The 288,358-nt window shown below is 37.8% G+C and overlaps 2 protein-coding genes and 1 pseudogene across 5 annotated transcripts; 1 reads left to right on the forward strand and 2 right to left on the reverse strand.

Annotated features, from left to right (window-relative positions):
• Positions 1–25,517: 25,517 nt before the first annotated feature.
• LOC117027883 (uncharacterized) lies at positions 25,518–25,613 on the reverse strand (annotated as a pseudogene).
• Positions 25,614–59,638: 34,025 nt separating this feature from the next.
• HFM1 (helicase for meiosis 1) lies at positions 59,639–192,848 on the reverse strand. The gene is made up of 39 exons (XM_033114766.1): positions 192,781–192,848; positions 161,442–161,538; positions 157,465–157,577; positions 155,887–156,199; positions 151,694–151,959; positions 151,377–151,424; positions 136,709–136,779; positions 136,127–136,259; positions 135,308–135,459; positions 134,650–134,727; positions 134,252–134,401; positions 131,794–131,994; positions 131,619–131,707; positions 125,859–125,902; positions 125,653–125,754; positions 125,109–125,254; positions 123,912–124,006; positions 122,185–122,318; positions 121,333–121,380; positions 118,460–118,540; positions 109,981–110,072; positions 108,487–108,593; positions 108,341–108,388; positions 97,514–97,611; positions 97,296–97,427; positions 91,715–91,800; positions 91,184–91,267; positions 90,890–91,047; positions 89,308–89,411; positions 88,698–88,844; positions 76,796–76,876; positions 76,442–76,557; positions 75,218–75,297; positions 74,099–74,205; positions 65,126–65,233; positions 63,754–63,844; positions 60,787–60,898; positions 60,536–60,690; positions 59,639–59,783 (listed from the first exon to the last, which is right to left on the reverse strand). The coding sequence occupies exons 2-39, from the start codon at positions 161,510–161,512 to the stop codon at positions 59,714–59,716; spliced, it is 4,311 nt and encodes a 1,436-aa protein (XP_032970657.1). The 5' UTR covers positions 161,513–161,538; positions 192,781–192,848; the 3' UTR covers positions 59,639–59,713.
• A 39,549-nt stretch (positions 192,849–232,397) lies between these two features.
• CDC7 (cell division cycle 7) lies at positions 232,398–258,923 on the forward strand. 4 transcript variants are annotated; one of them, XM_033115658.1, is made up of 12 exons: positions 232,398–232,537; positions 233,244–233,437; positions 238,696–238,779; positions 239,988–240,123; positions 244,096–244,189; positions 244,275–244,417; positions 245,314–245,566; positions 246,187–246,282; positions 247,038–247,216; positions 248,034–248,116; positions 250,333–250,482; positions 254,429–258,923. In XM_033115658.1, the coding sequence occupies exons 2-12, from the start codon at positions 233,323–233,325 to the stop codon at positions 254,821–254,823; spliced, it is 1,728 nt and encodes a 575-aa protein (XP_032971549.1). In that variant the 5' UTR covers positions 232,398–232,537; positions 233,244–233,322; the 3' UTR covers positions 254,824–258,923. The 4 variants fall into 4 exon arrangements, with proteins under 4 accessions (XP_032971549.1, XP_032971550.1, XP_032971551.1 ...); XM_033115659.1 differs by having other exon boundaries at positions 232,416–232,537; positions 233,261–233,437; XM_033115660.1 differs by lacking the exon at positions 232,398–232,537 and adding an exon at positions 232,576–233,151.
• Positions 258,924–288,358: the final 29,435 nt, after the last annotated feature.

The raw sequence follows: 288,358 nt of genomic DNA on the forward strand, positions 1-288,358 counted from the left end.
CTCTTACGCACAGTGATCAAAATCAGAAGTAACCAAAAAGACTTCTCAGCAATGAGTAAAACAGCTGTCACAGAATTCATATAACTTTATTCCTTTGATTAAATTTAACAAATGGTTATTGAGTGTTTTCTATCTGCCAGATGCTATCTTGGGTGGTAGGAATACTGAGATGAATAATTTATCTCTCTCTCACCTTGTTCCAGAAAGGATATGCGGCAGCTTGTAGCAGAAACATATAAAATAAAATGTCCAAATACAAGTTTTTAAAATTCTGGGCAAGGGAAATATAAATTAAAATAGGTCACATCCAGGGGGAAGGAGGATACAATACACAGCCAATCGCGGCCTTGATAACTGCGATGCTTGATCTGTGAATTTGACTCTAAGCACATTAGGTGGCTAAGGGGAACAGGAAGCGTGGTTAGTTACACATTTCTCAGTGTAGACACAGAGAAATTGTATAGCCACTCAGGGGGATAAGATGAATAAGACGTGATTCCTAATGGCAAGGAATTCATAATCCAGATGAGACAGATCTGTAGCAAACATCTGTAAAACAAAGCTGTATTATGAGGGTCTATATAAAGTGCTAAGGGAATAGAGATAGGGGAGCAATTTATTTGGTTTGTGAGTAGAAGATGCTATATGAACAATGCCTCAAAAGAAGTGGACAAACTGAAGGTCATGTGGGAAAGAGTACAGTAACTTAGATCAGCAGCCCCAGCTCTGCGTGCATAAAAGTTGCTTCAAGTGCTTGTTAAAAGACTGAGTCAGAAGAACTAGGACTTTTCACAAGCACCCCAGAAGGCCAACTCTGGTACTCAGGGGCCATACTTTGAGAAACACTGGAATAGATTCTTGAATGTGTGGAACAAAGATGAGGTTGGAAAAGTAGACGGGGCCCACCTGGATGGGTTCCAGATGCCAGTTAGAAACTTGGACTTTATAAATAATGGTGAGACACTGGGTGCTTTCAAGCCTAAGCAGGTGAATGATACTATCAGATCTGTGTGTATGTGTCTCTCTGTGTGTCCCTGTGTTTTATTTCCCTTTTTGCTGATTACAAATGCAGCAGCTAGAGGATAAAAAGCAGGAAGAAAGAGACTAAACACAGAGAAACAACAAGGAGTGTTGCATGGTCCAAACTGAAGAGGATGAGAATGTGCTTAAGGGAGTGGGAGGGGAAATGGATACTTTTTTGCTGGGAGCATGAATCTGTTATTTTATTATTAGTCACAGATTCACTTTTCTGGCTAATGTGTGTTGGTTTTCATGTCTTAATGACGATTATTTTACTTCAGTTTCTGTTCTCTGGCATTTGGCCTAAACCAACCAGCAGCTCTAGTGATCTGCAGGGGAGAGGAACCTTACTAAGCTCTACCTGGTCCACGTGTGGGTGGTGGGGGTTGCTCTGAGGGGCCTTAAGGGACACGTGGCTCACTGGAGTGTAGGGGAGTCAACTTCTCTTATGGTGAACTCACATTGGAGGGTAACATAGCACATATGGGGTTTTTTGGCTCCCGTTGTTTTATGTTTACGTACTTTAAAAACTTTTTATTTTTATAAACAGACAAAAATAGAGAAGATAGTGAATCTTCATAACTAATTACTCAGATTCTGCAATTTCAAGATTTGGTAACATTTTCAGCTTTATTGAGGTACAATTGACAGATAAAATTGTGTATATTTAAAGTGTGCAACATGATTTGACATATGTATACTTTGTGAAATGATTACCACAGTCAGGTTAATAAACACACCTGTCCTTCACATACTTGCCATTTTTTTGTGTGTGGTGAGAACACTTAAGATCACCGATTTTCATTTATTTGGGGTCAGTTACAGGAAAATTGTTGTGTTCCCTTGGTGGTGTTATACTTCCTTGATTTTTCATGTCCCCTGAAGTTTTGCATTTGAAGAAGTAGTCAGCTCCTCCAGTCTTTACTGACTGGCTTTGGGAGACAAATGCCTTCTGTCAGCCCTGCTAGGGATTCTGAGGCTTTCTCAGATCTTTTCTGTGGATTCACCTGCTCCCCATTTCTTGTTCCTTCTTTGGGGGGAATTCTTAAGCTCCTATGCTGCTCTTGATTCTGCAAAGCCAACCCAAGTGCCGACAGTCTCTTGTGTGCGTTCCTTAGGGTGATGCTGAACGTTCGGGTTCATGTGCTTCCTCCCAAACCTGCAGAGTCGGGTGTGCTCACTAGATGTCCACAAAGGTTTACACTCACCACTCTCAGGGCACACAGGGAACCAGCCACAAGGTAGGGGTGTGAGTGAGGCAAATGGAGTGTTTGGGCTGCCAGTGGGCCAGTTCAAGAATTCGCAGCTGAGGCATATTCAGGGACTTGTGGAAGGGCTTTCTGGTGGATTCCATGAAGCAGTTGGCAGGACCTGTGTCCCTTCGATGCCCTCTTAGTGCCCTGTCTGCTGATCTCCCAGGCCCTCTCCACTTCCGAGTTGTGCAGCACACCTCAGTATTCTGGATGGGGTGACAAAGAAGTGGCCTTTTGGGGAGCATTCTGCATAGCTGGGGGAAGCCAGCTGCCCACTCACACATGCTCACTCTCCCCCATGAAAGAATCGCAGGCCTAGAAGGTCTCTCTTGGCATTGAGCTGTGCTTTCTTGGGTGAGAGGATATCAGTAAAGTTAAACTGTTCCTCTTATCCTCTTGACTGTGTCCAGTCTTGGGTATTTTTCTCCAAACGTGTGCTAGAAGTTCTCCACTGAACTCCCAGACTGCCACAAAGTCACTCTCATCCATGGGTCATTGTCAAATTCACTGTTTTTTTGGGGGAATATAATAGAAAACTCCCATTCTGCCATTTTGCTAATATGGCTCCCATAAGCTTTTATTTGTTCTAATTAAGTAGCTAAAAATGTCTAGTTCACTGGATTCTGCAAACACAATGTGTCCCCTTTAAAAATGGCAATAAGTACCAGCACCTTTGCATTGTGATTTACAAATACCAGTGTGCCCAAAGCCAGCCAATGTTCCCAGGCGAAGACCAATTGTTTTCAGTCTGCTCTCTCTCTTGCAGGGGCTTTGTGAGCAACAAGCCTTTGGTCCAGTTCATTACTTCACTTACGGTATAGAAGCTACGGGGCACAGTCCCAAGGGAAGTCAAGTAAGTAATAATTGGCTAGTGTCCACGGGTTAAACCTGTGGTAAGCAGAATAATGGCCTCCCCAAGATGACCATGTCCCAACCCCCAGAACCAGTGACTATGTTACCGTATGTGGCAAAAGGGATACCTTAGTTTGCTTGGGTTACTGGAACAAAGTACCACAAACTGGATGACTTGAACAACATAAATTTCTTCTCACACAGTCGGAAGGCTAGAAGTTCAAAATCAAGATGGCAGCAGGGTTGGTTCCTTCTGAGGGCTGTGAGGGAAAGACATATTCCAGGCTTTTCTCCTTTGTTTGTAGATGGCTGTCTTCTGCCTGTATCTCTTCATATCATCTTCCTTGTATGTGTTTCTGTCTGTTTCCCCTTTTAACAAGGACCCCCGTCATACTGGATAAAGGCCCACCCATCTTAAATGAAATGATTGTATCTGTAATTATGCTGTTTCCAAATAAGTTCCCATTCTGGGGTTTAGGACTTCAACGTATGAATTGGTGGGGGTGGATGGAGCACAATTCAGTCGATAACAAGGTACTTTGCAGAACGATTCAAGTTAGGAACCACGAGGTGGGGACATAATCCTGAATTATCCTTTATCGGGCCTGAATTGGGCCCAGTCTAATCACACGAGTCCTTTAAAGGGGAGAACCTTTCCCTTCTGTAGTCAGTGAGTGAGAGTCGTGATGACAGAAGAGGGGTCGAGAAGGGCAACACTGCTGGGTTTGAAAATGGGAGAAGGGGCCACAAGTCAAGAAGCGCTGGTGGCCTCAGAAGCCAGAAAAGGCAAGGGAACAGATTCTCCCTGACAGCCTCCAGAACGGCCCTGACGATACCTTGGTCTTAGCCCAGTGAGACCTAGAGTCAGAACTGCAAGACGACACATTTGTGTTGTTTTAAGCCACTAAATTTGCAGTAATTTGTTATTGAAGCAAAAAAAAACCAATACAACCTCCTCCCGATCACAGCCCCTCAATCCACCCTGTGACCATCCATCTCCTGTAAATAATGCCTTTCTGTGGGAGTCACTCTCCACAGAACTTCCCCCCTGCCCACCCCTGCACAACCACTAACAAAAACAAGTCATGTAAAGTGGCCGATTCCCCCCGAGAGTCCGGCCAGCCCATGACATGCTCCAATGCACATTCCCCCGACTTCAGGATGAGTCTTGACAGCCCCGTTCACGTGAGACCCTCCTAGGGGCAGAGCTGACTGCAGCAGGATGGACATGGGAGCCAAGCTGGAGCAAACGGTCGCCCTCCAGATTCTGAGCTAAGAGACACGGGGACCGGGAGTTGGGCGCTGATTCCTGTTAACGACAGAGGGTCGGGAGAGAAGGTCCGCGGGTCTGTGGTTGGGGTTCTAAGGGCTGTGCTGTTTTTCTTACACCAGTTCGCAGTAGGTTTATATGGCTTACCAAAGAGCCTGAACACTTAGATTTGCTGACTCAGAAAGTCCCACCAGGACTGCGCCCTGGAGAAAAGGAGGAAAGGAAGGTGCAGCAAAGGCCCAGGCCAGGATGCTGCCAAGAGCCCTGCTGTGGGAGAAGGGAGAAGGCTGCCACTCTCCGCGTTCACTGTCACAATGAAACATTGTCAAGTGACTCTGGCTGTTTTCTATAAAACTACGGGCCAATTTTTGGAAGTCTTGTTTTCTTCTGGAAGAGCCAAATCACACCTCTCTCCAGTCGTAGGCGGTTTTTATACCATGGCCACGTTTTCTCTCTCCTTACACAAGTGATTGCAAAATGTACGACTGCCTCTCTGTGCTTCGGTTTTACATTGTTTTGTTTTGTTTTAACGTGTTTGATATTTGAAAGCTGTTAAGACCTAGATTGGAAGCTCTCAGATGATCAGATCCTCTCCAGTGTCAGGATGCAAACAGCTACTCCCTGCTTAAACAAGGCTCTAGTCTTTTCTTTGTATCTGTTCCATCAGGAACTGCTAGAGATAAAAGCAAATGTCTTAGAAGAGCAAGTGTGACATCTGGTTTGCTATCAGGAATAAATCTCTACCTGCCAAGCAAGACTGTAAGGCAATCTGGAACCAGTTACTATACAAACTTGTTTCATTTAAAAACCACATCACCTGACTTACCTTCCTATTTATTGCCTGTCTTGAATGCTTTTTCAGTATCAAGATGCTACTAATGAAACCCAGTTGACCTGAGTTTTGAGGTAAATTGTGAGAAAGGAGTTTGTAAAGAGCCTTACAGGGAAAGAGCCCTTATTTCCTCTAGCTTTGGAGGCTGAAAAATTGTCACAGAAACCAAGCCCCAGCTCTGAAGGGAAAGGAAGTGAAGGGAAACTAATGGTGCTCTGATACCAAAACTGCCATCCTGGAAGCTGGGTTTAAGAAGTGGCACATACGCAGTGCGTTTCTACACTGATGTGTAATGTGGAGTCAGAAGCCTGTCCAGTGTGTTGAAGGTCTCACAGATGGAAGGCACTGGAGAGCAGGCCAGGACCTGGACGACTTGCTACTGACTAAGTCACACCCAGGCAGGGACATTGCAAAAACCCTAAGATGACTGACAGGTGTGGCAGTACTTGTCAGTTGCCACGTGCTGACCAGATAGTACCCTCACTTTTCCAGATGCTGGTGTCTTCCCAAGTGAGTATTTGATGTACAAAAACCTGCAGATGCTAAATGGCAGGTGAACCCATATATCCTTGATGCAAGCACAAAGGACCTGGGGGTAGCAGGCCCGTGACGTAGGGCTAATGTTTTCTTGACATTTTCTTACACACTTTTATACATGTTAGCTCATAATCCTCTTCACAGAAAAACAGTGAAGACGCTGCCATCTTTCCCATCCTACAGATGAGTAGATGGAGGCTCAAAGGGCTGGCTGACTTACTAGTAAGTTGAGGAGGTGGGTAGCAAGTCCAGTTTGTCTGACTCTAACACAGGGGTCAAAAACTCAGATGCCTAAGGGACCAGGGCAGTGATCTAAAGGACAGTGATGACCTGGAGAACATACATGCTGTCCACAGGGGCAGCCATTCCTCAGCAAAAGCATGGGGCTACCATCAAGAGCACAGGTCCAAAGTTGCCAGAGCCTTCTAATTTTCACTCCACAATATGGATTTGTGTGTGTGAGATTCCATCTTATTCAAAAAGCTTATTAAAAACCAACCAAACAAACAAAAACCCTACACGACACGTTTTAAGGCCCTGTCCTGTTTTCCTGCCAGCTTGCAACCTTTCCTGGGGTCTCTCTTTGTATTTATTGAGCACCTACTATGTCAAGGAACTGTGTTGAGTGCCAGGGGACAGGCCCAGCCCCTATGTGATCAGAGCCAAACTCCTGGTGGAGGGTTTTTTAAGTTCATTTTATGTAGACTCAGCTTCTATTCCTGGTTCTGTGCTTGCTGGTAGGGATTTAAAAAAAAAATACCACATGGTTGCACAACCATGTGAATGTACTGAATGCCACAGACTATACAGTTAAAAACGGTTAAAACGGTAAATTTTATGGTTACGTGTATCTTACCACAATAAAAAGTCATGCTGTGAAAAGAAAAAAAAATATAATTTTTATCTTTAACAAGGATAAATTCTAAATGAGAAGAGAGAACTTAATGCTTTCAGATCCTTCTATTCTACCCACTGTGCAGCAAGCACCACCCAAGCACCAATTTAAAGTTCAGGAAATATTAGTTGTCTTCAAATGTAGCTTCTAGTCAAAGATGAGAGAAATGATGGGAGCACCCTAGGTTTTTGTGGTTAGTAATAGCTGCCATGTCTGGAATGCTAACTCTGTGTCAGGCCCCTTAGTCTACTCTTTAAATGTTCTGTCCATCTCATGTGAGCTTCACAGCTACCTCATGGGGCAGATAGTGTTATCAACCTCATTTCACAGAAGAGGCAGCAGAGGCTCAGAGAGGTTCTGCTGCTTACCCTAGGTCACACAGTACCCGTCAGTGGAGAAGCCAAGTTTTGAACCCAGGTGCACTTCACTGCAGACCCCACAGCAAAGAGATTCTAAGAGCCCTGACTTAACTACCCTGCAGAGATCGACGTGGGGGATCGGGAGGCAGGAGCGCTGGGCAAGAGGAGCTCAGGGCCAAGGGGAGGGTGCTGCACCCCTCGTGAAGGTGGGCACGCCAAGTGTCTCCTGTTTCAAACACGGTGGCAGTTTCACAGAGGTCACTGTCTTAGCCCATTCCAGCTGCTATAACAAAAACCACAGGCTGGGAGGCTTATAAAGAGCAGAAACTTATTGCTCACATTTCCGAAGGCTGGAAGTCTGAGATCAGGGTGCCAGCGTGGTCAGGTGGGAGCTCTCTTCCATGTTGCAGACTTCTCGTCATGTCCTCACATGGGGGAAGGGGCTAAGGAGCTCGTTGGGATAGGCCTTTTATTTATTTATTTATTTATTTTTTTCCACTCCCCCCAGAGGGATAGGCCTTTTATAGTGCTCTCTCCTGCAGAGCACTTTTATAAGAGCACTCACCTTTCATAAGAGCACGACTCTCACTCATGAGGGTGCCACCCCCCTTAGGACCGAAACACCTCCAAAGGCCCCACCTACTAATACCACCATTTTGGGAGTTAAGATTTCAACGTATGAATTTGGGGGGCGGGGGGTGCCCATAAACATTCAGTTCATAGCAGTCATTAATGCTGACTCCTAAAGGACGAGAGATGAACAAAACGGGAAAGAACATGCTGGTCACACAGCACAGGTTAAGACAAGGGCAGGGGTAGGGTCCTGCCCACGCCATGGAGTCCTCAGTGCCCAGGGCCATGGCTTCAGTGAAGGGCAACATCACACAACATGGGGGGACATCTGAGCAGGACGGCTACTCTGGCAAGGCCTGGCGGTGCTTCATGGGGCTTGTGGGCCTCAGCAACCTCAGCCCAGAATTGGACTAGAGGAAAAGGCAGGTACTACCTGGCAGTAGAGTGGGTTAAAATTGAAGACTGTTCAAATAGTGGGACGGGTGGCTTCTAAGGGCAACTGGAGGCTCTATGAACAAGCAAGGGGAGGCCTAAGAAATGTAGTTAGGTTCAGAGGCTGTCACACTGTTTTATGCAGTTGAACTGAAGTGAAGGTACAGGGGTGTGACACTCAGGCAGGTTGGCCTGCGGCACCCTTCATTCATTGATTCATTAACAAATACTGATTGAGTCCCCACTAATGCTATGCTGTTTGTTTGTTTTGACATTGTAATTCTTTTTAAAAAAGATTTTCATTAAAAATATAGCTAACGTACTATATTCTATTAGTTTCAGGTGTAATTCACCATAGTAATTCAATATTTACTTACCTAAAGACGTGATCACCATGATAAGTCCAGCAACCATGTGACACTGTACCACGCTATCACAATATTATTGACTATATTCCCTATGCTTCATCACATCCCCATGACTTATTTGTTTTATACTTGGAGACTTGGGCCTCTTATTCCTCTTCAGCTTTTCTCCCCTTTTTAAAATTTTCAATTACAGTTTACATTCAATATTATTTGATATTAATTTCAGGTATACAGCATAGTGGTTAGACATTTATATAATTTAAGGAATGATCCCTCTGACTAGTCTAGTACCCACCTGGTACTACACATAGTTATCACCACATTACTGACTATATTCCCTGTGCTTTACTTTGCATCTTCATGACTATTTTGTAACTACCAGTATGTGCTTCTTAATCCCTTCTTCACCTTTTTCACCCTGCCCTCTAGCCCCCTCCCCTCTATCACCGCAACAAATCTAGTACCCATCTGACACCATACATAGTTATTGCAACATTATTAACTATATTCTTTATGCTATACCTCACGTCCCAATGATTACTGTGTAACGACCAATTTGTACTTCTTACTCCCTTCCTCTTCTTTTCACACAACCCCAATCCCCCTCCTATCTGGGAACCATTAATATGTTCTCTGTATCTATAAGTTTGTTCCTGTTTTGTTTGTTCATTTTGTTCTTTAGATTCCACATATAAGCAAAATCACACTGCATCTGTCTTTCTCTGTCTCACACACCACTCAGCACAGAACCCTCTAGGTCCATTCATGCCGTCACAGATGTCAAGAACCCATTTCCTTCCATGACCGAGCAATATTCCATTGTATATATGTACCAACTCCTTTCTATCGATTCTCCCATCGACAGACACCCAGGCTGCCTCCACATCTTGTCCATTGTAAACAATGCTGCAATGAACATACAGATGCACATGTCCCCTCGACGTAGCATTTGGGTTTCTTCAGATAAATACCCTGAAATAGGATTACTGGGTTCTTCTTTATCTCATTATAGCCTTTGTTTTAAAGTCTATTTTGTCTGGTATAAGTATTTTTATGTTTTTTGTTTGTTTGTTTCCATTTTCATGAAATATTCTTTTCCATCCCTTTACTTTCAGTCTCTGTGTTTCTTTCAATCTGAAGTGAGTCTCTTGTATGCAGCATATGTAAGGGTTTTGTTGTCTTATCCATTCAGCCACCCTATGTCTTTTGATTGGAGCACTTAATCCACTTACATTGAAAATAATTGTTGATAGACACGTAGCTATTGCCATTTTATCATTCATAACTTTGATCTTTTTTTTTTTTTTCCCATCTTAAAGAAGTCCCTCTAACATTCCTTGTAATACTGGTTTGGTGGTAATTAACTACTTTAGATTTTCCTTGTCTGGAAAACTCTTCATCTGTCCTTAGATTCTAAATGATAGCTTTGCTGGGTAGTCTTGGTTGTAGGACCTTGCTTTTTATCATATTGAATATTTGGTGCCAATCCCTTCTGGCGTGCAAAGTTTCTGTTGAGAAATGAGCTGATAGCCATATCAGAGTTCCCTTGTAGGTAACTAACTGCTTTTCTCTTGCTGCTTTTAGGATTCTCTCTTCGTGTTTAACCTTTGTCATTCTAATTATAATGTGAATTGGTGTGGGCCTGTTTGGGTTCATCTTTGAGACTCTCTGCACTTCCTGGACGTGTCTATTTTCTTTGCCAGGTTAATAAAGTTTTCAGTCATTATTTCTTCAGTTGGATTCTCAATCCCTTGCTTTCTCTCTTCTTCTGTTATTCCTATGACGCAAATGTTGTTATGCTTGATGTTGTCCCAGAAGTCTCTTAATCTATCCTCCTTTTTTTTTTGGATTCTTTTACCTTTTTGCTATTCCATCTGGGTGTTTTCTGTTCTCTTGTCCTGCAAATCACTGATTCAATCCTCTGCTTCATTCAGTCTGCTGGTGATTCCTTCTACTGCATTCTTCATTTCAGTTATTATATTCTTCACTTCTGACTGGTTCTTTTTTATGGTTTCTATGTTCTTTTTTATGCTTGCTATCTCTTTGTTGAAGTTCTAAGTTTCTTGAGCACTCTTACAACCATTGTTTCAAACTCTGCCTCTGGTAGGTTGCTTGCTTCCATTTTGTTTACTTCTGTTTCTGGAGTTTTCATTTGGGATGTATTTCTTTGTTCCCTCATTTTGTCTGCCTGTCTGTTTGTTTCTATGTATTAGGCAGATCTGCTATGTCTCCCTATTTTAGTCAGTGGCCTTATGTAGTATATGCTTTGTGTGGCCCTGGCACAGTATCCCTGGTCACCTAAGCCAGGTACTCCAGGAGTGTCCCTTGTGTGGATTGTGTGTGCCCTTGTGTTATAGTTGAGATTTGATTGCTCTGGGCATGTCAGTAGGTAGGATAGACCCTCAGGCTGATTGGCTGTGGGATTTGGCCATGTCCACAACTTACAGGTTGCTGTGCAGGGGGCTTATCCCACTGAGTGAGATTTGCCCTTTTGGGTGGGCTACTTTGTGGGGCTAATTAGGTGGTGCTCTGCTGGTCTGAAGCCAACCTCCAAGTATGTTGGTTCTGGGGCTACTTATGAGGGCTCTGGTTCAAGCCCAGGTCACCCACTGCCTCTGACCTGCTGGGAACTACCTAGTAGGAGCTACAAAGTGATCCACTGTTGTTTGCTGCCTGTGTTAATCCTGGAGGCATGTGGAAGAGGCCACACTGCGATCTGAGAACAGCTGCCACCAGTACCAGGCCTGAGGTAGCTCCACAGAAATGCAAGAAACCCTGAGGCCTGCTGCCACCTGCTGGCTCTCTTAAGGTTCAGCCCCTGATAAAACCTCATGCAGTACATGAGTTAGATGAGGCAGGGTCTCATGGAGTCACTAGAGTGGGAAGAATTGTGATCAACAGGTTAATGTAGACTCTGGTGTGGTGCCAGTGCTGAGCCTGGAGTTACTCAGCAAAAGTCTCAAAGCACACTAAGGCCAGCTGCCACTCACCTGGGTCCTTTGGATTCCAATAGTTTTTCAAAAAAGAGTGCAATGTGGGTGGGGCTGACTACTCTCAGAGAAAGTTGCATCTGGTGTTGGGTGAGTTGGGTGGGGTGAGGTCTCAGGGAATCAGCAGGCTGGAGCAACAAAGCTCACTAGGCCAATCAGATTCAGATTTGGCCTGTGGGGGCGGGCTCAACACAGGAAAGATGGTGCCTGCCTGCCGGCTGCACGGGAGAAGGCCCACACAGGGAAAATGGGGACTGTCCCTCCTGTCCTTCCTCCTAAACCACACACCTCAATCAGCCCCCGTATGCTTCTGATACCTCCCGAGTTACTGTTCCTTCACTGGAGCCCAAGGTGAGTGCCTGCAAGTGAGTCTGTGCGTGGGCCGTTTAAGAGGACGTCCGGGTTTCCCACAGCTTTCTGTCCCACCTGGATGGTTGGAATCCCCACTCTTTTCCACAACCAGATGTTGTGGGGGGCTCCTCTTCCTGGCTCCAGTACTCTGAGCTGGGAAGGCAGGTATGGGGCTGAGGTCTTTCAGTACTCAGGGGGCAGTCTCCGTAGCTGAGATATCTCTCCCAGTTCTCAACCACCACAAAGAGGTTTGGGGCCTGCTTGTTTCGCATCTCCACCCCTCCTACCAGTCTTGATGTCACTTCTTCTTTATATCCTTAATTATAAAGCTTCTGTTCAGCCACACTTCAGAGGGTTCTCTAGATTGATTGTTCTATAATTTAGTTGTAATTTTAATGTGCTCATGGAAGGAAGCAGGCACAGTGTTTATCTACTCAGCCACCTTGGATCTCTCTTGCCATGCTCTGTGTTAGATGTTGGGGATATAGCAAGTGAAGAAGACAGACGAGGTCTCCATCCTCATGGAGCTTATATTCTAGGTACAGTTCATTATCTGTGTAGATAATACACAAGTAAATAAAAAGAATATAAGACAATTTCAGAGAGTGACAAGTATGTGAAGAAATAGGAGAGGAGCATAGAGTGCGATGGCAGTTGATAGTCTAGATAGTCAGGAAAGGCTTCTCTGAGGATGTGACATGTGAGACCTAAATGGGAAGATAGGAGTGGGCATGAAATGGAGTGCAGAGCCAGAGGGAACAGTAGTGCAAAGGCCCTGAGGCAGGTGTGAGCTTGGTTTCCCGCACTTTGAACATATCTGTTTGAGGAAAGGAGGAAAGTCAGTGTGGTTGGTGGGGAAGGCTGGAGAAAGAAGGGTAAGAGATGAGGTTGGAGTGGCCCCAGATCATATTGGACCTTGCAGACTCTAGGTTAGAAATTCATATCTCTGGGCATATGAGGGAGCAGCCTCTGCCTCAAGAGAAGAAGAGGCTTTTGGACCAGCTAGAAAGGGGCCAGGGAAAACTAGCTTGGCTATAAGGTGAATTCCTATGAGTTTGACAGTCCAGGGTGCCATGTCCTAAGGGACCTGGAATATTCAAGTTTGGTACAAGAGAGTGGTCATATAAGGTGTTTTCATGCAGAGCTGAAGATGGCTGTGAAAGTCCTTGAGGAAAATGCTTAGCCAAGTCAGCCCCAGCCAGCAGTAATACCTGGGGGAGCCGACCAGCAGGAGCTAGGCAGGTACCAAAGCCTCTGTGAGTTTCAGAGATTATTGGGGAGGAAAGGCCAAAGCCCAGACAACATCTCAGCGAACGCTTGGCAGTCTGAAGGGGGACTGTAGCAGAGGGAGGGTTTGCAGGTTAAGGTGATGGGAGTCACTGGCACCATCCGTCCTAGGTGGAGCTCTGGCAATAAAGCTGATTGGAGTGCCACCTGCTGGTGGGCTAAAGCTGCTGCAGTCTCCTGTTCCTGGTCAAGTCCCCTTCAAATGGAGACCAGGAGGGAATTTGTAACAGCATTTATGATGGGGTTCTGACTATCTCAGTTTTGGTTGAGACATGAAAATAATAGATATTAAATTCCAAAGGGGCCACTCTGCAGAAATTTCAAAGCAGCATCAAGAACAACTCTTAAATTCCTTAACCACGAGGAAAAGGAAAAGAGGATTTGCAAAGAGAACTTTCAGAGTGAGCTGATGCCAAGACTCATCTGTCCAAGGGTTGGTGCGAGGGAGTCTGTGGCTATTCCTCATATCAAGCTGAAAGAGAGAGAGAGAGAGAGAGAGAGAGAGAGAGAGAGAGAGAGAGAGAGAGAGAGAGAGAGAGAGAGAGAGAGATCTCTATGGAGAACACATGGAGATATTGATAAGTGTTTCCTGATTAGAGACCCTGGACTGGGGTCTGACTTCTGCCTAGAAGATCTAATATGCTAGAAATGGGCTGGCTGCCTGCCCTGGAAGCAGGAATAATGCAGTGGCTACAGAGTTAGTAGGGGCAGTGTGCGTGTGCGTGTGTGCGCGTGCACGTGCGCATCCAGATGTGCAGAGAAAACGAGAACAAGAAGGGTTTTTGCTGTCATTTGGTTGCTGTAGTTCGTTGCTTTTCAAAGAAATGGCAGGTATTGGTGAAAACAGCGACGTATAATAAACGTCATAGATACGAAATACTATATTTCCCAAAGTGAATATCTGTATTTTTTCTGATTATAAAAATAACACATGCTAACCAAAATTCAAACAGCTCACAAATATGCATTAGCAGAGAATGAACTTCCCCTGTCTATTTCCCACGCTGCTCCTGGAGGCCTTTTCCGGCGCGTTAACTCTGTTTACTTTCTGGGGCACGTTCTGCCTTGTAACCAGCAGGTGGTAGCACACCCCTGCCTTAGGGGGACCCAGAAAAGCAGTTTTGAGAGGTAAGTCCGATCTAGCAGAGAGCTTTGCAAACTTGTTTTAATTTAAAACAATTGTTCAGTTTTCTAAAATGATGTCAGGAAAAATTCCTAGTGATGTTTTTTCACATGTTTAGAGCTGGTCAGTTCTGGCCACTGTGCCCTAGATGGTTGCCCCTGAGCTCTGAGCTTTAGAGACCAAGACAAAAACTTTATAAACAAAGGGAATTTATTGGCTCATGTAACTGAAAAGTCCAGAGGTTTGTTCTGGGGAGAGAGATATGCGTCTCACATCTGGTTCGATCTGGTTTCACCTAGTCATCAGGGCCTTGGGTCTGTGTTTCTGATGTTTTCTGCTATGCATGGCCCGCTTTGTCCTAGGGCTGACTTTCTTCATCTTAGAGAACAGCTGCCGCAGTACCAGGCCTCATATCTGCACATTTTACCTTGAGGACAAGCCTCAAGGTAGCAAACCGAAGAACATCCTCCAGGCCTGCCAACTCCAATCCATCCTCCACCCAGCCAGCCCTTGAATGACTTCTTCGGATTGCACATTTGATTGCACGGTTCCTCTGCTGTAAACCCTATTGATGGCTCTCATTCTCCAAGCTCAAGTCCTTACCACAGCACATGAGGCCCTGTCTCCTCTGGTCCCCAGTCTCCAGTCTCATCTGCTTCCACTAATCCTGGCACGTTAGCCTCTGCTTGTTCATCTTCTTCACTCTGACAGGAAGGTCTTTCCATTTTGCCTCCCTGAGTTTACTCCTTTTTCTCCTTCCACAGTTAGCTCAAGCATCACCAGCTCCTCCCAAGTATCTTCCACAGATGCCCCCACGCTATCCTGCTGTCCTTGCTCTGGGCTCCCACAGAATCCCATGAGTACCCACAACGTGGCTCTAACCACATCATGTTGCAACGATCGGTTTGCTAGGGGCCTCCCTCTACTAAACTGTGAGATTCTTAATGGCACAGGACTGTGGTAAGTGCTCAATGAGTATGTATGGCACTGCTGGAATATACTATCAATCCTCCCTTCAACAGTACAGGGGGTCCATTTTCTGTCCTGCATTTGGCCCTGGAAAGCAGATAGTGGCTTTCCCCCTCAAGAACAGAACTTCCTCAACTATCTTTCTCCCCAGGAACCCCCACCATCCCATTGGCCTGAGTGATCTCCTACAGTCCCTTCCAGCCTTTAGGTATATGCTTCTTCACTACAGGAGCATTAGGAGAAGAGAGCTGATCCCACTGATCAAAAGTAGTGGAGGATCTGGGCTTTTCTCAATAGGAAGTCAGATTGGATGATCAGGGGACAACTCTGGTTTTGGTTCTGAGTGAATCATACCAGCCACCTGTGGTCAGCAACCACCTCATTTTCTCCCTTCCCAAGAAGACAGTTTCATTTTTGCAGAGATTTCGAAGGCTTTTTTTTTTTTTTTTCTTCACAGCTTTCTGGCTAGCCTGCCAGGGTGGAAATATCCCAATGGTTTTGAATGAGGGAAGTCAATGAAGTTGGGCCATTTGGAATGATGTGACCATAACTGATAAAGACAGCTCACATGTTTGACAGCTCACTTTGTTAGATATCATTTTCCATATAATACATGTAATAAGCCATTTAATGTTTACAGCATCCTATGAGGTAGGCACCAGTATCATCCCCAATTTATAGATGAGGAAACTGAGGTATAGAAAGGCTAAGTATCTTGCCTAAGGCCATGAAGCTACTTGCTGACAGAGACAGGGTTCAAATGTAGACAGTCTGGTCTCCCATACCCTCAGCCATCATCTTATACTACCAGTCTTATCCAGGCTGAGGAGGGAGGAGGAGGGAGAGAGGCCAGTTTGGAAAGGGACATCCCAGCTGGTGGGACTCTCCCTCCATTGATACCATGGCTGCTGGCCTCTAAAGACCAAACCTGCCTCAGTTCTGTCCACCTAGAAGTCTTTAAGCCATCGTAAATACTGATTATTATAAATAAAATGTTTTCTATTAATCTATTATGTTACAGCTCTCAGAACACACCAGCAACCTTATTTCATTAGAGACTAACAATGGCTCTGTGAGAGAGATATATTAACTCCATTTTACAGAAGGGAAGAGTAAGGCTCAGCAAGGGTAAGTGACCATCCAAAGGCCCCGCAAAAGTAGACAGAGAACAGGGACCTGCTCCTGGGTCACCTGTCTCTACACTCAGGACCAACATCACAGAAGCTCTTCCCTCATGGCTGAGGGCCTCTTTATTTTTGGAAGAGTCTCCAGTGAAAACATCTCTAGGGTGGTTTGTTCTTATTTTCCATTTTCTCCCACCCCCAGACAACACCCAGATGTCTTTTGCTTCCCCAGTTCACAGCCCCCTGCTCAGTGGGCAGGAAGGTCTGAGGATGGAGAGACCTACTTCCATGTCTATGACAACTTTCCACCTCTATCTAAGCTCTACCCATGCCCACTCTCTTTCTTCCAAACATCCCTTTTCCTTTTGCTTAGAAATGTTTGAGGTTTGATAGTCTCTGCCTCTGAGGTCACTAACTAACCTCAAATGGTGGCCAAGCTTCTCCCTAACCTTCCCACAAAGCGGAATTCACTGCTTTCATGGTCATCATTTCCCCACTTCCCTTCACAGAATCCTCCTTGAATCTGTGGACTTTCAGGGACATTAGAGCCTGAAGTGCCGACCAAGGCCAGGTCCAGACTTTTCTACCCTTTCCAGGGTCATTCAAAAACCCCTTAGAGACGGCACTGAGGAGAATTGTGAAGATTGTGTTTCTGGTCTTCTTTTCATCAAGCAGACGTTGATTAAGTCCTACTATTCTGTAACTCAAACAGCTAAGGAAGGCCCACTCCAGAAAAAAATAATCCCTGTATCTCTTTACCAGAATTCTCGAGACCCTCAGCAAATCACTCCTCCAAGTAAATCCAGTTCCCCTCCCTTACTCACTTGGAGGAGAGCCCTGGGCTATTGCAGGGAGTTCAACAGGGCCATTTGAAATGACTGATAAGGACAGCTCACGTGTTTTGAGAGCTCACTTTTTTTTGAGCACTTTGTTAGATAAGATTTATGGATTGCAATCTATCAAGTATAATAATACATGTATAAATCATTCAATATTCACAGCATCTTATGAGGTAGTCACCATTACCATTCCTATTTTATAGACAAGGAAACTGAGACATAGAAAGGTCAGGTATTTTGCCTAAGGTCATGAAGCTAGTGTGACTAAGAGAAGCCAGGAGCTAAGATCAATCTCTGCTCCAGCCCCAGGCACCCCAAGCAAGTGAGCACATTCATCCATTAACCTGCTATGCACCTGCTAAGTTCAGGGCACACAAAGACAATAAGACCTAGGCCCTGGCTTCCATAGGTTCAAGACCCCATAGTGAAGACAGATGTGTAAGTGACAGTACAATGAAACAAGTGCTGAGAGAGGGGTAGGTCTGAAGTTTGTGGGAACAGATGGGCAAGTCATCGGGATAGAATGGTATTACAGAGAGGAGGAATTGTATGTGCTAGATATTGGAGTCATAAAAGAGGACATCTTTCTTGGGGCACTGAACTGTGACCCAGTATCTCCCCTTTGGGCAGAGAGCATGGCACATTGCCCCAAATAGCTGATCACCACTGAGCTTCCCAGCCACTGGCTGGCCCTTTCTGTAGAGATTCATGGGTGGGTGATGGGAAGAAAGGATGAATTACCAGGGATGTTTCACGACAGTGTGGGTCCTGCTTCCTGAGCCCTCTTAAAATGCATGCTGTAGTTTTCTGATACTTTCCATATGTCACAAAATTTATGAGTCTGATCTCACAGAGCCGCCAGAAAGGCAATTGGTGATATATGTGGACCGTCTGCATCCTCTGAGAAAGGATTCAGTTGTGTCTCTTAAAGTGATTTAATCCTAACTCTTAGGCTGTAATGAATAGAAAATGCAAATCTATCTTATTTGTTTAAGGATTTTGCATTTTTGATAGTTTCAAAACAATCACGCAGAGAAAAATCATATTTTAACAAATATATCTTGTTGGAAAGTGTAGATGCTTTGACAAATTAGAAAGCCGACCAAGTCACACACATCCTTGTCAACTCTTGCTTCCAACTGGAAAACATTTAAAATAATATTCTAAGAAGGTTTAACATTCCTGATTACATTGTTTGATTATTGCACTTTCTAGGTAATGGTTTTTCAAAATTGTATCTTGCAGCTAAAAATTAAACAGCGACTTCTGGGTATGCATGACATTCTTTAATAAAATGAGACCCAATATAATATTCTCAGAGGCTGAGCAGTAATATAGAAGAGATTTACTGTAGTCCAAATGAGTGAGATCACTGATCCTATAGGATTCAAATTATTTTCTCAAGCTAAACTCCAGAGAACGCTGGGAATGGAGCCACAGGCTCCATTCACATCTGCCAGGATCCTAGATGGGCTTTCCTTTCCCATATGGATATCTGAAGCATTCTTGGAGTCTTTTGGCTGTATGCTGGGAAAATGCCTCCTAAAAGAAAGCTGTGGATGAAGTTGTTTATTTGTGTTGACTGTAAAAATGTACCTCTGATTTTTAGGGCAGTGAAACTATTCTGTTTAATACTATAATGGTGGATACATGTCATTATTCATTGGTTAAAACCTACAGAATGTACAACATCAAGGGTTAAGAGTAATGTCAACTATGGACTTTGGGTGATAATGATGTGTCAGTTTAGATTCAATTGTAGCACATGCACCACTCTGGTGAGGGGTGTTGATAATGGGGGAGGCTGTGTGTGTGGGGGTTCAGGGGGTCTATGGGACTCTCGGTACTTTCTGTCTAATTTTGCTGTGAAGCTAAAACTGGGCTTAAGAATATGTACATAGGGTGCCAAACAAATGTATACACATTTTAAGAAAGGAAAACAAATTAAAATTGTAATACTCAGTACACACCAATAACAAAAGATGAATACAAGTCATGTTTGACTTCTGCAACTACAAGAGGTGCTCAAAGTGGTTCCCATCAACATCCAGACACTTCTCATTATGGCGAACTACTGCTTGAGCAACGTTGGCCAAAATGTCCACTTGTATAGATTTTTTTGGCACCCCTGGGATATATCTTAATAAGCCATGCAGCCCTCTCCTGTCAATGCAGGCGGCCATGGCTCTGCCAGCACTCTAGTCAGATTGCTCCTTTCTGTTCCACTACACTTTCTGCCAGCTCCTAACTCTTGACTTTGTTTCTAGCTTGTCCCTCAGGATCCGGATGTTCAATTAATGTTTGTGGAGAATCTGATATGTGCCAGGCACTGGCTTACGCATGGGTTCAAGCTTGGCTCAGACCCAGCCTTAAAGCAGACTCTACCTACAATAGGCCCCAGGTAATTTGGGGTACAATATTAGAGCTGATGGGCTTTTCCATCTGGAATATTTATTTAATAAGAAAATCATTTACAAATATGCTAGAAAGTAGGGAGCTGGCTGGATTCCCAGAGAAAAAATGTCCTGGGTGGTAGGTGCATCGTGTGTTCATATATCAGAACAAAGAGGACAGATGTGCCTGCGGATGAAATCCATGACAGTATTGGCAGCGTCTTACTCACAGGGCTCGCCTGCTTCCCACAGTCAGGCTAGGCTAGGTTAAGTGTGATAACAGATAATCTCAGCAACTTAACACAATGAAAGCTATTCTTCATTCACAGAAAGTCTAGTGTGAATGTCACAGGTTTTGGTGACTAAGTCATGAGTTCACGGTTCCAGCTCTGTGACATATCAGAGTCCTTTGCTCCAGGCATTGAAATGGCAAAACCAGGGACCATGGAAGTTCTGCAGGGCATTGCAGGGGACAGGCCCTAAAATGGCATTAATACCTGTGGGTCTGAGGGAGCACAAACAGCCTCTGCCACACATAGTAGGGGAGCCACTTCCATTGAGGACAATTTTAAAACAAAAAGGTCATTTTCCATTCTTTCTACAATTATCCTATCCCATCTACCAGGCTATTTTTTGTATATATCTATAGTCATTAAACCAGAGACTGTTTGGCACAGGTGTTCTCAATTGCCCCTCTCCTGCCTAGAGCCTCAGGAAAGCTGTGTATCAGGACAGGGAGAAATGGGGGAGAGATAGCCTCTTTGCTCATCAAGAAATAGATCTAATCATACGAGAAATGCAGCAACATATGTAGCAAGAATTCTGTGAAGGGCACTATTAGAAAGACAAATCCGCCCTATTTTTCTGGGGACCCATAAATAAGCCCAGAGTATGTGGCATATCCTATATTGCAGGTCAATGTTAAGTTGTAAAGACATCATTCTCTGGCTAGACCTAAAGCACTCGGTAGTTTTCTGATCATTACCAGCAAATATTTGTCACTGAAAATCTGTTTGTACTGAGTTGTCTTAGATAAAGTTATAATAACTCTATTAAGCTTAGAGAAAATGCACAATTTTCCCTATGTTACTTTAGGTAATCATATTTTCATTCAAAAGAATTTTCTCATTACAGCATCTCAAAATAGTTTCAAAATAGAGATTACAGAAGAGGAAGTATGAGTGTATGTGTTTTCACACACACACATTCTGGTACCTGCCCTAACCCAAACCCTGTTCACGTAGATAACTAGAAGTCTGCTCTGACGATAGTTCCTATTGGGAGTCCACTAGGGTACACCTCACCTCCCCCCACTTCTCTAAGAACCAGGAAGTAAGACTGCCTTTTGAGAGCCGAACAATAAGATAAACATCAGAGAGAAGCACCCAGTCACTGGAAGAGCCACAACTAGCAATTTAAAGCCTCACTAGCAATGCAAGGAAGGTATAACATATATAAAGGAAGAATGTGTCCCCTAGAAGAGCAGCTATATAGCCCTGGATGCCCAGGAAAAGGGGAGAGTCAGGGACATGTGCTGATGGATAAGCAAAGGGCCTTGACTGTCAGTGCAAAGGAACTGCGGCTAGATCCCAAAGTAATGAAATAGGTACATTTGTCTTCAGTGCCCTTCTATTTTCTCTTTACTTACTTAAACTATTTTTTAGGAACCCTTTTCCTTCACTTTCTCTCGTCAACCAATACTGTATCATCTTATTTTTTCCAAAAACCAAGCTTTTCAGAAGCAATAGAAAGCCATGGAAAGGAATTTTACCTTATGGTGGTCATGATTCTGGAACATAATTAATTATTGATTCTTAATTATAAATGTTTATCATATATGCTCAAATATAAGATGAGGATTTTTTTTTTCCTAAAAAATTATCCCTTGGTAAAGAGGAAGTAGCCTTATATTTAAGATTTCAAAAAGGCTCTCAGGAGGCTGCTCTCTCATATAGCAAAGAGCTGCTTGGGGAAAACACATCCAGGTTAAAGGGGGTCTAACTCAACAAACTGAATCACTGGATTCCATTGGCAAAGGCATCTGTAACGTGAAGATTAACGCAGAGGGTTGAGGCCAGTTGAGTTCTAATCTTCTAGCCCCAGTTAGTTTGAGCTCCATTTGCCAGATGGAAGCATCAGTCAGTATTAGTTGATTTCACCGAACTTTTAAGTCATCTAAGTGTTCTTGTTCTGATTCCATAACCCTCTCTCTACTCTACCCACCTCGGACCACCAAACAGTCTTCTGATCATGACTTAGAGTCTGGCTTCAGGAAAAGAATGCACTGGTCATGTAGAATTTTGAGCACTTCGGTCCCTACGACAGTTACTTTCCAATTAATACCCTGACATATTGCCTCTATCTTTCAGTCTCACTACTTGGCTAATGAGTGTCTACCACCAAAGATGGATCTGCTCTTGCTGGGTTGTTAAAGTTCTGAGTCTGCAGGGCAGCAATCCAGACCAGCCCATGGACAATCCACAAAGGCAGTGGTAGCCACAAGTCAAGGATTCCAGCAGAGGGACTGCACATCTTGCTCTTCAAGAAAACTTTCTGACTGATCGAGTGGGTGAAAAAGAGCTCATTTTTTCTATTGTCATGTGATGGAAATCTTCCATTACAAAGGGCAAGGTTTCAATCCTCATCTCTGCACAGTTCTAGGTTGCTTCTCTTTTGCGTGCCGAGAACAAATTTTGCAAGTAACACCCACAATTTCTATGTTACTCGCAATTTTGGAGGCAACAAACTTATCAGTTCTTATTAGCAATTCCCATACAAGAAATCACAGTATACTCAACATGAAGTATGGAGAAGAGCTGAGATGATATGCGCTGTGTCCTCAAGATCTGAAAAACAAGACTAGAGCCCATAAGTTTGGCAGCCAATATATTCACTTTTTTTTGGTGTAAAGCTGCCTCCCCAAGCTCCTCAAAGCTTCTGTTTCTTGGCAGACACCTGTGTATATACATCTGCATACATGTGTACACTACTGAAATAAAGATTGGCCATTTTTTTGTTGTTGTTGACAGCTCTATTCTAGACATGTTAAATTAGCTTTCTCTAACCAAGGTAGGTTAGTTTAAATAAAAACTGAAAACATCAGGAGCCACTGCCTACATAAGAACTTGGGAAATGAGTAAGCTTCCCTGGCAGTTTTTACCGTGTTTCCCTGAAAATAAGACCGGGTCTTATATTAATTTTTGCTCCAAAAGACGCATTAGGGTGTATTTTCAGGGGACATCTTATTTTTTCATGTACAACAATCTACATTTATTCAAATACAGTCATGTCATCTTCTGGAACATCGTCATAATGTATTAACTGTGTCCATCTGGCTATCTTAACTGGGGCTTATTTTGGAGTAGGTCTTTTTTCAGGGAAACACGGTAGGATAGGAAAGCAGAGGTCTGATCATCTGTAATAGAGCAAACTAAGTGGATAATTTTGAGGAGCCTGCTTCTAACTTCCTGGAACATGCTCACGTGGCACGCTGTCCTCTCTTTCATAACTTTTTGCCATGGTTGCAATTAATTAATTATTGGGTTCACCTCTACATTCCTGCAACATTCCAAGTTCAAGAAGGCAGGATCTGTGTCTGGCTTTTTTCCTTCTGAAATCTCAGCCCCTACTACAGAATCTTGCACAGAGATGTTTCGTAAATATTAGATGAATGGATAATGTACCATCCAGTTGACTATATCCTTCACCTTTGAACCACTAATGCCTAGCAGAGTGCCTGACATTGTAGGAATTCAATTATCAGCTAAGAAATGAAGGAAGAAAAGAAGGAAAGGAAGGAGGGAAGGAGAGGTCATTTCTAACCCACGAACTTAATGTAGTTGGACTTGAGGTTTCCTGATTGATATCATCATAGGGAAAATCCCTTTCTGTTAGCAAAATATATGAAAAATAAACAGAATGCCATCTAATTTAATTTGAACTGCAAAGAAAGTGACTAACGAGGCATTTCTGTATTTTGGTAGGAGGAGGATACTCTATGTGCTATCTGCAAGTGGCTTTAGTTACTTTGGTGACTGTTATAGTCTTGTGAGAATAATCTCCTCTTAATAAGGACAATTACTTAGATTTATTACTCCTTTGTGGTCTTGTTAAAGATCTAAGAAGAATCCTATTTAAATGAAAAGAACAATAGCAGCTTTTTAACAGGGAGCAAGGTTTAATTAAAACTCTGAGCATCAGAGTGGTGCCTCTGTGACTGGGTGGAAAAACTGGGTTAAAAAGAAAAAAAAGTGAATAAACAATGGCACTTACTTTACCTACTTTTGGGGAAAAAAAGTCCATTTTGCATGAAAAGCCTTAAAAGGGTATGTACAGTATTCAGGTTACACAAAACATTCCTTTTTTGAGGGTGGCCTTTTGGAATCAAGTCCTCCTACTTTGTTTAATGAAATACCCTTTAGAGTTGAGATAATGAGCTCGATTACCTGCCGGGGTGCCCAATCCAAGGGCAGAGCTGGGATGACTGATGGGAATCACAGAAATAATACACAGTGGTATTTACCAAGTATTTTACAATGTTCCCTGGGAGGAACCTGGACCAGAGTGCTCGCAAAGAAATGCATTGTGCCAGAGACTCCCATGCCACAAGTAGAAGTTCAGGGTTCTTCCTGCTTGAATAATAATAGCAAGAGCTGTTTGGAAACCCCAAAACCTCTGGCCCTAGGGAAATGTCATTAAAAAGAACTAATATTCTGTTAACCTAAAAATATAAAATGAAATAAAGCAATTATTTTAACCCATCAGATGGGTGGCCTGAGTCAATGGGTGTACACTGCAGCAGACGGACACCTTGGCTGTGTGACATGGCTGATGTTTCCATGTTGGGTGGCACATATAAATGTAGCTGTCTGCTGTTTGTAGCATTATTCTGCTCTAAACAAATAGCAAACAGTAGTCACTTAGTTGCATTTTGGGTGACAATGACACATGAGAACTCATGTCATCTAACCTAAGCCAGAAGTATTTCCACATTAAATTATATTATTGAAAACAATGAAGGAGCAAGCATAGAGTGGGGTGGGGGAGGGGTGCTTTCTTGGCTTATGGGGTATGTTCTGATTTTATGTCACCCTAGTGGTCAACAAATGTCATACCAAGAACAGATGAGCACTAAATGAATCTCTTCCTGTGATGATTATAACAAGACTGTAAAATGGAAAACAGTAAATATAACTCATCCTTATTAAGACTCTCTGGTATTTGTTTCCAGCTAGAGCTCCTAACAAGAGAGTAAACAACACGTGGTCTCTTGTGATTGCTAATTAAACTGCAATAAATTGTGGAATCAATTTAAATCCTGGGTCAGCTCTACAGTGGGTTCAACAAACCTAAATTTTATTTTCCCCTCGGGGTCTCTTTTCCAGAACCTTGAGGTGGGCCCTCTGTGTGTGCATGGCCTCTCTTTTGTTTGATTTTTAATTGCTCTGGCAGCTCCTTTTGGGGAAAGATAGCCAATAGCAGGACCAATTCTACAATCCTGGCGTACGTTTTTCCTGCCTCTGAATTACCTCCTTGCTTTTGGCTTGTTGTTTGGACCAGGATAAGACTTGGGGTTGCTGCCCAGCTTCATTCAGTGGCGATGGCCTTGGCAACATACCTGGCATATAACCCATAACCGGGTTCCCCACAGTCTTGCCTGGGCCCAGCAAAAACAATGGGATCTAGTAGTAAATATCCTTTACGTACGTAATGCATAAAGCAAAGTGCTTGTCAGCAAAGAGGAGGCTAATGCCTCTTGAGAGAGTAATATATAGACATAGATACAGGTATAGATATACAGATATAGTTATAAATATAGGTACAGTTATATTGCTGTATCCTAGGCCAGAAGTATTTCCACATTGTTATTGAAAACAACAAAGGAGTGAGGATATATATAGTTAAATATTATGTATCTATGTATTATAATTATTAATTAGCAATAATTACTAGTTTATCAATACATATTATATATAACTATATTTACCTATACCTATACTTATATCCATATATATATATATATATATATATATATATATATATATATATATATATAGTTTTGTTTTGAGAGTATTTTAAATCTAGTAGACTCTACAAGAAGAGAAAATATTCTACACTTGATCTTAGCCAAAAGGCTGAGAAGTGATGAGAAAATATTCTAAGAAAGATTCCATCTGGGAAAAGCAAGTAACTTTGACTGGATGTGGTAGTGGCTGTACTTTCAGTCTGTGTGTATTTCAATCTGAAGTGAGTCTGCTGTAGGCAGCATACATAAGGGTCTTTTTTTTGTATCCATTCAGCCACCTATGTCTTTTGATTGGAGCATTTAATCCATTTACATTTAAAGTAATTGTTGAGAGATATGTAGTTATTGCCACATTATTATTCATATTTTTGATCTCCCTGCTGCCACTCTCCCCCCTTTTGCTTCTTAAAAAAGTCCTTTTAACATTTCTGGTAATACTGGTTTCATGGTGATAAAGTCCTTTAGCTTTTTTTTGTCTGAGAAGCTCTTTATGTGTCCTTCGATTCTAAATGATAGCTCTTCTGGGTAGAGTAGTCTTGGCTGTAGGGTCTTGCTTTTCATCACTTTGAAAATTTTGTGCCAATCCCTTCTGGCCTGCAAAGTTTCTGTTGAGAAATCAGCTGATGGTCTTATAGGAGCTCCCTTGTAGGTAACCAACAGCTTTTCTCTTGCTGCTTTTAAGATTCTCTCTTTGTGTTTAACCTTTGGCATTTTGACTATGACGTGTCTTGCTGTGGGCCTCTTTGAATTCATATTGTTTGGGACTCCGTGTTTCCTGGGCTTGTATGTGCATTTCCTTTACCAGGTTAGGGAAGTTTTCTATCATTATTTCTTCAAATAATTTTTCAATTCCTTCTCTTTCTCTTTTCCTTCTGGTACTCCTATGATACGAATGTTGGTAAGATTGACTTTGTCCCAGAGGCCCCTTAAGCTATCCTCATGTTTCTGGATTCTTTTTTCTTTTTGCTTTTCTGATTGGGTGTTTTCTGCTACCTTATATTCCAAATCACTCATTCCATTCTCTACTTCACCTAATCTACAGTTGATTCCCTCTAATGTAGTCTCTATTTTAGTTATGTATTCTTCATTTCTGACTGGTTATTTTTTATTTTTCTATCTCCATTTTTATGTTTCCCATCCCTTTATTGAAGTTCTCATTGAGATCATTGAGCATTCTTATAACCAGTGTTTGAACTCTGTGTCTGGTACATTGTTTATCTCCATTCAATTTAGTTTCTTTTCTGTAGTGTTGTTCTCTTCTTTCGTTTGGGACATGTTTCTTCGTCTCCCCATTTTGGCTGCCTCCCTGTGGTTGTTTCTGTGTATTGGGTAGAGCTGCTATGTCTTAATAGGGTGTCCTTATGTAGTAGGTGTCCTGTGGGGCACAGTGGTGCAGTCTCCTTGTTCACCTGAGCTGGGTGCTCAAGGTATGTCCCTTATGTGTGTTGTGTGTGCCTTCCTATTGTAGGTGAGCCTTGGTTGCTGTTTGTGTATGAATGGGAGGGATCAATCCTCAGGCTGATTGGTTGTGTGGACTGACCGTCCTTATGTAGAGGAGCTGTTGTGCAGGGGCTAACCCAATGGAGCAGGATTTGCTTTAGTTCTTGCCCAGTCTGCCCTTTGGATGTGTCTTTTGTGCAGGTGGCTGGGTGGTGCTTTGGTGTGGTGTGAAGCTGGTCACCAGATATGTTTTTCTGGGTTGTTTTTGGAGGGACTCTGTTGCAGGCCAAGATCAGCCACAGCCTGTGCCCTGTCCAGGGCTACTTTCTATGAGCTACATACACAGTGATCTGCAGATGGTTGGCACTTGTGCTGGGCTTGGAGGTGCCTGGGAGAGGCTAAGCTGTGAACCAAGGCCAGCTGCCACTAGTGCCAGGCTTGGGGCTCCTTAGCAAGAGATACAGGGCATGCTGAGGTCAGGTGATGCTTATTTGGAGTTTGTGAACTTTTGAGACATTTTAGGAAAGTCCACAGCATGAGCCAAGACAGGCTGTTTGTATGGAAAAGCTGGTGGAAGCAGGTTGGGTGGGCCCACAAGTCAGGTGAGGCAAGGTCTCAGGTAGTCACCAGTGTCGGGCAAATGGTGTTAGCCAGGTTGATGGAGATTCAGATATGGTGGTCACCTGCTTTCAGACTCTGGGTCAGGGAGAGCTCAACAAAGGAACAAAGTAGTGCCTGCCCAGACAGAGCTGCTCCTCAAAGCCAGACAACATACTTCCTCCCTGCCTATCCCTGTTGCCCCTTGAGCTGCTACCCCGGAACTGGAGCCCAGAAAGAGTCCATCAATGAGTAAGTTCATGCACATCCCCTTTAAGAGGACACTTGGGAATCCAGCCATTCTCTGTCTTACTCAGCCACAGTCTCCATTGGTTTTCACAGGCAGAAGTTATGGGGAATTCTCATCTTGGCACTGCAACCCTGGGCTGGTGAGTCTGGTGTGGGACTGGAACCCCTTGTTCCTCGGGGGAACCTCTGTAACTGAGATTTTCCTCCTGAGTTTTAACCACCACATGAGGGTGTAGGACCAGGCTGTTCGTGTCTCTGCCCCTCCTACCAGTCTTGAAGTGGCCTCTTCTGTATGTCCTTGACTGTAGGACTTCTTTCTGTTTAACTAGACTTCAGGGATTCTCAATGATTACTATTTTACGGTTTAGTTGTAATTTTGATATGGTCATGAGAGGAGGCAAGTACAGTGTTTACCTACTCTGCCATCTTGACTGGAACCTCTTGGCAACTTCCAAGTATACAATACAGTATTGTTAACCTAATTACTATGCAGTACATTAGATTCCCATAACTTATTCATCTTATAAGTAGAAGTCTGTATCCTTTGACTGCCTTCACCTATTTCCCCCACTTCCTTACACCTGGCAACCATCAGTCTACTCCGTTTCTATGAGATACATTTTTTCAGATTCCACATATAAGTGAAACCATATAATATTTGTTTTTGTCTGACTTATTTCAGTTAGCATAATATCCTCAAGTTCCAGCTACCTTTTTGCAAATGGCAGGATTTCCTTCTTTCTCATGGCTGAATAATATTCCATTGTATATAAAAATATACCACATTTTGTTTATCCACTCGTCTGTCAATGGACATGTAGGTTCTTTCCATGTCTTTGGCTATGGTAAATAATGCTACAATGAACACGGTGGGGTGGGTAAGTAGCTCTTCAAAATAGTGATTTCATTTTCTTCAGATATATACCCAGAAGTGGGACTGCTGGATTATATGGTAGGTCTATTTTTAATTTCTTGAAAAACCTCCATTCTGTTTTCCACAGTGTCTGTGCCAATTTCCATTTCCACCATTACTGCACAAGTGTTCCTTTTTCTCCACGTCCTCATCTACACTTATCTTTTGTCTTCTTGATGATAGTATTCTAACAGATGTGAGGTGATATTTCATTGTGGTTTTGATTTTCGTTTCCCTGATGATTAGCAATGTTGAAGACCTTTTCATGTACCTGTTGGCCATTTGTATATCCTTTTTGGAAAAATGATTAGTCAGATTCTTTAAGTCTTTTCTTTCTTTCATATCTCATAATCTGTCAAATCCTGATGTCTCTACTTTAAAAGTCTATCCTGATTTGACCACTTTTCACCATCTTCACTACCGTATCCTGGTCCAGGAGATCATCTCTTGCCTGGGTTCTGCAGTAGCCTCCTAATTATTCTCCCTTGCTCTCTTTCAGCCCATTTCCAACCCAGCAGTCAGAGCAAAGTGATGCTGCTAAAACTAAGACGTGCCAGGTCACTCCCCAATTCAAAACCCTCCTATGACTTCCCACATCATACAGAGTAAAGCCAAGTCCTTACTAAGCTCTGCAAGCCCTGCCTGATCTGCTTTCCAACCAAATCCCACTCTGATTTCTCCTGCTCTTATTTCTTCACTCTGCTCCAGCCACAGAGACCTCCCTGCTCTTCCTCATGGTGCCGGGAGTGAGCTTCTACCTCAGGATTTTGCACTTGCCATTCTTTCCTACGTTCACACCTTTGCAAAGAGACCCTTCCCTAGCTCACCCATCTAGCCTTCCTCTGGACTCCTCTATTCCCCTCTCCTTATTTTTATTTTTAGATCTACCTAACATAATCATCTTTTATACACTGTATGTTTGCTTTATTTTCTCCTGTTTATTGTCTGTCTCCTCCCACTCCAAGAAGGCAGGGATTTTTGTCTCTTCTATTCACTACTGAGTCCCCATTGCCCCAAGCCATACCTGGCACACAGTTGTTTAATAAATGAGTGAATACCACAGGTTCTGGGAGTGGGTCATTGGTGAGACCACAGAGGAAGGACTGGAATGTAGATATGATGGAACCGGGTTTTAGAGGAAGAGAAGGGAATACAACCAGAAAAATAAGCTCCTTCAGATAAGGGCCTGCCTTGTGGTCACCATGACCTTCTCAGATCTGGCACATAGCCAGACCCCCAGAAGCCACTAGAAATATATGGAATTAATGAACACACTTTCTCCAGATTGGAAAAGTCTAAAAAAGGATTGAGGCAAAACCAACTGGAGTTGCTGATTTCAGAGTCCTCCTATAACCTCAGATTACCGAGAAGTCTGTCACCTCGGTATCCCTTTGTTAGGTCACCTTTTTCTTTGCTATGTAAATGAAAACACCTCAATCTTGTGGGCCAAATGCTATGGGAAATCTAGTGACTTTCCCAAAGGATATCAGTAAATCCCTGAGTTATGCTCCTTAAGTTACCTCTCATTAACTTCCCAGCCCTGCTAAGTTTCCATACATTTGTCAGAATCATCTTGGGATGCTTTTCCCCTCATCTTACGGAGACCACAACCCCCATGAACCCCAATAACACAGAGTAGTGTATGCAGCAGGCTCATCCTAAAATTAAGGGTTTTACAACAATACAATACATCAAACAATTAATTTGAAAATTACTTATCCCTGTTCCTAAAAGTTCCTTGCCCCCACACCCCAGGATTTCTCGTTGTCCCAGTTTTCTCCTCAGGCTACACACAGAGGTGGGCAGGATAAGCCTGGCCCAAGGCAATAGCTCTCCTCTTTGGGTCTGGCAGAGGGTTCCCTGGAACACCTTCACCTGCAGTGTCAGGGCCATTGAGACTAGGTCTCAGAAAGCTGTTTTCCACTTCAATTGACTACGTGTGATTTAGGTTTTAGAAACATGGTTTGGGGTTATCTCAATTACAAGTTTTATGAACACAATTTCCAGCTTGCAAATAGTTACAAAATTGCTTCCTTCTCAACCCAAGTGTGTGGTGGGAAATTAAGAACAATTTAAAGGGGTCTCACCTTGCCCAAGAGCTAATAATTCAGACCACAAGCCCCACTCAAACGCCAAGTTAATCAGCCACTGTGATTTAGGGGAGGAAATAAAAGGACAGGCACTGCATGGGTCCTCCAGCTATTTGCACTTATTAGGCAATACAGCATGGAAAGGAATTAAGGCTACAAAAAAATCTGCTTTATACCTCTCCTCGGTCATACTGTTTTCGGGCATCAAGTTGCACATAACCACTTGCCCCGAAGAGCAGGCTTTAGTTGAGTGGAACTAGCTGGCCTCCCAGCCAGCCTCTGGAGGCTGGTTAGCCCATGGAGCAGCACATGTGCACGGCTGGCTGGCTGCAGAGCCACAACACCCATTCTGCTTTGGCTCACCTGCGGCAGTGGGTCTGAGTGTGGTCCCCAGACCAGCTACGTCAGCATCTGTATCAGCTTCACCTGCCAACTGGTCGGACATGTGAACTCTCCACTTCCACCCCAGGTCTGCTGAATCAGGAACTCTGGGAGTGGGGCTCCAGGTGATGCTGATGCATGTTCCCATCTGAGAGCCACCAACCTGAGGACCCCTCGAGTCTTCCTGAAGCGAATGCTGGACATTCTGCATGGCTTTTATGCAATGGCAGGCCTCCAGCTCTGGTGAAATCTGCTAAACCATTTCCACGTAATGGAAAAATAATAAAAAATGAACAATTTTATTTATATAGATAGATGAACAAAAAAGGCACAGAATGGATTCTGATGATGCCGCTTTAAATCATGAGTCACAGCAATGGTCTGTCCATGCCTTTAGGGCTGAGGTGCTGGCAAGGGCAGCTCTCCACTAGCCAACAACAGATACACAGTAAGTAAAGAGGGCCCCCGAGCAGTCCTGTGAGGTGGCACAAAACCCCGGGCTCTCACTTAGAACTGAGTAACTTTCAGGTGTGCTCCGTGGAAAGAAGCCTGATGAACTGTGCCTTGGCTCCCAGAAGTCTGTGCTGGATTCTGTGCTAACATCCTTTCGTCTCACAGCAACGCTAGTGTAGGTATTTCATCTCCATGTTATGAATGAGGAAACTGAGGGAATTAATTGTTCACAGTCACACAGGTAGTAAGTGGTGGAGACGGGTTTCAGCCCAGAATGTTGAACTCCAAAACCCCTCCCCTCACCTGAAAAATCCTGCCTCCTCTGATTAGAAGCAGTGAGTGGGACTTACAGGAAAGCACATGGTGCGTGGGAAAAGGAAATGCTAAAGCAGCAGAGGAGCCTGGAAGCCACAGCCCAAGAGCCCAGCCCCGGCAGCCACCACTGGGTGGTTACTGGTAATAATAATTCATTTTCATAAGAAAAAGTATATGTTCACTCAAATCCAAAAGGTGAGGAAGTATGCCATTATTTTGGAAAAGTTAAAATGCAATATGGTTACACTGAATGGGTTAAAACAAAAATATCATTTAGTTATTGGGAAGACTTTCTTTCATAGAGAACAACCCATTTACTGATAGTGTTAGCTAGATAAATGAGGTATTATGACAATATAATTTCATTGAAGCGCATGAAGCATGGGATTCTGGACAAGTGAATAGCGTAGTCATTCCTTATATTTCACCGCATGAACTCAGGCAATGATGCAGGCAGCTCAAAGCATTTCTCCTGCTGTGTGGGCAGTCACCATCCTCCCAGGAATACACTTTCAATTAGAAAATTTAACGGAAGCCAAGCAAATATATGCATTTTGTTATTACTATTATTATTTTAATAAGCATCTTCATCCTGAATCTTATCATCTTGGAGAAAAAATGAATCTATTTCTTTTCCCCTGGTACATACAAAGGAATAACGTATGAAAATAATGCTGTACAATACACAGAATGATGCAATGACAAGCAACACTCAAACTGGCAATTAATTTGTACTTGGGCCTCCTGCCTGTTTTGAATATGTTTATTAGCTCTGTCCTTGCAAGGTGGGGTTGTGGTATTCCACATGAAACACCAGGGAAGTCAACAGCATTTCTAGTCTCAGGATGGAAGAAACATTCATTATGCCTTTGAATTCTATTGGGTGAAGTGGGATTTTTTTCCTTTCCGTCCCCAAATACAACCGGAGAATTATTTCCCAATAAAACTTCCACTAGGCCAGACAGTGTTGATGGAACATAATTTTTAATATGCAGTGGCCTGGAATCTGACAGCTATTGGCAGAGTGGGTGCCCCTGTTTTAAAAAGCTGAATGTGGCTGACAGTAATAACACTGCTTCCTTATGTCTGTTATAGTCAGTGCAAGGTTAGACAAATACATTCCCACCAGCACAAAACAGCAACCTTCCAAAATGTATGTCAGTGGTGTATTTACAGCCAAATCCAGAAGGAGCATGTACTTCTTATGCTGCTCCCATTAATGAGACAAATGTCAGCATCCATAAGCTATTTTTTTGTTCCTGCTTATCAAATCTTTCAAAAAATTGATAACTAGTCTTTATAGATTGTGAAAGTCAGATATAACTCTGAATGTATTACTTTACTGGACCCCTTGGGGTAAACTTATCACCTGGAAACCATTTTACATGGACGATTTGACTTTCATGTGGAGTGTCATAATGTACCCTAGATGGAAATCGAAAATAAAATATCTGGACTACAACCTTCCTCTTGGTGGAATTTATGATTCCCTCAGTACAATAATTTTGAAAATTGTATCCCTTAAGCTACAAGACTTGATATATTATTAACTGCTTGAATTGAAGAAGCTTTTCAATAGGCTTACATGCTATCTAGAGGCACAGATTAATTTCTATGGAACTACAAGCTTATCTCAAACTGTTTTTCAGCAATCTAAACTGCCAGCTTCATCTTCTTTCTAGGACAGAACAGACTGTCCATTTCATGTCTGGAAGCTCCAGGATGCGTTGCTTTTAGCAAAGCTCTTCCCGAAGATGGTGGTCATTGATCCACTAGAGAATTGGTTGTGTTCAGTCAATCACACCCGAGAGACTGGCATCCACTTGGGGCTCTTATTTTTCTATTTCTCATGTAATTTTCTGGTTTTAATCCTACTCTGGCCAACCTGAACTGGTGTACAGAGAATGCTGGTTGGAGGGAATCTGGAGGGCATTGTTTGCATGAAGTTAGAAAACAGCTTTTTTTTTTTTTTTAAGGGGTTTTTACTGCCAGAGGGAAACTCTGCTCAACTGCCTTCTGCTGCTTTCACAACCCCTCTTCGCTCTTCTATCATTGCAGACTCTGTGCCTTGAAAACCAGCAATGACTATTTATATAAGAACCACCAAATGACTGTCCAAAGGCAAAGAGACCCAGAAATCTTTCAACAGGGCCCATTCTAATAAGACTCTTTGTTTCCCTTCCCCCATGTGAAAGCTGAGTTAGGGATACATTTAATTATACAATTCACAGTAAACTATATATAGTAAAAATATTGCTAACCATCCCAATGTAGGGACAGCTTCCATAAACTCTGTGTCCAGGAACACAAAAGTGCAGGGCTTGAGAGCACATTGCAGTAGAAACCAATGTGTCCTATGGCTCTGGGTACTAGGGAAATGTGGCAATATTTAGGTTTAGTCACTCTGCATGAAAACTTGAAATTCCCTGAAATTTTACAGCTCATGCATGAAAGAAATAGAGGTTTTCCCTGAGTTGACAATAATCCTAGATCTTTACATGGCATTATCTATAGCAAGTTGTGGAAATAAAATAAGCTTTTTAAAACAATCAATAAAAATGAAATTTTGATCAACCACATTAGAGGACAGACTAAAGAGGCAGTCAATTATAGAAGAAAAGTGTTATGGAAGTGTGTAGCCAGATAATCAAAATATGTTAATTTTGTGGTTTTTGTGACGTTTGTAAATGGTTGTGATTTCTTTTTTAAAATTTATAATTTGTTGTATTTTTTTCTCAATCTAAACAAATATTTATTTACTTTGTACCCAGTTTTGTATCAGTAATTTTGTACTCTTTTTCTTAAAGAGAGCCCTCCAAATTGTATAAGCTTCAGGCCTCACAATACCTGGATCCACCCCGGGTGGTTTAATATCCTTTCTCTAATCCTGGGATACCAAACTTTGGATAATATAATGATCTTCTATGTGTATAATTTGATTAATGACCAAGATTAAGCTTTGTGTAATTTACAGTTTCAAAATCTTGACTAAACCTAAAGCATCATAGGGATTTCTGGTTAGGATGGCAGAGTAGGTAAACACTGTGCTTTCCTCCTCTCACGACCACATGAAAAATTACAACTAAACTACAGAACATCCACTATTGAGAATCACGTGGTCTAGTTGAACAGAAGTCCTATAACTGAGGATATACAGAAGAAACCGCATCAAGACTGGTAGGAGAGGTGGAGACGAGGAATAAGCTGGTCCCACACCCATGCCTGGTGGTTAAAAATCAGGAGGGATATTTCGGCTGTAGAGGTCTTCCCTGAGAAACAAGGGGTCCCAGGCCTACGTCAAGCTCCCCAGCCCAGGGTTCCAGTGTTAGGAAAAGAAGTCTCCACAACTGTGGCTGTAAAAACCAGCTGTGATTGTGGCTGAGGGAGATGGAGGGTGGCTGGAGTCCCAGGCACTCTTCTTAAAGGGCCTGCTCATGGACTTACTTGATGATAGACTCACTCTCCCCAAGCTCCAGCGCTGGGGCAGCAGGTCAAAAGGTGCCAGGGACATACAGGAAGGAACTGAATTGTCTAGCTTCAGGGCAAAGGCTGGAGGGGCAGCTTTCTCCTGGACAGAAGTGCTGGCAGGTACCATGGTTCCTTTGTTGAGCCTTCCCACCTCCCAGCATGCAGGCTCAGGCTGGCACCATGTCTGAGTCTCCATTAACCTACCTAAAACTGTTTGCCCCACCCTGGTGATTCCTAGAGACCTCACCCACCCAACGTGCAGGCCCACCCAAGCCACTTTCATCAGCTTTTCCATACAAACAGCCTGTCTTGGCTCATGCTGTTGACTTTCCTAAAATGTCTCAAAGATTCATAAACCCTAAAAAACAGTATCTGGCCTCTGCGTGCCTCATGCCTCTTGCTGAGTAGCCCCAAGCCTGACAGCAGTGCCAGCTGGCCTCAGTTTGAGGCTTGGCCTCTCCCAGCTACCTCCAGGCCCAGCGTGTGTGGTAGCCATCTGCCGATTGCTTTGTAGCTTATGCCAGGTGGCCCCAAGCAGGGCACAGGCAGCAACTGAACTTGGCCTGTGGTGAAGCCCCAGGGATGCATGCCCAATGGTTGGATTTAGACCAAGCACTAGCCAGCTGCCTCTGTGGATGACACACCCAAAGGGCAGACTGGGCAGGCAACAGAGCCCTGCTAAAGTGAATCCTGCTCCATAAAGTCAACTCTTGCACAGCAACTCCTCCACTGTAGTCATGACCAGTCCACACAACTAATGAGCCCAAGGTCAATCACTCCCATTGCAATCACTCCCACTCCCAAGGTGCAAACAGCAACCAAAGTTCAACTACAACTGGAGGGCACACACAACACACACAAGGGACACACCTTGAACACCTGGCTCAGGTGACCAGGGAGACTGCACCACTGGGCCCCACAGGACACCTACTACATAAGGACACTCTACTAAGACATAGCAGCTCTACCCATTACATAGAAACAAACACAGGGCGGCAGCCAAAATGGGGAAACAAAGAAACATGTCTCAAATGAAAGAATAGAACACTACAGAAAAAAAACTAAACTAACTAAAGACAAACAATATACCAGACATAGGGTTCCAAACACTGGTTATAAGGATGCTCAATGATCTTGATAAGAACTTCAACAAAGAGATCGGAAACATAAAAATGGAGATATAAAGCATAAAAAAGAACCAGTCAGAAATGAAGAATACAGTAACTGATATAGAAAATACATTAGAGCAAATTAACAGTAGATTAAATGAAGTAGAGAACTGAATGAATAATTTGGAATATAAGGTAGCAGAAAACACCCAATTAAAATAGGAAAAAGAAAAAGGAATCCAAAAACGAGGATAGTTTAAGGGGCCACTGGGTCAACATCAAGCATATCAACATTCGCATCACAGGGGTACCAGAAGGAGAAGAGAGAGAGCAAGGAATTGAAAACCTTTTTGAAAAAATAATGACAGAAATCTTCCCTAACCTGGCTAAGGAAATAGACATACAAGTCCAGGAAGAGACTTGTATGCAGAGAGTCCCAAACAAGATGAACCCAAAGAGGCCCACAACAAGACACATCATAATTAAAATGCCAGAGGTTAAACACAAAGAGAGAATCTTAAAAGCATCAGGAGAAAAGCTGTTAGTTACCTACAAGGGAGCTCCCATAAGACAATCAGCTGATTTCTCAACAGAAACTTTGCAGGACAGAAGGGATTGGCACAAAATATTGAAAATGATGAAAAGCAAGGACTTACAGCCAAGATTACTCTACCCAGCAAAGCTATCATTTAGAACTGAAAGACAGATAAAAAGCATTTAGACAACAAAAAGCTAAAGGAGTTAGTTCATCACCATCAAAACAGTATTACAAGGAATGTTAGGCGGACTTCTTTAAGAAGAAGAAAAATAGATCAGACATATGAATAATGAAATGGCAGTAACTATGTATCTCTCAATAATTACTTTAAATGTAAATGGATTATATGCTCCAATCAAAAGATAGGGTGGTTGAATGGATAAGAAAACAAGACCCTTACCTATGTTGCCTCCAACAGACTCACTTCAGATCAAAAGACACACATAGACTGAAAGTAAAGGGATGGAAAACAGATATTTGACGAAAATGGAAACAAACAAACAAAAATCTGGGGTAGCAATACTTATACAGAAAAAGTAGACTTTAAACCGAAGGCTATAATAAGAGACAAAGGAGGACTCAGTAACTCCACTTCTGCATATTTATCCAAAGAAGGCAAAAACACTATTTCAAAGGGATATGTGCATCCATATGTTCATCGCTACATTGTTTAGAATGGCCAAGATGTGGCGGCAGCCTGGGTGTCTGCAATTGAAGAATGGATAAAGAGGTACATATATACAATGGAATATTACTCAGCCATATAAAAGAATCTAATTTTGCCATCTGCAACAACATGGACCTAGAGGGTATTGTGCTGAGTGGAGCAAATCAGACAAAGACAAATGCCATATGATTTCACTTATATGTGGAATCTAAAGAACAAAATAAACAAATAAAACAGAAAGAAACTCATAGATACAAAGAACATTTTGATGGTTGCCAGATGGGAGGGGACTAGGGAGATGGGTGAAAAGGTGAAGGGATTAAGAAGTACAAATTGGTTGTTATAAAGTAGTCATGAGGATGAAAAGTATAGCATAAGGAATATAGTCAATAATTTTGTAATATACAGACATTACCCGGAGTAAGATTTTAACTGATATATCCCTTCAGGCAAGGGAAGTAAGAGAAAAAATAAACATGTGGGGTTACATCAAACTAAAAAGTTTTTTCACAGCAAAGGAAACCATCAATAAAACAAAACGGGATCCTACTGAATGAGAGAAGATATTTGCCAATGATATATCCGATAAAGAGTTAATATCCCAAATTTATAACAAACTCACTCAACTCAACTCCAAAGAAAAAAAAAACCAAAAAAAACAACCCAATTAAAAAATGGGCAGAGGACATGAAGACATTTTTCTAAAAAGGACACACAGATGGCAAACAGACATGAAAAAATGCTCAACCTCACTAATCATTAGAGAAACGCAAATAAAAACCACAATGAGATACCACCTCACCTCAGTCATAATGGCTATCATCAATAATCAACAAACAACAAGTGCTGGTGAGGATGTGGAGAAAAGGGAACCCTTGTGCACTGTTGGTGGGACTGCAGACTGGTGCAGCCACTATGGAAAACAATATGGAGGTATCTCAAAAATCTGAAAATGGAACTACCTTAGGACCCAGCAATTGTACTCCTAGGTATGTATCCAGAGAAATCCAAAACTCTAATTCAAAACAATTTATGCACTCCTATGTTTATTGCAGCACTATACACAATAGCCAAGACATGGACACAACCAAAATGCCCATCGGTAGACAACTGGATTATGAAACTATGGTACATTTATAAAATGGAGTATTACGCAGCCATAAAGAAGAAAGAAATCTTACCATTTGCAACAACATGGATGGACCTAGAGAACATTATGTTAAGTGAAATAAGTCAGAGAGAGAAATACAAATACCATATGATCTCACTTATATGTGGAATCTAAAGAAAATAAGTGAATGAACTAATCAGAAACAGTCTCAGAGACACAGAGGAAAAACTGAGGGGTGATAGATGGGAGGGGGGTGAGGATAACGGGGAAGTTGAGGGGATTAGAAAGCACAGTCGGTAACCACAAGATGGCCACAGGGATACGAAAGTCAATTTGGAGAATGTAATCAATAATGTAAAGATTTTGTAGGGTATCTGATGGACACTTGTCTCATTAGGGAGACCACTTCAGGGATGATGTAGATGCCTGATCATTGCACTGTACTCCTGAAGCTGAACAATAATTAATGTCAACTTCAGTTATATATATATATATATATATATATACAAGAACTGGAGTACAGCATTAGGAATAGAGACAGTGGAAATGTAATGGCTGTGTGCGATGTCAGAGGGGTAGTGGATGGGGGCGGGGGTTGTCACTGTGTGAGGGATATAAATGATAAATGTCTAACTATTACATTGTTTTGTGCACCTGAAACTAATAAAAAAAAGTTAAAAAATAATACTGTAATAACTTTTATGTCTGATGTCAGATGGGTACTAGATTAATGGGGGTGATCACTTCGTAAGTTATATAAATGTTTAATCACTATGTCGTACACCTGAAACTAATACATATTATACATGAGCTGTAATTGAGAACTAAAAAAATTATTAAAAAAAACTAAGTCGTCATATGCATTTCCATAATACCTTGAATATATTAGCAAATTGACATTGAGATTCTTTTTTCAATTTAGCATAACAGAGTTCTCTAAAGTTCTCTATGAAACACATACATTTATGGGGAGTTTCTAAAATTTCCTTTTTCCCTGGTAGCTGTTTAATTATTTATTAGTCATCTTTAATTGTGTCTTTAAAAGTGTATATATACTAAGAACTATGCATCCAGTAAATGTTAACATGTAGGGTTTCAAAATAGGTTAAGAATTAGTTACCTGACTTAGTTAATACATAATTCAATGTCCAAATGCTGACTCTATACGAGTTAAGTCTGTTACTTAAAGGAACACAAGGTCCTATTTTTCTATGAGAAAAATCTAAAGTTATCACTTAAGTGATCATCACTTAGAGGAAAATCTCCCTGAGGTAGCTGAGGACTGATTGGCATGGTGACGGTAGTGTTATATATTTCTATGGCCTTCCCGCAGCCAATATACAGCAAACAGTTTTTACACAAGCTTCATTTTGGGGGAAGGAGCCAATAATACCCTGACTGATGTAGCGCCAAAATCAGGGCAGAGTTCAGAGGAACTCATGTACTTCCTCCAAGCCCAGAAGGGACACTGGCCTGGAAGCAGTGCAGAGGATTCCAGCGTCTCTCTTGCCAGCTCTGAACTTCAAGCCACAGGCCATGGGGCAAGGAAAGAATAATGGCACTTGGCAAATCTGTGGGAATTTCTGGGCTACAGGAATTTCCCCCAAATCTTCTAGCCAGGCTGTTGGAAAACTTAGAAAATGGAAACTGGAGCTTCCTTTGGCCCTTCAAAGAGGCTGACCCTCCAGCCGACAGACTGAAATTGAGAAAAGTGCCCGTCTTTTCCCCAGGAGGCCCCTGCAGACACATCCCTCTTTGTTCGCTGGTTAGAAAACCAAGTTTGCAGTTGGTAACTTTGGCTGTCATGAAGCCTATGCATTTGTAGAGCATTTAGCTTATTGACCTAAATGTTCTCATGTTTAGAAAAAAAAAAAAAGTAGTTTAATTAATTCACAATAAAAATCCTCCATTGCATAGAAGCTAAAACTCATATCACCCAAACAGAATTGAATGTGTGATATGATGCAGTCATCAGCATGCAGCAGCCTTAAAATTACAATATCCGACCTTAATATGTGTGAATCCATCAGGATTCCATTGTCGACATGTATATTTTTCAATATTCTTCTCTGAGCTGAAATCATGTCATTTATATGCAAATGACCACATCTTCAGCAGCAGCTGCTTCTCCATTGAAGCCCAGGGACTTATTTGCACTTAATAAAGCCTCATAAATAGGTTTTGCCTCTAAAACTGGGGGGAGGGAGCAGGAAACCCATCGGTAGCCTTTTACAGTTACAAGCTTCTTTTTGTTTTGAAAGTGAGCAGCCACCTCTAACTGGACGATTCTCAGTTGCCACAGAAACACACCCAGCTAGCTCTCCCCCTTCTCTCCTTAGAAAACAAATGCTCCTGTCCTTCACAGCTGTAGGTGCTGTCCAATCTCCAGCAGGGGTTGTGGTTTAATCCAGACTTCAGTACAAGGAGGGCGCTCTGAGCAGAGCCTCTTGCCAGGTGGTAAGGGCAGGTCCAGCTCCGGGAAGACCCCTCAGGTCCCCTCAGGTTGTCTTGACTGAGGAGGGGAGTAGGAGGGGAACTCCTGGGCAAATGGAGAAGAATGTCTCCTGTTGAGTTATGAGTTTCCTTTTGAAAACACTTGACATAGGGAAGGGACAGCGTTTGGAGACTGTATGTGCATTTTGATGGCCTCATGAAACAGCATTAAGAGAACATTAAAGACTCACCTGAATTCATGTAGTACTTCTTTTCTGCTCCCACTCCTATCTTCCCTGCTGTTCATTCTTTTTCAATAGAACTGGATGGAAAAGGAAAAGATTATATGCATTTGGTGTGCATATAACATGACTTCTACCCATTTTCTATTAATGTTCCTATACAGCCACCCAGGCTTCTACTCCTTCTACTCTGGGGTCAACAGAAACATTCCATTTACCATTTAAGACCATTTAAGACCTGCTTAAAAAATAGAAGAATATTATGAGATAATTGTCTCCTGCTGTTAGATGCTAAGACAAACCTGAGGCACTTATGAAAAATAATGATGGGAAGCAGGGTCGTTTATTTTTAAAGCTCTGTGCTGCTGATTTGGTAATAATGACCTATTATCCTTGTCAGAGTAATAGACTGCTCCTGGAGCTTCATTTCTGGTGTGTGAGCAACTGGCGTAGTCTAGATGATTATACTGTCTGATAAATGTATATAATCATTGAAGACACTGGTTGACAATGCTATCATTAAATGGTCACAAGCTTGACAAAGCGACAAATGTCCCTACCACATCAACCTATTAGAGATGGTTATAATTGCAAAAACGTCCAAGCACAATATTAATGTAAAGACTGCAATCTCACACACGAATACATACATCCCCTCAAAATTCAGCCACTAGAATCTAAGTGTAGCCAGGGAGGAGCTGGAAGGGAATAATACCCGGTCCTCGAGTCGGGAGTCCTGGCCTCTGGTCTCGTGTCTCTGAGGCTCAGTTTCTTTAATTTAAAAAATGGAGATCATATCTGTACGGTCCATCTCACAAAATTATGAGTATCAAAAATTTAAAACATACTAAATACAACGATTCTAATGATGTCTAATAACTTATACAAAGCTGCTCTTGGCATATTTAAAATTTTACATTGGTTTACTTAAAAAAAAAACAAAAACTTGTAGTGAACTACATGGCAACCACCACTCTACCTTCTGCCTGTATGCCTTTGCGTACTTAGGTACCTCATTTAAGGGGAACCATGCAGGATTTGTCCTTTTGTGACTGGCTTATTTCACTTAGCATAATGCCCTCAAGGTTCATCCATGTTGCAGCATGTATAATAATTTCCTTCCTTTTTAAGGCTGAATAATGCTGCTCTGAACATGGGTATACAAAATCTTTCTTTGAGATCCTGCTTTAAATTCTTTTGGGTATATAACAAGAAGTGGAATTGGTATATCATATGGTAATGCTATTTTTAATTTCGGGGGGAATCACTATACTGTTTTCTAGAGTGACTGTCCCATTTTACATTCCCACCAACAGTGCACAAGAGTCCTAATTTCTTCCCGCTCTCATTAACACTTATTTTCTGTTTTCTTGGTAGCAATCATCCTAATGGGTGTAAGGTGGTATACATTGGTTTACTTTGTAATACAGCGATGTACAAGAACCATTATCCAATATTATGAAAGTTTCAGCATTTGGATGACGTTTATTTTTTAACCACAGATTAGATACTAATTTGCCAAGTATATTTACAGTAGATAGTTATTTAGGAGTTTCTCTGATACTTGTATTATATACATATTTTTAATGGAAACTTGCTCCCCAATTATTTATATGTGTAATTATATATATAACTCATATATATGTAGTGATACCTAAGAATTTTATAATTTATGTATATAAATTACAAATACACACACACACACACACACAGGGTGCCAAAAAAATGTATACACATTTTAAGAAAGGAAAAAACTGTATTAAAATTATGCTAATGGTAACCACTTTGAGCACCTCTTCTAATAGCAGAAGTCAAACTTGACTTGTGTTCATTTTTTGTTATCAGTGTATATTGAGTATTACAATTTTAATACAGCTTTTTCCTGTCTTAAAATGTGTATATATTTTTTTGGCACCCTGTGTGTGTGTGTGTATGTGTATCTTCTTAGATATATGTCATGCAGGGTCTCTGGTCCCACTCCCGGTGGCTGGACACAGAATATGGTGAGGTCAAAAAGGAACAACAACAGAGCCATAGATAGGGGAGTCATACCACTATATTCTCACTGGCGGATGGTCGAGACAAAAGCAAACATCCGCCAGTACCCCAACGAGGGGTCTTCCTGCACCCGTCTCGTTGGTGGCCGGGTGAGATGCAGGAAGTAGTATCAACACGACATGCAATTCACAATCCGCTTGCTAACCGCACTTGTTAGCTGCAATCCACAGTCTGCTTCTCTGCCAACCAACCAACCCCCTAGAGTAGCCACGGCAGTTATATCAGTGGCTAATGGCTAACCGGTAACAGCTGATGGCCACCCAGCCACAGCGGATGGCCATCTAATAACCGAGCCAGCACCTTTCCACGTGAGGCCGAGAGCCTGGAAACTGCTCTCTGGGACTCTGTCCCCACAATAGATCAGTCAGTCTAAATCTAGAGAATAAGAATCAGTGGAAAGCTGAAAAACACGCCAGTGCTCAAGCCTCATCTCTAGAGATTTGAGTGTAGTTGGTCTTGATCAGGCCCAGATGTCAGTATTTTGGTGAGTCTAGAGAGCAAACAGTGCGGTGAACCACTGCTTACTAAAATCCATTCCATTGTAATTATTTCCTTACTCTTCAAACTGTACGTTTTGGGTGGTCATCGTTGTCATTATATCATCATCATCATCATTACCTGAGATCTCAGAAATTCAGAATCTCAGGCTCCAACCCAGACCTATTGAATCAGTGTCATGCAGGGTGTCACGCGGGGTCTCAGCTCCCGCTCCCCGCACAAGAACACAGGACATGGTGAGGCCAAAAAGGAACACCCACGGAGCCATAGGTAGGGGAGTCATACCACTATACTCTCGCTGGCGGCTGGGTTGGAGACACAGGAAGCAGGAGCCACACGATCCGCTGGCTGCCGTCGGCTTCTCCACCAACCAGCCTCACTTGCTAACTGCAATTGCGCTTGCTAGCTCAGCCACAGCAGTTATATCAGTAGCTAATGGCTAACCGGTAACAGGTGATGGCCAACTAGTCACAGCTGATGGCCATCTACTACCTGAGCCGCCACCTTTCCATGTGAGGCCGAGAGCCTGGAAACTGCTCTCCGGGACTTTGTCCCCACCATCAGAATCTGCATTTTTATGAGATCCACAGGCAATGCATATGCGCATTGAAGTTTGAGAAGGGCTCCTCAGAGGAGATGGAGAATTGTACACCATCAACCACAGACTCTTCCTTTTTAAATACAGTTCCCACGGTAATGTAAATCAGTCTCTACTTGAAACAGTCAAGGAAAGAGAAAGCTCATCTCAACCCTGTTGCAAGTGGATGGCAACTCAAGTCAAATCAATTCCATTACACAAGGCATGGCAGCTGAGTCCCAGTAGCACCCACTTCCCCTGCTGTCATCACTGCTGTTGGTGCAGCAGTCAGTCCCTGACCAAGCCACACCCCAAATCAGCCCCAGACGAGGCACAGATATGTGTACTTGCCCCAACCCCAGCGCATGAAGCAGAACAGTGAGAGCGTGAGTTGTGGCTAGGCTGCCTACTACATTCAGCAGGTGCCATGTCACCTCTCCATCTCTGATCAGCAAAACGGAAGGTCTCCCATCTGGCTTTTTAGGATGCATGTGTTCATCACCTTCATCATAGTGAACTCTGCTGAACTGCTTCTTAGATCCTCAGGCCATGTTTCAGTTGTAAGACAAAGAATGCAGCAGGCTCTAATGAATCTTAGTGCTTATTAGCACAGACTCTGACCTACAGTGGAATCCCTTCAATGAAGTCCTATCAAGTGGTTGTCTTCTCTGTGCTTAAACATCTCCAGACATGGAAGCTGAGCCACACTGTTGAATTATACTGACCTTGTTCTTGGATAAAACCTTAAAATAAAAGACAAGCTGCTAAGACATGTACCCCATACTCTGCTTACAGAGTTTGGTATTGGATTAAAGTAAGAGACTAGAGTTTTTGTGGGCAAATTTTGTATTGTTCGATTTGGTCTGTTATTTCAGCCATACGAAAATTCTTTGAATCCTAATTCTATGGCTCAGCATTCTTTCATTGGTCACCATGTTGCAGATATTAGCATAAAAGCCATTCGTGAAAATATTGAAGAATTTAGGGCTGAGAGACGAACCCAAGTTACTCCTCCTGGAAAACTTCCTTTGGATTTAAATATTTCTTAACTAGCACTGTTTGGATTATTGAACAAGATAAAATCCTCTTACCTGTAACAACCAGCCCACAGTTTTTTCACAACGATACCATGAGATTTTGGTCATACTGAAATCACAATACTCTGTGTCTATAAAATTCCTCTCACTTCCACTCTACAGCTGTCTAGGAAAAGGAAAATGCATTTAGGGTGGTATGACTTATTCTTACTGAAACTACACTATTTTTAGAGATCACTATTTACTTTGGAAACTGGTAAAACTATCTTTAATATAATTGTCCTAGTTTTATTGACTATTATTCACAATATTTATTCTTTTTTCATAATTTCTTAAAGATTTTCTATGTAATTTCATCTATTTAGTCTGTAAAAAATAATGATAAAATGAAGGGCTACTTTGTTGCATATTTATGTGCCAGGTGCTGTTTAAAGTGCTTTATATTGAATTGTCATGCTAGCCCTATGAGGTATATACTATTATCCCAACTTTATAGGCAAAGAAACTGAAATTTAGAGCTGTTAAGTAACTTGCTAGGAGACCAAACAGACTCTACCTGACTCCAAAGTCTGATTTTTCAATCAACATACTGTATTACCTTTCCTTGGGGTGCAATGGTTCAAAAGTGGAATCTTGGACAAGCTGGAGTTCCAATTCCTTCTTATCAACATTTGTTCCACCCTTTCCAGTCAACTCTGATAAGCAATCTTAGTGTCATGCAGGGTGTTATGGGGAGTCTCAGCTCCCGCTCCCTGCATAAGAACACAGGACATGTTGAGGCCAAAAAGGAACACCAACAGAGCCATAGATAGATAGGGGAATCATACCATTACATTCTCGCTGGCGGCTGGGTTGGAGACACAGGAAGCAGGAGCCACACGATCCACAACCTGCCGTCTGCTTCTCTGCCAACCGACCCACTTGCTAACTGCAATCTGCGCTTACTAGCTTAGCCATGGCAGTTATATCAGTGGCTAATGGCTAACCGGTAACAGCTGATGGCTAACCGGTAACAGCTGATGGCCATCTACTACCCGAGCCAGCACTTTTCCACGTGAGGCTGAGAGCTTGGAAACTGCTCTCGGAGACTCTGTCCCCACACTTAACCAGAAAAAAAGGTAGTAAAATAGGAGTGGGGAATTCTGCTTCCTCACTGCTGTTACTGGGTGGCCATCGTCATTATTTTCATACTGGGGGCTTTTCCCTTCTCAGAATTCTTCCCATTTTCTTTCATATTTTTACCTGATTCTGACTATTAGTCTTCCTCCAAGACTTTGAGTTACTCTAAGACCTTGCGTATGTTTCATCCTCTTCTAAGACCTGTCACCCATGCTCATCAAAAAGCTTGCTGTCCAAACTAATTGATCTCATTTGGTTCCTCCAGGTTTTCTTCCTGGGTGGGGCCATTGCAATGGTCAGAAGTAAAATGTACATTGATTACTTTTCATTGTTTGCCTTACTTCTAATGAATTCATTATGATGACATCAGTTAGCAAGCTTTTCCATTGGGCCCAGGAGAAATTGTGTGCTTCAGAAAAAGCCAAGCTTGCAGTGGACAGTCTGCCCATTCTCTGACTGAATTTGACAATGAGACTTTGCTTGGTTTTGTATGTTATATATATATATGCTTTTTTTTTTTTCCCTCTAGCAAACTCTTCCCTCATTGTCAGGAACTTGAGGGTACCACACTTGGAACACCAAGAAAACAACAAATCTGCCATGACTCTGTCATATAGAAAACTTGCCTAGGTATGGGTCTATGGGACACCGAGAGGGGACAGAGTAGTGGTTAACAGCTCAGGCATGGAGTGAGTCAAATCTATGAGTCTGATGTAGGGGATGGTGGGGATGGTGCCCTTTCTTAAGCTTTCATTTCCTCAGTTGAAAATAGGGGTAGTAAGACTGGGCTAATAGGATAATGCGTACGTTCCTTAATATGATGTAAGTGCTCCTTAGCACAGTGGCTGTTACAATAGTATTAGCATTATTCAACTCCGTGGCCCCACGTGGGATTTTGATCAGCTGCCCAGAGCTCCCTCCCGCCTACCCTGTTAGCCCAAGGGCATATCCAGGGCTTGCAACTCCAGGTGACAACACTTAACCACCTTCTCACGGCTTTGTGAACATTCTCCTCAGCCTCCAAGTGCTACACTCTTGTGTAATTTTGAACACAGAACAAAGGCCAAACTGATTAAAAGACACTGTTTATATTTGTAAATATCTTTTAAGGAAACATCTTTGGGTTTTAAAAACCTGGGCAAGGAGAATTCACTCATGAAAGGACTGTTTATCCCCATACGAAGGAAGTCTAGTACTCTGTTTCTCAAAAGGCCTGGAGGTGAATAGGAGCAAAGTGAGCTTGTGATAAATAAAAGGCAAAGCAAGAGCTTCAGCTAGAGACTCCCTGGTTTAGGGACGTAGCTCTGTCTTGGATTATAGGCACAGTTTGGGAAAGTCATTTCAATCCAAGTACAATGACATCAGCATAGCTCCACGCTGGGAGCCCAAAGTTGGTGCATTAGTTTCTATTGCTGCTGGAACAACTGACCACAAACTTAGTGGCTTACAATAACACAATTACCTTAGAGTCCTGGAGGTCAGAAGTCCAGAAATCAGTCTCACTGGGCTAAGATAAAGTTTGCTTGATTTTAAAATCCAGGCTACAGTCCTAGAAGCTCTGGGGGGAATCCATTGCTGTCATGCACGGCGTCAGGCGGGGCCTCTGGTCCCGCTCCCCACGTAAGAATGCAGGACATGGTGAGGCCAAAAAGGAACCCCCACGGAGCCATAGGTGGGGAGTCACACCACTATAGTCTCACTGGAGGCTGGAGTCACACGACCCGCAACCTGCTGCCGCTTCTCTGCCTGCCAACCGACCGACTCACTCGACTGGACTCACCAGTGCAGCCGCGGCAGTTATATCAGTGGCTAATGGCTAACTGGTAACAGCTGATGGCCAACTAGCACCTTTCTACGTGAGGCCGAGAGCCTGGAAACTGCTCTCTGGGACTCTGTCCCCACAATTGCCTTGTGCCTTTTCCAGCTTCAAGGCTGCCTGCATTCCTTGTCTTGTGGCCCCTTCCTCCATACTGAAAGCTCGCAGTGCAGCATCTTCAAGTCTCTCTCTCTCTCTCTCTGACCTTTGCTTCCAGCCTCACATCTTTCTCGGACTCTCCTGCCTTCTCCCCTCCTTCACTTATAAGGATGCTTGTGAGTACATTGGGCCCACCTGAATAATCACGATAAACTCCCCATCTCGAGATCCTGAACATCACATCTGCAAAGTCCCTTTGGCCATGTAATATGACACATTCACAATTTTGGGGATTAACACATAGACATCTTTGGGGGCCTTATTTTGTCTACCAGAGGCGTAGAGTATATTTTCTTTCCTCAGTCATAGGACTCAGATATTATCAGCCCCAGTTTATATTTTGCAGTCAATATTTCAAATGGGACAAGCTGGCATTCAGAGAAGCTGAAGTTAATCAAATAAAAAGCAGATATCCGCATGTACTTTATAATATCACCGAGAGAATCAAAACAGTATGGTAGTAAATTTGACTTGTCATGCTGAATTCTTCTTTCAGTGCTACATTATCAGAAAAGCAGTATTGTTAAAATGCCATTTCTATAGTGCCTTCCCCTGAGTGATGAACAGAATAGTCCTTCGTATCCTTGGAGAATTAGCCTCTCTCTCTCTTTTTATCCCATCTCAGCCACTCCAGCAATATTATATGCAGCAATATAATATCTGTGTGCAAGAAATAAATCAGACTCACTAAATTTAAGGATGTTCACTTAAAGAAATTCCTTTTGGAGTTGCGTTTTTCCCCTCATTTGAAAATGTTCTTCTTTGGGTACTATTAGAGCCATCGACCCACATTAGGTTAATTAGGTCAATTAGCCTTTATATAGTAATTACCCCTCAGATGGCTTTGAATAATTCCTTTTTAATCAAGATGTGCCTTGAAAAGAGATTATCAACTTAAATTCCTGCCACATAGTAGCATTAAGAAAACATGCATTTAGCAATTCTTTCTGCAGTGTGGCTTTGGGTATAGCAATGATATTGGGTAGAAAAAGCTTAAGGACTTTCCCTTGATGAGTTGATTATTCACATTCACACATTGTTAAAAGCCACAAGGGTATTTTCCATTCAGAGGGGCTGTCAGGAACCCTCAAGGCTGAGCCTAATTCGAGCAACTCCCTCTCTTCTTCTAACCCATCAATATTACTTCCTACAGTTTTAGACTCACACTGGCCCCAGCATCTAACCTTGGACTTGACCAGCCATGAGGATTATCTGAAATTTTTTGCTCTCTGCTGCTCTCCTTCAACCGCAACCATATATATATATTTTTTATATATATTGGGGAAGAATGTGTTTTTCCAGGACCTATCAGCTCCAAGTCAAGTCGTTTTTTTCCAATCTAGTTGTGGAGGGCGCAGCTCAGCTCCAAGTCAAGTTGTTGTTTTCAATCTAGTTGTGGGGAGTGCAGCTCACTGGCTCATGTGGGGATCTAACTGGCGACCTGCATGTTATGAGCACTGCAGCACTGAGCTCTAACCAACTGAGCCAACTGGCCGCCCCCCCCCCCATATTTTATCTTAATAACGACAATAGCTACCTCTTAATGAGTATTTGCTAGGTCCCAGACATTTCACATTCATTATTCCTAATTGTTACCTTGAGTTAACTCACTAACAAATATTTGTTGACATACAGAGGGTGCCCCAAAAATGTATATACATTTTAGGTAAGGAAAAAACTATTAATATTGTAATACAATGAATGATGCTAGCATTCATTTGATTACCGCCGTCTTTTGAGCTAACATCATACTATACATTGCTACCGGAATTCAAAAAGTACTACATAGATAACATCTCTTAATATGTGTATATATTTTTTGGCACCCTGTGTATTTGCCCAGAATCTGACTGGCTCCATCACTCGGCTGCGCCCACATGCAACCCCCTACCCTGCTGGGACCGTGGTGTTGAAACTGCTGTCTGATTTTGCAGCTGTGTTTGAAAACTCATTTGACTGTTTGAGGCATAAAGTTGTCAGTGAAGTCAGAACCTTCAAGAGAAATTAAAAGGCACTTTAGGAATGAGGTGGAAAAATAGAAAACTCAATTACTTAGAACACAGGTCCCATTATCAGTAATTAAAGTAAAAAGTTTTTTTTTTTTAACTTCAGGATTCTGATGCACATATGCGTACAAGCACAAACAGGTCGATGCACTACTTATGTGAATACATGTAAGTGAAAGGAGGGTAGTTCTAGGTGCATCCTTTGCTGCTTTCTTTGCTGGAATTCATTCAGACCCTGATGTTTAGATCAGAGGGAGGCAGTGCAAAATTGTCTGTTGTATGCCGACATTACCACGTTTGGTAGTCTTCAATCTCTCACTAAACAGAACATACTCTGTGAGTAAATTTACTCCATTGCTGAACACTTGGATGCTTGGAATATGGAGATAATTTTGTTTCTGTTTGCTGTTTTGTTTTTTAAGCATTTTAAGTTTTAGAACCTGGTAGGAATCAGAATGTTTCATGTGAAAATGTAAAATGGTATTTCTGAAGGGTAATTTGACTATTTGTTTCAATAATTTAAATGTGCATTTCTAGTGAAGGGCAAATAACTAAAGATGTATGTATAAGAATACTCATTGCAACATTAATTATTAAAAAAACTGGAAACAATCTAAATATATGGGGTCCCCCAAAAATGTATACACATGACTTGTATTCATCTTTTGTTATCAGTATATATTGAGTATCACAATTTTAATACAGGTTTTTCCTTTCTTAAAACGTGTATACTTTTTTGGTACCCTCTGTATATCAATAGGGCAGTCATTAAATAATGTACCTCCATGCATGTACTACATGGAAAATGATTATGTATATTAACACATATTATATTGTTAAATAAAAATAAAGATAAAAAACAGATTATAATCCCACTTTAAAGTGTGTGTGTGTGCCTGGATGGCTATATTCCAAAATATGCTAACTGATTGTCACCAAATAGCAGGATTGAGGGTGATGTGATTTTAACTTCTTTGTACAATTCTGTATTATCTGAAATTTCTTCTTTTATTATCTTTTATCCCCATTTCCCACTTAGATCACCCAAATCACCTCCCATTGACAACTATTCTAATGTATTTGATGTAAATCTTAGTTTGTATGGATTCCTATAAACTATATTTTTGTTTTTGTATGGGTATTTTAAATTTAGACAATATCACATCCTATTTCTTATATGTTTCACCTGGTACTGTTTTTTGAATCTATGTTGCTATGTGTACTGTTCTATGGCGTATAACTACTGAATTATTTTTATAGCATAGGAATTATAAATAAGCATATGTTACTCCCATAATCAGAAAATATCCAATTAAGCCCTTTTTAGTGTGAAGAAGAAAAAAGAAAGAAAATAATCTTTCTCTTAACAAAAGGGCCTAAAGCCATAAATTACATCCTTTTCTCAATGGAAATACTATCCAAATGGAGAAATAATTATTACACTGGAGGTTCTATTTTACTAACCACCTCTATTTTAGAATAGTGTTTGGACATATGAAACTCTTTTGTATAGGTGCAGAAAATTCAAAGAGAAAAGAAAATATTTCCTTCAATGAAGACTCTAAAATGCTTGACTTATATTAGGAGGCAAGAATTTCAAATGACAGTTATTTTGAAAGTGAAAAGTAGTGAAATGAAGTTATTACAATGTGTTCTCACTATATATTAAAAATGAAATTAAAATCATTTAAAATAAATATATATATATATATATATATATATATATGGCATTATAATGCAAACAGAAATTGAGGAAAATCCCAAAAGGATAGGAAATGGTTGATGGACAGCATAGGAAAATAAAAAGATGATCAGAAGAAATAATAAAGTCAATGGGGGCAAAGCTGAAATTTATACATTGAAAGTTCATAATTTTTAACAAAAATCTAATAACAATTGCTAATCCCTTTACTTTCTTTAAACTTTAAGGATAAAAATAGAACATCAAGAGTAACTATATTCAGTCATATTTTTATAAGGTAGATATCAAATACTCAGTAAAGATTTGTGTTTAACTTTCAAACTTTTCTTCAAAACAATATATTCCTAGATAACAGGTATGATAAAGATCACATATAACTATATATTGTGTGGAGAAAAAATGGCAAGATAAGAGTCATGCGTCAAGCAGATGTTACAGAAGTACTATGATCCCAGAAAAAGTCACCAAGAACTGTGTTTCTTCTCTTTCTTATTCAGGCTAATTTTCACTAATAGCAGCAGAGAAGCTCCATAATACACTGGCAGACAAAACCAAGTTGCTCTTACTAAAAGTATTTTGCTGAAAACAGGGCCTCCTTTTTTTCTCCTTTCTCTGTCTCCAAAATATTGGGTTTCAGAATAAAGTCATTGACCTTGGCAAGATAAACAAATAATCTTCAGGGACCTGGAGATAGGTCAGAAAAGCAGATTAAAGTCCCAAAGCTTAAGTGTGAAAACCGAAAGACAAAACAGTGGTCAGAGGGGTCAGGCCAAATGGGAAGAAGAGATGTCTGCTAATGTTATAAGTGACCTGAAAAGGGGAAAGGCCTAGCACGATGAGCAGATAATCTAGGGAGAAGGTCATAGCAGTTACACTTCTTGGGAAACTAGAGTTAAACTGGGGACAAACTAGGATGTGTCTTGGCTAACAGTCCTCTTGAATTTGCCTTAAGTTGTCCAACAGAAAAATTCTAAAGACTAGAAAAAGTGTGACTTTGATGATTTGATATAGTCAGATTGCATTCATTTCTAGGCAGAATGGCATAATGGTTATGAAAAGAATTCTTGAATCATACAGAGTGCAAGCTTTATGACCTTTGGCAATTTATTTAGCTTCTTCATGTATAAAATACATACTCGTACATCATAGAGCTATTGAATGGATTTAACTAAATATACTTTCTATAAGGCTTAGGACAAGACCTGCACATAGTACGTGTTTAGTAACATTACCTGGTGTTTGTGGTAGTTATGGTAGGAAGTTTTTTTTTTTTAAAAGGAGGTATGTTTAATGGAGAAAAAGAAAGCCCTTCAATAAATAGTCCTGGGAAAATTGGAAAGTGAAATGTAAAAGAATGAAACTAGACTGCTATCTGTCACCATACCCCAAAATGAACTCAAAATGGATCAAAGACCTAAATATAAAACTTGAAACAACAAATTGCATAGAAGAAAGCAGAGGCACTAAACTTATGGACCTTGGGTTTAGAGAGAATTTTATGAATTTGCCTTCAAAGACAAGGGAAGTAAAGGCAAAAATAAGTGAATGGGAGTATATCAAACTAAAAAATTTCTGCACAGCAAAAGGAACCAATAAAACAAAAGAGGCAAGCAAGTCAATGGGAAAAGATATTTGCAAATAACACCCCCAATAAAGGGCTAATATCTAAAATATATAAAGAACTCATACAACTCAACAACAAAATCCAATTAAAAAATGGGCCAAAGACCTGAACAGACACTTCTCCCAAGAAGACATACAAACAGCCAACAGATATTATGAAAAAATGCTCAACTTCACTAGGTATTAGGGAAATGCAAATCTAAACCACAATGAGATACCATCTTAAACCTATTAGAATGGCCACCATCCACAAGACAAGTAACAAGCGTTGGAGAGGCTATGGAGTAAAAGGAACCCTCATACACTGCTGGTGTCAATGTACATTGGTACAACCGCTATGGAACAGTATGAAGATTCCTTATAAAATTAAGAATAGAATTACCATATGATCCAGCAATCCCTCTTTGGGTATCTACCCAAAAAAAAACTGAAAATATTTACCCATAAAGATATATGTACCCCTATGTTCACTGCAGCATTATTCATGGTGGCCAAGACATGGAAACAACCAGTGTTCAATAGATGATTGGATAAAGAAGATGTGGTATATATACACAATGGGATATTACTCGACCATAAGAAAAGATGAAATACTGCCATTTTCGACAACATGGATGGATCTTAAGATTATCATGCTAAGTGAAATAAATCAGACAGAAAAAGGCGAGAACCATATGATTTCACTCGTAAGTGGGATATAAAACTGAAAGCAACAAACGAACAAGACAAACAAAACCTCATAGACACAGACAACAATTTGGTGTTTACCAGAGTGTAAGTGGGGAGGGGGGTGGTAGAAGAGGGTAAAGGGGGTCTGATGGAAGGAGAACTGACTCTTTGTGGTGAACACACAATGTATATATAGATGATGTGTTATAGAATTGTATACTTGAAACCTATATAATTTTAATAACCAATGTCACCCCAATAAATTTAATAAAAATAAAAAATTAAATTAAAATTTTAAAACGGAGGTATATTTACCATTTGAGCATCTAGCTGACTTGCTGATAAATCTCCTTTATGTTGTTTTTGTCTTTTCATTGTTTTGGGATTGTTTTATGTTTGTCTTTTTTGGCTAATGTGGACTTCATTGAGTCGATCTTTTTTTTTCTTTTATAAATTTTATTGGGGAACATTGGGGAACAATGTGTTTCTCCAGGGCCCATCAGCTCCAAATTGTTGTCCTTCAATCTAGTTGTGGAAGGCACAGCTCAGCTCCAAGTCCAGTTGCCGTTTTCAATCTTTAATTGCAGAGGGCACAGCCCATCATCCCATGCGGGAATTGAACCGGCAACCCTGTTGTTCAGAGCTCACGCTCTAACCAACTGAGCCATGTGGCCGCGCTGAGTTGATCTTTTGATAATCTGCAACCTAGCTAATTTGAGCTGCTAAAGTTTAAAAACTTGAAACGAGAAAAAAATGTTTTACTAAAATTCTTTTTGCCTAAAATTAAAACAAAAAACACATTCAAATGATAAGTTTAAGTTTCCAAATTGATGAATATAGAAACTAAAAACAAAAACGATGACTTCATTATATGTATAGTTTCTAAAGGATGGAAGCCATCCACTGTCATAAGAAAGTACTTCAGGCAAAATGCTAATGTCAGCTGAATTTTAATTCTTTTTTTACTAATAAACTTTATAGCTACAACAGGTAATATGTGAGTGCAGGTTTATGCACATTTCTTAAAATCTTTCAGAATACTGTGGGGTTTGGCTTTTGCCTTGTTTTGCTGAGGTATGTAGGGATTTTTAAGGCATATGTTAGTTTAGGGAAAGGTTTCCGAATTGAAATGTGAAAATAAGCAAGACCAAGATTGCTCTTTTGAATTATCTACTTTTATTATGTTAATTAAAACAGAACTCTAAGTGTCTCTCAAGCCACATAAAAAAAAAAACAACCCAGTTGATGCATGAGAATTATAAAGATAATTTACGCAGTTGGTGAAGAAAAGAACCTATACTGAAAGGCAATTAAACAAGAGCTATATCACGATACTACATTTAAAACAGGAAATATATGTGCAGAAAACCAAGTAATCATCATTACTCTTAACACTTGTCTTCTGGAATGGATTCTCTTAAAATTCTGATATTGCCTCCTTTCCTTTCCTTTCCACTATAAACAAGTGCTTCTCACACTTCAGCGTGCACATAATCACCTGGGGATTTTGTTCAAATGCAGATTCTGACTTAGAAGGTCTGGAATGAGGCCTGAGACCAAGCTAGCTCCCAGGAGTTTCCTGTGTTATGGGTATTCAGATCAGAGTAGCTGGGCCTTTAACTATTGGCAGCCAGGAGTTGTAATGCCAAAAGATAAGAAGTGCCAGGGTTTTCCTTTTTGTTTTGTTTGTTCCACTAACTAACCAAAACCCACACCGAAGTCCTTAGCTTACTTACTTAGCTTAATGCAATGCTTAGCTTAGTTTAACTAAGCTAACCTCCTCTTCACTGGTGCCTTTTCTATTCCCACAAAAGTGAAGGTTCTTAAACACAGACACCAATTATTATCTAGGATGCCGTAGGTAAATGTTATCCATGTAACGCACAGGCTAGGGGTCCTCAAACAGTAGTTCCCATTGTGCTCGATGGGGGTATTTTCTAGTAATGGGGTCATTTATGGTAAAGAGACTGTATGACTCTACTAAGTAGCAAATTGTGCTAAAACCTAAGACTAAATAATTCAGCAATAATTTCTAGTTGGTTTTTGAATGTATTATAATAGAAAGTACAGAAGGTTTATTTTCTAATTACATTCTACTTAAGATACTATTAAAATTGATTTGTATGCTCTGACCATAAGCCAACTAAGAATGTTGGTGAGGAGGGGATGGGGGTTGAGGGTTTCTATCTGAAAGCATGAGGAAATATACATAGGAGGGAGTTCCAGGATAAAAATTTTTTCCATGGCTGATACATCTGTGGAGAGTCAAAGAGTTCATTTGTCAGCTCCTATAAACTTAGTGTAACTCAAATATGACAAATGAATATTGAATTACTTCACCCCAATGGCTTATTTAAAGTGCTGTTAAGGATACTTTTTTTAGTACAAACAACTACCATTTATTGAGTACATACTATATGTCAATCCCTAAACTAAGAGCTTCCTATGCAGTGGCTTATTAAATTCTTACTCTATACCTATGAGGTAGGTGTCATTATGCCAAGATTATAGGTGAGAAAAATACAGCCTATTAAGGACCTTTTTAATTGAAAAAAATCTTTTGAAAAAATTTAACCCACCAAAATTTTTGTAAAAAGCTCTGTGTATGATTCATTTTATATGAATAAATAAACCCAATATATTTAAAAACTTAACTTACAAAATAGGAAACCATAGGGTTATTATTCACTTCACGGAAAGAATACTCCATTGCCAGTAAAAGAAACAGGGTTTTGAGTTACATATATTTAACATACACATAATTTTCCAGGTAAGCACTTGCACAAAGTAAGACATGTCTATTACAACACTGTCAATTTGTCACTTATTTTAATTACTTAGAAAGTGAACCTATTATCTACCCAATTGTTTCCAAAAATGGCCTGGTCATAAAGAATGACCTAGAGTTTTTGCTAAAACAATAGAGTTCCCAGTCCCCTCGGATTCTGGATCAGTAGCTCTGAGGTGAGGGCTAGGAATTTGGGTATTGAATATTTTGTTCATATGTTGCTTTTGATCAGGCAAGCTTGGAAGACATTAGTCTGCTGAGTAAAGCTCAGGGATTTTTTGTCTTAGCTTTTAAAGTCCTCTAGAGTCTGGTCTTAAGGTACATTTCAAACATCTGTCACAACATTAACCTACTATGTTTAAAATTATCTATTCACTATTGCCCAAATAGATACTTTTCTCTCTTGGAGCTTTGCTCAAGCTGTTTCCTCTGCCTAGAATGTCCTTCTCTTATATATCTGTCCATCAAAATCTTATTCAACTTTCAAGGCTCACCTCAAATTTTAACTTATCTAGAAAGGCTTCCCGACGCCATAGTCAGGGTTATGTTCTCTCTCCTATGAACTCCCACAGCTCTTTAAACCTTTATTGCAGTGATTCCCAAAATGTGATCCCTGGACAAGTAGCATCAGCATCACTTGGAAACTTGTTAGTAATACAAATTTACAGGTCCCACTGCAGTGTCAGAAACTCTGGGTATGGTGCCCAGTAATCTGTCTTCAAACAAGCCCTCTAGATGGTTCCAGTACACCCTGAAGCTTGAGAACCACTTCTCCAATGTATTCTATATTTTATATTTTATATATATTCTATATAGAATATATAATTCTATATAGAATATAGAATATATAGAATATATTAGATATATATTCTACATAGAATATATTCTATATAGAATATATTTTATATTTATTCTATATATAAAATATATAGAATATATTTTATATTCTATATTTTATTATTGCTTTATGTCTTAATTTCTCTACCAGAACGTAAAGTAAGGTCCGTGAGAGTAAAAACAGTGCTTTCATTATTTGCATCCTGTGTAATACCAAGCATAGAGCTTTTCACTTAGCAGATCACAGTCAGTCTTACTTTACGTAGGTAGGAAGTAAAGTCTTCCTTTAATCTATGCTATTTCTTTAGTGTCCAAATCTATGTAGGCAAGATGAGCAGATTGCAGTGCACCAATTTTTCACTTTAATGATGTTTAATAAACTTTAAAGGTTGTGGCATGATTGATTCAGATACAGAGACATACCACTTTGTAAAGATGACTAAAATAAAGGAACTGGTTGCCCTTTATTTTTCAACACAGAGACAAGGTCTCTTAATTCTGCTTTAAGCTTGTTCTCTACTCTTAGTTTTACATATGCCTCATAAATGTTTATTAATAATAACAATAACAATCTCATCTGGAAGGCTTAGAGACTTCTCTTGTCTCTAAGGCTTTTATGCTTAAAGAAAAATGTCTAAAATTTCTTAACTGGGCTTCAACTTCACAATATATCTATAAATAACTTAAATAAACATTGTTTAGTACTTATTTTTGAGATATAATTCATTGGAAAATAAAGTGAAATAGCTTTTACTATAGTAAAAGTCAATGTAAGAAAGTTTTAAGAATTCACTACGTTGAAAAACAAGCTAAAGGAAGACAATAATTTGTATTTATTAATGTTTATTGTTGTTTGAAATTATGTAACAACAGGCTCAGATAGTCACTGGATTCTTAAAAATCTTTAGTGAAACAAAACAATATTGGTGAATAATCCATATAATAAATAGATTAACTGACTATCATTATTTTGCTTTCATAGAATACCTTTCTTCTTGTTAATATAAAACTAAAATTGTAAATTGGTTCTTGTTAAAATCCAAAAAATCCAATTAATAACCAAATAATTATTTCTAAGTACAATTTAATTATCAGTTTACTGAAACAAAGCCACTGTAGAAGTGCTTTTCACAAAGTTACAATATAATGGGAAAATAAATCAGTCCAAAAATTTTGTTGCCAAAAAATTAACAAAACTGATTAAATTGAAGAGAAAAAAATCAGGACAATTATGATCTACTTTTTAAAAACAAAAAACAGGCTTTGTAATTCGGTGTCTTTATGCTTTGGCTTATTAATAATATAAGACACATTTTTGGTGTTTTTTTAGAAAATACCATCAAATATTCCCAGAAAAGATTTCATTTCATCAGCTTCATCTTCAGGATGATACCTACTGGGGGTGGGGGGAGAAAGCAAATGTAAAAATAATTATTATTGTAACATAATTTATTTTAAAATGTAATAATAAATACAAAAAGGATAAACTTGAAGCTTTCTGAGAGGTTAATAGATCAAATGAACTTCAATATGCATGAACTTGTGGGAAGTCTGTGGGGTCGGGAGGAAATTAGACTTTATAAACTGTAAAATATAGGGACCAAATCTCTTAGATATTTCTTTAATCATATTGGAAAATAATGTTATTTAATCAATATATGAACAGGTCTATACGTTTCTTCAAGAGAGAGGGGGAAACTGCTACAGACTTACTCATAAAAATGACCAGCAGTTGGGACACTGATTAGACTTAATCTGACTTTTCCCCCCATTGAACCTGTAGAATTGTGAAAGAACTGGTTGGCTCAAATACAATTTGAACTTTTGAAAAATTAGTTGATCTCATTTGGATTTCTTAAGTGACTTTACACTTTATATTATCAAAATACTGCGTGCAGTTCAATCAGTAAAAAAATCTTCAACACAATATAATGTTTCAATTAATAGTATCAAACATATAGGTTCTCAAAATTGAGACATCTGATATTATAAATTATTGTAAGGAGTTAGCTCACCAGAAGTCTAAAATTTCAATGACTTCAAGTAAATAAAATGTGTAGGTTCTGATCTTAAAAGGAAAAGAATACTGAATTTCTCTGTAAAAAGTTTTTATCAGTATATCTTGAAATAACTTTAAGGAGTTCTTACCTGAAATCAATTTCATTTTTACATTCACTATTTGTAATAAAGAAATCCACTTCCTTAACAAAATTTGAAGAATTTGATCTTTTTTCAGAATTAGTAAAACATAGCCTTTCAATCTCTGGTGACAGGCTTTGTTGTTTTCTTTGTTGTAAATGGACCTATATTTTGAGGTTGAAAAAAAAACACAGCAATCATGGAAAGTTTAATTATTCAGGCAGAATTAAAAAGAGAAACGAAGAAGTGCTTCTTCTTACAATATTTGCATTTCCAGCTTGTTGAGGTAATTCTGTCATGCAGGATGAACCAAACTGGGACATAGAGGAATTTGATAGATAAATATCTGGCTTCTCATATGATGAAACAAAACTAAAAATCAAAATTAATTATTTGTAAAATATGGCAAATAAGGCAAACAAATCATTCTAATTTAGATCAATAGCGATTCTTTGGGGAATATGATTAAAGTTTATCATATTTATCACCATAAAAAATTGATGCTCTGTTTCTTAAACTCATGGAGAATTTGGTGCATTTCCTTTTTTTTAAATAAAGCAACAATTTATATATTCCAAATTAGATAAGAATACTATTTCTAAGAGCCTAAGAAATAATCATTCAACAATTTTCTTTGAAATTGGGTGTTATGCTTAATTGTCTATCACCTAGCAATCTGTAAATCTTTTCTAAATGCCACTTGCTGAACTTTTAACCTCCTTTCCCTATTCTGGTCTCACTATAGAGAGATAGCTCTAGTTATCTTCCTATGTATAACTGTATATTAGAATTCACCTTTCATCTTCTGTATTACATTAGTTCACTAAAAAACATACTATTATTTGCTTCCATGTACTAGATAATTGTACTAGGAGTTGGGTACAAAGTGATAAACAAATTCTCAGGGAGTTGCAATCTAGTAGAGGAGCAGACAATGAGTAAACAATAAATATGCATAATTATAGATCCTAAAGTGATATGAAGGAAATTAACTGAACATCAGTGTGGAAGCATAAACCCATTTCAAAAAGATGGTAGTGAATGCCTTTCTCAGGAGGTGACAATTCAAGTTGACATTAATAATTAGGCTAAAATGCGACAGCCATGCAAGGGGTAATAAGGAGTGAGTAGTGGTAGGGAAGAATCACATATATTGATGAGATCAAATCTTTCGTCTTTGATTAATGGCAAGGAATTAAAATAAAAAGGGTGTAAGAGAAGAAGCATGTCTTCTTTCCAACCCGCATCCTCAGGTCCTGAGGGCCTTCTTCCCAGCGGCAATTTCTGACACCAGTTTCTCAGAGACTTCTTGATAGGATTCCTTTTTAAATTCACTTATCTCCTGTTGGTCAATTTTAAACTGTCTCAAAATTATTTGTAGCTTTTTAAAGGCGTGGGGCACAAAACTGTTCATGTACTTTGTTATCTTCCTACTTCCTACACTTTTTTTGCTTCTTTACATCCACAGCTTTGTTCCACTTTGATGCTTCTAATCAGTTTACTCTGTATGACTCAGAGTTAGGACCAATGAATGGAAATAATAAAAAAATATAGTTTTTTTATAAGTTTGATTGAATGATATGAGAGACCCAAACATAAAACAAGTATTTTGGAGTGAATGAACTCCTGGTCACTGGAGTTCTCTTGGCAGAGATGGCATGATTACTTGCCAGAGATGTTGGATGGTGATTCAAGGATCCAGTGTTAGGGAGATTAAATGACACTTAAATTAAACCCTCTTCAGCTTTGGAATTCTCTGAAATCTATTACTCTTTGATGTTGACGATCAGTAAAACGAGTAAATAATAGCCAGCATACCAAAAGACACCACAAAATTAATGTATCTTCTTTAACAAAAGAGAAATAAATAATCCTTAAGTAAATTGGACCCTGAATAAAAAGCTGTCAATATTTCTTTTCTTTGGGAGAGTTTTGGCTGTGGCTATAATTTCTCTCTCCCTTGACTTCTAATCAAGTCCAATATCCAAATGTGTTTTGCATTTCTGCAAAGATACTTCAAGTTGAACATTTCTAAAATTATTTTCTTTTCCAAATGTCTTTTGCATCCTATATTCTCAGAAAACATCTCCATCTTCCCACTTGCCATTTATTCTTCCCTCTTCCTCAACTATTGTATCCTATAAATTGCTAAATCCAATCTATGTGTTATCTATGAAAAGTTTCAAAAATCAATCTCTACCTCTTAGTTTCGATAACCTCTACCCTTGTTTAGGCCTCTTCATAGACTTTCTCAAATTGGCCACAATTGCCTCTGGTGGTCCCACCCTCTATAATTCACTCCACGTGTCATATCATATCATTACATATCATTCCACAAATCACTAGAATGATTTTTTTCTGATCAAACTGTTTATCTTGTGTTTAATGATCTTGGATGGTTTCACATTGCCCAGTAGGTCAACAACTAGAGACCCCTAGGCTACATCCAGCTGACAGACATTATTTTTTTTTTGGAGGGGGGTGTTGTAAATTATATCACATTTTTAAAAATTAGTTGTCAAAATTTAAAAGTCAGGAGGTGTCACATAAAATTTTAATTCCCAGCTTTTTTTGTTTTTTGTTTTTAAATCAGAATATTTGACAACACTAAACACTCATTTCCTGAATAGCAACAACTTGTTGGAGTTGAGTAGTGGTTGCTCTCTTTAGATGGGACACTCTACAGTTGGCTTTGGCCCTCCACGTCCTGGAGTCAGTTTGAGTCTGTGAGCCCTGACCCACTGGATACGGTACAGGTGTCTAGTTATGGCATTCACAGTTAGACCTCAGCAATCTCAGCCTTAATGGTGTGGCCACACAGAGCACACTTAACTGATCCTTCCTTGAGCATGGGATGCCTTTCTAAGCCTTAGCCCTTTCCACGTGCTTTATCTACTACTTGGAATGCCTTACTGAACTCCTATTCAGTTTTCAAGGCTTGTGAAAAATGAAGATTCCTGGACTCTGGCCCCAGAGACTATGATTCAGGAAGTTTAGTGTGGAGCCTATGAATGTGCATTTTTAATATCACCCCCTTGGTGATTCTGATGCAGGTGGTCTGACAACAGCACTTTGAGAAACGTAGCTCTAAGATTAAGAAGGTTTAGTTTGGCTAATACCTTATAGTTTCTCTGACATCTTAAGACTTGATGCCCATCTCCAATTACGTGTCAGGAGAATAGAGAGTTTTAAAAAGTTGTATTTCAACCCCAAATTCTAAAACTTGCCTGTGTGACATTTCCCTTTGAAATTTGCTCTTTGACTCTTGGAGGGATAGCTTACGTCCCCTGGTACTTGAACTCAAAGTATTTCCAAATCCTATATAAAGAGATAACATTTTGAAATAAAATGCCAGGAAACAGCTGAATGGAGCTTTTCACAAGTTCTACAAGGGCTCTCTCCAACAGAAATAATCTGGTTAAGGAAGGAAGGAATAATTCTTCTCAATAATCAAACTTAATTTGCATAGAAAAATAAGGGAGCAAAATCATAAAATAAGAGGAAAAAAATCACAAAACATACAGGTTAGCTTATTAGTCATTATGTTAAAAGATCCCCAAATCACTATTATTTATTTTTAAATCATGTAAATGATCAAGTTAAAGTTCATTCAATATTTTCCATGGTCTGCATGTACTTAAGTTCATTAAAAGCATTGTATACATGGGGGAAAATGATATTTATTGTGATTGATTTTCCCAGGGTCAAAGCTATGCCCTCATAGGATTAGGCTACCTCAAAAGATCGGTACAAATTGCCTCTTAAACATGCAGTTAAGACAGTGACGTTTAATTTTTAGGTAGAGACAGTAGTCGTCTGGTCATATGAGAAATTGTGCCTATTGACCCCATGTCATAGATTTTCCTGGCCTATTTTGTGAAGGTGGTCAAATCCTATTCCCCTGAAAGGAGTATTAGCTCTTTAGGTATTTCTTAGAGCCCTAAAACAATATTTCGATGGGAAAGAGTATCTCCATCTTACTGTCTTGTCATACACTTACCAAGATTTTCACTTCTCTGTTTTAGTGAAATAGAGTAAATTTGTTAGTAACTCAAAGATCTAAGTCCCATTATTTTGGGGTTGTATATGATTTAAATATAATATCCAACACAGGAGAAATGAATCATTTCCTATTTATTTATTTATACCTGAAAAGTCAACATTTCTACTGGAAATAAACATTTTAGTTTCTTTGCTCACAGACGAATACTTTTAGAAAAGAAATATTTTTGTCCTTCACAAACATTAGCAGGCCATGTGTGATCTTAGAATAGAGAATTAGATATTCTGTTTTGTGAGGGAAAAGTCAATAAATAAACTGAATTTGAACAGGGTCTTTAACAAGATAGAGAGCAATAGAATAGAAGATCACTTGCTATACCATCATCATGGAATAACCTTAAACTCTGTCCTTAGTGGGAGGAAATGCTATTTGTGGAAGGGTCACATTTTCAGTTTTGTTAAAAATTATAATCTTAACAATCCAAAGCTAATTAAGCAAGCACATTAAAAAGACAAAGAAAATGAACCCCAAAGCTGAACTGAAAAATATTCAAAGAATTTCTCATGAAATTATTTCATGCTAAAATACAATTTTACCTGTTTTTGTCTTCTTATCAGCTGAAAAGCTAGTAGCTTCTATTAAGTTTTCGTCATCAAAATCATCCCAAACTTCATTTCCCAAGTCAAAGTTCACATTCAAAGCTTCTGAAAATGGAGAGTTGCTTTTACCCACATCTGTCAAATTCTGGTTCCCAGATGCATTAAGATTTCTGTTAAACAGCATTGTTTGAGGGGCTTTCTCATTTGCAGTTGTAGAATAGTTCCATCTTGAAAAATCTGTCATGTGTATGTATAAAAGAGTGTATGTCATAAGCATCATTATCTATTGATATATCAAACACATCTTTCAATTACTAAACAGAGGTCTTCAGTGGTAGTTTTCTACAATATTAGGTCAAGCATTGTTGAATACTGTGTTCAACCAATTCTATTTATTGAATTATATTTACTGATAGTTGGACTAAATTTAATTTTAAATGGATTCTTTTAGACCAAACTCATTTTCCCTCTTAGTTCATATATGAGAATAACCCTACTGTAAGATTGGAGTATAATAGCTTCTAAAATGGTCTTCCTCCCTCCAGCTCTTCTTACAAATTAATTTTGAGTATTTTTATGAAACTCAGTGTTATCCATTGTTTAAAGCCTGGGTATTGAGTCAGACTACCTGGGTGAAAATTCTACCTCTCTCATTTACTAGTTGTATAATCTTAGACAAGCAATTCAAACTCTCTTAGCCTAGTTTTCTCCTCTGCAGAATGAGAATAATAGTACCTATGACATAATATTGTTATGGGGACTAAGTGCTTTCTCTTGTGCAGTTTTCCATGGCAGTGTGCTAATAAATGTTTAATAACTGCTTCTCTAAAAAGGTATGCACACACACACATAGACACACACATGCAAAGTTTATTATATGTGTTTATAATATGTAAAGGCTATGTAGCACATAATTTACAAATAATAAAATACACAGTATGGTTAATTGTAAATTTCATATATCTAATTGATTCTCACTGAATGTTTTCATTGAGTTTTGACAAACTCTTTTATCTGTCATCAATCTATGGTTGCAGTTGACAAATGAATGTAATTCTCACTACATTTACTGCACTACATTACAAATGGATGTTGTTTGATATTTTTGTTGACTTTAACATGCAACATGAAAGTAAAACAAAAAAGACATATGTTGGGACTTCACCTGTTCAACTACTGATTTAAGCAACTTCTTTGCTGAATTAGATAATAGTTTCCAAATACTAGAAGAATATTCCCTCGGGTGTGTGTGTGCATGTGCACACATTAGTCACAGTATAATGGCTACAGACACAACACACTGTTAAATTTAATCTGCACTATTAACATTTTCTTCATCACTTTCTTAAGTCTAAACAATAAAAAAAACAATAAATCAAGCCCTGATTTGTAGTTTTTGCTGGTTTCCATGGTATAAATACTCCTACTGCAGTTAATTTCAAGCTACCAACATGACATCACTGAATGAAAAGTTGAGAAGAAGTGTATAACAGCATTCCATTATACAGCATTTCCACTATATAGATATAATATAGATGCAAACAATCTCAAGAACACAGATAACAAAGTGTAGAAGTGATTAGTTTCAAAGCCTGTGTTTTAAATATATTATTTAATTGAAAGTTTATATAATTAAACTTTTAATAGCTGAAAGAATCCCAAAAATTGAATAATAATCTTGCACAAGCCAGTACAAGCTTGCTCCAATAAACCACTGAGTTTCCTTCACTTTAAATATCTTCAACCCTCTTCTTCACTTATCTAAATCCTACTTTATTCTTCAACTGTATCTATAACTCCAGTTTACATTATTCTACTTTTACATGTTAACATACAACCACCATACAATATGTACTAAAAATAGCAGTAGGTACAAAGTGCAATGGGAATACAAAAGGAACAGGACCTGAACCTATGATGGAAGTTACAGTAGACACCTCAAAGATAACATGATAAGATGGTAACACTGGAATCTGAGGTTGATTGATAGAACTGTGATTGTGGAACAGGGCAAGAAGGAAAGTCAAGATATTCCATGAATGGAGAACAGCATGTGAAAGGCACAGCAGTATGTGAGATCAGAGAATGTTTGGAGAACTATATGTTTTCAGGATTTCTAGAACACAAAGTAGAAGAAGAAGGTAGGGCCCATTGAAACTGCACAGGCAGTTAAGTGCCAGATTACAAGTCTCTTGAAGCTTGTTTTCCAAGTTAAAGAATTCACTTTATTTTTCGCATAGACAACAAAAAACTAAAGAAAATATTTTAGCAAGAGGTTTTAGATGATCAGGGATGCCTGTTAGATCACTTGGAATAGTTCTGGATTAATCACACTGGAAGCAAAGAAAAAAGTAAGAAAGCCATTGCAATAAGTGAGAGCCTTTGAATGCCTAAGCTACAGTATCAACAGAAGGAACAGAGAGGAAAGGATACAGAAATGTTGAGGAAGTAAAATACAGAGGACTTGGTAATTAAATACATGTGAAGTAAGATATTTAGGCTGACTCTTTTCTGCTTTTAGCAGCTTGGAAAAGAAGGATTCTTTCACTGAGCTAAGGAAAAAGAAAAGAGTTCAGATGCTGACATGTTAACTTTTAGGTGTATATGTCCAGAAAGGTGATTATATAGATGAGTCAGGGGCTAGAAAGAAAGATCTAGATGGGAGTATAGATTTAGAAATCATCCGAATATAGTCAGTAATTGAAGACCTGGGCTTGGGTGACATTGTCTAAGAAAAGTTTATAAAGTGAGAAGAATAAAGAAGCAAAAAGAGAGAATCTTTTTGCAACATCGACAGAAAGAAAAACACAAACAGTTCAAGAAGTAGTAGGAGACCCAACCGAGTTGTTTAATTAAAACCAAAGGAGAGAGTTCCAAAAGGAAGGAAAAAACAGATGTGTCAAATACTACAAAGGTCAAAGAAAATAAAAATTGAAGAGCTCATTGAACTCAGCACTTAGGAAGTCACTGAATGGCCTGAGCAAAAGCAGTTTCAAAGGAGTGATGGAGAACCCAAATTTTAGTGAATGAAGAGTGATGAGGAGGTAAGGAAGTGAGCACAGTGAGTATCAATTACTCTTTCAAGAATTTTCGTTTTGATGGGAAAGCAAGACATAGAGGGTATAAGAACTAGTGATTCTGTTTTTTGTCTGCCTGGCATGCTTTTCCTTTTTTTAGAAGGAGTATCTTTCTTGTCCTTTGGGGAAACTGCCTCCACCATCCCATGAAATCCCTGTGAGGATGTCATTCATGGTGCCCTGGCCTCCCCAGGGCCACAGCAGTGGAACATATGACCCAATCCCCAGGCTACAGGGATTGATCAAAGTCTGAATACAAGACTCCAATGAGGCCAGTCAGAATGAACTCTGGTCTGCCAAAGCTAATAGGGAAGACTGCATTTTTCTACTGAGTCTGCTAAACTGGCAAGATGTGAGGTATTAGTACATTTCCATGTGAGAAAGCCTGTTTAAAAAATAAAGCCAATTAGCAACCAGCACATCTAAAAAAACTGAGAGAGGCATGATGAGATCATTTGAGAACCCAGATCTAGCAAGATTAAAGTTAGATGCGCATCTGTAACGTTCAGTTTATATGACACAATCGGTTTCCTTTTTTTGGTAAACTTTTTTAAAAAATTAGTTCCAGGTGTACAAAGCAACATAATAGTTAGACATTTAAACTCCTCATAAAGTGATAACCCACCCCCCAAGCTACTACTCTTTGACATCTTATGGAACTGTTATAATACCATCAACTATCTTCTCTATGTTGTACTCCACATCCTGTGACTATATATACCTATATATTTAGTTATAGTTGACATTCAACATTATTCTATTTCAGCTCTTCAGGTGTATAGTGCACTGGTCAGGCATCTACACAGTCTATGACGTGATCCCCCTGATAAATCTAGTGCCCATCTGGCACCTTACATGATCTTTACAACATTGTTGATTATATTCCCTATACTGTATTAACTATCAATTTATATTTATTTTTTCTTTTCTTTTCTTTAATTGGGGAATATTGGGAAACCATGTTTTTCCAGGACCCATCAGCTCCAAGTCAAGTCCTTGTTTTCAATCTAGTTGTGGAGGGTGCAGCTCACTGGCCCATGTGGGAACTGAACCAGCAACCTTGGTGTTACGAGCACTGCACTCTAATCAACTGAGCCTACTGGCCACCCCAATTTATATTTCTTAATGCCTTCACCTTTTTTCACCCCAACCCCATTCCCATCTATCACCCTGACAGATCTAGTACCTATCTGGTACCATACCTAGCTATTACAATATTGTTGACAAGAGTCCTTATGCTATAACCTACATCCCCATGACTACTGTATAATACCCAATTTATTCTTAATCTCTTCCCCTTTCACTGGTCCTTAACCCCCCTTCCATCTTAAAGAAGTCCCTATAAGAGTCCTTGTAATACTGGTTTGGTGGTGATATACTCCTTCAGCTTTTTCTTGTCTGGGAAGCTCTTTATCTGTCCTTCAATTCTAAATGACAGCCTTGCTGGGTAGAGCAATCTTGGTTGTATGTCACTGCTTTTCATCACTTGGAAGATTTCCTGCCACTCCCTTCTTGCCTGCAAAGTTTCTGTTGAGAAATCAGCTGACAGTCGTATGGGGGCTCCCTTGTAGGTAACTAACTGCTTTTCTCTTGCTGCTTTTAAGATTCTTCGTATTTAACCTTTGGCATTTTGATTATGATGTGTCTCGGTGTTGGCCTCTTTGGGTTTATCTTGTTTGGGACTCTCTGTGCTTCCTGGGCTTGTATTTCCATTTCCTTCAACAGGTTGGGGAAGTTTTCTGTCATTATTTCTTCAAAAAGGTTTTCAATTCCTTGCTCTGTCTCTTCTCCTTCTGGTACCCCTATGATGTGAATGTTGGTATGCTTGATGTTATCCTTGAAGCCTCTTAAACTCTTCTCAATTTTTTGGATTCTTTTTTCTTTTTGCTGTTCTGGTTGGGTGTTTTCTGATACATTATCTTCTACATCGCTGGTTGGATGCTCTGCTTCATCTAATCTACTGTTGATCCCCTGTAATATATTGTTTCCATTATTGTATCCTTTATTTCTGACTTCTTTTTCATGGTTTCCATCTCCATTTTTATGAAATCTTTGAGCATTCTTGTAACTAGTGTTTGGAACTCTGCGTCTGATAGATTGCTTATCTCCGTTTCACGTAGTTCTTTTTCTGGAACTTTGTTCTGTTCTTTCATTTGGGACATGTTTCTTTGTCTCCCCATTTTGGCTGCCTCCTGTGTTTGTTTCTATGTATTAGGTAGGGCTGTTCTATCTTCTGGTCTTAGTAGAGTGGCCTTATGTAGTAGGTGTGCTGTAGGGTTCAGTGGCACAGTCTTTCCGGTCACCTGAGCCACGTGCTTGTGTGTCCCTTATGTGGGCTGTGTGTGCCCTCCTCTTGTAGTTGAGCCTTGGTTGATAACTGCACATCAGTGTGAGGGACTGACCCTTGGGCTCACTGGTTGTGAGGACTGGCCTTGACTACAGTGGAAGGGCTGTTGTGCAGGAGCTGATGTTACAGAGCAGGATCTGCCTCAGCAGGACTCTGGTGGCTGCCCAATCCGCCCCTTGCGTTGTGTCATACTTGGAGGCGGCTAGATGATGCTCCCGCTCATTTTGAGGCTGGCCACTGGGGGCGCCAGCCCCAGGACCTTGGAGGGGAGCTGCTGTAGGTCTACTTCAGCCATAGCCCATGCCTCATCCGGGGCGACCCAGTGGGAGCCACAAAGAAATCCACAGATGGCTGCCATCCGTGCTGTGCTTGGAAACGCCTTTGAGAGGCCAAGCCGCGAACCAAGGCTGGCTGCCACTAGCGCTAATATAGGGCTGCTCAGTCAGAGGTACAGGATACGCTTAAGCCAGGTGTTCTTGTCTGGGTGCTGTGAACCTTTAAAGACCCTACGAAAGTGAAGCTTGAGCTAAGACAAACGATCTGCATGAAAAAGCTGCCAGAAGCGGCCTGGGTATGCCAGAAAGTTGGGTGGGGAGAAAGAATGGGGAAAAATCAGAAATGGTGGCCACCTGTGTTCGCACACCGGGAAGGTGGAGGGCTCAATAAAGAAACAATGGCCGCCGCCAGCTCCTCCATCCAGGAGAAAGTCGCCTCTCCAGCCCCTGTCCCAAGCCAGATAACTCAATTCCCCACCATTTGTCCCTGCTGCCGTTCCAGCTGCTGCCCCAGCGCTAGAGCTCAGACTGAGTGATTCCATGGTGGGGAAGTCCATGTGCCATCCCTTTAAGAGAAGCGCCTGTGAGTGCTGCCGCACTGTCTGTCTCAGTCACAATCTCCAATGGTTTTCACAACCAAAAATTATGGGAACTTCTCTCCCTAGAACTGGAACCCTGTGCTGGGGTCTGGCTGGTATCTCTCACTCCTTTAGGAGATGGGGGAGACCCCCACAGCCAAAATAGCCCTCCTGATCTTTAATGGTCACACGCGGGTGTGGGCCCAGCCCGTGCCATGTCTCTGATCTTCCTACCAGTCTGGAGGTGGCTTCTGCATGTCCTTAGTTGAAAGGCTTCAGTTCAGCTTGATTTTAGGTGATTCTCCATGATGGTTGTTTTGTAAATTAGTTGTAATTTTGATGTTTGTGAGAGAAGGTAAACACAGCGTTTACCTAACTGCGCCATTTTGGTTGTCTCTCTCGATTTCCTTTTTTTGTATGATGGTTACTTTGAGCAGAATTCCTGACACTTGTCATGATTAGCCAGAAAGGGACATGGAGCTAGAAGAAAGAGACTTGAGCGTATTTATATGCTGAAAAGAAAGAGGTAATAGGAAAGAGAGCTTGAAAATATGGGTAAGAGGAGATAGATAAATGGTGTCCTAAAGTCCCAGGGAAGGTGGGATTGGAAAAACTAAGATTACAAGTGGAGAGATAAACCTTGAATAGAATAAAAGGTGACTCTTCTTTTAAGACAAATATAAAGTTAAGGATGAGTGCAGAGACAGAGATATACAGGGTGGAAAGTTGAAAGAGTTCATATGCTATAGGTTTAATTTTCAATTCTCCACTGATAATTGAAAGTCAATTTCATTTTATAGAAATGGCATTGGATTGGGAATCGCGATATGGACTCTATTTCTGACTCTGCCATTAATTAGCTATGTGATTTTGGGCAAGTCTAATCTCTCAGAGTCTATATTTCTTTCACTGTAAAATGAGAAATTACACAAAGGTCCCTTACAATTTAAATTTTATGATTTAACATGCTTTCTTATATAATTTCTCACATTTTTTTCTTCTTCTTGAAATTGGAATATAGATGATAAAATTACTGTGTTTTCCTAAAAACATTCTCAAGAGCAGTATTTGAATACATTTAAAGTATGTTCTGTCACCAAAGACTAACGTATAAAGTATAACATACCCAATTACTACTACTAATAGTATGAAATATTATAAGAACTTTACATATATTATCTCATTTAATCCTAAAAAAAAAAAACCACTAAAATATAACCTCAGATGAGGGTATTGAGATATATAATAGGTAAGTATACTGCTGAAGGTTACACAATCATTAAATGGCAGAGCTAAAGTCTAGATAGACTGTCCCTAGATGCTGTGAGTTTAACTACTATACTATATACGGTTCCTTCTTTAAAAAGATAAAAGCTTTTTAAAAAGGGGTCCATTCAGCAAAACAGGGATATGGTTATCATTGGGGGCTAAAGTATCTAAATGAGACTTTTATATCATAATATAAATTGGATTTGGAATAGTGGGTGGGAAAGAAATAAAAATAGAAAAACTATATAAAGACAATATGAAAGTAAGCAGAGAGAAAGATATACTCTGGAGAATGCCAGGGAATAGAGCCTGCAGTACAAGGAGTAAGTTAGAGGGCTGTAGATTGAAGGGAGACAAAAATAAGAGGGTTGACAATCTTACACCTTCTATGCATGTTGTAATGATATTCAGGCTTTGAACAAGTTGGATAAATACTCTGATACTCTACGTAAAATTAGGGGACCTACTCTTTGCTTCCTAAAGGCTATCATGGAGTCATAAGAAATGGTAAGTACTCCAGACCTTGCCTAACTAAGATATTAATTTATGGCTAGAGGAAGCATAAAGTGACAGCTTGAAGGAAAGAGTGGCAATAGATACCAAGGCCACACACATGAAATTGTTTTCAGAAAACCCCAAGCTTACAATTTCTACATGAGGCTACTTGAATAAACAATTCTATGACCAGGATAACTTCTCACACATTTTAATAGACTGGTTTTTAATAACATCACCCAGAGAAATTATGCTATGAGGGGCAGGATCCAGACTAATGATGAACCAGACACAATGTTGAAAAATTTATATGCATTCTCTCATTAATTTAATGACAGACACAGATAAAAAGCAAATCTAGATTACACACCAGTTATATCCTACAAACTGGGTTATATTCTTATGTTATCATATAAATTGTAAGAATCATAGGTTTTAGAGATGTTAAAGGTCACCCAATTTAATCCCTTAATTTTAAAGATAAGACTAAGGCCCAAAGAGATTAAATAATTTTTCCAAGGTAACACAACTATTGTGTAAAATTGGACTAATTTTATAAACACAGAATTATTTTAAATAATTCTAAAGATACATAAAAGTACTAGAGTCCAGCATTTTAATAACTTTTGTAAACAAAGATCCCTTATTTTCTCAGCTTTTCCTCGCATTATCTTTAAATAAAAATAGTCAACACTATGTAGGGAAGAGATTTGTTGTTGTTGTTGTTTAAATTTCTGCCAGACCTAGCAGGACCATTCTGAAATAACAGACTCAAAGAATATGAAATTGGTTCAAAAACACAAGAGAAAAATATTGCCAATTTAATAATCATAGTAATTTCAGATGTTGGCTTTTCAATAACATTATTTGTCAAGCCAAAATAATGATAAATCATATTCTCTCTCAAGTCAATATCAATGGTAATTTACCTTTGTCTTGATATTCAGATGGTTCTTGTTGTTGAACATTTACACAGATTTCATGCTGATCCTTCTGCTCCATTATAGATAAATCTGGTGTGTTTAAATATTTTGACCTTTATAAAGATAAGTAAAATCATAAAAAATGTTAAAGAAAATATTAAAATTAATCTGACTTTGAAAACTACTTAGTCACATAAATGAAAAAAAGTACATTCATTTACTCTTCACTCAGCATTTCTATGATAAATTGTACAAGCGTGGGTAGTAAAGGGTAAAAAGGTGTTTAATGGAGGCAACAGATACTTAGTCATCTTTACATGACTCCAATACGTAGATATCTGCTATCTGTGTATAGCCTTAAAAATCTATTGCTAATGCTACTTTCTGTTGGATAATCAAAGCTAGGATCTTTTGAAGTAGGGTTGGCATCTGTTCTGATTTGTCAGTGGCTGTTCTATACAAGTTAAGTATATTAAATGTCATCCCTGCATATAAAATTCCCTTATCTGGAAGGGAAATGACATATACTATTGCCTCCTAGGCATCATAATATAGGCAAAGAATGTGGGTTATCATTTATGGCCTTCTGTTTATTAATTAGGAATATGAGCTTCTGTTATTTCATCTATAAAACGGGATAAAAATACCTCATTTTATGAGCCAGGTTGTTGTTAAGGGCAAAAGATATAATACATAAGATATAAAATTAAAAATTTTAAATTATAAAGTATTTCTAAATCTGAGGTATTATTAATTTAGAGTGGGTCCCTAAATGGAAAAGATCAGACTTTGTACACCAACAGGAATTTTCTTTTTAAAGTATACTCTTGTCGCCTGTTAAGTTTAGAAGACAGAGAGAACCTGAGGACCTGACATAGGGGATGGGTAGCTCCCAACAGAGATTATTCACTGAATGTTAAAATATTCCATAACTGTAGAGTTCTAAGTGAAGTTACGGTATGAAAGATAACAAAACTCTTATGATGTCATTACTTCATTATGGAACTAAATGATTACTGTGATTTGAAGGTAGCTAGTGACCACCTTTCTCTGAATAAATGATTATTTGGAGGAACAGAGTTTATGATGAATATTTTACCTTAGATATTAACATTATAATTGTACCTTGATATACTGGGAAGAGAAGGTTTTGGTGTAAAACCAAACTCTTTCAGGTCCACACTTTGAGATTTATTCATTTGCATCTATTAATTAAAAAAAACACATACACACAAGGTCAGCTACCAATTTTACATCAATATCTTTTAACAAATGAGCCAAACAGTATAATTCCTGCCGTACACAAAGTTCAAAAACCAGTTGATTATGAGAAACCCAGGTTAGTTCTCAACTCAAATCTCCTTCTCAAGCCCTTTTTCATGTTGAGATTCTTCAGGGTTTTTCACTAGGCTTTCTTCTCTTCTCACTCTACACATTCTCAATCAAAGATCTCATTTATTTCCATGACTTCAATTATCATCTACATGTGAATGAGTCTCAAATCTATATTTCTAACTCAGCTATCTCTCCCGATTTTCAAACAGTTATATCAAACTATGAGCTGTATGAGGATTGGGACTAAAACTGTCTTATTCATCACTGTATCTTAGCACCTATTACAGTGGTTGGCATATTCTTGATGCTCAATGACTATGGGAGGAAAGAAAAAAATAATATGGCATAAATATAGAAGGAAGGAAGGAAGGAAAGAAGGAAGGAAGGAAGGAAAAACTTGAGCTGCTAAAAACTATCTCAGAGAAGACGGTAGTCATTTCAAACTGCATGCCTCTCCCTGTTTCCCAATATTCCCTTTGTTTTTGGCCTCATGACTTAGAATCTTCATTCTCATACAAGTCCTAGAAAAGAAACAGCCACTCTGCCATTTTCTTGGCTCTCTTCTGTGGCCTCATCAACTATTTTACTGCCCTGGACATGATGACGTAGGCTTAGAATAAGTCTGCTAGGCACTAGCCTACCAAACAGTAGGAACTCCCATTCCTTCATCACTTGGAAGGGAGGCTGTTGCTCAGTGCTCATCTCGGTGCACAGACGGAGCCAGGAAACGGCAAGTGTCTAGGTTACACATCCCTCTCCGTTTCCCTCTTCTCTAGGCTAATGAGGAATGGGGCTGTATAACTATGTCCCCAAAGTGGATTTACAGATTGATTATTAAGAACTATAAGACTTTTTCCTTTAGAAACAGTATTATGGATAATGATCATGTTCCTAGTCAAGCCCTCAATAAACTCTAAAGTACACTGTGGATACTTACCTAATTGATACAAAGAATAAAGGAATATTTATATACAGTTAATTACAGAACAAGGGGAAATTGTTATTAAAACTAACCTTGAGACGTTTAACTGGAGGAAGAGAAGAAACAGCATTCCTGTTTCTTAAATCAGACAAATATGAAGAAATTGTTGGCTCTTTCATTTCTGACTTCTGTGCAACTCCAGTTTTACCTATGAAAAGAAATTCTAGAGTCTTTAGGTTCAACTGTAGGCATTGTTCATATAAAGCCAAATTTCTTCAAAGTTTCTAAACTAATATTTACTTTTTTTATGTTGCCCACAATAGAAAGAAAATTGTTATAAGCTGCATAATATAAATATCACACATAGATAATTAGGATGTCATTACTATTTATCAAAGAACTTTCAATTTTTGAAACCTGAAATAAACTTGTTTTATGGAACTCACAGCAGTCATGCCCACATGTATGTTTATTTTTACAGTGATGATTACATTCTCGGTTCCCAGGTTTTTTGCAGGCAGTCATTCCTAAGTTAGAAAAGAAAAATAAACCTATTTTTACTACACCTATTATTATAAATTAATATAATTAATTTTTTATCCATTTTCTTTCCTTTCAGACAGTACAAAAAGATTGACTTTTTTTCACACTTCTTCCAATATTAACCCATTTAATATGTAACTTTAAAAAAGATATTTCTCATAACAGTTAATTCCTGCCCCACTATTAGCCCCATTGCTTTTCAGGAGCATAAAGCCTCCTATAAGCTTCTCTTAACTTCTCTGGTATAAGTAGAGCCAAATAGAATATCAATAACTCTTGCCCTGAATGAGGTAAGAATGGGGTGGAGTTTTGAAATTTTTTTGCTGCTTTATACTTAAGCCTGAAGAACCTGGAAAGAAGCAAACCACGTAGCATTTTGATGGCATCACTGACAGCTGCTATAGCATTGATAGGACACCATATATATTTAATAAATGTTAGAAACAGGTGCTTTAGGAGTGTAAGAATTTGCTATATAAACACAGAAAGGAGAAATTGCTTCCAGCTTGATCCCCCCATGCTAGAATTAATATACCTAAACATGTAGTTTATTCTTCATTTATTAAATTTTAAGTACGCTTTTTCTTGATCTTAGCTCTGACTAGTAACAAGGGGGAAGGGAGAGATATTTGAACTGGTCCTTGAGGGACAGAGAGGATCTGGACATGAGAAATGGACTAAGAGAAGATGTTCCAGGTAAAAGCAGCAAATTATAGACTGTAGAAATGAAAATCAGTTTATTTTTGCTGGAGCATAGATTTTTGAGTGAAATAGAAGTGTTGTACATAGTGAAGAGCTCTGAAAACCTTCACAACCTTTCTTGGTCTTTTACTCTTCATTTTCAGTGCTGTTGCTCAATTAACCTTTTTCAAGGCATGGCACATCTAGACAATAATAATACTGTATAGGTTTAATACCCTGGGTAAATGGATAATGCTGCCCACCATATGAGGCAACTGACTAGAGACCTTGAAGGCTGCCGGTCAGTGTACTGGGTGCTGATAAAGTAATAAAACATCCCTGGCAGCTGACAGCTGAACCACAGCATTCACAACTGAACATACACAACTTTGTAAGACTACAAACAATACTCAGATAAGGCAGTCTGAGACTATAACATAAGACAGAGATGAGACTAAGGTACAATTATTTCTGAAACTAGAAACAAGGACACTCAAGAACCACAAAAATAACTAAACATCCCCCTCTTCTGGCTAACACAAATGACTACTATTTTTTTAATCCTACCATCTCCAAGATACACCAAAATACCCAATACTCCACTTTCTGAGAGCACCCAACCCAGAATTAACCACTGCTTCCTCTAAACTCAGCACAAGCTGAAATCCTAAAATAAGCTCCTCCCAACTCCAAGACGACTCACAGTTCTGCCAGTGCTGTGCTCTCCTTTGCTAGAGCAAGTTAAAAAAATACCTAACTTTCCTCAAATACAGGTGTGCTCCCAGTGGTCTTTGGCTAAAAGGTTTTGACATCATACTTTGCAAGGTGTGCCATGGTTTACTGGTTGAGAAGTTTTGCTGCAGTTCATGATCTCATCCCTCATTTAGTTACCTGATTTCCTTGAATTCAGTCCTACCATGCTATGATTTATTCTATACCGTTGCTTAATTAATCCTCCTACAAGTTCAACTCTGATCAGATCATTTGCCCACTTACAAACGTTACTTCCTGCTGTCAACAAAATTGACTCCATATTTGATGTCCTTCACGGTATGTAGCCTCCCTTTCTAGCACCAGTATTATCCTCATGTTCATCAAAACACATTTACTTGCCATTGTTCATATAGTTCCAAGCCTTTCTATTCCTTTTGATGTTACCTCTCGTCTAAGAAGACCCTCACTTCTTTGTCTATCAGAAGCCTATCAACTTTCAAGGCCAACTCAAACAGCACCTCTGTTGTGGAGATCTATTTTGATCACCCCATCTGGAAGTAATTTCTCTCTCCTTTATGCCCCTATGACATTTTCTTTGTCCCTCTCCACTTACTGTATGCTGCCTTGTACTTAATGTATTTACATGAAAATCAGTGGGGAAGTATAAGGCACCCTAAACTAGAGTTAAAACACATTACTTCTAATATGGGCTCTTACATGTGAAAAACAGATGAAAAATAATACCTATTTTGTTTACCTTACAGAGATGAAAATATAAAATTATGTGAAAGCATTTTAAATTAAATGATAAACTAATATATTAGTGCATATATTGTCTCTATTGTTACATTAATTAAAGATTATGCAAGTAATTATAAAATTAAAATTGTTCTGAGTGGTCTGAGGAGAGGTGCACATTGAATGCTATGTGAGAAGAGAAGCAACTGTCCTGGTCAGGAATCTCTCAGAAGACCTCCCTAAGGAAGTGAAATTGGGCTGAGGACTGAAGAAAGAGTGGGAGTTAACAAGGCACAGAGATAAGAAAAAGGGTGTTTCAGGCAGAAGGGATAGCATGTGCTGAAGTTCTAGGACAAGGGAAAGCATAGCACACTGAGAAACAAGTGTACAAGGTGAGACTTAGTGGTAGAAAGGTCAGTCAGCCTATGTTTGTAGGGAAACAGCTCTACCCTGGCACCTCGGCAACTGCATGTCTCCACACATGCCATGTAGGCAAGGCTCAGCTATTACCAGAATGCCCTTTGATTCTCCTAGGGACATGTCAAGACAGGTTGTCTTGTAAGAAGTTAAAGGCCATTTCTCCTCTGCCTCCTTAGCTTGCAAGAGGTTCCTTATCTTGCATGAGACTGTCTCCTGGTTCCAGTAAGTATAGGACTTTTCACCTTGTCCCCTTCAGGTACAGCTGCTTAATTGCAGCCTTTTGAGAGTTGACTCCTCAAAAACAAAGCAACCCACCATTTGTGTCATCTGGCCCCTCCAGTTCAGTGTCATATTATGGGATTAGGGATGCAGCAGCTGATACCATGCTGATCTTGTTTTGTCCTCTGTAAGTAATAAACTGTCTAAATTCATTTGGGTCTCGTGTCTTTACCAGTCAATTCTAGGGAGGTGAGGCAAGACTTTGTAGCAGCTGCCTTCCCCCTGCTGCTTGGGGACTGACTGACCATGTGACAGTTTGGAACCCTGTAGGGGATGTTAATGATTTGGATTTCTTATTCTAAGAGTTATGGGGAGCCAATGAAATGTTTTTTTAAAAAAAGAGGGGACATAATTGAATTTTCATTTTGAAAAAATCAGTCTATGGAGTCTATTAAAGAGAATGGATCTGAGAGAGGACAGAGTGGGTGCAAGAAAAGTAGCTAGGAAGTGACTGCAGTCGGTTAAGCAAGAAAATGAAAGTAACTCAGTCTAAGTGGTGGTAGTAGTAGGTAGAGTCAAAGAGAACGGACTGATTTGAGATATATAGAAGGTAAAAATGGATTTTATGCAGAATCAAGTGGAGTGCTTTCTTGGGCAGCATATTGTTTCACTGCCTTCCTTTTATTATAGTAACATCTACCTTAAGTGCATTCAATATTTCAAAGATAAAGACAAATATATATGGAAGCACTTCACCCATTTATTCCCCTCTCATTGATACCTCCTTTCTTGAGCCCTCCATCCTCCTCCTAATGCAATCTAGGCCTGTACTATAGTTGTCATCCTGGAACTTCCTTTCATTAAGCTCCTAAACTAAATCCATGATTCCTGGATTCTTGACTTTTTCTTTTTTGGTTAACTGCCTTGTTTTATTGTGCTCATCCTTAAATTGCCTGTGAGAGTTCAGTTTTCTGAATCTTTGAATGTATTAAGATGTCTTTATTTTACTTTCACTCTTAATAGTTTGGCTGGGTATAGATCACAGGATTGAAAAATCATTTTCCCCAGGATATTTAAGTTCATTGTCTCCCAGCATCCAGTGTTGCTGATAAAAATACTAACACAACTTCGATTTTTGGTTCTTAGAAGCATTTATGATTTTCTCTTTATCCATGACGTTCTGAAAAGTTGCAATTATTCCTCCTTTGTAGATCTCTCATTCATCCTAATTAGCACTAAGTAAACCTCTTCTTCTTTTTTTTTTTTTTTTTTTAATTTCATTGGGGACTACTGGGGAACAGTGTGTTTCTCCAGGGCCCATCAGCTCCAAGTCGTTGTCCTTCAATCTAGTTGTGGAGGGCAGCCCCAAGTCCAGTCACCACTTTCAATCTTTAATGCAGGGGGCACAGCCCACTATTCAATGTGTGAATCGAACCAGCAACCCAATTGTTCAGAGTTTGTGCTCTAACCAACTGAGCCGTCTGGCCGCCCCCTAAGTAAGCCTTTTTGATGTGCAGATTTATGTCTTACTTCAAGTCTAGATAATTTTCTCAAATTACTTCTGATTTGTTCCTTTTGTCTTTCTGGAACACTTTATTAGTCACTATCAGACTCCTAGATTGCCCCCTTTGTCTCTTTTATTTTCTCCTTGCCTTTTTTCTTTCATTTAGATTGTACTGACTTTATTTTCTGGCCTTCCAGCTAAGCTATTTTTTTTCCAATCATAGTTTTTACTTCCTTCTACTTGCTCTCACTCTTTAATTGCTCTTTTTTTCATGCCATCCTATTCTGTTTTATGGTTTCACTTTAAACTTTAATTTTTCTGAGGTTACTAGTTAGTTTATATTATATCTTATTACATTCCTGAATTATCCCATTGCTCCTTCATCCACCTTCTGTTTACTTATTTTGGGCTTTCTTTCACATGTTCTAGATTTTCCTCAAATGTCTCTTCATCCTTGGTTAGACAACCAAGGCAGTCCAATTCTATCTCCATTTAACAAATGAGAAAATTGATTCATACAGCGGTTAAGTAACATGTCCAAGACTATGCAAATAGTAAATAGCAAATTTGAGATGCTAATTCAGGTAGTCTAATTCCAAAGCCTGTTCTCCCAACCACCCTCCCTCCCTTGCTGCACTAGCTGCCTAATTTTCCCCAAATAATGCATTTAATTTACTTAGGAAAGGAATCTACTATTTTTGGGTGGCAAGACTAGGAGGAAATGCCTTGCAGGTTGTTGTTTTGCAGTAAGGGATAAGGAGTTGCTTTCTTCTTTAATCCAAGGATTTCTAATAAATGTATTTCTACAGATTACCACAAGATGGTGCACAATGACTATACACATTTGTTCCTAGTGCTGAAAACTAATAAGGATCTGGGACTCTAATTTTAAAGATTCTGGGGACTTCCAAAAATTTCAAGGCAGAGTTAGCAAGCCTTGTCAGGAATGAGGACTGTGTACAAGTTTGTTTATAGAATACTAACATATGGATATTACCAAAGTGACAAAAACTTTTCACTACATTTCTGTTGAAATGGCACTTAGAAAATATTAAGTGCTCTCCCACCCCCCACTCCACTCCTACATCCTGCAAATTGTCTGAATTTGTCTTATTAACAAGTATAAGCTTACAGAGATTTGTAATTGGAAAAATAACGTTCTCAGAGAAAATTGACCTAAGTAAGCTGTACTCTCAGGTATATGTTAAAGTTAACAGATTCCATACTTCATCACTTTCATAACCCAAAATGCATACATTTTCATATACTAATTTACATATAATGTGTTTTTTAAAGTCCCTAATTCCAAGTATTTAGAGTAAAACAAATATATTACTGTCAACTAGAAATGTATTTAAGGAAAATATTTAAAATTAGGTTAATGGAATCAATAATGGCTGGTAGAACAAGGGTCAGTTGCTTGAAAAAAACCTGAAAATAGCAGGCATCTCTGACACACTCAGCCTCATATCCTCATTGTGAATTCAAATGATTTCGTCTGTGCCTAAGCTGCTGAAGTTAATATTGCTAAAAGAATATTACTTTGACTTCTGCAGTTTCTAATTTATGTTAAGCATAGATTTATGCACTTTATATTTTCACTTTTTAAACGAGAGAGCATCTCTGTTTAATTTTTTGTCAAATATCATTTTGTTTTTTATTTATCAAGAAAAGAATCACACTGAAGTCCTTGACTTTGCAATCTAATGCACGTATACACCAAAGAGCATAAAGAAAAGCAGACTGCCTTTTGACTAGTATTTATATGTGCACACTTCCCAAGTGCCTGGGCACTGGTTTTATCCTTGCATTCTTCAAGTACATTAAATTTTCATACTCTGAATGGCATAGCAAATGCAAATGAGTTTATTAATGTCAAATCAATTTTATTAAAATTAAAGCCCATACTTCTCATTAAGAATGCATTTAAAGGATCAGAAGTTTACATGCCTAAACCTCATATATTAAGAGGTAATTGGCCTGAAAAAAATTTAAATTTTTTACAACTAAAAAAGTATATTTTTCACATTTCCGTATCTTAAACATAGTAAAAATATTTTTCCTTAAATTCTACAAAAATTTTACCTCTTGGACTATAACTATATATGAGAAAACTGTTGTTAAAAGAATGTTTTCAGAGTTGTAGAAGGCATAAAAAGAATTTTTAATTATATACACTTAGGTGTATACTTTTGTTTTTACATATGGTCCTACAATTTGACAATATACAATAGTAAAATATTTGTTGAACTTGCAACCACATTTGGAAACAATTGTTTAGCAACTATAGTCCCTGAATTAAGTATCAGTTTGTATCATTTAATAATATGGTCTGACAAGAAGTCAGAAAAACTAAAATTTGGATTGATTTGATAAAGCCCAAATTTCGTTGTCACAACCTTAGTAGGGTAAATATGACGTCTTCATTGTGTCTGTTACTGAGAAAGAAAATGAAGACAGTGTGTGTATATTATGTTTCAAGGTACACTTGTGTATTTTGATGGGGATGTATAAAATTTGCATACAAGAACTGAATTATACAATTGAGATATTAGTAAGATTTGGGATGGTTATGTATATTATGTATGTGAAGGGTGTGTATATGTGTGTAATAAAACATTATCTGTCTGATAGAAAGCATCTTTTATCTGTTTTCCACAAGGTTGTGCTGAATATGTGGGGAAATTTTGCCCTTATAAAGTAGGAAGTATAGTAAACTTCCTACTAGTAAACTTCCTACTTCCTTTGCTCATACTAGTAGGAAGTATAGTAAACATTTCAATTTTTTACTACCATTGCAAGCAACAGAAACAATTCAAGCTATTTTTAAAAACAGGTGATAGGTGGGGTTTTTTTAATGTATTAAAACAAAATACATGAACACAGATATCTCACAAAATCCAAAAGCTGTAATGCAGCTAGGCATCAGGAGGAACTGAAACCAAGAAATGGAAAGTCATCAGCACCCTAGCTCTGGCATTCTCACCTTTGCTGCTCTCCGTACCTCTGTTTTACACTTCTTGTCCACTGTCCAGCTATATGTGATTCTTTCTGCCCATGGTAAAGGATGGCTATCTAACAGTTCAGAGATTATATTATTTTAGTGCAGTCCTAATTCTAAATTGTCCTTCTTTAACTGAGGTATTTCCTTCCTTTTGGGAATTTGGCTTTGGGACTGAATGAAAGAAGGTCACTTGGGTCCTAATAATTTTGCTGCCAGAAAAATAGTGGCCAAATGGAGATCTGAGAATGTAGTGTAAATAAGACAAACATAGCCTACTTCTGTGGTTTGGAAATCAGTTCTAAGGAAAAGGGGATGATTGAAAGCTAGGCAGAAACTCTTCTTTGTTTTTTATATCCAAACATATACAACCATGAGATTTTTTTTTTCTTCAGGAAAAAAAAGGAAATGGAAAGTACTTCCTTCAAAAATAAGATGTAGCATCGTAACATCAACAATGGTAACATTTAGAAAGCACTTCATTAGTTTACAAAACAATTTCACATACACTTTTTTCATTTGCTTATTAACACAACCATTTAAGTAGGTATTCCTCCAATTTCATTCATCAGATATTTACTGAGGACCTACAAAGTACCTTTTTCAAGATATGTTTCGGAGACAGAATGATAGGACGTGCTGTCATACTGAATATGGGGTAAGGGAAACGGAATAATCAGGAATGATTTCTAGGTTACAGTATTGAGCAACATGGTAGATGAACAGATGATAGTATCACTAACTGAAATGAAGATTGGGAAAGAAATAAGTACACTAGATGTAAGATGGAGAAAGGGAGAAGAGATCACAAGTTCAGATGTGGATATGTTGAAATAAAGGTATTCATTCAGTAGACCTCTTGATACATCGGTGGCATTTAAGGTCACCTAGGAAAATAATGTAGACAGAAAAAGGGAGGCCTGGGACTGAGTCTTAGGTAACTCCACCATTTAGAAGTCGGAGATAGAAAGGGTAAGGAAAACATAAAGAAAAAAGTAGTCTTTCAGAAAGAAGGCAAGTCAAGGAAGAGTAGTCATGGAAACGTTTCTCTATTTGCTTATTAACCACAACCATTTAAGCAAGTATTTTAAGAACAGGCTTAAGATAAAAACAAAAAACTTATCAGTGGTGTTGAATGCAGCTAAGAAATACTGTTATCCTCATTTTACAGATTTGAAATTGTAATTTGCAAAGATCACAAAAGGCAGTACCTATCAGAGCCAAGATATGTAGTAGAACCCACATTTCTGACTCAAATTATTCGTCTTTTTATTTACGTATATATAAATATAGAAAAGTACACACTCGTACATATATGTACAGCACAATGAATTCTCACCTGCGTAATCAACACCTAGATCATGTAACAGAGAATTATCAGCATCCCTAAAAGCCAATCTTATGCCCCCTTTCAGTCACCTCTGCCAAAAGTATCCCTTATCCTGGCTTTCAATAGCATGGATTAGTATATTGGTTTTCTAGGGCTGCCATAACAAAGTACCACAACCTGCATGGTTTAAAACAACAGAAATGTATTCTTTTATGGTTCTGAAGTCTAGAAGTCTGAAATCAAGCTGCTGGCACAAACATACTCCCTCTGAAACCTCTAAGGGAGGATCCTGCCTTACCTCTTCCAGCTTCTGATAGCTCTACAAGTTCCTTAGCTTGTGACAACATAACTCCAATTTCTGCCTCTCTCTTTGCATGACTGCTTTTCTCTGGATCTGTGTCTTTATATAGAGTTCTCCTCTCTGAATCTGTGTATCTTTTCTCTTCTTATAAGGACACCAGTCATATTGAATTAGAGTGGATTCTCATTTTAACTTGACTACATCTGCAAAGACCCTCTTTCCAAATAAGGTTACATTCACAAGTATCAGGAATTAGAATGTCAATGTATGTTTTGGGGGGGACACAATTCAATCCATAATAATATTACCTATTTTTATAATTTATATAAATGGAATCACACAGTATTATCCTTTTTGTGTCTGACTTATTTTGCTTAGCATTATGTTAGTGAAATCCATTCATATTGTGTGTAACTATAGGTCATTCACTCTCATTGTCCTATAGTAGGAGTTGCTAAGTTACGGTCCATGGGCCAGCCACCTATTTTTGTAAATAAAATTTTATTAGAACACAGCCAAGCTCATTCACCTATATATTATCTATGGCTGCTTTTGAGTTACAGAGACAGAGTTGTGTAATTGCAAAGGAGACCATGTGGTCTGTACACCTAAAATATCTGGCGCTTTAAGAAATAGTTTGCCAACCCTGTAGAATTCTATTGGGTCTTTATACACAATTTATTTGTCCACTGAACTGATGATGAATATTTTGCTGGTTTCTAGTTTAGGGCTAATATGATAGTAGCACTATGAAAATTCCAAAATATGTCTTTTGGTGAACACATATTCATACTTCTGTCAGGTATATACCCAGAAGGGGAATTGCTGGCTTATAGAATATGCGTATGTTAAGCTTTAGTAAATATTGCTGGTTTTCCACAGAAGTTACACCAATTTATATTCACATTAGTGATTGAGATTAATGGCTGTTACACAGCCTCAGCAATACTTGGCATTTTCTTTTCCATTTAAGTCCTTTCAGTAGAGTGATTTCATTATAAGTTAATTTTTATTAAATATCCTTTGATATGTTCTTGACTGTTTGGATATCCTCTACTTTGAAGTGTCTGTTCAATCTTGTGCTCATTTTTCTAATAACTTATCTTTTTCTTAAAGACACAGTTCTTTACATATTATGTATAATAGTTATTTGCTAGTGTATTAGTTTGCTAAGGCTGCCATAACAAAGTACCACAGACTAAGTGGCTTAAACAACAGAAATTTATTTTCTCACAATTCTAGAGGATACAGTTCCAAGATCCAGGTGTCAACAGGGTTGGTTTTCTTCCTTGGCTTATAGATGGTAATCTCTCTCTCTGTCTTCACATGGTCTTCCCTCTGTGTGTGTTTGTGTCCTAATTTCCTCTTCTTAAAAGGATACCAGTCATATTGGATTAGGACCCACCCTAATTACCTCATTTTAATTTTTTTTTTAATTGGGGAATATTGGGGAACAGTGTGTTTTTCCAGGACCCATCAGCTCCAAGTCAAGTTGTTGTTTTCAATCTACTTGTGGAGGGCGCAGCCCACTGGCCCTATGTGGGAATCGAACCAGCGACGTTGGTGTATGAGCACTGCACTCCAACCAACTGAGCCAAACGGCTGCCCTAATTACCTCATTTTAACTCAACTAACTCCTTCCAGACTCTATATCCAAATACTGTCACATTTGAGGTACTGGAGGTTAGGACTTCAACATATGGACACAATTCAACCCATAACAGCCAGGTACATGTACTGTAATTTTTTTCTCACACTCTGTGGTTGCCTTTCTCTCTCTTAATGGTGTCTGTTAATGAACAGAAGTTTTTAATTTTAACATGGTCAAACTCATCAAATGTTTTTATTATTACATTTGTGTCCGTTTAAGAAATCTATCTATTCCAAGGTCTTGAAGATCTATTTTTATTCCTAAAGGTTTTATTGTTTTCCTTTCACGTTTAAATCAACCATATATTTGGCAATAAGTTTTGTGTAGGGTATGACGACAGGGTCAAGATACTATTTTTTCACTATGGACATCCACTTGATCCAGCACCATTTTTTAAAAACACCATTCTTTCTTCACTGCATGATACTATCACTTTTGTCATGACACTGATTTTGTCATGAATCAGTGACTATATATCTGTAGGTCCATTTCAGAAATCTAATCTATTTCATTGGTTAATGTATCTATCCTATGCCTACATCACATTCTCTTACTATCTCCTGTTTAATAACAGTTCCTGATATCTAGTAAAGTAAGTTGTCCAGTTATGTTTTCTTTTTTCAAGTTTATCTTGACTACTCTGGTTCTTTTGAATTTTTGCATGAATTTATTATAATCAGTGTATTGTTTCAGGGGAAAAAAAAAACCCTGCTGGGATTGGGATTGCATTGAATCTAAAGATTAATTTGGGGAGAATTGACATCTTTATAATATAAAATCTTTTAATCCTTAAAATGGTATATCAATTAATTATGTTTCCCTTAACTTCCTTGCAATAATGATTTTTAGTTTTCATGTAGTGGTATTAAATATTTATTGCTACCGTATTACTAAGTATTTAAAATTTCTGATGCTATTGTAAATGGTATTTTTAAAATTATCATTTCTCTCTCTTTTTTTGTTGGCATATAATAATACAATTGATATTTAAATTGAAATATAATTCATACCATAAAATCCACGTTTTTAAAGTATACTATGTTTTTAGTATATTCCCAAGGTTGTACAACCATCACTATACTCCAATTCCAGAACACTGTCATCACCACAAAAAGAAATCATGTACCTATTAGAAGTTACTCCTCATTTCTTTCTATCTCTAACCCCTGGTAACCAATAATCTATACACTCCCTCATATCCACATATTTGCTTTAATGTAAACTAGGAGCAAATATAGCTATTTACCTTTATTGGGTCCTGTTACAGTTGATCTATCTGAATGTTTAGAATGGGAAATCTCTGTTTCTAATTTTTTTCGTATAATAATTTGATTTCCAAACCTCTTGGGTCCTAAGTAAAAGACTGTAAATTTCCGCTGAATATCAAGTCCAACTGGAAAGAGGAAAAAAGTATACAAGTGCTTATTGAAATAATATAAATTCATACATGAAACCATTTATTTGTTTTTATATCTCTTATATTTTTATACCTTTTTGAACTAAAAGAGCTAGTAAGTCCAGGAAATAAAAATGCAAAGAAAAAAGTTTAAAAATGAAAGTTTATGCATTATCATAGAAATCAATGTTTCCATAATAATTGAAATTTAACTATCTTGGAAAATAAAATACCTATAAATGAAAAGATAAAATTTTAATTTTGTTATCCTAGTCCGTGCTCTTTTACATATCTAAATGCATGAAATTTCCTTTAAATGATTCATATTATTTTTACCCAATATCATATATATTTACCCAATATCATTTACTTATATTATTGTCCTGTTTCAGCATAAAGGAAATAATTTTTAAGTGGTACATTCTTTGCATTCATATCTTTATCACTTCAGTGAACTTACCATATTCAGAACTAATTAGATTTATGCTAAGATCTTCAGATTTAAGAGTTCTCTTCACATCAATCTTTTTAGTCCAATTGCCAGCTTTTAGCAAAACAGAATCCCTGAAAAAGAGTAAAATATCATTTAATTAATTATCTGAACACTAAATGAAATAATATATTAATATTTAAGAGCTGATTGATCCTAAAATAGGTCCTATCTGGTAGTAAACTGAAGTCAGTCTGAAAACTACTTTCCTTAGACTCTTAGAAGAGGAAATGGAGTGTTAGTGGAAGTACCACAACCATCATTTTCTTAACTACACATTGACCCAACAGTTGATTCCAAGTTGCATTGACTCATTGCAGGCCTACCTGAATATATAGGTGCTATCAATAACCCATGAGCTTGCCCCTAAATCACTACCACTTTAAAATAGCTATACATAAGTTGTACGACTTTGTGAGAACTTCAATAGTATCTTTAAAATTGATACAAAATAATTTGTATCTAATAACATCACAAACAAATCAACAACCAATTTTGTGATTGAATTTATTTTAGTCTCATGTAGTCAGGGCTGTCATTAGATTTAGTTGTCACAGAAAATAAAGATTTGTACAATAATATATTCTCTGTAAGTATGCCGTGGCTAGTTGCAGGAGAGTAGTTACCAGTGAAAGGGTATCCTATCAATCACTGCATTCCCTTTAGGAATCTTGCATGAGATATTTTAGGAAGGTATCTTCTAGCACACTGGCAACAATTAGGAGATTCCCATTTCAGAGTCACTGCCATTCCTGAATTTACAAGTACATATAGTAATACGGTTAAAAGTATAGGCTCTGGAGTCAGAATGCTTGGGTTCAAATCTAGATTTTAAACTACCTATATGACCTTGAACAAACTGATTAAATACTCTTGGTCTAACTTTCTTCGTGTATAAGAAGTAAATAATAATAGCACCTATCTCTTATGATGGACGATTAAACAATTAAACACCCGGAACCTACTAAGTGCTCAAAAAATATTAGCTATAGCTATAACTGACATACTTAGAACTTACTTATGATATCCTGGGAAAAAAATAATAGTACTAGCAGAAAAGTTGAAGTGAAAATTATAGAATGTCATGCTAGAGAACTAGGTATAAGGGAAGTACCACCTTTATATACTTGATCTGGTTTGGCTGGATCCTACAATGGAGCTATAGTAGTTTGTTAGATTTAAATTTGGAAATAGAAGATATATTTTGAAGTGAGTGGGAGGAAGATTACAATCAAAGAGTAGTAAGGTCATGGATAACTGAAAATAAGAAAGTTCAGCAGCTACGCCTAAAGGTCATCTATTCACTTGTTTGAAACCATGGTGATAGATTTTATACTTTGATCATTAGAGTACTAAATATAACAATCTAAAATGACAATGTAACCCAATGTTAATATCTTTAATAGACAAATAGAGAAACTATCCCATTATAGTGTCAGGAAAATGGAATTTAATTAATCCCACAGTGATTATATTACATTTTCTCTCAGTGGAATTTATCTTTTTACAGTATATGTTTAAAAATAAAATCAAATAGAAATTTTACACTTACATAATTTTGTGCTTGAAAACCAGCTGATTATCTGCATCACCTATGATTAAGGTAACATAGTGAGAATCTGGTGCTGTTCTTTTAGTTTGCAGCTGTTCAAAGTTTCTTAATATAATGGTCACTAATATTTCTGCCATGGTATCATTATATCTTGCAATCTTTAAAAAAGGATAGGCATAAAGAGTGTTAAAAATAACCTTACTACTCATTCTCAGATCCAAGTCGGCTATGGATAGCATTATTCCTGAAACAACAATCAAAATATCTAAAAAAAAAAACCCAGAAAATATTTACCTGTTCCACTTCAAGTTCATATTTTGGAAGATACATCACTGTTTCTTTTATCTGAGTTCCAAAAGGGGGATGTCTATTTAAAATCTAAAAACATTTATATCATTATATTCTTACCACAACACTAAAGTTCTTTTAGTAAAATATTTTCTAGAGTCAATAGTTTTAATAATGCTTATTATTTAAAACTTAAGTTAAAATACTTATGACTATGAGGAGAAAAATAATTTTTAATAGAAATAAAGACAGAAAAGTTAAGCTTTAGAGCAGGGGTGTCCAAACTTTTTTCAACGTTTTTTACCAAGGGCCATATGCGATAAAATACACAAACAACCGGGCCACTCACTTGAGGTAAAGTACATATTGCCTCTCCTGGTTTATTTAAGTAAACTAAATATATTTTTGGAATTTGCTGCGGGCCAATTAACAATGGATTGTGGACAGCAGTTGGCCCGCCGGCCGCACTTTTGACACCCGTGCTTTAGAGTTTAGATAGAATACAGGTAACAACAGGAATAAGTGAATATTAAATACCAATTCAAGTTCCCTTGCATCTGTTTCTTCTATTTTTTTAAAGGAAGTCAAACCTGCATTTACCATTGCATTTGACAATGTTATACCTGTGGAAAATTAATCAAATAGCAGTTTTTAAACAATCCATTTTAAACTAAGTCTACACTTAAATATTTACATTAGGAGAAAAATTGTTACAGATCAAGACTAATAACAAATTTTTAAAAGTTTTTAAAAAAGTTTTCAGTTGGATTAATTGGACTGTGACATTATTCAATTGTTCATATTTTCTTTTTCAAACTAAAACATGCATTTGATTGATGAAAGAGGAACTCTTTGGTTCACATGAAGACTCAACCCTTAGTTTTATCATATGTCATCCATACAGCGAGTAGCAAGAAACACTTACTGTTATATTCATGTTTTAAAAAAGACGACATGATTCAGGAATGGGAATATTGCTTCATGAAGCTATGGCATATTGACCATATCTGTCTTAAGAGTTGTGTTTCTGTACCTAAACCAAAGATTTTTACTTTTCTGCCTAAAATTTCCAATGCCTTTCCATTGCATTTAGAATAAAATGGTATTTCCTTACTATGGCCAAACTCCCTTATTTATATGACTTGATCACAGCCTACCTCACCCATCTAATTTCCTACCATTTTCCTCTTGCTGAATACTCTCCAGCTACACTGCTTTAATTTTGTTCCTTAAATACATCAAGTTCACTTACATCTTTGGACATTTTTTTCCTTTATGCTTTAAGAAACTGAAATCTAAAATTCTTACACTCATATAAATGAATTTAACCAAATCCCAAAATAGAAGATATTGTCAGAAGTATAAAAGTCCAAAATATTAACACATATATTACTGGTGATGATATGACACTCCTATTTCCTTACTCATATCTTTATTCTTTCTCGGGAATTTCTCTTACTCATTCTTTGTTTTAAAATAATTTTTCATTTTTCAATTACAATTAACATACAATATTATATCAGTTTCAGGTGTATAACATAGTGATTAGACATTTATATAACTTACAAAATGATCACCTTGAGTCTAGTACCCATCTGACACCATACAGTTATTATATTATTGACTATATATTCTCTATGCTGTACTTTACATCCCCATCACTGTTTTTATAACTAGCAATTTGTACTTCTTAATCCTTTTCCCTTTTTTGACCCAGGCCCCACCCTCCTCCTATCCGGCAAGCATCAAACTGTTCTCTGTATCTGAGTTTGTTTTGTTGGTTTGTTTATTTGGTTTTTAGATTCCATATATAAGTGAAATCATATGGTATTTGCCTTTTTCTGTCTGACCTACTTCCATTAGCACAATACCCTCCAGGTCCATCCATGTTGTCACAAATGGCAAGATTTCCTTCTTTTTTATGGATAATATTCCATTGTATGTATGTATCACATCTTTAACCATTTATCTATCGATGGACACTTAGGTTGCTTCCATATCTTGACTACTGTAAATAATGCTGCAATGAATATAGGTATGCGTATACTTTTTGAATTAGTGTTTTGGATTTCTTTGTTTAAACATCCAGAAGTGAAACTCTCTCTTGTTACAGCCTTTGTTTTTAAATCTATTTTGTCTGATACAAGTATTGCTACTTCAGATTACTTGTTGTTTCTATTTGCACGAAATATCTTTTTCCATCCCTTTACTTTCAGACTGCATCTTTTGATCTGAAGTGAGACTTTTGTAAGCACCATATGTATGGGATTTGTTTTCTTCTCCATTCATCCACCCTATATATTTTGATTGGAGCATTTAATCCATTTAAATTAATTATTGATAGGTATGTAGTTATTGCCATTTTGTTATATTTTTATTTTTTCTTCTTCTTAAAAAAGTCCCTTTAACATTTCTTGTAAAAGTGGTTTGGTGGTAATGAACACCTTTAGCTTTTTCTTGTTTAAGAAGTTCTTTACCTGTCCTATTCTAAATGACAGTCTTGCTAGATAGAGTAATCTTGGTTGTAGGTCCTTACTTTTAATCACTTTGAATATTTTATGCCAATCCCTTCAGGCCTGCAAAGTTTCTGTTGAGAAATCAGCTTACAGTATTATGGGAGCTCCCTTGTAGGTAACTAACAGCTTTTCTTTTGCTACTTTTAAGATTCTCTCTTTGTCTTTAGCCTTTGGCATTTTAATTATAATGTGTCTTGGTATGGGCCTCTCAGTTAATCTTGTATGGGACTCTCTGAGCTTCCTCAACTTGTATATCCATTTCTTTCACCAGGTTAGGGAAGTTTTCCATCATTATTTCTTCAAATAGGTTTCCAATTCCTTCCACTCTCTCCTCCCTGTCTGGTACCCCTCTAACGCAAATAATGGTATGCTTGATGTTGTCCCAGAGGCCCCCCTTAAACTATCCTCATTTTTAAATTTCCTTTCCTTTTGCTGTTGATTGGGTGTTTACCTTGTCTTGAAAATCACTGATTCAGGCCTCTGCTTCATCTAATCTACTGTTGATTCCCTCTAATATAATCTTTATTTCAATTGTTGTATTCTTCTTTTTAATTATTGTATTCTATTTATGGTTTCTAGCTCCACTTTATGTTTCCTATCTCTTTGTTGAAATTCTCACTAAATCATCTACTCTTCTCCTAAGTTAATCAATCATTCTTATAACCAGTGTTTTGAGCTCTGCGGCTGGTAGAATGCTTGTCTCCATTTTGTTTAGTCCTTTTTCTGGAGTGTTGTTCTGTTCTTTCATTTGGGATGTTTCTTTGTCTCCTCATTTGCCTTCCTGTGTTTATTTCTATGTATTAGGTAGGACTGCTATATCTCTGGTCTTGGTAGAGAGGCCTTATGTAGTAGGTGTCCTGTGGGGCCAGGTGGCACAGTTTCCCTGGTCACCTGAGCAGGGTGCTCCAGGTGTGTCCCTTGTATGGGCTGTGTGTTCTCTTCTGTTGTAGTTGAGCCTTGATTGCTGTTGGCATGTCAACAGGATGGACTGACCCCTCAGGCTGATTGGCTATGAGGAATGACCGTGACTACAGCAGATGAGCTGTTGTGCAGGGGCTGACCCTATCAAGTAGGATTCACTTTAGTTGGGTTCTGGTGCCTGTGGAGTCTGTTCTTTGGGTGTTTCATTTGTGGAGGAGATTGGGTGGTACTCTAGTGTGGTCTGAAGCTGACCACCAAATGTGTTGGTTCTGGGGCTTCTTGGAAGGGACTCTGGTGCAGGCCAAGGTCAGTTGCTGCCTGTGCCTGGCCCGGGGCCACCGGGTATAAGCTACAATGTGATCTGCTGAAGGTTGCCACTTCTGCTAGGCTTGGAGGCACCCGAGAGAGGCTAAGCTGTAAACCAAGGTTAGTTGCTACTAGTGCTGGTCTGGGAGCCATTTAGCAAGAGGTTACCGGGCATGCCAAGGCCAGCAACAGTTTGTTTGGGGTTTGCAAACCTTTAAGATTTTAGAAAGGTCTGCAGCATGAGCAGAAACTGGCCATTTGTATAGAAGAGCCTCTGAAAGTGGCTTGGGTGGGCCTGCAAGTTGCATGGGATGGGGTCTTGGGGGAATCACCAGGGTGGGGTGAACAGTTAGCTAGGTTGATGGAGACTCAGACTTGGAGACTGCCTGTGCCTGCAAGCTCTGTAGAGGAGGATTCAAAAACGAACAATGGCATCTGCCAGCACTTCTGTCTGGGAGAAAGCTGCACCTCCAGCTCTTGCCTTGAAGCCAGACAACTCAGTTCCTCCCTGTATGTCCCTAGTGCTTTTTGAGCTGCTGCCCCAGTCTAGAATGCAGAGTGAGTTGAGTCCATCAGCGAGTAAATCCATGCATGGGCCCTTTACTGAGACTGCAGCTACCCTCTGTCTCACTCAGCTGCAATCCCTGCTGGTTTTGACAGTTAGAAGTTATGAGGATTTCTCTTCCTGGCACTGGAATCCTAAGCTGAGAGCCCGGTGTGGGGGCTCACTCCTCAGTGGGGAACCTCTGCAGCTGAGATATCCCTCCCGTTTCTTGACCACCACACCAAGGGTGTGGGGCGAGCACATTCCATATCTCCACCCTTCCGACCAGTCTTGACGTGGCTTTTTCTTTATATCCTTAGTTATAGGACTTCTATTCATCTAGTCTCCAGGTGGTTCTCAATGATGGTTGTTCTGTAGTTTAGTTGTAATTTTGATGTGGTCATGGGAGGAGATAAGTACAGCCTCTTACTCATTCTTAGTATTCATAATTCATCCTAGTATTCATAATTCCTTAATGTTCATTTCCATTTTCCCCCAAACCTTCTCCTGAATTTTAATTTTTTAGTTTACCAACATTGTTGAAAATCAATATGTTCTTTTATTTCTTTCCTGATGCTTTATAAGAACTTAGATTTGCATTTTTGTTTAGATACTCTCACTTTTCTATTACATGAATTTTTCTGGGCAATATTTGCTTCTTTCTGTTCAGCTGTACTGATTAAATATGAAAAATATACTAGTGTTTGGCAATTTGGAAGGTACAGAATTCAACTAATGTTCAGATTGACAATATTCTAGAAAGTAAGAAAGACTGGCTTTTTCAAATATAATAAAAATCATTTAATCAAATATCAAATTTTTCTGTAAATTCATGTTTCCTAAATGTTGTATGGAACCTTCTTCATGATTGAGAACTCTTGTCTTTGTGGGATGGGTGTGGCATTTGGTTTGCCAGAACTTCTGTAGGAAGGTGAGCCTTTACATCAGGAATCTCTCCTTTACTTTGACCTTACTTTCATCAGCCAATCCCAACCTTCACTCCAGCTCCCAGGACTGGTCAGCCCTCTGCAACCCACTGATATCAAACTTCAAGGAAATAAAGTAGGAGATCTTTGTTCTAAGGAATAATAAGATAATCCCTACTGACCCCTTATATTATTTTTTAATGTCCCCAAGATGCATGTAAACTCATAAAGCTAACAAGACTGTCAGCCATGGGATAACAACTCTTTTTTTAGAGTTCTGGCTATCAAAGAAGGAGCAGAGTCACAAGGCCAAAGGCACCAAACTGGAAGACCCTAGAAAGCTTTAGTCGTATCTCAGTCTTTGTAAATGTCACCCTCTAGAGTTTTTCAGTTCACATCCTGAAATAGATCCCAATAGACGGGAAATAATCTTTTGTCTGCAAAATCTCTATGAAGATTAATAATAATATCATACTGTTATTGAAAAAAATAAAATAGTTAAGATATAAATAAGTGACATAATTCTCTGTAATGAATTAGGAATGGCCAGGCCTGTTAGCTCTGTACCTTTTCATTGAGATCAAAACAGACATAAAAGTGGAAGAGAGAGCAAAACATAGTTACCTAATTGCTAAAACAAAATTTCACTCTTGGTTTGAAAAGAAATTTAAAAATAAGAGCATTAAGTTTTATTAGGTTTCCCAACTGATTTCAAAGAGAATCCTTTAAGCCGGAGTAAATAAAAATCAGATTTTCAAGCCAAGTAAAATACAGTGCCTCACTTAGGCCTACAAACATGGTTTTTACTTAAAGGTCTAAAATCATCTTAGAATAATTTTCCTAACAGTGAAATACAAAATAAATTGCAGATATCAACAAACTGCCTGCCTGTATTCAGTACCTACCAATTTTTTCCAGCTGTTTGGATACATGCAGAGAGTTTTCCCAAAGTTTACATTTAAAACATTTAGCTAAAATCAAACTGTTCAATAGTACAGCAAACTTCTTGTCTTGAAGAGCCACAAAATCTGCCAACCCTAAAAAAAAAAAAAGTTTCCAATATTAAATCTAGTATACTAGTTTACTGAAAAAATATTGAAAATTCATTAATACTGTAACATACATCTTGTAATTCGTGAGCCACTTCTGAAAATCTTCGAGGTATCTTGTGTCAAAGCAAAGTCTTGTATGGGAATGCATCCTAGCTGAGCCTGAATAAGACTGAGGGAAATATGAAATTTCATTATTTTCTTTTAAAATTTCTTAACTCACAGTATTTGACATCACTGACTGAAGTATCTCTCTTAAAATTCTTCTCTGCCTTGGTTTCTGTGACACTATATGATTCTATATCTTATATCATTATTGTTGCAAATAACTACTGACTTCTTCCCAATTGCCAAAAGTTCAATTCTCATTTCTCTACTCTTCTTTATTCACCTCTTTTTCTCTCAAAAATCTCATTTCTTTTCAACAGTTTCATTACAATCTCTAGGTTGATAAATTTCAAATGCTTACAGGGCACTCTCTTAGACTGTTTCTTTAATCTCAACACATCTAACATTTTTGTCATATTCTTCTCCAATATAGTTCTGTCCTTGGACTTTACTATATATAAGTATTATAGAAAAACAATACAATTTGTATAATGAACAAATGTTTATTAAGTGCCTATGAGTAACAAGCATAGTGTTAGGTACTGAGGATTCTATTCAACATATAAAGGTTGATAGTATATTAGTTGATTATTAGAAATTAGCAGTTTCTTGGCTACAAAATTTAAGGGGTGGGTGATAAAAGGGGAGAAAAGGAGCTACCTACCATCCACTGTGCCTACTATATCCCAGGTTCTTTGCTACCTGTTTCTCCTGTTTACTTACATAGCCAGATGCTGATATACAAATCAAGCTATGGAACTAAAATTATTAGATTCTCTTACATTACTCTCTTGGGGGGGGGGTCTCTTGGTAGATCAAAAAAAGTCAGATGTACAGAGAGAACGGGTAGGATAGTTATATTTCAGTTTTGTTTTAGCAAATGGTACGTGAAAACAGAAAGAAGCAACCAACTCACTTCTTAGAATGGGTACATATAGCTAAAACTACAGACTACTTGTTTTGGCTCGTAAAAATTATTTTATATCATATATTAAGAAATGGTTCTAAAGTTACACGGTTTATTAACCAAGAAAAACTGATGGAAAAGTGTGGGTGGGGTGCTTTCAAGTGCTGAATAAATAAAACTCCTTGTGAAGCTATCCTGGAATGTACAAATGCAGAGTATATACAAAATTGCTAGAGTGAAAAATAAGACTTTTGGCGTATTTATATTTAACAGCAATATGTCTATTAGTAAATGGGACACTTTTTCAACGTAATTCCCTGTCAAAAACCTTATTACAAGAAGCAGTTAACAAAACAGGAATGGGAAGGAGAACAGGGATTTATTCCAATAGGTACAGAACCTTGGCAGGGCTGTCTGTCTCTCTTCACCAGATAAAAGCTAGCCTGAGCTTGTTCTGAGCTTGTTCTTAGTAGAAACAGAAGTCTCACAATCTCAGGTGAGGTGGCAGAGATGCCACCAACTATTCTGCCCCCAACTATTGGGGGCAGAACTGCATGGTAGTTAAGCAAAGAATAAATCAGGGTTATTGTAAGGATTAAATAAGGTACTGATCCAGTTTAGATTAGGTTCAACCATGACCAGATTATAGTGGCTTAAATATAAATGGTTTCTTTCCTTTTTTTTTTTTAAACTTTTATTTATTTTTTAAGTGTGTTTTTCCAGGATCATCAGGTCCAAGTCCAGTAGTTGTTTCAATCTAATTGTGGAGGGTGCAGCTCACAGTAGCCCATGTGGGGATCAAACCGGCAACCTGTTAAGAGCACCGCGCTCTAACCAACTGAGCTAACCGGCCGCCCCACATGGTTTATTTTCTTATGTAAAAGTATTCCAGAGTTAGAAAGTCCCGGGTTTGGTATGGTGGTCTTATAAGTAACCAGAGACACAGGATCCTCCAACATTTTTACTCTGCATGTATGGCTTCCATTCTTAGGCTATCTCATGGTCTAAGATGGCCAGTGGGGCTCCAACTATTACACATTCACTCCATGCAGCATGTCGGAGAAAGATGAGGGTCTGGGGATGAGAAATGATGCCCTGTTTACCATGTAAGTCCATTTCCTTTAAGCAGCCTTCTAGGAAGACTAACACAACATTTCTGCTGACATCTCATTAATTGGACAAATCTTAGTCACAGGATCACATCTACCTACAAAGTTGACTGTGAAATATAATTTTTGTCCTGTATAGGTAAGAACAGATACCAGAATAGTCAGCTAGCAGTTTGTGCCATAAGTATGTAAAGAATCTAATGTAGTGCCTGAAACACAGCAAATATTCAAGAAATGGTTATTACTGATTATTGTTATCATTGGTTGAGACATTTAAGACCTGTTCCGATACCAGAACTTCCTCCTGAAAGCCTTCTGTATCCTGGCTAACTTAGTAAAGGAAGGTTTGTTCAGAATAGGTGCGTGTATAGAAAGAGTAGAAATCCTTCAAATGAAGAGAAGCTAAAGGTGTACTATGAAGCTGTACAACTCTCTCTTGAGAACACTTTTATCCTGAAAACACTTTTTCTGTCAAACATAAAATGAGAATGTCCAAAGAATCAACTGAGAGAAAAGATCAAGATGGCACATGAAGCCTTCTATATACTTACTCCTCTTCAATTCCATGAAATGATGGACATACATGTATGTGTGTTATGTGTGTATGTCTCCATCTATAAAACTACAGGAAAGCAAGAGAGTATACCACTGAGGGCCAGAAAGCTGAATGTTAGAAATCAGATATATGAAAGAAGGTCAAATCTATGAGAAAAACCAAGTTGGAAGAGACTATCCATAACACATGTAGAAGAATCAATAGATCAAGGTATTTGACAATTCATTGGAATGCTGTGTTCTGCCACTCTCTCTCATTTGTGGAAAACATTAAGCAGTTGTGATAGCTATTGAAAGGCTAAGGCAGGGAGTGTAGGCACTGAGGCCAGAGAGGCAGGGCAGAGCTTCAAGTAAGGCACCAAACCCCTGAGAGGGGTAGGAAGACTTAATTCTTAGATTACAAGGTATTTCCACAATTTCATGACAACAAATCCAACTACTTCTCTACAATAATTAGAGACAGTAAGTAACAAAATAAGCAAGCAAAAAGATATTCACAAATACAAAAGTAAACAATAAAGAATTGCCTAATATTTGAGAAAAAAATACCACCATAAAAAAAAAAACACACACAGTATTAAAAAAAAGCTAACAATTGAGGAAACAGCTAGTAGTGCACAGAAAAAGAGTTTCAAAATAAGTATAATTGATTTACATAATTAATATTTTGAGAGAAGCTGGACATATGTACATTTTAGAAAGTGAAGTAGAGATTCCATAAAAAAAAACCTGTATCACTGAAAAAAACTCAGTAGATAAAGTTGAAGAGCAAATTAGTAAAATGGATGATTAAGCTAAGGTATTCTCCAAAGAGCCAATAAAAAAGAAGAAAGAGATAAAAAAAAAAATATTGAGAAAGTGTAAAATGTGGAGGAGAGAGTCAGAAGTTCCAACATTCATCTAGTAGGAGTGCCAGAAGGGAAAACAGAGTAGAAATAATTAAGTTAAATTATAGAAGACAATTTCCCAGAGCTGATGAAAGATACAAGTCTCAATACTAAGAGGGTCCCCAGAGTACTGTGCAAAAAGTAAGAATAAGGACACACACCTAGAATTTCATGGTGAAATTTCCTAACACAGATAAAGAAAAATTATTTTAATATTCCAAGGAGGAAACAAAAGGTTATTAATAAAGGACTGAAAACAGACTGAATCACCAAGAATAGATGCAAGAAGAACAGTATCAAATGTTAATCAAAGAACAGGTTCAGGCTATAATAAAGAATAAAAGGCATTTATCTGAGCAAAAGGATTGCAATCTGAGAGATACAGATTCAGGTAGCAACCCAAATTGCACTCTGGAGAGAAGAAAGGCAGCGTTTATAAAGGCAAAACCCTCACAATTGAATTATTTCATGCATATGAAGGATTGCTGACTAGTTTAACAGGGATTGGTTAGTTCTAGTATGCCAACGAAGGAAGCGAAGACTACCAAGGAGAGAAGTCTGTATGTGTCCATGCAGGAGTTGTTCCAGGATATTTATGATATTTATGGCCATCAGGATGTTTATGGCTAAGCCTTGAGCTGAGTTCAGCAGCAATGTTAGCAACCTTATAGCATCTCTAAGAACTGAGGCACAAGATGTGTAGAGGCCTCACTCCCTTAAGTCTCCTGACTCTATTGTAAGTGACTCCCATAGCAATGGTTATTCCATTTTATTTTCTCCATTATCACAAAAAAAGTACTGAAGAATGATTTAGCCAAACTCATTCAAAGAAGAGGGGCAAAATATATTTCAGGCTTACAAAGACTAAGATAATTCCTTCAGAGTGTATCCAGAAGAAAAACTATGGATCTAAGGAAAAGGAAGACAGAGATTCTAAAAAGCAGAAAGTAAGCAAAGAAATCAGTTAAAAAAATTTTAGGTTAAGCCTATAATTTTAATGCACAGTAAAATATTTTAAAATTAACAATCTGGAACTAAAATCTCAGATGATCTGAACACGGGAGAGAGTAAGAGGCAAGAGAGGCGTGAAAATGTGATGAAGTCTTGGTCTCATATGAAGAAGTTTTAAAATGTTAATTTTCTATACAGGCATACTTCCTTTTATTGCGCTTTACAGATGTTGCATTTTTTACAAATTGAAGGTAAGACCCTCCATCAGCAAAAAAGATTACAACTAGCTGAAGGCTCAGATAATGGTTAGCATTTCTAGCAATAAAGTATTTTCAAATTAAGGTATGTACATTTTCTAGACATAATGCTATTGCACAATTAATAGACTGTAGTATAGTATAAACATAATTTTTATATGCACTGGGAAACATATACCTATGACTCACTTTATTGTGATATTTGCTTTATTGCGGTGGTCTAGAACTGAACCTGCAATATCTCTGAGGTGTGCCCATAATCATTGGTATATAAATCTACATATGCAATGCGAAGTTTTAAAGGAAGAGCTAGCTAGATGAACAAAAGCAAAGAAAACTTGATATATCCAAAAAAGAGGCAGAAAGTCAAAAGAAAAAATAACTGAGGAAAAAAGAAACAAGCAATAATTATGCTAACTAGAAAACATACAGTAAGTCCGAACATATCAATAATTACAGTAAATGTGAATGAGTTTAATTACTCAGTTAAAAGAATTCTGAGATTGGACAAATAAACATTGACAAAATCTAGCTATATGTTATCTGTACAAGTTATATTTACAATAAAACAATATGAAAACATTAAGAATAAAAAGATATACTAAGTAAAACAAGTATAGTAATATTAATATTAGACAAAATGGAAATTAAAAGCAAAAAGCATTTGATAGGACAGTTAGTTGGCTATCTAACCAGCTGCCTTCCATCTGCAGCAGTGAAGATGAGAAAGGATGAGAAAGGTGAACATACTGGCCAATTAGGCCTATAGTACTTAACAAATGTCTAAACAGGCAGTTTAAGTACAATTCCTTTTATGTACAATGCTACAAAGACAATTTCCTTATGACTTTTTCCTTTGTTTACTGCATAACCTGTCCTAAACTTTTATAGTCATTCTCACAAGTCACAGCTAATTAGACAGTATGTTACTCTTCTATTTACTGTGTACTTGTTCCTTTTTTGTCTGTTTTTCCAAATATAACTGCTGGTATGTACTATACTCCCTTGAACTACCTGACGTTACATTTCTAGATCCATTATTTAATCTGGCTATAATTTTCCTCTTCTAGTATAAGAAATTTCTCTCTTAATAAAACGCTACATGAAATACGAGTGATAACGTACTTTGAATAACAATTAGCAAACTCTTCTTAATGACAAAATATACAACTTAGTGCCTAGGAAACACATCGTTTGTTTTTATTCATTTACAATTCACATAGAATCATCATAAAAATTAATCATTTATTAAGCCACAAGTAAAATCACACTAAATATCATAAAGCACAATCTCTAATTCCAATCCAATAAAATTAGAAATTAACAATAAAAGGATGACTTTTTAAAAAATTACTTTAAAATTTTAAACCACGATTTTAAATAATTCTTACAGAGGAAATTAAAACTAAAATTATAAACTATTTAGAAAGAATAGAAACACATTTAGAAAATCTATAGAACAATGTCAAAGAGGTACTTACTAGAAAATTTGTAGTCTTAAATATTTTACAGAAAATAAGAAAAACAAAATAAGTGGAGCAAATATACAATTAAAAAGAAGAAAGTAGAAGGAAGAAAATAAAGACAAAATCAGCTATTAATGAAATAGAAAATAATAGAAAGCAAAAGATAAAATACCTAAAATGAATAGAACTATTAAACAGGGTCAATCCATAAAAATAAATGGCTTGAAAAAGATCAAAATATAGAAACCTCTTGCAGGTCTGATTAAGAAAAAGAGGTGACACAAATAATGTTACAACTTAGAAAGGAAACATTTTATATTCAGAATAAATTTTTAACCTATTAGAGAACAAATCTTTATGCCATAAAAACTAACAAGTTGGATAAAATGAATATCTCAGAAACATATAAATTAAGAAAAATTCATTCAATAAAAGTTAGAAAACCTGTAAAGAACAAAGAACATCAAAGAAATTGTACAGAATCCCAACTTGCAGATCCAGTGACAGTGGTGAACTAAAATGAGTTGCTGGCTCTCAACCCTGAACCCAAACCTGTTTTTACAAATAAGTGAGAAGGAGGTTGATAGATCCAGAACCTAATTCAAAACGTGTGAAAAATTCCCTGATGGTGAAACACTGGAAACCTGACCACTAAGAACAATAATAAGACAAGGATGTTTGCTCTCTTTCTGAAACAGAGAACAGTATAGTAAAGGTTCCATTTACACGTAAAGGAAAACAGAGTTGTTACTAGAAATCAAGAGAATAACTATTAGAAATCACTCTTTATAGATAATATGATTGTCTATCCAGGAAATTCCAGCAAAACAACTGAACTACTAGCACCGTGTTTCCCTGAAAATAAGACCTAGCCAGAAAATCAGCTCTAATGCGCCTTTTGGAGCAAAAATTAATATAAGACCCGGCCTCATTTTAATATAACATAAACCTGAGTATAATGTAATATAATATTAGTATAATATTGTGTCTTATGTAATATATAAGACTGGGTCTTCTATTAATTTTTGCTCCAAAAGACACATTAGAGCTGATGGTCCGGCTAGGTCTTATTTTCAGGGAAACACGGTACTATTAAGAGAGTTCATTGAGCTAGACAAATAAAACAACCAAATTCAATATACCATCGATGATTGATTATATAATGCAATGTGATTCCATGTAAAAAAGGACTCTCCTCACAATATCAAACTCCATAAAATACCAAGAAATAAACCTATCAAGAAATATAAAACCCAAACAATGAATTATAAACTAACACAGAAAAACAAAGATTGAATTGATGGAGAGAGAGACCATATTGCTAGGTAGAAAGATTTCAGAATTGTAAAAAGAAGATTTTTTCCACAAACTAAACTAAAGCCAATTTCAACAGGACTTTTTATAGACCTTGATGAACTGATTCTAAAGTTCATAAGGATCTAAAGTTCATAATGATCATATGGAAAAAAATGCAGGAATAGCCAAAAACTTTTTTAAAGAATGATAAGGAGAGACTTGCCCTACTAGATAATAAAACATGCAATAACAGAATAGCAAGTAAAATAACGTGGTATTGTCACAGCAACAAAACAGACTAAGTGTGCAGAATCAGACCTTTAGGAATTTAAGTTTATGAGAAGGTGGCAAAGAGAGAAAGACAAAATACTTATCAAATACTCCTATCTTTCAGGGACAAAATATGATTAAATTTTTAACTCATACCATACATAAAAATTAACTCCAAATGCCTTACAAAAAGCCTACAGGTAAAAAATAAAATGATTTTAAAGTATTAAAAGAAATGACAAGAAAAGTCCTATGATCTTAGGATGCACGGCAGAGACTGCTTTGCCTACCCAACATTCTTTCTTTTTCCTTCTTACTAGTAGAATCAGTCTTAATCTAGGCCCATATCACCAGACATTTCCCAGTGTCCTTTGCACTTAAGTGTAGCCATGTAACTGGGTGCAAAAATGTTATCTGGGATTTCCAAGGGGTGTACTGAAAAGAGAGGATACGCAAATGTAATGGCAGAAGCTCTAGCAGTGATTTTGGACAATGAAGTGACCTTGAAATAGAAGTCATGTGTGGATAGCAGAACAGAAAGATAGGAACCCAACTACTGACACCATGAAGCCACCATATCTACCTTCGACTATCTACTTTGACTTGTCTATACTGTGAGAGAAAAGTAGCTATCTTGTTTAAGCTATTGTTAATTCATTTTATTACTGTTTTATGTAGTTGAACTTCATCTTAAGAAATACAGGATATAAAAGACCTTCCTAACAAGACAAAAACCTAGGAGTCATAAAGAAAAGACTAACATGTATGATTTTATAGCAATTTAAAACTTCTATATAAAACCCAATAATATGCATATATATATTCCCTCCCAATAATCAGGGATTTGCTAATTTTAAAAATATAAGTTTTTACTCATTACTTTGACAAAAGTTCAAAGACATAAAACAAGTATTGGGAGGACGTATGGAAACAGTCATTCTGTTAACACTGTGGGTGGGAATTATAAACAGAGAAGCCTTTTCAAAGGCAATTTGGCATTATACATTAAATCTTTTCATGTAGTATATGCCTTTTTCACCCAGAAATCCTTGAAAAATACGGTGCAAATACGAGGAAGTTCATTTCAGCACCATTTATACTAGCAAAAATTTGTAAACCATCTAACTCTTGTCAATAAAGGAATGGTTAGAAATTATAATATATTCATACTGTAGAATACATTGCTATTAAAATATACATTGCTATTAAAATAAATAGGGTTGACATGTGTACATACTTATATAGAATCTTCTATACAGTATGAGCTTGCTTATATAGTAGGTATTACATATGTTTATTAGCACACCTATATGCACTACATAAACAGAAAGGAAATAAGAATAATGCACAGCACACTACTGATAATAGTTACTGCTGGGGAAGAAAGACAGGGAATCAAGGGAGACTACTTTTTGCTTTACAAATTTTATTTTTGACTCTTTAAAAATGAATCCACGCCTTACTTATGTAATATAATAACAAGAATCAAATGGCTAAGAAAAGAAATCACTGATTTGGAAATATATCCTATGAGTTCACCGAAAAACACCAGTTAAAGAACACAGAGCTAGTGCTGAAGATGAAAGACTTGGGAATTAAAGTTATAAAAAATAAAAAATAGCCTTAAAGTAAAGGGCAAAAAGTTAGAAGGACAAAAATTGTAAGTTAAGAAGATTACCATCTGAAATCAGCGAAGTAACAGGGATATGAAGGAGACAGGAATGTGGTTACTATTAGCCATCATCACCCACCGAAAGACTGTACATTTTGAATTAAGAAAACCCCACACACATTCCCTCTCCCTGGCCAGCTCAAGCAGATACATCAAGGTGGGAATAATAACGAGAAACTAAATTATGGTATGTATAAAAACAACTATAAAGCCATCAATTACAAATTTTAAATTAATCAAAAGAATGTATGACCCAACTTAAGGCAAGGTAAATGAAAGCATTAAAATTGCAAATTTAGAATTCTCAAGAAGATGCTCATGGAAGAACACTTTGATTTGACTCAATAGTTGATGCAACAGAGTATATCAGAAAAAACATTGAGAGAATCAATGGTTCTAGTTCTAGCTCAATTCTCAGGATAGCCTATAACATAACCTTGGGCAAGTCACAACTTATCTGGGCACCACTTAGTTCATTTGTAAAATGAGAGGATTGGGTTATACGATCTCGAAGTTCTCTATAGTCTCTAAGGAATTGGAATTTCTAGAGAAATACAGCTAAGAAACAGAACAGAACATTAACTTCTGTTATCCAAGCTATAGATCGACCTGATGAGTTGTATACAACAGTGAGAAGTTTGTTTCTGAGACATCAAGGTATTTAGGAGGTAAAATTCAGTCAGATGTGAGGAAGTATCCCAGAGAAAGAGTGACTTCCTCTAAGGAGGAAAAAGAAATTCTTTGGCTAACTGGCTTAATTGAGCCACATAAAAAAATCATTTTCACCTTAAATCACCTCATTTGATCAAAATGCTTACCCCTAAAATCTAAATATTCAGAAAACCAAGCACTTGGTTGGCATAGCATATCATTGCACTTGTGATTGTAAACTGAATAAAAATCACTACAAGTTATAATGTAACCTGTTTCCTCTTCCAGTTACTACTCCTCTATACAAATTTCCCATTCCTGGCAGATTAGTCATCCCACTGCCATATATGCATTCATTCACTCATATTTTTGTTCTCCCAGAATGTCAGTATCATTCAACAGACATTTATTGCATGTGTTTTCCTGCTGTCCATTATTTTCATATGCATGGTTCTCATTCAAGCTAACTCGAAAGCTCTTGATAATGAAAATTATATCTTCTATCATACACTTTGCCTCAGCAGAACACACTCTCAATAAATGTTTGTTGGTTAAAAATAATTCACAAATCATCTATTTTAATTAAAGTCTGAGAGTTTTAGAAATTAATTTCACATCTATATCTTGACTCACTTTTATATAAATATGTTCTTTTTCGTATTAAGGAAAACAAATTTAAAATAAGTTTGAAAACTAAAACAATCTTTCATAAATATGAATCATGTACAGGTAAGTCAATATTTTAAGACATTTAACAATTAACTATCTTTACCAATTTACTTTCATTTCTCTTGTTTTAATTCTTCCTCCCATTGGAAATCTGTAAATACAAACACAAGTCAAAACTTTTATTATTTTACTTATTTTAACTAAATAAAACCTTTTAAAAATTATTTAAAATACATTTAATTTCTGTACCTGATAGTTATCCGATTTGGATCTTTGTTCAAAGTATTTAGAGTTTTCTTTTCATTTATCCTTAATTGTATATCTAGAAATTCCTTGCAGCTGGCTATCATTGTGACCTATAAAATTTCAGTATTTATCCATTTAATTATGTCCATTCTTTACTTCTGTTCTCTCATGTGCTTTCTCTGTATTTATTTTTCATGCAACCTTGAGACATCACAGTTTTATCATTTAGCATAATAGCTAAAAGTTTGTTTTATACATTTTGCTTCTTTAGGGATCCATTCATTCGTTCATTTACTAACAAATGTTTACAAACACTTGTTATATGCCAGACATTGTGCTAGACATTGGAACTAAGATTGTAAAGATGAACACGATAAAATTTAAAGTATTCTGCCTTGTGTGTACCACAGAGTAAGCCCTCACTAAATGTAGCTCTCAGTACTACTACTATTAATTATATTATTATTTACCCTTCTATAGTTTGCAAATCATTAGCTCTATTGAGGCTAACCTTGTAATGGAAAGAATGCTTTAGATATTAAGAAATTTGTATTCCAGAGCCTAGTTCTGACAGATAACTCTGTATTTTGGTTTCTCCCATCTATAAAATGAAACTAATACCTGTTCTAATTCTCTTACACACTTACTGAACTCAAAATCAGATGAGTTAGTGTTAACATTAGGGTTTTTTCTACTCTTGATTTCTTCTTAGTTAATAATATTTACATGTAAATAAAGCCTACTTTTCATCAATTTTTGTGCAATTTTTGTATAACAATCTTATCAAAATAACTTAGATATTTAAAGTAAAAATTAATGGTTTAAATTTGAGAATAAATATAAATATCTTGTTTCATATTTATGTCCCTAGAAAAAGGGAGAAAGCACCAATACAGTTACCAGGTACCAACAACATGACTGGTTCTATTCACTGCTGCGCTGCAAAGTTGCTCCCACTGTTGATATCACAGTATAACCTGTTTTCACCCCCATTTTCTCCATAATCAATTCTTTATTCTGTTCTAGCCCCAATACTATTCTATTACTACAGTTATTGTTATTCTGTTTCAGAAGGCTTAGGGAAGAGTTGCAAGTATGTGACACATGTGTCCCTCACTGTCCCTCACTCATGGCAGACTTTCCTAATATATCATGCCACATCAGCTTAGGATCTTTCTCAACATACTGCACTTGGTAGCCATTACCAAGGTAATTGGCATTATCATGTAAGTTGAAAGGTAGCTGCCATCCCTACTTTGTGTATGTATATAAATTTTCTTACCCTCATACAGAAATACCGCTGAAAATATATTTTAAGGATTAATATTCCATACCTCATGATCAAATATATATAAGGAAAAACATAAGTTCTATTGGAAATGCCCTCTTTTCTGTTCATTCATTCCTAAATTACATGAGATATACAAATTAGTTGTTTCCTCAATATCATTTTATACTATATTGTGTATTTATTTTCTAGTGACAAATTTAATTTACCAGATCCGATAAAGTTTCTTTTCCACTGATTGTACAAAATTTCTTCACTGTCTCAAATGTAATATAATACCAAGCCATCAATCTTCCTGTCTCTGTGGAAAAAGACAGAAAAATGAACATTCACCCCATCAGCTGAAACAACTTGCTTTTTCAGGGGTTTGACAAACATTTTAACATCTATTAAAATGTGTCTACAATGACTTCAGGAACAAAAGACACACAAAGAAATCTAGAAGCCAGTCTCTGAACTTATAGGTTGGCTAGAGAGATAACCACATGTGAAATAGCTAGACTAGAGAACAAAATTCAGTTAATAATAATATTTATGTATACAAACTTAAATACAGAGGAAATTAAACCTAAGAGAATGGTCAGTGTGGGATGACCTAGTAGAAATAATGGATCTTGAGCAGGATTTAAAAGTAACTAATACACAATGGAATACTACTCTGCCATAAGAAAAGATGAAATAGTTCCATTTGAGACAACCTGGATAGATCTTGAGATTATTATGCTAAGCGAAATAAGACAGAAAAAGTCGAGAAACCATATGATTTCACTGATATGTGGGATATAATACTGAAAACAACAAAGGAACAAGACAAAGGAAGAAACAAAAACTCATAGACACAGACAACAGTTTAGTGGTTACCAGAGGGTAAAGGGGTAGGGGGGTGGTAGTTGAGGGTAAAAGGGATCAAATATACGGTGATGGAAGGAGAACTGACTCTGGGCGATGAACACACAACATGATATATAGATGATGTATTACAGAATTGTATGCTTGAAACCTATGTAACTTTACTAACCATTGTCACCCCAATAAACTTTAATTTTAAAACAAGTAACTAATATGCCTTGGCACGAAGGAAATAAAGCCATTATAACCTCAGGAAAAATCAAGACTTGCTTATCAAAACTTTAAAAGACTATCATTAGAATACTATAATGAGAGATATGGCTTGATAGAGATTATGAGTTTAGGTCAAATTGACCTGCTTCAGATCCTTGTTCTGCCACTTACTAAGTAAGTGATCATATGCAGGTTACTGTACCAGTTTTTTAGCGTAACGCAGGAATAACAGAAGTTCCTATCTCATATGTTTATTGTGAAGAAGATTAAATACAATTAATACATGTAGAGTACTTAGCACAGTGTCAACACTAAATGAATGTTGCCTCCTTTTATTATCAAAACATTAGTAATGATAGACTACCGAGGCCCTGAAAAGAGCCTTGAAATGCTATTAAAGGAGTTTAGATTTGGGGTTTGATTTGTAAAATAACAGAGGACCACTTAAAATTCTTGAGCAATATTTTAATTAAATTGGAGCTTGAACATAAATTGTTTTAGAAATAGAACACTGAGTTGGTTGAGGGTAGGGGGATAGGTAGAGTGGGGATAAGTACTTGATGAAGTGGAATTCATTTAAAAGGTTACCAGTTTCAATTTTAAGTTGTCAAAAACATTACAAAGAATTTTAAGCCTTGTGAACACGCAGAAAACAGCTGGGAAGAGGAAATTGGCATACTGCGTCTCAAGGAAAAGGCTACCATTTAAGTATGTACTACAGGTTTTGCTGAAGAAGGGATTAATTTGATATTCCATCAGACTTAGATATTCCATGGTACAGTAAACAGAACTAAAAATTAAAAATAGAGAAGTAGCCAGGCCAGCTTAAAAGCCACTTTCTAAATTAGGAGCCTGGTGAATATGTCCAGTCAAACTGTGGGTAATGCAGTGGTTCACAGAAGGGAGCTTCTGAGAGCAGTGTGTGAGATATCAAGAATATGGTTACCAAGGGAATACATCAAACTCGAGGGTATATTTAAAGACGCTCCTCTTATCCTAGGTGTTTATAAATTAATACAGGTTATCTCCTGCTAAAGAAAATGAAAGGTTTTGATAAAAGACTTTATACTAGCTGGCTTTTTAGTAAAGACAAAGGTTTCCTAGGTAAGGTATAAAAACAACCTAGAAAGAAACCATGAAGGAAGTGAGCCAAGGTAGAAGAAATGGGAAGAATTTAAAAAAAATATGCAAGTGAAGAGAAGAAATAAAGAGGCAACTTGCTATCAATATACCTGTTGAATGAGGAATATTCTCATACCAGTAAATTGAGGATATTTCAAAGTAAAAGTCATCGTGCTGTGGGGTGGTGGTGCAAGTAGAGGCCATAAGAATGCACCTCTCTCATCTCCTACTGCAAAGAGTGTCTGACTGACGGCCCCAGCTGCTATGCTCTGAATCTATCACCATGTTCACACTGAGATCACACGTCTCATGAGATGCCCCAAACAAATGACTGAGTATGGCAGGCATATTAAGGTAGGCCAGTGAGACAAGGGACTCCTTGGATGGGAAACTTTGACTTGCAGATTCCCCAACAGCTTTGCCAAATGGTCTTAGGACTACAAATTCTCCTTCCTTCCCACCCTCCCTTCCTCCTCCTTTCCTCCCCTCTCCTTTACCAAGGTAAGATCTGCAACCCAGTTTAGTAACTTTCCCAACCTCTTACAGTTACTAGTCATTTTCAGGATGTTAGTCCTTCTTAAATTTGCACCAACTAAGACTTGGTCTTTTGAGCCCTTCTCCTATACACATTACCAGGCAGAATAACTAAAAACCTCAACAAGAATGTAAGTGTATGAATGAAAATACCTCGATACTTGAGTATTATAATCAGAAATTTAAAAAGCAAAAATAATATGAGGCTAAATTAAAACATATGGACTAAGAGACCACACACGGAGGAATGGCCATTTTGATGTGACCACAGTGGTCACATCATCTGTCTCCTTCTGGGGGGACACTGCCCCCACACCATCGAGCGGCTGCACTGCATGCACATCTACCCCGTCGTCATCTTCATCCACTACAAGAGCGTTAAACACATCAAGGAGCAGAAGAGACCCCAACTCTGAGACAAGGTGACTCACAGACATTCTGGCTCAGAAGACTGAATGGAGAGTAAGTCGGTACTTCACAGGGGGCATCCGCGGAGGAGCCCTGTTGGGCATTTGCACTCAGTTCTTGGCAAAGATCAATCAAGAAAAAATAAAGTCCTGTGGATTCCACTGTGAAAAAACGCTGTGCTGTGAAATGACGGCAGCTGTCGGCCAGTGTCAATACCTGGCTCAGCAACTTAGTGACTAAAAACACAAGTCTGTCTGTATATAAACATGAAGGGGAAGGATCCATGAAGGAGGACTCCAGAAGCACCTCCTTTGAGACAGAGAGCTGCAGACAAATGGGATCAGGGTCCAATCCAGCAAACTGTCTTCCTCTCACATGTGTGCTTTAAGACAAAACAAAAACACGAAAGACTTTGATAGAGGGGTTCATCGCCAAACTTTCTTTAGCTGGCTGATCAGAGATGCTGCAAAGAGAACCTTTCAGATCACAAGTTTACAAGCCTTTTCTAAGTATTTGGTTGTTTATGTTTACCTCAATAACCTCATGTTGTCAGTGTCCAGCCTGTCCTTCTGTCAATCCCCTTGTGTTTCTCTGGTGTTTTATTCCTGTTTTCAGGAAAACTCTGGAACCTCACTGGGGCTGTAGAAGGTTCTTGTTGGTGGGCTAGAGCTCTGACAAGCTTTCTGCTCCTCAATGGCACCTCTCCTGGAAGGACATGGCGACTGCAGATGCTTAGCCATCTGTGGGGCAGAACCAGTGCCTTTGTGGGACCGACTTGCCAGCGACAGTGTTTTCCCCTTCTGTGCCCCTCCAGCACCAGGAAAGGCGACTTTGGCAGTCGTACAAACTCATCTCTCAGACTTTCCCTCATGCCTTCCAGGTCCTCTCATTTCCTTTCCATCTGTGTTTATCATTTCAGCATTCTATCTGGTCTGTCGGAGTCTCATGGGTTCATGATGACACAACTAGTTCCAGGCAGGGTGTTAAGCTAGGGCTCATGCATGTCCTTGGGTCCTCTTTAGGTTCTGTAAATAGTGATGGCCTTTATCAGTGCAATGTTTACACAGTAGTTCTTAAACTCTGTAGGGTAGGCAGACACATCAGCTCTTTTGGGCAGATACGTCAGCTCTTTTGGATATGAAAACATTCATATTTCAAACTTTGAGAGTCTCCAGGAAGCATGATGATTAGTGTTGTCTCTGTCAAAAATCTAAAAAGAGTGGGATCTTTGAGTCTTGGCTATAGCACTCACGGCATGAACAGTACTCCATGAGGATGTCTTCGTTCAAGCTTTTTATTTTTTGTACTTCTGATGCTGGATGTCTCTGGCTGAAGGTTTGATGTGATTCCTCTCTAAACTGTGCATCCTATTAATAACAGGTACTGGACTGGGCTCCATATAAATGTCACTGGGGTAGACATTTATTAATACTGTATTTTAATACTGTTCCTAAGATCTAATTTTACTAGTGAGAAATCTTTGATTTCATTTTATTCTTTGTAATTCTAGACACTAGATTGTAGGTTAGCCATAGTGACATTTTTTAAAATGGGATATATTTTCTTGCACAGTTGTTCAAAAAGAGACATGTTTCAGGCCTCAATGCTGCCCTTTGTTTTACAGGTACGAGTTTTCTAGTTCAGACAAGTTAAGACAAACTGTAGGCTGTCTTGAGGTCTTACTTGCACGCCCTCTGGGCTGTTTCTGAGTGTTGCAGACACAGTGAGACTGTGATAGTACAGTGTGCACAGGTACTGTTCTGACAGACTGGGATTTTCTGTACTAAAACCTTACTTTGTATCAAAAGGTAAACAGCCATTAGTACAATAAACAAAGGTCAGTTTCTGTAAAAAAAAAATGGACTAAGAATTTAAATACAAAAGATAAATACTGAAAGAAAGAAAAGAAAATATTAGCAATACGAAGGAACAAGAAGTCAAAAAAAAAAAGAATTAGAAATACTATGTAAGGAACTTCCACCTACACCAATGGCGTGCTAAGTAATTATGAACCAACCCTCCTGCCTAAAGCAACTAAAATAGCTAAATGAAATATAAAAAGTATCTTGTATAAGGCATCAAAGAACTAACAAGGTATTTATCTAAAAGAGGGCTTATAATGGGCCATGAAACAAGTCTCAACAAATTTCAAAAGATTGGAATCATACAAAAAAAAGTTATTTGATCACAAAGCAGCTATACCAAATATCAAGAGAAACAACAAAAAGCTAGAAAAGAAAAGTAACTAGAAAATCATTATATGCACACAAATCAAGAACTATAATTGTCAATAATCCATAGGTCAAAGAAGAAATCATAATGGAAATTAATATAACAAACTGATTTATAATGAAAATATTACAAGTTAAAGCTAATAAAAATTCTTAGCTTTAAATACATAATAATCCTGTACACTTTCATAAATATGTATTTCCTATAAATGTACAGTATATGCATTCCTATAAAATCTTGCATTCTGTAAAAATGCATACTAAATATAATAGGGCTTCCGGAAAAAAGTATTGAAGCAAACAACTAAAAAATCCATGCAACCTTATAACAAGAACACTAACCTAAATAATAATTGTAATAAAAATATGAACACAGTTGTATAGTTGTGGCCAAATGGTTATGGCAATGGACTAGAAAAATACTAGCATAGTTAAAAAGACATGTTAAATTCCTCATAAAGTTATACATACATAACACTTCATGTTTTTTTGTGTGCATGTGTGTGTTTTTTTGATGTAGGTTGATGGTATAATAAGAGGCTCCTTAGTTATAAACACAAAGGACAAAAATGCCCAAAGATTGGGCATTGCATAATATGTACTTTCAAGACAAAATACAAGGCCAACCTGGGCGCAGAAGAGGATCAGGTAAAAGTGCATCGTGTACAGTACTGTATTCCTTTGAGAATTCAGCTATGTTCAGCCAGATACGTTTCTTTTATGTTAAGCTGCTGTGATGGCTTATTTTATGAATCACCTTAACTGGGCCATAGGGTATCCAGGTAGATGGTCAAACATTATTCTGGGTATGTCTGTGAGGATGTTTCTGGATGAGATTAACACTTGAATTGGTAGACTGAGTAAAGCAGATTGCCTTTCCTAATATGAGTGGGCATCATCCAATCTCTTGAAGGCCTGAATAGAACCAAAAGGCTGACCCTCTTGGCAGGGAGTTTTAACTCCTTTTACTGCTCCTGCCTGAAAGCCTTGAGCTGGGATGTGGGTCTTTTTCTGCCTTTGGACTAGAACTGAAACATCTCTCCTTGCGTCTCAACATTGCCAGCTTTTAGACTGGAACTTACACCACTGGCTCTCCTGGTTTTCAGGCCTTCAGACTCAAACTGGAACTGCACTGTTGGGACTCCTGGTTCTCCAGCTTGATGCCTGCAGATCTTGGAACTTCTAAGCCTCCATAATCATATGAGCCAATTCCTTACAATAAATCTTTCTCTCTTTCTCTCCCTCTGTATGTGTATGACATATTTATATATACACATCCTGTTTGTTCTATTTCTCTGGAGAACCCTGTATAATATAGCTGCTATTACATGAGTTGCTGGGGAAAATGGTTGTATCATCAGTGTAAATTTTTCACTGCAGAGACATGAGCCTCACTTTTACCATACGCATATGAGCTAATTCACGTTAGTGAAATATATGTTGTAGTAGATCAGATTGTATTAGAAGAGAAGAAAAGCTAAAAATTAAGAGCTAAGTATCCATCTTAAGAAGTTAGGAAAAGAACAGCAAAATAAAACTAAAGAAAGGAGAAGAAAGGTTGGATAGAAATTAATGAAGTAGAAACAAATGTACCACAGAAAGGATCAGCAACGCCAAAAGTTGATTCTTTAAAAAGATTAAAAAATTAATAAAACGCTATAAAAATAGAAAAATGAGAGAAGGCACAAGCTACAAGTGTCAAATCAAAATATTTTCTAATTTTCCTTAAAATTTACTCTTTGACTCATTGGTCATTTAGTAAAAAAAAAAAGTAAAATTTTCTCTATGTAAACTAAAAAAACAAAGACGTTATATAGGTATTTTTGAATTGCCTAGAAAGCCCTTTCCCAGCCAGAGATTAGATAACAAACTCTATTTTCTTCCATTTAAAAAACACCTTCATTAAATCTATTCGGTATTCATTTTGGCATTATAACATTTCCCAAACCATGTTCTATAACATTAGTGTTCTTCGCAGTATTAATGGATACTCCATTAAAAAGGTTTCTGTGGGCAAATAATAATGTAAAAATCCTAGATTAAGCAATTAAGGCTCTTTTTTATATTGCATTCCATCTTCATACCTTTAATATGCTATTGTACTCCAAGAACCTCATGGATAAGATAAAGAATGCCATCTCACTCTAAACTCTTTCACTCTGGAACTATTTCCCACTTCAGAACACACAGGTAAATTATGTTTTCAGTGACCATAAACTGGTAATAAAGGTCAACAGTCTGCAACTTTAAGAAGCCCATAATAAAGCAGAAGGATAAAAAGGCAGAAGGAGAACCAAGTGTTAAAAAGAGGAAAATTAATCAGGTAGTACTCACTGGATAATGGAGAAAAAGGAAAAATGTTATATAGATAATTTATTAGGCATGTTTAAAGGCAGAAGAAATAATATCAGTGGATTCAAGAAGTTCCATGGGGAAGAGATAATTCTTGAGAATGAAAGTATCTAAAGAATAGATTAAGAAGTTGTATTAGTGATTCTCATGTCCCCCTACCCTGCCCCCAGTGAGACACCCTAGAATACACAGAAGATACTTCTCGCAAAGTTAGGATTAGAAATTAGAGTAAGGACCATGGGAAAAGCAAAAAAAAATGTTATAAATGTAGGTCTAAGAGTCAGGGCAGTAAATTTTTTTTAAAAATTTAACCTTATATTAAATACAAACAAAAACATGATACAAAATCATATATTTCTATAGTATGGCTGCAGATACGTAAAAAATGCATAAAAATAGAAGAATACATGCCAAATGTTAACAGATAGTCAGATTATGATTTTAAAAAAAAAACTGTTCTGTTCTTCCCAACTTTTATTCGATAAAGTACCTTTTCTTAAAATAGTTTGGAATAATGAAGTCAATATTTTTCCTCAAGAAACTTCTAATCATGAGTGCTGAAAACTATAAAACACCCTTTCTCTCTTCTATTTTACTCTAAATAGAATGAAAGAGAGAGAGGAAGAGAGCTGGGGTGAGAGAGAAAGAGAGAAGCATAAGTAACCATCCAGCTAACCAATGTTTGAATAATTAAGAACGAGCAAAAGGATATCTACAAGAGTTATAACAGGTTTGAAAAAAACCCAAAGATTTGAGCATTTCAATCCTCTGCTAAAAGTCACCAGAATCAGTGAAGACAAATTCTATGCCTGTCAAAAAGAAGGTCTATACTTTTATAAATTATAAATTTACAATGTTAACAATGATGATACCTGTTGAGAACTGAGATCACAATTATTTTACTATCATTTAAATTTTAGTGGAGCAAACTTTCTTACTAAGTAATTGTTAGATTTACTAACAATGATGGAAACGTTACCAGTTGGTTTGAAATTAACATCTTCATCCATCGTTATCAACTCCAGAGATGACAAATCATTCAGATTCTTCAAACATAATTCTGTTCAATTACAGAAAACACATTTTATTTTAAATAAGAAAGAAGTATAAAATAGAATTTATTATTAAACATGCTAAAGTTGTATTTCTGTGTAATTGTTCTGGGGAAAAATGTAATCCCTACTTAAGTGGTAAGAAAAAGCTCATTTAAATAAAAGAGCCAACTAATATACTAAAGAAGATTTTCTAATAGTAACAATAACATAAATAATAAAAATAACATGCAATAAGTGATAAAATAACACAACTTGGAGCTTTTAAAATAATGTGTTTGTATTAAATCATTTAATTCTCAAAATAACACAGTAAGGCAGGTAGTATTAATATTATTTCATGTACAAGTTAGGAAACTAAACTAAGTAACTTGCTCTGGGTCTAAGAAACTGCTTTGCCATCTGACTTCCAATGAGGCAGTGGTTTTTTTTTTTTTAACTTTAATAAATAAACACACACACACACACACACACACACACACACACACACACACAGTATAGAGTTAAATAGTTCTAAAAGAATGTTCCCAAAACCACCAGTCCTTCCCCTCCTGAATTTGCCACTCTTGAGGCAACCACTTATGACTACTTTAGCTGATGCTTTTAGTATTTACTTCAGCGAATCTAAATGTGCCACTATGGCTACTGGAAGGAACCTCTAAACAGGAAGCAATGCAAATTCACTTGCACTGATTGATGGGATCTGAGCAACTGTAGTAGCCCGCTGCTTAGAGTGCTCTCTCCAATCTGCACTACAAAGTTCAGAAGACTGAAGATAGGTCAGAGCAGAGAGAGGGAATTCCACAACCTGTTCAAGCTTAAACAGCGTAGCCACTCACAAAAATACAGCCCTCTGAAAGCAAGGTTCTTTGGGAAATACTTTAGTTTCAGCAACATTGCTTAGGCAGCTTGATAGTTTTAAGTGTTTGGTTAAGTGAGGCATTTGAAGTCTTTGCTACTTACCCACTATTAAGTTAGCATTCAGTAAATTTATCAGCCAAAGAAGAATGCTGAGCACTATTCTAAGCTTTAGGTTTAGAGCATCTAAAACAAGACAAGGTTCCCTCTCTATAAAACTTATTTTTTACTGAAGAAAGCAATTAAGACAAATAAATAACAAATAATACAGTTTCAGGTATTGAAAGGTATTATGAAAGAAAAAAAGCTGAGAAAGGATCTAGAAAATGATAGAGGTTTTTTAACTAAAGCTTATGTGTATTTTTTATATAAAGCTATATATAGTCATTCTAATGTTCAACATACATAAATATATCAGCTTTTCCTAGAATAGGAAAAATAGCAATAACAACATGAAAATCATTTTGCCTTCCTCTCTGTAAAGTTGGCTTTAAATAAGGTAGTCAGGAAGGCCTCTTTGGGGAGTTGATATTTGAACAAAGACCCAAATGAAATGAAGGTGGAGTCCATGTAAAATATGTGAGAAGTGTTCCAAAAATAAGGGAGAGAGTGCAAAAGCCTGAAGTAGAAACAAGCTTGGTGTGTTTAAAAAACACTAAGAGAGCCAAATAGAACAGGGTAGAGTAAAAGAGGGGAAAGTGACAAGAGATGAAGTCAGAGAAATAGGTAGGGAAATATCAAATTGGACTTTATGGGCTCTGGTGAAAGTTTGCATTTTATTCTGAGAGTGATGGGGGAGCTCCTGGAATACACTGAGTAAGAAAGTATAACCAAATTTAGGAAATGCCATATTCTAGGCTAAGGGACCTTCCTACGAGATTTAAGATAGACCTCCAAGGATACCAAAACATTATATTCAGTTCAGTTTATATAACAAATTTGTAGGCAAATTTTAGCTTATTTGCCTATTTAGCTATTATTTGTAGGCAAAATTTAGCTATCCTGTAATAATTGAAGATAAGGCAAATATAAACTGTGATTCTGCCAATTTAACAAAAGTTAAATCATTCCAGTTATCAGAACATAGCAAGATATCTTTAGGACTTTCTGATTTCTTGTGTGTATTTGATTTTTATGATAGAGATATATGCTTTTAAAAATCCACTACAAAATGGGTCAATAAATAAAGGATAATACAACTATTTTATAAATCTGTTGCTCAAGAGCAGTGTTATGAATATATGCTATTGCTTATCACCATGTTTCAACATATTTATTCTTCAAGCAATAATTTTTACTGTTTAATCCTTATCTTTGCATTTTTATTTGCCATACATGTATATCCAAGTAGAGAACAAATTAAAATTGGCTACATATTTTTAGTGGATCTAACATTTTTCTCTTTTACTGGAAGAGAATCACAATACAATGAAGAGGTAGCAATTTCTAATCCTAATAAATGCTCGACAATCTTTTGATATTTTAAAAAACAGTTCATGAAATACTGAGTGATTAACTGAAAAACAAAGCTGGGGTTTGATAAGAACACATCATTAGCACAGATTAGGATAAGAAGCCCATAATCAAGCTAGGCTTATGTTTTCAATTAAAATTAAACTAGAAAAGAAAAATAAAGAATTGTATATCTATATACAACGTTTTCAAAGACCAGTGTCATTTAAAAAATAAAAACAAACCAAGTTAACATGTTATACAAAGGAAGACATTCTGATAGAATTAATAAATAGATTAGTTCAGAAAAAAATACACCTGCCAAACTTCACTTTCGTGTGTGAAAAAGAAATTGTTCATGTATTACTTTCTTCAAACAACAAGGTTACTTAAAAAAAAATTTATGAAAGAGTATTCTTACTTACATAATAACTGATCTTTTTTATTAAAATTTATAGAATATAATTTTTCAGGAGGAAATACATCTAACCTTGTAATTTTGCTTCAATTCCTTCTTTGTTCAATCCAGATGCAAAACCTGTATAAGTTATGAAAATTTATAAAAAATAAAATAGCATGGACTTAATTCATCTGTATAGGCTCAGTCTGTACCCGTTAACTAGAAAAGAGTAGTCTAATTAAATCCTAAATAGAAAAAAAATAGCTTATGAGTTAAAACAAGGCTTAAACATCTATAGAGGATAAGCACTATTGTGAAATCCTTTCAGTATCAATTGGCTTAACTTTTGCTTATTTGATTGTGTAACAGTGACCAAGAATACTGTATGTACTTTTCTTCCTTGGAGATCTGCAAGTTTTGAACCTATGTGCATTAGAATGGTATTGCAACAAGTCAGCTTTTAATTTCACATTCAGCAATCTTAAGTATTTTTATTTTATAACCTGTACCACATGAAAGAACTCTCTAAAAGCAACATAACCAGATGTGTGTTAGCTTCAGAAGCAGAATGAAAATTGAAGCAGCAATAGTAGTACTATATATACTTTTATTTGAACACTAGTTCAAATAAAATTCAAGACTTTTTTTAACTTTAACTTACTTTAAATAACTTTAGGCATTTTTGTTATTTTTATTTGAGTTAATTTTCTTTCTAAAATGTGTATTTTTAATGGTGCTGTTTTCAAACTTTATTGAAAGACTAGAAATGAGATAAAGATTTCCCACATGTGTCTACTCTTGCCTTTAAATGTATTTATGACTGTTGTTACTTTTGTTTCTGTTACCTATCAATTTTTATAATCTATTCTGTGACCTATTAAAATAAATATAGGCCAAGCTGCCTTCAAAAAATTACTACTTTTCCAAGTAAAAGGAACAAACCATAATGAGACGGATTTTTCAAGGCTCTGATATAAAGCAAAGTTGATCGTATCCATTCCAAAGCAATATTCACATCTGTGATGGTATGCAATACTATTTCTGCATTTAAGTGCTCAATAAGATGTTTGTGTAAACTAATGGGGAAAAAAAAACACCTTTGCATTAGTAACATGCATTTCAATGCCATAGCTCTTACTGTTTTAAACTTCAATAATATTTTGGATAATTCAATAATATAATTGAATAACATACTCATTGCTACTTTAATAATTCATGAAAGATAACTTAAGTTTCAAAAATATAAGAGAAAACAGTTAAAAGTCAGTTCAACTTTTAAAAAGATTATATATTTATCTCTAATTCATGACTCTAGGAGACATTATTGCTTTAAAAAATTAGGGTGGGGAATGACAACAAATAACAAGCGTTGGTGAGGATGTGGAGATAAGGTAACTCGGGTGCACTGTTGGTGGGATTATAAATTAGTACAGTCACTATGGAAAACAGCATAGAGTCCTCAAACAATTAAAAATAGAACGACTCTATGACCCATCAATTCCACTTATGTGTATTTATGGGAAGAAAACAAAAACACTAATTTGAAAAGATATATGCACTCCTATGTTCACTGCAGTATTGTTTGCAATAGCCAAGATACGGAAGCGACCTAGGTGTCCATCAATATATGAACAGACAAAGAAAATGTATGGTATGTACACACGTACACACACACGCACGCGTGCACACACACACACACACACACACACACACACACACAATGGAATATTACTTAGCCATAAAAAAGAATGAAATCTTGCCATTTGAGACAACATTGATGGACCTAGAGAGTATTATGTTAAACAAAATAAGTCAGAGAAATACAAATACTGTATGATTTCACTTATATGTGGAATATAAAAAACAAACAAAATGAAACAGAAACAAACACAGATACACAGAACAAACAGATGGTTGCCAGAGGGGAAGGGAGCGGGGGTTTAGCTGGTAAAGGGGGAGGAGATTAAGAAGTACAAACTTCACATTATAAAATAAGTCACAGGGATGTAAAGTACAGCATAGGGAATAGAGTCAATAATATGGTAATAACTACGTAGAGCGACAGATGGTTACTAGACTTATTGTGGTGATTACTTTGTAAGGTATATAAATGTGGAATAACTATGTTGTACACCTGAAACTAATAAAATATTTTATGTTGTATGTCAACTATAATTAAAAATAAATTTTAAAAAGATAAATAAAATCTAAAAAAAAGGGTCAGGAGTGAATTATATCTTATTTTCTCCAAGAGTATTATAATAAAATACTTTACTGAAAGGTCTCAGATTGCCTATGTCTTTATCATTAAATAAATTTTAAAGATGTAGAGATGTGAAAATTATATTCCTTCTCTTATGACTAATTTGGACTTTTATAATAAGGACACATGATACTACATGCTAAGAAACACTGCTAAACAAAAACGTTTTTAACTATTAAATTTTTTAAAAGGATACAAACTTTCTGGTTAGATTATTGAAAAATTTTAAGTAAATGGTCTTAGAAAAGCCCCTAACCAAATTTCTTTTTAACATACTCATATATATATACATACATATATATATATATATATATATATATATATATGTATGTATATATATATATACACACACATATATATGTATATTATATTAACAATATCTTTTTTGGAATATTTTCTGTATTACCTGCTTTCTACAGTGTCACTACAAGCCAAGACCTGAATATACTTCTCTTTTGTATTTAACCGAGTCATAATGACTGCAGTAGCTGTAGTGTCAAACTGAAAAAAAACACACACACACAAATACACATACAGAGAGAAATTAAGTAAAGAAGAGCACTAATTGATACCAGTCCTCTTCAAAAACTCAAGACTTTGATTTTATATTAAACAGTTCCTTGTCTTAAACACCAGGTCAAAAAGGCCTTAAAAATGCTTCTGAATTTGAATGTTAACTGAAAATTTAAGTTTTGTAATGTGTATGGGCTGATTTTTAATTGTCACAATACCTGGGGACCATTATAGGCATTTTGTGCTAGGATCCAGCAATGCTACATGTTCTGCAATGCATCAAGACCTACACAATGAAAAACCGTCCCATACAAAATGCCAATAGCATCCCCCTTCAGAGTAAAAACAAAAACAAAAAAACTCAAAACCAAAAAAACCTTTAACAGCATATACATTCAGAAACCCCACCATTCATCAAACAATGAGAGTTTAGATTGCGTGGAGGGAGTATGTATCCCTTGGTGAGACTTCTTTTACACTTCTACTCCTCGATTAAAGTTGATTTTCTCAGTTTCATTTATTTTTAAAACTAATTCAAACATGAAATCTTAATCTTTTGTTTAACAAAAATACACAAAAAGATTTTCTGTTTTTTTTACTTTGTCTTTAAAATAATTTACGGGCCTGCCAGTGGCTCAGGTGGTTGGAGTGCCGTTCTCCTAATGCCAAGGTTATTGGTTCGATTCCCACTTGGGCCAGTGAGCTGCACCCTCTATAGCTAAGATTGTGAACATTGGCTCTCCCTAGAGCTGGGCTGCCATGAGCAGCCGGAGGTTGGTGTGAGCTGCAGTGTGCTGACAGGAGCAGCTGGTGGCCAGCGTGAGTGGCCGTGGGGCTGTTGTGTGCTGCCGTGGACTGCTGTGCTGCCGTGGGGTACCGTGAGCTGCTGCTGTGAGCAGCCGACAGACAACCAGTGACCGACTGCCTCAGCTGGGGGGAGCGCAAGGCTCATAATACCAGCATGGGCCAGGGAATTAAGTCCTATACAACTGAACTGAGAAACAACAGCTTGAACCGGAGTGGCGGGGAGGCGGAAAAAGGGGGGGGAAAAAAAGTAATAATTTACAAAAAGTAAAACACTGTCACTTACTTGAGGTCGACCAGCTCTACCAATCATCTGTAGAATATCTGTTTCACTGTACTCTTCAAACATTCCTCCAGCATAATGCATTGTAGATTTTATAACTACTAGGTGAGCAGGCAAATTTACTCCCATAGCTAAAGTACTGGTAGTAACTGCATCAGATTAAGGAATATTACTTTCAAGACATTTAATTTTATTGCTTCAGGTAGACGTTTTCTTATAAAAGATATTTTTATAAATGTAATAAAGACATATATATATATAGGGGATTTATTTAAAAAGTAAGAAAACATTACAATGTAAAATAATATATCTTAAAACTAAAAAATTTTTAAATTCTTACTTTTCAAATTGTGCTATATTCAGTAACATGATAAAGAACTAAAACTACTAAGGAGTTTACTATAGCATGTATATATGCATGGATATTTACATAATTTTTGGACTTGGGAGTAAAGCACAAGTCAGTCAGAATACTTGAACTTTTTCTTTTATCCTCTTAAAAATAATTTTCAAAAATATAATATCCACAAGAATATGTTTTACTTACAGAGAACTGGTAGATCTCCAACAGTAAAAGCTCCTTCAACTACTTTTCTATCTGACAACTCCATACCAGCATGATGATAAGCAACACCATGTATTAAGATATCTATAATAGAAATATATCATTTGTTACATACTGTTAATATTTCATCAGTAATTGACTCTTTATCTATATCTGAAATGCTATTAAAAAATTATCTCTAAACCTACCTCTCAATTTTGAATCTCTTATGGAATATGCACACTTCTGTAACCTATTTAAAAATACCATAAAATTATTGAGTTATTCCCATAAACATCAAAAACATTTGTGAAGCTTAAAGATATAAAAATATTTTCATAATATCATTATTTCAAAATTATCTTTAAGAAGTAGAGAATATCTAACTTTCATATTCAGAAGTTCCTAATTTTACGACTCAAAAAAAAATCAAATAACCTTATTTAAAAATGAACAAAAAACCTGAATAGAAAAATTTCCAAAGAAGACATACAAATGACAGTACATGAAAAGGTGTTCAGTATCATTAATCATCAGGGAAATGCAAGTCAAAACCACAATTAGAATGTACCTCATACCTTTTACAATGGTCATTATCAAAAAGAAAAGAGGTAATAAGTGCTGGCGAGGATGTGGAGAAAGGAGCCCTGTGCACTGTTGGTGAAGCCAACAGTGAAATAAATTGGTGCAGTCTATGGAAAACAGTATGGAGGTCCCTCAAAAACTTAAAAATAGAACTACCTTATGACCCAGCAATCCCACTTCTGGGTTATAATCAAAGGATACAAAATCAGTATCTCAAAAAGATATCTGTACTGCCATGTTCATTGCAGCATTATTCACAATAGCCAAGTACGGAAACAACCTAAGTTATCTGTCAACAGATGAATGGATAAAGAACATGTGGTATATACACACCACATGGAATATTATTCAGCCTTAGAAAAGAAGGAAATTCTTCTGCCTTTTGCAACAACTGGATGAATCTGGAGGGCATTATGCTAAGTGAACTTAGAAAAAAAAAAAAGACCAGCTCATATAAACACAGTAGAAAAGTGGCTACCAAGAGCTGAGAATGGGAGAAACTAGGGAGAAGTTGGAAAAAGGATACAAACTTGGGGAAAAAAAAGTCCCTAATTTATCATATGTAACATTGAAGTTCATTCAATTTTAAATCAGGAATTTGGAAAATGCACTTTCCACAGGAAAAAACATTACAAATGGTGATTATTTCATGGGTCAAAATACAAGTCTACTCCCATAATTTACCTGAATAACAATTCCTAAACCTCTGCTGCATCACTAATAAGTAAACCTAAAAATATAGAAATAAGAAATAGTTGTTTATTGTGTTCTGAGATATGGCATTTAAATCTAGGTTAGAAGAGAGGAGGAAGTTAAGAGTTTCTTGACAATTTGAAAAGGAATTCTCGGTACTTTTGAAGATTTTGTAGGTTGGTAGGGTTGGTTCTTAATTATGTATAAGAACCTTCAAATTAGTGTTTTTCCATTTCCTTGTTGCAGACATGACGCTAGCAGGCATTATTTTTAATATAACATTCACAACTTTTTAAAGGATTCATAATAATGAAGAGAGGGCAACAGGAAAGGACATGCTAGTATTAAGCACAAACTTTGTGTTACGCACTGTAGGTGTCTTAGACATGGTGTCTTATTTAGCTCTCACAATGATATAGTGAGACAGATAGTTGATTTCCACATATTCACCACTGATTAAGCAATTGAAGCTGAAAGAAGTTAAGTAATGCACCCAATGGTAGATAGCTAGTAAAAGTGGCAGCACTGCAATTCAAATCTGGATCTCTAGCTTCGTGCTCTATCTAATAACAGCATTTTATTCCTGGAAAAACAGGTGGATAAAGAAAGAAAGAAGGGGGGAGGCAAAGAGTGAAAAAGAAAAGAATTGAAGGAGAAGAAATTTTCCTTAAGTAACTAGACAAGAGTGAGAAATGAGAAAAGGATTTATGGTATACACTTCTGTGTAAGAAAATGATTATCTGAAATAAAATGAGCTAATTTGTCTGCAGCAGACAACAGAGTAAAAGGGAGAGGATGGAATACATATTAAGGGTACTTATATGTTACCTATTTTAGTTCCTTATTCATGTAGATAGGTTTAGATCAAAAATGCTAATTATTAAGTATTCACTTTGGGAGGCTATATAGTTATCTATGTGAATGATGCCACTATTACACAAAGAATTCCATAAGTTTTTTAAAACTCCCTTCAGAGTTACTTTATGAGTAAGAAAGTAAGTCTCATTATTTGACAGCCACATCTGTTTCTAAATAAATGTCACGTACCCCAACTTGATCGAATTGTTTATTCACCCTACAAGTAGAAGGCTCCAAACTCACAGCTACTTATAGCCTCTTTATACCTATACTTTTTTTGAAATTCTAGTTTTACTTTGCTGCTAGTTTTATAATGAACTGGTCGACTTGTTTTTGAAACCTCATCTTTGTTAAAAAAAAAAACATTTAGAAAATTAATAATCAAGAATGTTATAAAACCAAGGGCAACTAGTATGAAAACTGTCAATCACGATTTGATTATAGAAAAGGTTTTTGCCAGCAAAAAGACCTAATAATGGATGCATACATTTCCCCAATATGCTTGATTACTAGCCGTAAGTAGCCAAAGAATCTTCTGATTAAAACAAAAAGCTCAGGAAACATTCTCACTGAGAAAACTACCAATTAACTTCCTGAAGTTAACCAAGAAATTTCAATGTGTAGAAATATCTTGTTATTTAAATGCCTGATACAATAGAATAATTATGTAATAAAAAGCTAAAGAGACCAGAGTACAAAAAGGTTGGGCATGTTAGATAGGTTTAGAAACCTTAGTAACAGAATCTGGGACTTGATGGGCAAAAAGAAATCTTGTGGGAGTTGCTAGAACGTGACTGGTTAAAGTGAAGTGATGTAAGCAGTAGTTTTTTTTCCTAGTCCACACCAACTCAAAATGGCATTCCATTCCTTTTCACTTACACTTATCTCAGGGAATGCATCAAAAGCAGAACATACAAATAAAATCTATTCAATGGTTTATTATTCTTAATCAAAGATTGACTGTGACATATAATAAATATTCTTTGATGTATAAAATAAAGAGATGGGTAGAAAGAAATCTGTGCTATGATTACATTTTTAGTATTAATTTCACTTTCTCCCTTTCTATCCACCTTTCAGAGGTCATCTACTTTTTGGCTGTAAGCTCTTTGTTGGTTTCTCACTCTCTCTGGCTCTCTACTGTATTTTATTGCCTAATTATGCTTTGTTGATGTTTGTAATAAAAGCATTACTCTACATGCTTCACAAACTAGAGATTTTTTTTTCATATGGCAGTAACTAAGGGGATCAAGTAAAGTCCTTGAAGTGGAAGTAAAATTATGAAAATAGTACACAGGGTATGGATAGGTGGCTACATAGGTAATTCGTTCATGAACTAAATGGCCAGAGATCCATCTTTTTAGTGGATGGAAAGCCAAAGAATGTCAGAAAAGTAGGGTGTTGTCCTCCAGGCTTGGTACACATCTTGGGTTGACAACGTGACCAGAGGTAGCCACAGGATAGACTCATAATTGGAAAGTTGATCTGATCCAAAGTGGAGAAAAGTACACCCTCTCAATCCAAAATTAGTTAGAAAAATCAGTATCTGCTCATATCCACATGTAATTATCCAATTCAATTTTAGTGTGAGGTCTATCACTAAACATTTTTATTGATTCCTAAAAGTTGTTACTAATAATACTAAGAAGCTAATACTCATTAAGTAGTAACCATGTGCTGGCACTCTGCTGAGACTTGCTGGTAATACTGAGTGGTAAACAAGATGACCGTAAGTCCTCCTTTCCTCAGTAAGTTTACAATCTAATGATTAGAACAGATATTAAAATTACAATCAAACAAGAGTATTTATTACAATTATAGTAAGTGCTATGAAATAAAAGTACAGAATACCTATAAAAGTAAATAAAGGAAAACTGAGGATCACAGAAAACTTCCCAAGAGACAGATATTAAAGGTGAAACTTGAAGGATGAATGAGACTTAGGTAAAAAACCATTCAAAGCAAAGAAAACCCAATGCAGGAAAGCCCTGTATAACAGGTAACATTTCGGCATATTCACAAAACAGAGAGCCCAATGTGGCTTGACGATAGTGAGCAAAGGGGGAGCAAGGTCATGAGTCTGGAGAATTAGTCAGACATCACATGCAGGTTATACAGGCTATTGAAGGCCATGTTAAGGATTTTGGATTTTATCCTGATGACAATAAGAAACTATTAAAGGGTTTAAGGCAGGAAACTAACATACGAAGTCTGACAATTAAGTTCGGGAACTTGTTGCAATGATGTTGCTAACCTTTTTTGATATCAGAGGGATTATTCATTATGAATTTGTACCAACTGGACAAACAGTTAACCAAGTTTACTATTTGGAAGTGCTGAAAAGGCTGCGTGAAAAAGGTAGATGAAAACGACCTAAACTTTTCACCAACAATTCATGGCTCTTGCATCACAACAATGCACCAGCTCACACGGCACTGTCTGTGAGGGAATTTTTAGCCAGGAAACAACTTTATTGGGACACCCTCCCTACTCACCTGATCTGGCCCACAGTGACATCTTTCTTTACCTGAAGATAAAGGAAATATTGAAAGGAAGACATTTGGATGACATTCAGGACATCAAGGATAATACGATGACAGCTCTGATGGCCATTCCAGAAAAAGAGTTCCAAAATTACTTTGAAGGATGAACTATGCGCTGGTGTCGATGCATAGCTTCCCAAGGGGAGTACTTCGAAGATGACCATAGTGATATTCAGCAATGAGGAATGTGGCACTTTTTCTAGGATGAGTTCGCGAACTTACTTGTCAGACCTTGTATTTATATTTGCAAGTTTAAACAATCATTCTGCGATGTAGATAATAGACTGAAGAGGAATACTGTGTGTGTGAGTTCAACAGATTCTGCAAAAGATTAATAGGGATTTGAACTAGGGATTTGGCTGTGCTGATGTAAACAAAAATGATATACTTGAGATATATATAGAAGTAAGAATAAATAGAACTTAGTGAGTGACTGCTGATGGGGAGGAAAGTGAGAGAGATGTCAATGATGGGTTTCTGCCGTGATCCACTAGGGAGATATTGTATAATTAAAATGGGGAACACTGAAGGAGAAGCTGGTTTGAGAGAAAGAACCAAAGTTCTATTTCGGAATAATGACTTTGAGATGCCCACAGAAATACAGTTGGAGATGTCAGTTAGGCAAATGGACAGTAGACATGGAGATGAAAATGGAAGTCTGAATTAGAAATATAAATTTAGGAATTAACATATATAGATATGTGTGTACATATATTCTTTGAACACACGGGATAGATACAAATACCTAGGAACGTGGAATTAGAAAGAATAAAATTTGGAAAGAACCCTCAGAATGTTAACATTTTAAGAGTTAATATGTTGAGAGTTGGGTAGAAGAGGTGAAAAAGGGACTGAGTATGAGCCGTCAGCCAAGTAGGAAGAAACTTGGTAGAGGACGATCATGGAAGCACAGACTTCAGAGTTTTTAAATAAGGAGGGAGTGATCGAATGTGTTAGAGGCTCTTGGGAGATCAATTAGCAAGACCCCCTTTAGTGAAAGATTACAACAGATGCTGGATTCAAAGTGGGTAAAAAAATGAAAACAGCAATATGAATAATCTTTCAAGTAATCTGGCTATGAAATAAAGTAGACAGGATCATAGTTGCGCTAAGACTCATTATCTAACTTAATTCTCAAAACTAATATTATAGGAAAGAACAGATAAGGAAATTGAGGCTTGGAGAGGTCAAGTAACTTGAAAAGGTTAAGGAATGAACCCAGTTTCCTCATCTCATCTAGGTGATCCCTGTAAGTCTTTCTACCTCCAAGAAAAAAGTGAAAAACCATACCTCTGTTTCTGTTCCACAGTCATAATAAATTTAGCATCTTTCACAAGAACAGAAGCAGCCTGTTGTACACCTTTCCTTGTTGCACAAAACTAAAAAATATGAATGAATAATATTTGTATGAGTCATATTAAAAACCGAACATTACACTGAAAAATAAGCAATCAACAGTCCATACCACAAGTGTGGGTTTCTGATCAGAGTACGTTTGTATAACACTGGCGATTTTGTAGTTGAGGGTTAAATCAAACTTAAATTCAGTTTGGTTACTACTGCAGGGAAATCCAAGAACTACTTTCCGAAGTTTCACCGGTCTATGTCTCTCATCCATTTTCAGACATACAGCAGGTCTTTCACCATCTGAAAGCCATTCTGCAATCTTTAAATTGAAATATATACATTAAAAGTTTATTCTAATAACGTTTTATGGCTAAAAATAATCCAATTTATAGACCACTTTAAAGTATAAAAATATTTAATCAAGTAGTCTTTTTCAATATTACATATTTCTTTACCACGATTCTATTGATATATTGGTAAATATTATCAATAGCAGTATTTCAAGATTATACCCACTTTTCACCATGGTAAACTTCCAATTAATTATTATTTTGTTTTATTTTCCTTCTTCAGAGTCTAGAGCAAAATTAAAATTGATTTTGGCAGAGAAATTGAACTTGTCACTATCACTGTAACTTCTTTGCTATTTTTCAGAACTATGCCTAGATACGAATGACACTTTTGTGTTGTCCTAAATACTAGGTGAAGAATAGAAAGTAATGGTTGGCTTAGATTGGTAAGGGTGGACAAGTTTTAAACAAAGAACAAATAACACTTGAAAGATGGCAGTGCCAAAAGCACATTTCAGACTCAATGCTATAGTCACTAGTTGGAACTGTAGTGAGCAATGGTGAGCAACACCTATCTTCACATAGCCTGCTTCATAATCAGGCTTCATGCCCTGCTATGAACCTGATCATTGCTTTGACTGGGAGATGGATTAATGAGTTTCTAGTTGCAAAGGAAGGAATTATTAAAACAAGCTATCATGGGTAGGGATGAGATCACACAAGAATTCACAGTTTGAGAATGGCAAAAGGCCAATGACAAAGATCTTAATTTAGGGAAAAACTGAGAAAGAGGACTTGTAGAAAAGAGGAATAGCTTTCTCAGAAGTAATGATTATCATAAGGGCGAAGAGAGTTTCAAGAATTACAGGATATGGATATTTAATTATTGCTTACAAATCAATAAAAAAAAGTTTAGCATCCCAATGTGAAAAAAAAAGACATAATCTGGGAAGTTGCAAAAATAGAACTTAAGGTGGTTAATAACAATTAAAAATATTTACTTCAGGAAAAATCAATGCAGTACAAAATTTTAAATAAGATACCATTTTAAACAAGAAAGTTGACAACTACTGAAAAGTAATAATAACTAATAACTTCATTATTATACTATCTAGTATTAGAATACAGAGAAATGGCTGATAGTAAAAGTGTAAATGAATATAATATTTATCAAAAGCACTATGTTCTTAGAATTTTATATACCTTTTGACTCAGTTATTCTACTATAGAAGTTCATCCTAAGGATATAATCATGTTTTCAAAGATATATTACTTTCAGTATGATTTACAATACCAAAAATGGAAATAATCTTCCAGCATTAAGGTATTAAATTATAATAAAACCACAAAATTGTATTAAAGAATATTTAATGACATAAAAACATTTGTAGGTGACACACGAGTCATAAAAGAGTATGTACATTATGATTCCATCCACACATCTGGAAAGACAAACACTAAATTTTTGTTGTTTATACGAGTATACACTTAAAATTTTTCTCTATTATTTTTGAGAATGAACAAAACAAGCTGTAATTTTAAGAGCAAAAAAATGATTAATTGTGCCATTAAAGATAAAGGCAAAATTTTCCATTGGATTAGACAATATACCAGGTATTTGTGAAAACACTTTTTAAGAAGTAGCATGGGGAAAAAGTCATGTTATAGTAAGCTGAGAAGTAAATAGGAGTGAGAAAGCAGAGTGAGGTTATACTATTTTTCAAGTTTGAAAAAAAATTGAAAAAAAATTAGAACATATTTTCATATAGATAAAATTGCATACAATTATTTCTTTACATGTCCATGTACCCCATTAACTATGAGATCCTCCTCAAGGGCAGGGTCTATGTTTTCACTTTTGCATCGATTGTTAGTGCTTACCACAATGCGTAGAATTGGGGGAGGTGGATGGTAATCATCTAACCAATTATTTTTATTCTCCACCATACTCTGCTATACAACTAGAGTCAGCTAGTTACAACAACCATACATATTATTAGTCAAGTTATTATGAGGTATCTGAAACCCACAAAACTAAGGCTTTAAAATACTAGCAGACAACACACTTGTACCAAAAATATTTTATTAAAAATAATCAACCAAATTTTATGGGATTAATACTGCCTTACCTATGAAATCTAACCATTACTTTCTATAACATACATTCTTATTAAATTGATTAGGTGATTTACAGAAAAAAACAACCCTCACTTTTCTCTAAGATTAAAATGCTTAAATATTTTACTAGTCATGAAAAAAATCTTATAGACTAAAATTCTAACTTACATCCTCAGCATTTGGAATTGTTGCAGATACAGCTATGAATCTCATCGGAATCATATTTTCTAAAGTATGAGACAAAGACTTTACAGTTTTCATTCTGCTGACTACAACTTCAAGAGTTGGTCCACGATTTTCATCTTTTACAATATGTACCTAAGAAAAAAGTCAAGACAAAATCATTAGCTATTAAAATAAAAATCTATCTAATCAATTAAAATGTGCAACAATATTAACACTCTTCCTTAAGAAAGTAAGTATTTTCCAATTGAAATAATAAAAGAAACATAGTTTGGATGAAAATGTCGTGATTCTTTCTATCCATTCTAGTAATCTTTTTTCTTTCTATCCATTCTAGTAATCTTTTTATGTTTATCTCTGAAAGTAAATAATGTGTTCACTACCTCATCAATGAGAAATAGTCGAACCAGTTGAACCAAAGAATTGTCTCTCCATTTCCTAGTCATGCTATCCCATTTCTCCTAGAGAAAGAAATGCAAGTGCTTTAATATGATAAGGGATTATAAAAAATGTTATTTAGATAGCAATAAAATTTTAACATGCCATGTTACAAATGATGGGCAACATTTTAGTTAACATCTTAAAAGTATCCTGGAAAAGATATAAAGATTAAAAATTTTTTTAAGGATTTCGACAGTCCTACAAGTGTTTTAAAAACTGAACCCCCATTTATTTTTAAGTTTAACCAAAAATATTCAAAATTATAGTCTAATTACCTTTTGTAAGCTCTATCAGGTCCTCCCTCAGTAATACATAATATTTGGGTACAAGAATATAAGCAGCAAGTCTGATTACAAAGTATCCACAATAACAAATTGCCTATTCATACCTTTCGCCTTGTTTTCCCATTTGGTTGTTTTTCTTTTGCTTATTGATTTGTAAGCATTCCTTATATATCCTGAAAACTACTACCTTTAGTTTGTTTTTTACATTGCAAACATATTCTTCTACTTTGTATTTCTTTTAACTTTTTTTCTTGCTGAAGAGAAATAGATGTTTTCTAATAAACCAAGGAAATAATAAAGTATAAATAACACCTACTGGAGTCGTCATAATAATATGTGCATGCTGAATCTCAAACAGGTCATCCATTACTGTATCTCCAGTGAGTTCTTTACAATTCAGTCCTATTGGTCCAAATTTTTCTTTCCAGTCGTCAAAACGCTGACTACACAGGGCTTTTATTGGTGCCACTATAACAATATAAGATATTTATTTTGAATGTCAGTGAAATTTTAAAATTATTTTCACAAAAATGTCGGTTAATAAAATTACAGTAAAAATACATATCTAGGTTCTGCCTAATATTTATAAACTAAAAGTTAATAGAAGCATCTTATTTAGAGTTATAAAGAGGTAATCACCAAACAGAACTAAAAACAGAAAACGAAGTGATTGCTCAGGGAATTGTAACTAAGAGTGAAGTGAGTTACGGCAAGAGATGATTGCTTTTTATTATAAGCCCTTTTATGATAACTGATACTTTTAACCATGTGCATAAATTACCTTGACGAAAAATTTAAAAATACATACATACCTAAGAAAAGAGAGTAGAGGTTCCTACGGAAATTTTTAGAATTACAAAATATTTGACTTTATTTGTTCATCTTGTCTGTCCTTTTAAAAATAAGCATGTAAAAGCCAAACTCTCAATTGAAATGTTCCTTTTTATTTACAACTCTGGGAAAATGTGTTTTGAATTAAAGGTAACAGACAAGACCAAAAATGATATGCTTTATTAAAAATGTATGGAAAACCAAATAAAAATTCCTATTGCTTGAACTTGAATTTATGTCTTACTTTTGCCTCAATGATTTTTCATTATTATAATTATTACTGTTAAAATATACAAATACTTACTGTAAACAATTTTGATGTTTGACCATGGCAATGGAACTTCCATTAGCAATCTTGTTATAGCAAGCTCAAACACCACAGTTTTCCCAGAACCAGTGGGAGCACAAATCACAAAATTCCTATCTGTGTAAAGAAGCTAAAAATAAAAATTAATCAATCATGGAATATATACAATTTTTCATTCACATTCTCAATTTATTAAAAAATATGCCTGAGGAAAACTCTACAGAATAACAGCGCCAACATTTTCATCTCTACCTTTATTAAAATTGTGCCCTTGCTCTAGATTCACCACCCTCAAACAATAACACTATTAATAATTTATCACCTTGTTTTATTTGTCAAAGTAAGATGCTAGGCCTAGAAAATCATTTCTTTAGCTACCAGAGAAATTTTTATAAACCTAATAGGTACATACCAACCCATCTATGAAAATCACATGCATGCACTTAACAAACATTTTTTTTACCAGTCACTGAGTATGTCACTGGGGACATAAAGATGAAAGTGATATAGTCCCTGCCCTTATAGAGCAAACAATCTAGTAAGAAAAGGCAGACAAGTAAGTAATTATACAATACTTACATCATCAAAAGCTTTGGACTGTATATAGTTGAAATATGGGAATTCTTTGAAAATACTTCTAAATTTTGCCGCTTAGAATAAAATCAAGGAGTCAAATATTTCGGAACTTTAAAAATTGGTTAATTTTAATTCAAAGATTAAGTTAAATTAATATTGACTGACAATATTTAATGATTAGGCTTTAATATTTGCTATTTATACATCATAAGGAATTAACAGATACAGAGGAGGAACCAAGATGGCAATAGAGAATACTCCTGAACTTCCCTCTTCTCACAGATCCACCAAATATACAGCCACTCAGAGAACAATTCCCTCTGAGAGAAATCCTGAAAATAATTGAGTGGCTCCTATACATTGGGCGAATGAGAAAATAAGACACTGAAATAGGTAGGAAAGGCTGAGACAACTCTAGCCATAAATCCCACCCCTGGCATAGCACCATACAACTGGGAAGGAATCCCCAACTTCCACCTTCTCCCTGAGGAGCAAAGGGTTTAAGCCACACATCTAGTGTCCAACTTTTAAGGCTCCCATCTGCAGGACAGGTCCCCAAAACACCCAGCTCTGTGAGCCAATAGGGCTTGCATTTATGAGTTCCACAGGACTACAGCAAACAAAGAAGCAGTTTTTATTTTTATTTTTTTGCCAGCCACAGAGACCATTTATTCATACAATATATGAATCACACTGCTCTTCTTTTCCCAAACATTAAAAATAAGTCAATTTATGTAAACATATTCAGTCTCTTGATTTACATTTGTTCGTTTTTGTTTTTGTTTTCAATTATATTTGACACTCAGTATTATTTTATATTAGTTTCAGGTGTACAGTGTAGTGGTTAGACATGTATATAATTTATGAAGTAATATCCCTGATTAGTCTAGTACCCACATGACACTATAGTTATTACAATATTTTGACTATATTCCCAGTGCTGTACTTTACATCCCTGTGACTATTTTGTAACTACCAATTTGTACTTCTTAATCCCTTCATCTCAGTCCCCCCAATCTCCTCTAATCTGGTAACCATCAGTTTGTTCTCTACATCTGAGTCTGTTTCTGGTTTATTTGTTTTGTTCTTTAGATTCCACATATAAATGAGACCATGTGGTATTTGTCTCCTCTGTCTAACTTATTTCACTTAGCATAATACCCTCTAGGTCTACCATGTTGTCCCAAATGGTAAGATTTTATTTTTTTATGGCTGAGTAATATTGCATTATATACGAGTATACGTACCAACTCATCCTTATCCAATCATCTATTGATGGACACTTAGGTTGCTTCCATATCTTGACTATTGTAACTAGTGCTGCAGTGAACATAGCAGTGCATACACCTTTTCGAATTAGTGTTTTGGATTTCTTCAGATAAATACAGAGAAGTGGAATTGCTGGGTCATAAGGTAATTCTATTTTTAAATTTTTGAGGAACTTCCAAACTGTTTTCCATAGTGGCTGCACCCTTTGCAATCCCACCACAGTGCACAAGGGTTCCCTTTTCTCCACATCCTAGCCAACACTTGTTATTTTTTGATTTATTGATGATAGCCATTCTGACAAGTGTGATGTAATATCTCATTGTGGTTTTATTTTGCATTTCTTGGTTGATTAGTGATGTGGAACATCTTTTCATGTGTGTATTGGCCATCTGTTTGTCCTCTTTGGAGAAATCTCTATTCAGGTCCTCTGCCCATTTTTAAATTGGATTGCTTCATTTTTTTCGTATTGAATTGTATGAGTTCTTTATAAATTTTGGATATTAACCCCTTATCAGATGTATCATTGGCAAAAATCTCCCATGCAGTAGGTTGTCATTTAATTTTGTTGATGGTTTCCTTTGCTGTGCAAAAACTTTTTAGTTTAATGTAGTCCCATTTATTTTTTTTCTTTTGTTTCCCTTGCCCGAGGAGCTACATAAGAAAAAAATATTACTGAGAGTATTCTCAGAGAGTTTACTTCCTATGTTTTCTTCTGAGAGTTCTATGGTTTTGGATCTTACATTTAAGTCCTTAATCCATTTTGAATTTATTCTTGTATATGGTGTGAGAAGGTAGTCCAGTTTCATTTTTTTCCATGTATCTGTCCAGTTTTCCAAGCATTATTTGTTGAAGAGACTGTCCTTAGCCTATTATATATTCTTGTCTCCTTTGTCATTGATTAATTAACCATATAGGTGTGGGTTTATTTGTGGACTCTCTATTCTGTTTCATTGATCTATGTGTCTGTTTTTATGCCAGTACAATGCTGTTTTGATTACTATGGCCTTGTGGTATAATTTGATATTATAGTAGGTGGCGTGATACCCCCAGCTTTGTTCTTTCTCAAATTGCATGGCTATTTGGGGTCTTCTATGGTTCCATATAAATTTTAGGATTATTTGTTAGAGTTCTGCGAAAAATACAATTGGTATTTTAAGAGGGATTGCATTGAATCTATAGATTGCTCTCAGTAGTATGGACATTTTAACGATGTTAATTCTTCCTATCCATGAGCACGGTATATGCTTCTGTTTATTTGTATCTTTTTCAACAACTTATAATTTTCCAAGTACAGGTCTTTTACCTCATTGGTTAAATTTATTCCGAGGTGGTTTCTTTTCTTGTTTTTTTTTTTTTTTTGATGGAATTGTAAATGGGATTATTTTCTTAATTTCTCTGATAGTTCATTATTGGGGTATAAAAATGTAACTGATTTATGATTATTAACTTTGTATCCTGCTACTTTACTGAATTCACTTCTCAGTTCTAACAGATTTTTGGTGGAATCTTGGGGTTTTCTCTATACATAGTATCATGTCATCTGCAAATAATGACAGTTTTAATTCTTCCTTTCCAATTTGGATGCCTTTTATTTCTTTTTCTTGTCTGATTGCTGTAGCTAGGACTTCCAATACTATACGGAATAAAAGTGGACATCCTTGTCTTGTTCCTGATCTTAAGGAAAATGCTTTTTGGTTTTCTCCATTGAGTATGATGTCGGCTATGGGTCTGTCATATATAGCCTTTATTATGTTGAGATATGTTCCCTCTATTCCCACTTTGCCAAGAGTTTTTAGTCATAAGTGGATGCTGGATTTTGTAAAATGATTTTTCTGCATCTGTTGATATGACCATATGATTTTTATCTTTCATTTTGTTTATGTGGTATATCACATTAATTGATTTGCAGATAATGAACCAAGCCTGCATCCCAGGAATAAATCCCACTTGATCACAGTATATGATCTTTTTAATGTATTGCTGAATTCAGATGGCTAATATTTTGTTGAGGATTTTTACATCTATGTTCATCAGGGATACTGGTCTACAATTTTCTTTCTTTGGAATATCTTTGTCTGGTTTTGGAATCAGAGCAATGGTGGACTCGTAGAATGAGCTTGGGAGCCTTCCCTCCTCTTGTATGTTTTGGAATAGTTTGAGAAGAATAGATACTAATTCTTCTTTTAATGTTTGGTAAAATTCACCTGTGAAGCCATCAATTCAGGATTTTTGTTTGTTGGAAGGTTTTTTTAATTATTGATTCATTTTCATTAGTAGTAATCAGTCAATTCAGATCTGTTTCTTCTTTTTTCAGTCTTGGGAGGTTGTCTGTTTCTAGGAATTTATCCATTTTTCCAGATTGTCCAATTTGTTGGAGTATAACTGCTTGTTAATACTTTCCTGTAATCCTTTGCATTTCTGTGGTGTCCATTGTCAATGCTCCTCTTTCATTTCTGATTTATTTGGGTCCTCTCTCTTTTTTTCTTGATGGGTCTAGTAAAGATTTATCAATTTTGTTTATCTTTTAAAAGAACCAGCTCTTGGTTTCATTGATATTTTGTATATATTTTTTTAGACTCTATTTCATTTATTTCCGCTCTGATATCTGTTATTTCCTTCCTTCTACTCACTTTGGGCTTTGTTTGCTATTCTTTTTCTAGTTCCTTTAAGTGTAAAGTTAGATTGTTTGTTTGAGAATAGGCCTGTATTGCCATTAATTTGCCTCTTAGGACTGCTTTTGCTGTGTCCCACAGATTTTGGGTCATTGTGTTTTCATTTTCAATTGTCTCAAGGTATCTAAGAAGCAGTCTTTTTTGTTTGTTTGTTTTTTGTTTTTTTTAAGAACAGGACTTTATTGGGGAACAGTGTGTACTTCCAGGACTTTTTTTTTTTTCCCCAAGTCAAGTTGTTGTCCTTTCAATCTTAGTTGTGGAGGGTGCCATTCAGCTTCAAGTTGTTGTCCTTTCAGTCTTAGTTGTGGAGGGCGCAGCTCAGCTCCAGGTCCAGTTGCCGTTGCTAGTTGCAGGGGGCGCAGCCCACCATCCCTTGCGGGAGTCAAACCGGCAACCTTGTGGTTGAGAGGAAGCGCTCCAACCAACTGAGCCATCTGGGAGCTCAGTGGCAGCTCAGCTCAAGGTGCCATGTTCAATCTTAGTTGCAGGGGGCGGAGCCCACCATCCCTTGCGGGACTCGAGGAATTGAACCGGCAACCTTGTGGTTGAGCCCACTGGCCCATGTGGGAATCGAACCGGCAGCCTTCAGAGTTAGGAGCACGGAGCTCCAACCGCCTGAGCCACCGGGCCGGCCCCTAAGAAGCAGTTTTTAAATTGGCACATGAACAACCCCACACACACCCCTGCAGGTACACATCCAGGCTCAATACAAAGGGGACAGGCAAAATGCCCACCTCCAGTTTCTCCCAGGAAGGGATATAAGTGCATACTTTCTCAGCTGCTGTCTGAGGTTCTAGCTTCTAATCAGCCAGCATCTAACTGCTAACTGCAACCCTCCCCTTTGGGACACTGATGGATCTTGACACATCCTCAACTACTGGTAGCTACTAAGAACAAAGACAGTGGCTTGGACAATCACAAAGGTTTGAGAGGCAAATAGGATTTTGCGCCAGGTTGATTGATGAGGTTTATCTCCTACATGAAACCTGTCTCTCAAGACTGGGGAGGTGCATGTTTTATCTAATGTGCAGAAACAAACACAGGGAGTCAAGGAAAATTAAGAAATAAGGGGATATGTTCCAAACAAAACAAGATAACCAGAAACCAAACTTAATGAAACAGAGATAAGTGATTTACCCGACAGAGGGTTCAAAATAATGCATAAAGATGATCACCAAGGTCTGGAAAGCAATACATGAACAAAATGAGAATTTTAACAAAATCATAAAAAATATAAAGTACCAAACAAATTATAGAGCTGAAAAATACAATAACTGAACTGAAAAACTCAATACCTGACAGAGGGTTCAAAATAATGCTTTAATAAAGATGATCACCAAGGTCTGAAAAGCAATATATGAACAAAATGAGAATTTTAACAAAATCATAAAAAATATAAAGTACCAAACAAATTATAGAGCTGAAAAATACAATAACTGAACTGAAAAACTCAATAGAGGGGTTCAACATATAAGATTGATCAAGTGGAAGAAAGGAACTTGAAGCAAACTTCAGTGAACTTGAAGACAAGGCAGTGGAATTAATACAATCAGAGGAACAAAATAGAGAACGAAAAAGAGTGAAGATAGCTTAAAGGCCATATAGAATACCATCATACGGATATGATGCATTACCAGGGTCCCAGAAAGAAAAGAGAGAAAAGGGTAGAAAGTTATTTAAATAAATAATAGCTGAAAATGACCCTAACTTGGAGGAAAGAAACAGATATCCAGATCCAGAAAGCCCAGAAATTATCAAAGAAGACGAACCAACAACCAGAGGCCAACACCAAAACACACAGTAATTAAATTGTCAAAAGTTAAAGACAAAGAGAGAATCTAAAAAGCAGCAAGAGAAAAGCAACTTGTTACATACAAAGGAAGCTCTATAAGACTATAAGCAAATACTTCTCCAGAAATCTTGCAGGTTCTGGGATGATATACTCTACGTGCCGAAAGACAAAACTGCCAACCAAGAAACTACCCAGCAAACTTGTCCTTGAGAATTGAAGGACACAGTTTTCTAGACAAACAAAAACTAAAGGAGTTCATCACTAGTAGGCTGGCCTTACAAAAATGACAAAGTGAGTTCTTCAAGCTTAAATGAAGGGATGCTAATTAGTAACAGGAAAATGTATGAAAATACAAACTTCACTGGTAAAGATAAATATGTAGTTAAATTCAAACTCTAATATTGTAATGGTGTTAGTTAATCATTTATAACTTTAATATAAAGGTTAAAAGGCAAAAGTAATATAACTACAATAATTTTATAATGGATGGCAATATAAAAAGATACAAATAGTGACAAAAAACATAAATATGGGGGAGTGAGTGTAAAATTGTAAAGCTTATGTATGCATGCAAAGTTAAATTATTAATTTAAAAGAGACTATAGTTAGGACCGGACCGGTGGCTCAGGCGGTTGGAGCTCCATGCTCCTAACTCTGAAGGCTGCCGGTTCGATTCCCACATGGGCCAGTGGGCTCTCAACCACAAGGCTGCCGGTTCAACTCCTTGAGTCCCGCAAGGGATGGTGGGCTCCGCCCCCTGCAACTAAGATTGAACATGGCACCTTGAGCTGAGCTGCCTCCCGGATGGCTCAGTTGGTTGGAGCCGCGGGCTCTCAACCACAAAGTTGCCAGTTCGATTCCTCAAGTCCCACAAGGGATGGTGGGCTGCGCCCCCTGCAATTAGCAACAGCAACTGGACCTGGAGCTGAGCTGTGCCCTCCACAACTAAGACTGAAAGGACAACAACTTGACTGGAAAAAAGTCCTGGAAGTATACACACTGTTCCCCAATAAAGTCCTGTTCCCCTTCCCCAATAAAAAATCTAAAAATAAATAAATAAATAAACAAATTTGGGGAAAAAAAAGAGACTATAGTTAAAACTGTAAGATTTTTTTTAAATACTGGTTTTTTTTTTTTATTTTTATTGGGGAATATTGGGGTACAGTGTGTTTCTCCAGGGCCTATCAGCCCTAAGTCGTTGGACTTCAATCTAGTTGTGGAGGGTGCAGCTCAGCTCCAAGTTCAGTCACCGTTTTCAATCTTAGTTGCAGGGGGCGCAGCCGACCATCCCATGTGAGAATTGAACCAACAACCTTGTTGTTGAGAGCTCTCACTCTAACCAACTGAGCTATCTGGCCACCCCTCTGGAAGTTCAATGGCAGCTCAGTGTCTTCAATCTAGTTGTGGAGGGCGCAGCTCACTGGCCCATGTGGGAATCAAACTGGCAACCCTGTTGTTCAGAGCTCACACTCTAACAAACTAAGCTATCTGGCCGCCCCAAAACTATAAGTTTTATGCAAGCCTCATGGTAACTACAAATAAAAATGCTATAGTTGACACACAAAAGGAAAAGGAAAGGGACAGGAATCAAATTATACTACAGAAAATCATCAAATCACAAATTAAGAAGGCTAAAGAAGAAAGGAGAAAAGGAACAAAAAGCTGGAAAACAATTAATAAAATGGCAATAGTAAGTCCATACATAAATACTTTAAATAGACCAACAGTCTAATCAAAAGATAAAGTGGCTAAATAAATTTAAAAAACAAACAAACAAGACACAATTATATGTTGCCTACAAAAGACTCATTTCAGCATTAAGGACACACGTAGACTGAAAGTGAAGGGGTGGAAAAAGATATTCTTATACAAATGGAAATAAAAAGAAAGCAAGGATAGCTATACTTAGACAAAATAGACTTAAAGCCAAAAACTCCAACGAGAGACGAAGAGGTCACTGTATAATGATAAAGGTGTTGATTCATCAAGAGACCATAACAATTGTAAATATTTATGTACCCAACATTGGAGCGCCTAAGTATATAAAGTACATAGTAACATATCTAAAGGGAGAAATAGACAGCAATACAATAATGGTAGGCGGTTTCAAGACCCCACTTTCAACAATGGATAGATCATCCAGAAAGAAAATCAATAAGGAAGTACTGGATGAACTTAAACTACCCATTAGGCCCAATGGATCTAACAGACATATACGTTCTTCTCAAGTGCACATGAAACATTGTCCCGGATAGATCATATGTTAGGTCACAAAACAAGCCTTCATAAATTTAAGAATATTGAAATCAAAGCAAACATCTTTTCCAACCACAATAATACGAAACTTGAAATCAATTACAAGAAGAAAACTGGAAAATCCACAAATATGTGGAGATTAAACAACATGCTCCTGTATAACTGAGTCAAAAAAGAAATCAAAAGGGAACTCAAAAATCTATCTCGAGATAAATGAAAATGGAAGCACAACACATTAAAACTTATGAAATGTAACAAAAGCAGTTCTAAGAGGGACGTTTATAGCAATAAACACCTACATGAAGAAAAAAAAAAGAACACAAATAAACAACCTAACTTTATACCTCAAGGAACCAGAAAAGAACAAAATAAGCCCAAAGTTAGCAAAAGGAAGGAAATAATAAAGATCAGAGCAGACATAAACAAAATAGAGACCAGAAAAACAATAGAGAAGACCAATGAAACTAAGAGCTTGTTTTTTAAAAGATAAAAACAAAATTGACAAACCTAGTATGTTAAATGTGCATACTACTCAAAGCAATCCACAGGTTTAACACAATCCTTATCCAAATTCCTATTGCATTTTTCACAGAAATAGAAAAACCAATTCTAAAATTCACATGGAGCCACGAAAGACCCCAAAGCCAAAGCAATATTAAGAACAAAGCTGGAGGCATCACACTTCTTGATTTCAAATTATATTACAAAGCTGCAGTAATCAAGACAGTATGATATTGGCATAAAAACAGACACATAAATTAATGGAACAGAATAGAGAACTCAGAAATAAATCCATGCATATATACTCAATTAATTTCAACAATGGAGCCAAGAATTGGGAAATGCTGGTCTCTTCAACAAATGGTGATGAGAAAACTGGATAACCATATGCAACAGAATGAAACTAGACCACTATCTGATACCATATACAAAACCAACTCAAAATGGATTAAAGACTTCAATGTAAGCCATGAAATCATAAAACTCCTAGAAGAAAACATAGGGACAAGCACCTTGACATTGGTCTTGGCAATGATTTTTTGAATTTGAAACCAAAAGCAAAGGGAACAAATGAAAAAAATAAACAAGCGGGACTACATCAGACTAAAAGGTTCTGAATAGCAAAGGAAACTCAACAAAATGAAAAGTCAACCAAAGGAATAGGAGAAAATATTTGCAAATCACATATCCAGTAAGAGGTTAATATCCAAAATATACAAAGAACACATACAAGCCAATAGCAAAAACACATATAACCCAATTTAAAAATGGGCAAAGGACCTGAACAGACATTTTCCCTAAGATATACAAAAAGCCAACAGTACATTAAAAGGTGTTCAACATCACCAATCATCAAAAAATTATAAACCAAAATCACAATTAAATAGCACTTCATACCTGTTAGAATGGCTATTATCAAAAAAAACAAGAGATAGCAAATGCTGGTAACGATGTGGTTAAAAGGAAACCTTCACTGTTGGTTGGAATGTAAACCGGTACAGCCATTACAGAAAACAGTATTGTGGTTCCTCAAAATATTAAAAATGTAAGTACCATATGACCCAGCAATCCCACTTTTGTGTTATATCCAAAATCAGTACCTCAAAGAAATATCTGTACTCCCATGTTTATTGCATTATTATTCACAATAGCCAAGGTATGGAAACAACCTAAGTGTCTATCAAGAGATGAATGGATAAAGAAAATGTGATATACATATATGCATATATATATGCATAATTATATATGCATAAACATATATGCATATATGTATATGCATAATTATATATATCCAATCAATATATATTACAATGGAATATTATTCAGTTTTTAAAAAAGGAAATTTATGACTTTTGCAACAACATAGATCAATCTGGAGAGCATTATGCAAAGTGAATTAAGCCAGACAAAGGAAGACAAATACTGCAGAGTATCACTTGGAAAGTAGAATCTTTTTTTTTTTAAGTGTCAAACTCATAGAAACAGAAAATGAATAAATGATGGTTTCCAGGAGCTATGGGTGTGGGAGAAATAGAGAGAGGCTGGTAAAATAAAAGGGTACCAGCTATAAAATAAGTTCTGAAGATCTAATGTATAACATGGTGACTAGAGTTTTAATACTGTATTTTGTAACTGAAATTTGCTAAGAAAGTACAACTTAAGTATTCTCAGCAGAAAAAAAAAGTAAATATGTGAGGCAATGAATGTTAACTAACTTGATGGTGGGAACCTTTGATAATATATACTTCTCTGCTCAAATTATCGCATTTAATACTTTAAATATATTATAATTTTATTTGTCAATTATACCTCAATAAACCTGGGGCAGGGGGTGGTTAACAGAAATTATTCCAGTTCCCAGTCACATTCCATATTCTGAAAAGAACGGGTAAAGTCCTTACGGGAAAACACGGTTACCTAAGAGTTAAAATTTGACAATTAAATCTGATGGAAGAGATGCATATACATAGATGCAAGTATACCAGAACTAAGCATGTAATTCTTTTTTTCCAGAGTGGTGTTTCTTCTTATTCACCCTGACTAGACTATTTGATTTTTATCTCTTTTTAAAAACCTCAAATTTTACTTTTTAACTGTTAATTATGTTTTCATTAGCTGATATGTGTTTCTGATCACCTAATCCTAAATCCTTTGTTTACGATAATATGGGTGTTCTAAGTGGTGGATTTAATTGCAACTATCAGCATACTGGCTTGACAAGGACTTAAATCGTCCTTCCTTTGTAGGAAAGCTCAAAAATACTAATAGGTATGAAGAATAAACTAACTCTCTTTCTAAGGTGGGAGTCTCTTGACAGTTTGGGATACATATGTACTTACATACTATTCTTCTTAATACTGAGTCACATTTATTAAACAGTATATACAGAATACATTGCTAGATTTAGAAAGCTGCAGGAAGCTGTAAATAAAGAAGAAAATGAGTTCCTATAATTGAAGCTGCTATCTATTAGGAGATTTAAGACAGATAACATATTGGAGAATATAAACACATAGTTATTAAGCAATTAGATTTTTATGAAGATATACAAAAATTGCTGGATTGTGATGTGTTGCTGTTAAAAGTTAAATCAGAGTGTGTTACTTCTCTGCTCAAATTGCCCCTTTCAAAGTATATGGCTACAAGGCCCTAAATCATCTTGCGTCCACATTTGTTTCTGACCCCATGACTCCTGTCTCTGATTCATCTCCTCTACTTATATTGAAGTCTTTTCTGTTCTTCAATTCCAGTCCTGGGTATCTATCCAAAGAAATCCAAAACACTAATTTGAAAAAAATATATGCATTCCTATGTTTATTGCAGCACTATTCACAATAGCCAAGATATGGAAACAACCGAAATGCCCACTGAGAGATAATTGGATAAAGAAATTGTGGTACATTTATGCAATGGAGTATTACTCGGTCATAAAAAAGAATGAAATCTTACCATCTGCAATGACATGGATGGACCTAGAGCACATTATTCTAAGTGAAATAAGTCAGACTGAGAAAGACAAATACCATATGATCTCGCTTATATGTGGAATCTAAAGAACAGAATAAACGAACAAACAAAACAGAAATAGACTCTGAGATACAGGGAAAAAACAAAACTGATGGTTGCTAGACAGGAGGTGGGTAGGGAGGGGGGAGAAGGTAAAGGGATTAGAAAGTACAAATTAGTAGTCACAACATAGTCACGGGGATATGAAATACAGTTTGGGGAATATAATCAATAATGTTGTAAAGATTATGTAAGGTGCCAGATGGGCACTGGACTTATTAGGGAGACCACTTCATAGACTGTGTAGATGCCTGACCACTGTGCTATACACCTGAAGCTGAAGTTGAATAATATTGAATGTCAACTATAATTATACATATGATGTGGAGTACAGCTTAGGGAATATACATAGTCAATGGTATTATAACAGCTATATATGATGTCAGAGGGGCAGTAAATGGGGATGGTTATCACTTTGTGAGGTGTGTAAATGTCTAACTAATATACTGCTTTGTACACCTGAAACTAAAAAAAAAAAAAAAAAAACCACATCAGCCATGTTCCAGCTGTAAGGCCTTCCCTCTGTCCAGACTATTCTTCCTTCTATATTTCTTTGGCTCTTTCACTTCTTTCAGTTGTTTACATCTCACTTTCTCAAAAAGACCTACCCTAATTACTCTATTTAATTCTAATCCTGGGCCCCCAATCCCAGCATTCCCAAGTTAATCACCTTTGCTCTACTTTTTTCTTTTTCCGTATTACTCATCCCTTCTAACATACTGTATGACTTATTTATGTACTGTTACAATTGTTCAGATCTAGCCTCTTTCCCAAGACTGTTAATTAACTCCTCAAGGACAATGATTCATTGTCTGTTTTCTTAACTGACATATCCTAAATACCTGGATAGTGGTTAGCACACAGTAAGCACCCAATTAATATAGGTTGGCATTCATTAAATCAAACAGATAATTTACAGATCTTCATTTTACTTTCAGTTTTGCAGAGTGTCAGAATACTTGTACCAAAACAAAAATGTAATTTAGAGTTTGTCAATCCATCAGCTTTTGAAAGAATCTCATTTTTCCTCCAAAATATGTCTCTTCCTATAAAATATTTATTTCTAACAAGCCCACAAGTGGGCTATCATGCTGGTTTTTCTCTCATTAGATAGTTCTACATCAGTTTACATTCACAAAAAATGAATCTCTGATTCGGAGTAGGTATAGAATCAGTTTTCTAGCTCATGAGAAAACTCAGCTACTAACATTGTTTATTATCACTATCAACACTTGATATCAGTTTTTTTCTCTCATTCCACAAACTCTCAGCAGTGTCACTGCAATTATATGTTATTACAGGTGGGAAAATGTCTTCAGAACTGAAAATAAGAAGAGTACTGTGACAGCATCAATATGACCAAACTTCTATTGTCCTGAGGATTCAAATACAGTAAAATATTGGAAAAGAATCAGAAAATAAGTTATGTCCAAGTGGTCCTCAAACTCTCAAATTATCATGCATAGAATTCAGTCTCCCAGTTTAATTTAAATATACACTTGGAAACAGTAAAGTGTAGCAGTTCAGGGAGTTTGACAGCAAATGAACTTTTTGGACAACACAATGGACACAAGAACAGGCAGTCATCTTAACTAACAAAGAGACCTAAACAATAGAATCACTTCCACTGTGCTAATACAGCATGAAAATCTTTAAAACTCTTCCAAAGTTACTACCATATTATGGCAAGTTCCGGTAGGGGAGAAGAAGAATTATCCATCATACAGATAATGAAACTAACTTTAAGTGTTTACTGCTTACCTATTTCCTATGCTCCCACCCTATTTAGATCAACAGAGAAGGAAGCACAGTTAAGAATGAGACAGCGTGCTGAACAGAAGCACTAAAGGCTGGCTATGTCTAAGTAATTATTTCCTCATATATAACCCTCTTACATTCTCTCTCCACCATTCAAATTTAGTTCAGTTATCTGCACTGGATGCAACTTTTCACAAGTGGTTGGGCAAATATTTTCAAACCATACTTCAGAATTATTTCAATCCTTGAGTACCAGGATTGGAATCACTAACCCCTAGATTTCTCTAGCTCAACTGCCTAACATCTGGAATTGACTTTCTGTTTTGCCAAGTAGACTATAACTTTAATGGATCCTAAGTGCCTTCTCCAGCTTTTGAGTCACTAATTCTCTAATTCTAAAATATAGTTTTGATGATGTAACTTGACCTGCTCAAAAATACTTTATTAATACATTGCTTAATAAATTTATTAAAAATAAAAACAAAAACTCTTGACCTTGGTATTCATGGCATTAAATGATCTGATCCTAAGATACCTATCAAATATAATTTCCTACTGCTCCCTTAATCATAACTTTCAACCAAACTGGAATGGTTGTTTTTTCCAAACATATTCCACAATTTTTTTACCCTCACCTTTGCTCAAGGACACTCTTTTGCAAAAATAACGTTGATACTTTAACTGTCTTTCAATGTATTTGGATAGGAAGATAAATAAGGCATGGTCTTTGCCTTCATGGAGTCCATAGGGCATAGGGAAATAGTCACAAAAACAGCTAATGAATTATAATAAAATAGAATAAGTACACTGTTATAGACATAACACAGGGTATCAAAGAAGCAAAGATAATGTTACCCCCAGAACACACATATGTACGCAAAATATTTACGTTAAAAGTATGAAGACAGTTAGATTATAGGTATAAACTGCAAATTAAGCTCTTTCAAAAAACACTGGATTTGCAAAAATGTCCCCAATCCACAGTATGTCCCATTCTTATTCATTTGATCTACTCATGTTTGTCCCAATATATTGTCCTTACCCAAAGTATAAGAAATTATCTGTATCATTTTGTAAGTAAATGTACTCTGAATTCAGCCAATAATACAAATGCATTTCTGTACTTATCTTGACAAATTGTTCACAAACTGTTCACAAACAGTTCTCAAACTGGCACCAGACTGCAGACCACACTTAGAATAGCACTGTCACACACATTGGGTCTCTTATATGACCCAAAAGATTTACTTTTCCCTCGTTTTGTCAACCAAAGCAAGCAGAGACACAATGAAACAAAGTGTTTAAAAATTATGATTTCAAATATAAAGTTGCTATACTAAAATATTTTAAAGGATACGGATTTCTGTGACAGCCTTCAAGGAATCTAAACCATTTTCTGTTACTCCTAAAATAAAAAATAAAAAAATCCTACAAACTTATATGGATATTTTTTAACCTTTTCCATAAAAACCGCTTCAATAAAATTGTATAACTTATTGACAGTACAGTTAAAAATATATCAATTTAAAAATTAATGCAATATATAAAGAAGTGTAGAAACTGCACAGAGAGATAACCTACTCAAATTTAGTATATTTTTATATTCTCCCCTATGCTAAAAAATACAGACTAATTTGTACTTTTATAAAACCAAATGAAAAAGCAAGGAATTACCTTGAACTTCATGAGGCTGGGATGCAACTGAAAAAGATGGTGCTTTCAATATGCCTTCTCTGATTTCAGAAGCAGAAAAAGGATCACTTTCTGGAAACATGTTAACACCTAAATATTGGGGTTTCTGCTTACTATTGCTATATTTCCACGATTTCCCTTTATTCATTTCTGTTTGGACAATTTTCACTGAGCCAATATGAGAACCCACACTTGCACTGTCATCAGAATAAGCACTCCCATATGTATTGTCAGATATTTTAAATAATCTGCAAAAAAAGAAAAGAAACATATTTACACTTGTAACAGTTGCTTAGAATGTGAAAAACGAGCACAAAATCGGTCCCTTTAAAAATACCTATAGATTATGGTTTATTCAAACACAAAAGCTAATCATTCTCCTAAATTTACCACTGTATTACTCTTTTCACTCTCCTAAAACTCAGATAAATCCGTTTGTGGCAGCCAGTCTGTGGTAGCCCCAATGATTCTTGTCTCCTGGTATTTACACCTTTCTGTAGTCTCCTATTTCAAATCAGGACTAGCCTGTGTAACTAGCAGAGTACGGTGGAAGCACAAGATTGTGACTTCCAAGGCTAGGACATAAAAGACACTGCCACTTCCACATTGTCTCTTGGATCACTCACTCTTTGGAGGCTAGCCACTAGTATATTATGAGAACACTCAGGCAACCCTATGGAGAGACCCACGTGGACAAGTCCTGAGGCCTCTTATCAGTAACCAATGCCAACTTCCCAAACACTATTCAGTAATCATTTTAGAATAAGAAATACTTCTTTACTAAGTTCTGGAAAACACAGAAATGTCATCTTTATGATTGTAATTTATTATATTAGACTGATCAAAAGACAATCCATTGAAGTAATTTGTTCACAATAGCCCTAAGAGATGAAGTGACCAGTAAGGTTCCTAATACAACACTGGAATCTTATAAAATAACTAATTGGGATGACAGCAAGTATCAGTTTTACAGAATTCTGTAAGGAACTGAGCCATGTAAGTATTATAAAAATACAGAATACTTTCTAAATTATTTCTCCTATTAATCTTAATGATATGTTTCGTGTAAGAACCAATCTTTCAAAAAACTAGAGAGAGAATATATTTTAGAACTGTACAGCTGCATCCTGCAATGCTAGCAGTTCTATCTTTGAAGATAGAAAATTCAAAGGTAGATGATAGTCTTACATAATATAGTACTGATAGAATCCCATTATGAAATAGTATCAAAGGCAAAGAAACACTTTTGCCATAGGATGTCTCCTCGTTGTATGTTGTGATATAGGTTGAAAGCAGAGACTTTGGAATCAGACAAACCTGGGTATAAATTCAAAGCTCCTATACTTTCTTGCTGTGTAACTTTAAAGTTAATTAGAGTTTGAAATAACTTTTCCAAACTGCAAAAATTTTATCCACATGTGCATTACCTAAATTCTCTGGACCTCCATTCTTCCTAGGTCCTCTGGAACTCCCACTCCACAAATTTCCCTATGTCTTCAACACCTTCACTGATTGTTATATTTACTTCCTGGTCTTAATTAAAATATTGCTTTACTCTGGAAAACTCTTGCTCCTTAAAAATCTCTTAAGTGGAAACTGCTAACTCTCCCACATGCAACGTACTTAAGGGTTGAGAGTCTGTGTCTTCTTCACCCCAAATATACATTATTGTTTCCATTCTCTCACAAAAGTATCCGTGCTATCTAGCTATACTACCTTGTAATCCTACTTGTGGCATATATCATATATATCAACCTCTAGTCATTTTGGAATCTTTTCCTCTCAATTCCAAATTCTGCCATCATCTGGGTCACTTTGACACTCATGTAGACAACCCATTCAAAATTCCACCTTCTCAGTTTCTTAGGTATTCCTCTCCAGTGGCTTTCTCCCTCACACAATCTCAGCCACCTACACTCTTACCTTAGAACCTGTCATTATCCAGAACCACTCCTTTCAAATCAATCATTTCAATATATCATTCTCTGACTACAACCTCCTATGCTTTTAGTTTGTTTGCTCAAGATACCAATGAGGTCAAAGTAATTAACTGTAATTAACCTTATTTTCTCCCAAACCATCTTCCCATTCTCTTTCTCATTCACCTTTAATAAACTTAGAATCTATTATCTATCTTTTCAAATACTCTCTTATCAATATTCTAAACTCTGCTTCCCATTATCCTTTTATCATACTTGCAAAACCTCAATCCTAGATGAATCTATCTACCTTTTTTATAATTGCAGTCAAACAGTGGAAACACTACTGGAAAAATCACAATTATTAGATGAATAATAATAAAATTCAGAGTCACCATCAGCAAAACTGCAGATACAAGATCAATATACAAAAATCAACTGTATTTCTATCCACTTGCAACAATCAATCTGAAAAATAATTTTTAAAATTCCATTTATAATAGCATCAGAAATAATAAAATATTTAGGAATAAATTTATCCAAATAGGTATTAAGACTTGTCCACTGAAAACCACACAATATCACTGAAAGAAATTAAAGAAAACCTAAATAAATGGAAAGATATCCCATGATGATAGACTGAAAGATTTAATGTTAAGATAGCAATACTCCTCAAGCAGATTTTCAGATTTCAACACAATCCCTATCAAAATCCCAGCTGGCTTCTTTGCAGAAATTGACCAACTTAACCTAAAATTCATATGAAAATGCAAAGAACCAAGAATAGCCAAAAACAATCTTGAAAAAGGAAACAAGTTGGAGGACTCATACTTCTTGATTTAAAACCTTATTACAAAAGCTACAGCAATCAAGATGTGAGATATGCCAGTGTGGAATATACCCTTATGCGAGGCATAGCACTGCCGTTCAACCAATGGTATCGGATTGAGAGTCTAGAAATAAACCTTCATGCGGTATAACAGGAAATATACATTTGGTCTTTATTTCCAGTTCCTGACGTGGAGCTCCTAAAACCTTTGGAATTTCCTGTGTAATGGGAGTGAAAGAAGCATCTTTTGTTTTTCATAACAAGCCCCTTTCTTTATTTTTGTTTTTCTGGCTCACATTCCTTTATTTCTTTTAGCACAAATTAGCAACAAAATGTGTATTATATCCCCTTCTTTGTAACATGCAGTGTTCTGTAGGTTCTTTTTACACTTTTAGCATTTTTTCCCTTAAGTATATCTTGGAAATCATTCCACAAAAACTCATAGAGAGCTTCATTTTTTTTCAATTATTATTTTTATTTTCAATTATAGTTGATATTCAATATTGTATTAGTTTCAGGTGTACAGAATAGTGGTTAGATATTTATATAACTTACAAAGTGCTTCTCGCTGGTAAGTCTAGTACCCACATGGCACCATAATAGCTATTACAATATTAATGACTATATTACCTATGCTGTACTTTATCCCTGTGACTATTTTGTAACTGCCAATCTGTACTTCTTAATCCCTTCACCTTTTACAGCTCCGCAAGCCACCTCCCATCTGGCAACTATCAGTTTGTTTTCTGTATCTATGAGTCTGTTTCTGTTTTGTTTATTTTGCTGTTTAGATTCCACATACAAAGTGAAATCATATGTTACTTGTCCTTCTCTGTCTGACTTATTTCTACTTAGCATAATATAGTGGTCTAGTAAGCTAGAAATTAAAAACATTTGCAAAAACATAAAACAATGCCACTCCTCACTATTTTTTTTAGAAAATAATTGGTTTTCAATATAAATATTGTTTATATTGACAAGTAGTACATTTATTATTTTTTAAAATAATTATTTTTCAATTTTTTAGTTTTAATTTCTAATATGGTTAAACATCAATATTTAAATATTAAAAATAACCCATATAAACAAAAGCTCTTTGGGAATCTTCAATAATTTTTAAGTGGAAAGGGGTCCTGACAACAAAAAGTCTGAGAACCTCTGCTCTACCCATATACTTCATCAAAAATAATTGTCCTACTACTATTTATAGTTATTTATTATCAGTCTTTCTCCTATTAAACTGTAAACTCTCTGAAGGCAAGAATCTATGACTAGAATCCCAAAGTTAACAGAGTGTCTGGTACATAGTAGACTCTAATTGTTGTTGACTTTTTCTCATTCAGATTCTATCATATTTTATAGTTTTGGATATATACATAAATATTTAACTTTATCACTGAACATCATTTATTCATTTAATTGATTACCTTTTTCGGAAGGCTGATGTGTTCTCTCTTTTATCTTCTGCAAAATTAACTAATTTTGTATCATCTGGAATATTTTTCTCAGGTGCTATCTCAGTGCCAATGTTATTTTTTAATTTCTGAGGAGAACCATATGTCAGCTTGTCAGAAACATGTGATGAGTCATTGTTACCTGCCCCTCCTAAATTTAGATCATCTTCTTCATGCTTATTAGAGGAGAAGGCAAATTGGAATTTTTGTGTTGATGAACTATAATTTGTGTTTTCATTAGTTATCTTTAAATTCGATGTTAACATTTTTTGCCTCTTTTCCAGACCTACAAAAATGGAATATATTAATTACTACATGTTCTCCATGAAAACAAATTTTTCAAATGATGATGGAAAAATTTAAAGAAAAATTTCAAAAAAGTTTACTAGGTAAATATGAAAGCCAAAAGAGAAGTATTAGTACAATAATAAACAACCTGTAATACCACACATGGTTTTGAAATATAGGTAACTCTTATGGTATCACTGAGGGCCCTCAGAAATTAAGAATTATTGAAATTAAATTTGAATTTATAGAAATCCTACATTATAAAATATGTTTAATACCTGATCCACAGAAATAACCATAACTGTAATATTTAAGTATTTTATCTACTACAATGATATAGCTATATAAGTAATTATGAAGATTTAAAAATTTATATATAACAATTTACACAGAGAAATACTATGACCAATCATGTTACTGAATGATTCAGTATTAAAATATATGATACAATGCTTTTAACTTTGTAATATACCGCCTTTAAAATCAAGATAAAGGAATGGTTTCATCAGGGTGACAGAATTTTAAAGGTTTTTTTTGTTTTACAGACTTTATAAGCATCTTTGGGAAGTTTGGAAAGAGTTTGGAGCCCTTATTAGGGATTAAATTAGCTTTACCATCTAAGTATATATACTATGATACATACATATACTGTATGGTCTACATATTATTTGGTACATACAAGAGTATATATAGTACATATTTGTACTTATAAAATATATATAAATTATGAAGCTTAATAATGAAATGTACATGTATGAACTTACCACCCAATTTAAAAATCAAAATTTTACCAACAATATGACATTAGATTACACATATTATTTGAGTGTGCTTGTTTTTTTAGCTTTATATTAATAAAATGATGATATCAAACTATATATAATCTGCATCTTGTTTTTTTCACTCAGTATATTTCAGGAATCTGGCTTTCAAAACCAAAGGATCTTACCTTAGGGCAAGACGAAAACTAAAAAGCAGTGATAGTTTTATAGTAAGAAGAAACAAATTCACAGAACAATAGAAAAGGTATATGTAATAGTATATTGTGTGCATATAACATGTATGTATATATATGTATAAAGAAGGAAAATGTTTTAGATTTTTAAGATTTGGTGAGCACTATTTTGAGCAAGAGAAGTCTCTAATTTTCATTTTATTCCATTAAAATAAAGGAATTAATATTTTAACGTGTTACTAGATTTTTTTTTTATATTGACATGACCTACACAGGTTTGGTTTCACAACAAATATGTGATAATTTACCTAACAGTTTATGATTTTCTATTTCTTCTTCTAATGCCTGAGTATTTGGAATTTCTGAAAACAATGGAGCAGGTGGGAGAAACCAATCCAATGATTTTTCATTGTCTGGATAGCTATATAAAATAGAAAAATATGAATATATGTTAATAAAGATATAACATCAGAAACTATGTACTTATTAATTAAACATTACTCAATCATAGACTTGTAAACATCCTATAATCTAACCTTTTGTGGTAACTTTGATTTACCCCTATATAGCAGTGTTATTGATCTTTTTTCCTTGTGTGTTATAGGACTGATAACACTGCTATATGAGATATGATACCTAAATAATGGCTATAACTCCACCTCCTTTTTTCCAATTCAAATGCTTGTGACAAGAATCTTAAATATGCTCCAATATAAGAAGAAAAAGTAGCAAATCATCTTAACTATTACTAATGACAAATTACTTTTGACACACCTCGTAACTCATGAGCCATCAATGTAAATGACACATAACTGATATTCTAGAGTATTCCTAAAACATTATTACAAGTTAATGTCTAACCCAAATATTCTTGGTCTAGAACAATCTAAACACCACAGAAAATTCAAGAAAACGGCCAAAACTGACAATCACTTTGTAACCCTACAGTAATTGATGAGATTTTGCCACCTTATTAGAATCATTCAGCTGTGATCCTATTAGCATATAATGCTTTAACGTTTTCTTTCCAATCAAAGCTGACTTGTTCTTCATTAGAACAAAAAGATAAATGTTAGGTGACAGGAAATAAAGTTGAGAAGAGCACCACATATACTGCCTATGTCAAGTCCCAAGGATTTTAAGATTTGTTTCTTATTTCTTCATTTATGATTTCAAATTCTTGGAAGTGGGAGCTACTACTGCTATATTTTCCAAATCAAAAATCTACAGCACATTACCTGACACTGTCTGACAGACTGACAAAAGGCCAAAGCATTTGAAATTTAGGACTATGCGGGAGGGTCCCCAAGGTCATCCCCAGGGTCACTGATTCCCTAGGATGACTGACAGGACTCAGCATATAGTCTTACTCATTGACCATGGGGTGAGTTCAGGGAAAACCAGGCACAAGCTTCCAAAGGCCCTCTCTCAGGGAGTAATGCAGGATGCGCTGAATTCCCTCAGCAATGAGTTGTGACAGTACATGTGAAATGTTGCCAGTGAGGGAAGTTCATTAGAGACTCAATGCCCAGGGTTTTTATTGGAGGCAAATCACGTGTACATTCCCTCTTGGCACATACCCAGAAATAGATGGTTAGTATAAACCATATTATTTGTATAAAAATTTTATGCACAGTGAGCCACTCTTATCAGTTAATGGTGGGAAACTTCCTAAAATCTAAGTTGTCACACTCCAGCCAAAGGCCAACCTTGCAAGCAGGGCTTTTCAAGGACAGCAGTTTAGCCGATATATTAACTCTTTTCTGCACAGAGACTATGCCAGAAAATCCAAGAAAGATGTCAACAAGGTACAAAAAACACACATCTAGCCCTACTGCTCAGCCTCCCCATAAAGTCAAATCTTCTTCATGATTTCCCTGTTTTCCGGAAGTGCCATCATTTCCCCAGTTACCCAGAATCCAAACGATAGTATAATCTTTTACCCAGTATATCCAGACACCTATCAGGTCTTATTGCATCTTATAAAGTTTCTTGAATTCGTTATTTTCTTGTATGTCTACTGTCACTATCCTAATCAAGGCTCTAATCAACTTATGTCTGGTTGAGAACAACAGTGTCTTAACTGGCCTCACTGCCTCCAGGCTTTCTCTCTTGAATACATTTTACACACTTCTACCATATTAATTTGGAATTATTTTCATCATATTATTCCATTCAAAACCCTTCAGTGGTATCCAAATAATGCCAAACTTCCACGTGGCCCAGGGCCACCTTACAGTTTCAACTCTTCTTCGCGTGCCTTATAGTCCAGACAAAACTACTTGTATACCAAATAGATAATACATGCTGTCTCTTCTCATCTTTGTTCAAAAATATTTCCTTTACTTGGCTTGCACCTATCCCTGACCCTACCATCATGTCTATCTACAGAAGTTCAACTGTTTATTCACTCATTAAGCCATTCAACAATTATTTACTGAGTACTACATGCCAGGTACTGTTCTAGGCACTAGAGCTTATAGTCATTCAAAATCCAGCTCAAATCCTACCTTCATGAAATTTCCCAGGTTTCCTAAGATTTTCTTCTCTGTTCCCTCTTCTTAAGTACTATTTGAACTTATAACATTTATCACAGCCCTCCTTGTATTGTGTGTCTATGTGTATGTCTATAGACAGATAATAGAAAGATAGTAGATAGATGATAGATAGAAAGACCTGCTTGCTACCCTATCTAGATTTAAACTAAGGGTCTTATTTTCACTTCCATTTACATCAATAGTACTAAGCACAATGCTTTGTATAATTAGGCATATTATATAATAAATATTTGCTGATTCAATTCAAGGCTTTTAACACATGTATAGTCATGTCCAAGATCTTTATTCTGGCATTTAACTTCCACCACAATCTATTCTCAGCTTACTTTTCCAATGTTATGTCCCACTATTTCTCCTTTATGAATCTTCTATTCCAGGAAACTTCTCTATACACGATCCCCTTAAAGTACTGTATATTGTCCCATTCTTTTTTTCTTGCTGTTATACTCTGCCTTCAAATGCCCACTTCCTATCGGAATTATCAAATCCTTCAAAGCCTCCTGAAGTCTCCCCACCACATAAAGCATGGTCAATATAAAGCATGACCTGATCAATTTGGCCTAAGTCTTCTTCCAAATCTGAAATTTCATTGCTGAATATGTGCTTAGCATTTGCTTTGCACTCTTTTTTGACTTAGTATTGTTAGAAGGGCAAACATATGTTCCAATCTACCCAGGCCAATCCTAATACCTGTTGTCCCAGAGGGATGCAATTCTTTCATTCTCAAAAGTGTCCCAGTCTAGATGACAAATTATATGGTCACATTATTTATTAATGAACTTTCCATATTTGTGTTTAATCGCAAGTAAATTTTTTTGAAGTAAAAGTCTGTTTCAATCTATTTATATCCCTTTCAGCATTCAATCAATACTTGAATTAATATTTGAATGAAAGAAAGAATAAATGAAGTGATAAATAATACAATTTACTCAATGCTTCATTTAAAAAGGATAATACAATAGAACAAATACATAAAAAAAAAACTTTGGGCTTTTTGGGCCTCTTCTTTTGCTTGGCCCGTTCCAAACTCTTTGGAGTGTACTTTTTCTCCTAATAATGATGCCTTTGGCCCTTTGAGCCTTTTGAACCACACTTCTGCTGAGTGAGGCCCGCTCCAATCCAATCCCTTTGGAGTGTACTTTCTCTTCCAATAATGGCCCTTGAGCCACTGCTTTCTGCTCAGGCCCGCTTCTACCTCTTTGAAGTGTACTTTTCCTTCTAATAAACTGCTCTTTCACTACTTTTAAAAAAAAAAAGAAAGAAAGAAAAACTTTGAATTCAGAGCAATACACATGTGAAATGTCATAAAAGCCAGTACTTAACAGACTATCTATTCTCCATTCTTATTTCCTTTGGTGTCACGTCTTTGTTTCCACTCCCACTTCCTGCCTGCGTTGAATGTGCCTATCACACTTGGTCTTTGGCACATTGGTCTTTCTGTTTCCAAAAGGTGTCATCAGTACTCCTCGTCCGGAGCTACTCTTTCGCTATGACTTCCAGTGTTTGCCTTACTCAAAAATAATTTGAACAGAAATGCAAATAAATGAAAGCCAAACAAGCAAGACTCTACTCTATTTTTTAAATTATAACATATACGATGTTAAACTTTAGTTACTCCTTTATATCTGAATTCCATGTTTACCAAATATATACCTGAAACATCATTCTGTTTTTCCCTCATTCTAAAGCAAAATACTCAATTATATCATTCTTTAAGGCAGACTTACTTTTCAGCTTCATTTGGGTTTTCAAAAACCAAATTATCCAAAGAAAACAAGGAGTCATTTGATCTCAGCATGTTAAAAACTGGACTTTATCATAAATCTAAAAAATATAGAAAAAGTAGTTTACATTTTATGTACAAAGATACAGAAAAATATTTCTGGATATGTAAATTATAATCACAAATTTCCCAGAATAACCACAGACTACCTTTGCAGCTTCATCTTCTGCAACTTCCTCCAAAGTGCCTCAATATTCAAATACATTATTCTCTGTTCTCCACTTATTCATGCATATACACACTTGGACCTCTCTCTTCATACTGCACCAATGTTTAGAATGTGTTTTCTTCCATTCTCCACCTAACAAATTCCTATCCATCCTTCACGCACAGGTCAAATGTCATTTCTCTTTCAAAGATTTCTCTGAATTTGTCCTCTTCCCCCAGACAGAATTAATCACTCCTTTTAGGCTTTTTTTGTTGTTGTTCATACGATAGTTAGTATAGTGCATTTTATTGTGAATGTGTCTCCAATATACTATGTACTACATATGAAGGGACTTGCTTCAAAATAAAAGGGAGAGAAAGAGGGGTATTGACGAAACAAGATTGGCAATGAGTTGGTAATTGCTAAAGCTATGTAATAGGTATTTGGAGTTCATTAGAATGTTCTATTTTTTATACATGTATGCACTTTTCAAAAAAATTCCAAGTTCATATTATATAACATGCTTATGTTCCTTCTTTAAAAGATAATTTTTACATTCAGAGATGTTATCAAAAGGATAAAAACATTCAGCACTGGCTACCTGGGAATATAATAAAAATCTAGGGCATAACACAGCCTCAAATTTGATGGGAAACAGTAGAACTATTTCTACAGACACATGTATTGCTTCCTTCACATTGTAATTCTTCCCCCTGCACATGAACATATCCCAATTTTTTCTAAATTCTGAAACAAGAGAAAATTCTATATAACAAAACATGAATCAGATGCACAAATTATAAAACATAAATCACAATTCCATTTATTTTGTGATAGTTAATACACTGCAAATCTTTCTAGCATAGATACGATAACATAAAATCAAAGAAACGATGTGAGCGCCATCTTGTGGAGAAATCCGTATTACCAAATCAGATTATGTCCCTCCAATTTTGAGTCCTCCCTGATGTGGGGAGACACAGGGGTGAGTATGTAGGGGAGAGAGTAATGTTTCCACATGCGCCCCTTGACAAAAATGTTACCAAGAGGGATAAATCTGTATATACCTTATGTTGTGGGGTTTTTCATTTATTTTAGTTATTGGGTTTCCCCCCTCCCATCTGTTTAACTTAATTGCCCTCTTCATTTTTCTCAATGTATTAATCACTTAGTCACCAACTAAAAGAAACAGTAAAATAGAAACAAATTAGCATCATTCTATAAATGTCTAAAACAATATGACTATATGAATAATACAAGCCTAGGCTAACAGGGTGGGAGGCAGAGAAAGTCACTGAGAAATACACTAATGGGGTCTTTTAACATCTTTACAATAAGTAAACAGTTTCAGAACTTGAAAACAATTCCCTGATAAAGTATAAATGAAAATGCTAATCATGTTTGTATATTATCCAAAAAGTAACAAATAAAATGTTCCCTTTCTAATCTTAGGAGAACGATATAATTTTAAACAAAAACGTTTACAAAATTAAAAACTCATCAAACTACTTTTACATGGCTTTGCTACCTCAGAATTTAAGTAGAAATCTTAAGGCTACCATGTCTGTGTTTGAATTCTTTGTTCTAAAGGAAACTGCAAGACAACAATAAAACCACAAATTAAAAATATTTGTTTCAGAAAAAATTACTTCATAAACTAACTGAAAAACCTCCTATATAAATAGCAAATATTTTCAAAAAATTTATGATTTGACTTCTAGTTCTGGCATAAAAAAAATTGTTTGCCTTCAGAATAAAAGCATTACATATATATATTCTGATGCACCCCTATTAAAGAAAACACCCCTTGATAATTCTCCATCCCCATAGTGTGCATTATTTTTCTTCATAGCATTAATTAATAACTGGCATTATATGTTTAGTTGTTTCTCTTTCTCCCTCTAGATTGAGCCAGGACTTTCTCTCACTAATATATTCCTATAACCCAGAAAGAACAGTGCCTGGCACATGGTAGATGGTCCATAAGAATTCACTGTGGAATAAATGTATTAGCAATGATCAGCTTATAAAAATAATTTTAAATAAAAAATAATTTTCATCAACTTAAAATTTTACCCCCAAACCTTTAATGTTAAGTTTTAAAATGTGATTTTTTTTCTGGTTTGGTATTCATGTAATCAAATTATGAAGGTTCTAAAACACCATGCATTTCGCACTTTCATTATGTAAATAAATTTTTGAAAACACAGGCCCTACAAGGGACCTTGTCACATTTCTATATCAGTTTGTGTGATTGTAGGAGATGCTAGGTTTTGAATTAAATTTAAATTTTAGGTTTAGAGTGAGATTTTCTAAGTTTCCATGTTAGATTATTTTTTACAAAGTTTTAGTTTCAGCATGTGGCACAAAATTGTATGGCAAAAAAATTCTATTATTTTTAAGTGTTTGCTTCTGCTCTAATCACTTTTAAAATATTCAGTTCCTGTGACTAAATAATTTGTTGTCTGTTGAGATGACCTGCACCTCATCTAATTATCTTAGTGGCAATTTAGCATTTTCTTACGTTCTATAATCCTTACTGTATACAATGTTCAGAACTATTATTCCTTACAGTTTTTACTCTCAGAAATCTACTGCTTATTCAAGAGTGCAGAAACCCCCTTATAAAATATTGACTTGCCAGAAATTGGTAGTTAGTGAAGAAGCTGAGACCAAAATTCACTGGAAAAAACAATCATCAGAATGACTGCAGGGAATTTGACAAAGTAAGAGAACAAACGTGGGAACAAATTACTACCCCGAGTCTCTGAGTCCCCACCAGGGACAGGTCCATACAGTCGGGACCCCTGATCCCCACCACCTCCCCTGAGAAACGGGGCCGGAAAGCTCCAGCCCGGAATCGAATCAAGGCCTGAAGCAAAAATAGGCCTGTGGAATTCCTGAGGAATACCCTCACTCCAAGAAAGCCCATCCCAGACTCGAGGCACAAGCCTTAAGCGCCGGATGTGTGGCCCCACACGCGAGCTTCGGCGCGGGTCACGGCGCCCGCGAGACCTCGGTTCCCGCCTCTGTCAAAGGCGGCGGCTACGATACACGCGCAGGCCCCACCCGCTCTCGCTCGGGCCCGAAAACCATTTGGAAATAAACACCGGGACTCCAGGTGCCGCCAAAACCAAAGGCGATTCGGCCAGCTCTGTGGGCCGCCCGTCGCCAGCCAGTCCCAGGCGAGCCCCGCCGGAGCTTCAGGCCTCGCGGCTTCTGACTGGAATGTGGCGGAGGAGCCGCGCGCGCCAGGGGCGGGCCGGCTGTCCTACCACTCAGCGCGCCCGCCTGGGAGCCGGCTTCACAGGTCAGCCACTGCCAGGGCGACAGGCCCGTCCCCGCCTCCCCGCCTCCCCGCGGGGTCCCTTTTCCCCCGTCTGTACCTCCCCGCGAGCCGTCTGGGCCCCAACTCCCACCTTCCCAACGAGACATCCGGACGCAAGTCTCACTTCCCCGCGGGACGTCAGAGCCGAGCGCCTATTCACCCGCCCCTGGAGGACCCCCAGCCTGGCTAAGCGAGCTCCAAGCAGTGGATCGCCTGGATCCCCAATTTCTTTCTCCCTCCCCAACTCGCCTTATTTTTTTCTCCAAAAGTTTATAATTAGTCTTTAATATAGCGCTTGCGGTACACTTGTAGCCTGTTCTCATTAATTAAAGCGTTTAATCCTCTTCTACTTTCTCTATTCTACTTTGCCTCTCTAGGAATTTGCCTATTCTAGGTACCTCATGTAAGTGGAATCATACAGTATTTGCCCTTCAGTGCCTGGCTAATTTCATTTAGTATGTTTTCAGATTTCGTCCATGTTGGGGCATGTATCAGAATTTCATTCTGTTTTAAGGCTGAATATTCTATTGTATGTGTATACCACACTTTATTTATCCATTCGTCTGTGGATGGAGATTAGTATTATCTTTTGGCTATTGTGAATTATGCTACTATAAACATTGGTGTATAAATATCTGCTGGAGTCCTTGCTTTCAATTCTGTGGATAGATACCTGAGAGTGGAAATTGCTGGGTCAAATGGTAACTCTAAGTTAACCACCAAATTGTTTTTCCACAGCTACTGTGTGACTTTATATTCTCACTAATAGTGCAACAGGGTTCCAGTTTTTCCACATCCTTGTCAACACTTGTTATCTTCTGTTTTTTACAAATTATAGCCGTTCTCATAGATATGAAGTGGTATCTCATTGTAGTTTTGATTTGACCGTCTTTTGAGTGAAGGGAATTTGCAGTCAATGACTAATGATGTTGACCATATTTTCATGCTCGTAATGGCCATTTGAATATCTTCTTTGGAGAAATGTCTATTCAAGTCTTTCGCCAATTTTTTTGTGTTATTCATCTTATTGAATTGTAGGAGTTTTTAAAATATTCTTATCAGATATATGACTTGCAAATATTTTCTCCCATTCGGTAGGTTGTATTTTGCTTTCTTGATGCACAAAAGTTCTTAATTTTGATTACGTCCAATTTTTTTTTTCCTTTTGTCACCTACACTTTGGTGTCATATCCATGAAGTCATTGCTAAATCCAATATCATGAAGATTCTCTCCAACGGTTTATTCCAAGAGTTTTATTTTTTAGCTCTTAAGTTTAGGTCTTTGATTCATTTGAGGTACCTCATGGACCAACAAGGTATCTTATTTCAAATAAAGGGAGTGTGTGTGGAAATATAGTTCCCAGAAAAACTGGAAGAGCTTGAAAGACAAATAATATGAGGTATGATCAAAAGATACAGTGAATGTTTAAATTAAAAAAATTTATTACAGTAAAAGACACATTGCCATTAATCCCCCTCAAAATACTCCCCCTCGCTTCAAACACACTTGTCCCATTCTTCTTGCCACTTTCTGAAGCAGTCCTGGAAGTCTTCTTTCGTGAGTGTCTCTATTTGCGCTGTCATGGTTTCCTCGATGTTCTCAATCCATTCAAAACGTTTTCCTCTCAAGGTCATTTTGACTTTGGGGTACAGCCAGAAGTCACACTGTACCAGATCCAGTGAACAGGTGGATGAGGACACACCATAATGTTTTTATTTGACAGAAATTGCTATACCAGAAGCAATGTGTGACACGGAGCATTGCCATAATGGAGGATGAAGTAAAGACACTCACAAATGAGGACTTCCAGAACAGCTTCAGAAAGTGGCAAGAAAGATGGGAAAAGTGTGTTCAAAATGGGTTGGGGTATTTTGAGGGGGATTAATGGCAGTGTGTCTTTAACTGTAATAATTTTTTTTTTACTTAAACATTTACCTTATTTTTATATCACACCTGATATGTGTTCACATGTAAATCAAAACCACAATGAGAGATCACCTTACACCTGTTAGAATGGCTGTCATTAACAAGACAAACAATAACAAGTGTTGGAGAGGCTGTGGAGAAAACGGAACCCTCATACACTGTTGGTGGGAATGTAAATTGGTACAGGTACTATGGAAAACAGTATGGGTGTTCCTCAAAAAATTAAGAATAGAATTACCATATGACCTAGCAATCTCTCTCCTGGGGCTCTACCCAAAAAATCTGAAAACATTTATCCTTAAAGATATATGTACTCTGATGTTCATTGCAGCATTATTTACGGTGGCCAAGACATGGAAACAATAAAGTGTCCTTCATTAGATGATTGGATAAAAAAGATGTGGTAGATATACACAATGAAATACTACTCTGCCATAAGAAAAGATGAAATACTGCTATTTACAACAACATGGATGGTTCTTGAGATTATTCTGCTAAGCAAAATAAGTTAGAAAAACTTGAGAACCATATGACTTCAGTCATATGTGGAACATAAAACTGAAAGCAACAAAGGAACAAAACAAACAAAGAAACAAAAACTCATAGACACAGACAACAGTTTAGTGGTTACCAGAGGGTAAGTGGGGAGGGGATGATAGAAGAGGATAAAGGGAGTCAAATATATGGTGACGGAAGGAGAACTGACTCTGGGTGGTGAGCACACAATGTGATATATAGATGATGTATTATAGAAGTGTACACGTAAAACCTATGTAATTTTACTAATTGTGACCCCCAATAAATTTAATTTTAAAAAAAAGCAAGGAAAAAATACGTGTTCACAACACAGGAACTAGATAGATTATTGCTAATACAACTGATGCCATGAGTTCTGGCTCATAACTTAAACATAATCAAAATTTTCTCTACTTTTTAACATCCACTCTTTTAAAACTCTGATCAGGAAGAGTTGATATTGAAGAATTTGTGCTGCTGGCTCTATAGAAGCAGAAACTAAGAGATGTTGAAGTTTCAGGACTATTTTTCTCTGGGTGACAGCCAGAAATGTTTATGCTATTGTTGTCAGATTTAGGGGGAAAATAGATAAGATCCAAAAGCAGGCCGGCCCGGTGGCTCAGTCGGTTAGAGCTCCATGCTCCTAACTCCGAAGGCTGCCGGTTGGATTCCCACAAGGGCCAGTGGGCCCTCAACCACAAGGTTGTCAGTTCAATTCCTGGAGTCCCGCAAGGGATGGTGGGCTGCGCCCCCTGCAACTAGCAACGGCAACTGGAGCTGGAGCTGACTGGAGCTGGAGCTGAGCTGCGCCTTCCACAACTAAGATTGAAAGGACAACAACATGACTTGGAAAAAAAAAGTCCTGGAAGTACACACTGTTCCCAATAAACTCCTGTTCCCCTTCCCCAATAAAGTCTTTAAAAAAAAAAAAAAGCAAAATGGTAAGATCAATTCTGTAGAATTAATGTCTGAGCAAAGGAAGAAGAGAAAAGAAAAGAAAAGGAGAAAAGAAAAAAGAAGAAAAGATCTAGTTTGGTATGATGGGATTCTTGGGAGGGAAGAAAAATTTAGAAAGTTATATGCAATTCTAAGTGGAAGAGTTCAGTGTTATCTATGCATTTAGTAGATGGTTAAATAGCATAAAGATGAATGAATGAAAATCAAAAGAGAATTTTTCTTTAGGGAAAAATTTAGTAAGTGTCTATGTAACCAGAAAAATAAAAGGCATAAATTTCTGAGTAATCCCTTGAGTTCCACTGCTATGGAGTATGTTTAATGGTAATGCAGAAGAGATTTGTACCTACATTTCGAGAGATCTGTTTGTTTTTCAGGCAGAAATTGACTGCTCTTGCCAAAATGAATTTAAAGTATCTTCCGTTCTTCAAAGCCAAGAGTGTTCATTCTAATGGGACTGCCTGACAGGATGCTCCAATTAGACTTAGAACCAAAGCACCCCACAGCCACACTTGGCCAGAGCGTATTACTACAAAGAGTATAGCTTTCCATAGAAATCAGTTAATAAAGATTCAGTATTCAATGGCTGCTTTTTTTGTGTAGTTACGTAAGTAGAGTCTAAAATATGGTGACAGAAATCCTGAAGTAAGACTCAAAAATCCCAGAACAGAAACTTTGGGGCAAAGAGCAGTATTCCACACTGGAATAGAATTATTTCTAATTAAAAATTAATACCAGTTTTCAGAAGGAGTAAATGGAGACTGGTCCCCAGAGTATTTTCTCTATGGTAATTGTATTTAGATTTATGTAACAAATTGTACGCACTTCTCCTTACAGAGTTATACTAGGTTTAGTCATTCTTACCAATTCTTCTGCTGTTATTATTAAGTCCCTGTGTAAATAGGAATTAACACATTCCTTTAGGAGGTTAGTATCTGAATGTGGAATACTTTACCTATTATAATCAAGATTTTGGCATACAGAATCTTGTAAATTCTTATATAAGACTGTCTTATGAAACATGGAATACATCATATTAGCAAAATTATGTAAAGGAATTTTAAAAGCCACTGACAGGCATTTTAAAAGATATTTAAATGTCAGGAATCAGAGTATAAAATAGATTTAAAGAACAGGCATTCTTGGTTTCATTTTTTACTTAAAGACAAAGAAATAATTGGCAAGATCTTGCAGTAATCTGATCAAAGATTAATTAATATTGTTTATATATTATTTAGAAATAAGATAATTTCTATAAGTAATATAATTTTATACTTAATAAAGAGATTTTCAATGTTACAAATAACCAGTTAAGATACTGGGTAGATCAGTGTATGGACAGAATAATGAAAATAAGAAACACCATGAAGAAACAAGTATAATGCATCTGCCTAAAATCCTTTCCAGGAAAGGGAAGGAGTGGTGAGAGATGCTATTGCAACTGACAGATAATTATTCATTTGTGATATATGTTGAGTTAGGATGCATTTAAGCATGAGTTATCTCATGTTCAAATATGTCAAAGTGAGGGTGTCCGGTTAGATCAGTTGGTTAGAGTGTGGTGCTGTTAGCACCAAGGTTGCCAGTTGGATCCCCGCATGGGCCACCGTGAGCTGCGCCTTCCTTAAAAAAAAAAATATATATATATATATATAGATATAGATTAGATATAGATATAGATATAGATATAGATATATATGTCAAAGCATTGACAGAGGGCAGTGCATATAATAGCATATATTATAATATTTTTGACGATCCCTGGAACAGCTAGGAGTGCTGTATCCATGTCTGCCCAAAGTCAGAAGCCACCACAAAGAGAAAAAGAGATATCAGTTTTCTCACAATAGCTGCCACATTAATAATCACCAGAGAAGGGAACGTACTAAATTTGAAGACGTTCTCTGGAAATTTTAGCTGTTCATGGCTCCGGCCAGGCCTTGTAAACACAAGACATGCATAAGGAATAAAAGTAGATCAGTGCTAAGGTTAGGGCACCCTTTACCCCCAGCCCTAGGCATCCTAAGATTTGCATCTAGGGAACAGCAGACTCAGCAAGAAGCAGCAAGGGAAGCTTCAGGGACCTGGCTGTGGAGTAGAGGCAGCTTAGCGATGCTCCTAAATCATTCCCAGGGCCTGGCCCCACTAAGCCTTCCATAGTGAGAAGACCTGCCTTGGAAGAGATTTGCTGGCCTCAGAACAACACATTGTTGAGGCACAGGCAGTGATATGAGCAGCCCTAAATTAGGAAGCTATGAAATCAGTCTGGAGCTGTGAAATCAGCCAGGAAAGTAAGCCTGGCTTATAAAAGTATATGCTACTTATGATAGTTAATAGGACTGATTGCTAAAGCCAGGGAGAGTTGATAAAGCCCCTTCCTCCAATTGTCAGCTGGAAATCGGAGGGATGGTTAGGTGGGGGGGTGTCAGAAGCAAAGCTGAGATTCCAACAATTAAGGGGCATGGTTTCAGAGTAATAATTTGTTTTGTTGTCTTTTGTGGGGAAAGAGTTACCTGAATTGCTCCCTGCTTTGTCTAACTCAGATGAAACACCAGTGTCACAACAAAATGCATATAGCACTCTACAGTTTACAAACATTTTTTTTTTAATTTAATGGATGAGGAAAATAGGAAGTTGTACAAATGGTGGGTGTGCATGTCTGAGTGAGGGGGTGAGAGAGTAGATGGATTGATTGTATGTGTGCGTCATGGGGAGGGCAGGAGAATAGAGTTGGACCAAATGGATAAAGAATAAGTTACATATTTAAGCAGAAGGAATATTGTCTCTCCATTAGTAAAGTGAGTAGTGTGGGTTAAAGCAAGTCCAGGTGAAAGCATTCTGGCCAGGAATGCACTCCAAAATGTGAAGATTGTGGACTTAAGAATTAATACATGGAGATTGGGAGGGAAGTAAAAATCCTAAAAGCCTACGAAAAAATAAGTAAGATAAGAGAGTGGTTAGTATGAAAGTGAAGCAAGTTAATGTATATTGTTAGAACTTTTTCAGGTAACTGTGGAATAAAAGGGCTATCAAATTGCAAGTTGTTGAACATTAGGAATTTTATTCACCTATTTTATGTGTTCTTCAATTAACAGAACACTTAAAATATGCTATCCTAAGAAAAAATTACAGCATTAACTCTAAAAAGAATCCTGCCAAACCCCACAGCCAGTGTTCACACTTTCTCTTCCATCTACATGTGTAGGAGTGGGTGAATGGCCAGTAGCAAACTTCTTTTCTTTTCTAGCAGAATGCTTTGTATCACAAGTCACTTGGGGAAGTTTTAAATAAATTATTTTGTAAGCTATGGGAAATAATATGGAGAATTACGATGTTTTTTTCTGGATAAAAGTAACACTCACAATTTAGCTGAAAATTTCCCCAAGTCAGGAAATATCCTAGTATTTGATTTCTAATATAGTATAATAATTTTGCTGACATTACCTTATTCCTGGTCCGTAGCTCTTTCTAAAAACTATACTATTTCCCTTGAGCAGTTGTTTACTGATATTTTTGGTGTTACTATTTATTTAAATGTTGCAGTTTTTTAAAAGTGTATTTTTAAATCTCTGGCTTTGAAGATTCCCATTTTATTTGCAACATCTGCTGTTACCTATAGCGGACTTAAAGTATAAAGAAGATATATCTTTCCTTAGACTTCATTCCCAAGGGCATCTTTCCCAGCATATTCATATACACAAATCACATAAAATATATATATATATATATATATATATATATATATATATATATATATATAGCAAAGCATATTCTAAACAGCTCTGAAATTTTAAATTTTTTATTTCTTCCCACCTAACATCTGACCTGCCATATGTTTTGAGTTTTTCGAACTCACAGAGCCTGCATAGCAAGTCACAAACTTGCATGATTTAAAGTACATGACTGAAAAATGTATAACATCAGAAGTTAAGAGTCATTGATCCGCATACAAATAGAAAAATGTATACCCTTCCAAACACAAATCTAATTAAAAAAAAAAAAGAACTACACAATTCTTTTCAAGTCACAAAATGTTGGTTTTGTAGCCTTGGTCATTTATAAGCAGAATGTCTCAGTTGATTTATATTTCCTCTTTTAAAAGATTTTTACTGGGCCTGGCCCGGTGGCTCAGGTGGTTGGAGTGCCATGCTCCTGATGCAGAGGTCACTGGTGGCCAACCAACGACCGGCGGCTGACTGCCTTATAGGCCGGGGAGTGGTGTCCCACACAACTAGACTGAGAAACAACGGCTTGAACTGGAGTGGGGGGGAGAGGCGGAAGAAAGGGAAAAAAAGATTTTTATTAAAAATGTAGCTAACATACAATATTATATGAGTTTCAGGGCTTCACCATAGCTGTTCAACATTTATATACCTAAAGGAGATCACTATAATAAGTCCAGCAACCATCTGACACTGTACTATGTTATCACAATGTTATTGGCTATATTCCCCATGTTGTACATTGCAGGTCCGACTTATTTTATACCTGGAAATTTGAACCTTTAATTCCCCTTCACCCTACCCCACTGTCACGTCCAGCGCCAACACAGGCAGTGAGGGAACGAGAAGGGGAGGCATTAGGTTAAGTTTTTAAGAAAGAAAGAAACAGAGACTTAATGCAGTAAAATCTCAGAGGGCCAAAGTGTCTCACAGTCATTTAAGGACTCGAGCGCAGAATCAGGCCAACTGGTGGCTTTTATTGATAATCATACAAGGAGTGGTATTGTTTTTTACACGGTCTGTGAGACTCATCCATCATGTCACAAAAGTGAATCAAACCAATTATCCCTGTCCACTAGCAGCCAGAGCAGAAAGCCCTATGATGACTTAGGTGAGGTATGCACCTCCCCGGGGATAAGTCTCTCATGTTGAACTCTTCTGTTGAGCTAAGCGGAGAGAGCTGATCTTTATCACTCTCATGACTTCTCTCACAATCAGGTGAGAGAGGAAGCCAGAGTCAGTAGTGGCTTTTCTCAGCAGGGGGGAAGGGGAGGCAAGGCCCCTTCCAGATTTTCCAGGCAGCTCATTGCGGGTCCCCACACGGTTCCGCCTGGCTTGAGTTGTCCCCCCGCACCCCTCACCGTGGGGAATTATACCGTCATTGGCTGCAAACTATCTTTTGGGACCAGACAGAGAGACATGAGGTGTAAACATCATGATAAAACAAAGTCCCAAAAAGGCACAGTCTCACAGACTCTTCTTTCTTCAAGGAAAGACACAGGAGGACAGTCGGCTAGGCTGCTGTGTGACAACACCACATCTTTTAATTTTTCAATATTATTTGATATTGATTTCAGGTGTACAACATAGTGGTTAGACATTCATATAATTTAAGAAGTAAGCCCCCCCCCGACTAGTCTAATACTCACCTGGCACTATACATAGTTATTACCATATTATTAACTATATTCCCTATTGTTTACCTTACATCCCCATGACTGTTTTGTAACTACCAATTGGTACTTCTTTTCCTTCCTTTTTTATTTATTTTATTTTTTTAAGGAGGGCTCAGCTCAAAGTGGTCCATGTGGGGATCAAACTGGCAGCCTTGGTGTTAGTAGCAACACACTCTAACCAACTGAGCTAACCAGCCACCCCCAATTTTGTACTTCTTAATCCTTTCACCTTTTTTCACTCTGCCCACCAACCCCCTCCCATCTATCACCACAACAAATCTAGTACCTCTGACACCATACAGAGTTATTACAATATTATTGACTATATTCCTTATGCTATACCCTACATCCCCATAACTACTTTGTAACAACCAATTTGTACTTCTCAATCCCTTCCCTTTTTTCACCCATACCCCTAACCCCCTCCCATCTGGCAAACTAAAAAAATTGACAAACTAAAATGTGTTCAAAGGTGGGGAAACGGGAAGGTTAATAGCCTAGGACCTAAAAAATATCTTAAAAAAAGGTTTAGGGGGTGGGGAGTTCAGGAGAGGTAGTATATAATATGGAGAAGAAAAGACTAAGAGAATATGCTAGTTTTTTTCAAATATTTGAGGGACTCTTGTAGTAGAACAAATAATTTATTCATGCAATTATAGGCATGGTTTCAGAGGGCAGAACAAGAATCACAAAATTAGGGTCGTTACTGACCAAGAAATAGATTTCAGTTATGAAGAACAATACAAAAAAGGCCTTCTCAATTTTTCTTATCAAATGTGCTGATAAATAATTTATGTACAATAAAAGGCATCAATTTAACTTACACAATCCCATGAGTTATGATAGTTATATACATCTGCAAAATTACCATATTTTTTAAAAATACAGAACATTTTCAGCATCCCCAAATTCTTCCTTCCCTTTATAGTAAATCCTTCCCTCTTTTCCTGGCCACAGGTAACCACTGCTCTGCTTTTTATCATTAGGGAGTAGTTTGCAATTTATCTAAAAGGAATCATACATCACATACTTTGTTGTGTCTTGTTTCTTTTACTCAGCCTAATGATTTTCAGATTCATCTCTATTATGTATATTGATGGTTCATTCCCTTTATTTGCTGAGTAGTATTCCATTGTATATATACACACACCACATTCTGTTTATCCATTCAACAGTTGATAAACATTGAGGTTGTTTACAATTTTAGATTATTGTGACTAAAGCTGCTATGAACATTTGTGTAAAAGTGTTTATATGGACATGTGTCTTCATTTCTCTTGGGTATATACCTAAGAGCAGAAATAATAAATTTGTTGGTTGATGTATGTTTAACTTTTTAAGAAAGTTTCATATTGTTTTCCAAAGTGGTTGTACCATTTTACATCCCCACCAGCAGTGAGTGTATGAGAGTTCCAGTTAATCTACATCCTTATCAGCACTGGTTATTATCAGTCTTTTTCATTTTACCCTTTCTAATGGATATAATGACATCTTGTTATAGTTTTGATTTGTATTTCCCTGATAATTAATGAAGTTGAGCATATTTTCATGTACACAAAAGGGGTATATTTTATGAAATGTTATTGAGTTGTTAGTCTTCTTATTGTTGAGTTGAAGAAATCTTTATCTATTCTGAATTACCAGTCAGTCCTTTGTCAGATATGTTAGAGAATATTTTTCCCATTCTGTCATTTGCCTCTTCATTTACTTATTCATTTACTTTCTTTTTGTTTTTCATTTTTTCCCCTTTCTTCCACCCCCCCCCCCCCCCCCCCCGCCCCCCCCGCGCCACTCCGGTTCAAGCCATTGTTTCTCAAACTAGTTGTGTAGGACACAGCTCCCTGGCCCATGCTGGTATTTTTTGAGCCTTGTCCTCCCCTCCCCCCAAGGCAGCTCACGCCAACTTCCAGTTGCAAACAGCAGCCCAGCTCCAAGGAGAGTTGTTGTTCACAATCTTAGCTGTAGAGGGCACAGCTCACTGGCCCATGTGGGAATCGAACCAGCAACCTCAGCATGGCGCTCAAACCACCAGAGCCACCGGGCTGGCCCACTTCATTTTCTTAATAGTGTCTTTCAAAGAGAAACTATTTCATTTTGATAAAGTTCAATTTTTAAATTTTCTTTTATGATCATGCCTTTTGTGTCCTTTTGGAGAAATCTTTGCCAACTCCAAGTCGGCAAAGATTTTCTATTTTATTTTCTAATAGTTTTACAGTTTTAGCTTTTACATTTAAGTCTACAATGTATTTGAGTAAATTTGGGATATTATATGAAGTAAGGATCTATTTTTTTGTCCTTGGATATCCAGTTTTTCTAGCAGTTTTTGTTGATTTTTTTCTTTCCCCATTAAATTGCCTTGGGCATTTTGCTGAAAAACAATTGACCATTTACATATGATTCTATTTATGGACTCTTTATTTCCATTAATGTATATGTCTATATTTTAATCTTATATGCATATTTATCTGTTAAGTGTATCTTTATATTTAAAGTATATCTTTGGTAGTCAGCAGATGGTTAGGTTTGCTTTTTGACCCATTCAGATTATCTTTCTTTCTTTACTGAAATATTTAGTCTGTTTACATTTAATGTGATTATTGATATGGTTGTATTTAGGTCTACTATTTTATTAATATTCAGTTTGTCATTTCAATTTTTGTTTCTCTCTACTCCTCCATTTCCTAGCTTCTTTCAGATTATTTAAATATTTTTAGATATTTATTTTAATTTGTCCTTTGGCTTTTAAGCTATACCTCCTAACATTTTTTAAGTGGTTGCTTTAGGTATTACAATATACATTCTCTATGCCACCTGCCTCCACTGTGACAGCATGGGCCTTGGAACAAAACATCAAAATTTTAAAAAAGGGGGGGAGGTTTAGTCCAGTTATGAAATTAACAAGTTCTGAGGATCTAATGTATAGCATGGTGGTTATAGCTAATAATATTGTATCATATAAATGTTCCTAAGAGAATAGAGCTTAAATTTTTTCACAACAAAAAGGGAATGGTAATTATATGACAAGATGGAGGTGTTAGCTAATGTATAGTGGTAATCATTTTGCAATATATAAATTTATCAAATCAACATGTTTTATAATTTATACAATATTATATGTTATATAACTTACATATTGTCATATGTCAATTATATCTGAATAAAACTGGGTATAAATAAATAGGGAAGTTTGTTCTAGCCCAAGTTTGCCTTAAAAATTTGTCTGCCTTTGTTCAGTCTCTAGAATCCTTAGGGAGTCATGGTTTTCTGTATTTTGTCCAGAGTTTTACCACTGTTATTCATGAGTGGACTAGTTTGTTAGCTACTCAATTCTCCATACCAGAAGCAAACCAGGACTTACCATTTTAAATTTTATATATTAGTAAAATGTTGGGCCCAACATTTTACTTGCATACACCAAGATTTGTATGAAATTTTCTTAGGATATAGTTAGTGACAACCCAAAACCAGAAAGTAAGATTATTTTTCAGTAGTCACTCTCTGTACTCTAAATCACAAAAACCTCACATTCTGTACTAACAATTCTACACTTTAAATATATAGTATGGACTTTCAAAACAAAATTTTCAGGATGATTGCCCCATGATTGCACTCTTAGAAGAAACTTCTACCTTCATTTTTTTAAAATAGTAACTTATGCCTTTCCTAACATTTAATGTGTTTGCTTATTTATCATTAACAACTTGACTTTGGAAGAGAGGGGACAGAAGTCTAAAGATATAGATTTTGGAATCTTGGTTAAAGGTAAGTCAGAACTGGGAATTAAACTTCTCTGAAAGTGCAGTGAATATCAATAGTTTAAAAAAATTGTAAGTTTCAGAATTTGAGAATATTTTACAACAAATGGTATAAACAACTCTAATATGAATAAAGTCTACCTTTATGTTGTTTTAATAATATGTGTAAAATAATTTTACTGTCCTGTTTTATTCACTGTATTCTCCCCTGGATGGATACTGCTAGATGCCTACCAAAATTCATTTTTCCTATCTTCCATACAAACAAAGTTATAACTGGTCTATCTAGCTAGGGACAACATATGTGACTCTCACTTACAGTTAAGCGTAGCCACATGACTGAGCTCCTGCCAATAAAAGGTGATACAAGTGAAATGTGTCACTTCTGAATCAGACCTTAAGATATATACTCTCTTCCCACCAGTTAGAACAAATATGACCCAGTTTTGACCTGCTGTTGACAATAATGCCCAGGGTGAAAGCACAATATGATGGATGAAACATGAGTCCTTAAATGATCACAACCAGTAGGGCTGTCTGCAACCTGGAACACTCACAGCAGACTATTATGAGAGAGAGGAATAAACTCTACCTCCTTTAAGAAACTAAATTGTTAGATGTCTATTTCAGCAGGTTAGCCTTACCTAACTAACATACCCTGGGTTTGGTCTCAACTCTTCTAAGTGTTGTACAGGCAGGGAAAATAGTCTAACCAGCAGATTATACAACTGTTCTGCCCCGTGCCCTTTTACACAGTGGACCAGAAGAAAGAGCACTTGTCATTCCAAGTGCGAGATTCCTTCCAGGTAGCTATGTCTGTTGATTGGACAGTGGAGCTCTGTAGATAGAAGATATTATGTATAGTAACTTTGACCACAGTCAACATAAGAAATAATAGATATGTTTCCTAGAAGTCCTAGAAGCTCTCATAATGAGAAGGCTAAAATTAACCATCTTAAAATTACTCACATTCTTTCCCTCCTGATCTCATTCTTTGTCTGTAGGCACAAACCTACCCAACTTCTTCCCAGACTTCTCCCAAAGTGAGCGCAGAGGCTCAGGAGCATCATTTTGAACAACTCCAGAAGGTACTATTCACATCAGAGTCTAATTACTGTTTTCTACACTCGTTTTCCCCATTACTGTATAATGTTATTACCATTAAGTGCAGGTCCCAATACCAGGGGCATAGGAGGTGGCTGTAAGTTATAGCTTTCCCTGTGAGAATTAAACTCTCTTGATTAAGTTTGCAGCCTGTTCTTGGCTTACCTGACTCTTGAGAGCAAAAGAATGCTAAATATTACATAGTCCTGCCTGCCTTGTCTCGTTGTCTTGTCTGTCTTGACTTAGGCTCACTGACCTGTACAATATCTCATGAATTGACTAACTTCCCATAGTCTGTTTCAAATAATTAACTTTCATACATCTTTCTCCAATGGCAGTAATGTCTCCATTCATTTTTCTTCTAATTAATACCTCCCTCACAATAACCTTTCTCTCAAATCATGAAAGGGACCTTTCTTTTTCCAATTTCTTTTTTACATCTTTTGAATATAATAGAATTCTTAATTAAGATGCCATAATTGTAACTCTTCCTGTTAGAATTTCCATTCCTCCAATCCTTTCTGAGCACTTTTTAAAAATCAGTTTCAGGGTGTACAAAACCAATAAGATTAGACAGTTACACCCCTCACAAAGTGATAACCCCACCAAGTCTACTACCCCTCTGACATCGTACACAGCTATTATTACAATATCAGTGACTTTATTGCCTATGCTGTACTTTACATCCTGTGATATACCAGGGGTGCCAAAAAAATGTACATAAATGGACACTTTGGTCAATGTTGCTCAAGCAGTAGTTTGCCTTAATCAGAAGTGTCTGGACGTTGATGGTAACCACTTTGATCACTTCTTGTATTTGCAGAAGTCAAACATGACTTGTATTCATCTTTTGTTATTGGCATATATTGAGTATAACAATTTTAATACAGTCTTCCTTTCTTAAAATGTATATACATTTTTTTTGGCACGCTCTGTGTGTGCGTGTGTGTGTGTGTGTGTGTGTGTGTGTATGTGTGTGTTTGTAAATTTTATTGACATTCAATATTATTTTATATTAGTTTCAGGTGTACAGCACAGGGTTAGGCATTTATATTACCTATGAAGTGATCCCCCCGATAAGTCCAATACCCATCTGACACCATATACAGTCTTACAACGTTATTGATTACATTCCCCGTATTGTGTTTGATATCCCCATGACCATTTTGTGACTACCAATTTGTACTTCCTAATCCCTTCACCTTTCTCACCCGTCTCTCAACCCTCCTCCCATCTAGCAACCATCAGTTTGTTCTCTGTATCTATGAGTCTATTTCTATTTTGTTTGCTCCCTTATTCTGTTCTTTAGAGTCCACATATAAGTGAAATCATACGGTATTTGTCTTTCTCAGTCTGATTTATTTCACTTAGCATAATATCCTTTAGGTCTATCTATGTTGTGCAAATGGTAAAATTTCATTCTTTTATGGCAGAGTAATACTCCATTATATACGTAAATGTACCACAATTTCTTTATCCAATTGGCTATTGGTGGGCATCTCGGTTCTGAGCACTTCTGTAGTGACCTTAGGGTCTGTCTTGGGTTCCAGGTATGTCAGAGATGACTGCAGGCTCACTAAATTTGTTTGCTCTTCCTCAGCACAGAGCTGACTTCATTTCCTAGCCCCATTACATTTTATAGGACCAAATGACTACATCCCATTATACAATTAGAAGGCATGTGTCCTTTTGTGGCCAAGAGAGTTAAAAGTGTGCCTTCTCCATACTCTTTGTTTTTGCTCCATGGCTGGCCAGATGGAGAGGGTCCAGGAAGAACTCAAGGTCCAGAGGAAAATGAAGCCAGAAGACAGAAATAGCCTGAGTCCCTGAAACATCATGTGGAAGGCCACCTGCCAAACATCTAATTAGACTTATGAGAACAAGAATAAACTTTGGTTATTTTAAGCCACTGAGATATGGGGTTGGGAAAGGCCTACTATAACACAACAAGTAATTTTTCCTCAATAATACCTGAATATTCTCTAATTGAGACTTTTAAATCAAGTAATAATGTGAAAATAAATCATACAAAAGATAAATTTTAAACACCTTTAACAAAACATTTAACCTTAATAATTTCTACTACAAATTTTCTTAATAGATTGCTATTCAGGTTTTAATGACTGATGAAGAGAGAAAAAGATTAGGACAGTTTCAATTCTTTTTAAGTAAATCTTTCAATTGAACTATAACAGACATACAGAAAAGTACAAAAATTCTAAGTATATAACTTCATTTTTTACAACGTGACCATCCTGTATTACCAACTGCCTGATAAAGTTATAAATAATTATCTTCCTTAAATGTAACTTCCATAGATCAGTATTTGCCTGTACCTGAACTTCATATATATTGAGTCATATAATGGATACTCTTATATGACTTCTTTTGCTCAATATTTATGCTTATGAGACTCATCCATGTTGTTGCATGGAGTAGATTTGTTGAGTTTTATGGCTGTCTAGTATTTCATCTTAAGAATATGCCAAAATTTCGTTAAGCATTTTTCTGTTGATAGACATTGAACCAGGTGTCATACCCAGACACCAAATATGCCAGCACCTTGATTATGGACTTTCCAGCCTCCAGACTGTGAGAAATCAATTGCTGTTTATAAGCCATCCAGTTTATGGTATTTGTTATAACAGCCTGAACAGACTAAGACAGACATTTTAGGTTGTTTCCATTTTGGATCTATTACAAATAGTGCTGCTATGAACATTCATTTAATCTACATGTATCTTGGTTTACTTATGAATATATCTCTGTTCAGTGTATAACTACCATGTTTCCCTGAAAATAAGACCTAGCTGGACCATCAGCTCTAATTAGTCTTTTGGAACAAAAACTAATATAAGACCCAGTCTTATTTTCATATAATACAAGACTGGGCCTAATATGATATAATATAATATAATATAATATAATATAATATAATATAATATAATACTGGGTCTTATATTAATTTTTGCTCCAAAAGACACATTAGAGCTGATGGTCTGACTAGGTCTTATTTTCGGGGAAACACAGTAGGAGTGGAATCTCTGGGTCATGCAGTATACACATGTTCAGTTGTAGCAGATACTACCAGCCATCTTTCAAAGTAGTTGTACCAATTTTCACCCCCTCTAATTGCTCCACATCCTAGCTAATTCTTGATATTGTTAATTTTTTAAATGTCAACTATTCTGATAAGTGTGACTATTATCCCATTGTGGTTTTTTGATTCGTATTTATCTTATTACTAAGGAGTCTGAGCATCTTTTTATATATTTATTGGCCATTTATATAGTCTTTGTTTTTTGCATGGGTGAAATGCCTATCTCAGGTTTTTATGTCCCCCTTTTTTCCCTAATTTGTATGTATTCTTTATATAGTCCAGATATGAATCTTTTGTCAGCTACATATATTGCAAATATTTTCTCCCACTCTGTGACTTGCCTTTTCATTCGCTTCATAGTGTCTTTAGATAAACAGAAGTTCTTCATTTTAATGCTGTTCAATTTATCAGTATTGCCCATTTTGGTTAGTGTCTGGTTTAAGAAATCTTGGCCTGTTTCAAATTCATAAAGATATTCTCCTATTTTATCTTTTAGGAATGTTATTACTTTAGTTTGCACAAAAACTGATTTTTGTGTATTGATTTTCTATATGGATATTCAATTCACCTGACACTATTTGTTGAAAGAGCATGCTTTTCCCCACTGCACTGCACTGCAGTGACACCTTTGCTATATTTGAAGTGTGAGTTTATTTTTGAACTCTATTCTGTTCCATTGGCTATTTGTCTATCCTATGACAATACCATACTGTCTTAATTATCACTTTAGAATAATCTTTGTGTTTGGTAATAAAAGTTTTCCAACTTTATTCTTCTTTAAGACTTTCTTTTTGTATATGTTTCTATATAAATTTAAGAATTGGTTTGTAAAATTCCACACAAAAAAATCCTGCTAGGATTTTGATTAGCACTATATTGAATCAATAGATTGATTTGAAGAGACAGAAATCTTACAATATTGTTATTATCAGATTACTTACTATCTATTAATTTATTTTTAAATTTTCTTTGTCTTACGAATTGGGATATATGCTGTATGAGAGCAGGAACTTTGTCCATTTTGTTTACTGCTCCATCTCAGAACCTAGAAGAATACCTGGCACGTTATAAGTTCTCAGTAAATATTTTTGAAGTAGTTAATGTTCTATTGAGATGCCTTTTTTATTCTCCTGTCCCCCTTTCCTTGGTCTGCCCAACTTATTCATCAGATTTGAAATCACATACCATTTCCTCAGGGGAATCTTTCCTGATCTCCAGACTGGGCCAGGCTCCCCTGTCATGTGTCCCCTCTAACGACATTCCGTACTTCTCTATATTTAGGATTTACCTACATACTATCATATAATCATAATTATTATTTCACAATACTATATAATTATTTGATATCAATCTCCCATCTAGAATATAAGTTCTCTGAGTACAAGGACCAAGTTTCTCTTAATTTCTTATTCACTGTTATACTACCAGTACCTGGCCTGGTGCCGTGTGCAAGGCAGGTGTCCAAAAATTATTAAGTTATTTTCTAAAAGAGGCCTAGACTCCCTCTTTCTTAAAAATAGGAGTTATTATATTGGCAACACTTTGTTATCCTAATATCAAAAATCTCTCTACATGTTTCCTTCTGCTTTATCCTCTGGATTATTTGGTGAACATTCTCTACCAGATTTCCTTGAGTAGAAAGGGGCTCTTATCCCAGATTGGGTGAATCAGAAGACCCTTCTAAATTGGAACTCAGGAGGCTACATTGCTAAGAAACTCTGCAAGTAACTGGTGCAGTGGTAAATTTGGCACTCACTTCTTTGGATTACATTCATGACATTGCTGCTTTATCTCTTTGCACTCCATAATTTTTGTAACACTGCTCTGGGTCCAGTTTCTTTCCTCATCCCTGCCCATGCTGTGTTCTGCTTTTGCTCTCAAGGCTGCATTTTCTTTTTGGCCATCTGCCTTCCAAAGACAGCTGGAAGGCCACCCCAACTGCCTAGTTAAGAACCTCATTAATCTCATTTTTATCTTTCTGGTCATGCTCACCACCCCGGCTACAACGGCCACACACTGTCACAGCTCTCTGATGCAAACTCAGGGAGAGTGAAAAGGATATAGTCCAATATTTAGGGAATTTTGAATGAAGAAACCAGCATTGTTGTCTGTGTGACCTTGAAAATGTCACTGAACTTCACTCCAGGTACAATAATACCTGCCCTCTACTTCAGAACTGTTGTGAGTATAAAATGTTATCATGTATCATGTCAAAACTTTGTAAACTATAAATAGATGTATAAATATTAATTATAATTAATAAGCTCAACTATCCAACTCTGCATGATGGGAGGGACTATTTGTACACTGTGGTGTTTAATGGGAGCAGACATTCTTCCTAATACTGCTTTGTTCCTTCTAATAAACCAACTGGCTAATTATGTCTTCTCTGACTTCAAAGTGTCCCATACTAATAACAAATGTTGAAGAGGCTGTGGAGAAAAAGGAACTCTCATACCTTGTTGGTGGGAATGCAGATTGGTGCAGCCACTATGGAAGGCAGTGTGGAGGTTCCTCAAAACATTAAGAATAGAATTACCATATGATGCAGCAATCCCTCTCCTGGGTATTTACCCAAAAAATCTGAAACATTTATCCTTAAAATATATGTGCTCCGATGTTCATTGCAGTTTTATTTACAGTGGCCAAGACATGGAAACAACAAAGTGCCCTTTGATAGATGAGTAGATAAAGAAGATGTGGTATATATACACAATGGAATACCATTCTGCCATAAGAAAAGATGAATAGTTCCATTTGTGACAACATGGATGGATCTTGAGATTATTATGCTAAACAAAAGTCAGAAAGAAAAAGTCGAGAAAATGACAACATGGATGGATCTTGAGATTATTATGCTAAACAAAATAAGTCAGAAAGAAAAAGTCGAGAACCATATGGTTTCACTGATATGTGGGATAAAAACTGAAAGCAACGAATGAACAAGACAAACACAGAAACAAAAACTCATAGACACACAATAGTTTAGTGGTTACCAGAGGTAAGGGGTCGGGGGGGGGGTCGATGAGGGTAAAGGGGATCAAATATATGGTGATGGAAGGAGAACTGATTCTGGGTGGTGAACACACGATGTGATATAGATGATGTATTACAGAATTGTACACCTGAAACCTATGTAACTTTACTAACCATTGTCACACCAATAAAATTTAATTAAAAAAAAAAAGTGTCCCATACTGTAGCTATGGATGCATAGTAAAATCTCTTAACATTTTGAGCTTTTCTGTTTTTTACTACTCGTCTGTATGGCTTACACAATTTGCCTTCATAAAAGTAATATTTTCCAAGTAATGAAAGTAGAAAAGTCTCAAGTCTTTCCTTTGAAAAGCCAAAAGTATTCATCTATTAGGTGAAATAATGATTTACACCTCTGTAATGAACTTTAATGATCCCTTCCCTCTAGTCTATCACCCAATCCTGTTGATTCTAATCCCTAGCTCTCAATTCCTTCCTCTCTCCTTCACTTCTACTGCCATTGTCTTATTCAAACCTTTCTCATCCTTAATTCCTCCTGACTTGTTTAACTGCCTTCATTTTCTGCCTTCAAGTTCTTCCTTAACACTGCCATCAGGAGTCAGCAAACTATGGCTCATGGGCCAAAGCCAGCGCATAACATTGGAACACAGCCACATTCGTTCACTTACGTATTGTCTGGGACTGCTTTGGTGCTACAACTGCAGAACTGAGTAGTTTCAAAAGCGACCATATGACCTGTGTACTGGGTTGACTGATGGCCCTCAAAAAGATGTCCACCTCCAAATCCCTGGAATTGTTACGTTTTCTGGAAAAAAAAAATTCCTCACAGGCATGATTAAATAAAGGATGTTGAGATGAGATCATCCTGGATTATCCAGGTGGGCCCTAAATTTCAATGATAAGTGTCCTTATTAGAGACACACAGAGGAGGTGAGGTGAAGATGAAGGCAGAGATTGGGGTAATGTGGCCACAAGCCAAGGAAGGCAAGGAATGCCTGGAGCCCCCAGAAGCTGGAAGGACCAGGATGTCCCTCCCGGAGCCACTGCAGGGAGTACAGCCCTACCACCCCTATCTTGATTTTGCACTTTGGGTCTCCAGAACTGTGAGAAAATTAACTTTTGATATTTTAAGTCACCAAGGCTGTGGTAATTTTTTACAGTCGTCTTAGAAAATTAATTCAACACAGAGTTCTAAAATACTGACTACCTGGTCCTTTAAGACAAAGTTTGCTGACCCTTACGTTAGTCATTTTTCCTAAAATACAACTCTAATCATTTCAGCAAAAAATACAAACTTATCGGCATGACATATGAGGAATTTCTCAGCTAACCCCTGCCTATTACCCCAGCTGTATGTTGCCACTTTTCCTCCTCCTTTCTTTTATAAAAATAAACTTTTAATTTTAGGATACTTCTAAATTTACAGAATAATTGCAAAGGTAGTGTAAAGGGTTCCCATGTACTCTAAATTCAGTTTTTCCTTATTATTGACATTTTACATTAGTATAGCACATTTGTCACAGTTAACAAACCAATACTGATACATTATTATTAACTAAAGCCCATTCTTTGTTCAGCTTTCCTTATTTTTTACCTGTTTTCTGTCCCAGGATCTCCTTCAGGAAACCACAGTACGTTTAATCATCACATCCATTTCTTTTTATTCCTCTCCTTTCTTTTCCTTCTTATTTATTTGTTTGTTTCTGCTCTTTGCTAAACACTGGGCATATAAACAAACATGGCTTTTCCTTAAAAAGTCTAGAGAGGGAAACTAACAGATGAAAAGTTAATAAATTAATTAATTAATAGAGTGAAGATAAATGCTAAGAAGAACACGAATAGTGGACAAACAGAAGCCACGTTAAACAGAGACATAGTAAAGTGTATCTCCAACTGATTTTTTTTAAAGATCATTTTCAGTGGGATTAAAAGATTAACAGAAACACCTGTTAAGGAAGCTATTGCAATAGATAAGCTTAGAGATGACAGTGGCTTGGATTGAGATGGTGTGGTGGAGATGGAATTAGAGCTATTAGCCATATTCCAGAGATATTTTTGAGGTATAAACTAGGGGACTTGTTGATAACTGTAGATGTGAAGAATGAAGAGCAAAGTGGAATCGATCACTGATCTCTCAGTACAGATCTTCCATACCTCAGCCATATTAATTACTTGTTACTCTTCATACCTGCTGTGAGAGCTAAAGGCCCAAACTCTTACATGTATCGAGTCCTCTAGGTGAATGCCCTTTTCTCCCTCAATTATCTTACTGGTAAATAATTTCTCTTCAATATTCTGTTCTCTTTAGTATTCATCCCTCCTTCTGGGAAGCCTTCCTCTACTTTGCCTTCGTATTCCTCACCCTACTCCACCTCCCTGAGTTAAGGGGCTTTCCCTCCTGTATGTTCTCATAGAGCCTGTACATCCTTCTAGGCTAGCTTGTAGCACCCCATACTGTGCTGTTATCATTTGCTAACATATCTGTCCCTTGAAGGCATTGTGTCATATTCATAGTATAGTTCCTGGCACAGAGAGGGGTAAATGACTGTTTAATTGATCAAGTCTTTACTATAATTTCACAGAAAAAGAAAAAAATAATACGACTTATGATTTTCATATAAGAAAGCCATCAAAATAATCACTGGTAAATCTAAAATGTAACTAACGTCATCCACAGTGTACTTACACCTTCTGAACTTTTGCAAGCACGTTCCTTGTTAAAACTTGTGATCTAAACAAGTTTCTTTCATTTTAAAATGTATTTCATATTTCACATTTGTCTCTGTACTGAGAGATAGCTATGGCAAAGCCTGCGCTTTTTAATTCCATTACTCTTTTGGTTTCAAGTAAGAACAATAGTCTCCATTTCTAAAAGTTAAGAATCTCTCATATGGTCAAAGATCTACAGCCCCAAACTTTCATTAAGAGAAACTTTAGGGGGTTGTGCCTAAATGTGTTATGTGTGCACTTCAATTCTTTTTGTTTTAGCATACTGTCTTCTGTTTCACTTCAACATAATTATATTATGGTTATATAATTTATTTAATCAGCTTGATTAATATATTTAATCATCTCACATTGATTATGAAAGTATCTTCCTTCTTATAAAGATAGTTGCCTTGCATTTATTTTCATATTAGAAACGTTCATAAGTTGCTTATGTTTTTATAAATAATAGACACTCCATTTCCTAAAATCAAGAGCAACTTCCAACAACTATGCCTTGCTCAACTTTTTATAGGTTCCTTTTAAGATTGTCTCAGGAGAAAAGCAATGATATTCTTCTTGGTTTTGTTTCCTTGTCTAATGCAGCATATTGTAGTATAAAATACCTAGAAAGCCTGGAGTTGAGGTACAAATGTAGCTATTTACAAAGCTTTTAAGACATCACAATCCTAAACATGCTAGCTAATTCTCTGTGAGGAGAATTAACTCCAGAGTAGGAGTCAGGAAATTATGCCTGATTTCCAGGCTACAAAGACTCAGAGTTGGTCACTGAACTCATGCAAACTATAAATAGTTTGCTATTTATTCCTATTATGTGTAGGATACTCTTGTTTATGTTTACTTGTTAGCTTGAATCAGTAATATCAATTTCAATTCCTAGAAGGTAGGATCTAATTCGGTTGAACATACTCTATTTTGTATTTTGTAAACTTATATATGTATATATGGATGTTTTAAAGTAATATTTACTGATAATATGCAATTTTCAAAAGTTCCTTCTGGGAAAATACTTTTTCCCCCAGCATCATCAAACATAGATAAGATAGATGGACCATATTCAACTGAAAGTTCTCTTTTAAATAATCTTTCACTATTAAAGAATTCTGACCTCTGACCCTGCTTTATTTTTAAGGAGAAAATTTGACCCTATATATGAAGGAGGCCTATCTTTCTAAAAAAGAATGTCTTGTTCTCATGAGCTGAACAGCTAGCTGTAGTCTGGACTCCTCTTTGAGTATAGTTCCCCTGCCACCACCATCTCCAGAGCTTAGATGGGAAGTCTTTTATTTGCATTCCACACTGGCCCTGTTCATATTTAGACTAAATCAACTATGTGTAAGCCAACTCAATCAAAATGCTGTTAAGCTTTTATTAAAGATCTTCAGGGCAGGATAACTCACAACATCTCTAGTGATAACCATTAGTGTGGGAAGAAGAAGGGAAATAAGAAGGAGAAGGAGGAAAAAAAGGAGGGGAAGAGGAGAGGAAATCCTTAGGAGAGACTTGTAAACAAACAATGGCTTTTCTCATTAAAACATTTTCCCAATCTCATCAAGATTTGAGCAGATGGGAACAGCAGAATATCTGAGTACACTCCAGTGGCCCCTTGAGTTTCCTTAGTGCCACCACCATGCCCAGATTTTATGCCCCTTAAAAACTTGGCACTGGTTGAAACATGGACAGTAGCTACATCCTTTTCCCTATTTCCTTAAATACAACTGACAGCCTCAAATTTGATGTGCATTCATCATAAATATGAAATTGCTTAGAACATATCCAGAGCAACCTCATTAATATGAAATGGGAATATTTTGGTTACCAGTTTCTAGAAACATAAAATTAAAGCTATGTGGTTAAGGCTGCTAATTGTTATCAAGTATCAATTCTCCCCTTCTTCATTTTGTAATGAAACCTCTGAATTTTAGCTGCTCAGAATAAAAGCCACATATCCCAATCTGTCTTGCAGCTAGGTATAGTCATATTACATTTCTGATCCATGGAATTTGAGCAGAAATGATGTATGCACCTCTTGGTCTACATTTAGAAGGGAAGGGTATGCCCTCCACTGCTTTTTTTTTTTTTAACCCTTTTATGCTAACTGGAATGCAGAAGTGATGATGCATAGTTTTGGTCAATATGTGCATGGGAAATACCTTATGGCAATAAGATAACAGCCTGGATTCCTGGACAAACTCATGGAGCAAACCGACCCTTTTAGCTCCAGACCACCAACTGCCAGACTGTTACACAAGAAGAAATGAAGAAATAAATGTCTACCTTGTTTAAGATGTTCTTAATTTGGGTCTCAATCTAGGTGCTGAACCCATTTTCTAACACAGATGAGTATGCCAGTGAGTTCAAAGAATAATAAAAATACCCTACAGCTGGAAATTTTTAAATGATACCCAAGATGATGCAAAGGAACTCAAATATAGTCAAAACAATCGCATCACAGGTGAAATGCTGAAATTTAAATTTAAATATTTTTTAAAATGCTAATATGCCATTTGAGGATTGATGACAGAATACTGAAATTGGTAAAAGTTTGAAAAATGGCAAATAACATTCAGAAGTTTAGCAAAAATGTCAGAAGAAATCAAAGCAATCTTATCACAGATGAAATGTTAAATTTTAGCTTTAAACAAGGAGCAATGGGTATTTTGAGTTGATAACAATTTGCAGAAAGAGTTGACCAAAATTATTCTGTTCAAACTAGTAGAAAGGAAATGAGGATGTCTGGAAAAGATTACTAATTTGAACTGTATGTTTAATATCTCAAATAACATTCATACTTTCTTTCATCAATAAGGTAGTATAAGGGAAGTATGAGGGAAGGATAAAAAATAAAATGACTAAACAGTCTTAAAATGCTAAAAGATGAGCATTGAGATGATAATAATATGTTTGACTAGTAATTTTTAGAAATAAATTAAGTTAAAAATTCTAGTTGAAAAATTGATGAGAGAATCCTACAGATTCTCTAAATATTGGTAAAACAGAAATGTCATTGAAAAGGCTTGAAAAGAAATTAGTATATACTGACTTAAAAAATAAACACTTATTATTCATGCGGTAAAAGAGGATGAAAGTGGGTGCAGATATAGATAAGAATGGAGAGCCCTCAGTGTGAGTAACAATGTAAGTTATAATTTAAACTTCAAATGAATTTTGCCTCTAATTGGGAATGAGGGCAAAGGTGACCAGATTTCTCACATTTTTTGTTCTTGTTCAGCACATAGTGGAAAACTTTTAAAATTGAGTTTTCAAGCTACTTTTTAAAAAATGATGTTAATCTGTTTTCAAAGATAATCTTGTGTAAAAGCTCAAAGTGGAAAACAAGCAGTAAGCAGAGAGGCTCTACCTACTAAGGCTAAGGCAGAAGCAGTTGCCAGGGCCCAAGACACCAGCCTCCGAGATTTTTGGCTTTTCTGTATCTATCTCCCTTCCCATGCTCTGGGGGATTAATCAGAGGAAGGGGTGCCTTGGAATCTCAGAGTTCCATGAAGACTCATTGAAATGCCATATTTATAGTTACTGGTTTGCTTCCTGATCAGTACTACTATTCATATTTATTTGCTTGGATAGCAAATATTTGTTTTCTAGTGGAAGGAAAGGGTAATCCCTTTCAACCAATATTTAGTGTCCTCATTTTGGTAAATAACCATTTAAATTAGGTGCTGTTTTTCCCGTAGTAGGTGGATTAATAGCCGGGAATTATTTATTTCCATTTCCTGAATGCAGATATAGAATTTTCTCCCTCCATCCATTCCATTGAGGTAGTATTATTTGGCAGTAACAACAAATATTTGGCTGGGTTCTGAATAAGTTGTTTAAACCTGTTTAATTCTAGTTTTAAAGACAAAAAATCCTGGACATCTTCCTAATTTTTAGCATTTTTCACAAAGATGTCTTTCTTTTCCTTGCTCACTTTTAAAAAGTGATTGGCTGTCTATGGGAGGATAAGCTCTGAGTCACACTATATATTCAACCACTCATTCTGAGCTATCACTGATGGCTTGAATTTGTCCTCTGAGGGCCATATTGAAGATGAAACTGAACCTTGAGTTCTGAATAGTCTGCTACTTCTGACCAGGTCCAGAACCACAGCATATATTATAATGCAAGGCTTGTTAATAATGGAGGGAAGAATGCAATGCCTTTCTAAAAATGTGTTTATTAATTCCTGGTAGAAGACAATAACTTCTTTAAAATGAAAAGTTGCATGTCTCTTTATAATTTTTGTAACTCCAAATTAACAGAAAAGAAAAATGTGCCAGATCATACCACTTAACTAAATGTTTCATAACAATGTGTTGGTAAATTACTATCATTATTTAGTAAAATCAAGAATTCTGTAATATCACTTGTCCAGTTTATTCAATTCAAAATTTAAAACCACCCAAAATGCATCATTAATGCAGAAAACGGTGCTTTTCTTTTTTTTTCTTTGCCTGGCTATCGCATACTATGATGCTTGCTGGAAATAGAACTTCAAGGGTGAGGAGGAATAAACAGGGTTCAAAGTTTTCTGTGATTCTGTAGCCCTTTAATCAGAGTGTTCCTAGAACAGGAGAAGAGTAGGGATAGACTAAACAGCTTCAGGGAACCAGCTACTTTGGAACACTAAACCACAGTCCCTGAGTAAATTCTATTTTAACAATAGCCACAGAGTCCTTTCTAAAGTATTGCTTTATCTTTAATATTTTAAAACCAATGCCTTAAGTGATGTACTGGTTATTTTTCTCTCTCTAGATGATTCCTGCTTTGATGAGTTGCTTTATGTCTCAGTGTTTCAGTACATGGTCTGCTGGGTATGGCAAAAACAGTTCATATTTGCCTGTTGAGATTTCTGTACACTTCTGACAAGCTGTTGGATTTAGGTGTAAAGCAAGATTTTCTCTGAATGTGTTTCTTTGTTCTATCTTGGGGTTTAAAATAATTTTCTTATAAATCCTCAACCTTTTTCTCATATTGGAAGTGAATGAAAAACAAGCAAAACCTTACCATAGCTTACTTTTCACCTAAGCAGCACAATGAAAGATCTTTTAAAATCCACAGTCTTTGTGACCAAAAAGTTTATAGATTTTGCTTCTTACAAATTAAGTTAACAAAACTAAGTTATATTGTGGACAAACTATAACCTGAAATAATGTCTTCCAAGGTTTGCACATAGTAAGTGCTTAACAAATTCATGTTAATTGTTTTCTTTTGAGGCCATCAGGAGGTTCTTCCTTCTTCTACCCACAAAATTATTATGCCAAACTAATCCTTCAAACTCTCACAGACTTGGAATAACTATGCTTAGTGAGAGTCTGATTTCTTTACTTACCATATTCTGAAATTGGACTTTCAAAGTCATCGCTGTGTTTATTATTAGGAGAGGGGCGGTGGGGAGCAGCATAAGGTATGGCTGGAGCCTGGGCTTTGGCATTACCCAGGTTTGTGTTGGAGCCGAGTGTACCTGGATGAGTCACTGAACTTCTCTGTGCCTCTGTTTGCTCACCTATAAAATGGAAGAGGTAATACCCACCTCAAAATGTGGTAAAGAAATAAGCTTATGCACATAAAGCCTGGCCCAGTAATTTACACTGTGAAGACTCAGTAAGTGAACATTGCTATTAATGTCATTATTATCAGATGTCTGAAGTATTAAAGGAGAAAAACAACAACATAAGTTTTACTATTTATAAAGGTATGTCTTCTGTATCTATCTATACTAAGTTGGCACTTTCTATATGTGATATAAAGAACATGAGAAACCTGCTGTTTTTCTAGAGAATAAACTGATTCAGTAGATTTCACCAACATTAAATTATCAAAAATTATTTATTATATATTGACATGTATATGGAACTATCACATGCAGGGGGAAATGCAAAAACAAAAAATCCTCACCCTTTATGTACTATCCACTCAATCTTTCTAAAATTCTGGGTTCAATAACAATTAAACTATTTTTCCTCTGGCTTTTAAAATTTGGCCTATAATACAGTTTCACTGTCTACCAGAAGTAATGTTATCCATTAGAAAGAGCCAAATGAAGGTCATATCAGACTTTTTAATACTCAATTTTAATGATATTCTATAAACTTGATAATTAAATTAAATTAAGTTAATCAGCCTAACAAAGTTATAAAACCGAGAGTAAAGAAAAAAGCAAGTTAAAAAAACAGAGTAAAGGAAAAAACAAGTTAAAAGAAGTCTTCTTAAGACATACATATCAATGATAAACACTATCCCAGTTTAACCTTATAATATTATCTAGAGATTTTAATATACTGACTCTTGACTGTTTCTTTCTGACTTGTAATTAAACTTACCCCATTCCAAATTCTCTCTTTTAGAAAAAACTTAATATTCACTCCTTCCTCCTGTACCATTTTGCTGTTTTCTTACTTCTAACTTTTGCCATGTTTTCTCTGGAGCACCTGGTCTATAATAATTGTAGAAAAATAAGATGACTTCATTGTTTATTCCCCAATGATTTCAAACTGCTAGCTAAATTCATTACATTTTTACCTCCCAGCACATAAGAACTATTTGCTAAATTAATTTTTAGATAAATAAATAATGCAAATAAAAATCTGTCAGGACAAAAATCTTTGCCATTAGGCAGCTACCTAGATGCTCCAACATTTAGTTTGATTGAAGAAACTGAATCATATGAAACTGATCTTTTAATATAAAAGTAATTATTTAAAAATTGTTGTTCCAGTATCAAATCAGATTATTTCCTTTGTGCTATTTTTCAATATTTCTGATGAATTTCTCCTTTACTCTACATTAGGAAAAACAATATGCTTTTAAAAATACTGTCTGGGGCTAAAGTGACATTTGTGTAATAGTTCTGTGTTGCAAAAAGGTAAGTCATCCACTCAAAATAATCCCCACCTCATTTAACATCAAATGAAAACCACAGTGAATTTACACTGCCCCATGTGATATTTAGGGCTCCTTACCACTAGGTGGCCTGATCCTCTCAAAAAATGAATAAGAGCAATTTAATATTGGAGATTTTGGCATTAATTGTCTTGTAAGTAAAGAGAACAAAGCTCAAGTAAATGTATGGGACTGAAATATTTTCATTGCAATAAATAGTCTTTAATTGACTTTTCTATTTTTTATAAAAGACTATTCCCACTTCTATTAATGTATTTTAATTAATCTCTCCATTTTATCTTTTTCGGACATTATACACGCTATTTATTACTATTGCCTTTTGAAACTCTCAGAATATCTTGCTATGATAATGATTAAGAATAAGCTATGTATTTCCCTTTATCACACATCTTTCCAAACCACACGGTTATAGATTTATCAGAAAGATACTCATTGTCTTTGATGACTTTAATTAGGAAAAAAAATGAGGAGGCTGCATTATTAAAAAAAAGAAAGAAAGAAAGAAAACCATTGCCTTTCATAAAACTCTTTTAGTGTTCATAAAGAATTAAATTTTTTTAAATAAACACTTTTAATATAATTTTCTTTCCCTTTATAGTCATAGAACATACAATTATTTGGGACCTGAGCTAATTCCGAGATTTCAAATCCCTATTCCCGTCTTAAATACAACTTAACTTTAGGTTATTTCCCTGTTCATTAGTACGTCAACCAAAGGATGAACAAGGAAAACAAAAGTTCTGTTCTTTTCAAAATGCACTCCTGGAATATAAATGACTAGTACTGCAATAACTCATGTCCTTTATTTAGAAAGGAAGTAGATAGAAAAGAATTAAAGATGAGATATGTCAGATATAGATTTCTATTCAAAGCCCCACTGGCACAGCAAGGCTGAGACAAGTCCTGGTTTTAAAAAGCAGAAGTATAAGATCTCTTGTCCAGGTTCTTGGAATTTTCTTCCATTCATATTTGTGAGCATGATTAGAACAGCCTGATCTTCGGTGCTTTCTGTGATCGTTCCATTTTGTGAGCTCAGAAAGATGGCTCCCCCTGTACATAGACAATGTACATGCTTCTATAAAACTTCCATTTTATTATATATTTGTGTGTTTGTATTATTTCATGAAGAGGACATGGAAAATTAAGACTAACCTGGCTGCATTCACATATGTTCAAATTTACTGAAATAGTTCCAATTAGTCTACCAACCACAAGTACATTAAACATAATAGCAATTGCCTTACAGTTATTAGAATATTTTATTATTATTGTCATCATCGTCATCATCATCAGAGGATTACAGATATGGGTAATGAACTTAACACAATAACTAGCACATAATAGATAATAAATGATTATTATTGTCATTAAAGTGGCCTATAATAAAATATATTCAGCAATGACAATAATCTTAATTATTTATTACTTACAGTAGTTACTGACATAGCAAGATATTATTATTAGAAAATTTAGAAATTACCTCAGAACCTGGCAGTATTTTTACCAAGCACGGGCCCAACACGTATAGGAATCAATACTATGGCACTGGCTTTTGAGAAAAGAAAAGCTTTTATTGCTAAGTTGACCAGCAAGGAGATAGGAGGTAAGGCTCAAATCTCTCCCCCATCCAGAGTTCGGGGTACATTTTAAGAGCTTAGGGGAACAGGCTGGTGTGTGGAAGTGCTGGCGGGGCAGGTTTTGAATGGAGAGCTTTGGAAGTTGGCCATTTATTGTAAGATATGGTAAGGGATTTCTGTACTGTATATTTCTGCACAGTGGACCCCCTCACTTCTGAAAGAATTTCAGTGTTGAGGTTCTGGTTATGTCCTGGTCTTTTGGTTTCATGTGTGGGCAGAGAGGGGACAAGATTTTGGTACAGGGTGCAGATGGAGGTCAAGATAGTTTTCTCCTCTCTGCATGCTTCTTCAGCTGCATGACTTGTGGTTTTGGTCTGTTGTCTCTGGAAAGCAACTCAGTATCTTGTTAGAAACAAGATAGGACCAGTTTAAGCTGAAGTAATAGACACATTCCAAATTAGCTGCAGTAAAAGGAATTTATTGGTAATGATTCTGGCTCTGATGCCAATGCGTGTATGTGGGGGTGGGTTCCCTACACCACCAAGCAATTCTCCACCAGCTGGATGTCCTACAATTGGACTCAATTCTGACACTATCTACCCAGAGATCCCTCATGTTAGAAATTCAATCCCACATGACTGCACCTCCCCGCAACACACCTACACACTTCAGACACTCTTAAGCCCAGGTTACCACCTGTGCTCCTGACTCACTGGCTATAGATTGAAGGTTCTCACAGTCCTCTCCTTGGGTTTGATTAGTTTACTAGAGCAACTCACAGAACTCAGAAAAACACTTTGCTTACTACATTAACTGTTTATTATGAAATTATATAATTCAGGTACAGCCAGATGGAAGAGGTGCATAGAGCAAGGTATGAGGGAAGAGTGTGAAGCTTCCATGCCCTCTCCGAGTGAGTGGGCCATTCTTCCCAAATTTCCACGTGTTCACCAACCCAGAAGCTCTTCAGACCCTGTCATTTTGAGTTTTTATGGAGGCTTCATTACATAAGCATGATTGATCAAATCATTGGCCGTTGACTACTGATTTAACCTCCAGCCCTTCTCCCTTCCTTGGAGGTGGGGTGGGATGCAGAGTAGGACTGAAAGTTCCAAAACTCTGATCACATGGTTAGTTCTCCTGGCTACCAGTTCTCATTCTTAGGTGGGGTCCAAAAGTCATGCATTAACATAACAAGACACTTTTATGACTCTCATCACTTAGGAAATTCCAAGGGTTTTAGAAGCTCTGGGCCAGAAACTGGGAGAAGACCAAATATATATTTCTTAGTATAAATCACAATTGGAAATCATTGATTGTTTTACAGACTCAAAGGGCAAGAATTAAAACAGGGCTTCAAGGAAGAACTGAAATCAGGGACCAGAAAGTCATCAAGAAACTAGGCATCACCCCATCTATCTCTAACTTTGTTCCCAAGCTGTCCTATTGTTTTTATTTTTATATGGCCAACATAGCTTCCAAATTAACACCATCTTTGTTCGTGGGAAGATCTCAAACTTACTAGATGTCTCAATCCAAATTCCAAATTCTCAGGAGAAGACGTGATTGGCCCAGTTTAGGTCAGGTGTCCACCTTGGTCCAGTCAGGTTTAAATAAGGGACAGACTTGTGTAATATAAATATGGCAGCCCAGGGTCCACTCTGATGTTCCCAGAAAAGAGATGTGTCATTAGACACTCTGAATGGTGTCTGCTACATGGTATCTCTTCCATTTTCCCCTCCTTTTCCATTCTTATTGCCACCATTCCTGGCCCTTCAAGGCAAGTAGACCTGTCCGTTCACTCCCCAACCCTTTCCTCCTTCTTTCTCATCCACCGCTGATTTCTTTCATTCACTTTCACTTCCCCGGTTTTAAATTCTTGGTTCATACTACAGCTTCTATTTCTGCTCCTGGTGTCTTCCTAATTTTGTGCCCCTTGACCACTCACTTGGAACATTGAACTTCAACTTTTCTCTATGATTTGTGACTCAGATTACTTCTTTTGGCCCAGCAAATCCACTGAGCATCTCCATTTATGGATCCTATTACAGTCACTAAGCCCTCAGAACCTCATTCTCTGCTCCTCTGCCCATTTCAACAATGGTGCCATGAAAGGGGAGAGGGAGAACACTAGCCTGAAACTGCTTCCAAATGAGTACATATTCCAAAAACACTCCCTTGATCACATCATTCCTTACCTCAAAATACTTCCATGATTCTTTAGCTTGATATTCAAAGGTCATTCAGAGTCATGCTCCAAACTACTTTCCCAACCTTTTCTCTCACTATTTCCTTACATGAAGATTCTTACCCATGCACAACCCCTGAATGCTTTGCATAGAATTGCTTCGTGCATCTATTACATACCTAGAACATGGGGATCATCAATACATACTTGTTGCCTGGATGAATAAATTCACAGTAAATGTTGATTTGGTGTAACTTGATTTATTTGACCCTGAACAGTTTGCACTATATAACTATACGGAAGACGTGAGAAATTACACTAAACCTGTACCGACCCTATGGCATATGCTGGTTTTGGTTTTGATACCAAAATTCTGGCAGTGGCATATTTCCTATTTGTGTTTTTTCATAAAAATGGAGTGCAGGGGGAAAAAGAGTGCAAAATAGGAGAGGAAAATATCCTAGTTATTTACATATGCTGGTTGTTTGAATTCCAAGATAAACAAAAGTTTATTGTATTTCTAAATCCACCCTTTATAGTAACTTAGATTGTATTGTGAAGCCATCTGTAATTTTTGCCTCTAGGATCTTTTGGCCTCTGGACAATTCTGTTGCTTATCCTCTTTATCACCCTTAGCCAAGTAGAATGAGACAAAGCTTGTTTTGTATGCTATAAGAGCAACCACTTCAAGTTAAATTCTTTAGAGTCTGTTCTCACATTATTTTGTGTCACAGACACAAAATACCTTGACCTTCATGCTCTAAAACTTGCCTTTTAGAAGGTCATAATGATTCACAAACAAAAAAGAGTCAAGCTTACACATTTTTTGCCAACTTATGAAGATACTCTATAGTCAAAGAGATGTTTTACTATTAAACAGGCTGTGTCTGTTTTAGCTCACCACATAAAAAAGCTTTACAATAGATTATTTGCTGAATGAATGAATGAATGAATGAATATGGAAAGTAAGAGAATTATGCATTTCTAGTCAGTGACAGCTATATTAAATGGAATTTGATATCACTCAATTAATTTTAAAAGTTATTAAAGAAAAATAAAAATATCTATTAGAGTTAACTAAACGTGTTGTATTTTATTTATTCATTAACTTTCTACCCTTTTCTCTTCTCTTCTCTAAATATAAAAATTGTATTTAAAAAATTTTAGTCTTAAGAATTTTCAACATTTACATTACCATATAAATTTATAATGCTTATTTACTGCTTCTGTAGTAGATTTTTAAATGTCTTTTATCATGGCATATTGATCTTTATATTATTTTATTCAATTTTATAATCATTGTGTATGCAAAGTGGGCTTGGGCAGGGGAGGGATGGTGTCTCAACCTGACTTTCTGAAATTGATGACGTGACAATTTTTGGATGAAGCTTTCTCAGGCTAGTTTTATAGTGGTAAAGGGCTGTCTTATAAAGGGCCACTCAATCCTTGTCTTCTTAAAAATCATAATCAAAGTCTCTTTAAAAATATTTTAAATTTTAGAAGATTTTTATTATATATGAGGCTTATTCGTGAAACTTATGATTCTAATAAATTTTCACTTACATTATTGGAAATCTTATGGTAATATATTTGAGCTCTTTTAATATATCTAATAATATTTAATAATACTAATAGCTAACATTTATTCAGGATTCTTACTCTATGTCAGAAACTATGTTGGGGCTTTTACATGAATTATCTGACTAAATCCTCACAATGGCTCTATTTGTGCCCATTATACAGATAAGAGAACAGGAATTGAGAAGTAAAGCACTGTGCTCAAAATCAAATGGCAGGACCAGGATTTGAAACCAGATGTGTGTGATGCCAAAGCCTCTGGTCTTCAAATCTGCAACATTATGGCGAGGTCCCACTGATAACTCAGTCCCACTGGGAACATTTTAGAAAGGCAAAGCATTGAGACAGATTGATTCCTTTGGTCTACCTTCCCGGTCTTCAGTACAAATTAGTATTTGCCTGCTCGCCAGAGGCAAAATGGAAATTGTACAAGAGTAAAACGAGTTAGTAGCTATTGCATTGCCAGGGTTAGTGCACTAAAGTAGTACTATATCCTGGTACACTGGACCCTTGATCTTTGGAAAGTGAGTTATAAACAGCTATGCTTAATTATGAGGTTTCGAAGAAAGAGAATGTAAATTCTGGAGAGCTATTTTAAATTGTGTGAGCATGAGACTGTGAGGATGAGTGCTTAAGGAGGACCCCTCTTGCTTTCCCAACCCTCCCTCCCTCAAGAGAAGAAAACATCTACTACCCTACTGCTCATGGAAGCATCTGGATTTTCCTCCTTACCTGGTGCTGCATTTATCGGACATCTCTGGGAATTTTTCAAAGCTAATTTGATCCCAAAGGGAGTGCAAAGGAATGACATACTTTTATATCCCTGTGTGCTGGTTTAAGCCAAGAATGACGCTTCAAGATAGCAGTGGAGTTGACTACGTGGCTGGGTGCAGCACATGGTCCCTTAATTTTATTAGAGTTCCATCCTGCAGACTGAGGTTGTTAGATGTCATCCTAAGTGCGTGTTTAATATTTCTCAGTTTTGAACTTTGACTTTAATTTAATCTAGACAGGCCATATGTAGCTACTCATTTTTAAGCAGTGACACCAGCATTCCTCTTGTGTCAATGTTTCAAGTCATACTCCTTAGGCATCAAATATTCCCAGAAACATCTATTATTTCCAGACTTAATCTTTTTAAGTCATCACTGATGGCTCTTGGAAAGAAAGATCAAAGTAGCATACTGAAGTGAAATCTCCAAGGCTGAGTATACAATAACTTTTTAAAAGGTATTTTGCAATACTCTGATTCAGTTCTTCCCCTCATGTTAAGTAATCTCTCTCTCTCTCTCTCTCTCTCTCTCTCTCTCTCTCTCTCTCTCTCTCTCTCCTAGGAACAAGCATTTGGTTCCTCAGCCCACTCTCATTATTCCAAACCCATCACTATGCTGAAACTGCTTTGTTAAAGTCACCAGAAAACTTTGTACTGCTAAAAATCGAGATCTCTTTTTAGTTCTGTTGTTTTTGTGGTTAATTAAGTTAAATTCCTCATCCCCTTGTTTATATAGCAAAAGATACAGAAACTTAGTGCAAATGAAGTGCCCCCGACCATGGCAGGATATGTGCAGAATGATGCGGAGGATTTTCCCAGAATCCTCTAAGTCCCTAACAGGGCGTATTGCTGCCAACGAGCATCTCTGCACCAAGTGGAATCTTGCTAAATCCAAGACACTTAACTCTGTGCAGCACCAAGCCATTTTATCCTTGGAACTTACATCACCATTCAGCAAGCACCTATACGCCTTTCTTTAAACAGTTGCTGGTTTTGGTTTCTATGTCAGCACACTCCTGATTTTCTTTCTACTTTTTGGGGATATTCTTTGTTGTTCTCTTATGTCAGCTTCTCATCCTCTACTCAACAATTAAATGTTGGTCTATCTCAGAATTCTGTCCTAAGCCTTCCACTCTTTGCTCTTTACTTTCTCCTGAGAAAATATTATTAATTCCCTGATTTTAGTTACCTATACACCGACAAATCACAAGTTTATATTTCTGGCGCAGATCATGCTTCTGAGTAACAGATGTGAATCTAGAACTGCTTACGAGACACTTCAACTTGGATGACTCAAAGGTTTCCCCAAATCATTCAGTACAAGGTCAGACAATTAAGTTTGCAAACTCATTCTAGAAAAAGTGCTACATACCTCATTGCTGAATATCACTATGGTCACCTTCGAAGTACTCCCCTTAGGAAGCTATGCACTGACGCCAGTGCCTAGTCCATCCTTCAAAGCAATTTTGGAACTCTTTTTCTGGAATGGCATCAGAGTTGTTGTCATATTATCCTTTATGTCCTGAATGTCATCAAAATGTCTTCCTTTCAATATTTCCTTTATCTTTGGGTAAAGAAAGAAGTCATTGGGGGCCAGATCAGGTGAGTAGGGAGGGTGTACCAATACAGTTATTTGTTTGCTGGCTAAAAACTCCCTCACAGACAGAGTCATATGAGCTGGTGCACTGTCGTGATGCAAGAGCCATGAATTGTTCGTGAAAAGTTCAAGTCATCTCACTTTTTCACGCAGCCTTTTCAGCACTTCCAAATAGTAAACTTGGTTAACTGTTTGTCCAGTTGGTACAAATTCATAAAGAATAATCCCTCTGAAATCAAAACAGGTTAGCAACATCATTGCACAAGTTCGCGAACGTAATTGTCCACCGTCGTATATCTGAGACTGAACTCATGATCTCCTTCCTTATATTAGTATGTGGTTGCATTATGTATTTAGTTACTCAAGTCATAAACCTGGGGGTCATCCTTGACTCCTACTTCTCCTTCATCCCTCACATTCAATCAATCAATCATCAATCAATCAACCAGTTTCTTTGGTATGATTTACAATTGTCTTCATTCAGTAGAGAAAGTGTCCTTGGTCACAGATACAAACATCCTAGCCCCTGGGATAGACATATCCCCCTCGTGGATCATCTGTTACCAAGTACTCAACTGAAGAAAGACCATCACATCTGAACTGAAGAAAGACCATCACATCTGTGACAAACAACTGCTCTCCCCCCACTGATGGTAATTCACTGATAGCTGCCCCAGCAATAATATCAGCTGCAGATTATGTGCAATTTCTGGCACTAACGCCAACTCCAGGCATTTCCCTCTCACAGATGTGTGACCCATGGAACTCTCCTTACTCAAATCCTTAGTTAGATTTCATATTCTAAGCAAGCACTCCAGTCCTTGGGACAGTTACTCATATATATATTCTGGTTGTTTCCATCAGTCTTTGTGGGCTGCTTAACATGAGCCACTAATGACAAATAGATCTATGTTTTAAGTGTTGATAAAATCCAGTTTCTAAATCTACAGGGCTGAGAGCCAGATCATAGGCTGTGGTAAATTCACCAAGATAATCCATCCTGTGGGGCTTCTTGAAAGGTAGCCAATTGATCTTGCCTGGAGATACCCATGTGCTTTCTATTTGAAATGTCTCTGAGGTCTTCTTGGGAAGATGCCTAAAGCTCTTAAAACATTAGTTGAAAAAAAAATACTAAATTGCTTGACTTAGTACAAGACATGCACAGACTTCCTTTAGTGATAGAGATTATTTGCAAAAATATGCTGGAATCTCTGGTAACAGAGGGAGTTGCTTCACCAGCCATTCAGAGCGCCTGGATCTGGTGCTCCTCCTACACTGGCAAAGGTAGTGGCTACAACAGAGAATTAAGAACGTGTTATTTCTCATAATAGCAACCTGATTACAAGTGCCTTTGTTCGTCTAACACTTTATCCTCCCCCTAAAGAGGACTAATCATCAAATGAAACATGCCTTTGGAGTCAGGTTTGTAACAAGTCTCCTCAGAGATGACTCGGCCCAAATACAGTTGACTCTGACACATGCAGTGTCTATTAAGTCCAGTCCACCATGGCCAGAACACCAAGGTGGGCTCACTGAAAGCAACCTGTTAGAATCATTGCAGATTACACAGGACAGAACTGGCCATTCCCTGTGTGTGACAGGCATTTTAAAGTTTCAAGGACTCCTCCTGTGGCCAATTAGTAGAGACCACAAAAGCGTTAGGAACTTAGATGAGAAGTAATGAGACCAAAATAGACAGAGGACTTTGAAGAGGAAACCACATTCCCTGAGTTCAAGAGAGAGGTAGGCCATTCCAGAGACAAGTATGAAAAGCAAAAACGAGCTTTAAGGAGATCAGCTGCAAAGAGCAGAGGGTACAGATCAGGCTATAATTAGGAATGTTGAAATGGACAGTTGGTGCCAGATTGTAGAAAGCCTTGAAAGCCGGGAAAAGAAGTTTAACCTTGATGTGGTCAGAGTGAGTAGCATCTTGAGGACAAGTTGGAGAATGGCGACCAAGAATCAGGAACACCAACCAGGTGACAACTGTAATAACTAAAGCCTAAGGATGTGAACTAAATTGGTTGCTGTAAGAAAGAGAGGCATTCTGAAAGGGAAATGGTGCAGTGGAAAATAATCCACAGTTATAACCAGCATCGTACAGAAGAGAAGGTAGGGTCTTGTACCAGGAATCTCTCGGTGGGGTGGGGTCCATAACACACTCATAGACACCCACCTTGGGTTTCACTTCATCATACAAGCCTTTATTCAAAACTCTAGAACATTTTGCTGTTCCCGCATCTGAGCTACAGAACTTATTGCAAAAGGAGAAAGCTTTCTGGTTGTCCAGAAAATTGTTGACGCAGAGGGCAAAGAAATTATCCTGGCTCTTCCCCTCTATTTATCTTTCATATTTAATTAGTCACCAAGCCCTGCAGATCCCAGACCTTCCTTGTATCTGCCCCCTTCTCTCCATTTCACTGCCTCTGTTCTTATTGCTACATTTGGGTTCCTACCATCAATATTTAGCACGTCTCCCATCTTCTAGTCTTTCCCCTTTCCAATCCATCCTCTGTTCTTCTATCAATGAATTATTTTGTAAAACACAAGTCTGATTATGTCAACTCCCACTTTGAAACATTTAGTGATTTCCCAAGAAATGTGTTTAGGAGGAGTTCAATCTCTTTATCTTAATATACAAGGGTTATCATGATTTGGCCCAGATGTTGCAGGCAGATGTATTTTGTTTAGCCATATGGTATTTTAATGCATTTGGGAAAACTCATATAAAAATCTGTATGTTAGTCTTCTCTTGAAAAATAACAAAAATATCTGGCAATCTTTGGGCCTGCATTCACAGTGGTAACATAAAGCTGGAGCGAGAAAAAAGTTGTCCATTTGGACAATGTATGTGCTCTCTAGTTTGTCACTGTCTCCACTCCCCACATTGTATTTTACCCAGCCTGCTTCACTCATTGATCTTATCTGCTTAGCCTCTATAAGCATTTTTGTTTGTGGCCTGTGGATACCCTCACATCATTCCCTATTACTTCTTCCCACACACCCTTAATTAGCTAACTACTTACAGTTCCTGCAATAGGTACTGTAGCTTCAAAACTGACTTTGTCAATATTTCTTCCTCTTTTTAGAACAATCTGCCTTTACCTCAACCCATCCTTTACCTAACCAATACCAACTTTTCTTTCAGGACTCAGTAGAAGGACTCCTTCTCGAACTTTTCCTTAGTTACCACACTGATTTTTGTTTTTTTTCCCCCATTCTCTGTAGTTTTCAACTTTTATAATCATACTTGTCTTACCTCCATCATAACCTATACCAGCCCTGTCACAATCCTAATGATTAGTACTTTTTCCACGCTAGACTATAAATTCCTAGATAGATTTGTATTTCCATTGCTCAGCAAAGAGTCTGGCATATACTAAGAAGTGACTTTGTTAAGTGAATCTTGTTTAAAGAAATTTGCTTAAAGTTAACAGACAAAATTAGACAGTATAAAGGAGAGTATAAAGATAAATGGAAAAAGGGTAAGTGTGGAACTACAGTTAATAGGTGAGAAGAGAACCTTCAGAAGCAAACAAAGAAGAACCAATTTGGAGAAGAAATTGGAGTACATACAGTCTTAGAGGCAAAGGGAAGAGAGAAGGTCAAATTCCAAAGAAGGGATACTTGGAGCCATCAAAAGCCCTAGAAATACCAAGGACTGAAGAGCAGCGTGGTGTATTGAGAAAGCCTAGACTTTAAACAAACCAACCCTCAGTTCCACCACTTACCAGCCATGTGATTCTAGAAAGTTTCTTAACTCAAGTTGTTGAGCTCCTTTGAGATTCAGTTTCCTAATTTGTCAAATGGAGCCTACTATGGCACAGAGGGAGTAAAGACAGGAAGTCAAAAAATGGAGACAACTATTCTCATTTAAAATGCTATAATACTTTGGTACCCCTTTTTCAGTGTGCAGCAGATTCATTCTCTCCCACTTCTTTATAGAACATCATGTAACTTTAAAACTCTCAAGACTTCAGTCCATCGACAATGGTAGCCAATGGAATCGACAGTGATGCCCAGCAGAAACAATGATCCCTATTAGGAGTGGCAGTGGAGGACAGTGATGATGCCCACGAAAGCCCAGAAGAAGCAGGGCTAGTGCCTGGTAATCTGCAGCAGCATGTGCATTGCAGACACAGAGGAACACAGCAAAGACAGTAACTGGTTGAACTTGTCTATGAACACGTGTGAGACCCCATCTGAGGACTCTCAGAAATATTTGGTGGAAAGAGGGAATTTTGAAGAGCATTAGTTGGTAAGAGAAAGAGCTAGAAAAACTCAGGTTACATTACCATGGTCAGTTGTGAGGATTCAAGGTAATGCATGGAAAAGCACCTAGCAAGGCACCTGGTACTTTGTAAGCACTTTATAGAGACGCAGAAAAGATGACACGTATTGTGATCATTATGAGAAGAGCCAGTCTTCACAAAGACCTGGTCACATAATCTTGCTTTTTATAAGCACTATGTTTTACCTTTTCTTTGCTATGTTTACCTCGTTCTAAACAATTCAACCAAAAACTCAGGCTTATTCTGCATACCTCCCCAACTGTTTGCCCCATCTGTTTCCTACTTTATTCTTTCCCCTGTCTTGGATTTCAATGTTGTAAAGTGTCAGAAAAGTCCAACGGAAAGATTTCACGTCCCTTAATCAATAAAACATATCTTCTGGTCTTATTTGCATTGGAAAATATGCAGAATCTGCTATATCCTGAGAATTTCCCCTAAATCTTTGAAATATTGGCAATAGATATTTAATGAGGGCCCAGTGGGATCTTTAGTTTTCCTATCTCTTCACTAGGAACTGGAGTATTATCTCTATTCCACATATAAACTAAAGGAATAATTGAGCTCCTTCATATTTCTAAGGGTCTCTATGATAATTTACTTACTCAATAACCAAAGGATAACAAATTACAGTAGTATGCATCATTTTAAAAAAACAGCTGTTCTTTTATCATTTTTATATGTTTGTCTTAATAACAATTTCATTATAAATTACATTATCCAGTTTTAAAGTAAATGTTGTGCAGGATTTAAAAATATTTATGAACTATATCATGTTCTATAAGTTTTTCTCAAAGCAAAGAACAACTAAAATTTATTTTAAAATATTGAATATTATAAAAAGGAAGTAACATTTATGGGTTCTCTTAAAATTTCTTAAAAACAGGCCTCCATAAATTTGCAGAAATTAGAGTCAATACATTTTTCCTTCAAAAGTGACCTTTAAATATACTATAAAGATACAGCGAGGCATTTAAAAGAAGAGCTGTAATGCTTGCACACAAAAATTCTTATTTAAATTAACAACAAATAAAAGAACTGCATTTCCTAATAACACAGATGAAAAACAGTATTCCCTCCATAAAACCAAAGATTTCCAATGAGGAAAACCAATGAAATCCTCTAGCACCAAGAAGGAATGAAAGAACTCTGGAGTTAGCTTATCAGGTTCTAAATGCCTAGTTGACCTATTGACTCTCCTCTGACATTCTTGACAAGCTGATCTCCTAACTCCTAAGGAGGCAAGAGGTGTTTCAGGGGTCAGGGCAGTAGACTGCAGCAGGGAATTTGTGTGTACTGGAAATTATCATGGCTTCAGGTCTTTTATATTTGGTCTTCAGAATATAATCAGCTACACGAGACACTAAAACCACATACATATGTGCCATCTATGGATAACATATGCAAATTTGATGATTTTGCTAGAAACTATCCTAATGAAAGACCACATCAATGGTTGAAAAATAGGACTTTATCTAGGCAGAATATATTTTTATTTTACTCATGGGTAACTAAAAACTCTAAAAATATTGGTGTGAAACATAGAACATCAGATGATTTGAGATTCTCTTTGCCACTGAAAATTGAATGGGCAAAGAAGGTTTCTGAAACTACAGTGATAGATGTGGTTAATGAAACAAAGATGGAATGGTTAAACAGTATACCCTTATTTATTTGTATTGAAATTATGATTCTTATATCAAAGTAGCTGTTACATAGTCTTAGAGTTAAAAAGAAAGACCCTTTTTCATCTCAGACCCTTGGATAATTTCGTTGACTTTATTACATCAGGAAAAATGTTGGTAATTAAGGCTTTAGGTGTCTCTGGCTTAGCGCCAAATGGGAACATTTTAATAGGCTTATACAAGCTAGAAATAGGATGACCACATAATTTATTGTCCAAGCCATGACAGTTTGGGGAGGGAAAGGGATCTCTAACCAGATGACACAGGAAGAAAAGAGGCATAAACTAGGACCGTCTCAGGCAAACCATTATATGCTCCTTCTAGTCTAGCTGAAGATAAATCCCTTCTCCCATCTCAGATTTCCATAGACATTTCCAAATTTTAGCCTTGTCTCGCCCTCCATGGCACTAAGGTAGTACTGAGGAAGAAGTCCATCTTTCATTTCTATCCTAATTTTCCCCCTAATTCAAAGAGGCTGGCTTCACCCTCTCTTTGAGATTTCTGCATTGGTAACATTCAGCACTGCCTACGTGTCCAGCATCAGTAAGTCTATCAAAATGACATGCAACATATCTGTCAAGTAGGGAAAGGATAAGAATTTCAAAGACTAAAGACAAAGGAGATTGTAAATTATCGCCTGATGACTGTGTTTAAAATGTAGTGGGATAATATCTATGGAGTATTAATAGAATATTTTCCTTTGACTCTTTCCCATCTTTGAGCACTTCCCCTCCTTCATTGCCTCAGGGAAGGGGTGTTGCAGAAGAGAGCAGATTTAAAAAGAGCCTCTGCTCAGCTGTTGAGTTTCAAAACCGAGGCCCTGAGGCAAACTGAACAAACTCTGGGAAGATTTTTTTAAGAAGAAAAGAAACAAAGAACCTGACTTCAGGCCTGGAGATTGGAAGAAGATGGAAGGAGATTGGAATCAAGGGATGCAATAAGAGCTTAGAAGCTTGGGGTCCCTGAGAAAAGGGCATCTGTACTTCCTCACCCCATCCCTTAGGTTGAAGTGGGTCCTGCGGGAGTCTATAGAAACTCTGGATAGCTTCAGGAGTCAAGAACAGAGATAAGATCCGGAGAAGAAGGAGCACCTTAGATAGCCTCACCCACCTGCCTCAGTGCAGTATGGGAAACTATGGAATGCCTTAGCTGTGCCCCAGAAGGCACAGAAATGATGAATGACCCTAACCCCTTACAGGGTTTTCCACTGCCCAGTATGTGATGGGAGCACCTGACTGAACAGCAGAACTATTGCTGCTGCCCAAAAGGAGGTACCTGAACCCAAAGGGGGCTTTAGCTATGAGCTTAAGAGGTGACTCAACGACAACTCACATGGAGCATGGACCGAGGACCCAATGAGGTGAGGATAGTCACAGAGGATATCAGCTTGGACATATGACATCAAGGATCTAAGGTCCACCCCCAACCTCACATCCTGGCACTCCTAGAACATAGGGACAACCTTGGGAAAGGAAGGAGAAACCACGATTTAATTGAACTTAATGTTTCCGCCATCCAAGGGGAAGGCTCAAATCAAAACTTAAGTTGAGTTAAGAAAAAAAGAAAGATATTTTTATTTCTTATACGTCTGTGTTTGTGGATGAGGTTTGAACTCAGTGCCTACAGACAAGGACATGCAAGAAGATAGAATCATAGTGCGATCTCCTCAGAAAGAACAATGGAGGAAGAATACAAACTAGCGCAGCTTTGAATCCAGACCTCCTCCACTCACCCAGTGAATTCAAATAGCTCCCCTGCCCTCGTTCCTGATAAAGCCACCTTAAAACATACACTCCATTAATGAGTCCTTTCAATTCCACTTTCTTGACACCATCCCCTTCTTTCTATCTCCACTGCCACCACCTTAGCCCAGGCCCTAATTATTTCTCTTTTGCAATAATATATAATAATAACAACAACGACAATAACAATTAACAACAACAAGCTAACATTTACCTGGGCGTCATTATGTGGCAGGCATTGTACTGTTTGCTGTATCTCTATTAATTCTTTTAACTGTTACATCAATCCTGTGAGGTTTGTATGAGGTATTGTCTTTATCCTCATTTCACAGATGAGAAACTGAGGCACAAGGAAGATAAATAAATCATCCATGGCCATATAGCTAGAAAATGGTGAAGCTAGAAAATCTGGGCCCAGGCATCTGTCTCCAGAGCTCGTGTTGTAAACCACTACACTACATTGCCTTCTCTTAGTTTCCTAACTCTCCCTGCATCTAATAGTGTGCCTTTCCTCTCCACACTATTAAATACGTAATCTTTTTAAACCTAAATATGAATGGAATACATCTTTCGTAAACTCCTTTAATGGCTTCTCATTACTATGAGCATAAAATTTAGACTTCTTAGAAAGGTGTATGAGAGCTGACATGATTCAGCTCCTGCCTGCCTGTTCAGTCCCATCACATAGGCATATGTCCCTGGCACTATAAAACTAGTGGCAGTTATCCTTGCCCCAAATGAATGGACAGGACAACACACACACACACACACACACACACACACACACACAATTCCCATTTGCTCCTTTTAAAAGTCTACTATGTGCTCCCTGGTTTTGGAAACACTTTTTCAGCATCCTAATCCTAAAAATATATAGTATTAAATTTTAATCAGTAACGTTTTTGTCTGACCAGTGATTTTTTTTTCTGTCTTCCCCAGTATACTGTGAGCATCCTAAAGTCAAGGCTGTGTTTTGATTCTGTTTGTATAGGGCCAGAATGTATTAGGCCCCAACACAAATGCCAAATGAAATAACTGATCAACATATCTTTCATCTCTTCACCTTTTCTACCTGATTCAACAATAATTTCACAAATATAAATTGAGGACCTGCTAAATGCCAAGCAGTTTGAGGTATACTTTTAAATTCAATTCTCCCAGCAATATTATAAGATAGATATTATTCCAGTTTTAAAGATAAAGAAAATTGAAGCTGAGAGGTGCACAAGCAAGATAATAATATGTTGTCTTGCAAGATTTTTTGAGAATTGTAGATAACATAACTAAGTACCAATCACTGGATTCTGAACATAACAGTAACTCAATAACTGGTGATTCTTACAATTATTGACCAATGGTTGAGTGCCAGGGCTCATTAGTGTCTTCTAATGTAAGGTCAGTGCTGGTCCAGATACACCACAGCTGCTCATAATTTAAAATTAATGGCTCATCTTCTCTTCTTAAGATAGTTACTTCCTTTCTTCAGTGCTCATTCTTTTTTTCTCTAACCACAACCCCCGACCCCACCCCACCCCCGCCACTCTGGTTCAAACCGTTGTTTCTCAGTCTAGTTGTGCCCCCCGCCCCCACAGTCTCCTCCCAGCCGGCAGCCAACTGCAGCCCACCTCCAGGGAGAGCTGTTGTTCACAATCTTAGCTGTAGAGGGTGTAGCAGCTCACTGGCCCATGTGGAATCGAACCGGCAACCTCGGTGTTAGGAGCTCCGCGGTCCAACCGCCTGAGCCACCGGGCCGGCTCTTCAGTGCTCATTCTATTCCTTGGTGCTATCCTTTAGTTTCTACAAGGTCCACATTCCTAATTTCTGGAGATCATTTCACAAAATGAGACACAGCTCCCCTCTCAGGACTTCCTGACCCCACTTTGGGGAATACATTCTTACATTTTTCCCAGCATTGTGAAAGAATTTCCTTCCTGGCTTTAAAAAACGGAATACTGCCCGCTTGTTGTCATTTTTAGAGCTGATGAGTTCCAGCCCTGCCTAAGCACAGTCAAGCTAGCACAGCTATGATTCTCAAGCTAGAGAACCAGCTGGCTCTGCTCAGCTGAATCAAGCAAGACTCCCCTAAACTTCCATTTCACTTTCCAGCCCCTCTCAACTGGCACCTGGAAATACTCATGATCTCGAATGCTAATATAGTACCATAAAATACTTACTTCCCACTGTGGGGAGGGGTTGGCACTGCCCAACACAAATGAGCAGCCCCTTCTATGATGCCAGGCCTAACTGTGCCCCAACCCTGAGTGCATGCTCCCCCGCGTTGGGGATTTGGGGGAGAAGGGAGAGAAAGAGGAAAGGAAAAGCCAGAAGGGGGTCTCAAATGAACTCACACTCACTCAGAAAAGAGGATCCTAATGTTAGAGAAATATATTACACTAGGAATGGACCTTGAAGCACACTGGTTCACTGGTGAGTGAACTTTGCATGTGGGCCAATTCAGGAAAAGTAAAAATGTTTATAGGTGTGGAGGAATGGATCTTTGCAATTTAACAGACATTTTTTTACTCCACATTTCTTCATAACCTCACAGCCCTTCTCTTTACTCAGGAGGTAGATAGAATATGAGGTATGTGTTGCCTCAAAGAAAAGATGACACAGCAGGCTGCAGGTAATTACTCTTGACTTATGAATTTCAAAAGCCTAGGCCTAGTTTGTATCAAACTAAGCATTTTACATGTATTCTCTTATTTAATGCCCACAATAATCCTACTACGTGGTGTGATAGACAGAATAAGGGCCTCCCTCAAAGAACTCCATGTCCTATCCCTGAAACCTGTGAATATGTTATCTTACTCCACAGAAAAAAAAACTTTGCAGATGTTATTAAGTTGAGGGTCTCGAGATGGGGAAATTAGCCTAGATTATCCGGGTGAGTCCAATGTAATCACAAGGGTTTTTATGAGAGGGAAGCAGAAGCGTTAGAGAAGATGTAATGATGGAAGCAGGGTGAGGAGAAGGTAAGAGGAAAGGAGAAAGGAAAGTGGGGAAAGACAAAGGAGGGAAGGCAGTCAAGCAGTCATTCATATTTTTGTGATTTAGACAAGGTTCGTATTTTGTTCATAAGTATGGAGAGGTTTTGTTTTTGCCTTGATCCATCCCAGCTGCAGAGTGGCCTTGTCTGATGTGGCTATTTTGTGCAATTGTTTATGTTCAACAGGGGAACAGTGAGGCCTAGCCAGTAGTACCAGGCCAGCTCTTCTGATGTCAGGGGCTGCTTCTTTCTTTCTCACTTTTTGTATAATTTTTATAATCACCCATTTGATGTTTTACTCTATTATCCTTCTGTTGAACTGGGTAGAGAAGTAGGTTCTCAGGCCCCACCCCAGGCCTACTGAATCAGAATCTGCATTTTGAAAAGATCTCACATGATTCCTGTGATCTCACATTGAAGTTTGAGAAACCCTGCCTTAGCACTTATCAGTGCCTGCGAATCACTGAAGATAGGATGTTTCCAGATTTTTATTATTACAAATAAACCTGTAAATCTAGCCTCATATACTTCCTTAAACAAGAGAGGAGATTTACTGGCTCCTATAACTCATATGTTAAGAAAATGAAGAGACCAATCACAGACTGGGCGAAAATATTTGCACATTAAATATCTGATAAAGGCCTTTTGTGTTCAAAAAACATCAAGAACTCCCAAAACTCAATAGTAAAAAAAAAACCTAATTTTTAAAAAATGAACAAAAGATTTAAACAAGAACTTTACAAAAGAAGATATATATCTGGTATAAAAACGCATGAAAATATGCTCAGGATCATTAATCATTAGGGAAATGCATAATGTGATACACTATTAGAATGGCTAAAATGCAAAAGGCTAATCATATCAAGTGTTGCTGAGGATGTAGCGTAACTGGAATTCTCATAACTGCTGGTGGGATGTAAAATGGTAAAACAGTTTGGCAAGGTTTTTTATTTTTTATTTATTTTTTTATTTTTTTGGCAAGTTTTAAAAAGTTAAATATACACCTAACATGTTATCCAGCCATTCTACTCTTAGGTAGTTATCTAAGAGAAAAGAAACATATATTCATACAAAGACTTGGATACAAATGATCATAGCAATTTTATTTATAATAGCCCCAAACTAGAAACAACTGAAATATCCATCAACAGGTAAATGGATAAACAAATTGTGGTACATCCATACAATGGCATACTACTCAACAATAAAAACACATCAGACGTGCCTGGGGAATGAAACGGGCAGGAGTAAATGATTACAAAGGGGCAGGAGGAAACTTCTGGAGGTGATGAGTAGGTTCACTATCTGAGGTGATGGTTTTACAGGATACATATGTCAAAACTCATCCGATTGTGCACTTTAAATATGTACAGTTTATTGTATGTACCTCAATTAAGCTGTTTTGAAAAGGGGGTAGAAGGGGATGGAGCCAGCGACTGTCATCAAACATCCAATTTCTTTCCCTTTCTCCACTGTGCCTCCTGGTCTAGAAGACAGAGAGGACAGGAAGATTTCCCCCTGATTGACAGGGGATTTCCAAGCACGAGACCTGAGGCCTGAAATTCACCCTGATTGTCTATGCTTAGGTCATGTGGCTACTTTTGAAACAATCACTATAGCCAGGGGAACAGAATATAGTGAGTTGGGCCCAGCCCTGGAGGTGGGATCATAAATCTTTGCAGCTCTGATTATTTTCTAGTGAGAATCTTAGAGATAGAATTAATGTACAAAGAAGAAGTATCCCAATTTTTAAGACTTAATGTCCTGGGGGGGAAAAGCACAGTTAAAAGAATAATTGAGGAGAGTTCAACGAAGGACTAGTTACAAAGGTGTGAAGAGAATTAAGGCCTAGTGAAACTGCTGGGGGACTAACAACAGCAGGAGGGATGGGGTGAGGGGACAGGAACCTTTTCCATTTTCTAGACCAGAAGGGTGAATGGAGGTGCTGTTCTTGGAACCTGGTAAGAATGAAAACTGTGGGAGAGGAGCTATTTGGGAGACCTGTGGCCTTAGGAACACAGCCAAGCCAATTCGGGGCCCAGCAGGGAGGGAGCTGAGGAAATAAAACCCCAACCTCTCTTTCTTCCTCCTCACCTCTTCCCTGACACTTAACCAACCTTGCCCAGAGTCTAGAGGATAAGGGAGCCGGGGGATGTGGTCCAGTCAGTAGAGACCAACTTCCCAGGGCACAGAGCAGAGCAGAGGAGGGTGGAGATTGGATGTGGAATGAAGAGAACATCCAGCACAATAGTTCTTGCTCAATTACTTCCACAAAGCTACTGTTTAAAATTTTGTATTTTTCTTTCTTAAAATACTGCTGGGAGGTGATTAAAGAGGGACTGCCGTGCCCTGCTAAGAAACAGCTTCCTATCCTAACCCTACCCCCACACTGTTTGCCAAATATATTTGATGTTGTCCTACAATAACCAAAGTTCTCTGAAAGGCAGGACAGCTGGGCATCAGCCAGTGCAAACGAGGAATGGCTTTTAAAAGGAGTGTCTCAGCTCCAAAGGCTCAAACCACCCTAAGTCCAAAGAAAGTCCAGATGATCTTTCTCTAGGATTCCTCCATCTCCCCACATTCAAAAGCAGAACAGTTCTAATTGGATAAATTATAAACTAGGAGTCCCCTCAATTTGTCATAAAAACATAAACACTTGGGAGGTGCCACTGAATGAAAAAGAAATGGGACCTTCTACTTGAGAATAAGCTGTATTAGGAAATAGGAAAGCAACTGAGAAAAGGTAGTGACTTCCTTTCTATTATAAAACAAAGAAATTTCTGCCTTGAGTTTTCAAGATTTGGTAATTATTATAAAGTGATGTTGTTTTTTCCTAGAGTATCAGGGTGCACAGTCTCAGCAGCGACTCCCTCTGCAGATCAGACTTGGCTGGGTGCGTCTGCAAATCACTTGGGCCAAATCCTTTCAAATGAGGGCTATGAGGCCTACAAGTAGAGAACACATCCTATGAGGCAGGGTTTCTCAAACTTCAATGTGAGATCACAGGAATCATGTGAGGTCTTTTCAAAATGCAGATTCTGATTCAGTAGGCCTGGGGTGGGGCCTGAGAACCTACCTTCCTAAGCAGGTGATGCTGAGGCCACTGGTCCCAGGGACACATACTGAACAGCAGGCTATGAAACAAACAGGAGTGCAAACCCGGAGTCCAAGCCAGCAGCAGATGTGTGATGTAGAATAGAGGAGGAAGGGGACCGGGTGCACCGATATCCAAAGGCAGAAGAAGCTGGATGTCTCAGCTCAAGCAGAGAGTGCCTAGTCATTCTTCTTCCATCTTTTCATTCTACTTGCTTTTGGTTCAGTGGATTGGATCATGCCCACCTAATTTGGTGAGGATGATCTTTACTTAGTCTACTGATTCAAATGCTAATCTTTTCTAGAAACACCTTCACAGACACACCAGCAATCATGTTTTCCCAGCTATCTGTCCATCCCTTAGCCCAGCCAAGTTGACACTTAAAATGAACCATCACACTATGTTTGAAAGAAAAGAAATACCTACTTTACTACCTGCCAACTGAAAGGGTTGTGGTAAAGCCAGTAACATCCAATAACTGGATTATTGGAATATTACACTAAAAACATTTATGTGAAAAAAAAGCACAACGCTCAGGAGCAGCCGGTTAGCTCAGTTGGTTAGAGAGCTGTGCTCTTAATACCAAGGTTGCTGGTTCAATCCCCACATTGGCCACTGTGAGCTGCGCCCTCCATAACTAGATTGAAACAACTACTTGACTTGGAGCTGATGGGTCCTGGGAAAACATGATTAAAAAAAATGAAAGTTAAAAAAAAAAAAAAGCTCAATGCTGGTTCATAATAGGCATGTTAATTTTGTTTCTTCTTTTTTATACTCTCTGCTTGATGCCCCTATATACACGAAACCTCTTTTCAGCAATCATAAGAAGTTGGTTTTAATCATTCTCTCTCATTTTTTCTGCTGCTGCAACTTGTTCCGAGTAGACCTCAACTAATTCTGTACAGAAGTAGTTTGATTGTACCCTTGCTTTGACCTGCGAAGTGTCCTTCTACTGTCTGCTCTGGTGAACCTCTGACACCCCACATGGAAAACCCCTAGGAACCCACTCAGCACTGTGACATGTGCCACCTGCAAGGGTAGCGGCAATTGACCAATGGGAAACAGTATTTAGCAGTACATTAATACTCGCTGCTGCTTTTAAACCCAGGTGGAAGGTTCTACAACATATTTCAAAACTACCCTCAGAAGATTCTGCAGGATCATATGCCAAAACCCCCCAGAGCATGGCCAACCTCTTATCTCATCCTGGTCTTGGCTTCTCCTCATTCCTGCCTTGTATGTCTGCTCCCTGAGTTCTCGCTGTTTAATAAACATTACTAGCCTTAAGGAGAACCTAGACAAAAACACTGTGCCTTGGCTTTAGCAAATGTTATTGTACCATAAGTTAAGGTACAGAATATTGGAAGAGTTATTATTGCATCAATGTTGGGACTAAGCTGTTTAGTGCAAAGCGTCTGGGATCCTAGGTTTCAATGGAATACCAGTGCTTTATAAGGGCCTAAGGAGAGTGGTTAATACCCCTATTAACTTCTTTCATAGGACCTCCTAACCTCATTGAAAAAGAGCAAATGTAAAATAACAACAAGGTGGCATGGAAGAGGCAGGTGGGCATAGCCCGTGAACACATTCAATTTTATAACTGCCTACTCAACGTTTACTAAAACAAGAAAAAGAAAAAGGACAGGGAAATTTGGAAAGCTGATTGTTAGACCAATTTTACAATAAAGTGTTCAGGTTATTTAAGCAAAATATAAAATGTAAAAGAACTTATTCTTCATTTTCAATATTTATGGTGACTATCTATGGGTAAACTGCAGTAGAAATGTGGTGGAAAGAACTCATTGGCTAGGGGTCTTGCTACAAGGAACTATTTTGTAAAGTTAACTTTCTTTGACAAGTTCCGGATGTGCTTTATCTGACCAGAAATATTGAGTTAGTGGAACCTAGCATAGATCACAGAGACGTGATTTCTTGCTATATAGAAGATGAGTGTTTATAGAATCAATTGTTTATTGCTTGTAGGATATACAATTAGAATATATTTGTTTTTTATTTTAACAGTTTTTGGTAAGGCTGCTGTTTATCTAGGCTGCTATTTATGCTTTATTACGGCACATGTAAGAAAGCACCGATCATCCTATTCCCCGGCCTCTGTTTTCCCTTCTCTTTGATTTTTTGGTTCTCACCCTCAGCCATTTTCTTAGCTATGTGCTGGCTGGAAGAGATGGTGGCTGTACATTCTTAAAGCATATAGCTCACCATCTTCAGGATGGCCAATAGGGAAGGGATCCTCTTCCGCTCCCTATCACATACTCTGAAATCATAGTCACCTTTTTGAGGGAAGACTAACGGGGGTATTTGTAGGCAGTGAGTGAGGTATTGTAACACACAGAGGCGCTTCCAGCTTTCTAAAGAGGTGTCATAAAAATTCTCAAAAAAAGTTTATGATGTAACTTACTTTAATTTGCTCCAAATTTTAAGACACATGTGTTACTCTATCCTTTTCACATGGCCAGGGACAGTGACTGTTTTAGAAGGTATGAGTGACAACGTAAGTAGGACTTAAGGATTAAGTTCAGAAGGATTAGAATCATTGTTATGGAAGGATGTCAAAGTAGTTTTACTGGCTTTCCCACAACCCATGCCCACCGATACAAGCCCAGGAAGGAAAGACTCAGTGGATTTTTGCCTTCACTTCAAAGAGGCACAGAGTATTTGCTGGCCTCTCCCTCCTCATGTCAAAATTAAACACCAAAGTCACATCCATCCATTGTCACACTGTTAGCCAAGACTTCAGCATATGGATTTGTGCCATATTTCTTCCAACTCTGCCTTCTGTATTTTTTTTTTTTTTTTTACATGGAGAAGGTGAATTGGGGCTCTTCTCTCAAGGTAAAGAAAACCTCCCTTTAGAAAGCACTAGCTGCAATTCTTAACTGTTTTAATTAACAAATGCTGAAGTAAATATTTGTATCCTTTATTTCTCCGTATTAAATTGCTGATTTAATGTATGGTAAAAATGCCTTCTGCACTCCATAGTGACATTTGTTTAATTTGTATGTTCATACCACACTTCAAGCTGCTTTCATGATGCTCCAGGAGTTGGCCAGCTTTTTCCATAAAGGGCCAAATAGTAAATATTTTAGACTTTCAGGTCACACATCTAGGTGACAACTACTCAACCATGCCATTGTAGGGCAAAAGCCATCATAGACAATACATAAACAAATGAGCATGGCCGTCTTCCAACAAAACTTTATTTATGGACACTGAAATTTGGTTTTATATAATTTTCATGTGTCACAAAATATTCACAAAAAAATCTTAGCATCCTCTGTGTACAAAGATAGGCAGCAAACTAGCTTTGGCCCGTGAAATGTAGTTCACAGACCTCTGATGCTCCAATATCGAATTTTTGAGAGTCAAGTTTACTATTGTGTTTAAAGGTTCAGAGTAAATTGTGCCTGTGCCTCCATTTTAAATTGTATTTTGTTGTTTTGAGGAAAGGGCAGGGATTCACAACCTAACTGTAAAATTCTTCTCTGGGATAAAATTTGATATTTAAAACCTAAAACAGAGGAGACAATTGTTTTGAATCTGAAAAGTCACTAGCATTGAACCCCAATTAACATTGCTATATTAAACTATGTCTTGATTAATTATCTTTAGAATTATGGACATTTACATTTTTAAGATTGTAAAATAAAAGTTAGCTAATTATAACCTTCTTCTGGAATTTAAAAACATACAGGAATATTAAAAGTTTTATACAATGTTAACATGTCATTTAAAAAATTTACTCCCCAGCATGTTTCTTTGCCAGCAAAAGGTCACTAAAGACAAAGGCCCCAAACTTGGAATTTCTAGGGATTTTTCAAAACTTTAAATCATCTTGAAAGATAACAGGCAATTGAAAGTCAAATCATTGTGACTTCATTGTGGTGGATACTCTCCCCATTAACGGTGAACTGAAATTGTCAGCCTGTTTCAGAGTGATAGCAGAGGCCAGCAAGTCTCAGTCACTGGAGATAAAACTTGACAAATCACAGTACTTGCTCTTTGACCTCCCAATACTAGTAGTATTTTACTTTATATTGGAGCCCAGTGAATGTAAAGAATATCCCAGCTTTCATAAGTTTGTGTCTACATTTTAAAAGTATGTATTTGGTGGTGTTGTGGTCTCTAAATTTTAGTAATGATAACAAGATTTATTCCAGAGTGTTTGAAATCTGCATGTTTTAGAGGAAAAATATGATATTTGTTATTTTTGTACGTTGGAATTACCTTCAAGTGTAGCATATTTATTTCATACTAAAATACTTTTCTCCCTTGGTAGATTTCAATATATTTCTTACAGAGCTTCCCATTCTTCGTGTTTATAATTTTGAAACTGGATTACCACAAAAATGGATAGATGAAGAGATAGATAAGACAAGATAGATAATTATTATACTAAATAGCTTGGCTTTCTTTTTTGTTTGTTTGTTTTTACCTAATCCTGGGAGATTTGCATCTCTTTAAACTATGCTACAAAGATATAGGACAAAAATCAGTATCTTCTTTCCAAAAATAAAGCGCGTAATTACTTATACTTTCAAATTGAATTCCAAATTGAATTTAACCTGAGGCATTTATTTGCTGGCTATGTTGAACAAAACTTTTTTAAAAATATAGTTAAGATCTACTGGAAAAATTGAATATTCACATGCAAAAGAATGAAGTTGGATGCTTATCTAACATCATTTATAAAAATTAACTCAAAATGGATCAAAAACCTAAGCAAAAGAGTTAAAACTATATGTCTCTTAGAAGAAAAACAAAGGAAAAAGTTTCTTGACATTAGATTTGTCAATAATTTCTTGGCTACGACACCAAAGGCACGGGCAACAAAAGAAAACATAGACAAATTAGAGTACATAAAAATGAAAAACTTTTGTGCATTAAAAGATACTCTCAACAGAGTAAAAAGATGGCCTACAGAATAGAGGAAAATACTTGCAAATCATTTACCTGAAAGGGATTAATATCCATAATATATAGAGAACTTCTAAAACTCAACAACATAATCCAATTAAAAATGGGTAAAGGGCTTGAATAGACCTTTCTTCAAAGAAGGTGTACAAATGGCCAACAAGCACTTGAAAAGATCAACATTCCTAATCATTGGGGAATGCAAATCAAAACCACAGTGATACTACTTTACACCCATTAGGATAGTGTTTATCAAAAATAGAAAATAATAAGTATTGACAAGATGTGGAGAAATTAGAACTCTTGGGCATTGTTGGTAGGAATGTAAAACGGTACAGCTTCTGTAGAAAACTGTATGGTGATTCCTCAAAAAATTAAAAATAGAATTACTATACGATCCAGCAATTCCACTTCTGGGTATATATATCCAAAGAATTGAAAGCAGGGTCTTAAAGAGATATTTGTACACCCGTGTTCATAGCAGCATTATTCACAATAGCTAAAATGTGGAAGGAACCTAAGTGTCCAGTGGTGCACAAATGGATAATCAAAATATGGTATATACATAAAATGGAACACAGTAGTTCCCCTCTTACCTGCAGTTTCCTTTTCTGTGGTTTCAGTTACCCTTGGTCAATGGCAATCTGGAAATATTGAATAAAAAAATTCAGGAACAAACAATTCATAAGTTTTAAATTATGTGCCTTTCTGAGTAGCACGATGAAATCTCATGCCACCCCCTCCATCCTACCCAGGACATAAATCATTCCTTTGTCTAGAATATCTTCACTGTATAGGCTACCTGGCCGTTCGTCATTTATAATAGTCCTCTCATTTACTATCAGATCGACTGTCATGGTATCACAGTGCTTGTGTTCAGGTAACCTTTATTTTACTTAATAATGGCCCCAAAGCACAAGAGTAGTGATGCTGGCAATTCAGATATGCCAAAGAGAAGCCGTAAAGTGTATTATGAATGTATAGGAAAAAACATAGTATACATGTATATAGGGTTCAGTACTATCTGTGGTTTCAGGCATTTACGGGGGGTGTTGGAATGCATCCCCCATGACTAAGGGGGACTACCATATATATTATTCAGTCTCAAAAAGGAAGGAAATTCTGACATGTCCAACATGGATGAACCTTGAGGTCATTATATAAATGAAATAAGCCAGGCCCAAAAATCCCAAATACTATAGGATGCCACTTATACGGGGTACCTAGAGCCAAATTCATAGAGACAGAAAATAGAATGGTGGTTGCCAGGGGTTGGCAGAACAGGGAATGAGGAGTTGCTGTTTAACAGATATGGAGTTTCAGTTTTACAAGATGAAAAGAGTTCTGGAGATGGGTGGCGGTAACTGCTGCCCAACAATATTAATGTACTTCATAATACTGAACTGCACATTTAAAAGTGGTTAAGATAGTTAAGGTTATGTGTATTTTACCACACAATTTTTTTTAAATATATAGTTGAGGTCTAATATAAATCAAGACCTTTGTAATCAGAGTCCTGGATTCAAATTCTAGCTCTGCAACTTACTGGCTTATTGTTCTCAGCAATTTACTTAGCCTTTTCTAAAGCTCATTTTCCTAGTCCATAAAAATCAGTCCAATAATTAAAAGAATTAATGAGATTACACAAATAAAGATCTTACTATAGTACTGTAGTGCAGGGGATCCTGCCGACTACGCCAAGTGTCGTGCGGGGCGTCCGGCGGGGTCTCTGTTCCCACTCCCCACATAAGAACGCAGGACTTGGTGAGGCCAAAAAGGAACACCCACGGAGCCATAGGTAGGGGAGTCACACCACTATACTCTCACTGGCGGCTGGGTTGGAGACACAGGAACCAGGAGCAACACAATTCTCAACCCTCACTGCGCCGCTTGTAGGCTCAGCCACGATCTTCTTGCTAGCTCCCCCTTTTTCTCTGCTAGCGTAGCCACGGCAGTTATATTCGTGGCCAATGGCTCACTGGTTGCAGCTGACGGCCAACTAGCCACAGCTGATGGCCATTTGATCACAGTCGATGGCCATTTACTACCTGAGCCAGCACCTTTCTAGGTGAGGCCGAGAGCCTGGAAACTGCTTTTTGGGGCTCTGTCCCCACAAGTACCCAGGTCAATGCCTACGACAGTGCCCTTGAAATGTATCCCCTCTCATTATGCCAATAATTCAAAATATACATCAATTGGGATTGATAGGGAATTCTTGGAGGCTTTCCCTTATAGTACAGCTATTGAACTTTCCTAATTTCTGTTCAGGATGCCAGGATGAGGGGGAAGTCCCCTAGTTTGGTCGCTAGAATTTATGTCCCTCAATGCCAATCCCTCTATGTGTGTGTTCTTTCACTATTCACTATGCCCATTTCTCTCACTATTCTAATGCAAGACTAAGCCTACATATTAGCTACCTACCTCAACTACAGTTAGACCCTGAGGAAAGCGTTGGAACTACTTATCCCCATTCTCTCTCAACTGCCCACCACATTCTTAAAAACAAACAGGTCTATTTATTCAAGGAGCAACAGGCCAAAAAGAAACTTGTGCCCCCAGCTGTCCGACTCTTGTTGTGAGCCCACAACTCATATACAAGGGAGTATCTCTTCTGTTTGTTCATATTCTCCCATCATTGACCCCAGAAGAGCACACTCATTTGTTTCAGGTGATTTTTCACAGGAGAGATGTGTCTGGAGGCAAGTGCCATATTAATGACCTTCTTGGACTTTGATTGCTGCTGACTCTTATCTTCGGGGGAAGCCAAAAAAGGCAAATCAAGTCTCAGTCCATTACCCAGATAAGTAAGATAAACATATGGAGCTCCTCCTGCATCCAGGGTTCAGATTGTCCCCTCCCCACCCCCTACACCTAACAGGGATCCACTGCTCACTAATCCACCTCCCCGAGAAATGGTTACATCAAAAGAAGGGATCTATTCTTCGTTGGCTGATTTTTTCCTACATTCACTCGTTATAATCACTGACCTAGTTATTATTGCTTCAACGCTTTTGCAACGCTTTTGCAAAGGAGACCACGTTTGGCAACACTAGAAACAACATTCTTGTGGTCACATCAGCAACGATGAAAGCAGGGTTTCAGAAAAAAAGCTACTTTTGCTTTCTTGTAAACCTTTTAGTTCATAAACAAACTAGCTGCTTGCTTTCCTTTCAACATCTCTCAAGGAGAAATAAACACAAACAAAATAGAAAGGACTTGTATGCAGCATAAAGCCTCATATAAGGGTAAACTAAAAAATTGAAGCTTTTCCAAAGAGACACTATTTCAAGTCATCTGTTTCAAGTTCTCGCTCTTATTCGCCCTCTAAATATTTATTGAATAGCTCACCTAGCTTATAGCCTCTTTCTCCTACAGTCTATTTTCTACATTCTCCCCAAAGTGATTTTAATAAAACTCAAGTTTATCCCCCCCATTTAATACCGTTTATTAGGACTCTGTCATGCTTGATTTTAGAATAGCACACGAGAATGTTTATGATGAGGTCCCTGTGTACTCCCTAGCTCATCTCCCACCAATCTTTCTCTATTTGTGCTGAAATTATACCAAACATCTTATAGTTCCCTGAACATGTTTGTCTGTTTCAGTCCTCTTAGCATGCCTAAAAGAATGCTTCTTCCTTCCCCTATTTACCCGGTGAACTCCTACTAATTTTTTAAAACCAGCTTGGACTTCAATTTCCCCAGAATAGTTATTTACTGACCTACTTAATACATGTCAAGTGCTGTGCTAGGGACTCTTATCATCACTGTTGTCACCCTGGCTAACACTCACATGTGCCAGGCACTGTTCTAAACAACATACAATTTTTAATTCATTGACCTGAGTAACGTCTCTATGAAGTAGATACTCTTACTCTCGCCATTGTATCAATGAAGCAACTGAATCCAGAGAGTATTAAGGCAATCTTTTTTTTTTCAAGGAGGGCGCAGCTCAGAGTGGCCCATGTGGGGATCGAACTGGCAACCTTGGTGTTATTAGCACCACTCTCTAACCAACTGAGTTAACCGGTCCTTGAATCCAGAGAGTATTACGTAGCTTGTCGATGGCGACCCTGGCTGTCCAGCTTTAGAGAGCTCGTTCAAGACAGACCTCATCCATATTGGAATAGAGATAAGTCTAAGGAGGAAGATTGACATTAACAGGCAATTATAACAAAATGTGATAAAAGAAGGAGTATAGGATGCTGTGGAAGTGTGCACCTGGAGACCTAAGCTCCTCTTAGTGAGGCTTTCCTGAGAAAGATGTGCTAGGTTGTGAAAAATGAGTATGAAAACTGTCCACTTCAACTCCTAGACAGACTTTAAGCTACTTAGGGAGGCGTCGTCTTCATAGTCACCTCCATGTGACAGGACCTATCCCATTGCTAGGCACACCAAGGGTGAGAGGTGTCTATTGAATGGGTAAACTCATTAAAATGTTAGGTGTCTTCTCTGAGAGCCACCAGAAACTTTAAATATTTTCTTATTTAATCTGCATACAACACTGCAAGGCAGTTGTTTTTCCCTCCCACCTTACTGACTGAGAAACTAAACTTCAGTTCATTTGTGGACTTTTGTGTATTTCAAAATTCCTTGCTGTTCCACGGCAGTTTCCGAATTAACTCATGGACAGCTGTTTGACTTTTTTATAATTTTATTTTTGAAATAAACATTTTACCCCATGAACCTCTAAGTATTTTGTATTTTGTCCTATGTATGTTCTGCAATGAATGTCTAGCATTTTATTTTATAACGTGGGGGTTTATTTCATTTGCCTGACTATTTCTGTCTTGGTCCATTCGGCAGCTGTAACAAAAATACCGTAGACTGTGCGGCTTACACAACAAACATTTATTTCTCATAGTTCTGGAGGCTAGGAAGTCTGAGATCAAGGCACAAACAGATTGGGTGTCTGGTGAGAACATGCTTCCCAGTTCACAGACAGCAGTCTTTTTGCAGTGTCCTCACCTGAGGCAGCTCTTCCAGGTCTCTTTTCTAAGGGCACTAATCCCATTCACGAGGTTCCACCCTCGTGTCTTAATCCCCGCCCCAAGGCCCCATCTCCTACTACCATCACGTTGTGTATCGGGATTTCAACACCAACATGTGAATTTAGGGGGGACATAAACATTCAGCCTCTAGTAATTGTCCTAAGGGAAAATTTTTGTTCATATTCACAAGCTATGTATTTATCTTTATCCTAGGCTGTCTATCTTTGAGGAGTTTCTAAGAGAGTGCCTCAGCTTAATAGTGGAAGTTAAAAAAAAAAGTGGGTAGGAAATAAGATTTCCAATAACTTTTCCTTTTTGTATACTAGTCCTTCCTCCCTTCCTTCCTTCTTTCTTTCCTTCCTTCCTTCCTTCCTTCCTTCCTTCCTTCCTTCCTTCCTTCCTTCCTTCCTTCCTCCTTTCCTTCCATTAGTAGGTGCCTACACACAGAAAGAGAGATGAACAGAATGATTTGAAAGTTTTGCTGGGAACTTATTCTATGCTGACTGTACAACCGACCAGGGACTTCCTGCTTTTCCCAGAGTGACAGGCTGCACCCAACTCGAATTTCCACAAATCCCAAGGTCTCCACTTGCTAGGTCCCTGGGTTTCCCAAGATGAGTTGTCTATAATCACTTGGCATCTAAATACATATCGCTTGGTGCCCAAGTAGTTTGAACCCCATTAATAAGATTGTTCTCATGTGTTCCCTATCAGAAAAGAGACCAGGAAATAAGAGGGCAGGAAAACTTTTGCTGCAGCACAGACCCATGATCTCACTGGCAACAGCAGATCTGGGGCTACTCTTGCTCACCCTTAGTTAATAACATCTCCCAATAAAGTTTATTCTTTTACCCAGACTATGTGACTCTGACATGGTAGAATTCACTCATAGCCACTTTGGAGGACAGCACTAAATAATTCTTTATTTGTCAAATGAAAATTTCTGCTTTACTTGGCAATCAGAAGGGAAAGGTTTGGAGAGGGTGCTGTGTTAAGGGGTAAAGGGGTGTAAAGAGTTCTGCTGACAACTGCTTCAGGACAAGTTAGGTATTTTCAATGTAACTGGATAAACACAGGAGGACTTGAGGCCAAATGGTACCCCACGCCCCAGCACAGGTGGAGAATGGCTAATTGGCCCTCTCACTCCTTCAAAAGAAAATGCACAAGTTTGGGGACATAAAAAGTATAATTAAAAGTCCTGATTCATCTACGATTGTGTGAAGTTGTCAAACAAATTCAACTTCCAACTCAGTTTTTCCAAAAAAATGTTGTCATTTATTTATCTGAAGCAATTTAATTTACCTCAGCAACCATTCTGCTGAAATGGTAGGAAATGCATTGTCTGCATCCCCTCTAACCCTTGCCAGGATCATACTAAGGTCCAGAGAAGTGTCTTACGCAGCACCAAAGCACTAGGGAGGCCACTTGTCAGTGACCAGGTACCCATTGTCCAGCCCACCTGGTCGCTGTTCCTGTGCCAATAGGGATGGGCATCTTGCCAGGACCGGGAGCCAGTCTTTCTCTAAGCACTGTCTGGTCATTTCTCCACCCAAGTCTTCTCCTCTTCCTCCAGTGGACAGAACCTACCAACCTCTGTCCTCATCCTCATTTGAAGGAACCCATCCCCTCTCCCATCTAATTTTTTCCTTCCCCACAGAACATCTAGATTCTAGATGAATACGATTGAAGTGAGCGCAGTGGTACGTATTTTCGCACGTAAATTCCCTTTTCTACTTCCACTTTCTTTTCTCTTTTTATTTCCCTTTCTATTCCCTATCTCTTACCTTTGAAGGTGAAGATTCAGAACTATTACTTTATATATTCATTATCTTTTCTCTGAGATAGCTTAGAACCACAGAAGGTTCTAATACGGCTCTGTTCAGATATCAATTGCCTAAAATCATTGCAGAGCTTTCTCATTCCTTTGAAATAAGACTACCTTCAGAGTCCTACACCAATTGGTTTCTGCTTCTGTCTCTTTTAAGTCTCAGTCTGCAAAGCTCTATTTCCCCTTCTTGGTAATCTTTAACTGTCTTTTTTGGAAGTAGAAGAAACAGACAGCAACCTACTGAATAAACAAACTATGATTCCTCAAAAAGTGAATCAATTAGATAGGATGAAAAACTCAGTACATATTGATGAATGCAAAAAGATGCTAAGCATTAATAAAACACCTTCTCTATGGCTAGCAGTGAACTAAGTACTATAAAGAATAAAAGAAATTCTTAAAAGACAAAGTCCTTCTCCACAACATTATAGTCTAGTTGGAACGTGAAATGCACAAAAGAGCAGTGATGTTCAAAGAACATGACAGTATATTTAATAAGGAACTAAATTGTTCAATACAGCTAATTAGAAAACAAAAGAGCATGTGATAAAATTACTAGTAGTCAGTCTATAAGGAGTTAACCTTGAATTAGGGGAGGGACAGGATTCCTGGCTGAGATATTTAGAGAAATGGAAACTTCACTGACCTCAGAGGATGCATAGACAGAAACAAAAGACAAAAATAAGAAAAACACACATGTACCTAGAAGCAGAATAAGCACCTGTGAAGGAAAAATAGTGAAGGCATTGGCCAGGCCCCAAGGAAAGCTTTGTGTTATGTAGTTATCAACATCCCGAAGTAACAATTAAAAATTCAACAATCAACCCATCTTCAATCTGCTCCTGGAGATATCCATAAATGCAACTAATCATTTAAAATCTAAATTCTCATTGCTCGTTACTCTCATAGCCATTTACTGAGTCTACACTGTGTGGACAGCATTAGGAATAGTACATAGGGAAAGGGAAAAAATACTTACTATGAATTAAATGAGCTAAGAATATCAGGCTTACTAGGCTAAACACTTTAGGTGTCTTAGCTCACTTTATCAACTTCAATCCCTCTAACAAAACCAAGGAAGCATTTTGTCAATTTTACATGTTTGAAATACACTGAGTGTCAGAGATGTTGAATGACTTATCCAGGCTACATAACTAACAGAAAACTGGTAAACAATTTGGGACACAAGATGAAATCATTCAAATGAGTAGTTACTGTGCACTTAATATAAAAGATACAAAAAAGAAGTTAAAGGCTATACAAGTAAGTATATGATTAAATGGGGAAAAAAACTTTGGCAAGGATTGTGATAATAGGCTTATAGATGAATGAGACCAACTTCTAAATCAGTGGTTTTCACCCTTGTTGCACTTTAGAGTCAAACGGGGGAGTTTTAAAATAATCTGATAATTGGATTCCACCCCAGAAATTCTGATGTAATTGATTTGAGGTGCAGTCTGAGCTTTAAGACTTTTAACAGCTTCTTGGGTGATTCTAATGTTCAGGCAAGGTTGAGAACTAATGTTCCAGAATAGTGCTTGTGAGTCTTTAAAGTTGGAGTCAAGATAATCAGCTCTTCCTGCAGCAAAACAGATCTTTTCCTCCAGCAAATTTAACTGCCCTCTGGAATGCTCTTATCTTTGAAACCCCAGTTTTCACTACTCCATGCACCATCTACTACCTCTATCCATTTAACTCAACCTCATACCTCCGTTATATCAATTCTTAGATTACAGAGAGTTTCGATCCATCACTCCCAGCATTTTTCAGTCTATCAACTGATCAATCAATCTACATATCAATAGCTATCACCTTCCTAAACCCTTTCCTTCTTGTCTCACAAGGTTTCCATGGTGCGTCATTATAATCATTTTGAGGACTTACAAGAACTTTAATTTCATAATTTATGGCCAAATATTTGGATTTTTATGGCTTAGGCTCTGAAGACTTGTAGAGCATAATTCTGCCCTTTTGGGCTCCAGAACTGCCCGCAGGGCCAGCAACCCCCTGTGCTGATTGTGCTGATTGATTGATTTGATAAATTGTACTCCTTGCATCATTGTTAAATAATATTCCCTGTACTATGATTGCATGATCAAAGGCAGCCTTTTTGTTCTACAGGCCTGGGCTGAAACCAGAACTTAATAAATGCTTAATTGTATATTACCCATTGTTCTCACCTCACAACCCTACTTGTTTGATCACTGAGTCAGCCAACCATTGAAAGTGCAGTTGCCCCCACCAATGAGAAAACAAATGATGTAAGTTTATTGTCTTTATTGTCTTGTTTTCCCTAGCAACCATCTTTTTGGTCAACAGCTCCTTGTAACTTTTGGCTTTATAAACCTTGCCCTATCCCCTCCATTTTGGAACTTATTCTAGGTTTATACTGAGGGCTATGTTTCCTGGTTTGCAAATCATTCTCTGAATAAGCTCTCTTTAAATTTCTTTTTGAAATGTTATCTCTGGAATTTTGTTTACAACTGCCTCACAAACAGCCTCACTTGCCCTTCTCTTAGTTAAATTCAACTATCTTTTCCCACGTCTGAATTCTCTTGACTGAAGGTGACTTTATATTCGTGACACAAATCGAAAATGGGCACTCAACCCTGCTGGCAATAATACAATCTTTCCTCAAGTCACCTTCTCACTTCCAGAAGATACCTCTGACCTTCTTCTCACTCCTCCAACCACTAATACCCCCTTCTTGCCTCACTCTCAGCTGAAGACCTCATCTTATATTTTATTAAGAAATGGATGCAATTAGGTAGGAACTACCTTATCCTTCCACCCATTCACAAATGATCTGCATCTGAATTCATCTTCTGTCTTTCCCTCCTATTAAAAGGATAGGAATCTAGGTTCTTTTTCAAGGCCCATCCCTCTCCCTATGCTCTGGACCCATTCCTTCATCCTCCTCTATAATTTCATTCCTGTAGGCATTCCCTTTTTCTCCAGCATCAACAATTTCTCTCTGTACTAGATCATTCCCACAATAATATAAACTTTTATATGCCAACACAACATCAACAACAAGAAACTTCCCTTGCTCTGCTTGTCCCACTCTAGCCACCATCCTATTTCTCTTTTTGGCCACCCAAAGCAACAAAACCCTGAGACGATCCCTGTGTGTGCATACATCTCTTGTTCTTCAATACACTCAGTCTTTCTGCCTCACTACACCTCTGAAACTACTCTTGACAGTGGCTGTAATGATTGCCAAATCCATCGGTCACTTCTGCGTCCTCATACTTTACTGCCATGCAGCATTTGCTATTGTTGACCATTCCCTTTTAATTGTAAAACTTCTATAACGTCACCTTCTTACCTAACTGGTTGCTCCTTCTTAGTCTCCTGCTGGCTCTTCCTCCTCTGCCCAACTTTGAAATGTTGGAGATTCTCATACCCCAGCTCTCTATCTATAATCTTCGCTTAGATGATCTCATTTATCCCAAGGGTTTAAGTTTCACATATAAGTTCATAATTGCCAAATTTATGTCTCCAGTCTAGACGCCATTAGAGACCAATATATTCTTTTGTTTGTTTGACATTATCATTTCAATATCTAATAGGCATCTTGGACTTAATTATTACCATGCCCTCCAGCCAAAGACCACTAGAAATGCAACTATAGTTGAACAAGTTGGGTTTATTACTTGTTTCAGTAAGTAAGAATGCACATTATGGAGAACCTATGGGCATCTCAGTAAGAGGGTGTTAGAAATTTGGGCTTGTGTTAGATGATTTAGAAAGCATTCAAGGAAGAGGAATTTTGCTCTGGATTGAAAGCTGTAAGGAGGTAGAGGTAATTCTATAATTGTGTATTTTAATAAGTATTGCCTAAAAGGACTGAGTATTATCTACTGGACTGAGGTTAAACCTGTATTTGATAAATAAGCAGCAGTTACTCATATTAACTAGGATTGGGCAATGGTGGCTCATTTTGGGGGGCTTGGACAATGTTTGTTTTATCTATGTTCAGACATGATTACAGAGTGCTTTTATTTTTGCCTTTATCTATCATGGTCACAGAGTGGCCTTGTGTGATGTTGATGTTCTGTGAAAGTTTCCCCTCTTAAACATACCAAGCTCATTCCTGACTCTGCACTTGCTCTATCTGTACCTGGTTTCTCTTTCCCTGATTACTGTACCTGGTAATCTCTTTCCCTATAGGCTCCCACCATGGTGCCTCCTTCCTAGTCACTGTCACACTCTTCCTCCGGATCACTAATCAATATCTGAAAGAATGTCGTTCATTTATTCGTTTTGTTATTGTCACCGCCTCACTGAATTTAGTTTCATAACGTCGTTTTTGTTGTTGTTTTCAGTCGTGATCACCGCTGTAAACCATCCTCTAGAAACCAGCCTCCTAGCCAAAGGCTCAGTATATACTGACTGAATGCCACTGAGCTCGTTTCTTCGAATACAACCACAAATAAAACAGCAATTGCATTTTTTGTTTAACAGAGAAGTAGGGCATTCAACAAAAAGAAGTAAAAGCACGGAGTCAAAGTGAATCTTTAATCCAGAGTGCCCAGTATCTTGTGTGGCCACAGTATGTCGGGATGTATTAAGACTCCAGGACCTGAGACTTTCCTGTTTCTGAATTGTCTTCTTTCCTGAAAATTGTCTGGGTTCCTTAACTTTATGGTTCACTTTAAGTTTTAGTAAAGTATTATCCAGAGGCTTTCTCTCTGTAACCGCTTTGGGCTAGCCACGGTTTTAGGGGTAAAAACCCAACCCCCTTGCGCAAGCGCCCAGTGGCATACTCAGCGGCGCCGAGGGCTGTAGTGCGCATGAGCAACTAGAAGCAGCGAGGCGGGAAGTGTTGCGCAGGCGCATTTGGCAGACTCTCTAGGTAGGGTGCTCTTGGAAGCGGCGACCCGGGCGTCTGGGGAGCGACGGAAGTCGTATTCCCTTAAACCGTGAGTTTCCGACGGTTTGTTCTTGGCGCGGGATTGTGAGGGATTAGAAACGAATTCTGGATCGTGACTTCAGTCCTGTCGCAGCGCAGTATCCCCGATCCCTCTTAGGATCCCACTGACCTGCGGCGGGAAAGTCGTGCGCCTGCGCACTAAGCATCCCGTTCGGTCTCAGGTCTGAGGGAGGAAGGTCCTTCCCAGCTGAGCTCGCGGCCCGCGCTCCCGGAGGGATCCCATTCATTCCCTCTTCCCTTCCAGCTTCCCGCCCTCGTGGCCAGTATGGTATCAGTTCTCCGCCAACTTGCATGGGGCCTTGGACCAGCTTCCTGGCGCTCCGTTTCAGTAGCCAAACGATTTCCTCCTTCAGACCTCTTCCTCAGATCAAACCGCTCTCCCACTAAGGCCGCCCCCTTCCCCCGCCCCGTTTGCCAGAAGGCTGGTGCCAGTGCAAGGCTGATCACAGGGCAGGCTACCTCAGCATGCCCACCACCCGGAGGCTCCCCCCACTAGGAATTTCCCTTCGACTTCCTGCCGATATTTCTGGAAGATGAAAGTAAAGCAAATGGAATCTTTAGAAATGGTCCACAGTTTTCTTCCTTTGGGGATTTGAACATCTGGTGCGTTTTTAAATATTTGCCCCTTTGTGGGGGGCAGTGGCATTTTTTAATGCTCGGTTCAGTGAGTGATTTAAACTTCTCATGTTCTCCAGTATTCTAATTTTCACAGCTGCTTTGCTCCCCTGTGGACATGAGCCCTTAGCTGGCATTTTGCATCCCAGTTGTTTTGTGATGGACGCGTCTTTGGGGATTCAGGTGGATGAACCTGTGGCTTTTTCTCGCCTGGGTGACCCGTTGCAGGCGGATGGCTCGTTAAAAAAACATGAGCAGAATTTTAAACCACCAGGTATGTGTTTAATTCCAAAGATGTACAGGCAACAGTTCAATAATTTCAGTTATTTAAAAAACAACTTCCCGAATCTTAAAGTGAGTTGTATGTATACATAAAAACATTTTTACAAATCAGTAAAACTTCCTAAGATCTAGATTTAGGACTGGATTGCATTTTAGAAGGATTTTAGTCCAACCATCTCATTTCACAGATGAAGTTCCTATGGTGTCAATATTAGTGGAAGCTAAAGATAATTCTTTGGCTTTTTTGTGGAGCAAGATGTGAAACTTAGTAGGTTTGAGCAAAATAGTGGTGTGGTGACGTAGCTTTAACTGGGGCATTCTCGATGCTATGTTACAAATAGACTACAGGCCAGCAAGGGTGAAAGCAGAGAGCATGCTAGTTACGGAGGCTATTTCTCTATCAAAGCTAACTTGGATATATTATGTAGCAGAAAAAAATTCACTGTAAATTTCAAAACAGAAGCCTAGACCTTCATGTATAAAATAGGGACATTTAAATAATGTTTTAGCTGGTGGACTTTTCAGGGTCTTCCCTCAATCCTCAAAATTTATGTATTGGTCATTGCCTTTAGGAGTATTTTCCAGCTTTTGAATGAATGCCTCTTCTGCTGTCTACTTTCATCTCCCACTTCAGAATCTGAGGATTTTGCATTCACTTTGGTTGTCAGGAAGTTTTATTGTTGTTTTAAAATGTCATAGTTGTTATGTAATGACAGGAAACCTTAATATAAACATATTTAGAGTTTTGTAAAGAAAGATAGGTAAATACATTGTACATAGGAAGTGAGTAGTGGTGTGGAAGCACGTTAAGCCAAGTCATTCACGTGGTTTGTGCATTACGGTATTTTCTTATTACATACATTTTCTTTCTGGTGATTTCTAACAGCTAACCAGCATTTCTACTGCAAACTGCCAGCTCATGCTTATGCAAAAGGGAAGGTCCAAAATGTGGAGCTCATGGGGAAACCATAGACTATTATTGTAGTTGGAAGGTAAAGTTCACCTTATCCAACCCCTTTGTTTTACAGGTTAAGAAACTGAACAGTGTGGTTTAATGATAGGAGTTGAATCCAGATCTTTAGCTTCTAGGCTTTCTTCTTGATTAGTGTTGTCCAATAGAACTTTCTGTGATAACAGAAATATTTCTATGTTGTCACATGTGGTTAGTGTGACTGAGGAAATTAATGTTTACTTTAATTAATGAATTTGCCACACAAAACTAGTGGACAGCGCAACTCTATACTACAAAGCTTTTGGTATTATTAATCATGTACACAACAAAAATATATACATAAATCCTTCATCAATACATTTAATAAGACTACAAGCAGAGTTCCTAAAATATTTCATATCTAAATGCCATTGATTGTAAGATACACCATTTTATGTACTACTTAGAAATGCTGCCTGTTATACTATGATGCAATGCTTTCTTATCACCTAGGATTTTTAAATTTTATACTTATTGAAAGAGGTTTTTTTAGACCTATCAGACAAATAATTCTATATCTCTGATACATACTTAAAAGGAAAATACACATTTCAGATCTGTCTCTTCTGAATCCTTTTTGTACTTAGAGTTATTGATGTCCTAGTCCTCCCCTCACAATATTGTTCTCCACACATTAGTGAACCAGAATTTCTGTGGTGAATCCATTTTTTTAAAGCCCTTGTTAATGGGCCCTTAATTAAGGAGATCCCAGTTGTGTGGAACTGAACTACACTTGATTTTACCACCTCTGCTGCTCCTTCCTACACCATTTGGCACTTAAGGGTTAGACATGAATGCTCCTCTGATTTTTTGGATTTTCAAGTCACTGACACCTATTCTCTGTAAGTTTTGATGCTAGCCGACAATTATAAGTTGCATCCCACTTTTAGAGTTGTTAAAATGTGTCCTAGAATCAAATATACTTTTGAACATAGCGTTTTAGTACCCATTGACTTTAGTACCCATTCATGGTGCCTTTCCTGTGACACTGGAATTTGAAGCTGGTTAGAATTGACACTCATTAGGACAAATTCTAATGCACTGTGGCAGCTGTGACTGGTAGAAAGCCTGCTTTTTCCCCAGGCCTTGGTTTTGGTTTCTTGAGTGAATAGTATATTTGCTGATAAGAGGTAGCTGCTACTGTTTTGGCTTCACTCTGTTGTAACTTCTTCTAAATTTTTGCTTTTTTTTCCCCCTACATCTATTTTTGGCCATAATGATGGTAATTATTCATTCATTCAGCAAACGTGCCAGGCACTGTCCTAAGAGCTGAGTGTATTGTGATGAATTATACAGACAGGGAACTTATATTGGTGGAGCTTATATTCTCGTGGGAGGAGACAGCAAACAAATAAATAAACAGGATAATTTTATAGTAGCTAAATATTCTGAAGACAATAAACAGGATGATGTGAAAAATAGGAGGAGTGCTAACTTAAATAGGATGTCAGAGGAGACTGTGACACTTAGCCAGCCACACGAAGTTATAGGGAAGAGAATTTCAAGTGGAGAGACAAATAAGAGCAACAGCTCTAGAAATAATGTTCATAACAATAACCAACAATAAGAATTACCACTATCATTTATTTACTATTTACTATGTGCCAGGCCTTATGTTAAAAGCTTCTCTTACATTATGTATATTATTTCATTGAATCCTCACAGTATCTCAGTGGCATGGGTACTGTTATTACCCCTTTTCTATAGATGGGGAAACTGAGGCTCACAGAGATACGCTGTGTGCTCCAGGAAAGTCATGCTGGCTGGTGAACAGTGGGGCCAGGACTTTAACTTAGGCCTCCCTTCTCCAAAACTGGTGTGCGTAATTACTGTTGTATTGCGTCTTGTATTGAAATGATGATGCTTCTCCTATACATCTGTGAACTATGAAGTACAGGGGAAGGTGAGGGTAATTTAAGTAAGTTTTTCCTATTTCCTTAAATGGGCTGATATAGTAGAAGGAATACTGGACTAAACCTCTTATTTATTCTCCAGCTTTTAATGTTCTTCCTCCCCCTCAAATTATCCACTTGTCATCTTCTTACTTAAAAACTTCTATGGCTTTCACGTCCTTTCCCTTCCTCAGCCACATTGAATTTCATTATTTCCTCCACCCTACTCTCCCTCCACAATAATCTATGCCTTTTTCCTTTTACATTTCTTTGCATACATAGTTCCTTCTTCCTAAAATGCCTTCTTCCACTTTTTCTACTTGGTGAGTGCTTCAAAATACAGTCTTAACTGTCACTTGAAACTTCCTGGCACCTTCAGAAGTATTCATTCCCCTCCCCCGCTTCTACCTTGTAATATATGCATTTGTTTATTACAATTATTGTCTTGTATTAAGAGTGAGCTTTTTAACATCTGTCTCTTACTAGACTGAGCTCTAAGAGAACAGGGGCTGCACCAGATTAGTTCATTTTTTTATAATATGGTCATTGCTGAGCATTTGTTAAAACACAGTATTAGTTAAATGAATGAATCTACCAGGTCAGACAATTAAGTTTGCAAACACATCCTAGAAAAAGTGCTACATACCTCAATGCTGAATATCACTATGGTGACCTTGGAAGTATCCCCTTGGGAGCTGTGAACCAACGCCAGCACCTAGTCCACCCTTCAAAGCAATTTTGGAACTCTGTTTTCTGGAATGGCCCTCAGAGCTATCCTTGTATTACCCTTGATGTCCTGAATGTCATCAAAATGTCTTCCTTTCAACATTTCCTTTATCTTCCAGTAAAGAAAGAAGTCACTGGGGGCCAGATCAGGTGAGTAAGGAGGGTGTTCCAATATAGTTATTTGTTTACTGGCTAAAATCACCCTCACAGACAGTGCTTTGTGAGCTGGTGCATTGTCGTGATGCAAGAGCTGTGAATTGTCGGTAGCCCTTTCAGCACTTCCAAATATGTAGTAAACTTGGTTAGCTGTGTGTCCAGTTGGTACAAATTCATAATGAATAATCCCCTCTGATATAAAAAAAGGTTAGCAACATCATTGCAACAAGTTTGCAAACTTAATTGTCAGACCTTCATATAGACTTACCAGCAATACCTCTATAAAATTGGGCAAGTGATTTAACTTCCCTGGATAGGGTTTCCTAACCTGAAAAATCAGGGTAATAATTCCTGTTCTGCCAATATCACAGTGCTATTGTGAAGATCTGAAATGGTCAGACATGTGAAAGTGCTTTGAGAATGTCTTAAACTGTTAACACTATGCAGAGTATTATGATAACTTAAAAAGTAGCTGATGCTTGGCCTAGATATGGGAATAAAATCTGATGACTCTTAAGTATGTAGTTCTTTTTTGTATCCAGTAGTTTATCACATTTTGTATTATTGCCTCTCCTTATTTTAACCATGTATGTTTTTGTAAAGAGCTTATATTTATTTAAAATTAGCAGTTTACGTGCTGGCAGGGATAGAAGATACTATTAGTTATTGGAACAATTTTTTTAAAATATTTTTCGATATGCCTGACAGCATTAGTAGACTGTCTATCTGAGGGAATACTATGAATGTACAATACAAAAAACTTTCCCAAGCCTGTAAGGTTTTGTATCTTTGGGGGAAGGAAATACTTTTCAAGAAGATTGCATTGTGTCCTTGTCATGCCATCTAGTGATCGTAGCACAAATTGTTTAGTTTTTTTTTTTTTAAAGTTAGCTTCTTCAGTGTGTTGTACTGTGGGCAGTGACAATGTATCTGTTCATATATAATAATTCCAGAGAAGTAGAAATTCCCTGTGATTCTGGGACTTACCGTGTTTCCCTGAAAATAAGACCTAGCTGGACCATCAGCTCTAATGCGTCTTTTGGAGCAAAAACTAATACAAGACCCAGTCTTATTTTAATATAAGACCAGGTATAATATAATATAATTATAATATAATATAATATAATATAATATAATATAATATAATACCAGGTCTTATAAATTTTTGCTCCAAAAGACACATTAGAGCTGATGGTCCGGCTAGGTCTTATTCTCAGGGAAACACGGTAATAGAAGTCCAGTCAGTGTAGCTTGAAGTGTGTGATTCAGACAGTTTTGTCTTTTAGTTCAAGAGGTATATATGAGTTACAACAACTTGATGGGATTTTAATTGTTCTTACCATGATTTTAAAGCTTATTATACCTAATTATTTATTTGTAACTTAGTCATAGTTTAGAATTTATTTCATTGAGTTTTTTTTAATTTAAGAAAGTATAAAATATACACTCATTAATTGTAGCTATGAATTGTTTTTTCCTTGATAGGTGTTAAAAAAGATATTGAGAAGCTTTATGAAGCTGTACCACAGCTCGGTAATGTGTTTAAGATTAAGGACAAAATTGGAGAAGGTAATTTGGGGATATACTTTATTATCTTTTTAAGGTTTTTTTTTTTTCTTTCCCCTTTTGTTATCCTTGTTTAATCTTGATGTTCATTATTATTTCTTACTGAAAAATATACTTTAAAATATTAACACCATGTGGGGCGGCCTCTTAGCTCAGTTGGTTACCTCATACATGAAACCTAAGATGGTAAAATGATGAAAATAAAGTAGTACAGTATTTATAGGATGGTCGATATTAGCATAAATACCATTGAAAGACTGACAATCATTTTGATTGAATGAAGGGTGAATTTGGCAGACAGATGTGAAGGGAATGAGAAGATAAAAGATAATAGAATTTTTTGGTGGCTATGTTGAGAAATGTCTAAGTAGTAAAAATACTTCCATATATTTTATTGCTTGCTTTTCACAATGAAAAGTGTCAGACTAGAAAAGTCTAGGTCAGTGGGGACAGAGTAATTAGATGAGGTGATTTGGGATGTAAGAAGCAGATCTTTACATTTTTCTCCTTACCTTTTTTGAACTCTGCTTTAGTGTTCAAAAACTTTGTTCTGGAAAACACTGATGTCCTAACAAATTGATAGGTATTTCTGAAGGGGGAGGAGTATGTTCTAAGGCTAAAGAAGCTTGGGAAATGTAGTGCATATAGATCCCTTTTGGTTATTCGTGATGAACACATTAAAGGCTGGAAAATTTTGTCGTAAAAAATAAAAAATCTATCAATTTGTTTTAACTCAGCATTTCTTAAATTTAATTGACCACCATATCTTTTTTTTTCTCTTTTGTTTAATGTTAAGTTTAAAAGCCCAGGTGTTTTTGTAATTTTTTTCCATCTAAGACTGTTATCATTCTTACTTTTGACATATGTGTATCCAAGTCTTAAGAAAGTAATTTCAAATGACTATATTATAGAAAAAGACTTATTAGACCAGGTCATGACCATGGAAATATATTATGCTAACCTAGACAAACATTTACTATAGAAGTTTGATTAATATAGTGTCTCCTGAGGGCAGTTAAGAATTTATTAAAAATTGAAAATAAGTTGTAGTCATAGATGTGTTTGCTCTTTGTTTCCATTGTTATTAAAATATTAATGATATATTATGATAATTTTATGGGTTCTAAACAGTTTTTATGATGTATTTTAGCGTTGTTTTATAAACATTTTTGAAAACCAAATATTGAAAAATCTAATAAATTGTTTTATAGGCACTTTCAGCTCTGTTTATTTGGCCACAGCGCAGTTACAAGTAGGACCTGAAGAGAAAATTGCTCTAAAACATTTAATTCCAACAAGTCATCCTATAAGGATTGCAGCTGAACTTCAGTGCCTAACAGTGGCTGGGTAGGCGATTTAAAGACATTTTAATTGAAATGGCTGTATGTAATTTTTAAGACAAATTTTAAGTAGATATCTGAGATTGTCCATTAATTAAACATTCTTTGTCAGGTGTTTGCAATTTGCTAGTACTTTTCCTCTAACTTTGGAATGGTTAGTAAAATTTGTATTAATTTTTGGAGTAGATTTCCCTGGGGGCTAAGCTTGGCTTCCTGTTCTTTTACCACTTCTTTTTCTCATCTTCCTGCCAAACCATAAACTTTGGCTTCCATGGGTCTAGACACTTTTTTTAAATTTGGAGAACTCATATTTCACATCCCAGCTATAGAGAGCCTCATTTCTTATTTTATTCTGACCAACAGAATCATTTGGCATGTCTTACTCATTGGTCTCTCTCTGCTAGGTCATGCCTATCAACATACAGACATGATCTAGCATCTCTTATCCCCCTTGTACTGCCATCCCATTTCCAGCTGCTCCATCATTTCTTTGCTCCCCTTCACAGTCAGACTTCTCAAAAATTATCTACACATGCTGTTTTCACTTCCACACCCCCCTTTCACTACTCAGATAGTGTGTCTGCTGTTCTCTATACTAAACTAAAACTCCTTTAGGTAGAGTCAACCATGACTTCATTTTGCCAGTTTCCTGTTTCTGTTTACTTGAACTCTAGGCTGAGTTTAACATAATTGATTTGAACCATTATCTTCTGACTTCCATACTATCACACTCCTTGTTTTCTTCCTGCTTGACTTGGCCTTTCCTTTTCAGTGCCCTTGGCCAGTTCTCCCTCTTCTACCTGACTTCTAAATGTTGGAGTTTCTCAGTGCTTGATGCTGGGCTTTTTTTCTCTAGACTAGTTCCTAGGTAGGATCATGTATTTCCACATGACTTTAAACACCTACCTATTTGACATTTCTGCTTGGACACCTAATAAACATCTCACACATAATATGCCAAAAACTAAATTTTAATCCATCTTTCCCTACCAAAAAAAAAGAAGAAATCCTATTGCAACACCTTGTTTTTATGTACCCATCTCAGCAAATGTCACCACCATGTAACTCAGTTGCTCAAGCCAGAAACCTAGTAATCATCCTGTTTTTCCATTTCTCTCCTAAACCACATCCATCACCAAGTCTTGGCCATTTTGACTCCAAAATATATCTAAAAACTCATCCATGTCTTTCTGCCTTCTCAGCTACTACTTCAAGCCTAGATGACTATAATGGTCTACTTCTTCTCTTACCCCATTACTCCCATGGTTACAAAACAGCCAGGATGATCTTTAAAATATAAAAATATGTGCGCAAGTAATACAAATTGGTTACTGTTAGTTCCACCACTTAAAATCCTTCAATGGTTTCTCAGGGTACTTTGAAGAAAGAAAAAATTGAACTTTATCCCATGCCAGTTTTCCCACCTCTTTCGCTGTGCTCCAGTTTCTTTAGTTCCTCAAAATTGTCTCGAGAGCTTTCTTACCTCAGGGCTTCTAGCCATACTGTTCCCCATTCAGGAAGACCCCTCACAGTGCCCACTCATCTTTCTGATCTGAGCAAGAGTGGCACCACTTCAAAGAGGTCTTCTCTGAATTAAATTAGATTCTCCTATTTTTTATTGTCACAGCACCTTTTGCTCTCTTTTACAGCTCTTATAATCTATTATTATTTCTTATCTTGTTTATTAACTGCATTATCTACTAGATAGTAAACTCCATGAGGGCAGAAATGGTGTTAATTTTAATTCACCATTGCATCCCGAATGTCTAACATAGTGTCTAGCAAATACTGTGTTTCCCTGAAAATAAGCCCTAACCAGAAAATAAGCCCTAGCATGATTTTTCAGGAGGACATCCCCTGAACATAAGCCCTAATGCGTCTTTTGGAGCAAAACTTAATATAAGATCTGGTCTTATTTTGGGGAAATATGGTAACAGTGCCTGCTAAATATTTATAGAATGAATGAACAATCCTATTTCTTTGTTTCACTCTTCTGTTTATTATAGAAGACAAGAGGATGCTGAGATGGCCTGTCTAAGGCATGATTACATACTACATTCTTTTTTTTTTTAAAACAGTTTTTTTTATTTGTTTTTTTAAAAACTTTTTTTTTTTTTTTAAAGATTTTATTGGGGAAGGGGAACAGGACTTTATTGGGGAACAGTGTGTACTTCCAGGACTTTTTTCCAAGTCAAGTTGTCCTTTCAATCTTAGTTGTGGAGGGTGCCGTTCAGCTTCAAGTTGTCCTTTCAGTCTTAGTTGTGGAGGGCGCAGCTCAGCTCCAGGTCCATTTGCTGTTGCTAGTTGCAGGGGGCACAGCCCACCATCCCTTGCGGGAGTCGAACCGGTAACCTTGTGGTTGAGAGGACGCGCTCCAGCCAACTGAGCCATTTGGGAAGCAGCTCAGCTCAAGGTGCCGTGTTCAATCTCAGTTGCAGGGGGCGCAGCCCACCATCCCTGAGGGATTCGAGGAATCGAACTGGCAACCTTGTGGTTGAGAGCCCACTGGCCCATGTGGGAATTGAACCGGTGGCCTTTGGAGTTAGGATCATGGAGCTCTAACCGCCTGAGCCACCGGTCCAGCCCAAATACTACATTCTTGTCCCTTGAATAAAATCATTCCTTTTTCCACACTTTAAATCTGTCCCTCTGCTGTACTTCAGAACAGTGCACACTAAAATCTTTATGTGTTCTTGCTTCCCTTCTACCTTCCCCACTGGTTTTTTCTTCTTTTCTTTGCCAGATATTTCAAACAAATTTTCTTTATGTTCTGCTTCTGTTGTATCCTTTTTCCCTCCTTAAATCCTGTTTTACCTCTTCTTCCCACTTAAATTGCTCTCTGAAAAATGACCAGTTAATTCCTCTTTGCCAAACTAAAAGCCTTCCGTCAATTCTTACTCTTTCTGACCTCCAGGCTGATTACCCCTTGCTTCAGAACTCCTCACTTGCATGGCACCCGTATCAGCTTTCTGCCCCTTCCTCCTCATTTTGCTCTCCAACTTTAGGGACTTGTCCAAGGTTCAGTTTTCTCATCATTTTCACAGCTTTACATATCACTTCTGTGCAAGTACTGTCACTGACTTCTCACTTAAGGCTTAGTCCCATATCTCGATATCTTTGTCAAAATGATGAGGTCTTGGTTTTGAAGCTTCTTTTCCTGATTTCTCTACATATTTTGTTGATATCCATGTTGTTTTACTCAGGCTCAAAGCCATGGAAATAAACTTTACCCTATTTTCCTCATCTTTCATGAGGTGCAGTGTAGCATAGTGGTTACGAGCATAGATCTGAAGCAAACTGCCTAGACTCAAATCCTGGTTCCATGGAATTCTGGTTTGATGGGGAAGTTCCTTAACCTCTCCGAGCCTCAATTTCCTTGTCTGTAGAAAAGGGGAGGAAATAATAGCACTGTTCTCATAGGGTTGTTGTGAAGATGAAATGAATTTGTTAAAGATATGAAGTGCTTAGATCAGAGCTTGGCATATAGTGAATGCTTGGTAAAGGTTAGCTAAATTTTTTAAATTTATTCATTACTATTACCATCTTATCTGTTACTAAATCTTGTTAATTCATTCTTGTTATTCATCTTTTTCTTATTCTGTCACTCCTCCAATTAAAACTATATCTCATGTATGAATTATTATAGTATCCTCATAACTAGTGCTATTTTTGTTCTTAAAAAACCTGTCCTTTATGGATGATGTGATACAGAATTGTACACCTGAAATCTATGTAATTTTACTAACAATTGTCACCCCAATAAATTAAAAAATAATAAAAAAAAAAGGAAAAAAAAAACCTGTCTTGTCCAAGTCAGTTGAATGTGTATATTATCCTATATGAGGACAGTTTTAAGTTAGTCTTCTAGCATTATTTATGCATTGATAAAATTGCAGGGGGTTTTTATATTTGTTTTTTGTTTTAAAGTTTCAGTTTATTTGACCTTTCCTCTAAAGTTCACTGTACGTTTTTCCACTAGGGGGCAAGACAATGTCATGGGAGTTAAATACTGCTTTAGGAAAAATGATCATGTGGTTATTGCTATGCCGTATCTGGAGCATGAGTCCTTTTTGGTAGGTTTTGGTATGGCTTGAATTTTTATTAACTCAGTATTTAATTGAAAAAAATTTTACGACCTAATTCATAACTTTATTTTAGGACATCTTGAATTCTCTTTCCTTTCAAGAAGTACGAGAATATATGTTCAATCTGTTCAAAGCTTTGAAACGCATTCATCAGTTTGGTATTGTTCACCGTGATGTGAAGCCCAGCAATTTTTTATATAATAGGCGCCTGAAAAAGTAAGTGTGGAAAGTTACCAGAAAATATTTACACTTGAGTGAATTTGTGCTATGGGATCCATCTCTTAGACATAGAACATGCTGCAACAGCCACACACAGACTTTTTTTCTGTGATAGGAGAGGGAAAATACAGTGAAGAAGAACATAAAATTGTATTAGTACATCATTCAATGCTCCATGGCTCAAGGGAAATAGCACTTAGCTAAAAGAAACTTAGAAAGGGTCTAGTCTTCTTGACCTTACACATTCCTCTTATTTCTGGGCTTTATTTTTCTTTTCGGTATATGAGGGGATTAGACCACATGAAAGCAAATTTTTGTTTCAACACTAAATTTTGTATTTATATATCTTTTTTATGCTGGTTCTATACATGGAGGCATTGAAAACTTAAATACTGCTGTTTATACATTGTGTCATATTAAGTGTGGTAAGAAGAATAGAACTATAACTTCTTTCCTTGGGCCTTTCTACTCCTGACTGTTGTCTTTAGTTTTCTTAAATCAGATTTTAAAACTATGATTTTAATTTTTCTTTTAAACTTGTTTAATTAAAAATTATCTACTATAATGACATCTCTGCCACCGTCAGAGAAAAAAGAATTGTGTTTATATCCCGTGTTCCTTGTCAGTACAGGCCAATGGAAAAACGGGAATTAAAGATTTTGGTGGGGGGGATGGAGATACTTCTTTCCTTACTTTTCAATCCTAGTGAGCTATTAAATCCTTACCTTCTGTGTCAAACTTATTTTTCTTTTCCTTTTTCAAGAATGTTACAAATTCTTAATTGATCCCCCAAAGAATCACAGTTTCTGTATGAGTATCGCTTGAGCTTATTATGACGTCACTAAGCTTTAATTGTCACAGAGATGTCAAAAATACTTTCTTTTGTTTCTTAGGTACGCCTTGGTAGACTTTGGTTTGGCCCAAGGAACCCACGATACAAAAATAGAGCTTCTCAAATTTGTTCAATCTGAAGCTCAGCAGGAAGGCTGTTCACAATATAAATCCCATCTAATCACCGGAAACAAGTTTCCATTAAGTGGCCTGGCAGCACCTAAGGAGCCGGATCAGCAGCCCACCACAAAAGCTTCTGTTAAAAGGCCCTACACAAATACACAAATTCAGATTAAACAAGGAAAAGATGGAAAGGTTCTACCTTTTTTATTTCTTAACTAACACTGTTTTAGAAATGTACTCCTTCATCCAACAGAGGGAGATGTAATGCTAGGATAATACTGGCAATTTAAAATAATTTGTTTTTACAATTGTTGTCTATGATTAGATTTTCACTAGTAAGATTTGTAACGGATCGTGTTACTATTTTAAAACTGAACCGTACTTGGTAGATTTATACTGTCTTTGTCATTACCAATTACATTATATAACAAAATGGAAAATAGTAAGTTTTCCCTGCATGTTATAAAGTTCAGATTAATTATCCTTTTTAAAAGAAAGCATTAGTTACAGGAGAAAAATTCTGAAGTGTCTATCTCCATTTTAGCTGCACAGCAAAATGTAACATCCATGCAGGTGGATTTTCTGTTTTTTCAGTAACATATTTGTGGACTATGATAATGTTGTATGGGTGTCAAGAGTTCTGTATAGACTATTTTCTCCTTTCACAGAAGTGTTTTGGTGCCTGAGAATGACTTGGATGCAGCTGTTTTTGTTTCATGTCACTTAACTCTTTCAAAACTATAGCAGAGTACAGCTGGCAGAAAGTGTTACAGATATAATCCTTATTTTCCTTGTTTTTGTTGGTATTGTAGGAGGGATCTGTAGGCCTTTCTGTCCAGCGCTCTGTTTTTGGAGAAAGAAATTTCAATATACACAGTTCCATTTCACATGAGAGCCCTGCAGTGAAAGTAAGTAATGTAGCTTCATAGTGTAATCGTCAGTTAGTCGTTTACTAAAGAGAATTTAGGGAAAGGGTAGGTCAGCATTTATTATCAGGAAGTTTTTAAAAGGAGTTGCTTCAGCAGAAGGTATTACTACTTTGAGCATCTAGTCAACACTTTTATTTTGTCCAGTTTTTTTCCTGAACTTCTCTGGTGGACTTTTTCATTAGCTGACTGTTGCTCTCCCCCTGTAGGAACATTTGGAACATTCTTGCCTTTTCTCTCATTGGCTAGAATGTGAGCTCCCAACAAATGACACATTTCTGACACATAGTTAATAGCATAAAGATTTTTATAAAATTATCTTCAATGTTAAATGGTTTTAAATTGACTTAAGATATCCTATAACAGCTAGATAGTATGAGCAACAAATTAAAATTCTGATTTTAGCCAATGTAATTGTGCAATTTACAGTTCTGAAATGGAGTTAGACACTAGAACATAACTGTTTAATATTTCTGTAACATACCAGGAAAAGTTCTAATAAAAAATAAGTCAAATATTTACCAAACTAGTTAATTAGTAAATTTTAATATGTTTATTCAACAGAAAAACCTAAAAAGATCTTAAATGTTTTAATACGAAAACTGTTTGTTTACAATCCAATAGTACATGCAGCAGTTTTAAAAGTTATGCATCCACTATTGCATTTTGCCACGCTAGCATTTGAAGACATCATATTAAATGTCATAAAAATAGAAAATACGACTTTTCTTTTACAGTTTATGAAGCAGTCAAAGACTGTGGATGTACTATCTAGAAAATTAGCAACAAAAAAGAAGGCTGTTTCTACAAAAGTTATGAATAGTGGTGTGATGAAGAAAACTACCAGTTCTTGCCCCACCAGCCTGACCTGTGACTGTTATGCAACAGATAAAGTTTGCAGTATTTGCCTTTCAAGGTAATGTGTTTTGATGGTACTGTAAAATCACCAGCATGCTGCCTGCAAGATTAGAAATGGCATCGATTCTGCTGGACAAATTGATTGAGTGAGCCAAAGGAAATAACACAGTTCTGTCAACTACATACGTACTGATGGAGAGTATTACCTTGGAGAGCAAATGATAACTGTTGTCATGTATTGTTCACTTGACACTATATTCTCTTTGGAAAATACATTTGTTCTTTATACAAATAATTTTTGTGGGGGGATAGCTTTTTTGGGATCTGAGAATTGCACATTTTGCTTGCTAATTTAATCTTTTCTTTTTTTCCTTCATTCCTGCCAATGTAGAAAAACCAGAACCAAATAACAGAGCTCTTCTTTCACTCTCATCTCCAACTCTTTGCCACTTTAATTTTTTTTTTCCTTCAGGACTTGGTTTTCATGAGCCTTTCCTGATTAACTCAAGTATATAAATGAATAAGTATATCACTCCAAACAGAAATAAATTTTCATACCTCTGAATTCCTGTTGTGTTCTATTTTTCTGTTTTGGCTTTTCTCACCTACTACCTCTTTTTGTGCCTGGAAGTTATCTTAAAATCTTTCTGGCATAAGGCTGGGAACTAGTTGAGGGGGTAGGGAAGGATCTGTGGAAGCAAAATTTAGGATTTTCATCATACTGAATTACCATTTGCTTTATAATAACTTATTTATGTAGATAGATATCAAGGCAGAATTTACTGTGAACTAAATTGATAAATGGTTTTTTTTTTTTTTTTGGTCTTAAATAATTAAACTTGAACATAACTAGAAAAATCTTATCTCATCATAAGGCGGCAACAGGTTGCCCCTAGGGCGGGTACACCAGGATTCAGAGCACCAGAGGTCTTGACAAAGTGCCCCAATCAAACTACAGGTATGTTGCACTAGCAATACAGACGCCAATTAAAATCAATTGTCCCAGGCATATTTTATTTTATGTACTTTATTTATGACTAATTTTGAGCTCTTCTGCTTTTAATTAAAGTACATAAGCAGTTCTAGCAGTGTGGTATTCCCATTTTTAAAGATAATAGTATTTATGAAAGCTTCTAATCCTAGTGTTTCCTCTGTTTAAAAGAACATTTTTTTTTTAATAGATCACATTTTGCTTATCTATTTACAAGATGATTTTAACAGGAATTTTGTTAACATCCCCTTTGTGGGGGAAGAAATTGTGTATAGTGGTCTTTGCTAACTTAAGACTGACAGCATTTTATCTGTTTGCATAATGCCTCAAAACTTTCCTGTGATACACGTGATTGTGTATTCCATTAACATTATTGTTTTGTTACTGTAAAAACAATAGAATAGCATTAAAAACATTTTTGAAAAAGAAAAAAATTATGGAACTGAAATATAGGAAACAGATGAATCCTACCATTCACTTGGATTATGATATTTAAAGAAATGCATTTATGCACTGTGTGTATTCTAATGATACAAAATGATACAAAAAAAATGAATAAAACTAGCTGCTTATACTCTAGTCAGGACACATTCTCTAATGATAAAATAACCTGTTGAGTATGAATATAAAACTTTATACAAGGTATTTTAGGGGTATCTGAAATACCTGACTGGATTTTGAAAGAAAGTTTATGAAAAGAGAAGTTCTGAGAAGAGATTTGTAAGTTGGGATGGGGGTTGGTTTGGCATTGCGGCATGAGCAGACAAACTCCAGAGACAGCTTGCCCTGGTCAGACAGGACAGAGTAAAATTTTAGTGTAGCAAGAATCAAGGAGTGATGAGAAATATACCTATAAAGAGGTAGACAATGTCAGGTCACACTTGTTAAATGGCTTGGACTGTATCCTGTAGGTGTTAGAAGGTTATCAACAGGAAGATATGGTACCTTTTTGTTCTCGAGGGATTATCTGGCAGGTGTGTAGAGAGGCTAGATTTTGGAGAATGGGGACCTGCAGTAGTCCAGGTGAGAAAGGATGAAAGCCTGAGTGGGGCATTAGTCATAGGAATGAAAAGAAAAGTGAAGGCTTGGAAAGGCAGAACTTGGAGGATTAATTGGATGTGGATTTGGGTGTGAGGAGTTGAGGGAAAGGGCATCTCAGATGTTTATCAGATTCCTAACCTGGGGGACTTAGATGTGTACCAGTGGCCAAGGTGGAGAATAAAGAAGCAACGGGTTTACAAGGTAAGACACGGTTGGGGGCATAATTAATTTGAGGTATTTTGAGGACATCCAGATAGAGATGTCCAACAGTAAAAGTAAGTCTGAAACTCAGGGATGCCTGGTTTGGAAATACAGTTGAGTGTCATCGTTATATAAATGGTAGTTGAAGCCATAAAGTAGATGGGCTAATCAGGGAGCGTATAAGGGAGAAGAGATTGGAATTCTGGAAACCTCAGTGTTTGAGGCTTAGAGAATACTTTGAAGGAACAGGCAGAGGTACAAAGGGAACCAAGAAAGGCAAATGATACACTGACCAAGGAAATAGACAGTAAATCTGGTGATACTGGAAGGTCAACAATTAGGACAGAAGATGTCTCTAAAAGGAAAAAGAAATGTTTTTTAACATGAGGCTGAGCTGGTCTTAATCTTAACTACCAAAATTCTGGGTATTAGTCTCTACAGCAAAAGTTAGGGTTAGCACCTGGCTGAAGAAGCGCTTCTAATGTTAAATACTTTTCACTAAAATGAACCACTTTTACTACTATAGTGTGTAATTTCTGAGGAGCATCTAGATTTTTTCCCCAGATAGCTAATTTTGGATTTCTTTTGATCTTAAGAACATGCATTTATTTAGTGTTTTCTAATGATGAAATATCCTTTTGAATTTACCAACAGTGTTGCTCAAAAGAGAAAACATTGTATTGTGTATTACGGATGTTAGACCAGGGAATCTCAATCCTGAAATTACATTAAAAGCATCTGGGGAACTTCTAAAAAAAATAATGATCCCTGAGCCCTACTCCAGAACAGTTAAATCAGAATCTCTGAGGGATTCGGCCTGGGCATCAGAATTTTTTTAAAGCTGTCAAGATGATGTGAATGTACAGTAAAGGTTGAGAACTGATACAGATGATAAAATTACAGATTTGGCATTTTTTTTTAAAGTTTGTTTTTTGTTACAGCAATTGACATGTGGTCTGCAGGTGTCATATTCCTTTCTTTGCTTAGTGGACGATACCCATTTTATAAAGCAAGTGATGATTTAACGGCTTTGGCTCAAATTATGACAATTCGTGGATCCAGAGAAACTATCCAGGCTGCTGAAACTTTTGGTAAGCAGTTTTATGTTATAGAAGAAAACAAGTGCTTTTGATTATCTCCTACAAATTACTTAATACATTATTATGAAATTCTCTTTTCAAATAAACATTCCGTATTCATAAAGTTCTCTGGTGTTGCAAGATTTCTCAGTTGGTTAAAAATTAATTGCATGTGTAAGAAATAATTTTCATCACATCTATTCATACAATTATTTAATCTTATCAAGCACAAAAAGTGCTACACTTCTCCAATATTTAAAGTTTAACTTTATTATCTTAAGTAAAATAAGGGATAAAATCTTAACTCCTTGTAGTTGTGGTTTGACTTAATTACATAAATATTTTTAATAATATGTTTTAATTTGTTTATTATGTATTTATTAAGCATCATGTGCCCTTGGGCCTCCCTTAAATGATCTTAGTCTACTAACAAACAATTGACATGTGGTCTGCAGGTGTCATATTCTTTTCTTTGCTTAGTGGACGATACCCATTTTATAAAGCAAGTGATGATTTAACGTAGTAAATTATACTACAACAGAATAAAGACGACAGTGGGGAAGATAATAGAACGTGTGTTAGTTGTCAGCTTCCTTAGGGTTGGGGTAGCAGAGAAGAGAAATGAACAGAACCCCTTTACTGATGTAGTATCGTTGTAAGCATGTATTGGACATGGAAGTCATCTCCGTAGCCCCACAAAGTTCTTATAGTTCAAGATTGGGACATACAGTGCTCTTCGTAGAGTACCTGAGAATTATCTCAGCCTTGCACTAGCCAACAACTTGAACTCAAATGCTTGAGAACAAGCAGTACAATAATAAATCTCAATAAAGCCCCTGTCTGCTACCATGACATTTGTCCTGGAATGTTCCTGTGTCATGTTGTACTTCCATTGTTGATCCTCATTATAACAGCGACTACAGATGGGGGTGAGGATTTCAGCTGTTCAACAAAATGCTTTGGTGTTCTCTGATAAATTTCATAATCTCATGGAGTTATTCACCAGTAGATGAAAGTTTTTTCAATCAGTTGAGAGTAAACATACTCATGTAAGAATGCCATTTCCAAAGTATCAATGTTGCTTTCCACTCATGGTCACTTTTCTCTTGCATGTATGTATTACTTTACCTTATTTTCTTTAGATAAAATTTTCTTAAAATAGGTGTAAGAAAGGTACAAATTGTGGATTGACTTTGCTGCAGAAAGATTTTTTGGTAAGCCTCTACTGTGAGGCTTTCTTCACAACCACCACTAAGTTTTTCTGATGGATTAGACCACAGCACTGGTGCCTAAGCAAGGGACAATTATTTTTTTAGTCAGAAGTAGTTCCTGGTCAAAATCACTTTTTTATTTAAAACTAACAAGCCTGGACCCTTCCTACGTATCATACTTTTCTGATTCCTGTTTTCCAGGAAGGGCTGGATTAATACAGGTGCATGTGTTTCATGAAGTTCCTCAGATAATTCTGAGTGCACCCTTGATTAAGACCCATTGATCCAGAGCCTAAGCACAAGGTGGCCAAGCTTCTCTTGGGGTCGGCTGACAGCAACTCCGTCCTAAGGGGTGTTCTATATTGTGTGGTAGCACTCTGACACAATCATACCCATCCACTCTGGAAAGTATTAACTAAAATTGTGCATGGAGAATATACATAAGGTGGGCATTTGTGTTCACGTTGTTGGCTAGTGCAAGGCTGAGATAATTCTCAGGTACTCTGCGAAGAGCACTGTATGTCCCAATCTTGAAATATGAGAACTTCGTGGCGCTCAGGAGATGACTTCCATGTCAAATACATGCTTACAGTGATACTACATCAGCAAAGGGGTTCTGTTCGTTTCTCTTCTCTGCTACCCTAACCCTAAGGAAGCTGACAACTAACACACATTCTATTATCTTCCCCACTGCTGTCCTTATTCTGTTGTAGTATAATTTACTGTTTGTTTGTTAGTAGACTAAGACCATTTAAGGGAGGCCCAAGAGCACATGATGCGTAATAAATACACAATCAACAAATTAAAATATATTATTAAAAATATTTATGTAATTAAGTCAAACCACAACTATAAGGAGTTAAGATTTGATCCCTTATTGTAATGCTTGTTCTCGTCCTTAAAAAATAATGCTATGTAGCACGTGTCTGTTTTCTTAGTATGACTTCGCTAGTTATTTCAGTCAAATCTTCCTGTAACTTTTGAATACAGAACTCAAAACTTTAGCAACCACCAGTGTTTTTCTTTATGATCAAAAGAAATGTCTTGCCTGAGGTTAGCAGTGAGAATACCTCTCATTCTCTTGTCTTATGTGTAACTTGCCCCACTGTCCTCAACCCCCAGACCTGACCCCATCGTAGGTTGTCATTAAGTACTTGTTGAGTTGTGTCAAATAAATTCAATAGACAAAATATTTTTTGATTGAATATATTAGTTTAAATTATTTTCCCGGAATAATGAACCCTCTCTTTGGATGTATAAAAAGATAATTTAGGCATAATGTATAACTTGGGAAGGTGCTATAACACATAGTGTTTATTATCTCATGACTTCAGAGTAGTCTGTAAATTAAGGAGTAAGACTATATGACTATTCTTCTCGAGCTATAATTTTCTGGAGAGAATGGGAACGATAAAATAGATTTAAAAGTAAGAAAGGATTGGCCTGGGTATCCTCAACCAACTTAGTTTTTGGTAGTTTGTTTCCTTTGTCTCCCTGCCTGCCATGCCACCCCCACCCTTTTCCCCCCATACCTTAGGTCCACCAATCCAGTAGTTAGATCAGAATATGTAAAAGTAACTTTATATAATCCAGAGCCAGATTAATTGCTTTAATAGTCCACATTGTTAACAAATACCCTAGAAAGGAATCTATATGCTGTTTCATTCATTGTTTAGAGCCACATTTCTGTTTAATAAGGAAGTATAAGGCAAAAATAATAAATACATTATTGCCTATTTGTGTGCTTAACTTATTTTTGCCTATGTCTGATCGTAATCCTTTTGGGAAATTGTGTCAAAGACATTTCTATTTTTAAAAAAACTGAGATCTGGTTTGTGTATTCACATAGAAACATTTATTGGAGGTTTATATGTACCAGGTACTATTGTTGAGTCTCTGTTCTCATAGAGCTTAAATTGTTGTGGGGAAGACAAAATAAACAAATCCATACTGTCATTTAGATCAGTGATACTGAGAAAGATAAAAGGAGACAGGGAGTGAAGAGGGCACAGCTATTTCACATAGGTTGATCAGGGACAGCATGTGTAAGGATATGATATTTGAACAATGACGTGAGAAGCTGAATAATGCCTTTTTGTCCAGTCCAACAGGCATTGAGAACCTAGTATTTACCAAACATGGTCTAGGTTTGGGGGATTCAAAGATAAATAAGACAGTTCCTGTCTTCAAAGAGCTCATAGTCTAGTACGCAAGACAGACATATTTTACCAGATACAATACAGGATGGCAAAAGTAATAGTAGAAATCTTCGCAGGGTACAATAGACGTTTAGAAGGATCAACTCTCTGAGAGGGTCATGCCTCACAAAGGTCATTCTGGAGCTGAGTGGAGTATCGTGGGCACGTGGGGGTGTGCAGGACATCCTAGACAAAGACAGGAACCATGTAGTGAAAGGCATGTAGAAGCTTAGAAGGGGGAGAGGGAATGGAAGCTGCGGCTGATTAAAGATTACAGACGGATACAATGAAACTAGAGAAGTTGGCAGAGTCAAGTGAGTTCTTACCTTAGTAAGTCACTGCTTTCTACTTACTGTCTCCCACTTTATGATTTCATCTTCCGCTATGTAGTGCAAAGAAACTTAAAATAGCCTGTGGTGCTCTATCTCATCCTCAGTGTAAGTATTAATATATCCACAAAGCGAGTGGTTGGGCTTGTATGTTTTTCATGAGAGAGGCTTCTGATTTATTCAATTGATAACAAAATACATGTATTTTTTTCTCTTTTAGGCAAGTCAATACTGTGTAGCAAAGAAGTCCCAGCACAAGACTTGAGAAAACTCTGTGAGAAGCTCAGAGGTATAGATTCTAACACTCCCAAATTTACAAACGATATACAAGGGCCTGCTTCTCATGACCCAGTTTTTTCAGAGAAGACTGCCCATAAAGCTTCTCACCTCATACAAACGCCTCAAGCACAGCACTCAGGGAATTCACTGTATAAAGAGAACAGAAATGGGTGTGGGGCGCATTTTGATGTGTATACCACCAATCTAGAAGGCTGGGATGACGTACCCGATGAAGCTTATGACCTGCTTGATAAACTTCTAGATCTAAATCCAGCTTCAAGAATAACAGCAGAAAGAGCTTTGTTGCATCCGTTTTTTAAAGATATGCATTTGTGATTATTGTTCTTCATGTAATGTTAGCTGTTATGTATCGTGAGATGGGGTGAAAGAGTTCTTTGTGTAGCCATAAGTTCTTATATAGAGACCAGGGCAAGATGAATAATTTATTCTAAAATTGTATGAAGATTACTAACATGATTTTTGAGTTAGATCTACCCAAGGAGAAACAGCTCTTTAGTTTCCCTAATTATTACTGCCATGTACAGAAAAAGGGGCAGTTTTAGCCTAGTACATAAGGGTTCAAGGTGCAAGTCTTAAATTCAATGGATGTTTTAGGGATTAAATGAATCAAAAAGCTTACTTTATTGGTTTCTTCGAACTATGAGTTATGTGTACTGTTGGAAGACTCAAGCCTGTACTGGTGCTCTAACCATTCTGTAGGTTAAGAAAATAATTTCCTCTTCTAGATCCATATATTATGCCTTTTGTGAACACTAAGCAATGAGAAAATGGGGATATCACTTAAAATTGAATGTAAGTTATCCATTTAAAAGTATTTTGTGAAAGCATTTATTGTGTGAATTGACATGTTTTTCTTAATGGGTTCTCTTGTTTTTTTCCTGCCTGCTCTATCCTCACCTTACACATTCTCCTTGAAAATTATGTGGTGCTTTCCACAAAGTTTCTGGGTGCTTTGCTGAATATTGCTTATGTTTACAGTTAAAAACTTAATGCATATACTGGTTGGTAAAGGGAAGCCACAGACCAAGGTGAAGATTGATAATCCAACATTTTTTCTTTTCCCCTAAATGTATTATTTTTTTTTTTTTTTACATATACCATCTTAGGTATAATTAGGTAGCTGCTAGAAGGAAAAGTAAACACAGAATTGAGAATATTACTGGAGATTTTTCCTCTGCCTAGAGCCATCCGGATCTCTGTATTCTGTTTTGACTAAGTTGGTCCTACTTGGGGGTGGGAAGAGAGATAAATGAAGTAGGAAGAGTAGGAAAGAACCAGTGAGAGAGGTTTATGGATTTCTGCATTCCAATGATATATAGCAATGACAGACAGCATATCAGAATTCTTATGGGAAACAAATCTGGGGATATTGATCTGCTGAGAAGTCTCCCATTTATTAGTCGTAGAGTATAGAAAAACTTAGGGACATAGAACATTCATTTTGTTATTTTGAACATTGAAGTCGGTACATGTACCTACTCGATTTGGTAAGGATAATAGTTGTATATAAAAACCATTACCATTGATCTGCTCTGTCTTATACTGTAAACGTTTAAAAAAACAAACTTGAATGTTCCTGAATTTGTATGTTTAATAAAGTTCATCCTTTTGTATTTTTCATGTCAGGCTACTTATTTGAAAAAGACCTTTTCAAAAAACAAAAATATTGATCGCTGGAAGTATTTTCCTTCTGAGATTGATGAATGGTCTCTCTTCAGCAAATAGTGGATAATAGATTAAAAAAAAATTTCTCCAGCTCAAGTAATATATGAAAGATAGAAATAGATTTTCTTTAATAGAAAAGGTGCTCATTAACTTCATGTATAGGATATTTGTAACAAACAGTAAAGCAATAAACCATCTCAGTAACTAAAATGAAGTCTTAGCTAAAAAAATACTTTCTTAATGTGACTCACAATCAAGTTAACATACTCTGAGAAAATTAACAGGAAGAAAAATTTAACTTCCAAAAGTGTAGGGAAGGAGACATTCTCTAAGAAAGTTTAATATTCAGGGCTATTGTTGCAGCTTTCCATTAATGTCACTTTTAGAATAGAATTTGGTTGATATGCAAGGGGAGGTAAAGGGAGGTAGTGTTTTAAAAGATATCCAGTGTTACAAATTAGTTCTCAGGTCATTTAAGTCCCACTAGAGAATGTTGCCTCAGTTTTGGGTGCTGTTTAGCTAAAAATTATCAAGGAGCTTCAATACACATACTATTCAGGTTTTTCAGCCTTCTGAACTCCATTTTGTAATGGCAGATACCTCCCTAAAAGATTTTAAATATATAAATAGTCATTTTGAGGGAAAGATTAACTTAATGCCATTTTCTACTATGGAACCAGAATACTGTTTTTGTCCAATGTCAGCTTTTTAAAATTCTTATTGCTCAGACTCTTGAGATAAAACTGTTAAGGGTGTTTTCATTTAATAATCCTTAGCCATTTAGAATTATTAATGTAACAAGCTACAGTATTGGTTTTCGAAGCAGGCTGCAGCTCTAGCATTTTAATGAAACGTTTCCTTATAAGGAGATGATTATGGTTGTCTTAATGACCTGAATAAAAATGTGGCTCAGGAATGGTTATTCCAAAGAATTAAACTCAGTTTATGTCAAAATCTGAACAAAAGTCTTCAAGTGATGTTAATCTTTTATGTTTCTGGTGTCTGCATTTTGGGAACAAAATGCTGTTACAGATTTCAGAATATTGATTGCATAAAATCTTGAAACCCACAGAACTCGTAGGCTTGGGTCTTAGTAATTTCTGCTGTTTATGTAATTTCAGCCCTACGCGTCATCGAAAAGTTATTTATCTTAAGAAACTGTGGCCAAATTTGGCGGGTAATGCTGTCTGCCAGTGTCTGCAGATGTATTGTTTCTGCCCACAATTGTGTGTGCTGTCTGTGGTTTAAGGAACACTGACACCAGGCAGAAATGTCAGTTCTGTTCAGATTTTTTTTCCTGTGTTCTTAGAGCTGCTGTTGCTGCACCCGTATTGTGTCAAATTATGTGTTTGAACTGTCTTCGTTTCGTGAAAGGTGGATATTATCACCCATGTACTAGATAAGTAATCAGAAGTAGTTAATGCTGTCAAATGACAGCAAGATTTTCAACAGAGTAACCACAAAGGTCAGTGCTAAGGCAAATATTTAGTAAATAATGACATTTTAGATATCTAAAGTGAAAAGACATGATCTCAGGAAAGCAATTGCAAATTGGGTGAGAAAATTGTAAAAATGAAGTTCAGAAAAGCAATTGCAAAATAGTTTGTGCTTAATTTTACCTGCTAATTTTTTTCTCAATAGAAGAACGTGAACTAAAAGCATACGTTGTCCTTGACTTCTATTTTGAGAGCTTTGAAAATTTAACAAAATAGTATATGGAAAATAATTCAAAAGGATAAGCACAAACTTATTTGGAGTGTGTACATAGCTTTTATAAGCAAAAAAAGGTGACCAGTAAACAGATGTCAGTGCAGTGGAATTTTGATTTAAGTAGAATTTTGATTTAAACGTGCACCTGCATAAAATGCCCTTTTAAACTTAACACATTGTGCTGTCCTAGCCCTTAAGCAGATTCCATCTTGGACCCTACTGAAGCAATTGTTTGAGGAAAGTAACAGGTTTAACACAAGAAAATTTAATACCTTACAAAGACTAATAAAGAATAGCTTCTAGATTCATCTCTAGTTCTAGATTTAAAGAAGGCCAATATCACTCACTCTAGTAGGTAACCAGGAATTAATCAGTTAAGGGATGAGCTCCTAACACTGTCAGCTGCGGGGTGCAGGGGTGAATAGCACAAATCAGAAAGTAAAAGAGCCATCTGGTAATTTTCTAATCAGAATTTTTGCACATGTCCCTTCTCTACATTCTATCGGTGCATTTTCATATGTGTGCATTACATTCTCACTCTGTGTAAATGTCTCCTGTAACTTCTCTGAAGACTGTAGAATATGATCTAGAAATGACTCCGGCTAGGACGAGACTAAGACAGTAAATGAGAAACAGATGCACGCTCTGTAGCCTCACGTTGTTATTTTAGCTCTGTCCATAAGCAGAAGGAGCAGAGGGCTGGGGAATCCAGCCACCTCCGAATTTCTCTAGACACTCATCTTAATGCTTTTTACCAAGTAGAAGTTTATTTCTTCTGGCACATTGCTGATCTTCCTTCACTCAAATGTTCTGATTAAAAACAAAACCAGTTCCACAATAGTATGTATATGAGTAATCTTTAGACAAGTATTAGCAATGTTCCTTTACACTTTTCCCCCAAGATTTGTGATATGAATGCCTGGTATTCTGTGAGTGTTCTGTCATTTTAAAACTCTGGAACTAAATGTCCATGTCAAACGTGTGCGCCTCATAAAAAGGAAACTTGTTATCACTTTTATGTGTAAGAATAAACACCAGCGTCTTACATCTCTGTTGTGTATTATGACGAAGCATATTTCATGTTTGTCCCTATACAGTGTGACTAGACATGTGCCTGGAATTTATTGAGTGGGTGTTCAATGAATATTTGTTGAGTGAATGCATTTAAGTTACATTTAATGTATTTTCTTGGCAAGATATTGAGCCAAAAACCTCTTAATAAGGGTGCCTACTTTCCTAAGTTTGGTACAATTTTTTTGATAGGGAGTGACACCAAATGGTAAGAAAAATGAAATGACTCATACCTCTTTACATCATCTCTTTCCAGGAGACTGTCTCCTCCCACTCTCCAATAAATATGTGATTTAAATGAGGGCAAGATTTTGATGCCAGGAATAGACCTAAAGGGATCTTTGGACTTCTGGTTGCCACTACCTACAATACCTTTCCCTCCTACCTGTGCTCCAAATGCATTCATTCTTAGTAAGCCATCAGATTTACTCCTGCGGCTACAAAATCTTCCCTGATTACTCCAATCCAAGTAATTGTTTCCTTGATTTCCTACACCCACGTTAGAAAGTTCTGGAAGTTAGAGACTATTTCATGTCCCTCTCACATTTCTTACCACCACATTAGGGACTCAAGTACTCAAAACTTTGGGCTTGACTAGGAACCTGATACCAGGAGGTATTTCCAAACCTCACCAGAATAATCCCAGCCTAAGGACAGCCCCCTTTATTCTTAAACATCCGTAGGATTATGCTGTTTTTCCCTGGTTGTCTGTTTTAAGATTGCCCAGCGCCCCACCCCCCTCCCAGCCATAACAGTTCTAATTTCTCTCCAGTTTGCTGGTGCTCCTTTCCCATTGCTTAGATCTCAGTGGAGGCAGAAAACAGCCGGTGGACATTTTGTCTGTAATAACCCTCCACATCTTTGTATGAGAGGCGAGAGAACAAAAATTGCATAATTATTATGATCATGTCTTTAGCTCCTACTGTGTACCAAGCATCATAATAAAAAAATTTTTTTTTGTTCTAAGGACGTGTGAGTGTACAAAATACTATAGGAAAGCACTGTATACACACTTGATTGTGCTTCGCTCATGCCATGCATCTTTGTACAGGGACCCTGTTCATCTTGGATTTTATTGAGACAGCTTCATTCCAAAAATGTTAGTCCTCGTTGCTGTGTTCTGAGGATTGCAACATTGCTGCATCCAAATTGCATTTTGAAGAATGTCTCTCAACTCGAAGTAGTGTGAAATTGTTAGAAATGTGTTCCAGTTTTTCAGCTTTGGAAATATGTCCATTGTAACATACGGCATTTGAGGCTCTGTGCTTGGGGAAGCAGCTCATACGTATATTATTGAGTAAAATGGAGGGAGTTCCAATGTCTTCTGAGCACCAAATGAGGCCTGAAGTATTTTCTTTGAGGTTCTCACAATTATAGATGTAACAACTGGGGAACTAATGCTCCTTACCCTTTGTTGATTAAAAATAAACCCTGATGACAGGCAGCATAACAAAGAAGGCAGCCGAGGCTGGCTCTTCCCTGTGCCGTGAGCCCTGGTGTCCTCAGCTGCAGAGTGGGGCCTGTACGCTTGCTTCATCGTTTGGAGGAGAAAGTGAGAGTGTGCTTTCTAAGTATAATGTTGCACAGTACAGTTATTTTTCTTCCTTCCTTTCTTCCCCTACTTTCCCTTCATTTCCCCCCTACAGGGGAGCATGGCCTGAGAATATTCTCACGTATTTCTTGTGTAAACTTTTTTTTAAAAAAACAAAACAAAAAAATGCATTTTAAAAAAAAAAACATTGAATGGAAAACTGCCATTATCTGGGATGCTGTGATCCTGACACTAGTAATGCTGATTTTCTGTGTATTGATGCATTATGATGTTCTGTCTGTCCACCAGATGGCAGGAGTCCCTTTGGCATGTTCTGTCAGCTGTCCAGACACGTTTGGACTAGTGTATCAGTTAGGCTACTGGCACAGAAAAGAAGATACACAAAAATACCACCCCTTACACAATTAAAACAGTTTTACCAGGCAAAGAGGGTGCTAGTGACCGTCTACCACACCTCATCTTTTCCAGCCACAAACTTCTCATGCGTTCTACTCCTCCTCCCCTAAGTTTTGCATATTCTGCTTCCTTGGCCTGCAACCCTTCCCCAAGGTCCAGCCTCCATCACCTGGATCACTCTTTTTCATCCTCCCAGGCTCAGTTCAGACCCTACTGCCTTTAGGAAGACTTCCTTGACCTCTCATTTTGAGATCTGCATCGCACCCTTCCTCCCCGATCCTCAGATCCTGCTCATCATTCAGTACCCTGCTCAAATGGTGCCTCCTCAAACAGGCCTCCCAGTTTACTTATCATCTCTTCCTCTAGAATCTAGAACAGTGCATGGGACAAGTAGACACTCAAAACCCTGTGTTAAGGAATGATGGCTCCCATAGCACCCTGTAGCCTCGTCACTCCTGTGTAGCATAGCATAATATAGCATATTATCAGCTTCTTACATGTAGTACCTACTAGATTGCAAACTTCATGACAACGAGACTCATGTCTTTTATGTACCCTTGTATCCTCAGTGTCTGGCACATAATCAGGCCTCACTAAATATTTGTTGAAAAATGAGCACACAGTAGTATATATACACCTATGCACATAGTATGACTACAGTGAAGCAAATGATTTTCTTTTGTTGCTTGGTTTTTGAGGAGCTCAGTGAAGCAAAGGAGAAATGGTAGCAGGGACTTATACTAGGTTTTTATTGTTGCTACAACAGCATCTGTACATTGAGTCAGCCAGGTGGGCTTTTGATAGCAGTGGCACTAAATAAGTAGATTTTCTGCTGGCCTGAATTCTTGAACGAGGTTAGAATTAATGTGAAACTTTATAGGCAATTAAACATAGTTTGCAGAGCAAGAGTTTGGGAACCCAGAGAAGATTGGAAGAGATAGAAGACATTTGTAAGCAGCCATCTGATGACCAAACAGATACAGTGATATAAAAATGGGCAACAGGAGAAGCAGTGTGGATTTAAACAGTTAGCTATGAGAAACGAAGCTGAGCTGTAACATTCAGAAAAAGAAAAGACACCTGAACGTGAGAAGCATTTCTAAAGATGAGCTGTGGGTCTTGAGCAGCATGTGATGCTCTTATACCTGTGTGTCAGAGGGCTGTTCTCTGACTGTCCCAAGATAAAGGCAGAACCTGGCTTTAGACAGAGTCAAGAAGGGCCTAGGTCTCTTCCATATTTTTAAAGATTCCACATATATTTTTAAAAGAATGACAAAATGACAAAGGTTTCTAAAAATGGTCATTTTAAAATTAACATCTTCAACATATAATTTATAATATGTATTATGTATTAAGTGAAGCCACATGAAATTGTTAGTATTCAACCATTTGTTTGACCTAGAGAAACAACTGTTTTATTTAGTTCAGCCTAATACAACCTCCCCTGGAAATAAATGTCAGAAGTCTACATCTGAGGCCCTGCTCTTCATTTTCATGACTCTGAGGACCGACCTAAGTGCACCCCTGCTCACCTCCACTCCCCCAATACTGACTGTGGCCTTAAGGTGGAGGGTGTCTCACTTGTGTGTGAGCGCGAACTCAACCTCCAAACAAAGGCGTTCTAAATTCTCGGACCCAGGGTGGAGCCTGAACACCTGCCTTAAAGAAAGCTACATTCTAGAGACAAAGCCTGTTTTGTATTCAGGGTGAGGAGATGTCTGCTATATCTTTGTTACGTCTTCAAGTACAACTGCTGGAGGCTTGTCTCTAAGCAAGTTCCCAAGTCAAAGAAAATGCAGCAGCGCCTGAGCCATAGTGGATCTACCGAAATAGTCATTGACTGGCTCATTTTCTCCCTCAGCTGATCACCTCCTCGCTCTCTACTGCTAAGGGTGAGACCGATTCTGTTTTGCTTACTCCCTCCCACTTCAATAGGGAAAACCGTGTGTCACACAGGGTGTCATGCGGGGTCTCTGGTCCTGCTCCTCACATAAGAACGCAGGCCATTGTGAGGCCAAAAAGGAACACCCACGGAGCCATAGGTAGGGGAGTCATACCAGTATAGTCTCGCTGGCGGCTGGGTTGGAGACACAGGAAGCAGGAGCCACACTATCCGCAATCTGCCGTCCACTTCTCTGCCAACCAATCTCACTTGCTAGCTGCAATCCGCTGTGCTAACTGCAATCCGCTCTTGCTAGCTCAGCCACCATCTTCTTTCTAGCCCCCATTTGCTGCTAGCGTAGCCACTGCTGTTACATTAGTGGCCAGTCGCTCACTGGTTACAGCTGACAGCCAACTAGCCACAGCTGATGGCCATCCAAGCACAGTTGATGGCCATTTACTACCTGAGTGAGCACCTTTCCACGTGAGGGCGAGAGCCTGGAGACTGCACTCCTGGCTTTGTCCCCACACTGTGCTAAACAACTCCAGTCTTTATTTTCCCTTTCCCCGTGCTCCCAAATAGATGCACCCTCCTCCCTCCTTAATCTCCCTGCCCCCTGCTTCCTTCTCCCCCTCCGCATCCCCTTTGCCCCTGCCTCCTGGAACCATCCACTAAAACAAGGACAGGCAGTATGTGAAGAAGCCATTGCACTTCCCACCCCCGTATCAGTTCCTTAGCTAATCTTCCCAGAGTTGGAGGGGTCCTGAAGTACACCTGGTGCTCTCAATAAAGCGAGGTGGTTTTGATAATCCCGGTAGGACCAAGATGTTTAAACTCTTCTCGCTCTCGCACCACCACAACGTGAGATGGAGCCAAATACATGTGGCCTTGGGCCTGCAGCTCTTCAGTGAGGAAATGATGCAGCAAACTCTCCTTGTGCGGCAATGTTATCAGCAAAGGACTCTGTCGTTAATCCTCTCCGTAAGAATTAGAGGGCTTTCTCCTTGTCTGTGCTCACAGATTTTCCTGATGGAACAAACATCTGAAATCTCCACAAGAGTGTGGGCAGGACTCCTCCGGCAATTCCCTTCGCCCTCCCCAGATCCCATGTTTACACAGTTCATCTGAGCGGGGGCTTGGCAGTGGCACATGAGTCCCCAGAACCTGATGCTTCCCTAAATGCACATTTAAGGGGTGACAGATGTTTGACTTGGCAGCTGGGCTGTAGTAGGTGGAAATAAGAACACTGTGTTCCTTTCCACGTGGAGTCATGTATAGTTTCTGCAGCATATGATGAAGTGACAGTAAGAAGGAAAATTTGGACTTTAGTTTTCTGGTTTCCCTCTGGATATAAATTTGAGGGAAGCTCTCCGTGCTGTAAAACCTCATAGCACTCTGAACGTCTTTTGGAGCATCAGTTCCTTTATCCTGACTTGCGTCGTCATGATTTATATGCCTGTCTTCTCCCGAGCCAGGTCTTACTGAGTCTCACATTCCAGCCCCATTGCTTTCCCACCCAGGGGCTTGATTAGTACTTTGCACAAAGTAAGTGTTCAATGACTATTTGTTGAAATGTTAAAAGTTGCTTTAGGAGCTGTTTTCACCCCACCGTTGCATTACCCAATTTTATTTGGTGAACTTAGTATTTAAAATATGAGAAAGCTGCCTGTAGGAGACTCAAGTAGGGATGTTCGCCCAGATCTCAACAGTTCCTTTTACCTTGGGAAACTCTCTAACACACAGGAGTGGTCCCCCAGATCACATCAGTGTTCTGTTACCCTGACCCCTCCCAAACACACTCCGCCATAGCTGATTGGTCCAGGGCTTACACCTGACCGGGCGAGGGCCCTCACATTTTCACTTCTAGGTGTTTGAAACTTTATTGACCTGAGTTTTATTAAAAACTGGGATCTTGAGGGAAGATTCAGAGACATATGTTGCTGGAGTTGCCCTGTTCTCACTTCACCTGGGATCTCATCCTTCAGCTCCTTCAATTAGGTGAGCTGCCCCAGCATTCTTCCAGGAAATCCTTTTTTTTGCTAAAGTTGGCTAGGGTCAGTTTCTGTTGCGCATACTCACCCTGAGCCAATAAATGATTCAAAAAGGCACAAAGAGAGCCTACTGGGCTTTGAGGTCTGACGCCTTCCACTTGCTGTGTGATATAAGTCACAAATCACTCTGAACCTCACACACGCATCTTTAAATCACCAGTGATTCAAGCCCATTTGGGTGAGAGTACATCGAAGGATGGATAGAACTGTAAAATGCAGATATGGCAGAGTGAGTTCATTCCGAGGATGAGGAATAGCACAGGCAAAGACGGGTACAGGAAATCAGAGGCCTGTTTGGGAAGCAGAGAGATCTCTGGAGCATGAGGTTCCTTGTTTTAAAGTATAGGTTTTATTATTATTTAGGTGTGGCAAGACCAACAGATTAGGAGAGGACAGCCAATGAAAATATACTCACAGATCCCATGCCACAGGGGCCACACAGGATGCATGCGTTGCTCAGGAAGCAGAAGGAGCAGGGGAACACTAGGGCAAGAGCTTTTATTGTGGTTTCCAGGCGACAGAATGAGCAATACAGAGTAAGCAGGTTTTGGATTGGCTAGGGTGAATAATTTCCACGGGCTCAGGGTCATATGGGGTGTACCTAATTGCCTGGTACCTGGCCCTAGGGTGTTTCAAGCAGGGTGAGAGTTGCCCTGTGTATGACAGCCTGATAGAGGTGTTTGGGGGTGTGGGCTCTGGATTGGTTGGTTTGCCACTGAGAGGCGTGTCCAAGGGCTAGTTGTTTACTATCGAGGAATTGGCTAGCCGTGGGAGGGGCAGTTGCTCCAGGATCCGCAAAGCACCGGATGTCAAAGCTGTCAAAGCATCAAAATGCAAAAAGACATGGTTGGTAGTTCCTGTAGGAGAGCAGCAGGACTTGAGGGAGGAAGTGGGAGATGCAACTAGATCATGAGGGACCGTAGATGTTAAGCTAAGGAGTTTCATTCTACAGATTCTTCTGCAGCCCCCCCGAAGGATTTTGAGCAAGCAGATGATAGAAGAGTATTGATTAGGAATGCCACCCTGGGGTCGTTGGACAGGATGAGGTGGAATTGATAGGACCTAGTGATTAACTAGATGTAGAGATGACGGAAAGAGGTAAAGATGAGGAATAACAACTAGCTCAATATTTCCAGCCTTTGTGATTGGAAGATAGTATTACTACTAACAGATACAGGCAGCAGAGGAGGAGGCACCTCCGGCAGGGGACTTGGGAAGAAAAGTGGGCAGAAATGATGAGATGCATCCCAGAGCTGTCCACAGGGAAACAGCAGCAGCATATCCGTGTGACCATGGCCACCAGGCATTTCCCATGTATTGTTGCTTTGCGTGCTTATATGGCTCTGTGTGTTCCTCAGCTCCCAGCTATGTCAGAAGGACCCTGAAGGACTGGTATCTTACTGTCTTTGCCTCAACCCTGTACATAGCACAGACCTCACTCCCTTGGGCCCTGTCCTGTGAGACAGTAACCTAGAGTTTCTCAGGGGGCACATCCACCAGGACTTGTCCACATGAAAAAGGTACCTGTCCGGGCTCTCTCACTACCTGGCAGGGGTCTAAAGGTGTCACCACGTTACACACCCAGGACATAGGTAAGAGACTCAATTCCAGTGAACATGGCTTCCTCATCTATAAATGAAGGAGCTTTCTAAATGTCCTCTAAGTTCTGTTCTGGTATTAACATTCTGTGAATGATTTTTGAGACTTTGTGATGCTAGAAAGACACCTAACGGATCAGGGAAGTTGCTTGCTCTTGTTTTGTGAATATCAACTTTAGGCCAACCTCTTCCATCTTGATTCCTACCAGACCTTGCTAGCATGAGAAGATGTCAATTCTAAAGGCGTGAGTGCCTTCCTATTCCGTTCCCGTACTCTTAATGTTGACCTCCCTTTATGCCTGGGGTAAGGTCCCCTACCCCCCACCAGGTTGGCCCATCTGTTGGAGTGAAAGTCATCCAACTTCTGCTTCAAATCAAATGACGACTTCTTGAGAGTGTCCTAATTCTACTGTAAGAACATGGATACGAGTAGGCCATTCAGTGGCAAAGGTACCATGATGAAGAAGAAAATAACTAGGCAAAGGGCGGGGAAGGGAGTCACATCTATTAAGGGCCTTTCATATGTGGCCCTCTACTGGATTCCTTGGATCCCTTTATTAACCGACAACTCCCATAATGCTTCGAACTGTTATAACATCATCAGACTCGTAAATGTATGTTCAATGTGTGCTCCCTGAAGGCAGGGACTATACTATGCCTCGTTCCCTTTGCTGGTCCCTCACAGAGTGCCAGAAATGGTGCCTGCTGGGTAAATAGCAAATGAATGAATGAATAAATACATTTAATCCTAATAGTTCCGCAAAGTGATAGTATTTCCATTTTACAGAAGAGGTTGAGGCTCAGAGTGATGTTGTGACTTTCCTGTCTGTGGTCACATAGTTAGAAAATTGAGGAGTCAAATTGCTGAAGGTGGGTGACTGCGGTGGGCTTTTTCTACCCACCCTTGCGTGTCTTCTATGAAAACTGCCCAAGCAAGAGATCCACAGCTATGTTCTATGTCTGTTCTTTGAAACAGAAATGGACCATGGCTAACTTAGTCAAAACAGAATTTATTGGAATGATATCAGGGGCTTACAAAATAGAAGAAGAGTTGAGAAACTGGGGCAGAGCTGGGATTCAAGTAGCAGGTATAAGTAAAGATCGAGTGAAGGCCATCGAGTCCAATATTCTCTCAACATTTTTCTTTTCCTTTCTTACCCATCACTCAGCTTAACTCAGAGGCCAGGAGGGAGAGTTTGATAGGCCAGAGGAGGGCAGTGTACTTATATTGACAGCCCCACCAAGGCCGTACTTACATACATAACAGGGAGAGGGAATTCCCTGAAAACAAATCCAAGTGATCTTACCAGAAAAAAAATAGGAGCATGTGCTGAGCATCCAAAAACATAGCAGTGTCCACTAGAAACTTACATGGAGGACTGCCAGCATCCTGAGGCAGAAATGAGTTGTCCCTTTAAACTGCTCCTTTTCCCTGTGCTCTTCCAGGAGGTGTCAGTGGAGGAGGGCCGGGGGGGAGTGGAGGAATCTATCACAAAGCCATCTTTGAAAGCCAGCTGGTCTCCTTAGAAGTTAGGTTACTGACATGTTGAAGAAAGTGAGAACTCACTGGTCTTCTAACCCAACACCCCCCCAGTCAGACCTGGCCTGGCTAGCTTTGTTTGTTGCTTCTGTTGTTATTCACACCTTCCTGTGGGATCATTTCAAATCCCCATTTCCTGATGATCCAACATCCTTCTGCAATCAACTGGCAGGGGGTGAAGTCGGCCAAAACCTCAGGTAGCAGCCCTACCCCGCACCATTTTCAGCAACATCCTGTGTTCACAGCTTTCCAGTTCAGCTCCAAATGCCAATTTTGGTTTGTGAAAATTTCCACGGCCTCCTGCTAAGCTGATGTTCACATATCCCAGCCCATAGGCATAGTGGCCTTGGCCAGATTCTATTTCTCTCATGCTGGGCCCCAGCCCCCAGTCCGTTCTGTGTCATTATTACCTGCACAGGAACATTTAATGTTGGCAATGAGCTCTGATGTCTGAAGCATCCCAACAACCCTGCTTGGGGGACGGGTCATCTCTTAGGAACCCAGACAGGTTAAGGAACCCTGGTATAGTCATATGGTGTGACTGTGGTAGAACCACTTTTGGAAACCAAAGCTTTTGGCCCATGGTCCCAAGCTTCCTCATTAATAAAGATAATAAATCAGGTCAGTGAGAGACTTGTAATTCTGTTACAATGCATTCAGAGAGCCCATAATTCTACAGTTACAAAAAAGCTCTGGATTTTCTGTAGAAGTAATTGGTCCAGATTTTTCCCTTAACAAGTACCTACTATGTTGTCAGGCTCTAGGCTAAGCACTTTATGTACATTATCTGCAATGCTCACAACTGCCTTGGTATTTACTGTTAGCCCTGCCTCACAGAGTCTCAAAGAAGTAATTTGTCTCAAGTTCATATAGGTAGTAAGTGGTAGAAGCAAGATTCAGACCCAGCAATGTGGCTCCAAAGCCTGTGTTTTTCCACGGCACTCAAATTCCTAACTATTGCCCATAGGTGTTTTCTCTCTTCCTGTGACAACTACACACACACACACACACACACACACACACACCCTCTCCCCAAAGACCTCTCTAGGACTCTCCTTGTCCTTTGTTTTAACAGCTTTGTTGAAGTATAATTGACATAAAATTCACCCATCATATGTGTACAGTTTGATCATTTAAGTAAATTCATACAGTTTTACAATTATCACAATTATCATAATAATTCAGTTTTAGAACACTTCCATCTGTCAATGTAAAAAAATGTCCAAACCTGTAGAGAATTTTTGTGAGTTTATTTGAACCAAACTGACAATAATTGCCGGGAAGCAAAATCTCAATGGATTAAGAAAATGCTCTGGAGAATGGCAGTTTTGCCGCTTATTTTACATATTAGAATCAAAGGAGGAGACGTAAAGAAGGTTATATGAAATCCATTGGTGGTACATTAAGGATGTGGGAGAAAGTAAAGCGGGAAAATCTCTGGAATTGGATAAAAAGGCAAAATAGAGAAACACTTCTTTTACATTGGTAGGTGCAGGATAATTAATAATGAACATTTATAGCACATGGAGATGGTATGTGGGGAACAAGATAACCACGACGGGTTCTGTGGTCTCCTTTTCTGGTGGGAAGTTGTGCTCTGAGAGGTCTGGAAAAGAAGATTACTCTGACATTTCAAAGGTATGTTATCTTAGAGGCAAAAAGACAATAGACAGGCTAAAGATCTACTGACCTTTGTCAAAAAATTTACAGGCCTAGGACGTGACTAGCCGCCATGACTAGCTTTTAGTTAACAATTTTTATATTCAGACCATACTATGTGGTTATTTTCCATCTCTGAGTTTGCAAGTGTCATGTAGGGATGTCATGCAGGGTTTCTGGTCCCACTCCCCACATAGGAACGCAGGACATGGTGAGGCCAAAAAGGAACACCCATGGAGCCATAGATGGGGTGTCATACCACTATAGTCTCGCTGGCGGCTGGGTTGGAGACAGGAAGCAGGAGCCACACGATCTGCAACTTGTCATCTGCTTCTCTGCAATCTGCAATCCACACTCCGCGCTTGCTAGCTCGGCCACGGCAGTTATATCAGTGGCTAATGGCTAACCGGTAACAGCTGATGGCCAACTAGTCACAGCTGATGGCCATCTACTACCCGAACCAGCACCTTTCCACATGAGGCCGAGAGCCTGAAAACTGCTCTCTGGGACTCTGTCCCCACAGCAAGGCCCACTATGCAGGCCTCCCCTGAGCGTGTCAGGTTTAGTATGTGGTCCCTTCTTGGTCCATACATCCCACCAAAAAGTTCCCTCCTCTTCTTATGCAGACAATCCCTGTTCCTACCCCACTCTAATGATCTGCTTTCTGTCTCTATACTTTGCCTTTTCTAAAAATTTCATATAAATGAAAGCATACAAAATGTAGCTTTCTGTGTCTAATTTTTTCTACTTTGCATGTTTTTGAAGTTCATCTATTGTTGCATGTATCAGTAGTTCACTCCTTTTAATGGCTGTGTAGTAGTCCATTCGTGGATATACCAGATTTGGTTTCTCTACATACCCGTTGACAGACATTTGGATTATTTCCAGTTTGGGGTGTAGGGGAGGAAAGATAATTTTCCCTCTACTCTTCTAAGTTCTTAGCTGAGACTCTTGTAATAAAAGACAGATTAACAAGAGAGAAGCAAACAAAAGTTTATTGACATGTATACCTCATGCACACATGGAAGATACAAAGGGAAAAATGCAGAACTCCCTGAGGTGGCCTACGCTACCAGCTTAGATACCATTTTTAGCTAAAGACAAAATCAAGTCATGTGTGGAAGGGGGCTGGAGGAGGCCAGTTATGGGAAGTTACCAGGAAAAGCACAGTAAACAAAGGTAAGGTTCATTATGCAGCTTTAAATCAGTGCCTTGTCATTGATATGATTCTGTTGTGATTTAGAGTCATCCTTCTCTTCCTGGTATAGAACGGGAGACACACTTACACATGGAGATTTCCTTTTTTAAATGTAAATTTTCTTTACAAAAGGGTAATTTCTACTCAGTTTTCAGAGCTTCTTTTGATTCGTTTCTCAAAATAATACATATGCCAAAGAGGCATATTTTGGGATGGCATATTCTGCTACCCTTCATGGCTATTATGAATAATGCAGCTATGAATATTTGCATATAAGTGTTTATGTAGATATATGTCCTCATTTCTCTTGGGTAAATGCTTAGGAGTGGAATGGCTGGGTTATATGGTAAACATTTTGAGAAACTGCCAAACTGTTATCCAAATTAGCTGTGCTATTTTATATTCCCAAAGGTAATGTATGAGAGTTCCAATTTCTCGACATTCTTGCCAGTATTTGATATTGTCAGTCTTTTACTATAGCCATTCTAGTGGTGGGTAGTAGTAGTTCTTTGTAGTTTTAATTTCCTTATGATTAATGATGTTGAGCATCTTTTCATATATTGACCATGTGTATCTACTTTGGTGAAATGCTTATTAAAACTTTTGCTCGTTTTTTTTTTAAAAATCTGTTTATATTCTTATGAGTTCTCAAAGTTCTTTACATATTCTATATACAAGTCCTTTATCAGGTATATGATTTGCAAATATTTTCTCCCAGTCTGTGGCTTGCCTTTTCATTTTTTCAGTGGCATCTTACGAAAACCAAAGTTTTTAATTTTGATGAAGTCCAATGTATCAATATGTTTCTTTCAAGGGTCATGTTTTTGGTGTCATATCTAAGAATCTTTGCTTAGTCCATGTTCACAAAAACTTTTTCTTACATTTTCCTCTAGAAGTTTTATAATTTTTGCTCCTAAATTTAGGTAACTTGATATATTTTGAGTCAATGATGTGAAGGAGGGAAACAAGTTCTTTTTTCTTTTCATATATGGATACCTAATTGTTCCAGCATCACTAATTGAAAAGACTGTTTAATTGCCTTTGCACTTTTGTCAAAAATCAATTGACCATAAATGTAAGGGTTGATTTTTGGAGTTTATTCTGTCCCAGTGATCTACCTATATGCATACTCGTATCTTTAGGTCAACACCACATTGTCTTGATTGCTATGGCTTTATAATAAATCCTCCAATTTTGTTCTTCCTTTTCAAAGTTATTTTGATTTCTCTAGGCCCTTTGCATTTTCATATAAATTTTAGGATCAGTTTGTCAAGTCCTACGAAAACAAAACAAAAACAAAAAAACCCTGTGGAGATTTTGATATGGATTGCATTAAAATGATAGATCAATTTGGGGACAATTTGTATTTTAACAACATTGAATCTTCCAATACATGAACATGGTATGTATCTCTCCATTTGTTTAGATCTTCTTTAATCTCTCTCAGCAAAGTTTTGAAGTTGTCAGTGTATAGGTCTTGTACTTCTTTTGGTAAAATTATCCCTAAGTATTTTATTCTTTTTTTATGCTATCATGAATGGAATTGTTTTCTTAATTTCATTTTTGATTGTTAATAGTGTATCCTGCAATTCTACTATAAACTTGCTTATGGTTTTAGCAGACTTTTGTGGATTCTTTGGGCTTTGCTACCTATAAGATAATATTATCTGCAAATAAGGACAGTTTTACGTCTTCTTCTCCAATCTGTATGTCTTTAATGTCTTTCTTGCCCAGTTGTACTGGCTAGGACCTCCTGTATAAAGCTGAATAGAAAATCAAACGTTCTTGTCTTTTACTGCTCTGTTCTTCTGACAGATCCTGGATGCTCTCTTTTCAAAGGGAGTCCTGATGCCTCGTCCAGAAAAGGAGAAAGTATTGCAAATATCCAGAATCTTACAGTATAGCAACTTTCCAGCAGTGGTCTGAGACTCTCTTTTCCTCTCCCCAACTCATGTCCCCTGTCTTAAAGCCCAGTTTCCTGCCTGTACAGCCAGTCCCATGTTCAAAGCCTTTCTGCTTCTTCAGGGTATCCATTCGGTATTTCCTGCGTTCTTGTCTCCATGTCTAAAAGACTCGAAGCTCATATGACCCCTATATTTCTCTCTCAAAGATCCTTCTGGAGCAGACTCATCCCTCAGCACCAGAGTTTTAGTACCTTAGAGGTATAGTACCTGCTTCTTTAGCCCCCTTCCGTGGGGATTCAGTGAGGGGGAATTAGAAAATCAACTAAAGTGCTTGGAACTCGGACGAAATTTCTCCCTAAACCCCCAAGGACGTCTCAGGAGAAACCCTGAGAGCTGAGACCCTCCTAGGTACCGTGGGGTCCTGCAATGAGCTACTTTCTAAACTCTAGCTGTCAGTGTTCTCTTCTCTCTCATACTCTTCAGAGCACTTGCTAAATTCCAAACACCCTCTAAGCTCACCATGCTTATCTCAGGGTCTTTGGTTATGCTGCCTCTTCCCTCCCGGAATGCCTTTCCACTTTCCTCTGCCTGTCTGTAGTCTGCCCATCCATCAGCACCCAACTCCAGTTTTCCCTCTTCCATAAAACTTCTGATCACTCTGTCCCCTTGAGATCTCTCCACAGCTGTACTCAACTGCCACCCCATTTAGCACAGGATCACAGCAGGTTTATACCATGTAATTAGTATGGATTTTTCCAGACCACTTGGATGTAAGAAACTTCACATTTATTTCTTCTAAATCATCATCTCTGGCTTGGCCCCGCCCACCAACACAAAAGAAGTCCAATATTGGCCACCAACAGGAATGTCTCCACCTGTGAGGTTCACGTAGTGGCTGTAGGGGCATGTTTTCAGTACACTTCATCTGTGCCAGGTTATTCATCACCTATACCTCAAAGCCCATTAGTTAGGCACTGGGAGTCAAATTCAGCCTCCATGGTGAGCCCAGTGGAACCATCCAGTAAAGGCTTGTTGACCAATTGACATATGGATTGCTCTGGGTTCCCTCCTGCTACCCCATAACTTGTTCTTTGTGCCTTCCCTCCAAGCAGAGCAGTCTCCCAGCCCTCCTTAACACTCCATAGGACCCTGCAGTGTCCACTCCAGATTAGCTAACTTCGCCCCACGTGATCATAGATGTGGGCGGAGCTGGTGCAGCCCCTTCTAGCCCAGCTGCAGTGCCGCAGAAGGAGTGAATTCTGAGGCCTGGTGGGGGGAGGGGCAGCCAGGCCCCTGGCCCGGCAGTCCCTCCCTCCCTAAGGCTGCCCTGGGGCCTTGGGCAACCCCATCCTTGACCCTGGAGCCCCAAATTGTCTCATGGTTCATGCTCTTTCTGCTGCAGAGTGCATGCCTGTCTCATTGCCTTGCCAGCGTTTCCATAGCACGCAGAAGGCCGTCAATTACAAAAGTTACTTTTCTCCACTCAGTTCAAGCCAGCCTGGCGCGAGTCCCTCATTCTCCTTTGTCAATGAGGCAAAGACCCAGTTGTTCACCCAGCTTTGTCTTGCAGGGAGGCAGCTCTTTTCCTGCCCTTCCTCTCTTCCCTCAGAAGCCCTGACTGTGCCGTTCACTTGACCCTGCTCTGATGTATGTGGAAAATCTGCTTTTTTCCCACTTTTCACTTGTGCCACTCCGGGGTACTTAGGAATAAGGACAGGGAGGGGGGAAGTAGGTCGGAACATTTTGCAATTGACAGCTCCTCGTTAGGTGTTATTTTACTGCTGGTCAAGAGTGCTCAAAATAACACCCGTAGAGAGGTCTCGAAAAGCCCAGGCACGGGTGTGTTGAAGGACCATCCTGGTGCTAGAGGGCAGGATGTGGCCTGGTCGCTATCCCAGGCCTCACCATTGCAGCTGTTAGAGGAAAGGGCCCTGTAGGTCCTTGACATATCGAGGTATTTATTTCCGATTTTTAAAATCCGATGGCTTTTAAGGGAGGCCCTTCCTAAAACTTGTTCCTTCCCCCATCAGTAATTCTACCTTTCCGTCCCTCAACTCAGTGACCTCCTCCATCCACTTCCACTAATCCCCCTGGATTATCTCCTGCAAAACACAGTGTGAGATTCATTTCTACCTGGAAGTCTCTCTCTTCTAACCCCAGGCAGTTCAATTCCCTACTTTTTTTTTCAGCACCCTGGTGTTCTGTTTGATTTCTTTTGCATGTGTTTAGTTGGGGCTTTGAAAGGATCTGAAATTTTATCCCTTAATTTAAAATTCCCTAAAGCCAGAGATTGCTTTTTTCCACCTCTTTTCCCCATCCCCCACAGTGTCTCCTTCAGTTCTTGGCCCACAGTCTACAGGCATACCTCATTTTATTTGTGCTGCGCTTTATTGTGCTGCACAGATGTTGCATTTCTTACAAATTGAAGGCAAGACCCTCCCCCAGCAAAAATATTACTACTCACTTTATTGCCTTGTTCTGGAACCGAACCCTCAATACCTCCAAGGTACTGACCAACACCCACAAAACCTCACACACAAATGCCTCACAACTAAACCCCTACATGTCCAAAGGAAACACGCAAGAGTGGCTCCGTGGACTGGGAAAAGCTGCTCCCCCTCCCACGACCCCCATCTCAGAACTGCCAGGTCCCCTGAGGCCTTCTCCTTTGTGTGGACCAACGAATGTTCAATGAGATTAATAGGTTAATTTTCTGTTTGTGCTCCCTTAACCCAAAGAAAAGGTTTGGTGGAAAAGGCAAGTGGAAATTCTTGAATGGGAGCTATTTCAGAGCAGGTTTTTCTGAGCTCTTTAATACACCAGATATGTGACTGAGACCTCAGAGTCTGTAATTTAAAAAAACAACCAACGTGATGCTGACATACAGTTATGTCTGAGAACCAATTGTAGATAATTAAAAGTGGTCACATTACCTGACTTAGTCTAGATAATTTCTTCTTTTCTTTCTGTCTTAAACTTAGACATCCCTGCATTTAGAGAGTATATACAGGCTTACTGCACTTCACTTTGTTTTGTTTCACAGGTGTTGAATTTTTACAAATTGAAGGCTTTACACTAGCAAAAAAGTTTACAACTCATTTTATTGAGATACCCATATTATTGTGGTGGTCTGGAACCAAACCCACAATATCTCAAGGTATGCCTGTATTAGTTAGGAAAAGTGAGGCTAGGTTATAACAAATTCCACACCACAATCCTGTGACTCTCCTCCAAGTAGTGACTCAGGGATCCACATTCCTTCCATCCTTTAATGCTGCCATCTGGATTCACTGTAGACGGGAAAGTGAGAACCTGGACAATTGCACAAGGAATTTTATGGCCAAGGCTGAGAGTAACGTGCATCATTTGTGCCCTGTCCTATTAAGTAGAATCCAGTCATGTGACCCCAACTTAATGAGCGTTCCCCAAAGGTGTCTGGGAAATGTAGTTTCCCCATGTATTTGGGAAAGAGATGAATGACATGAGATTTGGTGATCTCTGGGTTAGGTTCCCCTCTTTGGGCGTAACACAAAGTCTCATGTGCATTAGGCATTAAATAAATGTTGGTGGGTGGGGGGAAGGATGGATGGATTATAACCTTAGGTTTTACAGCTAGTAAACGAGGATATTAGAATAAATATCTGTTGAATTGATTAGCTAATTAATAGAAAATTCCATATTAATTCACAGGATGCCCAAGAATTACAGGAAGAAACGGAAACCATACTGTTCAAAAATAGACTGGGTTGGGGGTTCCTAGGAAATTCTTTTTATTATCTCATATTATTTCTGCATACAACCTTACTACGAATAGACAAAATCACTCCAACTTTCCTCCCTTCTGAATCACTCTGGCAAATCACGCAGTAGTTGTTTCAAAGATTGGAAAATTATTCTGAAGGCAGTGTGGCCTGTGGATGGCATTGACTTTGGCTCCCCTCACCAGCTCAGTGTTGCCATAGCCTGTTTTTAAGGCCCTGAAGCTGGCTGCCCTTGAAATGAAATGAGAAAACCTGAATTTGTGGGCCAGTTTGGTCCCCAGCCCAGTTCTCCAGCCAAAGAGAGTGAACAATCCTGCATTTGTGGCACCCTGAGCTTGCCGTGACCTTCCGGGCCAGGATGCCAGAGGGAGCACACATTCTCCGAAATGACAGTGGAGGGAGAACCAACCCCTTGCCCAAGAACTGATGAATGGGCCCCTCTTTTCTCCTGGGACAGACTCAGCAAAGCCCCATGTAGGGCTTAACTCTTTCCGATCTTCAGCTCTGTACATATAGTCTCATCTATCTTATCTCTCAGCTGAAAATTAATCAGCCTGAAAATAGGTAATAATTAGTCCTCAGTGCTAACTATATTTAGTCATGTATTTGAGTGATTATTTGATTAATGTGATTCTCTACCTCTCTACCAGAGGACAAGAATAACCTCTGCCGTATCATTTTATTCTCTAGTGCAGTGCACGACCAAGAGCAGGTATTTTGGAAATATTTATTAAATGCAGACTGACTGTCGGCAAACCTGTCTCAAAGCTTAGACTTTCATTTTGCTTTGTTTTAGCATCATCTTCCCCAAGAGTGACCCTTTTCCCTTCTCATTATAGACACAAAATACGTATCAAGAGATTTCTGCTATTTGTTTTTGACTCAGTGACTCTCAGAACCATCAAGACAGAAGCTTGGGATCATCCCCTTCACCAACTTTCAATTTTGGGCTGGTGGTGAAAACATCTGTTTTCAAATTGTTCACGTTTACACATATCCTGGATGTAATAACCAGAAACTGAGGGGACAAATATTGTCATATTTAGTTTTTTCACACAAAATAAGTGGCTTAAATTTCCATGGTTTCACAGATTGTGGGATTAGCAGGAAGTCCAGCATCTCTGTCTTGGGGCTGTCACCCTCCCCGTGATTTGTCCAAAATCTCAAATGCTTACATAATCCCAAAAGAGAGGTCAGCCTGACGTCCCCAGCCAGTGGGAGAAGTGTTGCTGCTCGGTGCCACGTGGCTGTGGGACGGGCCCCGCACGAGCCTTCAGACACTGCTGCCAGGGTTCTTCTGCACGGCTCCCGGAGGTTTGTAAGGGGAGAACGGCCCTCACCCAGGCTTGAGCTCAGCTTGGCCTAGGCTGCCCCTTGCTTAGGTTCCCAGGATTGCAACTGTTAGTGCTAACTTTCAATCCCTTATATGATCTTTCTCCAAAGAGCCAGTCACCCAGAGGGTTGTATCTGATTTTATCAGGCTGTCTAGCCCTACAAACCCCAAATTTCTGTGTATTTCCCATCCTCAGGGACCATGCCCATATAGGTCTGGCAACTTTTCCTTTTCAACCCTTGAAGCACAAAAGGTCCTCGTTATTCCTCATTTCCATCAAACAGGACTACACACCGCTTCTTTAGATTGGTCACCCTAACGGTCTCTAAGGGGCTACTGCATTGCCTCAGGACAGTTCACCCTCCCAGACTTTCTCATACTATGTTTCCCCGAAAATAAGACCTGGCCGGACCATCAGCTCTAATGCGTCTTTTGTTGCAAACATTATAGTAAAATAGTTTATAGTAAAATAAGACCCGGTCTTATACTAATATACTGTAATGTAAGACCAGGTCTTATATTAATTTTTGCTCCAAAAGATGCATTAGAGCTAATGGTCCGGCCAGGTCTTATTTTCAGGGAAACAGGGTACCTTTCTTGGTAGAAAAGAGAAGCAGGAGGAGGAAGTGGAGAAGGAGAAGAATGCGAACACTCTCACAGAAGCTAAATATCAGCAAACTGTTCCACTACCCAGCTCTTCACACATCAACTGCACAGGCAAACCCCCTGCTTTTCTTGAGCAGAAGGCAGACTTTCCTCTCTAAAGCACGCACACTCCAAAAGTTAGGATACAAGCTTACAGACCGAAAGAAAACTCGGATCATCCCGTTGCGTTGTCTGGCTTCAAAGTACTGAATAATTGCTGGACCTAAAATAATTGAAATGTTTATGCAAAAGAATATTTCAGGTGATGGATAAGACATGTTCCTGGGGTGGAATAACAGTGTTCTTGGGGAGGTGAAGTGTTTTCGTCTTTGAACAAGAGTCAGTTTTATTTTGGTGGAACAGGAACAGTGGAGGCAGGACAGCTCCTCCACAGACTCTATGGCATGCGCTGGCTTTCGGTCTAGGTCGTGGCTCCTTGTCAGGGCCTCTGGCGCGTCCTCCAGGCTTCCCACCCCCCTACCCCCCCACCCCCCACCCCCGCACCTAATCATTGCTCTCAGCCTCTGGCTGAGTCTGGGAGGCACAAGTACTCACTCAGCAGCCATGATTCAAAGCACTGTGACCCTCAGTAGTAGTTTTGAAATGAAAACATCAAACAATGTTGAGTTGTCTGAAATTGTTACAAGTTGTTAACTCGTGGGACAAAATTGTAAAACCAATAAAAATATCCCCAAACTTCCTACCCTCTATGAGGCTGCTGTGAGAAGCAAATAGGTCAAGTGAAGAAATCAAGCGTAGAAGCCTTCAGGTGTCACAGAAACGAACCCCCAAGCGTGCCTCCGACCCTTCGACATCAGAGCATGAGACCCCTGGGAGGGAGAGTGACTGAGTTTCACAGAGTAAGAGCCTCGAGGTAAAACCAACCTGTGTTCCCCCCTGGAACGTACCTCCTCGCTGAGGCATGCCGGTGAGTCATGTGTGTTCCTCGCATGGTTTGCTTCTATAACAATCATTTCAGAAGTTAAACAACAACAACTACCTGTTTCCTCTTTTAATCCTGTATTTTAACAGACAGGCAAAGAGCAGGAGCCACTGGCCTTGAGGATTTGCAAAGGGGAATTCAGCTGGGAGGGAGCTGTCACCATTCTTGGGTTGGTTAAACGTGCTTCAATTCAATTCCATTCCAAAGCAGGACCTGAGCATCTGGGGTAGGCAGACACTTAGTAGGCACTCTTGGGCGGACAGGACAAGTAAGATGCTGCCAGCGCCCAGGTGGGGTGCATCATCAAGCAAGGGCCACAGATACGCAGACAAATACCTACAATGTGAAACAGAGGAGGGAGTGATACATTTTGTTCTGGGTGAGTCGGTGAAGTCTGTAGAGGTGAGGTGTGAGCTGGGTCCTGAAGGATACGGTGGCCTTATGGGCAAGACAAGAAAGGACCAATAAGCTGATGGAGAGCATTAACAAAGTCACAGCCACATCGAAGTGTGGGGTCTAAAGGGAGCCAGGCTGTGTGGCAGGTAGCGGGTGGGGCAGGTGCTAGAACAGCCGTGTTAGAAAGCCAGGGTGGGGGGTCCTGAATGTGGATGAGGGTTCTTGGATTCTTGCTTAGGACACAGGCTTCAGGCAGAAGCTCACTAGCACAGGCCAAAACCTGACTGCCCTCCGACGTGACACCCAAGGTGTCCACCTCTCACAGGAGCCTGGTTCAGGATGGAAGTTATTTCTTGGGGACCTTGCCGCTGGTGCCAGAAATTGCCAGCATTCCACTCACTCCTCAGAGGCCTTCTGGAAATGTGCGCAAACATGTTCTCTGAAGCAGGTAACACATTAACCATGTGACCCCCTTCCACCCCTCCACCCCCCGGCATCCATGTGCTCAATGACACTGACACCTCAATCACCCACATTTCTGGAACTCAAAGGTAGGCTCTGGAGCTAGGCTGCCCGGGGTTCAGGTTCAAAGCCCAGCTCTGCCACTTGCAGCTCTGCCACTTGTAGGGCAAGCTACTTAACCGAGTGACAGTGAGGCCACAAGCGCAGAGAGCTGCAGAGTGCAAGCAGACAGCACCACAGCTACGTTCCTTTGTCTTTGGGCCCCATTCGGCCTCACCACGCACCTTCACAGCAGATGACTGGAGAACAGCGTTTTCCAGCAGACATACGAGTATGATGTGAGCTACCTTTGTAATTTTAAAATGTTTCTAGTAACCTAATTATAAAAGTATAAAGAAACAGTTGAAATTAATTTTAATGTATTTTATTTAACCAAATATATCCCAAAATATTGTCACTATAGCATGTAATTCATGTAAAAAAATTATTAGTGAGCTTTTTGCATAGTTTTTTTGGTACTTAGTCTTTAAAACCCAGTGTGTATTCTATTCTTACAGCACATCTCTATTTGGACAAGCCACATTTCAGGTGACCACATGTGGCATAACGGTCACATGTGGCTGGCTAGTAGCTACCATACTGGATAGCACAGTTTTAGGATAATGGTCCCTGGATAGAAATAATAGCAATCGCTAATATTTCTTGATTACCAGCTGAGATTCCTTGGGTAAATTATTCAACATGTGCCTGTTTCCTCCTCTGTAAAAGAGAATAAAACTTAACATATTGTTGAGCTGTAAATTGAGACCTTATCTGAAGCCCACATGTAGTTTCCTCAGCCTGGAATTCCTTCCCTTCTCCACTGTCAATCCTTACTTAGTCGTTAAGACCTTGTCCAAATGTCACCTCCTCTGTGAAGCTACCCACCTTATCTCTTGGGTAGCATCATTTGCTCCTGGCTCTGGACCAACTTAGCACATGTTCAGACCTCTCTGTTGGTGCTTTCCTACCTCGCTTTATTCCCGTACCTGTCTCCTGGGTGAATCTAGAAGGAATTTACTGCATCTCACTGATCCTAAGATGCTGATTTTCAACTTTTTAGTATCTCTGAAATCAGAATGCATTTATATTACAATAAGCAGTGTTTTTTCCTTTTTTGGTGAGACAAAAAAAAAAGAGTAATGGCGTGATTGCAATATGTAGCATAGATTTGATAAATTTCAGTATTTGCTTTTGTGTCCCCAGGCACCGGGCTCAGTAAATGCAATAAATGTGTCGAATGTACTGACAACACTAATAAAAGTTTACTGCCATTACCACACGTGTAAATTATTTGGCTGGCTGCCTGTCCTCCACTCTGGATGGTAAGCTCTCCAAGGGCAGAGACTGGGAGTTCTTTCATCGTATGGGGCTGGGTATCTTGTGAGAGGCCAAAATGTAATACCTGGATTTTGAGGAAAATGTGCCCTTGAGTCACATGTAAGGAAAGAAATCCCACCTTCCTCATTACAGTATGATTAGGCTTTAAAATTTCCTTCACCAGAATATCTGATTACTGCACCAGGAAGCAGAGTGCTCCAACTAGAGCGCCGGGTTGAGAAGTGTACACTTGTGGGACCAGGGGAGAGAGAGCATTTCCCCTCAAAGCTGCATGTTTCCTCAGAAACCCCAGAGGGCCTCAAACAGATTATCTTTCAAAGGACTCATTACAGGGCAAGAGCTTTTAAATTCCAAGAGTTTTAACAAAATCTTTTCTATCTCGAAGCTCCACGGTCAAATCATGCTCTCTCTCCCCAGTTCATAATATGATACACAAATAGACAAAAACATGCCCAAAAACCCGCTTACCAAGAGAGCTCCAGTCATTAGAGAGTTAAAAAAAAATGCTTTGTCCAAAAATATTTGCGGGGAGGATAGGGAAATAGGGGCCTTTTGATGAGTGGTGATCCCCAAGCTCTCCCCTATCAGAAAAAAGGAATTTAAAAAGAGCTAGTATAAAGTCTGGAATGTACGTAGAATTCCTACAAACCAATATTGACCTTTAAGCCTTTGAGGTTATCTCAAAGCTGTGTTTGAAGGTGCACCTTGATTTTTCTTTGATGAGGGGATTGGAGTTCCTATCACATCACAGAAAAACTCAGTCTATGTAGGGGCTTTATCCAATTTACACAAAAACACCATCCCCCAAACTACCACCATCCCTCCTTGGGGGAAATCATGTCTTTTCTATCTTTGGTAAGAAGTGCAAGCACTTGGATTGAACTAAGTGTGTGTGGTTTTACTTTTTTTTTTCCCCCTGAATAGAAAACATGGCTTCACAAATGCAGTTAAAGTAAATGGCTCTGTGCTTTACCAAACTCTCAGGCTCAGAGTGTAGTCCCAGGCCAGGGCCCAGCTAGACTCAGGCTGCAGGGGCTCCTGGGAGCGCTGACCAAACCCCACCCCTTTGACAGCGCCTGCCTCATGGATTTGACAGGGAACCAATCACACATTCTTTAACTTCCTGTTTTCCCTTCTTTTCCTTCTCTCCTCAGGTTCAGTGTAAATGAAATTCCTCTGGCTCATGGGCCTACAAGTAGATGGTCACTTGGTCCTTCTTGTGAATACTCCCACCTTTGTCCTTCCTGCTCCCATATTAATGTGTGCCCTTACACAGCTTCTTTCTGGAGAAGATTCCTGCTGTCTGACTGAAGCCCTCCGAAGTGTGGCTACTAATGCGTTAGCAGCTTAGAGACATATTAATGTGATGCTATTCAACACATGCCATTTCAATTGCTTGGTTCACGGCCCCCAGCCCCCACAAGCCCCTATAGAAGAGAGACTCTGACCGTTCCCAGGAGGTAGGGCCTATAGCAGGGCTGTGAACAGAGTCCTGAGAGGAGGAAGGCAGAGCTCTTAACTGTCTACATAGTAGCTATTCATCAGTGCTGGTATATGCAGGTATCTTTCATACGTTATTTTATTTCATCTTGATTTAAGGGCCAGGTGCCAATTTTGACTCCTGGAAGGTAGACTCACCATACCTGGCACTCTTTCTTGACCAGCTCACTTGACCAAACCCTTTCTCCTTAGTTCAGCTGCAACAAAGCTGCCTTTTTATTTATTTTTTTTCTCCCCACAAATAACTTTGCTGGAACTAAGGAGGAAGCTAAGGAGGGACAATACAAAAACACAGAAGCAGATGAGTTTACAGAGTCATAGATTTCTTATCTGGCAGAGCTTCCTGGGGAATCGGCTTCCTTTCCCTACCCGCACCCTCCATTAAGAGGCCCAGATCCTTTGTGTACAGTGAGATAAACACATTTCCAAAGGGGATGGGCCCCTCTCTTCTAGAGGGGTCTGTCTCTCCTTTCATCTTGTTCCATCCTCTCTCCCAAGGTCCGACACTAATTAAAGAGAACATGAGCAATATTAATCCGATACATCTTTTTTTAAAAAACGTAGTAGTACTATGAACCTAAATTGAGGAACGTACAACAAAATAACTGACTTGTAAACATTGAGGTCATGAAAGTTAAGGAAATAGAGAACTCTTCCAAAACGAAAGACTGAAGAGGCGTGACATCAACATGCAACGTGTGATTCTAAACTGGATACCTTTGCTTTAGGATATTATTGGTAAAGATCGAATGGAGTCCAAGGACGAGATGATAGTATTAGACCAGTGTTAATTTCCTGATTTTGATGGTTGTATTGTTATGTAGCTGAATATCTTTGTTTATAGGAAATAAATACTAAGGCATTCCCTGGTGATGGAACATCATGTCGCCAACTCACTTTCAAGTGGTGTGGTGCAGGGGGAAAAAAATGTTCTTTGAACTTTATTTGCGACTTTTCTTTAACTTCGAGATTGTTAAAAAAATTTCTCTTAAACTACTATGTATCCAGCAATTCCATTTTTAGAAATCTATTTCAGAGTTATACTGTTGGAAATATAGAAAGAGAGAAAGAGAAAGAAAGAAAAAAAGACAAGGCTGTTACTATTTTTGTCAACAAAGATGGAACAACTCAAATACCCATCATTAAGAGACTGGTTGAATAAACTAAACCAATCTAAAAAAGGGAGTAAGAAATATCTCTATATGCTACTATGGCGTTATCTCCAAGATATAGGAAGCAAGCAAAAGCAGAGTAAAGTATACATAAACATATAAAATTTTATACATATTATATGTATAATATTATACATGTATAATATTAATATTATATCATATAATATATATGTATATATACAGATATATATATACAGATATATATATCTGAGAAAAAGAAATACGTATCTGAGTAATATATCTGATATATATATCTGAGTGTATATGTGTAACATTTTAAAAACAAGCAATAGAAAAATAAATCATAAAATTTGGAAATAAATGATTGCCTATAAGTCACAGGAAAAAATAGAGTGAAGGAGATATGAAATAGAAGCTAGACTACTTTAAATATATTTTGTTTTATAGATTTGACCTTGGAACCATGTAAATATTTTATAAGATTACATCTTAAAAAAGTAATCCAGGAAAATAAAATGAAACAAATAATCCTAAATGTGAATAGTTTGCATAACCACACAGAGTGAAACTACTCCGGGATTTAAAACTTCAGCTTGACTAAAGGTCTCTGGTGGGAGGGGGTATTCCCTGGGGCAATAAGAACTAGAGCAAAAACAAAACCTACTTAAACTCTTTTCAGGAATCCTGTCGGTGGTGAAAGTGTTGGTCTTTTTTCTGAGATACGTGTGTGTTGCATGATCGAACGAATGTATAATTACGTGATAATGTATCATTCCCAGTGTCTTTGAAAACCAGGATTCTCAATTTTGGGAAAAAGGAGGTGATGTAGGATTAAAGACGGTCAGCAAAATCTCTATAATCCTGAATTTGAATTGGGAGTATTAATATGAATTCCTGATATATTTATCGTAAGAAATAAACATATTTCCTGTGTCTGTCTATTAAAAAGACCTAGAAACAAATGAGTAGCTAGTCAGGACAGAACACCCCAAGGCCCAGAGTGAGCTCCAGAAACACCTTTTCCCACTAAAAGGAACAAGGCTCTTTGGAGAAACAGCTGAGTCTGTATTTAGAGCAGGAAATGCACAAGATGTGCCGCGAACATCTTGTCACACCAGAAAGTTATTGAAGACTACTAGGACTGCATCGAAAGACGAGACAGTCAAATTTTAGAGGCTCCCATGGGCCAAAAATGGAGAGTTTGAAATCCATAACGATAGTAACTACAATAGATTAAAATGCATCACATATGTTTAAATTCGTGAGTTCACATTGATTCTAAAAGAGAATAATCGGTCCCACTTAAAGGAGTCTGGAGGAGCAGCCCCTACCAGTGGCGCTCACCGGCTGGGCCTAGGCTCCCCGCCTCTCGGCCTGCTCTGTGCGCTCTCGGGTCTGGACTCCCACGCCGCCTTTGTTAGTTTCCGGGGTGGGCAGAGGTGCTTTTTCTCTGGTGCCTCCTTGATGTTGGAGCCCTCCTTAGACCTTTTTGTCATAAGCAAATTGTAATCCTCTACACCTCCTCCTACAACTGGCTTAACTTCATGACTATCTGACAGACATTATAACAGTGTCATGCAGGACGGCCTGCGGGGTCTCAGCTCCCGCTCCCCACATAAGAACGCAGGACATGGTGAGGCCAAAAAGGAACACCCACGGAGCCATGGACAGGGGAGTCATACCACTATACTCTCGCTGGCGGCTGGGTTGGAGATACAGGAAGCAGGAGCCACACAATTCTCAACCCTCACTCCGCCGCTTGCAGGCTCAGCCACCATCTTCCTGCTAGCCCCCATTTTTTGTTAGCCTAGCCACGGCAGTTATATTCGTGGCCCATGGCTCACTGGTTACAGCTGATGGCCAGCTAGCCACAGCTGATGGCCATTTGATCACAGTTGATGGCCATTTACTACCTGAACCAGCACCTTTCTATGTGAGGCCGAGAGCCTGGAAACTGCTTTTTGGGGCTCTGTCCCCACAAACAGTATGGCTGCTCAGTTGGAGCTAAAGTTCTGCAGAGTATGTGGCATTTTGCTCCAGAGGAGATCGCTCAGCCAGTCTCAGAAATGTCATAAACTACAAAACTCATCCGCAGGAAGAAGGCAGCATATGTGTTATGGGAGCAAGCAACACCATCCTACCATGAAGGAGAAATGAACCAGGGAGTTGAGGGTTCAAAGCCAAGGGAACAGAAGACCAAGAGGGCACAACATGCAAAGCAGGCTCCAGGTAGTCCTTCAAACTCAGCAGGGATTTTGGGTAGGATGCCAGGTACCCTGGATGTGAATCCCGTGCAGAGAATGCCACGGCACTTTGCACACCTCCATTGTCCACTGGACCAAGTCCTCTCACCCACTGTGGGTACAAGTCCTCTTGCACCCACAGTGTGTACTTCTTGCACTGCTGCCACCTGCAGTTTGCATCCAGCCTCTGGCTGATCTCCCCCACCACGTGGTCAAGCTCCCTGGACCTCAGCTTCGTCCAGTTCAGCATTTAAAATGCAGGGAGCCCGACTTTACCACCCTCGGAGTCTAGTTGCCTAGACATCCAAAATCTAAACGGTCTTTACCTTATTGGATTTGCAGTGCCCCTTCTTGGGCTGCAGACAGCAGAGCTTTCTTAAAAAGTTCAAGCACCTCCTAGCCACCCCCTGCCAGCCCTGACTGAGTTCTTCTGGGTTTCCATTGCTGCTGGTGGTGCTGTGGCTGGACGGAGAGTCTCTAGGGCGACACTGGGGGGCTGGGCTAAGGGTGGTGGTGCTGGAACCCGCGCTGAGCTCCGGAGTGGCTGTCCTGGACCCTGGTCTGTGCTCGGGAGTGGCGGTCCTGGAGCTCAGTCTGGGTGGGGGTGGGGGTGGTCCTGGACTCAGCCGTTCACTTGAAAGTGGTGGTGCTAGACGCCAGGATGGCTGAAGGACTGGCAGACTCTCAGGCCTTCTCCCCTGACTCGTGGTCCATAGGCTGCTGCTCTGCCTGCTGGAAACCTGAGCACTCTGGCTGAACCTCCTGGGCTGGGGAGAGACTACGGCTCTGGAGCTCAGGAAGATGGAAGGGCTTTACCTGGACGGCGTGACACTGGACTTCTGGTTTTTCTGTGTTTAAAATACGGTATGTGGCCATGACATTATTGTATGTTTTCTTTGACGTGTCCTCGATGTTTTCCCAGTGAAAGCCCAGATTCAGCATCTCTTGTATTACCCAGGGGTCTATGACATCACTGGGTGACTCAACATAAGGCTTGATTTCCTCCTCCTGGCCCATGTTTACCCAAGGAGCCGGCATGATATCTTTCAGATTTTTCTCTCTTCTGGGGTTGAAGGGTAGTAGTTTTTTTAGGAAGTTTTCCACTTTAAAGGATAAATAGAATGGCACAATGTACTCCCCACTGAGTACCTTCTTCTGCAGCTGTCCCCAGTTCATTCCCTTGAAAGGGACAGTGTTCGTGAGCATCCTGTACAGCAGCACTCCCAAGCTCCATATGTCCGCGGCAGGACCATCATATTTTTGGCCCGGGAAGAGTTCTGGGGCTGTGTACACTGGCCTGCCGCAAAACGTGCTCAACGGATGGCCGTTGAAGGACATGCCAAGTCCAAAGTCTCAAAGTGTAGCCTTCATCTGAGTGTCCAACAGCACGTTCCTAATGGACGGATACAGCGTCTATGAAGCAGACCTACCAAAAAAGTAAAAAATAAAAATCAGAGCTGAAGCTGATTAAACCCAAGACCCAATTTCCAATTGACAGGAAAAACAGAAGACAAAGAAACATGTACAACGAGACCACCGGGATGCAGTCTGAAAACTCCAGAAATTCCACGATGTCTGGATTGTGCTTCAAAATAATGCAAATGGAGTGGAGGACGCGGGTGGGGGGATCCCTAAGACAATATTGGCCATGAATTCACAAAGGTGGAAACTGAATAATAGGTACGTTGTGATATGCCGGAAGTCTTCTTGTAGATTCTTGTGTATCTTTTGTACATACTTGGAATTTTCCGTAATAAGAAGTAACACCTCCTCTGTACCAGGGACTAGGCTGGCATTGACACACCTTCGCCATTACAGAAAAACAGTC

Source organism: Rhinolophus ferrumequinum, chromosome 9 (assembly GCF_004115265.2).
Source record: "Rhinolophus ferrumequinum isolate MPI-CBG mRhiFer1 chromosome 9, mRhiFer1_v1.p, whole genome shotgun sequence".
In the NCBI taxonomy this organism is placed as follows: domain Eukaryota; kingdom Metazoa; phylum Chordata; class Mammalia; order Chiroptera; family Rhinolophidae; genus Rhinolophus; species Rhinolophus ferrumequinum.

What these genes read in the sequence shown, in the direction of transcription:
- CDC7 (XM_033115658.1), top strand. Translation starts at nt 233,323, where the DNA reads ATGGACGCGTCTTTGGGGATTCAGGTGGATGAACCTGTGGCTTTTTCT. An exon ending in CAGTGCCTAACAGTGGCTGG is followed by an intron (nt 240,124 to 244,095) that starts GTAGGCGATTTA and finishes TTTTTCCACTAG; the next exon opens with GGGGCAAGACAATGTCATGG. An exon ending in CCAGGCTGCTGAAACTTTTG is followed by an intron (nt 250,483 to 254,428) that starts GTAAGCAGTTTT and finishes TTTCTCTTTTAG; the next exon opens with GCAAGTCAATACTGTGTAGC.
- HFM1 (XM_033114766.1), bottom strand. Translation starts at nt 161,512, where the DNA reads ATGCTGAGATCAAATGACTCCTTGTTTTCTTTGGATAATTTGGTTTTT. An exon ending in CCAGCCTCATGAAGTTCAAG is followed by an intron (nt 151,425 to 151,693) that starts GTAATTCCTTGC and finishes TTTTTATTTTAG; the next exon opens with GAGTAACAGAAAATGGTTTA. An exon ending in CAAAGGGAAATGTCACACAG is followed by an intron (nt 60,899 to 63,753) that starts GCAAGTTTTAGA and finishes TTTGATTTTTAG; the next exon opens with TTTTGTTTCATCATATGAGA.